Here is a 288,358-nt window from a genome sequence, read left to right as displayed (position 1 = left end):
TGCTCGCGCTTTTATTTCTGTGACATTAAATTGATTTCCTAGTTAAGAGCCCATGAAATTTCTCTCAAGGCTTATCACCGATGAAAACAAAAACTGCACACACAAGTATGACCACCGTATATAAAGAATTTAAGACACGCTACAAGGGTTCGTGGTAATCAGAGGCCGAGAACTGCGCTTGAACTAATTGATACCGCGCACTCTAAGAACTGTAAGTAGGACTTAATTTATAGGGAGAGAAATCCAGGATTAGCGGCAGAAGCTCAAGGCAGGCTAGCAGTAGTTTGTAGCGTATAAGCGTACAAATAGAGAGGGGAGAGAGAGACTTTAAGCGTATAAATGGCTGGCAGCTAATTAGCAGCCGCAAAAGGCTACCTAGGTGTTTCGTCTGCTTATTCTTTCTAGCCTACCTACGTAGCGTTGTCTTTGCTCGGTAGCAAAAAACTTCATAGAGTGAGAGAGAGAAGCCACGGAGGAACGGAGAGGCTCTCGCTCCTCAACTGCGGGCACAGACCTTATTTCTGCGTGCGTTTTTCCCGTAAGTAGCTTTCGGCGACGCTCAGAAGTTAGCCGCGTAGAAGACCCGAAGGCAGTTGGAGCCTCAGAATAAACGGGGAGCGTTTCTCCTCTCAAGGAATGCTTGTCCGCTCAGCCAGACTGAAAACGGAGTCATATGGAAATGCACGCAAAAATAACTCACTCCTGATAACACAGTCGCAAAACAAGACAGAAGAGAATTTATCGAAATTGCTGCCCCCGGTTATGAAATAAAGCTTCATATTTTTTTTTTCTGCGCTTGTTTGCCAACACAGTTTCCGTGCACTCCTTTCTTGTATCAAAACACATGTACAGATCGGTACAAATTGGCGATGCACACAATTCAGTACTCTGAAACAATTCGCAAGCATTCGAACAAAGACTGAGATTTCTGATTTTCGCAAGTTTGGACCCATTTCTTTCAACGATTCCTTTCGCCCAGCAGTAACCTGTTATGAACGAATGCCAACATTCTTTAGGTTTCTTCGTAAAAGGTTTCATGCCGGCACAACCAAGGAGCTGGGATCCCTTACGACGGAAGTGGTGGCCACAGACAACTGAAAAGAAAACAAGTGTTGGAAAGCGTGGTATTGTTCCTTTCACTAAAATACTAATTGGAGAAGTTTCCCGGAAGAAATTTTCTCGTATGCAGTGCCGGCACAGGCGTTGCTTCAGTACCTTGCGACCAAAAGCGTTAATTTCGCCTCTTGCTAATTTAGTAGGTAATCTAAGCTGGACAGGGAGCACATACTAAAAGCTATTCGCCCGTGTAGACCATGTGGACTTCACACAATGAACGTTGCCCTGGCCGCTTTCATTGGGGGAAGGAAGGGGGCACAATGCCTCTCTAACGTCCCCGTTTTTGCAAAAAAAGTGATCAAGATAATTTATTGATGATTCTTCACAACTTATAATCGGTGCTACAAATTGAAAGCTTTTATGCCAGGGCACTCTATAAGGTAAAATCAATGAAGTGGAAGTACCTGTAGAAGATCGCTATCATTTTCTACATCAACAACAAAAACGCCATCGTCTCTGTCCTTCGTCTTGAGTTTCTCGCTCAATACCCTTCCTCGCAATCTGTGCCAGCGTACGCCTAACGCACATTATGGTGTGCTATTCCCCGTGTCCACTTTTTGCTCCTACCCGTGGCAAAGTGTGCTCCACACAAGAAGCGAGGGCGGCGTTAGGGTGAGCTGCAGGCCTTGCTTACAAGGCTCTTATCGCATGCCCGCCCAGTCCTGTATTATCACGTTAGGCAGAGAGGCCTGTATGCTTGCCCGCCATTCTGGAATCCCGTAAACCCTTCCACGCGCCCATCTTTCCTTCCCCCTCTCCGTAACTCTCAGACCTTCGTGCACAGAGGCCATTCTGCAGGCCCAGATTGGACGTAATTAATGGAATCTATCTCACCACTAGCAAACTTTGTCCAGCCTTTATACCTCTGTGCGCCGTGTAGGACCTCTGAAAGACGCCGATATCTATTTAAGCTTGAATAAACACACGTGCCGGGTGGCCAATCGCAGGTTACCAAGCAGTGGCTCAGGTTGAAACTCAATGAATCCTACAATGTTTAAAACGTGTTCTTCGATACATACTAGACAAAGTGATTTCGCCATTATGAAAGCAAGTCTGTTGCAATTAGTGATGTGCGAGGAAATTGAACGTTCTATGAAATGGAACGTACTGTCTTTGCATGGTATAGACACTGTTTTGTATCTTAGTGTAACGTTTGCTCTCACCTGAAATTTTCACTGCGTATCAAATTTTCTAGAAGCAGACTATCTTGAACCAGGTATTTCTAAATTCACATGCTGGATTAGAGCATGGTCTTCCTAATTGTGTTCTGCAACAGTTCCCTTTAATTCTCAGTTGTCTGCATTTTGTTAGAAGGAGCATAAATAACAATATTGTCACCCATAGAAGGACGCACAAGTCCAAAAGAAGAAAACTGTTGGGTGACCAGTCTAAGCACGTGGCGCTCAACAGCAGCAGTTATCGCTTTGTTCAGAGATATGGCTAAGGAAGTTTGACTTAGGAATTCTACACATTTGTTAATGCTTTCAATAAAAGTGCTCAGTTTGAGGGCCTTTTACTTTTCGACTACAGCGAAAGTATGCTTTTCGAGTGTAAAAGATTTTCATATAACGTATCTTTTGCTTATTGCTTCATATACCGAAATGTGCGACCTTATTTCTCGTATGGTATGCGCCTTTTTTAAGGAAGATGTGTGCTTTTACGAATGTTTTTAATAAATGCGCCACTTCCGCTGTCACCGCCATAAAAAAAGTCATCGGTCTTGTATATGCGTTGGAATGTGCGGATGTACGAATAGTACTTTTTAAATTTGAGTCGAATATGAATTGCCCCATTTGCTTAGCTTTGCATACTGCAGCACCACAGGCCCTATCCCGCTTTGCTAGCGAATTCTGCGGCAAAAAAAAAATACGGTATAGTTACGAGTGTGCAACGAGAATGGTTTAGCGTTAGCTGTGGCAAATCCTCGCCGCTCGTGCGAATGTTAGTAGGTGGAGATTTTTACTGGTTAGTAAATCACCACACAATGTTACCCGGCAGCGATGGCGTAGAGGTAGAACATCCGCCTCGCGTGCAAGAGGACCGGGGTTCAAATCCTGGTGCCGCGCAAATCTCCACCGGATTTAAAAAAAAAAATCCGCGTGTGGATGGAATTGCATAACCAGGCCTTGAGTGCGGCCTTATCTCGGTGACCAGAACCGACAACGCACTCTCTCACCAGAGCAGGATTTGGCCACCCTGGTGTAGTACTTGGCCACAACCTTCTATGATCAAACCAATTAACCCTCGGCCCTCAGTCCCCAGCGGCTGCAGAGCAACTGACCACGGCGACGGTCAGACCTGTGACGCAGCGGAGGGTGCTAAGAATCTCTGGCTCCGGACAGGCCGCCATTGGAATCTGAACCTGGCAACGTTTAACACTAGAACTTTAGCCAGTCAGGCTAGCCTAGCAGTGCTGTTCGAGGAACTAGCGGGAATTAAATGGGATGTGATAGGGCTTAGCGAAGTAAGGAGGACTGGTGAGGCGTATACAGCACTAAAGGACGGACACATACTGTGCTATCGCGGGTTAGAGGGTAGACGAGAACTAGGTGTGGGATTCCTCATTAATAAAGATATAGCTGGCAACGTAGAGGAGCTCTACGCTATTAACGAGAGGGTAGCAGCTATAGTAATTAGGCTGAATAGGAGGTACAAGCTGAAAGTGGTGCAGGCCTACGCACCCACATCCAGCCATGATGACCAGACCGTTGAAAGTTTCTATGAGGACGTAGAATCGGCAATGAATAAAGTAAAATCGCAGTACACTGTACTGATGGGCGACTCCAATGCGAAGGTGGACAAGAAGCAGGCTGACGACCACGCGGTAGGTGACTATGGGATAGGCTCTAGAAATAGCAGGGGAGAGTTATTAGTCGAGTTCGCGTATAGAAATAATTTACGGATCATGAATACCTTCTTCCGCAAACGAGAAAATAGGAAGTGGACCTGGAAGAGCCCCAATGGTGAGATTAAAAATGAAATCGACTTCATACTATGCGCTAAACCTGGCATCATTCAGGATGTGGCCGTCCTCGGAAAGGTGCGTTGTAGCGACCACAGAATGGTAAGGTCTAGAATTAGCTTAGACTTGAAGAGAGAACGGAAGAAACTAGTGAAGAAGAAGACCATTAACCAGTTAGCCGTAAGAGGGAAAGCACATGAGTTTAGGATAGCGCTGCAAAACAGATATTCGGCTTTAACTGAGGAAGATGATCTTGATGTTCATTCAATGGAAGATAATCTGGCATCAATAATTACGGAGTGCGCAGTAGAAGTAGGCGGTATGACAGTTCGAAAAGATACCGGGAAGCTATCTCAGGTGACGAAAGATCTGATTAAGAAGCGCCAAAACATGAGGGCATCTAACACTACCGATAGAATAGAACTAACATAGCTATCAGAGTTAATAAATAAGCGCAAGGTAATAATAATAATAATAATAATATTATAATAAAAATTATTATTATTATTATTATTATTATTATTATTATTATTATTATTATTATTATTATTATTATTATTATTATTATTATTATTATTATTATTATTATTATTATTATTATTATTATTATTATTATTATTATTATTATTATTATTATTATTATTATTATTATTATTATTATTATTATTAAGCACCCAAAATCAGTACAGCAAAAACGGGCCCATCTAAGCCAATGGTGGCTTGTGTGACGTGGCCCAGCATCGTCAGCTAAGCGATGGGGTTCCAGTATATATGTACATATTTAAAACCATCAAAGAAAAGAAAATAAGAGTGATAAGCATGGATCAGGTCTCCAGGCATCGAAAGAAAAGCAATATCACTACAAACTGCGATAAGCAAAAGGAAAATAAGTGCATACATATGCATTACAACATGCGTAACAAACTCTTCAATTGAGACCGAGACTCCACAGAAAAGTAATCGTCTCACAAATTATTAAATATCCTGGGGACATACACGCAGCGTCTTGCTGCTCCGCATCTAGTAGATACGCGTGGTACAACGAAGCGCGTTTCTTTGCGCAGCAGTCGCGGGGAGACGTGCGGATGCTTGAATTCATCCGTCCAGAAACGACGCAGCACAACCGTAGAATTGAATAAAGATTGAAAGGACCGGAAACCGAGAACATGAAAAATGTCTTTGTTTGATGGTGTCACGCAGTTATGCGCCACACTTTTTAAGAGGTTATCAAATCTTTCCTGCCAACGCTGGGAGCAGAAAGCGAAAACCGTTATACCATACCTTAAGCTGCTGTATGCATGGGAATGTACTATCATTTTTTAGTCTCAAACGGTACCAAACATTTAATGTTAAAGAGTAAACTTGCGACAGATCTTAGTTTCGAGCAAACATGCGCCCCATGATTATGCCACGACAAGTCACTAGCGAAATCAATACCGAGATACTTAACTGAGTTTGTATTTTCGACAGGTGTACACTTACAGGATAGGCAGTCTTTTGTATGAAGGTATACTGGAATGACCGTGGTTCCAATCTTCAAGGAATTTTCGAAGCACACAATTTTTTTTTATTGACGGTGAGTTTTTTTTTTAAAAAGCCAGACCATAGCTTCATGCACCGATTTCTGCAGATTTTAAACTTCCTTTTTGTAGTTAATATGCTTCGTTAGAAGGACGATATCGTCCGCATACTGATACACTTTACCATTTGGGATTACTGAAATGAAATCGTTCACAAATATGTTAAAAAGAAGAGGCGATAAAATTGACCCCTGAGGGTAACCGGCACCAAGGAATAATTTGCTGCAATAGTATTTGGCACCTCCAACAACCTTTTGTGACCTATCAGTGAGATAGTTTTGAAGTAGAGTATAGAACGGGCCCCTAAAACCAGTAAGATATAATTAGCGAACTAATATGTCATGACAAACTGAGTCGAAGGCTTTGGAAACGTCTAGAAACATGGCACAGCTAAATAGATTGTGTACGAAAGCAGAATACAAATCATCTGCAAATTCTTCCAGGAGCGAAATCGTACTCCTGCCTTGCACGAAACCAAATTGTCGTTCAGATAAGCTGAAAACTTTTCAATGATAGAAGTCATAACCTCAAGCAAAAATTTTTCTATAACCTGAGATAATGCGGGCAAGATAGATATGGGCCGATAGTTTTCAATAATAGATTTCTTTCCTGCCTTATGCAGTGGTGTAACTAAAGCAGTTTTTAAATTTTGTGGCAAAGTTACAGTATCTAGGAAGCCATTTAACCTGAAAAGCAGAATATCTGAAATCACCTCAAAGTTCCTTCTCAGCAAGTTTACAGATATGCCCTCTACTCCAGGTGGTTTATTCGTTCGAAAATTGAAAATGATCTGGGAAAGGTCAGGTTTCAAAAACCACGGTAAAAATGCTGAAGCTGCCAAAGAATCACCGACTGTCACATCTTGCCGAGGCTTAGATAAAGCCTCTGTTGAAGCCTGACTGAAGAAATGATTGAACAAGTCAACCGTTTCGACAGGGTTTCCTGGAAAATGTTTTGTCACAGATTTTGCAGTCTGGAATTTCCCACTTATATGGCTTATCAGCGACCAGGTTTTGCTGGAACTTTTGGATGATTGATCAAATTTGTGTAAGAAAAAGCGACGTTTTGCAGCGCGGAGAAGAGAAACTACTTTTTTTCTTGCAATCTTATATTCTAATTGGATGTATTTATTGTTAGGTGTGCGCATACTTTTTTTCCAAAGCCAATCTCTGTGAGATATGGCATGCATAATATCAGAATTAATCCATGCATAGCTTTTCCTGCACTTTTTATTCCATAGAGTAGTGCAGGACCGTTCAAAATGTGCTAGACGCTCACAAAAACTATCGTACACTTGGTCTGGGAGCCTACCGTCAATCAACGAAGACCAGGTGAAATTCACAATGAGACTGTCAAGTTTCTTTTCATCCACAAACGTAATATGAAATTCTGACGTGGTTCTGACCTTATCACTTGAATACTGCGTGCTCACGAACGATACACTTAGGGATAGACGGCAAGCGACAGCATAGTGGTCAGATAACCTATGAGTGATAACACAAGAAGTGAGCGAATGATTAGGTGCTCGAACCGTAATATGGTCTAAGCAAGATGTCACAAAACGGTCATTCAACATTTCCTCTCTTGTTGGGGCAGTCACCGTTGATGTGAAGCCATAAGATGCCAAAACGGACAAATAATCTGATACTAAGGTATATGTTGGACATAGGATGTTAATATTGAAATCCCCTGCCAGGCAAACTTGATCCACTGATGACCAGCTCTTCAATGCTTCTTCCAGTTCCAACACAAAACGTTTAGCGCTATTACTTGGGGGCCGCTATACCGCTAACAATAACAGTTCATAATTTACGCAATGAACCTTTACGGCGAGGAATTCCGCATGCCTGAACGCAAAGTCTACCGATGATGTGTCATATTTTGAATTAATGAATATAGCAATACCGCCGCCTCTACGGTTAGTCCGTGTTATGTTGCAACACCTGTACCCATTTAACGAGAACGAATGTAGGAAATATTCTGACACATTGATTTCTGTGACCACAAATGCATCTACAAAATCAAGCAAAGATTCAGCTAGCGCTTTAAATTCATCCCCGTATTTACGTAGGCTCCTAATGTTTGTGTTCACAAGTGTAAAATCGCGTGGTGACGTGTGTCCAAAAAAATTTCTTAAAAAAGGTTAAATCACATAATTCACTGAAAGTAGCTGCCATTCTGCTTAAGCAATTCTTTTAATGTCAGCTTCCCGGATCACACGAATGAGAGAGGCATTTGAATCCTTTTTTGCGTAGATTTTTCCGCCTTTCACCCAGCAGTACATGAATCCTTTTTCGTTCGCTGCCATGCGCGTGCGCCAGAACAGGTCCCGTTTCATCTTGGTTAGATTGTCCTTGAAGAAAAGGTTCAGGTCAGAATCAGTCACACATAACTGTAGCAGTTTCTTACGCGCATCGAACCACGCCTCTTTCGCTGATGCTGTTGAGAAACGGATAAGCACGGTTTGGTTTTATTTTTTGCTAGGCAGCCGATGGGCTGCTTCAATGTCTGAGATCGAAAATATAATAATAATAATAATATAATAATAATAATAATAATAATAATAATATTAATAATAATAATAATAATAATAATAATAATAATAATAATAATTGGTTTTCGGAGAATGGAAATGGCACAGTATCTGTCTCATATAAGTCGTTGGACACCTGAACCCCGCCGTAAGGGAAGGGATAAAAGAGGGAGTGAAAGAATAAATGAAGAAAGAGGTGCCGTAGTGGAGGGCTCGGGAATAATTTCGACCACCTGGAGATCTTTAACGTGCACCGACACCGCACAGCACACGGCGCCTTAGCGTTCTGCCTCCATCGAAACGCAGCCGCCCTGGTCGGGTTCGAATCCGGGAAATGCGGATAAGTAGCCGAGCGCGCTAACCACTGAGCCATCGCGGCGGGGTGGCTAGAACTCATCATCCCAATTTTTAGTGTGGTATCACTAGAGCTTGCACTAAGTCTCTTAGCCTTGTTTGTGTGGTCCCTCTGCAACTTTGAAGAGCTGAGTGGTAGCGGCACCACCTAGGTCACGTGACCTTCTGAGAAAAGAGCTCGCCGGGTCGGATGACAGTACAGTCAAGCATTAGTCACGAGAGGTTGCTCGGGTAGAGCGAGTTGGTCTCCCAAGCCCCATTAGTGGCACTGCCTGCCATCGCAAACACCGGCGCGTCGCTTAACGGCTACACAACTGCGCCAGGAGTCGTATGAGTGCTCTCAGCTATCTATGAATGCGAAAAAAGTTACCAATTCCGCATGTATGGGTGTTAACCCATTGATGCTATCGCGTCGTACACGTAAGGGGAAGCTTAAGTCTCCCCTCAAGTTTTATAAGGAAGCCAACAGTCACCAAGTAACATATGATAATGTTCTTTTTTATCAATTATTTCTAATAATAACATTATAATTATAAATTATTAAAAAAGAAACATTCCCCTATGCTACTTGGTTTCAGTGACTGTTTGGTTCTTTCATATATGTATCGTAACAAACCCCTCATTTTCCTTTCCTTGTCTGCCCTCCAGTTTTAGAGCTCTAGCGCGAAGTCTCCCACTCTATGATTCCGTCTATCTTTGTATGATGACTGCTTGAACTTTAAACCTAACTTAGACCAGAAATCTAAACCGAAGTGAGAACAGAAGTGCTAAAGCCCTAATGCGCATTTTGCCTAACCACGCTAAAGCTTCTGTTATTTTTTTTCCTTTGTTTAATACTGTTGAGGTTCCAAGTCAACCCTTCCTATGATTTCTTCAAGCAAAAAGGGGCGTTGTTCGCTTGCCTCATACGCAAGATCGTGCAAGAGATCAAAGTCTCAATGGTTCTGGAATGAGCTCGAAGCTAGGAAGGGGGAGTACCTAACCGATAATCGAGACCGCTTAGGCAGAAGATGTTCCGTGGGCAAGTCTTGAATGGCATTTAGGCGCGTTGATGCGACGTTGCACTAAACCTAACGAACTCCCTTCTCGTGGGACCTCAATGTGCTCGATAAAAAAAGAGAAGATACAGACACCACTCGTAAAAAACCAGGCTCATAGAGGCATGCCGCGAAGCTCCTGCGCATATATTCTTCCGGGCGAAGTTTAGAACTCATTCGTGCAGAACTTCGCAAAAATATCTCTGGCAGTAACCTTCAAGAAAGTTAGTTGTCGAGGTCGTTACGAAGGCAAACTTTTCTTCAAAAAGTGCGACGAAGCCAAGCACGTGTTGCTTTCTTTGTTGTGGTTCCAAAGCCTGACTGTAAGAGGCCAGAGGGGCGAGGTTTCTTGCATCTGAACCGCAACGTTTCACGCTCCAGACGGGTTTGAAGGACACGTCAAGTCCATTCTTCGTAATGTCCCAGCTTCTTTCTCTCTTCATATTGCAACGCACGCTTATACCGACTTCTATGTTATGAATGGAAAACAAAACTGTGCCCTGCGTTGCGTCGTTTCAGCCATCTGTTACCCCTTGAGTGCATGGTCGCCTCTTGCTCGGTTTTGCATCTCTAACGAGCATCACCGCCTCAAGTGGTGAGGGTTGTTTTATCTTGTATTCACTTGTTTATTTGTTTTTTCTGTATTGTAGGAGTCAAGTTCCAGAGCCGCGCTCATTCTTCATTCATGGCAGGTGCATGTGCGGCTTGTTTGTAACAATGTAGGTGCTATTCACTCTTCCCTGAAAACGAAAAACACAGAGGCATAAAAATCTTTAAAAAAGCCAAATTTGCATCCGGCTAGTGCTCCCTGTACAATGAAAAACAACGATTTCTGTAAATGTTTGCTGCCTGCATGCACGCATTCCTGCTTCTGAAATATGAAAGCATTGTTTCGCAGGTCAGCTACAAACTGACGAATTGAATTTAATTGAAAATCTTCAACTGCACCCATTGTGCACGGCAAAATATGCAGGGATGCTTTGAAAGCATTATTCATTCCTAATTTTCCCTGACAAATCAGCAAAGAAAATGCGGCATAAGAGGCAGCTAGTTCTGTCAGTTAGAGATTGATATAAAGGATGCTAGCTTACATAACTTTACAGCAAGAAATGAGGGTCGGCACTTTTTAGAGACGCCAGTACCAATTTTATAACCCATGTAATATAAAAGATTTGTGAAAAAGTTATTAGGACACCCGTGTAGGGCTCTAAATTGTCGAACAGGCCTGTTTACATGGATTATGAGTCCATGGGGAAGCCGGTTGCTTTGCCATTGACAGTAACAACGAAGACAAAGGAGATCACCAGAGCGATGGCAACCTCCTCGGCGTCTGTGGCGTCCGTGCACCGCACGCTCGCTGCCACGACAACGGCAGCGAGCGTGCGGTGCACGGACGCCAGAGACGCCGAGGAGGTTGCCATCGCTCTGGCGATCTCCGAGGCCGAGTGTCACATCGTGCTCAGTGACTCGAGGAACGCCGTGCGCAATTTTGCCAAGGGGCGAGTGAGCGCGCCGGCGGCCGCCATCATCGGCAAGCTCCAGCCCCAAGACCGCCGCAGCACCATCCGTATCAAGTGGTTCCCGGCGCACGCGGGCGAGTGTGCATCCTCGCCGAACCACAACGAGACGGCCCATTCGGCGGCGCGAGCGCTTACCCTCCGCGCCCCCGAGAGTGACCGTTCCGTGTGGTGGTTCGAAACCAAGGACCGCGCAACCAGTTATGGCGAAGTTACCATGTGTTACCGCCTACTCGACGGACAATGCCGCCTCCCCACCCGGCACTCAGTCGGGAGGAGGCCGTCATCCTAAGACAGATACAGACCGGGTCACTCCTCGCCCCGGCAGTGCTACACGTACTTCACCCAGAACTCTATCCGAGCAATGTGTGCAATGTTTGTGCAGCTGGTCCGGCGGACCAATGGCACATCATGTGGGACTGTGCCAGGTTCCCGACCAAGGCTACCTCCAGGATCTACAACCCGAACTTCAAAGTGCAGTTCAGTCTGCAGACAAGGACATTCAACTATGGGCCGTCCAGCAGGCCCGGGGTGCGCTCGAAAAGCACAAGCCTCACGACCCACCACAAACGGGCCGAACGGGGGTAGTGCAGAGGAGGGCATAACCCCGGGTCGACGCTTGGCCAACGTCGCGACGCGTCAAACCGTCGGTTGCCGCCATTTTCAATAAAGTTTTTCCTACCTACCTACCTACGAAGACAAAGAAAACCAAAAGAAAACGAGAAAAGTGAGCTAAACTGAACGCTACTGTGAGAGTTCATGTTTTATATTTGTCATGGCCTTTTTTCATAATGACTTCATTATCACCGGCAACACTGCATCCAATCGTCAAGGATGTTGACTGTCTCAAGCGGGTATCTGTTTGCATAGTCTGCGACTAGTCACGCTCAGAGTAAGAAACCTCGCATCGACTACGCTCGCAAATCGTTTGATCACTTTAACTCTTCTCAAGCATCCTTCGGGCCCTGATTAGGTTTGCTTTAGAAGAACGTTGCCAATCGATGGACGCCTGCGCTCTTTACTGGCGTGCTCGGACGTACAAAGTGCCGGGTGCTAATCAACATTTCTTCATTCAATACTGAAAACGGAGCGAAATACGGAACAAGATAGAGAGAAGCAACTCGCCAAGCATGTGACAACATGCAAATGCACTCCCCAATTCAACAAAAGGAAAGTGTTGCGCTCGTACACAAGCCAACAAAACGAGAACTGTACGAAGCTTTCATCATCCTCACGAGAGGTGACAACTGCTTGAGCGTTCCGTCTCTTCGCTTATCGAGAAAAGAGATAGCCTTTTTAGATATTGACCTGCAATAGTGTGAATCTTTTATCATGGTGTTTTTTTAGTTTATTTTACGTGTACTTCCTGTATTTATTGCGCTTTTACATCAAATACACTCAGCTGTAAGTTCGGTGGTGTGTGTGTTGCTTCTCTCTATTTTGTCCCGTTTTTCGTGCCGTTTTCAGACTTCAATCATGAACCAACTGGCCCAACAATCCTCTATTTTGCAACATTTCTTGTTTTTCATCGGTGCAGTGCTTTTGACCCGAGGCTGTAAATATATCTTGCCCTGTGATTCTTGTGATTGCCTTCGCAATTATCCAACAGTGCATCCTTATCAGTTGAAAGAGCTAGTAAGGTCTTTAATACCGTGTTAACAGCGCAGAAGAGAGTACTAGTGCTCTCTCATGATTTTGTTGTTATTTCTCGATTATCGAAAAAAATTGACAACGAAATAGAAATCATTGCTACACTTTCTATTGACTGGCGGTATATCAGAAGGTGTAACGTAACGCTTAGAAATCTGATTGTAGAAAAAAAGCATAAGGAAAGTACTGTGTTACCAGATGTAGCGGCGGAGTATATTTATCGAATCATATCCCAGTCAAAACACACTACAGGATTCTAAGACAGAAAATTTCTGTAGTCTTGTCGTATTTTGGGCATGTCTTCTGTAGTCTTTGTCTTTTGTAGTCTGTCCGGTCTTCTGTAGTCTGTCCGGTCTTCTGTAGTCTGTGTTGTCTTTTATAGTCTGTCTTCTGTAGTTTGTCCTCTCTTTTGTAGTCTGTCTTGAGTTCTGTAGTCTGTCTTGTCTTCGGTAGTTTGCCTTGTCTTCTGTAGTGTGTCTTGTGTAGTGCTTGTACACTGTGTAACAGTCATTACTGTGTCACCTGTCAATTAACACAGGATTTGTGTTCTGGAGTAGGCAATGCACAAAAATGCACAGCTTGTTAATGGTCGCCTGTCAATTAACACAAGCTTTGTGCATTTCAGAGTAATGCGTGCACAAAACCACTAAAATTGAAATGAAAATTATCAATTTTTATTTAGTGTTTCGTGCTTTTTTTCGAGCTTGCTGATACATGCTGTCCAGCGTTGTCCTGGCTGCAGGTTCCTAGATACATCGCCCATGAGCCAAGAAAAATGGTCTTTGTCTTGGCTGAAAAAAAGAAAAAATAGAGATCACCGCTGCTACCTGCACAAAAAAAATATGAAAGCGTTGACGCCTTCTCGACACTGGTCGCTTTTCAAAATTTGGCGCCATGGTTGTTTTCTCTTTGACTTGATTGGTTATCAATTAACTCTTATTTTACCCTCATTTCATCCCGGCAACAATTTCGAGTTTTCAAATTTTCCTCCATGGATCGTTCCTGCCCACTCACTGAATACCCGCCCAGTCTAATCACCCGTTCATTGCCTTTTGCTTCTCAATAATTACCTAATTGCCTCTAATTTTTCATTCTTTTTCCTATCTCCTGGTTAAGTATAGGACACTTATCACTGGTCACGTGATTGCTCATTTCGAGTTTTCAAACTTGGCGCCAAGCTTTGGCTTTGTCCATACTTTCAGTTTTTCAAACTTGGCACTACGCTGTAGCTCCACGTACTTTCAGCGTTTTCAAATTTCGCGGCACTTTTGCTCTGACCCAGCCACTTTTTGGACATTTTTGGCTGTAAATAATTATCCGATTATGAAATTTTCTTTTCGCGCAGCATCCTCACATCATCCTCTTCCAATTACACAACCAATCGTATGACGCTATCTCTTCTGAGTTGCCCACAACTGCTGCGGACACGATCCCCGGCAACATAGCCTAGTAAAGTTGTCTTTATTCAAAATGCTTCAGTACTGAACAAGGCTTATGACTGGCCGAGTTGGTACTGACTCACCTTAAAACCAGCCAGAAGACAGAACACACAACAAGACATGAGCTCAAGAGGCTGGACTAACAAAAATTTATTGAAGATTTTGATTATTTGCTTTGATTTGTGAGGGTTTAACGTCCCAAAGCGACTCAGGCTATGAGGGACGCCGTAGTGGAGGGCTCCAGAAATTTCGACCACCTGGGGTTCCTTAGTGTGCACTGACAACGCAGAGTACACGGGCCTCTAAAATTTCGAATCCATTGAAATTTGACTGGCGCTGCCAGGATCGAACCTGCGTCTTTTGGGACAGCAGCCGAGCGCCATAACCACTGAGCCACCGCGGCGGCATCATTGAAGGCAAGCCTCAAAAGAAGACCCGCGAAGAGATACAATAACCCAAAGCAGTGAAAGGGCGACGTGCAATCAAAGGTCACTGGCATACTAATGAATCATCTAAAAAAGCTAATTCCTTACGGTGAAGGTTTACCGACGGCTTAGCCACACGTGTTCTTAGCCTTACCGATGTAGTAAGCCTCAACTATCTACCCACAGATTTATCCCTTCCGTAAACCACTGATGTGTCGTGAAAATTAGGCGTGCAAAGAGACAGGTCATCCTCAGATTTGAATTCACAAGATTGAGCGTGCAGTGCCAGATTAGAATTTGCCTTCCCCCTATAGAGTGAAAGTGCTCAGTCAGGTGCGAATTCAGATATCTGCCTGTCTGCCCATATTAGTTGCAGCCATAAGGCACTGGAACGCAATAAACTCCATTACTTTTGCAAGTGGTGAACCTTTTTTTGTGACACTGTCCATTGTGGACAAGTACCCAGTTTTATCAAGTCTTTTTAGTAATGGCGGCGCAAAGGCCTCCTGTCTCGCACTTCGCTGTTAAGACAACTGCAGCATTACGCTTTCCCGCGACTTTCTTGAGACTGTGAAATACTGTGGAGATAAGGTGTATCAGCATCATCGGAGTATGTGTTCCTTACCCTCGAGCAAGTGAAAACATTCTATGACAGGTTGTTGAGATGGGCAAGTGGGAACTCAGCTGCTTGGAAACCTGCTACAAGAATGCGTCCTCAGCAGTGATGGCATGACTTATGTAAAGCTGATGTCATGCACACGATTGCACACCCATCAAGTGTTTCCATCTTTACTGACCTTAACCAGAGACAAATACTCCTCTTCACCATCCTTCCCCAGCAACGAGTGGTCCGACTCGTAGCTAAGAGCCTTCCCCGATCTTTAGCTGTAGCCCCGACAAACATATTCGTCCAGAATGCGCAAGTCTGCACCAAGAAACTGCTAACGGTTCTGCTTAGACAATTCTGATGTAAAAGACAGGCCTTGACCGCATGCCTTACAGACTCCTGAAACATCTTGTGCCAACTTATCTGAGCCTTCTATGTCCAGAAAAATTAGGTGGTCATGAACATAACGAAATGCTACTATGCCAAAGTCTTCCAAACAGGGCTCTAATGCCTTATAAGACTTTATACAAAAAAATGTTGCTGAGCAAAGGTCCGACCTGCGTGTAAATACCGCCCTGCCAACTGACAAAAGCGGATTTGCAGTAAAAGGACAACAACCCCATGAAGCCAGCAACCGAAATCACGCAATCATCTGTAAAAGCATGTTCATTGTTCACCGCGATGCAGTTTGCACATGCCTCAGAGGTCTCATCATCATCATCATCAGCCTTACTACACCCACTGCAGGGCAAAGGCCTCTCCCATGTCTCTCCAATTAACCCTATCCTTTGCCAGCTTCATCCACCCTTTGCCTGCAAACTTCTTAATCTCATCCGCCCACCTAACCTTCTGCCGCCCCCTGCTACGCTTACTTTCTCTTGGAATCCACTCCGTTACCCTTAAGGACCAGAAGTTATCTTGCCTTCGCGTTACATGCCCTGTCCAAGCCCATTTCATTCTCTTGATTTCTCTTGATTTCGGCTAGGATGTCTATCATCCTAGAGGTCTATCATGTGACAATGAATAGTGCAGGCCCTCCATGTCGATGCTCACTGCAGAGCACCTGCCCAGGTTGCTGTCGACAAGAAACTAGAACTCCACAGAACTCAACTTTTGTGAGTTGGCAAGGTGGTATTTACATCAGAAATCAGGCATATGCAGAGGGTCCCAGGTAGCACTGTTCCTCCGCGACATTCTTCTGTCCAGACTCGATAACGCATCAAAGCCCTGTTTGGAAGACCTCGGCATAGTAGCATTTCGTTATGTTGATAGCTACCTAATTTTTTTGCACAAGGAGGGCTCAGATAAGTTAGCACAAGACATTTTAGAAATCTTTAGGCATGTGGTCAAAACCTATCTTTTACGTCAGAATTTCACTAAGCATAACCGTTTGTAGCTTCTTAGACCTGCGATTTGCGGACGACCGCATATGTTGGCGCCACAGCCCAAGATCGGGAAGTTTCTTAGCTATGAGTCGAACCACTCGGGGCTGGTGAAGGACAGGTTGGCAATCGCATGCATCACGACCGATTTATGGAAGTCATGCCGTCACAGTGTTTAGAATGCATTCTCGGAGCAGGTTTCCAAGCCAATGGCACCTGGGTTCCCACTTGCTCATCTCTCGCACATGTCAGAGTGTGTTTTTACTCTCTCGAGGGAACGGAACACCATTCGCATGATGCTGACGTAGTTGAGCAGCACAAAAAGACGGGCTCTATACCTTACCTCCACGCCATTCCGCACAGTCCCAAGAAAGTTGCACCAAAGTAAGATGTTGCGGTTGTCTTCACTGCTAAAAGTAAGGTAGGAGCCCTTTGCTTCTCCGTTCAAACTAGGCTTGATACAACTACGGGTAATCATCCGCTATGCACAGTGGCAGATAAAAAATGTTCACCACTTGCAAAAGTAAACGGATTTTTTGCATTCCACTGCCTCATAGCTGAAACTAATATGGGCAGACAAGCAGATATCTGAATGTGCGCCTGCCTGAGCACACTTTCACTGCAATGAGAGGAAGGCGAATTTCACTTGACACTGCACGTTCAATCTGGTGAATGCAATTGGAGGACGACCTTTGTCTTTCCACGCCTGATTTTCGCGGCACATCAGTGGTTTAGGGAAGTGATAAATCTGTCCTGATATAGCTGAGGCTTACTACATCAGTAAGGCTAAAAACAAGTGCCTGGCTAAACCGTCGGTGAACCTTCACTGTAAGGAATTAGTTTTTAGATGGTTTACTAGTACGTCGGTGCCTTTCGATTGTTTTTTGCCCTCTCACTGCTTTTGGGGTTCTGCGTGCCTGAATCTCTTTGCAGGTCTTCTTTTGCCGCTTTCCTTCAATAAAATTTCAGTTGTTAGACCAGACTCATCTTGTGCTCATCTCTTCTCCTGTGTTGTGTCTTCCGGCTGGTTTTAAAATGCAATACTGAATGCCGGAAGACAGCCGTTTTAGAGTCAAGCGCACTTATAATGGCCACAGCTATAATGAATGTTAATTTATTACAAAAATAGTGCTTACTTCATTATTTTATGCATGAAGTATCAAAATAAAAAAGGACTAACCCTCATGGCTGAACTGCAGTTACAGCAAACAAAAGGATACCATAAACCTGCCCCACATGCAAAAGCTTGCACTTCAGGCCAATGCAGAAATAAGATCAGATTACTTCCCAAACTGCATGACACTGCCACGCAAAGTAAAGATAGTGACAGGCAATAAAAAAGCAACAAAAAAGCGAACTGTAGGTAGCAGCTAATCTCATGCAGACAAGCTACAAGGTGAGGCCAACATAGGCTTTCACAGCCTTTTAAATGACAAATACTTTCCTGAAAAAACAACAGAAGCGGCAATTGTTTTTCGGTAATCACTTTTTTTTCATGTACTTCATTGTTCTTGAATCATGGGCGGGTGTAGAGTAGTCAGATTAGTGCATGCATCCCTAAGCAATGCCATGCCAAAAACTGTACTTACAGAAAATCTTGCCTTACTGAGTGAATACCGCTGGCGATCCACTAATATCCCAGCCTGCTCCAGGTCCCTGGAAAAAATCACACGCAACTTGGTGGCTTGCACAACTTCCATGCAACCATTGGTCATTAGCTGAAAAAAAATTGAGGGATCAGTGAGACATCAAATTTTACATGCATTGCTTTGTTTCCTGACCAACTAAGAAAAAAACAGCGGTTTCTGTGAGCGCAACTATTTTTTCACACTAGCTTTCTACAGTAAACCACGTTTACCGCGACCTAATTCACACTGACTTGCTGCACGGCCTCAGCACTACTGTGTATAGCTCTATGGTTTCAAATGCTTGTTAGCTCTGAGCCCTTGGGCTTGCACTCGTTAATGCAGAAAACCTCGGAAAGGGCAACCAGAGCTTCGAGCTTTAAGCCATAGGTATTCAGAAGCTTAGTGGTCTGTGGGAGAAGTTTTAGCTGGGTGACACAGTAACAAATGCTGCTCCAGCTACTTTCACTCCATTGCAAAAAACTCGCACAGCAGAGACCTGTCCTCCATTTTGCATTGCAGAAACAATCACTGAAATTCGAAGCACGCATACTAAATGCACACCTACCTTCCAACACAGCTTCATAATAATGGGTATAATTATTGGGATGAAATACCAATCAGTACATATAGTTTTCAATTTATCCAAAAATTATAAGCAACCGACAAACAATAAACATTAAAAGGGAAATAAAATAACCAGAATTGTTTAAAAAATCTGCCAGAAGAATTATGTGACATCCACTACACTCCAGGAGTTCTTCGGCATTGTGCACCTTCAAACTACACTTTCTTACAGGCACATTTGCACAGAAAATGCGTTGAACCTGATCTTTAGGAATCTTTATTGGTGCAACAGTAGGTAAAAACTAGGTTTTACCCTAAAACGAAGGGCCCTACACATTGCATCACAAGCCCAGATGGTGCACTTGAGTCGCCTCTTATGCTTATGCAAGAAACAGGAACAGAGATATCTTGACCAAATCAAAAAAGAGGAAGTGCAATGCATGTGTAATGCAGAAAAGATAAATGCAATACCACACTAAAACACTGGGAGGATTCCAAGAGTAGGTGAATGCATGAATGGGTGGCAATCAGATGGCTAAATGAGATTAGGAAATTTGAGAAAAAAGGGTGGTGGCATGTGTCACAGGATACAGTTACCTAAATTAAATGGAGAACCATTGTTCTGCACTAAATTTAACAGCACATTCACACGACAGACAAAATCACTAACTCCAGGAACGGACTGCGCATCATGCGACTCAATGTCAATCATCATTGCAAATAGCACCAGCTCCGCGGACTGCATATGAGGAAAAGTAGACATATTTTTGCTCTCAATTTTGAGCAGCAGTCAGCTGCGCTTTTAAGAGCAAAACTCTAAATTACGGCAACATTGGCACTTTGTTTTACTGACATGAGGGTGCTTGTGAGCGTGCAAGTCCAATGTTTGTTTTGCACCAAATGTGTTAATTGCGAGGTATGTTTAACTAAAGAGGGGCATCTAACATGGGCATCAGCCCTCCGCTAGGGCAGCTCTTCATTACTTCCCTTCAAGTGTCCACCAATATGTGAGACAGTTACTGTTACATTTCCTTGAATTTTCCTTCAACTAATTTTAAATTTTTAAGTATGCAGCTTTATGAAGGTAGAGGTACAAAGTGTGCCGCATAACTATATGCTATGGGAATAAATCAGCAATAAATCTTTGCTGACAGCAGCTTGCCCAGTGCATTGCAAGGATGCTATGCCATACAAGGATTAGTGTCATCGTGCAATGTTACATTACTGACAATTTGGTCTCTGTATCAGAAATACTGGAAAACCATCACTGTAGAGCACAATGTTTTTAAAGAGATAAATGAACATATAGGTCCTTTTCGAGGACACATATGCATACCAGGCAACATGTGTGCAATGTCAAAGCGTGTTTATGTTAACAGCAGCTGTGTCAAGAGCTACATCAGCGACTATATTTTGTACAAGTCTTCAATTCCGGCAATTATAAGCTGAGGTACTGTTGTGAAGTGCATGTAGAGTTTCATGCATTTTGAAACCTAGCTGCAAGCCTATGTTGAAAATATTTTTCTAAATAGGCAGCTAAGATATGCATCACTGAAAAAGAATAACTACCATGAACGGATCAGGAGGGATGACACAGCCGAAGGCAGGAAGCACGCATGGCCCAATATATGCTGGCCGCATGCAACTGCAAATAAATAAATACATCCAGAGCAACAGCTGTAAGTGGCTGTAGCCATGTGATGAATGACAAGAGAGGAAATCGTCTACTGCTTTGAAAACTAAACTTAGACGTAATATAAGTAAATAAAAAAACCAATGAGATAGCCCATGACAAAAGAAATGAACAGATTTTATGTAATGCACCCATATACATATACAGTCACAATGACTGTTATAACCACACTGAAAGATGAGCTGGATGAAATACCGCGCACCAATTTGAATATAGGATGTGCAGGTTTTCATTAATTCCTATCATGGTGCCTTGCACCAATGTCTAGGTATTAAATTGAAAGTTTCAACCAGTCTGCTTTGGTTAAATGAGAAGAGAGAATGGAAAAAAGCATGCCTTCACTAGCAAGAAGCTTGATATCTCACAGCACAGCTTAGCATCATAGAAAAATTGCTAGCGCATTTAACAAATCTGCATACAGTTAAAAGCAGCACAAATTTGTCGACTGGCAATGCAAGTAAGGGCAAGAGAAACAAAAAAATACCAAAGAACACTCGTGATTGCGGCGAAGGGAGGTCTGTGGGTAGGATCCCGTGCCTGGGAAGAGTTCCGAGCTCGGAGAATCGCCAGCACCACAGCTGATGGCAAGAAACCAAGAATAAATAACAAAGTGAAAATAAGTAACAAAAAAAACCATCGAGAATGGCGAACGACTTGAATGCGGGCCGCAAAAGCGATGGATATAGCAAAAAAGGTAGACATCCTAAATAAGTGTGCAGTTGCATCTCCGACAGCTCGCAGTGCAAAGAAGAGGAAGCATCAACGTTTACAGCTCAGGAGACGCAAGATTGATCTAACTTTGACATAATACTGCTTCAAATCTTGTTCCACTGGGGTAGCACAGACAAGTTTACAAATGACAAGGCGATGAATATGAACTAGCCTTTCGCATGCGATCACTGTCTCAGAATAATTTAGTATGACGCACATTAAGGCACAAGCACTAATCCGATAAGTACTAACCGTGAGCAAAATAGCGCGGTGTCTGATCGCAGCTGGCCTAGCGCGAGCGCTCCGCCGCGCGGCACTTCTCGCTCATCGTCTTCTACGCAGTGCAAATCCATGGTTTTGCACCGAGTGTCGAAGCGCTAGTAAGGGAAAGCGTAACTCTGTTGTGATACCTGGTGCCATTTTTATTTACCACGGCACGCGAGTACTAAATGCACATAAAGAAAATGAGAACAACACTTGACATGCAGGATATAGGCCCTGCTTTTTTGGCGCCGCATTATAGCTGCGGCAACCGCAGGCGGACTGCCTCCACTCACATCCCTATATAGCCGCATACAAATAGCGTGTGTGCATACAGATAATTACCAAAAAAAAAAAACGCAGAGCGGGGCTCACCGGTTATGCGATTCATCCAGGCTTAGTAAAACGGCGCAAGAGTCTTCGTTCCCTTTACAGATGACAAGACGTCGCAGCACTGTCTTTCTTCATGGCTTAACCGTTGAAACTCGCCAATGTTGACAGGCCGAAATCCTGGTCGTTGGCTTCCAAAACGCACTCCTGCTCACCTTCCTATTGAATGAGTTCTTCACACGTGTCCGCCGTACAAGTATTCAAGCAATGCCTCAAAGAGGCAAATAATACCAAACACGACGCGTCGGTTGCGCTGCAATAGGCACCCTGCAATCGTCGGGCGGCGCCACCAGCGCACTGCCGTCCGCGCCACCACACGGAAGTGTCGCCAAAGACGTAGGCGCTCCGTGGCTCCGTCCAGTCTTTCTTTCCGTGTTGCCGTCGTGCTAGCGTTGCGTTGTGTTGTTCTTGCACATGTTATTTCATCGGTTCTCAACGGTGCACAGCGCAGATTTTTTTCGTCGGCATCGTTCTGCTACGTTTTGCAGCGAACTTAGCATCGTTCGTAAGCATTAAGTTGAGACCACTAACACCCGAGATGTCGCGGGTCCTTCACTGCGGTTTAAGGTCTGTCGACGGTCTCGACGAATACTTTCGGCCATCAATACTGCGTAAAGGACGCCGCTTGTTTGAAAGCAGCCATGTGTATGGTGTCCGCGAAGTGGGAGGAACTGAAATATCTGCAAAATGTCTTTCACAACAGAGCAAGCACGTGTAAAGCGTTAGTCTCAAGGTAACTAACACGTGGCCTAGCTGTACGGATGTGTGATATTAGCTTGCATTTAAACAAGGCTCGAGAAAATCATTTGCAATCTCTTGCTGACGTTCAACATTTGTTACGACTTCATTTGTGTTTACTGGGTTTCGTGCTTTTTGTTACCTTCCTTTTCCGCCGATTTCAATTCACAGCCGACGATGCAGCCCCGAAAGATAGAAAGCGGCGAGTGCGCTTGTCGGTACGGCAGCATGGGCAACTGCAAGCACTGCGCCGCAGTTGCTTTTTATTTAAATGACTTTCACCCGGAATGTTGCACGAGTGCGCCACAGGCATGGGGCAAGCCGGCAGGGAAGCCGCTGCTAAATGATAAGGCCAGCATCGCAGAACTGTTCGGAGGTATGATCAACTTTGTTTTATGTTGTTACACTGTGCATATGCTGCCGTTTTAGGGGACAGCACTGCTTGCATGAATCTGATGTAACCTTTTGCCTTCCTTGCAAAACCTAGTTATCTATTATTGCATCTGTTCTATCGCGTTTCTAGCTATCAGTTTTTATGTGGTTCTGCATTAAACCCAGAGAATCAATTGCATTTGTGTTGCCTAATATGTAGTGAATTTCGTCATTCTTGCTCCCAGACTACAACAGCCCCTTTGTAGGGAACAGAAAGCCTGCAGAACTCTCTCCATCTTATGCCTTGGAGTACTTTCCGGGCATCATTTCGCCGTTCACAGACACTCTGGCAGAGATGGCTAAGAGTAAGATTGACTTAGTCACCATCTTAGCCGAAAAAAAGGCCAGGCAGTTGTTACAGCTGCAAAAAATTACGCAGCTGCTTCTAGCACCTAGCACGGCTTTGCACGAGCTGCAAGTATCGGGGACATACCCAAAGCAAACTATTAAGCCCAAAGACCACATAGAGGGGATGATTCAGCAAGAGAAAACAATTTATGATGAAAATATTGCTTGTGGGTCAATATCTGACCTGTGTGTGGGGACCATGGACCGATCAAGCTGTGTCAGGTATGGAAACAGTGACAGCAGACATCGTTTCTCATCTGTTAAATAGGTGCATGGGTACTTCATGCCTCTGATATGTATGTGAACTCTAATTTAGGTGGCACAAAGAAAAAAGATTCAGAATCAGCAGCACCACTGGGAACACAGTACTGCATGCACGACGGATGCCTGACGAAGTTGCAAGGGCCATCTTGCATACGAGGCCATTTTCCTCCGAGGCTACAGCATATGGTACGTATGCAGTTGTGCATTTTTTCTTGCGGAATACAGAGCAGAACATTATAATGAGAGAAGCCATTCACCGATCCTTGCAATGGCTCCAATCGCCTTTGCTTCCTGCTTTAACTACCGTATATTCGATGCAACAATTGAAAAAGCTTGCAAACAATATTTTTATTTTATTTTCTCACATAAAGGACTGCGCACAGAACCGCTGGCTCGGACGAAGTTTGAGAGTAAACAAGGGGTTGAAGTTGTGGAGGTGAGTGTGTATCTGTCCAGCATTTACACTGTGGAATTATGGTTTAGAGAAAAAAAGCACTGTCAAAGCTGAAAAATCCTGAATATTGAAAGTTGTTTGGCACTGCGCATTTCAGCATAGGACAGACATTTGTTTTTATTTGATGATTGAAAAGATATTCTTGTCCACGCCACTGAAATAAAACATACTTTGTGGAACTGCCCTGCATTAAAATTTGAAGAGATTGATAGACCAGTGTCTTATTTGGCCTTTTTATTGAAGCCATTGACAAGCTGGATACTGCTCAAGCATCTGTTCTGTCTGACTGTAACTTAACTGCTAACTATTTCAGATGGGTCTGGTCATCCACCCCGACCAGCCTTGGCTGTGTGGCAGCCCTGATGGCATATTTTCCTTGGACGGAGAAACGTGCCTCCTAGAGATAAAGTGTCCCAATAAATGCAAAGATAGTGATATGTTTAGCAGCTCAGGGGAGAGCATCCTCGATTATATTCAAGGTACTTGCAAAGAGCCAAGACTGAAGAAGTCCCACAAATATTATACTCAAGTACAAATTTTAATGTACCTTCTAAATGTATAGAAATGCTTTTTTTGTGTGTACTCCAAGAAAGAAGATGTAACTGTACATGTCGGCAGATATGACTGCTTTCTACAAGAGACAATACCAGGCCTTGAAAAGTTTTATTTCAGCTTCCTTCTGCCTGCTGCAGCCAAATAAATTGTTTACTGAGATTTCCTTGTAGTGCCAGACTTTGCTGCCCACAGGTAACGAAGAAAACATTTCACATTTCCAACTCTTCGTGCGCGACACAAAATGCGACGTGTCAAGCGTACATAGTTGGCAATGGTACAAAGCAGTTAGGGAGTTGATAATCATCACCACTATGTACCACATCTCCAACTTCGGGGTCATGCAACATAATGAGCAGTTGCACTAAAAGCGAGAAAAGAACTAGACACACTTTTTGCAGATATACAGCTAAATTCCACAGTAGTGGAATGGCCACAAACATCTTCAAAACAGGAAAAAAAGGCTGTTTGTACCAAAGGCAAAATGCTAAGAATTTATAAGGACAATGCAAACAGACACAAAGTCTACCACACACACAGCACAGTGTCATCCCCTTCTAGCTACAACATCCAAATGACATTTGACTGATACACATGAACCAATGCGCAGGTGCAGAAGTGCTGATAGGTGCCACGGTCTTCAGGCTTCATGCATGTGATAAGTATATGTGACCCTTTGCACAGCTTAAACATTACATAATTTCACTCCTGTATTCCAAAGGGTAGACATGAAAGAACATGTAACTAAAATGCTAACTTCAACTCCTTTGCCACTAACATTCTCAAAAGCTCGACTTCCACTGCCCAGCAGACCCAAAATGATGCATTGCAGGAACAGTAATGTCCAGTCTTCACTGCACGTCCCTGATGAAATAATTCAAGTTCTTTCTTTTATGCGACGGGAAAAGAAACCAATCATCTTAAGCGCTGCAACTAATGAGAGTCAAAATGGCAAATGACACTACTGTCAAAAAGCAAATTTGAAGAGCATAATTTAATTTATAAGCAAGGCTTATTATGATCCTCAGGCTCGTACTCATCATATGAAAGGAAGGCAGGTCGTATTGCATTCAAAAGCTACAGAAAAGTTCTTAGTGGTAGAGCTGCACAAAGCAAGCAAGTTGATCATTTCTTAAGCTTTCTATGCACTTACTGTGGAATCTCCGTGAGTCATAAGGTGAGCAAAACTCCTCCCGAACCATAAAATGAAATCTGTTCCCACGGTGCCCCACATCACTCGTACCGGCCACTGTACCATTAGCTGAATTATTTTCCACAAAAGGGGCAACTAAATATAAATTACGACAAGGGGCAAGAATATTTTTGTATCCAGAACGATATAGTTTTCATCTTACATGATGCCTTTGACAAAGCAACACATGCACCCAGGTCTTATTGTACAGAGCTGCCGAAAATCTATGCCACTTAAATCACATTTTCAAGCATCATCTTACAAGAACTCTGATTCCAGCTCAAATGGATTGACAAGCTGCGAAGAGGCCATGAGAAAACGTGCTGTGAAAGGACAGCAAGGCCATGATGAGACCTCATCCTGCTAGGTTTTCAAGGAGTAATGGTGTCAGATGTTGAGACCATGTGAGCACAAGGAATTGCACCACGACCTTGTTCAAGAGAAAGGCTTGCTAATCAGAGTAGCAGTCAGGGTGGCCAGCATGCTGGGTCACAAACTTGGTTACGACAATACAATAAATGCATTTTCATTGTGAGCACAACTGATGTTCTTCATTCCCTCCGCAATGTGACAGAAAATGAAAAACACGAACTAATTTACATATATACAGCCAACGTTCAATTTCAGAACATTCAAATACAAATACAGTATATCAAGAAGCATGCACAAATAAATAATCTGACCCCAGCCACGACCACAAAATATTGGTGGAGGTGAAATGCAAGAGGTATGATACAGAACTATGTTGGTGCTATGTAAACAACACCACGTGGCTAAAAATCTTCTGGTCCTCAACCGTGATGTCCCTCATAGCTTAAGTTGCTTCAGGATATTAAACATCACCAACCAAACAAAACAAATATTCCAATGTGAATACCCGTGGCAGACAAGCAGCAAAAAAACCCCGTAACAACATGAAAAAAACATGAACAAATGTTGGGACGCTCAGTCCACTAGCAAACATTTCAACAAGATGACCTTTTCAACCTCGGGCAGCACAGATCAAGCCTGGTCCATGTGAGCCGCTGTGGGGCTCAGTGGCTATGGCACTCAGCTGCTGACCCGAAAGATGCGAGTTCGATCCTGGCCGTGGCGGTTGCATTTTGATGAAGGCGAAATGTTAAAGGCCCATTTACTGTACGGTGTCAGTACACATTAAAGATCCCCGAGTGGTCCAAAGTTTCCAGACCCCTCCACTATGGTGTCCCTGATAGCCTGAGTCGATCGCTTTGGGCACACGCAGAACCCTAAAAACCAAACTAAATAAAGTCCTCTTGTTGAAGCAATGGCTAGTGGACTGATGCTTCTGAAGTGTATGGCTCATGATGTGGACACTGCAGATGGCTATGGATGCTCTTTGCGTTTAACTATCGGTAGCTAGAGGTTAGCTAGCACGTAGCAGATATGAAAAACATCAGTCATGCATGGGATGAGCTCAGTTGGTACTTTGTTATTCAAGATAATATATATCTTAATTCTCTGAATCATTCTCACGACATGTATCCTCACTTGAGCAATATTGTATGTGTCCCTAACGTCTTCTGGCATAAACTGAGAGCCAAGGAGAAAGGGGGCATGACAAGAACAACATTTTGATTCCATAGAACTGGTTGTATTCCTGGGAAACCCTTGTCAGCTAAAATTGTATCCCCAGGCTGCACAAGGTCAAGGAAACCAGAATCTACAGTGATGTGGGCATCAGACAGTCTACCACCGTAAGCTTTAGAGCAAAAACAAATCATGCCTTCCGGTGTTATTCCCACTAAAAACTTTACAGTGTATGCCCCTTTATAGTTCGAATAGAGGACTCTCTCCTGCTGCACAGTTGCTGGCTGCTCTGTACGAATTTCTGTGCAGTCAATCATCATTGTGCATCCTGGATAGTGAGCTTTAAAACTTTCTGGCATCATGTCCTTGATCACATTTGAAGGGGGGCGAAAAATTCATTTTGTCGTTGCTACAGCAAGCGTCTTTAAAACACTTTTGAAGTGACGGGATGCTGATGTTTCACTGACAGTGAACAGGACAGGAAGTGAAGAATAGGTAATCCCGAGCTTTAACTTCATCAAGAACAAAAGAAGCCTATTCTCGGAGGTCACATCACATTTTCTTTCCGATGAAGCGGGCAACATGCTCAACAGCATTGCAAAGACTGTTGTGCTGACACTGCACAAATCCTGCAATGCATTTGTAGACTTCGTAACACTGTCATAGCCAGAAAAGTAGCTGGTTCTGTGGTCAGGGCCACAGTGCCTACTACTAGCCTCTGGCTTGTGCTGAATGCTGCTGTCAAACGACTCAAGAGGGGTCACTTGGGTTGACGCACCAGATTCATTCACAAGGCACACGAACACTGAAAAGTTCTTTCTTGACACGCTTGGGTCTTCAGTTTGCGTTCCCTGTGTAAATTGAAAAAAAGGCAGATATGCTGAGTTACAGTGGAAAGCAAATATTAATCGCTAATAATGTGCACAGTTACTGAAAGTAGATGAACATTTCAAGCATGCAACTAAGAAACACATTTTTTGCAGTAAGTGTTACACAAAATGAAAAGGCGAACAAGCAAGATAGAGAAATAACAGAGCTAACTTACTGCCTGTGCTACACACAGATTCACTGCTTAAAATGGGATATTACAAAAGCACCACATTTTGCTGTAAAATTCCACACATTAAACTCAAATGCTTACCACCGAGGTTGCTGCAATCTTAAGCTCAGTAGCAAAAGCTGACAGAAGTTCCAAATTAGAGCTTCCCTCCTGCAACTGGTCTGAGAGAGTTGAGATATCAGCTGTGGCAAGGAAGTTGGTATTGCTGGCTTCTGCTGCCTCAGATGAGTTGGTCGAAACAGGGACGGGTACAGCAGATGACACCATGGCAACAAATGGTAAAGCCCCAGCAGGTGTTGACATAGAATGCCGCTGTTTCCACCTGCACATTTAACAGAATTTAATGTTACTAATTCATATGAAAAACCCGACCACTGTGTTGGCCACATTTACAAGTATGTGCTCATTTATTTGGCAGGGCCAAATGTTCCACGCTAAACGGGAAAGGATATAGAGTATTGTTGTGTATCAAATTTCTCTGCAAATCAAAGCTCATGCAGTAACAAAGCACATCAAAGGTTACCTTTTAAATCTAGCCACTTTACCAGTAGGCGAAGTGGGCCGCATGTTGTAGACCTTTGGAAATATGGTGGGCAAATAAGCTGGGTGATTCTCAATTGTGTTTTTTTCTCCATTTACAAAATGTTTGGAGCACACCCTTGAGTCACGACTGGGCTGCCATGCTGAAGAATCTTCCGAAATGAAATAAGTAAAATATGAGAAATGACATCCGTGGTGCTTTATGATGACGATGTGTCAATCAATGAAAACGAGTGATTAAAAAAAATTGGCTGTGCATACAATTATTCGTCTAGGCTTTAATACCTTACGCGCTTTACGCATTTTCTTTCTTGCTTGGATGTCGCTACATTTTTTTCGTGTTTAAGAATAAACCACACATTCTGCACAAATGCTACAGTTCCGGTTAAGCAGCATGAATGAAAAAGTAAGCCGCGGATAAGAAACGCGGGACCCTGTATTTATCTCGGCCGCAAACGCCAACCGTGTGCACCATGAAGAAAGAGCATGTAGTATCAGGTAAAATGATACTTGATCAAAACAAAGGATCGATAACATCAAACATGCATTTTTGCTAAGCACTTAAGGTAAGCATGTCTCGAGTAGCCGGGTCACCTTTCACAAAAACATCAACAAGCACACAACCATGAGCAGAGAGAGTAGAACACAAGGGATGAAGCATGATGTCTGCGAATCCGACAAGTTATTCAACTACAAACCTTCAAAAAATAACCAAACAGAATCAACTACGACGTCGAGGCGATTGCCTCGGGCCATATCCCGACTGCCGCTGAACAAGGAATTATTGGCGTCCTTGAACGTTTTCGTGAAACGCGGTGATTTCCGCTCCCAGATAGATTTCACTTACTTCACTCGTCGCACGGCGACAATCCATTTCTGCCTCCGTGTCTTCTCCCACGGCTTCGAAGGGAAGCTGTAAAGCTTTAGTCCTGGCGGGCCTTCACGACTGTAAGTCTTTGACGCAGCAATATCTGCGTCCACTTTTTTTCTTTGCGACTGTGGAGTCACTGCGCGATTGCGATGACGCCATTGGGCCATAAACTCCAGAAAAGGGAACGCGAAAGACAAAAGTCAGGCGAATGCCGAAAACATCCATGCTATCAAAACGGCAGCAATGCGAGGAATGAGCGAGTGAGCAGGAAGGCGCGCCTAGAAGCTTATTGCTTCAGCCGCTAGATAGCGCGACCTGCTCGTCAAACTGCATTGAAGGGTGCCTATGGCGCCGACGGCTGCGCTTTCGTGTCGGTGAAAAATTGCAACCGACAAAAAAATTTGTTTTTTAAACCATGAAAATTTATATTATCTTCACAACAAAGACACTGCATTTATTTTAAATTATTTTTAGAATATTTAGTGAATACTAAAGCGCTTTTAGTTACTTTTTCTGGCATGTCGTTTGTAGAAGCTGCGATCCTGTGATCCCCTGAAGTGACCCGGATGCCCTAGCAGACGACGGAGCAGACGACGGTGTTGACAGAATGCAATTTCGTTTGATGCCAGATAACATCACTAAGATGCGACAGAAACAGCGAAGAAAAGCGCCGTATCTCAAGCTGCCAAATATCGTGGATAAGTTGAACGCAATTGGCACAATGGAGAGTAGCTGCGATGCATTAATTTGCGCGACACTGGCACGCCAACCGGAGATCATGAAACTTAACAGCTTAATCTGTGACCAGTACAAGCGGGTTGCTTTGATATCAACTGCGTTAGGGCCGTTGTACGATCGTTTCGGAGCGCCTTCCGCCTCGTCCGCTTCGCGAGCAAGCCTGGCGGATCCGCCTCGTTCGGCGAACGGATGGAAAGTTGGTCAACTTTAACTTTCTGGCGGACGAGCGCATCCGGCCGGGGACCAGATTGCAGCTATTGGCTGCTTTTCCCGTGACGCCTCAAGCCCCTCCGCCCTCCGCCTCGGTTCTGCCCTGCCGGGGCAAGATGGCCATCCGTCGACTGAACTGGGGAGCGCGGCCTGGGCAGTGGCAGCGATGTCGCGAAGCGTGTTATATTGGCCACATCTTGATATTACCAGTGTTCAGAGCGACTGCAAACTTCGCCGCGTTCAGCAGTAATCATCTACGCTGACGGAGTTGACAGAGCGCCTCTTCAAACCGATGCGAGACCGGTGCAGTAGCGGTGTCACGAAGTGTTTATATGGAGCTGTTTGTGGTTGTTGCAAGCGTTTGTAATTCCTGCGAGTATCATCACGGACAGCGGCGAGTAACAGCTGCTCATGGTCAATTTCTTGTGCGTGCATGAGCTGCATAGCGCAGTGACAAGTGTCCGCGTAGTGAACGCGATTGCGATTGGAGCGAGTGCTTTTACGTCAAGGCAGCGAAATGTGTACCTGCGAAAGACGGACGCCGTGCTTTCCGAATGCTGAAATGATCGTGGCGTTGCGCACCTAGTCGCATTCGTTGGGATGGTTTGAGTGATCGCTACCACACGACGTTATTTCTGCTACGTATCTATTACCATTTTGATCGCGATTCGTGCGGGCACTGTGCTCGAGTACTGCCGTGTGTGCGACGTGGCACGATCTTGGCTGCACGGCCGTCGGACTGTTTTCTGCGGCGACAAAAGCAACGACGCCATTCTTTTGCGTCTTGGTGCTCCATTCAATACATTTTGTGATTATGGGTGCTCGGGTTACGAGTGGCCGGCCGACTGTGTAACTTTTGTGAAAACATGGGTGTGCAGTGCAGATGTATCTTCGAGGGCGTCATTTCTTTTTATTTCCTGCCCGCTGTGCAGACATTTGTCTGCAATAAATATTTGCGCGATGAATGGCTGACTGAACACTTCCTCTAGCCATTTCAATTTAGGTTGTGACAACATGGTATTACGCGATTACAAACAAGAATCATTGCCGCATTTAAATCACGGCTAGTTCACAGTGTAGAATCTCTAATATGTGTTAACTCATGAGTCTACTTTTCAATGTGCATCCACTCTGTTGCGCAAAAAAATAATAACTGTGGCAGCAGCTTATGCGGTAAAAACGGTCCACAGAACAAGTTGGGCATAACGAGTCTTGATGAATATATATATATATATACATATATATATATATATATATTAAGAAAATCTTTCCCATGGCTTTTTGTCTCTTTTTGCTTTGTCAAATTCTTGGCAATGTGAAGTTGAAGTGGAATCTTGGTTTCCACTGCAATCAGAAAAATTCGGTGATCTTGAAGCGCCTTATGAACCGTGACACTGTTTGTTGTTGATTTTGCTCACGGTCCCTCTCGATCAGAAGATCAGCAGTATGAAAGTGGATGTGTGCACAATGCTATTGTTCCAGAGCAGCTCGTGAACTCTGCTTTGCTGGTGTTAAGTAGTTATTCAGCAGCACTCGCTGGGACAGGCACACCAGTTTGTTTAACAACACAATTTCGAAGCCTTGAGAAGGAGATGTCAAAATGCACATGCACCCTGCTACCTTCATTTGCCTGTGACTGCTTGCTACGGACATGATTACTTGTCTGCTGAGTGACGGCGATGGCGAGCACAATCAGCTGTGTATCGACAGTGTAGAACGCTTCCCAGATTTCCTTAATCCTCCTTACAATTTACACTAAAAATAATTTATTTGCTGACATATAGACGCATATTTGCACCTTCCCCAGTGATCGGCTAGGTTTCCTGGCCCACTTATCCTTTTACATTTGTGTGGTCACGACAGTACCATTCTTGCCCAGATTCAAAGCTACAATAACAAGGCTTGTTTAAGTTCTTTGAAATGTGCTAAGCATTGTTGCATGATGGTTGGTTCTGCAATACCGACGTTGCCCTGTTTCTGAGAGTCCTGTAGTATCAATGGAACCGTTGACCTGCCAAGGCAAAGACCACATTTAATTTGAACCCGTTCTTTTACTTGAATGAAATGGCTGTTGCTGCTTGCATTAGCAGATTCCCCGCTTTGCACCGGCGCCTAGTTCTGTTCTTGCCCGCTGAGCATGCCTGAATCAGGAGTGTTGCATTTTTCTTTTCTTCTGCGGTGTACTCAGTATAAAAGGTGCTAACCTAGCATTGCGGGCTGCGGGGAGGCATATGTGAGGTTATAATATAAGCAAGCGATTCTGTTGTTTTAATTTTAAGCAGGTTATTTCATTTTGTGCAATGAGCAATCCAAGCCAGGATGTGAGTCGCCGAGTACTGACAGTGATTTGTACACTAGAAAGAGAAGCTCTTTGGTAACCAGAAAGTGTATGAGCTGGTTAGAAATCAGTGTGCCTGGCAGTCCACGGGTTAGCATAACAGTCTGTGCAGACAGTGGGGCAAGCATTGCGAGGGCAATTCCAGTGTGCAAGAAAGGTATATGATTCAGGCAGCGTTCGATTTATCTGCTCAAATCCAAAGTTTTAAGTCTTTCCCTTCTGCACATTAATGGGACAACAATACATGCGACAATGGGCCGTACGCATTTTCACTCTGTCCACTATGATCAGCAAGTTTCTATGTTAGCAAAGCGTAAGTAAAATGAAAAAAAGTTTTTTCCCCAGAAATACTGCTAATAGTTTGAGTCCACATTAACGAGGACTGCACTAATGAAGAATGGCTGTATATGTGAAAGTATGGTTAATTTTTTTAGCTCTGATGATGACACAAGCAATTAATCTGTTATTTTGAATACGAGACTAAAGAAGTACATTTATCTTGCAAATTATGAAGATGATTAGAAGGATGTGTTGTATGGCACAGTAGTTTGTTGGTTGAAGAATAGCGATTGGCTTTACCTGACACCACCTAAAACTGCAGAATGAGCCCTGTAGAGCTGGTAAAGGTATGTTAGGAACAAAGGCGACGGAAAACAGCACCACTGCACATAGTGACAATTCTTGCTCTGTTGTCCTCGTCCCTTAGCGCAGTTTCAACATGCAAACTTACCGCCGGCTCACCCGACAGTACACTCGTACCAAGTTTTGTGAAATTTGTAGCAAACATCAACCGGACAGGAAGCACGGTGTACGCATATCTAGTGCATACTGTGCAGATAGCTTCCTGCCTCATCATAGTTCGGCCCCTCTATGGTTCTTACCCATCATTTCCCAGCACCTATGGCCCTATTTATGCCATTGGCATGTGCTGCAAATCACCAAACACATTTTGAACTATTGCCCCGCTAGATTGTTTTGGCCAATTAAGTTGTTTCATCCAAATTGGCAAGCTTTTAGAAAACATTCCTGCAATAGCCAACTTGCTCTTGTTCTTCAAGACATGCACCTTGACTGCAATATCCCCCTCGATGCTTTTCTTCTTGGCTTTGAAAAAGCATGTGATTCGCTTATTTATGTATGACATTTTCGTCGTGCTTTAACTTGTATCCAGTCGCTCTAAACTGGATCCAAGGCAGCCGTCGGCAGATTTCCCTTGCCAATTCTTAAGCATCCTGCCTTTTCCTGCAGTCTTGGATGTCCCCCAAGGCATTGCCCTTGAGCCTCAGCTTTTTACTACCTACATTATGGCTTTCCTTTCAGTGTTTTGTTACATGCCTTTATTGATGGCTATATTAAGGGGTCTGCCATCTTGCAATCAATACCCATATTTTAGTTCTCCAAAACAACATTTTGCATGCTCTAGAATGGCCTGTTTGCTAATGTTACTAAGAATGCACTCATATTTTTTTTATTGTAAGCAAAACTACATTTTGCCTACTTATAAGGCCTTACCGATAAAGGTATATTCACTGGATACTGGTTGAAACACTCAGCCATTCACATGGCTCGCATGGTCTCACCTCATAATGCTTGTACGCCCTCCCACAGCCTAGGATATTTACACCATAACATGTACTTATCATTGCCGTCTTCCAAGTTACTTGCGTTCAGATCCTCTGTGTAGCATCACCTTGGGCGTTCTAATGGGGCATGGCACAAACCGAACTTAACTAAAATCCTAGAATGAGTTCAGACCTGAGCCCTTGTTTTATCTTCTCAGACTATTGTTGAAGCTCCAGTTTCACAGCACCAAAGGTGAATCTTCAAATTTCTTCATGTCGTGCAGAAACTGCAGGTTTTTTTTCACTCTTTACTGTCACATAACCAACTAATCTGTTCTGACTCATGTTTTCTTCTGCACTAGCCGCACTAGTACTGTTGTGCCTAGTTAGCTCATGCCACTGCATTTCAATATTGATTTTTGTTTTTGCCACTAAAGGCTGGAATGGCCTTCCACCTTACAAGGCTTACTAACCTCTTGTCCCTTGAGCTAGTCACTGCAGAAATGCACGCAATAAATGATGATGCTCGTCCACTAATGAAAGTAATTCCCTCAAGGCAGAGAATATTTGTAATAAGGGAGTAAATACTAATTAATGTCCACCCAAGTGCAGCCATAAGGCTACAAAGAAGAGCTACAAAGCTTTCCTTTGTAGCCGTATGGCTGTGCTTGGATGCTAATGGTTGATTACTTCTACACAAAGCTGACCACTAAAATATTGTCATTTAGTACTGTTTAGGTATAATAAATGTCAAAATAAATTGTTCTAATGAAGTGCTTAGTCGCTTGCTCAGCTCGGCAAGCCAATGGAATGTTCTCTTACGCGTAAGAACTTTCCTCACAATCTATTTCAAGTAATATTGGGGAACATTTACACATTAGTTTTGTCGGACGGCATACAGTTGCATTTACGCTAACTTTCACACTGTGCACAAGCTAGGTCTAGCCAACAACCTGTGCACTCAAAAGCTAAGCATGCATTATTGTGCCTATCTGTGTCAGATTTTTTTGGTTTCTCTCTCTTATCGTCTCACACCGCCTTCATAACATGGCTCAGTGAGAATGCTACGAATGCATGTTTATGCATGTGACTTTTATATATTCAGTATAGTGTTAACAGGGCTGTTGGTTCATCTTGAACACAAAAGCTGTAAACTTCAATTTGCAGCAAAGAGACATCAGTAAAGACAAAAGTCATCACTGCTTTTCTGGTTTTTTTTTCGGCTTTCTTTGGCCTAACTTCAAATTGGTCTTTTCCAAGTTTCTAATGCCTATCCATGCCTCAATTAATTGAAACCCAGACTGGCAGTGAAATAGGTATAATTTGCTGAAAATGTTGATAGTCGGCAACTAATAGCACTCTAAAAATCAACACATGTTGAGTGGTATAAACATGAGTTAACAGTAAGCGATGGTCACTTTTGCTAGCTGGATTGTGAACTGGTCACATTTACATTCAATCAGTCTACATTTTACTAATGAGTGAAAATAACTCTTAAACATTTCTTTAAAGTTGTATCAGAGAACGTACACTTATATGCCTGTCACATACTTAAATTGCTCAATTTCTATTTCATTTTATTGTGCAACATCATAGACCTCATACTGGAAATCCAAGTTTACAAATTCTGCTTGAGTTGTTGGTGTTTGCTCGAGATAAGCAGATTATATGGTCATTGTATCCTGTTTCCCTGACTGTACAAAGTATTCTTTCCCAGCCTAAGCCAGGAGCCATTGCAGTGTAAACCCTCCAAATTGGTTCTTGTATTTCCTCTACCTGTAATCCACTTTACTGGCTCCCACATCTCATTATGTTTATGGTAATAGAAATACATGTGTAGACTTTTATGCAATACAAAGGCACCCACATTGTTTTCCACTCAGAGCGACATTTGAGAATGCTTTGGAGTTGCACAGAGTATATACCAGCTAATTTTGTACATGGCAACAATGACATGTCCTTCAGCAGAACTTACCATACTTGTTTTCAGTGCTGTAGTCTGACTTGTGCAACGGCGATATCAGCTCATGAAGATATGCTGAAGGACTACCTGATGGCGCGCAGTCTCTGTGGAGAACAAAGCACCTTGCACTACAGCCAAGTGATGCATGTCTAAGCCCCTTTGCAGCCACACAGTGCAATTTCTATTTTGGCTTTAATAATGGACTGAAAAACAACAAGATAAGTCACGATTGTTACATTGTCAGTGTTCTGTAAAATGTAGAAATGTTTTAATTAGAACTGATTTTACCTAGCTATTCCAAACAACTTGAAAAATCATAATTTCTCATGTGCATTTGCATTTTGCGTTTGACAGCAGTGTGCTAAAATGTGAATTTTTAATGCATACACAATTAAGGCACACACACGCACACACAACTTATATATTGAATAGATAAGCATGTCTTTTGCATTAGCAGTCACTGGCTGTAGGTAGTTGTGGGGGGGGGGGGGGTTGTTTACATATTAAAATGACAACTATGCAAAAGACATGCCAACAGTCGCCCGATTCGGTCTGCCAAAACCATGTCATCGTGACGTCTGGCTCTATGTCACGCTGCGCCGATGAAAACAGTCGGTCGACTGTCGACGTCGGCGCCACGTCTCCCACAAGACGGCAGTTGGCCGATGGTTCGCCAACTCCCATGTCACACTAGCGAGACAACGTGCGAGACCTCCCGCCAACTTGGCCCTTTCTCGTTCTCACTCTTCTTTTGTCATTTCCTGCTATGCGAAATTCATGGGCTGGGACGCTTTACTTTTAACTCTTTTAAATAAATCCCACCTTAGTAAAACAAACTCTTAACACTCGTGATTATGAACCTAGATTGAGTGCAGCCTAGTACTGAGCAGCACATATTGCTGGGTCAGAAAGGCATGGCTCGAAAAATAAATCCAGTCGCTCGCGGGTAAACAAGACGGGGGAGATTATTTAAAACTAAAATAATAAAAAGAAGAAAAAATCCCCGACCACGCGGATTCGAACTTGGAACCTCTGAAAATCGAAGCTATTGCTATACCCACAATGCAATGGAGAACAGAGCATTTCGTTCTATTCAGAGGTGCTGATAAGAAGCACTCAGCAGTGTGACACTCGCGACTTAAGTAAAAAGCAGGCGACCCATGTGCGAAAACTCGGCCGGCGCGCTGCACCGATCGCTTCTTGCGAATTGCAGCCCCACTGCAAGCAGGAACACACAGAGCAGCAAGCATCGCTGCGCCGCTCGACTCAAGCACTCGAGCTCAAAACGTACGCTTTGCCACTTGCAGCGGTCTGATTACTGCTTGGCTTGGTGTTGAAGTTCCCACCATAAAAGACAAAATAGCCATATTATCAGAAAGACCGCCTGCTATACACGAGCAGCGACAAAGCATGCTTGCGCTAGTAGCGGGATTTCGGCAACGGCACCGCCTGCGGTCGCACCAGGCGACGAACTGCGCTGCTGCCTGGCGCAGCGAGTAGCCTGCGCTATAATATCTCTTAATATCGCTTTGCTGTGAACAGTATAACCTCGCAATAAACTAAAATTATGGTCAATTTCCGCGACACCTTCGGCTGCGGAGCCAGCGGACCGCTGCGGGCGACAGGCGAGCCGGACCGCAACGGCGGGCCAGCGGCAGCTTGCGAGGCGATTCTGGCGAGAAATTTTGCTCGTATGAGTTGCTGCTTTTGCCAGCAACTCGGTTTTGATCAACGATCCTCAGGAATGATACATTTGGCACATTTCTCTGTCTCAGCGTTTACTCCTTATGTCAAAAACAATCTTAAGCTGATTTTTATTACGGCGGCGGACGGGATCCAGGCTGGCCTGCCGGCGAGCAGGCTCGGTTTACTTCACGTTCGCACCAAAAACGACAAAACAGCCATGCTATCAGAAAGGCCGCCTGCTATATTCGAGCAACGACAGCATGCCTGCGCAACAGCCGCGCTTTCGTCAATGACGCCGCCTGCGGGAGCGCCAGTGCGACGAACTGCGCTGCTTCCCGGCTGCCGTGCTCGTCGCTAAGCCTAGCTGGTTTCGCATCGATGCCGCAGCTCAGGGCGCTTTGGAACTAGCCAGCGCCGTAATAAAGATTCTTCTCTAGTCACCCCTTTACTGCCAACCTGTCCCATAATAAAATAAAGTTATGCTCGATTTCCGCGACGCCTTCGGACGCGGATCTAGCAGACGTCAGGCGAGCAGTACGAAGCAGCAGCAGCAGCAGGCGGCTGAAATTTGCTTGTATCGTAGTTATCACTTCAACCAGCACCTTGGCATTGGCCAACGATTCTCAGTAAGGATACTTTTTTGGACATTCATCTATCCCAGAGCTTGTTATGAACTTAAACAAACAGCACTAGAGCGTCCTTGTCCTGAAATCCTGAGGGTAGCCTAACTTTCAGAGGGGGCCGCCTTCTGTTATTTGGGCAAATCGTCGACCGTTGTGAAAACATCGCGACGAACGAGGAGGAGTTCGCGATCGCGATATTTTTCGGTCCCTTGGATATAAATGGTCCACATGTCGTTTCCCACACATATCACAGCCGACCACGATTGTACCTTCGACGAAAATCCTGCGGCAAAAAAAAAAAAACGTTGACGGAACGGATGTCTCGAGTACGCCGCAATTAATACGGGCTATTCCTACTGCAAGATATCTGCGTGTTTTGCTACAAGCATGCATGCCTGTACCGACGCACGCGATTCGACGGCTGGCACTGCCGGGCGCGCCAATCGGAAAGCTGGGACCATCCGACTCGCTCGCAAGCGCCAAAGTGATCGTACAACACCTTTCCGCCTCACGTCCGCCTGGCGGCCGAAAACTGGCGGACCGCTCGCGAAGCGGACGTGGCGGAAGGCGCTCCGAAATGATCGTACAACGGCCCTTACGAAACTACGTTGATACTTGCGTCTCACTTTAGCTAATATGCAACAGCGGCTAGCACTCGCCGCATCCTGATCGCGTGTAGTTTAACAAGCAAGAGCCCACTAGCGCATCGAAGCAGCCGTGTTTTCGAGTTCGCATCGTTATGATAAATACGAGCTGTTTTGGCACGTACTGGAATTGAAGTTCGCGGCCTGTGCGTCACGGACGGTGACGATGGCGTCGCGGACGACTCACCGCAACGCAGCCGATAACCCAAGCATATGGGCGTTAAAGGTTGTTCACCAGTACTGCAAACGTGGGCATAAAGTATCGCTCAGTCGCAGCGCCAGTCGCTCGCTGCTCGATTTTCCAGCCTTCCGAGTGAAGGTCGCAAGCTGTTGAGCCAGTCAGTAAGCCAGCCGGAGTGAGCGAGGTGAGCTTTCGGGAACGACGCCACCCGCGGGCGCGCCGGGCAATGAACTACGCGCTACCCCCTGGCTGCCCTAGTCGTCGCTAAGCCTAGCCGGTTTCACATCGATGCAGCAGCTGAGTGCACTTCGAAACTGGCCAGCGCTGAAGTGCTGCTCTCGTCATCGTTTTACTGTGAACCTCGTCTCATAGTAAAACAAAGATATGCTCGGTTTCCGCGGCACCTTCAGGAGCGGAGCCAGCTGAGGCCAGGAGAGCCGCGATTGAGCAGCAGCAATTAAAGGCGCCATGGGGAGACATTTGTTTGTATTCCTGTTATCGCTTCTACCAACGACTAGATATTGGCCAACGATACTCCATCCGACGGCTTAGTATGGACTTGAACAAACATTACTGTCGCATTTTTCAGACGCTGGCGGGCCGGTATTCAGGCTGGCATGCCGGCCCCGAGAAGGGCGCCCGTACGTTATCATGTCGCTCAAATGTATGGCCGTGGTGCACATCAAAACCCCCAGACATCCTCCTTTTCGCTCAGATTGTCATAGCACACAGTCACACTGGGACCAGAGCAGTTTAGAGGACCGAGCGCGGATGCACAGGAGCTAGACTGTGTCAAAGAGGCGAAACTCATTAAAGCGCGCGGTTGACGTCAGTCCCAAGACTTTATTCTCATTTCGAGCGAGAATCAAATCGGTTGAAACTCGCCGGCCGCCGCATTTCACCTTCGGCTGCATACACTGTTATCTATATTAAGCGACATTTTCGTGTCACCGTCATGAAATTTTCAGTGAAGGCAATGAACGACGTCGTAAAGTATTTTTTTTTGCCATTATATGATAAGTACCACGTCGCTGCCGCTAAAAAAAATTCTCCGCCAACATTGTATCAGTGTTGGACTTAAGAGCGTTAGCTACGAGAGCTTCAAGTGCTTAGATCGGGGTGCTAGATCGGGGTGCTCAGCAAACGTGGAGAAGACAAAATACAAACACCTGAGGGCGTTTCGTTTCGGAAACATTCGTTCTAAGATACAAGCAGCGTCATCTACTTCAAGGATTTTGCACTACTATTGCGATTTACAGCCACCTTCGCTATATCCGGTATGTTTGCTCCTTATATAACAGTTAACAAATTGTATAAACGTGTGCATTACTACAAGACGAATTGTTTGACCGCATCCGGAACCCTCTGCGACAAACGATTAGGCCATATGGCTGTCTGGAAGTCCCCGGCATGCACGATTTGGGGGCGAAAAGGTCGTCGGTGCGAATCCCACACATATTTTGGGCTTCATCTAAATATTTATTTTATGGTCAGGAACATGACAAGTCAAATGACACCACTACGATCGTTATGCGTCAAACGGGCGGCCCCAAATTTGATGCAAATCGGGGTCCCCGGGGTTACACTTCTATAGCCGCTATACTGGCATATGTAAAACGGATCGAAGGTATCTGTGACAACTGAGGCTCTACGCACCCGCTGTTGCTATGTGATATAGTGTGGTAACTGTCTAGGCCAATTTGACCTTCCCTGCAGACAGACGTGTCCTTGACAAACGTAAGTAGTAAGAGCTGACGCTCTTAAAACTGAAACGCGGAAAAATGATATCGGGGTTGCTTTGAACATTTGTACAGAGAACTGCGTGCATGTACACACATGCTGCCTTTGTGTAGCCGGATGATTATGGCGAGTAACTTTCCCTGATTGACGACTAACGACATTCTTTTCCGCGACGTGCATAGAAGTGTCCTTGGCCTTTTCTGCGCATGTATTAGTAGCGGTACATTATGTTACATGACTTGAACATGTCACAGAAGCCAAGAGGACACTGACTTTCAGTAGCGCCATTCTACTTGCGCAAAACGATTGGTGTGCAGGCGCTGTCGTGGCTGCAGCTACATGCCGCCACCGCAAGCGCGTGCGGATACGTAGGCACCGCTGGCTTCGTCGCTTGTGCATTACAGCTTTTTGGGCTTTCAAAGCCGCATTATACTCTTGAGCATGCACTACTTTCGTCACACTGTCATGTGGGAACAGATGGGAATTAGGTGAGTGCTCGAGCAGTGCCTCTCCTCTAAGCCAATTCACGTTCGGTGAGAGAGCCAGGTCGCGGGAAGCGAGTTGAAAACTCGATTCGCCAATGTGAATGAGCACTTCATTTCACTCAGTGGCCGTCACCAACAGACCAGAGCACCTCGCATCCTCTTCGCGACTCGCCACAGTGAACGCGTTTTGAAGCATCTTTGGTCAATTTGATCCTATCGCTCTCACACGACAGCACGACAGTATTTCTAGAATTCTGCAGTAAAACAATTACTCTCACCAGGAATCTGTCGTATGACACATCCCACGATAGGTATCTATCGCGCGGCACAATCCACGACAGGTATCTGTCGCGCGACTCATCCCACGACAGGTATCTGTCGCGCGACAGGCCGCACGACAGGTCCTTTTGTCGCGTGAAAAGAGGCGCGCTAGAAGTCTATCGCGCGACTAAACCCACGACAGGCAACTTTGCTGAGGCACGCAATCTCTGTAGCGCGGCACGACTCCCTCTGTCGCGCGACAAATGCTGCGACAGGGATCTTCTTCGCACGACAAAATGCAGGAAAGATGTGTGTTGTGCGGCAGAGCCCACTACAAACAACTTTGTGGCGCGAAAGAACCCACGACACGAAGCTTGTCGCATGACACAAGGCACGACAAAACAACTTGTCTTGCGACACAAATGTGTGTCGCGCGACAGATGCGCGACAAAAAATTCTGTCGTGCGTTTTGATCGGGATTTGTGTATCTGGCTGGAATTGTAAGAAAGACGCTTGCAACATAAAACAACCTACACAACAGCAGTATCTGCCAGTGCCTAAATAGGCAGCTGAAACTTACAGGATAGAAGACAAGCAGAAATCTGGCTAAGGCTATGGCAGCAGACTTTAGAAAGAAAACATTACAGAAGCGTGACCTTGTGGCACAGCACTGTTTTTCTCCGCAAGGAGGGCTGTGTTATATTGACACGAGGATTGGAAGTAGAAGAAGAAAGAGATCGCAGCCTCTAGAAGTAGACGACGCTGAAGTGTAGGTCCGTTTTCTCTGGTGCCCTCGTTCAGCCGCTGCAGTTCCTTTTCAGTGTAACAACTGTTACACATATGGTGGAAGTTCGGGGTACGCTTCCCGACCAGCGTACGCCTACGTGATAAAGACGGCACTCACACCGGTCCATCAGCGCCCAAGCCGCCGCCTCCGCGGTGAGACACCTGAGTTAGGGCCTCTCGACAACCCGACGAGGAAGACGCAGTCTCGACCGACGGTCCCACCGGAAATGGCCACAGACAGTAGGTTCCCGGTGCCCATCCTCTACCACACGCCGCGAACACCGCCATCTTTTCACGGCGACGTGTACGAAGATGCGGAAGACTGGCTGGACACCTTCGAGCGGGTCGCCCGCTACAACGGTTGGAGCGACGACCGCAAGCTCCATAATGTGTATTTTGCGCTCGAGGACTCCGCTAGGACATGGTACGAGAACCACGAGAGCAACCTGTCCACCTGGGAGACATTTCGCCAAAATCTCATAGCTACATTCCCCAACGCAGACCGCCGGGAAAAAGCTGAAGCTGCGCTTCGCTCCCGTAACCAGCGGACTAACGAAAGCGTGCGCATGTATGTAGAGGACATGACGCGCCTCTTCAAGCGTGCTGACCCATCCATGGCGGAGGATACGAAGCTTCGCCACCTCATGCGCGGGGTCAAGCAGGAACTTTTCGCCGGTCTTGTGCGCAGTCCACCGCGTACTGTTGCCGAATTCCTCACGGAAGCGACTACCATGGAGACGACGCTCCTGCAACGAGCCCGGCAATACAATCGGGATGTAAGCACGCTTGGGCCCGCTGTTTCTTCGATGCCGCTAGGGAGTGATGCGGCCGTTTTACGGGACCTAATCAAGTCGATCGTCAGGGAGGAATTACAAGCCCTCCAGCTGCCTCCCAGCGCGCCGTCTGTTACATCGCTGTCTGAAGTCGTCCGGGACGAGGTGCGCCTAGCAGCACAGCAGCAACAACTGCCTGAGATCCCAAGACAGACTGAGGTCAGACCAACCTATGCATCTGTCCTCTGCCGGGCCCCAACGCCAGGCTACGACGTGAATACCGCGACTCACGCAGCGCAGCAGTCGGGTCTTTCCCGTCTGCCTGCTCGACCAGCTTATCAGCGGCCACGGAAGTGTGAAGTGTGGCGTGCACCGGACCGGCGGCCCCTTTGCTACCACTGTGGTGAGGCGGGACATCTTTACAGGGCCTGCCCGTACCGCCGAGTGGGTCTGCGTGGTTTCGCGCCCGACGACCCTTGCCCCCGGAATGGCGAACGACCATTCGAAATTGAAGCTTATCTGTCGGCCCGTCAGAGGCCTGGGACATACGGTCGCTACGATCCTAGGTCGTCATCTCCGCTGCGTTACCGTTCCCCAAGCCCTCGCCGAGACACCGGCTACCCTGAGCGGCGTTCTCCCAGTCCACGCCGGGAAAACCAATTCCAGCGGTCTCCGGAGGCAAGGCCGCTGCTGTCGGGAAAACTGAAGATCCTCCGCCGCCGATATACCGATACGCTGATTCCTCACCGGGGCAGGGTAGCGACAGCATCCGACGCGCTACTTCTGATTTGCGTGTGACGATTGACGGAACTGACATCATCGCTTTACTTGATACTGGGGCTGATTATTCCGTGATGAGCCACACCCTCGCCCAGGAATTGAGCAAAGTTTTGACACCATGGTTTGGCCCTAGCATTCGCACGGCTGGAGGTCACTTCATTAACCCGGCCGGAAGGTGCACTGCCCGAGTCCGCATCCGCGGTTTCGTCTACGTGGGTGAATTCGTCGTGTTGAGCGAGTGTTCGAGAGATTTGATCCTGGGCCTCGGCTTTCTACAGGCAAACGGTGCTGTGATCGATCTACACGAGGCGCGAGTCACATTTTCGACGAAGCAAGCCGTGGCGCACAGTAACACAGAAGGCCCAGTAGTCAACGCTGTGCGTATAGTCGAAGACGACGTAATGCAGCCACCACGGTCCAGTGTGCTGGTGTTAGTGAGGAACGACTCGTTTCACGACTACGAAGGTATTGCGGACAGTCACCCTTCGCTGTTGCTCGAGAAGGGTGTGGCTATCGCGCGCGGTCTTGTTGAACTGAATGACGGCTGTGCGACAGTTTTTCTGACGAATTTCACGAACGAAATTCAGCACCTCGCCAAGGGAACGGCCGTCGCCTTCCTCGACGACTTGGATAGGTTGCCGAATCTGTGCCCCGTACAGGTGAATCTTCACGACCATGCCGCACCAAGTAACGCCCTTCAGAAGGTTAAAATCAACCCGGAGTTGTCACCTCATCAGAAGAACCTTCTGTCGTCGCTGCTACTTGATTTTAAAGATTGCTTCGCGGCGAGCTCCAAGGTCGGACGTACACCGGTAGCCAAGCATCGCATTGTCACCGATTCGGCCACGCCACCAGTTTGTCAGCGTCCATACCGCGTTTCGCCTAAAAAGCGCGAAGCTATTAGGACGCAAGTCGATGAAATGCTTGCAGACGACGTTATACAGCCGTCAGCAAGTCCGTGGGCGTCGCCGGTGGTCCTGGTGAAAAAGAAAGACAACACGTTGCGATACTGTGTTGATTACAGGAAACTGAATAATGTTACCAAAAAGGACGTATACCCACTCCCGAGGATAGATGATGCCCTTGACCGACTCCGGGACGCCAGGTTCTTCTCGTCCTTAGATCTGAAAAGCGGATATTGGCAGATCGAGGTGGACGAGCGAGACCGCAAGAAAACGGCTTTCGTGACACCCGACGGTCTGTACGAATTTAAGGTGCTCCCGTTTGGACTTTGCTCCGCTCCGGCCACATTTCAACGCATGATGGACACTGTTTTAGCTGGTTTGAAGTGGCAGACGTGCCTTGTGTACCTGCACGACGTGGTCATCGTTTCGTCTAGCTTCGAACAACACTTGCAGCGATTGCGCATTGTCCTTCAAGCTCTTCAGTCTGCACAACTAACGATCAAGCCAGAGAAATGCCATTTCGCCTTCGAGGAGCTCCGTTTCTTAGGACATGTCAGCGCACAAGGTGTTCTTCCAGACCCCGACAAGACTTCCGCCGTCTCCAGTTTTCCACGCCCAACCGACAAGAAGGCCCTCCGACGTTTTTTGGGCCTCTGCTCGTATTACCGCCGCTTTGTTAAAGATTTTTCTCGCCTAGCTGAGCCATTGACTGCCTTGACTCGAGATGACACACCCTTCGTATGGGGAAGTGCCCAAGACGCAGCCTTCGGGGAACTCCGCTGCCGCCTTCAAAGTCCACCAATACTAGCTCATTTTGACGAGAATGCAGAGACTGATGTCCACACTGACGCCAGCAATATCGGCCTCGGAGCGATCCTCGTACAGTGGCAGGACGGCGCAGAGCGAGTAATCGCCTACGCTAGCCGCACACTTTCTCGATCGGAACGGAACTATTCGACGACCGAAAAAGAGTGCCTTGCCGTCATCTTGGCTCTGAGTAAGTTTCGACCTTACATCTACGACCGACCGTTTCGTGTTGTCAGCGATCATCACTCGCTATGCTGGCTGGCCAGCTTTCAAGACCCTTCTGGCCGGTTGGCCAGATGGAGCCTCCGTTTACAGGAGTACGACGTTACGGTCGTCTATAAATCGGGTCGGCAGCACCAGGACGCGGACTGTTTATCACGAGCGCCCGTGGAACCGGCTACGCAAGACATCCCCGAAGATTGCCCTGTTCTTTGTGCCATTAGCATCTCCCGTATGGCGCAGCTTCAATGAGCAGATTCTGGGTTGGCGCCACTCGTTAAGTATCTGGAGGGTTTGAATTCCCATGTACCTCGTGTGTTTCGCCCTGGACTACAGACCTTCATTCTGCGGCGTGGAGTCCTCTATAAGCGCAACTTTGACAGCAACAAAGAGACGTTTCTGCTTGTTGTGCCATCCCAGTTACGCTGCGAAATCTTAAGCGCTTGTCATGATGAACCATCCCCCGGCCATTTGGGGGTTAGTCGCACACTGGCAAAGATTCGGCTTAAGTATTACTGGCCCAATTTACTCCCATCCGGGCACGCCACCGCAACGATGCAGGTCACACGAATGCCCTTTTTCGTGCAGGCCTTACTCACATGGATTACCACGCTGCCGGGCTCCGACGTTTGGCAGCAAGCTGACTTCATGGACAACGAAAGCGACGCCGTGCAGTACCCGCTTGTTTCAACCTTTCCCCATCTGGCGAATCGTTTCCGCATCTGGCAACCAGGAACTGCGCTCAGCGCCACCGCATTGATTGGAGTACAAATACCGCCATCACACTGCGATCACTCGGGGCACGCCACCGCAACGATGCAGGTCACACGAATGCACTTTTTCATGCAGGTTGGTTTCTTACCAAATTCAATTTGCATTCGCTCTGATAACGCGTTTTTGGTTGCGGTGTCGTGCCCCATCGACGCTGACTGCAGTCTGCGAAAGTTCTTGTGCACTTCATGTTACCAGTGTATAAACGCCTATGTCGTTTGCCTAATGCTTGTGCTAGCCGGGGATGTGGAATTGAACCCAGGACCCCCAGAGAATAACGCCCCTAACCCGTCCCTCGAGTCAATTGCCTTGGCTATATCCCGCATTGAATGCTCTCAAAAAACTATGCTTAGTGAACTAGCGTTGATTCGGGCTGCTCAGTCGAAGGTCGAGGATTCAATATCCAGCCTTTCGGTGCGAGTTGACGCCCTGGAACAAATCACGAGCTCTAATCAGTTAAGTAGCCCGAGTTTATCAGCCGATCCTGATATGGCTAAACTTTCATCCGACATTAAGCTACTTTCAGATAAATGTGATGACGCTGAGAACCGTCTCCGACGGTCCAATTTGCTGTTTTTTGGAATCACAGATCAACAAGATGAATCATGGTCCGAGTCTGAATCGCGGATTATTTCATTCTGCGCGGACGAGCTCGATGTCACAATTGATAGCCATGATATTGAGCGTGTTCACAGACTTGGCCGTTTCCAACAAGGAAAAAACCGCCCTATCATTGTAAATTTTATGAGATTTAAAGACAAAGGGCGTATCCTTTTTGCCAGTTCCAAGCTTAAAAATTCTTCCTTTTCTGTCCGTGAGGACTACTCTGCACGCGTTCGCATGGCAAGGAAGAAACTTTTTTCGTATGGGCAGCAACGAGGTGGTTCATTTAAAATCCGTTTTGATAAGCTCATCATGAACAACAAACAGTTTGTGTACGATGCTGTTAAAGATTCTGTGGTTGAATTAAATTTATAGCGCTCACCGCAGGCACACAGATCCTTTATGCACCAATGTTTCCAGAATCGCACGCCTGCAGCCCCTGCCCCAACCGATAAATCAGTTTCCGTTTTACTAACAAATATCCGAAGTTATTTTCCAAAGAAAGAAGCCGTTGAAGCTATATTGTAAGACAACAGCACAGATATTGCCATCTTTACTGAAACGTGGCTCACACCTGATATACTGAATGACGAACTTTTCCAAGATAAGCAATCCTTCACTTGTTTCCGTCGTGACAGACCAGGGCGTAGGGGAGGCGGCGTGATGGTTCTTGTTAAAAGTATTCTGGTCTCTTCTGCTATCGCAGTCAATAGTAAAAGCGAAATCATTTGCGTGAACGTTTCTCTTGCTCATTGCACTAATATAATAATTGCATGTTACCGAGCACCTGACACCGATCATTCCTTCATCGACGACTTAAGTATCATTCTGCTCGACATAAATAAACAGTTTCCCAATGCCAACCTCAGAGTTAGCGGCGATTTTAATTTCCCAGACATCGACTGGGATAATCTAACCGCATCTTCCCGCCATTCCAGAGAATTTTTGGACCTTATTCTTTCGTTTGACCTCTCTCAAGCAGTCAAAATACCGACTCGGGGCACCAACATCCTAGATCTTGCTCTTGCATCTAATCCTGATTTAATCCAGTCTTTGTCATCCATCGCCGGTCTTAGCGATCATAGCATAGTGTTGTTCAACTTTTCAGTTCGCATTACTTCACGACAACGCTCAGTGAAACACATACGTGACTACAAGAAAGCCAATTTTTCTAAAATCAATGAGGAACTAGCCAAATTTCTTCTCCACTTCGAACAGACTGCTTCTTTCAGGTCTATTGATGACAACTGGTCCATGTATAAAGAAAAAATCACCTCTTTAACTGAATCTTATGTGCCCCTCGTTTGCATTCGTGGTGATGCCGTAAAACCATGGTTTACCAACTCTTTAAGAAGTCTGTGCAATAAGAAAAAACGATTATTTAGAGAAGCTAAGAGCTCCAACTTAGCGTCTAAATGGGAGAAATACTTTAGCTGTCTGAGAAATTATACCAAGTTGCTTAAGAGCACTAAACAAAACTTTTACAACAATGACCTACTCGATATCCTTCGAAACAACCCAAAAAAGTTTTGGACTATTTTAACTCCAGGTCGTAGCGGTTCACATAATATATCTTTATTAGATCAAGATGGTTGTCATGTTCCAAATGAGCTTCGCTCGGACGTAATGAATGCATACTTCTCATCTGTTTTCACCAACGAACCAGCCGTAAACATTCCTACATCACAGAGCCTAAATGTATCTGAAATGCCACCTGTTAGTATCTCAGCCGAAGGAATATGTAGACTTATTGAAGATTTAAAGGTATCAAGTGCTCCTGGGCCCGACAACATTTCTGCGAAAATTCCTAAAGGTACCAAAGTAATATCCAGTCATTTCCTGCAAATCATTTTTACGCAATCCATTTCTAGTGGCCAAATCCCGTCTGAGTGGAAGATTAGCCGAGTCGTGCCTTGCTTTAAGGCAGGTAACCGCTCTGATACATCAAATTATCGTCCCATCTCGCTAACATGCATTGCGTGCAAACTACTTGAACATATTATTTACTCCCAAGTAGCTAATCACCTCGATAGAAATTCTTTTTTCTTTCCAAACCAACACGGATTCCGTTCAGGCTACTCATGTGAAACTCAACTTTTCGAATTTACGACTGAACTCCACCTAAACCTTGACTCCTTGTTTCAAACAGATATTATCTACCTCGATTTTTCGAAAGCTTTTGACCGAGTTCCTCACCAGCGCCTCTTGGCTAAACTTTCCTCCCTTTCACTGCACCCGCTGATATTATCATGGATTTGCAGTTTCCTAACTAATCGTTCGCAATACACCGTCATCAACAACCATCCTTCTACCGTAACTAAAGTCACCTCTGGAGTACCTCAGGGCTCAGTTCTTGGGCCGCTCCTGTTTCTTGTCTTTATCAATGACCTTCCTGTCGGCATTTCATCATCCATCCGTTTGTTCGCAGATGATTGCGTTCTTTACCGCCGTGTTAGCACTACGAACGACCAGTCATTGCTGCAGGACGACCTGAACTTGATACAAAGTTGGTGCTCGACCTGGCTCATGAAACTGAACGAAACTAAATGCAAGTTTATGCACGTGTCCCGTAAACGATCTAACCTGCACTTTTCTTACACGCTAAACAGGACCGCGCTATCTGAAGTTGAATCCTACAGATACCTCGGCATAGAAATAACAAGTGATCTTAACTGGTCGAAGCACATAACGTCCCTTGATGCTAGCGTTTCTAGATCACTAGGATTCATCAGACGATCGCTCACTTTTTCTCCCCCTAAGGTTAGACTAATCGCATACGAAACTTTCATCCGCACTAAACTTGAATATGCAGCGAGCATTTGGAATCCTCATCAAAAGTATTTAACACATATGTTAGAGGCCATTCAAAATCGAGCCGCTCGGTTTATAATATCAAATTATGATTCTCGGTCGAGTGTTACTAATATCAAATCTTCTGTTGGTTTACCTTCCTTGGCATCCCGTCGTAAGATAGCAAGACTCTGTCTACTTCATAAACTTTATTATAATTTTCCCCAACTGCGTGAGAGCCTAATTATGCCCCCTTTAAGATCATCGCGACGTTTGTATAATTGCCGTAGTATTCAACGCATTCATGGTTCAACCAATGCGTTCAATTCCTCGTTCTTGCCAGCTGCCATAGCCGAGTGGAATGTCCTTCCAGACAGTGTTGTGAATGAAGTTAATTCCCTAAAATTTAAACAGATGTTAATTGATTTATTCCCCAACTAATTCTTGTTGCAGGCCCTTTTTCTTTTTTTTGTTTATTCACTTACTTGCTTCTTTTTCTTTTGAAGTGTTCACAGTTGTATCTACATGTGTTAAGTTTATGTTCCAATTTTGTTCTTTGTGACATGATTACTGTTCGCCCCCCCCCCCTTATGTAATGCCCCCTGGGGCCCTTAAGGGTAAATAAATGATGATGATGATGAGATACGTAACAACATGCCGGGATTGCCAACGGCGCAAATCTCCTCCTCTGAAGCCAGCCGGCTTTCTGCAGCCCATAGCACCACCAAAGACCCCTTTTCAGCAAATTGGCATAGTCCTCCTCGGCCCTTTTCCGAAGTCGACCAGAGGAAACCGGTGGATTGCGGTCGCAAAAGATTATTTGACCCGATACGCTGAGACCACGTCACTTGCAAACGCTACTGCTGCTGAAGTCGCCGACTTCTTCATCCACAACATCGTCCTGCGTCATGGCGCTCCTGCAGCTATCATTACTGACCGTGGAGCTGCATTTACGGCCCGCTTCACTCAGGCTGTACTCAAGCTCACGCACACCAGCCATAGACGTACAACAGCCTACCACCCGCAGACAAATGGCTTGGTAGAACGCCTCAACAGGACCTTGACCGACATGCTTTCCATGTATATTCATATCGAGCACAAGACATGGGACGAAATTCTCCCATACGCAACATTCGCGTATAATACCGCGCAGCAAGAGACGACGCAGTTCACTCCGCTCGAATTAGTCTTCGGTCGACAGGTTACCACCCCCCTCGATGCTATGCTACCCGTGGACCCCCCTGACAGTGAGAGTGAACTTGTTGTCGACGTCGCCACCTATGTTCAACGCGCGGAAGAAGCACGACAACTGGCCAGACACCGCATTCACCGTCAGCAGCAGATCGATGCTGACCGCTACAACCTTGGACGCCGCTACGTTACCTACCACCCAGGCGACTATGTGTGGGTTTGGACGCCCGTTCGTCGTCGCGGGCTGTCCGAAAAGTTACTGCGCCGCTACTTCGGCTCTTACCTTGTTGTCCGCCACCTCAGCGACGTAACCTACGAAGTTGCACCAGCCTCGCCAGCTCGTTCATCGCACAACGGCAAGCGCAGCGACGTTGTGCATGTGGTGCGAATGAAGCAGTACTACGAGCGACCCCCTGAGTGACTTTCCGGCTGCATGTAGTCATATTCCGTGATGTCAGACTCGTGGCGTACCTCTTGAACACTTTTTCTCCCCGCTATTCGATCTGACGGTAACACCGCATCGGGGCGATACTCCTGAAGAGGGGGCAGTGACACGAGGATTGGAAGTAGAAGAAGAAAGAGATCGCAGCCTCTTGAAGTAGACGACGCTGAAGTGTAGGTCCGTTTTCTCTTTTACCCTCGTTCAGCCGCTGCAGTTCCTTTTCAGTGTAACAACTGTTACAATATTATCTATTTATGTTGCTGGGACTATTTAGTCTCTGGAAGAACCGTATGATGGACCGCCACGCCGATTCATCACGGTCGCCGAAATCTTTGTTCCGTGAACAATGCGCTTTGGTGCGGGGATTATATGCTGCTTGCAAGAGCCGCCTATTTTCCTCCTCTACCTGGATGGATGTGTGTGCCTCCCAGACTTTTGATGCCTTGGAAGGAGGGCTCATGCAGGGGTAAGGTGGCCTGGTGTTTTGTGGCGTAAGCATGCCTAGACTTTTCTTTTCGGCACAATAAAGAAAAAAACAAACAGAAGCGTGGCCTTGTGGTAGAGCCTCGCATTCGGGAGGTGCTGGGTTCGATCCCCAGTACCGCCGGGTATCCACCGGTTCTTAACAGGTATAAGATTATCTCTGGGTGCAAGATTGTCTCTGGTCGTTTTCGCTATTTTTTTTACTTCTGTTCCTTAGATTTCTATGGTTTAGACTACAAGTAAATCGCTACAAACACTGCCTGCCCTCTCAAGCCCCGGAAAGATGCCAGATATTTTTTCGCTTATCACACACAGCTATGGACGGCGTAATCATCTGCAGTTGCTTCTTTGGAGCTAAACGGTAGCGCGAAAGTTTCACCAAACACGATTTTCTCGGCGCCACGTCAAGCTTCAGCGCTGGCCCAGTTACCAGCCTCGGCAGTCAGTTTGTTCTCTTTTTCCTGCTCGAAAAATTTCATTGTGTACTCTAAAAGTTCGGTCATTGTGACGATGAAAGGCAGCTGTGTTCAAACCGCATAATGCAATTAACAACCAAAAGTTAAAAAGCAGATTATTCTTTTAAAGCATACCGGAATTCATGCGCTACACTCACCATGGATGCCATTGCTTCTGGAATTCTGATTTATGTTTGACGCGAAAAAGCGGGTAAAAGATTCTGTGCTTCCTGTCCTGAATAAAAAAAAAGCGATAGCGTGCTCGCCGGATACGTTTGTCCCGCAGGAAGATGTTAAGGGTGCGTGACCACGAAATGGAGCCATAGATTTGATCTCGAAGCCATTTTTCGGGAGTACCTCGTTTTATTTTCGTATTCTTTTGAGGATTCCGCTTTTCTTTACTTTTATTCTATCGCGCTATAAAAGCATAAAAGGAAGTTTCTTGCAGTCTGAATGTAAATATGAAGTGCTCAGATTCAGGAAACGTCCCGATTTTGTGAAAACGGTTGACATAAAAGGCAAAAAAAGAGAGAAGATAGTAACTTGGCAACAAACTCTTCGATTCGGTCGACAGCGCCTGTTTCTAGCGTAGATTAAAAGAAAAAGGACACACGAGCAGAAAGTAGGGGCTCTCCATCCGAGCTGTTTATATTCCTCCAAGTGTATTCCAGCGCAAGTATCTTTTTAGCAATGAAACATTGGTGCGAGTTTCACCCGAAGTAAAGCCGTGATCCAAAGCAAAGGACATTTTCATTGTCCGTACCTTTTGCGGCGGCTTCGTCGCTACGGAGGTTGTAGACGGAGGTGGCGCTCGCGGCTACGGACGCAACCACGGCGGCGGAAACATTGCAACAGGGGCGAATTTTTCGGACCTTGTAGAAAGCTATAAATGCTTCAGTGCATATTAGAATCGAAACAACGCTAAATTGCACAATTTACAACGGACACAGAAAAAAGAAAACACAACCAACACAGGTCGCAGCGCTGCGTCCTATGGTGGCCGTGTTACTTTCCTCGATCGCTTGTCGCTTTGTTCAGTTTAGCTGCATTTCGGTTCTGACAATTCCCGACGTTAGAAATTTATCCGACACTTCTCCACTACGCTGTGCCTAAGAACCGGCGGCCTTGCTTTGGAACGTGAAATAGAGAAAACAGTGGCTGAATTTGTCAGGTGAAATATTCATTTCTGATACACTCGCAGTGAAGCCACTTTGCATAGAGAAATGTGTAAAATTAATGGTAATAAAGCAAACATTAAACAATCGGTCAAGAAAACAAAGCCAGCTAATTAGCTTCGTTAACACATATCGACTGCTGGGCGCCTCGATGCTTACAAGCTGTGTACCATTCGCGAGCGAGCTCTTGTGGACGTAGTGTTTGTTTAGTCATCTCTCCCTCCTCCCCGCTTCTCTCCCACGACAGTAGTTGCGACATTTCGCATCGCATAAATCCTGCAGGGAAGTAGACACTAAAACTTGTTCGCGGTAATCCTGCCGATTTATGCATGCGCCCATTGTCACGTGGGAAATAGCTGAGATTAGTGACATTTATGGCTTTCTTGCTGGGACAGTTGTAATTTTCGAACGCATGTACAGGAGCCAGTTGTGAGAAACCCCCGTTATATGCGAATATCTATGAGACGTAGACCGCTGAGGGCTCAGATGTGAGTTATCTAGGTGCCGCAACGTTGCACTGATTTAGTGAGGGGGTGTAACCCAGCTGGAAAGCCTCGCGCTTGTCTGATAGTGCAAATGGTATCGTCCCCCAGACAGCAGAAACACGACATTACGGATCCTACACTCGTAGAAACACTAGCACGGTAGGAAAGCAAGGCGGCCGTAGTTGTGGACGCATAGAAATCATTGGAGTCCTTTCCGCGTGCATCGAGTCGGCGAGAGCTTATTCTATTATGTGCGCTATTTTGCCGCGACTGTGTCGAAGCATGCCGCTAACGTCACAAACATGCTTCTCATATGCCTGAACTATAAGAAAGAAGGGGGAAAGAGAGAAAGGAAGAAAGAGAGAAAGAACATAGTGGCTCAGAGTTGAACATAAATGGCCGGTTTGGATATATTATACACGAAAAAGAGCGACACCAAGGAATTCCATGCGTCCATGTTTTCCTTCGAAAATTAGGAAAAAAAGTCATCTGCAGAGTATCTACAGTCTGACGCCGAAGCTTGCTCCGTTTAAAATATTTGAAGAGAGCTTTCAATGCCTTGGACGCAAGCAGTTCTGTATAAGTAAAAGGCAGGAGAGCAGAGATGTTAACGTTACGAAAAGAACATAACAAACTGCATTTTTAAATCAAGACGACGATTAGGCAAAATGGAAAGTTGTCGAATGTCTGTAGTGACATTTGTGAGCATCTTCATCGAGCCAAATACCGATGACAGATTACGTAGGCATAGGAAAATTAACGAAACTCAAATATTTCAGCATAATTATTGCAGCGTAATACAAAAACAATTCATCAAGGTCGCATGCTTGAGCAAACCATCTATTCACATGCAAGATGAATACGTTCCTTAATGAAAATACTCCTGGCCACTATTATTGCGCCATTTTCTTTCCTTAGAAATCAATTTTAAATTTTCACGTCAAAGATATTATCCACATGAAGCTGTTACGTGTACTATGTGCTTCTGACTTGACCTTTTATGATTTGGGTATGAAGCGGCCAGGGAAAAAGTTTAGTTTTATCCCCTGCAACTAACCACATAATCACACGTGCAGAAGTACGTGAAAAAGTTCTGCAGGCAACGACAGGTTTCAATTTAGCATAGATGTTTTTCCTGTCACTATTAGTCGAGTGCTTTTCTGATGGTCGAGAAGCTTTCCCCTTTTTTGCACAAGTTGATTGCGCATATTGCAAAATTTCTCTCTAGATCAACCAGCTCTCCTAGCAGCTGTTGTTAGCTCTTTAGAGGGTCTCAAAATCATAGGAGCAAATTTTGACAATAAGTCACTGCCTTCGAGCTTGGGAAAAAAAATGAAACCGATATGCCTTTTTTACTCACATTGCCTCCGTCTTTATTTCTTCTTAAATAATTGTTTTCATTTGAAAAACGGCTACGAAGTATCATGAATGCAAATGGAAAACTACCGAAAGCTGCTATTGAACTTGCCGTCTGCGAAATTAATTCCACACGGCAGACATTTGAAAGGTTCTTCCAACATTTTTCATTAGTTTTCAGCTGCTTCTTTGTTTCGACTGGATTACGCTTCTAGGAACATACTTATTTAGAGCGCTACGTAATAGATACCATAAAGTTTGTGGCTTGAAAGAACTGCAGCACCAAGTTAGCAGACGGGCCTTTTTTTCTTTAACTTTTCTCGCAAATGGGTCTTGGGAGAAAATTTTGATTTCCTAGACTAGTCAAGATAACGACAAGCTGATTGAAGTCCAATTATATCTGTCTTCGAGCCCCACAAAGGACGAAATATGAGTTAAACGTATTCTGTAGAGGCTAAATACGCAAGATAAAAGTGAGAAAAAGGGAAGAAAGAAGCTATTATCCCGACCGTAGATCTAATATTTATGGCCAGAAAACGACCCAGCAGGCCACCAGGTCGACTTAATATGGGGCCATACGTGAGAAGAAATAGCGCCTTAGAAAAGAAGTAAAAAAATTCGCAGGAAGCGCTTCTTGGAGATCGCTTCCCTTGATATCGGCCTTCAATTCATGGCTCGCCCTGGATAATGAGGCAAACTGAATCACAGGGTAGATGCATATACATGAGACCGAAGTGTCATGTTGTGCATAAAGCATTTATAATTTGTGAAATAAGCATAACTTGTTTATTTTCCGACCGTCGCGAATTGCGGTTAACAATCTGGGCAGCCATCAAGTGAGAACACATTAAAGTTCACACCTTAGTTTAAGGAATAAAACTAAAGAAGCCGTGCATGACAAGACAATTACTCGATTCTGGGTTTTAAGTTAGCCGCTAAGCTGAAAAACCCCAGGAAAGTTTTTGCGTTCACCTACGTGCATTATTATTCGTTTTTTACACATGTTGCACAGCAGGCGTGAGAAGATTTGAAGGTGCAAACAAAGCTAGATTGACTGTGAAGCAAGCCGCGATTTGCAGCATTTCTCTAACAGAGCCTTTTTACATTATGGCTTCGGCCTGAAATCGTAGGAGAAATGAAAGAAATTGAATTGAAAAATACATGTTCTTCATCGGATTGGTAAAACGTTCACTGAACGAATAAATGGACTTCCCGAGAAGTCTCTCAGAAAAAAAAATCGCAGATCGGGTTTTATACATGCGAAAATGGAAAAGATCGTTTCTGTGATGAATGACCAGCGTCTGAATGTCCAAGCGCAGTTTCTGTAACATATGCCCGCCGTGAAAGAGCGAATAATGGAGCCAAGGAGGTAGGCCCATGTCCGCGTCCAGTATGCCGGTAAGAAAAGGACATAGTAACCATCGAAATTCTTGAAGAAGCATTCATAGCCATTTAGCCTGCTGCGCTTCATGGAAGGTCTAACTCGGTTGTGGTGTGCCACTGCTCAAAAAACGTGTTCGGATCGCGGACATGAAGTGAGTCCCTCAAGCGACACTGCCTTGGACAACATTTCCGCCCGCGGGCTGCGTACGCAAACTTGCTTCCCTCTTTTCTGGCATATACGCGTATGATAATATAGTGTCTGCGCCGAAGAACTATGAACCAGTTAGCTGGAGCGGTCATCATAAACACGGCTTCAATGCGTACAGATTATTGACTAGACAGTACAGGCATGAGGCAGTATTCGATCACACAAAGTGACTAAAAATGAAACACGCTTGTTCGATCCTCACCACGGTGGTCGAATTTCGATGAAGGCGATATTCTAGAGGCCTGTGTGCGGTGCGATTTCACTGAAAGTTAAAAAAAAAAAACAAGGTGTTTGAAACTTCCGAAGCCCTTCACTACGGCGTCCCTCATAGAAAATGAAAATAGGTTTTTGACGAAAGAATATGGCGCAGTAATTGTCTCACATATGTAGGTGGACACCGGGACCGCGCCCTAAGAGAAGAGAGGAAGGTGGGAGTGAAATAAGAAAGAGAGAAAAAGGGGCCTTAGTAGCTCCGGAATAACTGCGACCACGTTGGGATCTTTTATGACGTCACATAGCACACGGACACCTTTTGCGTTTCGCCTCCATCTAAACGGGGCTGCCGCGGTCCCGTTTAGATGGAGGCGAAACGCAAAAGGTGTCCGTGTGCTATGTGACGTCATTAAAGATCCCAACGTGGTCGCAGTTATTCCGGAGACCTCTACGTCGGGTTCGAACCCGGGAGCTCCGGATCGGTAGCCAAGCGGCCTACCACTGAGCTACCACGACGGGCACGTCCCTCATAGCCTTAAGGGGTTTAACGTCCCAATGCATCCCTCATAGCCTCAGTCGCTTTGGGAAGTTAAACGCCCATAAACCATAAACCATAAAAAGTAGGACATTGATTAATGATTCCGCGTTTCGAAATTTGTCATTTTCCGCGGCGGTTTCTTCGATTTTCTGAGGACTTTTCATTTTACTTGAGGGACGAACTACCTGTACTGCAACGTTGTGGGTTTCTTTTGTCTTTGAGCTGGGCACCATACCTGTTATGTTCCTCTGTGCCTGGCCACTTCAGTCGATGGCAAGCATGCAATGACACAGGAATGCCCGGAATGGTATACTTGAGTTTGTACTGAAGAATGCATTATTTGGCTTATCCACCGTGCGTGACACTGCAGTCAACGCTCACTGGCCTTGCGTAGGGCGGCAATAACATTTGTAGAGAATGTCCGGTGGGGAACAAAAAACATTACATTACTGCAGCTAAAAGGTAACAAATCCCTCTCAGCATGCGCTTCTGGAAAAGAGGTGCACTTAAATATACGTGTCAAAACATGTTGAAAGCCCACCTTCGAATGGGAGGGAAGTTGGGGTAAATAAAGCTGGCGTAGAATATGAAAAAAGAATAGCGGTAGGTAAAGAGAAAAAAACAACATTCAAACCATCATGACGTGTCCGTGACGTTGTTGGGTGTTGTGATTTGGCGATCCCACCGCTGCCACCAATTTTGTGACTTTGTGGTCGTCCCGTTGCGCTCGCCACCAGTTTTTTGACAGAACGTTGCCAGTTCTCAAGTCGGTAGCGAAGACTCCGAATCAGGCGTCGGTGAGAATAACAAAAAGAATTTTATACATTATGTAAAGGTCAATATACAGGACAAGATCGGCTCGGGGGTCGAGAACAGCAAACGCGACTGTTCTCGCACGGCGACGTCCGGCGAGGCTCCAACGTGTCACACATCTCACTCCACTCCTGAGCGGCACGCGGCTCACGGTGGGTCGGTGTCTCTGTGGATCGGGCTCGGTGTATCGGAGGTGCCGGTAGATCGGAGGTGCTTTCCAGGCGGCAGTGTTGGGGCTTATATAGCCCCGAGAAACGGTTGTCACTCAAACGGTCCAGTACAAAGCCAGCACTTGACGACCGTCCGAGAGGTCCAACCAGCGACCGCGCTGGCCACCCGCTTCAAGTTTGTCGCGCGCGGTGACTTCCAGGGGGAAAGGGAAACCGGCGCCTCGCTGTCTAGCAATTTGCTGCACGTTTGGACAAGTTGCTCGCCGATGCTTCTTCATAGGGCCGTGCTGCCTAGCGGCGCAGCATCTTATCTTGTCAAGGGAGCGTTAGGGCGTTGGGCCTTGCGGCGCAGCACCGGGCTTGTCCAAGGGCGTTCGCAGGAGAAATGGCGCATCTTGTAGATTTTGAATCCGGGCTGGTTGTCCGGGCACAACAGTGTGCTCTACATTGAAAAGTTTTTATATTTCAACTATTAAGTTTCTGGTCGGGAAACTCCGCAATGAACCTGCGAGGTGGCCTCGAGTCAAGGAAAAATCAAAACGAGGTGAAAGTAGTTATCATCAGCCTGAGTACGCCCAATGTAGGACAAAGGCCTCCTCCAGATCTCTACATTTAACTCTCTCCTGTGTCAGCTGCAACCACCATATCCCCACAAACTTCCTAATATCATCCGCCCACCTCACTTTCTGCCACGCCTTTCTGCGCTTGCCTTCTCTTGGAATCCAGTCGACCATCGGTTGTCTTGTCTTCGCATTATATACCCTGCCCAAGCCCATTTATTCATATTAAATTCGACTGGATGTCATTAACCGGCATTTGTTCGCTGACCTGCTCTCTCCTCTTTCTGTCCCTTATCGTTACATGTCATTTTCGCTTCCATAGCTCGCTGCGTTGCCCTTAAGTTGAACCTTTTTCGTTAGCGTACGCGTTTGTTTCCCATACTTTACTACCGGGAAGATACGTATTTCCTTACCTTTTTCTCCACCTCACTACTAATGGTAAACTGCCGTTCCCTTCTGAGAGTGTTGAACATTAATTTTCTGTATAATATTTTTTCCCTCCTCTTCTGCTCTCATTATCTAACTGATATATAATGCTTTGCAATTCATCCCCTGAGCGATTTGGCAAGGCGTAATCCACTTACATGTGAATCAAATCATGATTTTATCAACCATGCGGCATTTTTGCTTTGTCGTTTTTCGTATTTCAGTTGCACAGGTGCTCTTCATTATTTTGGTGCACTGGAGTCATGGCAAGGCGACAGCAGGAGTGGAGCATGTACAGTACAATGCAAGAACTTGATTATGCAGCAGCAATTAAATGCAGCAACAAAGCTAGCGACATTGGTGGTGAAGCACAACGAAAAATCAGTTTATTGAGAGGGAATGGTTGCTATATGATAATGAACTGAAAAATTCAGTCGTTTAAGAAAAATAACAATAATTTAAAGTGTTTGTACGCACATGAGAGGTGTAATGTTAAGCATATGACGCCTCCTACTGGAACAAACTTTTGCGAAGATGACATGTTATTTATTGGAGAGGCTATAGGACGAACGAATGATGCCGTGAAAAATTTTTGAATAGTTCACTTACAGCTGTTCAGCAAGCGATGTTAGGTTTAGTCAAGACATGGTTGACGATGGCAAGAACATGTAGTCATAAAGGCGGTAGATAGATCTAACTTCTTTCCTTTGGATGGCCTACACTCTATCTATTTTGTGCTGCTTGTGAGTATTGCAGATAATACTAGCATAGTGAAATATTGGGCTGATAATTATTATATATTATAGTAATTCAGTGCCCCAAGGAGAATTGGCCAGCGTACGATGCAAACAGGCTAGTTTTTGTAGAGCTTTACTCGCAATGAAATGAAAGTGCTTCGACCATGACAGGTTAGACCAAGTTTTTCTATTCAAACGCGCGTTAAAGGGAATTATTAAATTCGTAGCTAAAAAAGCACAGGAAAGTTTATTAGTGAAGATCTTAGCGACAGACTTACGGAAGTTAATGTCCATTGGTCATGTTTCACACCTTATGAAATACCTTACGAATATTTCATTAAGGCGAAAATGATGAAGTTGAGATGAAATTATATCATTATGTCATTCTCAGTATCCTGCCTGATCCCACTCCGCCAGTTTAGCGAAGAATGCTTGTACCGCCACAGGTTCCTGCATTGCGGCTACGAACATTTGGGTAACTACTTTTTGCTTTATTACGTTCCACTCTGCAAAGAGCGTCCTTTTATAACCTTTAAAGTGGTGTCATTTGCTTGCCAGACGGGAGTCCTTTGGACAGAGAGGAGTATAACGGTCACGTATAACGCTGCAGTCATTACGCCACCTGCCACGAGATAATTCCTCAAGTAGACCTCTTTGAAAAGGGTACGCCACGGTGACCGAGACTGATTATGGCTTGTTTTATGGTCAACTTTATCGAAGCGAAGGGTCCAGCGTTGGTCAACGAGCCGGAAAAAGGGTTGAACGGCGCAAAGACCCGCCTCATTTGACACGAGTACGGCTCTCTTGTTTTCACAACTGAAGGTTCAAACCCAACTCCTTCGTACTTAAAATAAAGAAAAACTAACAAATTAAAGCTAAAACTAAAACAGCGTACCTCGCTGCGCAGTAAACACTTTCTCTTTTTACAGCTGCGTTGTTGGTATCGGTGTGCGGGCTTTCACGCCACAAAGCGAACCAGGTGCTATGAGGGACACCGTATTCGGTTCAATTTACAGCACTAAGGGTTCTTAAATTCGCTTTAACATCTCCCAGCACATGGGTTCTCTCGCACATGCCCTTCACAGAAATGCGTCAGACGCGCCCGGGTTTAGATCACGCAATCTTGTGATGAACAGCCGAAAGCAAAACCTACTGATCCACACGCCGGGTACCGCTACAATGTGAATCACCGCATTGAATACTAGCGTTACGCACAATTGTTACTGGACGGAAAGCCGATGAAGACAGGAGTACAAGACAGACAGCTATGGTAAGATTTAGTGAAGGTGCGCCTAGGCCAAGCGCCCCATGCTACACCACTGCCCCCTTTATCGTCTCCTAGTCAGTGACAGCACCCGGGGCCACCGAGCAATCATCCCAATCGCGTGAACTAGAAAAATGGCAGTGACTTTGAAAACTTAACGTGACGATGGACGTGACAGGAGGGATGAACACAACAGAGAGATGTACGGCTTGCCGTCACGATGAAAGAGATGATCGAATCAGCACCGGTCTACAAACCTTCCGGCATACAGGTCAATTTGAGCGCACTGCTGAGGACCATGAGCACACCAAACGGCATGGGAAGGGCGTTGTATGCTCACGTGTCTCATATTGGTCGAGTCGCTTAGAACCTGGTCAGTAGGTTCAGTTCGTAGTGCATTGTGGACAGGGTGGGGGACGAGTATGAGGCGAGCGGCGAGGTCGGTTCTGGTCAGGCGGGCTAGGGCACAGCCAGGCGGTACGGACCAGGAACACAAGGACGAGGCAGACGCAGCACGCCGAATCTCCAGGACCAGCACGTCTTCCTCTTTCTCTTCCTTCAAGGGAGGGGGGGGGGGGGGCTGTGGCGGGGAGACCACGGTGGAGTCTGCTTCCGACGAGCCCCGCACTTCGATTGGCCGACTCACTGAGCCTGTCCGCCTCGCCCCTTCATCCCCGCAGGGGGAAAGCCTCCAGGAGGTGCTGGCGACCACTGAGTCAACAGCCAACAGTGCGCCGGGGACGACAGCGGTCTACTCCTGCGCTTTCTCGCAGGATCTCAGCGTGCCTCCTGCTTCCGGGGCGCCATCAGCGCGAATCGTGGACAACTCCGCGGCCCCAACTACCCTGAAGGGAGCCGAGCAGCTCGCCACAGCGTGCAGCGCCGTGGATCACGCCCCATTGCGGGTTACCAGCGCTGCGGAGACCAGCCGCGCGCTCGTATCGTGGCGCGTGGCCTTGGCCTCGTCCGAGGATCAACGGCGGCGACATGCTGCCTTGAAAAAGGCGGCCGAGTCTGTCTAGGCCCTCAAGTAACACTTGTTGCGGGGCTAGTCAGTGGATAGTTCTGTGCATAGGTCGGCGAATAGTGCATAGTCGGTGCAAACGTTGGGATGGGGACTAGAACAGGTTCGAAGCTGCCTCTTCATTGTAAGGACTGTGAACTAAACACCAGCAGGCCCATTCTTGAGAACACCGTTGGTCTAGGTAGAGGCCGTGATCGGGTATCCCGTGAATTAAAAGAAGCATTTTTGATCAGGAAAAAGCGCCTGAATGCTGTTAGCGATGCATCTATCTTCTTGTACCAAACTGAAGAAGGCTTTTTAGAAAGGTTTTCCTGAGTACGTGCACGTGTACAGGTGCTTTTCCCCAATGTAATCTGAACTGCTCAGCAAAGAAAGCCTTTTTGGAAGGGTGTTCTTGTCACACGTGCTTTTTTTCTGTATTTTTTTACGTTTTTAATGAACATTCGTTTTTTTTATCGTACTGTCAGTTCCCAATCAATCATGTTTCTTTGGCCCTATACGCCACGTGTCAGGCCTTTTAGTGTTCTTCAGCCACTTTCATCGCTTTTAGCTACGTCGTGCTTTTAGTGATGTGTCTTTGATCGCTCTTATGACCCTTTGACATCATTATGACGTGCGGTGCAGCTGATAGGTGGTGTGACGGTGTGCCTATATATTAAGTGTTTCTTTCAACAAGGGAATCAGTTGTCAGCAGTGCGTTCTCCTGTCCACCTTTATTGTGAATGTCTCGTATTTTGTGCTAGCATGTGTACGTAGAACTGTCTAGGCCCCGGCAACGTCGTGGGCACCACCCTGTTCCGGCCAGCTGACCGCGGCGTGGCCTTCTCCAAGGAGCGGGGACGGGAGCTGGCGGAGGAGCTTGGACCATGGCCGGGCGCCCTGGCGGTGCGTGTCAACACGCCCCGCAACGCGGTGGCCGTGGACGTGGACAACAAGGCGACCAAGCGGGCAATGCTTGCCCCTACCATCGTCCGTGTCATAGCGGTGCGCTCGAGGGAGCCTGCTACCTGCAACATATTCACGGGTCTGCTGTTTGGAGTGGACGCCTGGCGCACTCCAGAACAACTCATGGTCGATCTCGAGTCTACTGCCTCCATCGGGTCGGCGTCGCTTTCTCTGAATACTCCGGCACTCACATTTGCGGTGCCCGCGCTACCGGAGGCAGTCTCTTCTTTCAGGAGTCGTCTGGCGGTTTGGGCCAGCAGACCACGGCCGCTGCAGTGCACCCGATCCGCCAGCCTGGGGCGCGTCACGGAGGCCTGCTGAGCACCTGCGCACGGCCGTCGCTGCGGCGGCCCTCACGAGGGAGGCTCCTGTGCGGGGAAAACGCTGCACTGCATAAACTGCGGCGGCTGACACGCGGCCACGAACCCACCTTGCCCGCACTGGCAGAGAGAACGCCATGTGGCCACTGTGCTGACCACTTCAGTCGTTTCTCTCTCCATCAAGGTGTGCTGTGTATGTGCCGCGAGATGTACAGCACGTCCTCGCTGGTTCATCGGCGCCGACGAGTGGCGCGCAGGAGTGTGGGGTGTTGACACGTCGGTGACTTGTGTATACGTGCGCCCAGCTGCTGCGTTGAATGCGCTGTGGTTTTGTGCAGTGCCGTCGTGTTGTGTTCCACGCCAGATCATCGTGGGTGATTGTAATGCCCATCACTGCGCGTGGGGCAGTGCGGGAAACAGTGCGCGCGGCGGTGACCTGCACGACGCAGCTACGCAACAGGGCATCAGCCCCCTCAACACCGGCGAGCCCTCCTTCCGACGATGCGGAACACATGGCACCTGTATCGACGTTTCCTTCGCGTCCAGCGGCATCTAGGCGACCTGCGTCGATCACCATACCTTTGGGGCGCAGATAACTACTGCTATCCTCATCGAGCCCACTGCAACGAAAGCGCGCACTAAGCGCACTTACTCCATCGTGAACGGGAGCAGCATGGACGTTGATGCTGTAGATGCGTCCGGCGGTGACATTTCTCCAGCCTGGTCCGCATTACGCTCGGAGCAGCACGATGCACCGAGGTTCAGGCAGGCCAACCCACACCTGACAACAAGCTGCTCGACCTGTGCGCCAAGCAAAATCGAGCTGGAACGACGTCACGGTGGAGCGACAGACCAGCAGATTGGACTTCGACATCAGCACACGGACTCGCACATCGTACGAGGGGATCGAACCTACAGCATCAGTGGCCGCTCCCTGTCAAGGCTGCAGCTCGCGATGGTCCTCGGTGACCGAGTGTAGGATGCGTGTGGCCCAGGGTAGAACTGTGCGCCACGGACTAGCTACAAGCGACGTGCGTGGTGATTGTAGGGCAGTTGAAACACTGGATCACTCGCTCCTACGCTGTACCGCGTTCGCCGAACTGCGCCGCGATATGCTTGCTGCCTATAGGGCGCAGGGGCTCATCTCGGACAGTGCATCGGTGCTCCTGTGGCCGCAGTGCAGTGCGCGCTCCCGTGAGTAAATTTTTGTGAACCTCTGTGTATACTTCGAACTGACGGGCTTTGCGTCCGGTATGTTCCGCACCAGGTAACTACCCGCAGTGACAAAAGCTCCGTGTGTGTTGTACCTTGAGACGCTTTACAGCTGGGCGCCTCCGCATCAGCTTTTTGTACAATGAGCCGCGTTTGATTCTGCCATGTTTTTTTTTTTTCCTCTGTCGTGGCAAGCCAGGTTTGTGTGCCAGCGTTGATGCCCCCGCATGCAGACAATGGCCCAGCTCGATGTTGTATGATGCAGGGCAGCCCATCTGTGCCGGCGTGAAAGACATCACGTGGGCCGAGACCGGCCTTCCCCCCCCCCCCCCCCCCACCAAGTAATTTGCACGCCCGCGCACCGAGTAGTTCTGGCAATCGTGCGCGGTGCAGCACCCCGCATTATTTCTGCATCCTCTGTAAATAGGGCAAACTGCCGCCCTACCCTATCTATCTTGTCGCTGCGCCCTTTCATTCATACTCCTTGTCCTTTTATTCCCGCTAGCGATAGCTCTGGTGCGTCAGGTTTCGATGGCAAATGACGCGGCTAGCAACATGTTTGCCTTCCATTGCTATTCTTATTGTTTACTGTTATTAATAAATACCCACTAATAACTACAGCATATCGCTTTCAATGCCAGCCAGTCACGCACTGGCCGGGTCGCTTTCCTTAGCTCCTTCAAAGCCGCGGGTATATCTGAGTGGCCAATGACAGATGACTTGAAAGTGCAACGGAAGGATAAAGCGTGGCATACGCTGCCGCCAGCATTCTAGGTATATTTATTTACTGCGCATGCAGCAGAAAGAAAAAAAATAAACCCTGTTTCAAGATATCTTAAGACAAGCATACAGGCGGGATATGAAGGCTGTTTACTGAATAGTTTTAACTTGCCAGTAGAGAGTGACGCGCGCTATAGTGAGATATTGCTTCAGAACTGGTTTGCTACCAACTTTGCCGCTACACTCCAAGTGCATGCCAGCAAGCTGAACCGACGCATCAGGTTCCCCAGTTCGGTTGGTCTTCATACTGCCCACTCAAGTTGGTCGCACCTTATACGTAAGCCCCGCGCCAAGCGCAGACTCATGCTCATTATTTCATTGAAAAGAACCTCATGTGATTTTACTGAAGTTTATTTATTGGTGTAGCAGATGATAAAGCCCATGCCGATGCTTTTCTTCGACAGGTGCACGCATCCAGAAAAAGGCAGTGTGCGAGGGTATAAGACATGATGCTGTGGCTTTCTGGTGCTTGTGCTCCGGTCAAGAGAGCGACGTTAAGGTGCGGTGTCTCTGGGACGGTTGGAGCGTGACCTGTAGTGTTCGGTTACGGGGGAGCAGAATAGCAGCGGGGGTAATTTGACGGTCTTTACCTAATGAATATTTACATAACGTTTACGTTAGAACGTTTACATAATGAAGTGCAAGCTTCCTATTGAGCAAAACAGCTGCAGTCGCTTTCGGGCGTACAATTTTCGTGTCGGGAAATTATGGAAAGAAAGCAGAAGTAGGCACAATAGAGAGTCAACGGCACTTAAAACCTTCTAAAAGTGGGAACGCTACCATTGCCCATGTGTGCACGTCCTTACAATTCTGCTGGAAGCTAACAGACATATACATGTACTTGGTGCCAGCAGTGGCAACTTCATGCTTTTAGCAATAATCAACTGTAGCGAGAGAAGATGAAGTTGTACGCCAGCTGTATACACACACTTACCCGCACAGTGTTGTAGCAGCCACTGGCGGGCGTAGTGTCGATGTCTGAACACATTTGTTGTTTTTTAATCTCTCCGTAGTTGTGTATTACGGTTTTCAAGTGATCGAAACAAACAGACCTACCCCCCCCCCCCCAACTATTAGTTTTGTGTGTCCCGTGCTCCTCTTCTGCATTGCAATGAAATCATTTTGAAGTAAAAGGACGAGCGCACGGAAGTAAAGGCAGTTGGAGCGATACCAGAACCCTAATAGCCGTTTCAAGCCCTGCCTACACAAATGAGCGGCTGCACATAAACGCCTGGTTTGGAACTCAAGGCGGAAATGATTTTGTCGTGGCCCAGCAAGGACATTTGAGAAAGTTTAGGAGATAAGCTAGTGTGGCAAGTTAGGTCAACAACAAACGAAGCGCCTCTCATTAGTTCATGAGAATGGCGCATATTCCAAGATTTCCCGGCAAACGCAAAAGGTTCTTTGCACATTTCGAGATGCTCGATGCTTACTTTTGTTCGACAATGTGTAGCAAACCCCTGCGCGTTTTCATCGTAAGAAAGTCCAAGTTTACTGTTACTATGCGTATATGTTTGTTCCGCCGTGAAGACATGTTTCACAAATTAAAGCCTAATCCGCACACAATTTCGGCGTTCATTCTCGAAATTAAGAATTTATTTTCTGTTGCCTTCATGCTAGATATCATGTCCGACAACAATAAAGAGCAATAATTGTAAAAGAACATTCCAGCTTCCCAGTCAGTACGTTGGTGGGGCCAAAAGGAATAAAGAAATTTATCTATGAAAAAGTTCTTTAACATTTGTTTTCTTCACATCTCATTTGATACCCAGAGAGCCGCGAGTATCCCCAGGGCTCAGATCTCAAACACTTAAAGCGGCTCTTGCATTTTTACTTCGCTAGAGTGGAGCTCCAAATTATGCACCTTATACGGCGCGTTTTCCTTCACGCACGAGTCAGTCCAATTAGCACAAAGCAAAACGCTAGAGCTGGAACGCAAAAAGGGATCTGCAATCATGAGTGGTTTCTTTCAACGAATTATCGACTTCGAGCTGAATGCTCAGGGAAACTGATTAATGAAGGCGCCTGATTTCTCTGAAATATACAGAACGTGCTTAACAGTGTGGGACCTTCAGATTCCTTTTTTTACGTTCTTGTACGAAAGTTTTTCCTTTCGGCTTGCCAGTAATCCCACGCGCATATAAAGTGCTTGAATAGAATTTAAAAACTAAGTCTAATTGCCTTCTCGAAACCCTCAGCGACGAGTGAACTTCACTTTAGGCCCTCACCTACATGCCAAATTGAGAATGGAATGAGTCTTCGCTGGAGATGACGACGAAGTGCATCCTTGTAGAACGCTTTCAGTCAGGTATGTGCCAGCAACGTTTGAGGCCTTCCTTCCTTCCTTCCTTTCAGTCAGTCTTCAGGTTTATTCTCTGTTTTTGCGTGTATACTGCGGGGATGCCGTCCCCCGTCATACGGCGATGGATCTGAACCCTCCTGGGCATCCGAATGGCCTGGCGGCCTCCTCCTCGAGCGCATTGAAGAAGCGGTGCAGCCGTCCGAGCGACCCCGACAGCGATGACACCATCGAGTGCCTCAGCGAGGCCAGCAGTGAGGACGGCTTTGAGACTTACCTCAGTCGGAAGACCAAGAGAAGACTTCTAAGAGCCGGATCGTCATCCAGTGAGTCCACTGTAAAAATAAGTGGCAACACACCGGCACACACCATCCTCGTCCTTCCTGTGCAGCCAACAGACAACTTGAGGCGGCTTAACAGGCAAGTCGTCTCTGTAAAACTCGAGGCCCTCGTGCTTAACGAAATCAAAGACGCTTGAGTGAATGCGCGGAAGAACATTGTAGCCGTTGATGTCCACCATGCGGCTGCGCTGGAACGACTGTGGGCCATAACTGAACTCGGCGGCTTATCAGTACGTACTGTTATCCCGCTCGGCGGGGATGAGTCCTCTTCCGGCGTAATCGATGATGTCGGCGAGACTATCACGCGAGGTGATTTGCCCATGCTCGTGAGGCTGGCAAATCAAGGCACCGTAAATCTACGGGTATCACGTCTGGGCAATTCCCGTTGTTTGAAGAATTGGTTCCAAGGCGACAGACTTCCATCTGTTACGTCTCGCCTTCGACGCGCGGTATAGCCGGCGCGGATGCAACGGACGCCGCGGCTTCGTTCATCGCGGCCGCAACGCCTCCCGCCAAGCGCGTCCAGACAGGTTTCCGTGCCACGTGTCGTCGTGCGTGCGTGTGTGTGTGTGTGCATGTTTTGCCCACGCTTGTCAAAGCGCGGCAGCCGGGGAGAGGAGCTCCCCAACTGGGAGGCGAGGAGGTCTGACCGGCGCCGGCCTGGCGGACGCGCCCGTCACGCCTGAACATGTTCATGCGTCGCCGTCTTGTGCGACTCATCCCAAGCCGCTCCTTCTTGTTCTCGACTCCGAGGGTATATAAAGAGAGCTGCCCCGGACGCCAAGGAGAGACTCCGATTTCTTCCTGCGAGTAACGTGGTCGCCCTGACCGGCTGCTCTTTTGAGATGCCAGAATAAACAAGTTGTTCTGTTGCCAGTCGACTCATCCTTTGCCGGGACCTTCGGATGTTTCCAGCTTTGCCCCAGGCCGCCAGGCCAACGCTACCCTTGGGGCTTGCAACCCATTTGCAACAACTGGTTGCCAGCGGTGAGATCCCGACAACGGAGGCCAGCAGCGAAGATATGCGTTCAACTGTATGCTGAGCAGCACAACGACCATCCGGGAGCAGTGCAACGAGCCCTGTGTGATGACTGGTTGCCTGCAGCGGAACGACTGCGCTGAATTCTTGGCTGCGAGGTTTGGTGAGTGCGGGACTTTCTTCTTCTGAGTTTTGCCAGGCTTTTGTTAGTGTCAGAAACAGAGCTGGTAATTGTGTTGTCGTTGCTGCCGGGTTAGTTTGCGGCAAGACAATAGTAGGCAGTAGAGAAAGCAGCATTCGGAGCAGCCATGGATTTGAAGTCGTTGCGAAAACCGAAATTGCTGGAGCTTGCAAGAGAGTTGGGTCTGGATGTCTCAGACAAACTCAGAAAACCAGAACTGCTGAGGGCTATTCTTGAGTTGGAGGCTGAGGATGACGAGCTGTCGGAATGCCTTGAGACCATTGAGGAGAGGGAGCAAAAAGAGGAGCGCGAGCGTAAAGAGCAAAAAGAGAAAGACGAGCGCGAACGTAAAGATCAAAAAGATAAAGAGAAAGAAGAGCGCGCTTTGGAAATGAAGCGTCTCGAGGTAGAGATGGAACGCGCTCGTAATGGAAGTCAGGCACACGGTGCAGGAGAACGGGTATCGTTCAAAATGACTGACCTGATGCGGCCGTTTAAGCTTGGAGAGGACATTGGTTTGTTCCTGGTTAACTTTGAGCGAACGTGCGAGAAGCAGGGGTTCTCTCGGGAAACGTGGCCACAGCGCTTGCTCACTTTGTTACCCGCCGAGGCGGCCGACGTAGTCGCTCGCTTGAAGAGAGAGGAGGCAGAGGATTTAGACCAAGTGAAATCAAGTCTGCTAAAAAAGTACAGGCTGTCAGCGGAGGCGTTCCGTCGGAAGTTTCGGGAAAATGAAAAAGGCAGAAATGAGTCATATACAGAGTTTGCCTGCAGGCTTATGTCAAACATGCAGGAGTGGCTCAAAGAAGAGAAAGCGTTTGGTGACCACGAGAAAATTCTGCAGTGTTTCGGGCTGGAACAGTTTTATAGTCGGTTACCTGAGAACGTGCGGTACTGGGTCTTGGATAGGCCAGACGTTAGTACAGTGGCTAAAGCCGCCGAGCTAGCCGAAGAGTTTGTGACGCGTCGGGCTCGCGGAGCTAAGGACGGTCAAAAGGGTGAATTTGGCTCCAAGTCTGAGAGGCCGAAGTTCACACCCATGAGAGCAAGGGGGGACACGCGTAGTGCGGATGCGAGTGAAAGCAGTCCGACGGAACGTAAGGAGACGGCGGCAGCCGAAGCCGAACGCAGAAAGCGGTTCGAGGCGAGGCAAACGCGCCTGTGTTATACGTGTCAGAAGCCGGGTCACTTTTCGGCGCAGTGTCCAGAAACAAAAACAAAAGTCGTGTTTTTGTCATTATGCAGCACTGACGAGAACATGAAGCTTCTCGAGCCCTACATGCGAGACTTCCTCGTGAACGGGAAAGAGTGCCGAGTGCTTCGTGATTCCGCAGCTACAATGGATGTAGTTCACCCCTCTTACGTAGAACCCGATATGTTCACGGGCGAGTGCGCATGGATCAAGCAAGCCGTGGAAGCTCACAGCGTGTGTCTGCCCATAGCAAAAGTGCTTATTGAAGGACCTTTAGGAGCAATTGAGACGGAGGCCGCAGTGTCATCTATGCTGCCCCCCCAGTACCCGTACCTATTTTCGAACAGGTCCGATCACCTCCTGCGCGAGAAGGGGCTTTTGTTTGGTGAGGCTAGCGTTCAGGCCTTAACCAGATCGAGAGTTCGGGAGCTCGCTGCAAAGGCGGTAGTTGCGGGGCCGACGTTGTCGAACAATGAGAAAGGGTCGGAGGCGCAGCAAGCTGATACTCAGAGCACGTCCGAACTGAATAAAATTGAGCCTGTAGCGCTGAAGGCACCAAGTACTGAAGAGGAAACGCCCGACACGGGAAAGTTAGAAGAGCTATCTGCAGATTTGCTCATCGCGCCTACGTCCGATGGACTTAATAGGTTGCTAAAAGTCAGCCGGTCGGCTTTGATAGCCGAGCAAAAAAAGGATGGCAGCCTAGAAAACATGCGCTGCAATGTCAAGGAAGGTATCGCCAAGAAAAATGTTCGTTTTGTGGAAAGAGGTGGGGTCTTGTACCGGAAGTATCTAGACCGCAGGGGAGTCGAGTTCGATCAGCTGATCGTGCCTCAGTGCTACCGTCAGGATCTGTTGCGCTTGTCGCATGGCGGTTCGTGGTCCGGACACCTAGGAGTTAAGAAGACTAAGGACCGTCTCTTGCAAGAGTACTATTGGCCAGGGTGTTTTCGTGACGTAGAACACTTTGTGAGGACATGTGACACCTGTCAGCGGGTTGGCAAACCAGGGGACAAATCGAGGGCGCCGTTGAAGTTGGTACCTATCATTACGGAGCCTTTTAGACGGCTCGTTATTGATACAGTGGGACCTCTGCCGGTAACAGCCACGGGGTACAGACACATTTTGACTGTGATCTGCCCAGCGACAAAGTTCCCTGAAGCAGTGCCGCTTAAAGAACTCAGCTCAGTTGAGATAGTCAATGCACTACTGTCCATATTTGCGCGAGTTGGTTTTCCTGCGGAAATCCAGTCAGATCAGGGCACAGTGTTTACCAGCGCTTTGACGACAGCCTTTCTCGAAAGGTGTGGGGTAAAGCTGTTACACAGCTCAGTGTACCACCCACAGTCGAATTCCGTTGAGAAGCTCCACTCCGTCATGAAGCGCGTGTTGAGAGCATTGTGTTTTGAGCAACAAAGTGATTGGGAGCTGTGTCTGCCTGGGGTTATGTTTGCATTAAGGACCGCGCCGCATGCGGCTACGGGGTTTTCGCCAGCTGAGCTGGTGTACGGTCGCTCGCTGCGGTCTCCGCTTCGCATGCTTCGAGACTCGTGGGAAGGCAGGGGCGACGACCCAGTCGTGGTCGAGTACGTTCTTAGTCTCCTCGAACGCTTAAGAAGGGCACAGGAGTTGTCAGGTGAAGCAATGGCAAAGGCCCAGCTGAGGGCCAAGGTTTATTATGATCGGACAGCCAGGGCCCGTCGTTTTGAGGAGGGCGATGAGGTAATGGTATTGCGCACATCGCTAAAAAACAAACTCGACGTGCAGTGGGAGGGCCCAGCACGGATTGTTCAAAAACTGTCTGATGTTAACTACGTGGTGAGTCTGCCAGGAAAGCGGAAAGCACAGCAAGTTTACCACTGTAATCTGCTCAAACCCTATAGACAACGGGAAGCAGTGGTGTGTATGATGGTAAACGTTCCCGAAGAGCTTCCGGTCGAGCTTCCGGGACTAAGCTCAGTGACGAACAGGGAAGACACTGATCAGGTCATTAGTGACTTAATCATTAAAGCACCGCTGTCGCCTGAGCAGAAAACCGAACTACACCAACTCTTACAAGAGTTTCAAGGTCAGTTCTCTGAGAGGCCTGGTAGGACTTCTGTCCTTACTCATGATATAGAACTTACCTCCCCAGAGCCAGTACGATCCAAGGCGTACCGGGTGTCACCCCGCCAGCGCGATATTATGGAGGCTGAGGTAAAGAAAATGCTACAGCTCGGTGTTATTGAGGCGGGTGAGAGTGATTATACCTCCCCTTTGATTTTAGTTGAGGTACCGGGCAAGGAACCTCGTCCTTGCGTCGACTACCGCAGGCTTAATTCTATCACTAAGGATCAAATTTATCCGATCCCTAACATCGAGGAGCGCCTTGAGAAAGTTAGTAGCGCTCAGTTTATTTCCACCCTAGATCTTGTCAGGGGTTATTGGCAGGTTCCACTTACAGAAGAGGCTAGTAGGTATGCGGCGTTCATTTCACCAATGGGAACATTCCGTCCTAAAGTTTTGAGTTTTGGTTTGAAGAACGCGCCATACTGCTTTTCAAGCCTCATGGACAAAGTGTTGCGGGGACAGGAAGAATTTGCTTTACCGTATTTAGACGACGTAGCGATATTCTCCGCATCCTGGTCTGAGCATATGGCACACTTGCGGGCAGTGCTAACCCGCCTGCGCGAAGCGGGCTTGACAGTCAAGGCTCCCAAGTGCCAATTAGCACAGGCCGAGGTTGTCTACCTCGGTCACGTGATTGGACAGGGTCGTCGCCGCCCCTCTGAAATAAAGGTGGCCGCTGTGCGAGACTTCCCGCAACCGCGCACGAAGACCGATATTCGGTCGTTCTTGGGTGTCGCCGGCTACTATCAGAGGTACATCCCCAGGTACTCCGATATCGCGGCTCCCCTGACGGATGCTCTAAGAAAAACAGAGCCCCAAACAGTCGTCTGGAGCGAGACAAAGGAGAGAGCTTTTAGCGCCCTAAAGAGCGCCCTAACACGCCAGCCTGTGCTACGATCGCCAGACTATACCAAAGGGTTCGTTGTTCAGTGCGATGCTAGTGAGCGAGGCATGGGCGTTGTACTGTGCCAAAGGGACAATGGAGAAGTGGAACACCCCGTCCTGTATGGTAGTCGTAAGCTGACCTGTCGTGAGCAGGCGTACAGCGCCACCGAGAAAGAGTGTGCGTGTCTCGTGTGGGCCGTTCAGAAATTGTCATGCTACCTAGCCGGCTCGAGGTTTATCATTGAGACGGATCACTGCCCTCTCCAATGGCTGCAGACCATATCTCCCAAAAATGGCTGCCTCCTGCGCTGGAGCCTCGCTTTGCAACAATATTCCTTTGAGGTGCGTTACAAAAAGGGGAGTCTCAACGGTAACGCCGATGGCTTAAGTCGAAGCCCCTAACGTGGGAATCCGCCTCAAAGTTGTTGGTTACTGATGTTTTCTTCCTGAGGCAGGATTTTTAACATATTGCTTTTGTTTAGTGTTTCAAAGTGATTATGTGCTTTCTAGTGCAATTTTCCAATTTGTGGACGCGTTCTGAGTGCTGCTTGACTACTGTAAGGAACTAGGCAGTAGTATAAAAGGGGAAAGAGCCTGGCAGAGCTTAGTGAGGGTTGTCTCGTGCTTGCTGACTGAGCGGTTGCGTTTCGGCGTAGTTCTAACGCTTGCTGGGAACGAGCACAAAAATGGCAACTCTCCCGAAGTGACTTTGCAGTGTCCTATGTGATCCTGAACCCGAGAACGAGGCCTTCTCTGTGCGCTGCGCTCAAGCAACGTCGAGGGACGATCGGTTTCGATTACGAGCATCATCGAGCGACATCCCTCTGGACAGCGGATGCAGTCCCCTGACCATCGGGATCTCCTTCTCCCGGCGGGGCGGTCTGTTACGTCTCGCCTTCGACGCGCGGTATAGCCGGCGCGGATGCAATGGACGCCGCGGCTTCGTTCATCGCGGCCGCAACGCCTCCCGCCAAGCGCGTCCAGACAGGTTTCCGTGCCACGTGTCGTCGTGCGTGCGTGTGTGTGTGTGTGCATGTTTTGCCCACGCTTGTCAAAGCGCGGCAGCCGGGGAGAGGAGCTCCCCAACTGGGAGGCGAGGAGGTCTGACCGGCGCCGGCCTGGCGGACGCGCCCGTCACGCCTGAACATGTTCATGCGTCGCCGTCTTGTGCGACTCATCCCAAGCCGCTCCTTCTTGCCCTCGACTCCGAGGGTATATAAAGAGAGCTGCCCCGGACGCCAAGGAGAGACTCCGATTTCTTCCTGCGAGTAACGTGGTCGCCCTGACCGGCTGCTCTTTTGAGATGCCAGAATAAACAAGTTGTTCTGTTGCCAGTCGACTCATCCTTTGCCGGGACCTTCGGATGTTTCCAGCTTTGCCCCAGGCCGCCAGGCCAACGCTACCCTTGGGGCTTGCAACCCATTTGCAACACATCACACGTGAAGGTGGGCCATTTCCGTCATGCCGTGCGGCCACTCATTCCAAAACCCCTGCAATGCCACATTTGTTTGAAACTGGGTCATGTGAGCGGAGTCTGCGACAACACGAGAGTGAGCTCTCGTTGTGCAGGAGCTCACAGCGCTGAGTCCTGTAATGCACAGGTGCTTAAGAGTTCCAACTGCAACGGGCCTCATGGCACCTGATTTAAGAATTGTCCGCGCATATAAAACGAACGTGCCGTTATAAACCAAATGGTTCGGGACAATTCTACGCACCGTGAAGCTGCCGCGGCTGTTAAGGAAAGGCGTTCTCGCCGCAAGAAGAACTCAAGAAAGTCTATTGTAAAAAAGCAACCACAGCGACGCGCCCACGGCACCTCCTTCTCGACCTCCTCCCGTGCCGCCACATCTAGTGTGTCCAGTCAGCGAAATATCGCCAAGAATAATCAACCTATTCGTTTGCGGATGCGTGGCCAGCGCTTCCACCGTTACGTCCTGCTGATCCTCTTCAGCACAAGCTCCCATCGCCGAGCTCACCTGTCGTTAGAGAAGGGCTCACAAAGCAAGATCGCCAAGCCCTCGTGATCCTCAGGACGGTGGTCAAAGCCATTCGCCCTCTGATACGGGCCCTGCAATCGTCAACCGCCCGAAGCGGCTTAATGGTGCTGGACTCTCTGGTTTCAGCACTACAAGATCTTTAAAACAGAATGGCTGGCCAGGTTCTCACGTTTCGTGAGGAAGTCAGGGGCGCTGCGGTCTTCCAGTGGAACGCAAGAGGCCTAAAGTCACGAATCTCAAGTTTTCGGCAATATGTTTTCAACAACCACTTCCCGATATTAGTCATCTGTGAACCTAACTTATCCCAAGCAATCAGGCTTTCCGGGTACGAGCTCTTCTTTGCTCCGACATGCCGGGAGTGCATCAAAGTTCTGGTCTACATTTGCACCGATATAACGTACGTTTGCTGCCCAGTTCAACACCCACAATGACAATCAGTACGTGTGTTTCATTGTCAAAAAAGGATCAATAGAGTTCACACTGATTGCGCCGTGTGCCTCCCCCTCCTGTCAATTGGACTGCGAGAGGTTGAACACAATTATGGAGGCAACCCGGGCTCCTTGGATTATTAGCGGAGATTTCAACGCCCGCCACCAACTGTGACGAAGTCCTATAGTCAACGCCAGAGGGAGGAATCTCTCCTTATTTGCTTCAGAAAATGAACTTTACGTAATTAATGACGGCAGCCCGACATACCTGCGAGGAAGTTCATACAGCAGTTGCCTAGACATGACGCTGGTTTCGCTGTCTCTGCGCCGGCGAGTCCAGTGGTATTTAGAATTGGAGACCACGGGAGTGAACACATACCCACCTACCTCAAGATTCAAGGTCTTGGGGCGTCCGGCTCAGCTAGACACGCGCACATCGATTAGGAGGCATTAAAAACTCGAATGGAAGAGGCGTGCAAAGCCCTCAATTTCAGTTTGGAGGACATTATAGCAACAGCAATGAAAGCTGCTAGAGGCTTCCTCGCGTGAACTAGAATGCGCATTGAATTTGATATCGAATTAGACCACCTACGTGCTATTCGTCGGCGTGCAGAAAGACGTTAGACGGACCAAATGCGTAAGGGACCTCAGAGAGGCGCGTCGTTTGCAGAGTTAAATTAAGCGACGAATGGACACGCTGGCGGAACAGCGCTGGAAATCCTCCTGTCAATCTCTGGAATATCGAAAGCCTATGCCCCTCATGCACCTCGTGACACTTCATCCACTTCGTTCAGATTAGATAATGACGTCATCAGTGAGCCTGCTGTAATATCTGATGCTTTCAACAAATATTTTCACTTGGTGTTCGTTCCGGATAACAACGTCATTCCTCCACTCACTAATATAATTTCTTCTCCAGCAATCAGTGATGCTGTCATAAACACTGATGGCATCCTAAATCTTGTATTAAACCTCGACGTTAAGAAATGTACCGGCCCAGATGGAATACATAATGCGTTCCTGGTTCGTTACTCCATGTGGTCTTCGAAATATCTGACCATCATATTCAACAAGTCCTTATCATCCGCTACAGTTCCTTCTTCTTGGAAATTAGCCAAAGTGCTCCCTCTTTTCAAATCTGGTGATAGACAGTGCTTGTCGAACTATAGACCGATTTCATTGACATCACAGTCATGCAAAATGTTGGAACACATCATTTATAAACACATCATGCTTTTTCTTGAATCCAATAATTTGCTATCTAACTTTCAGCATGGGTTTAGGCGCGGTTTTAGTACGGTAACACAATTAACAGAATTTGCTCATGATATATTACATAACCTCGATGTCGGTAACCAAGTTGATGCCATTTTTATAGACTTCTCGAAAGCATTCGATACTGCTCTACATTCCAAGCTTCTTGCTAAACTAAATGCTATACTAAACAATCCTCACTTGGTTGATTGGATTTCTAGCTTTCTCTCATCTCGTTCCCAGTTCGTATCCTATAATTCTTCTCATTCTACTGCTGTTGATGTAACGTCAGGTGTGCCTCAAGGCTCCGTCCTTGGACCACTACTCTTTTTAATATATATAAATGACTTGCCACATAACATTTCTTCTAACATTCGTCTTTATGCTGATGACTGCGTTTTATACGAAGTAATTAATGGCCCTAATGATCATCGTCACCTCCAAGAGTCATTTGCTATGTTTTGTAGTTGGTGTAGTACCTGGCAAATGAGAATTAATTTCGACAAAACCGTCCTCATGTCCTTTTGTAACAAATCTTCCGTTTCCCATTTTAGTTACTCTTTCAATGGCCGTGTGGTGGATAGGGTCTCGCAGTACAAATATCTTGGTGTCATATTCACGCATAACATGTCTTGGCCTAAACACATTGATTACGTATGTAATAAAGCACTAAAAAAACTAGGTTATCTGCGACGCACGCTAACCAATTCACCAAAAGACACAAAGCTACTGTTGTATAAATCTCTAATCCGCCCTGTTCTTGATTACGCAGCTGTAGTGTGGAACCCGTACAAGCAATTCGAAATTAACATGTTAGAAGCAGTCCAGAAGAAAGCTGTGCGTTTTATATGTCATCGTTATGATCGCGATTTCTCACCTTCTTCTACACTTCTCTCATTGAATTTAACCACGCTGTCTGTCCGTCGCCACACTGAATCATTAAAATTCTTACATTGTGTCGTCAATTCCTCAGTAAGGCTGTCAGCTAACCCCTACATTAACTTTGCACCATTATCATCTACAAGAAGTCATCACGAGCTTAATTTGTTACCGTATTTTGCGCATGCTAATTTGTTCAAATTCAGTTTTTTCCCCGTTCAATAGAAGCCTGGAATTCTCTACCCGGGTCCATTCGTTCTTGTGCATTTCAAAACTTTGTTACTGCCATTGAAGACGCATAATAGCTGTGTATTCTTACCCTGTCGTTAACAGTTCCTTTCTTGTTTGATATTTCATTTGTGATTTTAACTTTTTGTAGTGCTCACTTTGTACATTTTGCTGCATTTTGTTTCCTTGCATTTTTGTGTTTCCCACTCCTGCCATAGCGCATATAATTGCGCTGCAGTATGTATAAATAAATAAATAAATAAATAAATAAATAAATAAATAAATAAATAAATAAATAAATAAATTTGGCGGACAGTGCGGGGGCTTCGAACGCTTCCACAGCAAAGACAGCCTTTCAATGCATTGGCTCTACATCAAAACCGTCAGCAGACTGAAGTTGAATCTGACTTCTGCAGGACAATCGCGGGTGCAGTGACTACCTCGGGTTCCCAGCGTGTTCCTCTTGGATCACGGGGTTCAGCGATGTATGTTGTCTTTACTCGTGAGGAACTTGGTGCTGCCCTTGCAGAAAGTAAGCGTTCGTCTGCTCCAGGTCCAGATGGCATTACATATGCTGCGCTGTGCCACCTTGGCCACGACGCGCGTAGAGAGCTACTCAGCCTTCAGAACCACTCGTAGCAAGACGGAGTTGTTCCTCTCCAGTTGAAATCCAGTCGCATGATACCATTACTAAAACCAGGAAATTCCCCGCTCAACCTGTCATCATACAGGCCAATGGCTTTGACCAGTTGCGTGGGAAAAGTCATGAGAAGAATGCTTCTGGCGCATCTTGAGTGGTACCTTGAGCACAAGAACGTGTATACTAATGCCATGGCGGGTTTCCAGCGGGGTCACTCCTCCATGGACAACGTCATTGATCTTGTGTCCACAGTACTGCAACAGAAACGCCAGAAGCGCATGTTCGCGGCACTTTTTCTTGATATTAAAGGTGCATACGATAACGTGAAACATGAGGCAATCCTTGATGCGCTAGAGGCTATTGGAATCGGTGGACGGGTGTATAGGTTGGTCTAAAGCTATCTGACCAAAAGGACATTTTTTATTATGTGTGAAGATGGCTCCACACCCGTGCATTACACCTACCGGGACGTGCCCCAGGGCGTAGTGCTCTGCCCTAGTTTGTTTAATCTAACACATATAAGACTCCGAAAGTACCTACCTAATACCGTCCATATCTTTATGTATGCCGATGACATCTGCATCTGGGCCTCCTCTGTGACGCGTCTCCAGGTGCAAGACTTCAGAGGGCAGCAACCTATAGCTTCCTCCTATCTCCGGAAGCAAGGTCTGAGCGTGTGAGCCGAGAAGTGCGCTATGGTGGCATTTAAGCGCAAATGTATGACTCGTTATCCGCCAACTATTAACGGCCATGTCATTGCCAATCGTGCATCTCATCGTTTTTAGGAATTGTTGTAGATCTGGTTTTATCATGGAGCCCGCATTGCAGCATTGTAAAGAAAAAGCTAATCTCTATCACACACCTGCTCAGATTTCTTGGCGGAAAATATGGGGATTGTCGATTCTATCAATGCTGAAACTCTACAGAGCACTCTTTTGGGGATTTTTGCGGTATGGTGCACCACCAGTGCTTTCAAGCACATTTATGACGAATTTGAGTGCCCTCCAAACTATACAAGGTCAGGCACTTCGCACATGCCTGGGTCTCCCTCGCAGCGCATCAACAGTTAATTGATACCATTCCAATTGCCCAGGACTACCCACTGTCGACGTATATAACCCTTGACACACTGCGGATCCACATACGGCATCTAAAACGGATTCCCCAGCACCACCTTATGTCAGTGGCGGATCAAAGACCACACGCAGCGTTTTCAAAGGTTATAGCAGCCCACCAGTTGTCCGTCCCATCACAGTTCACCCCGGCAGCACGGCCTTCCTCTGCGCTGTGGTGTCTGCGGGAGCCATGCGTGCGCCTTACAATTCCGGGCATAACGAAAAAATCGAACTTATCGACACCGGCCATTAAGCAGTGGACGCTCTACCTACTCCGCGCCGCATATATTGACCGCACTAATGTGCATACAGGTGGTACAGCCTTAGGTACAAGTTCAACCTACGCCGTGGTCATTCCTGCGAGACAGACCAGTATTATCCGGAAAACTTCGCATCGGAAAACCTCCACCGGGTCAGAATTGGCCGCTCTTCGTGCTGCTGTGCAGTAAATTGTTGCGCAAATACACCACAAATGTGGTGCGTTCTGCGACTGAAAAGCAGCCCTACAATGTCGTAATTCTGCTTTACGCCATGGCGATCGCGATCAACTCCTAGCTGAATTAAGACATCTCCAACACCAGTCGCAGGAAGAGGGTAATGATACTGTCTTCTAGTGGATACCGGGACACTCTGGCATTGTCGGAAACAACGCAGCTGACGCTACAGTTTGAGCGGCTCACGGCAGTGCCAATATTGTTCATATACCGTTAACAAGAGCCGACGCAGCAAGACATCTGCGAATGCTTAGCCGAATAGAGATTTTAGCATCATGGTCTTCTCCTGGCAACTCCACATGCTGTCTGCACCGCCTAGACCCCTTACTTCAACTCAGTCTTCAGTCCGGCCTCTCCCGCTGCGATGCTACGCTGTTGTGTCGCCTGTGGCTGGGAGTGGCGTTCACAAATGCCTTATCCCACTTAATCGCAATTACAGACTCTCCTGCATGTGAGATCTGTGGGTGCGACGAAACTATAGAACACCTTCTTTGTAAATGCCCTCGGTTTCCGCGTGAGCGTGCACTCCTGGCTGCAACACTCCGCCGTTTAGATCGCCGGCCCCTTACTGAAGGCAAGATTCTGGGTCCTTGGAGTAAGCCTTCATCGCAGAGGACAGCTTTGAAGGCACTTTTTTAAGTTCTTGAAGGACTCAGGACTGAGTGTAAGATTTTGAACTATGAGTGTGTGCCCTGTGCACCCTGAAAGTACTAGCCAACGGACATGTGAAAAAGTGATCACCTCCCTTTGTTCTCTCCCCTTTCTATCTCTCCCTCCGTTCCTCTTCCCACGTGTAGGGTAGCATACCGGGCGCTGCCAAGTTAGCCTCACTGCCTTTCCGTTTTTCTTTCTCTCTCTCTCTCTCTCTGAGAATGGAATACAAGAATTTGCGAGATTTTTTCATATTCCAGCTAGGGAACTAAGAATCAAATTTGTGGGAGCTTCGCAGCGCCGTATCCTTCCCTGACCGGGGAGGCGCGCCGTGGAGACGCAGGAAAGCGGACGCTTTCCTCCTTCCCCACGGGCGAGTAGCCAGAAGATCAGCTCGAGAGCGCTGCGCCGCCTCCTTCCTCAAATCGGTCGCTGATTGGCCGAATGTGACAACGGGCAAGTGCGCCGAGATAGGCGGGTACCGGCCGTGGCCGAGGGAGACGACAGCGAGTCGCGACAGCGAGAAGATGTCAGGTAATTTCCTCCCTTCTTCCCTCTTTGTTTTCGCCATGTTGCCCCGTCAGCCGCATTACCAATGAAGCCAGACGGCAAGGATCGCAGATAAAGCATCCAGCAGCCAGCGATTTTGGGAGATCCCAATAAACGTTTGGCCCCGGGCAAAGCGTCCTGTTCCGTGTTGTGTTCTTATTTCGCATTTCCGCTGCGCCGCCGTGAGAACGGCTGCTCGTGGTGTGCGATACCAGGAGCTCGAAGTTCACGGCCGAGACCTCAAAGGAGACTCAACGGCCTAGTAAGAACCCCTACAAATTCCAGGACCTCTTGCAGCCCCCTTCCAGAGCTGAGAAGAGGGGCGACCACCGTGGCATAGACAAATACCGTTCGGACCACACCATTCGCCCGCAATAAGTGCACGGTCATTTTACAGAGACATATTATTGCACGATGATATGCACTGCTGTCTCGAATGATGTAGTGTTTTTCATATTTTATTTATTGTATACATCAGAGCGGAAGACACCACAGCAAGCACTTCTGGAATACCTGCGGCTAGTTCTGACACTTAAGTACCAAATTCGGAAGCAAGGTTTTATGAAACATTAATAAAGTGGAAATTAGTCGAGCCGTATTTCATAAACAAGTGTAATCAATAGAAACAAAAGGATTGTAGAGAATACTCTTTGGATTTGTTGGTGCCTAAGCAGGTTTAACTATAATTTGCCTGCTTAGCAGTACACATAACACAGGGACTCTTCGCAATGAGCGCGAATGAGGAGCTGTGTAAGCAGCTGTAGTCCATCCTTACTGTATCCTAAAGCGTAAGTCTTGCTTGCCTCACTGAGCGACAAATCCTTTATGTATATATGTGCGTAATAACGCTCGATGGTATCCATAAAAGATGGCGTCCTCGTGCAATCTGGCAATTGGTCGCGCGAGCTTGCTCGGGAAGAGCTACCTGGGTCGCACAAACCTCACCGCGGTGGCAGCCCCTGCCATTGCAAGGCAGCGGCACCGTTTAACCGCTGCACCATTGCCTCCAGAGTGGAATCAAGAGTCCCAGGGATCTATGAATGTAACGTTGAGAATGACGTCATGCAGACGGTCGGCGCACACGAATGCCACCTGATGCGGCAGCTGGTGGGGAAGGGGGACGCGGTATGGCGGCGACTGCCTTCACAAAGTTAGCGTGCAGATCAGGAGGGGTGCGGTTGCGTAGCTGCGGCGGCTACGTAGAGCCATGCAGAGGTAGAATCGCGTCGACTTACATCGCGCCGCAGCACGCGGCGACTGCGTTCACGAATTGAGTAGGTAGGCTACGCTTTCTCACACGTCAGCAGTCGCAAGTGCCTCTGCCGTCTTTTCGCTCCCTTCATTCCTTCCGTCTTGGAAGAGTCTAGGTGTCTACCGAGAGTGAAATTTACCAAAATTTTTATTGATAATTTTTTTGTTTTTTTTCTGTTAGTTCGCGCCCACGGTCTCCTACCGTTATTATCTGAAAAAAAAAATCCGTATATGGACGGTTTGTAGAAAAGCGGGCTTAAATGCGTGCATCCTACGCAACGACAGCGTCCAGAACCTCCATGCGCGCGTCTCTGCCAGCAGTTTTCTTCTTCGCTTGCGCTGTAATAGGGTTGGCGCAAAAGATTTAACACCCACTGAAAAATAATAAAAAATTTTGCTGCTATTTCCCTTTTCAAGTAATACTAGCAGTTAGCCTCAATATAACGCAAGGAGACGTTAACAGTGATGAATCTTTAATCTGTACTTTTTCTTGTTTTGGGAGGTAGCCAGCAACTATATCGTTGAGGGCGCTGGCGCACTGAGTGGACATGAAAATAGCCTTTGCCACAATTCAGTTATTCATAAATGAAAGGTGAAGAACAAACTAAGGAAAACAAGGAACAAAGAAACCTATAAACTAAATATTCCGAGCTGTTAATCAAAAACAGTGAAGTAGTTGTACAGTACAGCCACTCCGGTGCCTTTTGCTCTCTTCCTTGTATTGCTCTCTTTTTTTTGTCAAGATTTATTGCCTCAGGGCATAGTATCTTTCTTGATGGATCAGCTGAAGTTGAACACAGAGTGGGGCACTTCAGCGCTTTTGTTTTCCTTATAAGTAACTTAGCTGTTCTTTTCTTGCTTTCGGGTGCCTCCCGAGTTTGAGCCAAGCAAACGCACGCTCAACTAGCTGGATTCCTCTGAATAACTATTGCAGTGTATAGCAGAGAGGATAGCATTGAACAATGTATGCGCTAACGAGAGAAAGAAAGGACAACGAATACGAACTTATAACAAAGGAATAACACGCAGCAAAGGAATGCTGGTACTTTTTAATCCCCCCATGGTGTACGCTAGAAAAAGGAAAAGCTCCCCCCTATAGAGGAGGGCATTATTTTGGAATATGTTACTACAGTGTCCTGCGTTTGTTGTACATCAAAAGTATCATGGTATGCGTTTGTTTCGTTTTCCATGGCTGGATTCATACAAACTGCCATTACAGAAACATAGGCTTGAGATACATTTCAAGCACTTATGAACAATGCAGGCACATTAACACAACCAACAAGAAAAAAGCACAGTGTCCTCGCTATGGGCAGGTGAGGCACAAGGTAGCATGGTATGAGCACGGGAACCAGGTGGCCACAGTTCACGCAGAGAGAGGCAGGAATGCGCTTGATAACTGCGCGCACTGCTGTGGCCGAAGTATCAGCTCCACGGAGTGTACGAAGCATGGTATGACTTGTGTTCGGCGTGCTTGCAAGCCGCCGGGGCACTGCGTTGCCGCGATTTTTTACGGTGGCGCTTGAACCATAACGCTGAGCCGACGGCCGCTAAGCCTAACGTGGCGACTGATGCAACACAGATGAGGACGACCACCATGTTCACCACAGGTAGCTTGGTGTTGTCAGGGGCTCCTTTATCTGCAATGAAGTTCGAAGCCAAGAGCGAGAGGTGCGATTGGCTGTAATGTGCAATAGAAGACTGAACAAGCAAAACCTTTTGAGAAATGAAAGGAGCTCTACTGATGCTTACAACCCGTCTTAAAATAAGGTTCCAAGCGAGGCCTTCAGAAGTAAAGCTAGATAACGGAGAAGCCACCATGAAGAGAGAGGATGCCTGAACATTACGATAGATGCGATGATGTGCACCGTAGTATTGTTTACATGCAGCCAACGTTGCGGGTCGAGTCGGGGCGCGCCAGATGTTGGGCTGAGCCAGCCCGACCCGAGCGCGTTTATATAATCTCATCTTTTGTCTGTCGGGCAGAGGTAGCCGCTACATCCTCCTGCCAAAAGGGTCGGGCCCAGTCAACGCACCCCTTGCAGGCGGGCTGGCCAAGCACGACTCAACGGTCACTATGCTCGACCCCCTAGCACATACATGAGCCCGACAACTGGTTTTCAGCCTGACAGCCTACTCGACCCGGCTTTTGTTGGGTTGATATAAACCCCCAGCGTGTGGCAGCTAATGCGGCTGTGAAGATGCATCTTCTGACAAAAAGTAGCTCTTGAAAATTGTTGATCGGCCACTGGGCGACATATGTATGTGCGCACACAAGAATGAGCAAAACAGCCAAATAAGAGTATATTAGAGTACAGGAAACATTAGTTTCGGACAGTGAAAAATACGTGGTGCAGGGTAGTGGCCACAGCTTACTGTGTGCAAGTTATGGAAGATACTTAGGCGTTCCTGTGGGTGACATATGTCCTGTGAGAACACATTAGAACGATATACACACCAAAGACATATATGATTACCGTATCTGCTTGATTATAACGCGCAGATTTTTTCCGATAAAACTCGTTTAAAAATTACATGCCCATTAGAATCGAGTATGGAAAAGAAAGTATTCTGTTGTCATCGGCATTACAAAATGGCGGCTTGGATCTTCTGAGTCGATAAAATACAAGCTCGTTAATTCGAACCGAGTTAATTAGTTGGTCTCAATAATTCGAAGAGCCGGTGCGGTCCTAGCCGGCGCCCATGGAAGTCTACGGAGTCGGATGCTCGCTAAGCATGCCGCACTGGCTAATTCGAATAGCTTCACGAATAGAGGCTCGGTTTAGGTGCCGTAGCCACGGCAAGTAGTCATGAAAATTAATTTATTCAAACCTGAATTGCATGCTGCAGAGTTGCCCACGAACCCCTTACGTGCGAGCCGTGGTACACGTGACGAAAAACTTACGAGATCACTGCGGCACCCGCATTGGAGGAATGCGTGAGCATTGGCCAGGATTTGAACCTGTGTTATTGCGGCCACAAAGCAAAGTACTAACCACTATACGATCACGGCTGGCCAGGAGGGATGGACGCCACAATGTCACGTGATCATCTGATTGGGAGAATTGACGTCCATTCATCCAATTTCCCCAATTGCCTTAATTCCTCAAGTTACATCATTGCCCATTTTGAGTTTTCAAATTTGGCGCCTCTTTTGCTCCGATCCCGCCCACTTTTTGGAAATTTTTGGCTATAATAATTAACTAATTACCGCACATGCAGCTCATGATTTCCACTGCGATATTTTTGGATGCTCTATCTAATGCAATCATTCCTTTTCTCATAACCCAATTCGTTCGAAAGTTATCGTGATGACAAGCTCGTGATGACACGAAACCGCAAACATGACCATACAATGCTTACGCATTAAAACGCACGGCCTCTTCCTCCGAGAACACACCCACGTTTAGTTTAATTTTCCTATCCAGCGCTTCGCGCCTGCCCTCGGCGACAGCGGCTATCGGAAGCGCATGAGCCAATAAACGGAGCCCAACTGCGCGCCGTTAAGAATTCTGATTGCCGCCTCTGCGCGTTACTCTCGCTTCCGTCCGCGTGGCTCTTCCAGTGAGCAGAAACTGCGAACTCGTCACGTGCCATTCGCTCTCGTGGGGATGCAAGAAAATCTGGTGCGCGTTACATCCGAATACTTGCACTTATCTTTTTGACAGTGAAAAAAAGGTGCTCTAACAGTCGATTAAATACGGTAAGCTCACGTATCAAGAACATGAAATGACGTCCTCTCGAGAAAAGCTGCTTATGCTCTAAATATTGCTTGAGCTAAATGCATATTGGAGAATATCCATTGTTCCTTCTAATGCCAAGTGCGATGTCCGCCTAAAAATGTACCTGTGCATTCGCGGAGTGCCTGGGCCGGCGCCAACGTCCTGACGTAGGTTGCGAATGTTGCCATCTCCTGTTCAAGCCGAGCAACCACCATGTACTCGTTGGCCGGTTCCAGACCCGTGAGGAACACTGGATGTTCAAAGCCGTCGCCACCATTTCCGGCCCTGAAGCTTCGCACAGAGCGATTGCCAGCGGTAGCGTCATATAGTTGCACATGAAGACGAGGCAGAGGTTCTCCAGGAACTTCCCTTCCAGTGTGCCCTCGACGGCGTGACGTGCACTTCAGGGAGAAAGACGTGTCCGTGTAGTTGCCAACAATGCAGTCTAGGCTGGAGAAGCGCTCGTCTGCAATTTTGTAGAGAGAAAGACGAAGGGAGGGATGGTTGGGAGAAAACTGAATGCTAGTAGCGACCGATAGCTACGTGTGACGGCGCGCTCTACAGAGTGGATTGCCGTGGTTTCGATACGACCGCCTCCGTTCCCAGGTCCGACATCGCCACCACTTGTACGGAAGCCCTCTGTTAAAGCAGCGTTCACTTTCGACATTGGATATCAGCAGACTGAAGAAGTTGGCGCAGAAAAAACGAGGAAAAGCGTAGACTGACAAAGACGAGCGCTACCCCAAACCGAAGATTTATTCTAGACATTTGCTCGAATAAAAGGAAAACCAACCAGAACGAAACAAAAAAACGTCATGAACATCACATGTTACCCCGTGAATCGCAATGATTTGTTCAAGAACAGATACTCCCTATCAGAGATTACTGTAGATGTTATCTCTGATAGGTAGTATCTGTTCTTGAACAAATCTTGAACAGTAACCCCAAGCACCAAACACAGAAATTCAAGACCCTACTACACACAGCCAGCACCCAAGCCAAAGACAACACGTTGCTGATCGGAGGGGACTTCAACGCCGCCCATCGAGCGTGGGGTTACGTGAAGGATACGGCCAAGGGACGGGACCTATTACAAGATATCCTGGACCACAACTGTGCCCTGATCACGGACCCCGCTCATCCCACCCGCATCGGCAACTCCGTAGCACGAGACACCACACCAGACCTTACGTTCATCAAGAACGACCACACGGGCAAAGTAACGTGGCACAACACCGGCGTCGACCTGGGCAGCGACCACTACATCCTCGAAATTACGATACCGAACCAATTCCGGGGCAACACCATTATGCACAAGTGGACGGACTGGGACGGCTTCCGTAAGGGACGTCCCACCACAGCACAAGACATCACAGACATCGAAACCTGGACGGAAGAGCTTTGCGATGCTGTGCACTCGGCCACCAAAACCATCGAAACGGACGAGGACGTCATCGCCATGGATAGCCGCCTGGCCCATCTGTTCGAGGCCAAACGTTCGATACAGGCGCGCTGGAAGCGGCAACGGTGGAATCGCAAATTGAGAAAGAAGGTAGCCGACTTAAACAGGGCCATTGAACACTGAGTAAAGCAGAAATTTGGGCAAGTTGGTACGTATCCATTGAACACCACTGCAAGGTCCTGTGCCGTCAGCAATGGAACGAAATCTGCAACCGAGCTGACAGGCAACTGCATCGCGGTTGCACCTGGAATCTATTTCGGCACCTCCTAAACGAAACCAAGACCAAGTCACACCAGCGCGACCGCCTCGCCCGCCTCCTGCACACCACCACACAACAACAAGGAAAAGACGCCGTTATCAAGAGCCTGGAAGCCAAGTATCTGCCGGACACGCCAACGGAAATCCACCCGCCGTACGGGGGGCTGCCCAACGCGTGGCTCGACCGAGACATTACCGTGTCAGAGGTACGAGTAGCGCTGCACGAGCTCAACACCCGCTCAGCAGCCGGCCCCGATCTCGTTACCAACAAGATGCTACGAAACCTCGACAATGCATCGATCGAGGCACTAACCCGTTACTTCAACGAATGCTGGCGTTCGGGAAAGCTCCCCGGACAGTGGAAAACGGCAAGAACAATCCTGATCCCGAAACCGGGCAAACCACCGGACATCGGCAACCTGCGTCCCATCTCGCTTACATCCTGCGTGGGCAAGGTGCTGGAGCACGTGGTGGCCAACCGGTGGCAGGAATACCTGGAGAAGGAAGGCCTCTATCCGGACACGATGATCGGCTTCCGACACAGACTCAGCACACAAGACGCCATGCTACAACTAAAACAAGAAATCATCGACAACAAGACACAAGACAGCAAAGTAATTCTGGGGCTCGATCTACAAAGCGCATTCGACAAAGTCAAACACTCAGCCATATTAGCACAAGTATCACGACTCAACATGGGGGTAACGAGCTACAATTACATCCGAGACTTCTTGACCAACCGCACGGTGGAACTGCACGCCGGAGACCTCAGACTCCCCGAAAGCAAGCTCGGTAGCACGGGTACCCCGCAGAGTTCGGTCATCTCGCCGTTGCTCTTCAACCTCGTTATGATCGGGGTAGCGAGGGCAGTAGCGGGGACCGGCGTCCGGCATACGATCTACGCCGACGACATTACCCTGTGGGCGGCCGGCGGCACCGACGCCAGCATCGAGCAACAGCTACAAGCCGCGGTTACCGCCATCGAGCAGCACCTTGACGGCACCGGCCTAGTGTGCTCGCCCGCCAAATCCGAGCTGTTCGTCCTCACACCATTACGACCGGGACGGAAACGCGCTCCCCCTCGGGAGTGCGATCACATCAAGATCATGACCGCATCGGGGCAACGCATCCCCGAAGTTCCCAAGATCAGAGTCCTGGGCCTGCTGCTAAACAAGAGCGGCCGCAACGACGAGACCATCAACAAACTTACCACCAAGGCAATGGACGCCATCCGGCTCATACACCGAGTCTCGACACGACGGGCGGGCATGCGTGAAGACAGTCTCGTGCGCCTCGTCCAGTCGTTCGTGATCAGTCACATTGCCTACGTTGCGGCCTACCTCAACTGGCAGGTCACTGACAGGAACAAGATCAACACGCTGATCAGACGGGCTTACAAGACGGCGCTGGGCTTAACGGAGACCACGAGTACGGCTCGGCTCCTGCAGCTCGGCGTCCATAACACCCTAGAAGAAATAGCCGAGGCGCAGCTCACCGCGCAAATGGAGCGCCTCTCTACCACCAAGACGGGGCGCAGTATACTGACATCCCTGGGTTACAACCCCCGAACCCCCAGCCGGCAACCATGCGAGATCAGCGAGGAGGCGCGGGCTCACATCCATGTGGACCCCATCCCGAAGAACGTGCACCCCGAATACAACCAAGAACGGCGGCAGGCACGGGCCCAGGCCCTCATCGAGAAACACGCCCAAGACCCGCACGCCCGGTACGTGGACGCAGCGGAATACAAACGAGAAGGCTTCGCGGCAGTGGTCGTTGCGGCGGCTACCGGCACCACGACAACGGCAGCGAGCGTGCGGTGCACGGACGCCACAGACGCCGAGGAGGTTGCCATCGCTCTGGCGATCTCCGAGGCCGAGTGTCACACCGTGCTCAGTGACTCGAGGAACGCCGTGCGCAACTTTGCCAAGGGGCGAGTGAGCGCGCCGGCGGCCGCCATCATCGGCAAGCTCCAGCCCCAAGACCGCCGCAGCACCATCCGTATCAAGTGGTTCCCGGCGCACACGGGCGAGTTTGCATCCTCGCCGAACCACAACGAGACGGCCCATTCGGCGGCGCGAGCGCTTACCCTCCGCGCCCCCGAGAGTGACCGTTCCGTGTGGTGGTTCGAAACCAAGGACCGCGTAACCAGTTATGGCGAAGTTACCATGTGTTACCGCCTAGCTCGACGGACAATGCCGCCTCCCCACCCGGCACTCAGTCGGGAGGAGGCCGTCATCCTAAGACAGATACAGACCGGGTCACTCCTCTCCCCGGCAGTGCTACACGTACTTCACCCAGAACTCTATCCGAGCGATGTGTGCAATGTTTGTGCAGCTGGTCCGGCGGACCAATGGCACATCATGTGGGACTGTGCCAGGTTCCCGACCGAGGCTACCTCTAGGATATACCCGCCCGAACTTCAAAGTGCAGTGCAGTCTGCAGACAAGGACATTCAACTATGGGCCGTCCAGCAGGCCCGGGGTGCGCTCGAAAAGCACAAGCCTCACGACCCACCACAAACGGGCCGAACGGGGGTAGTGCAGAGGAGGGCATAACCCCGGGTCGACGATTGGCCAACGTCACGACGCGTCAAACCGTCGGTTGCCGGCATTTTCAATAAAGTTTTTTTCCTCCTCCTCCTCCTCCCTATCAGAGAAGCGGACGGAAGTCTAACTAAGGCACCTACCTCCGCTGATGCGCTGAGCGAGCGATGGAAAGGGAGTATCTGTTCTTGACAAAATCATTGGGATTCACGGAGTACCATTGATGTTCATGACATTATTGTTTTGTTCTTGTTAGCTTTTCTTTTATTCGAGCATATGTCTGGAATTAACCTTCAGTTGTGAATAGCGCTTGTCTTTGTTTGTTTCGCTTGTCCTCGTTTTTTCCGCGCAAACTTCTTCAGTATGCATATCAACCAACAAGCCCAACTTTCTGCTCTCCTAAGGATATCAGCAGGCAGCGTTATACAAAAAAGAGACTAAAATCTCTTCACGAATTCTGTTTTTTTTTCTCACGTAATTGCTCGCTGCAGGGCAGCTCCTTTGACTTGGGCAGCGGAACGGCAGATTTCCGGGTACTAATCTCGGGTTAGGGGATACCGAGATTTAGAGGGTCTACTTTCTGTGCAGGCTATCATATGGATGATGGCATCTGGGCGAGTATGAACCCGAACCGTGATTCCCTGAGACAGTACGCCTACAATGCGGCTGAAGTCTATGGCATATAATAGTAATAATCATCACGCCAGATACCTTCCCCAAATTGGAAAGGCCTCTCCTGCTGATCTGTAATTGCCCGTTTTCCAAATTTCCTCCGCCCACCTGGCTGTCCGTCGTCTGCTATGTTTGCGACCTCTTGAATCAACAAGATTATATTAAAGAGCCACCTGTTATCCACTATCCACATTGCACCCTCTGCCTGATTACGATTCCTCATTAGTCCTCAGCGGAAATACTAGCGTGTGTTCTCTAACCTATTCTACGAGTTGTAGTTCTACGAGCGGTAGTCCGGTATACCGTTGCTCATATCGATTTCATTTTGAATTGCTCGCTGGCTTTCCCTCAAAAGGACTAGAATAGGCATTTCATGCTCATCTGCTACCCATCAAGCAAATGTGGGGAATCCTTACGTCTCAGCTGAAAGCGGAAGCGGCAGGGTTCCCGCTGCACGCCCACTGAGTTCCTCGCCCAGCATAACAGCGTCGCGTGGAACAGGTACGTGTCCACGAGCAATTCCAGCCGGTTCGAACCCTCTACTGACGGCAGCACGTGGCCAAGATCATCTCCGTCGGCATGCTCAGCAGGCGCAGCTCCCAGCCGCATGCGACGCCTCTTGCCAGCGCTGCCTTCGGCGATCCAGAAGTAACGCAGGTCCTCATCTGGATCTGCTGTCACGGGACAGGTCACGTTCAAAGGTTCACCTGGTGTCGCAGCCAAGGCCGTGTCGCGTGTTGCGATGCATCGAGGGGCGTCTGCGAAGAGCAGACCATGTGAGCCAAGTACTTAGAACTCCGATGGAATATTTTTTTTTTCAAGGGGTGGGCGCGGTATTTCTGGTACACTGTAATATTGATTTTAACGCCGTGAGGGCAGCTTGGCCAAAGGGCGCCAGCACCAACGTTTTCTTTAATTAAGTGCTCGAGGTGGGGTCAAGAACCCATTTTTCAAAGCAATGGCACCTAAGACAAGCTGGTTTCTACGGCAACAATAAGTGTCTACCCATTGGAAAGCTCCTCGGCCCGCAGCGGCCCTGGAAATATAACACCACACCTATCGCGTAAGGAGCGCATGCCCAAATATCTATTCTACGGATCCGGTACAAGAATAAAGGATAGACGACGTTCGTATACCACGTGAAAATATATAGAATTGCGCAGGTTTTTCAGCGGTTTACTGTACGATTTCAATGTGACTTTCCCATGATGTGTATCATATCAATGAAGTCCGTATGTATTTGGACTTATCAGCAAGCGCTATCCGTATAGCCCGTGTCGATTCCGTGTGCTCTATGTGATCCCTATGTGAGTCCTAAGAAAAGAATACACATTGTGGGAATCGTCAAAGGGAACGTTTCACCAGGGGTTGGATGATGTCACCACGTAATGAACCCAAGGAAATCATACGGAAATAGTGCTTCTCGTAACACAGAAATACGCTCTTAGGAATGCACACCGTATAGTAAGACACTTTTTATGTCCGCACTTCGCGAGACCAATTTTTCGCTTGCACTGCTGAGTAGATATGATGATGAACCATCTGCGTTAATCGACAGTCTACGAATCAGTAAGAATAACACCAATTGAAAGAAGATACGGTCGATAAAACACAGCGCATCTCTGCGCATTCTGTGACAATCTATTTCAGCACCACTTCCAGGCAGCATTGTGCGGATGAGCCTCTAGCACTTTTGTGGCGGGCTAGGTTAAAGAAGGAACTAACGGCCTAATGACTTCAGGTTGAAGATAAGTTTAGGGTAAGTAAACGAATATGCATGGCTGCCCAAGTGCGAAAAGAGACGACTGAAGCAGAATCTCAATCTGTAGAGCACTGCGCATGACATGCCGAGGACATGAGTTAGAATCGCATCGGCGGCTTTTGGTTGTTTCCACTGCTACTTCGTTCAAAATGGCCTCCAATTTAGTATGGTGATGCCGGTAATTACCTCCCTTTGAAACTGAGAGCCACGTGGGGAATCCAGCAAAGGTGCAGAATAACAAAGTATCCATGACGAATTCATTCTTTTGCGAGAGGCCCTCAGCCCAAGAGCGTCGCCTTCATCGCCTTTTAAGAGCCTCGCCTTTTAAGAGCATCGCGTTTCAAGGCATTCCGGTCTTGAGTTCGGAATAGTTTTGAAGGCATTTTATCACTACCGGATGGCCAATAGACTACTGCATCCAGTAGTGGGGACTGTAAAAACTCTATCGCGAATAGAATGAATGAATTTGGCGTAAAACCGAAATCCCCTTAAAATTTCGATAACTCCGTGCCTGCAGATAGAATGACGAGGTGACAGTAAGGAACAGAACGTGGTGCATTCATTTCGACTATTCTCTTGATACTGCGTGTTGCAGTCGCGATCTTGGAAACTGTTTTGATTCCAAACTAAGGTAATCTTTAGAGACCTCAAATGAAATAGGTCATGAGCCATTCATGAATCACTTCCCGACGTTTTAAGGCGAAAGTCTTTAATGACTCATAGTCGTCCGTCCGTCCCTCAACCGCGAAATTTGTGACACCATAGCTGTCACTACTTAAGAAAAAAAGAAACCTCGGGCCCAGTGGGATACCAGCCACCATCCTCACGTTCCGCAGCCGAGTGTGGTAACGACTACGCTACTTAAACGCATGAGTGACATATAAGCAGCAATACCGCGCTAAATACAAGCTTTCGCCTCACCGCACTTCAGTTCAACAAAGTGCCCACCATCCCCCCCCCCTAAATTTTTCACAGTCTGTGCCCAGATCCCGCGCTCGCTAAGCGTTCTGTACCGGAATGAGGTGTGAAAGAGAAGGGAATCGATTGACAGATATCTTAAGAATTTTTCGATCAGGCAAGTTATGCAAACTGGATTAGTCTGGAATCAGTAGAGTCTTCAAAACGGCGATCATTAACAAGCAGCGTAAAGTGTATATAAAAACATGTAATTCGGACATTTCGGATAATATATCGCATAACCGTGAGCGCTATCAAGTTACCTGGTGTCCGTTAAGCCGAACATACACGCATTCAAGGCAGCATCCAAGTGATGTTAACATTTATTTTCTATAAAGATGTAATGAACAAAAAGAATCACCAGGTATGATTAGAACTGACGACATAAGCACTTTTTCTTGGAATTCTATTGGAACTTACGTCTCACACGGAGCTCCAGCGGCGCGCTCTCCGTCGTCTCTCCGTCCGCGCTGGTGGCCCGGCACGTGTAGCGGCCGGAGTGAGTGACGTTCACCCCTCGGATGACTAGGTAGCGTGAGGTGACTAACTCCTCACCCGAGTCACCCGTGAGTCCCTTCACCGGGTGTCCACCGCTGCGCCAGGAGACCTCGGTGACCTTGGAGGCGGCCAGTATCGAGCACTCCATGTACACGTCAGCCCCTTCGGTGATGTCGCTGGCGTTGAGACCCGCACCCAGCCGTACGCTCACCTCCGTCTTGTCTGCGCGGCAGTGCAGTGCATCGTTTTATGACGAAAGCCTTTAATCGCTCATACTCGCGGCCTTGGATCTGTCCGGCGTCCAGCAACTAGATCCAGCAACTAGATTAGAAAAAAAACCGTTCCGCAGCAGAGCGTGCTAACGACTACGCTACGTCTTTTTTTCTTTAACTACTACGCTACGTCCTGCCAACGCATATGTCATCATCATCATCATCATCATCATCATCAGCCTTACTACACCCACTGCAGGGCAAAGGCCTCTCCCATGTCTCCAATTAACCCTATCCTTTGCCAGCTGCATCCACCCTTTGCCTGCAAACTTCTTAATCTCATCCGCGCACCTAACCTTCTGCCGCCCCCTGCTACGCTTACTTTCTCTTGGAACCCACTCCGTTACCCTTAAGGACCAGCGGTTATCTTGCCTTCGCATTACATGCCCTGCCCAAGCCTATTTCTTTCTCTTGGTTTCGACTAGGATGTCATTAACCCGTGTTTGTTCCCTCACCCACTCTGCCCGCTTCCGATCTCTTAATGTTACACCTATCATTTTACTTTCCATGGCTCGCTGCGTTGTCCTTAACCTAAGCTGAACTCTTTTCGTTAGCCTCCACGTTTCTGCCCCGTAGGTGAGTACCGGTAAGATTATGCTGTTGTACACTTGTAAACGCATATGTAGTTCTCCTTGTCTAGGACTCTGGGGAGTGTTTGCGGAAAGGCGTTGAATCAGACGGATGCCTCCCAAACGCCCTCCAGTGTCTCTAGCATTTAAGATTCCCAGACAATTGTGTACTTAATTAAAATCTTAACCACACATCAGTCACACAAGTAGCAACATCGCGCTAAAGGCTTTCGCCTCACCGAACTTTAGGCCAACAAAGTTGCCCCCCTGAATTTTTGAAGTGGAAGGTTCATTACGCTAACTCTTCACGATTTCGCGGTGCTTGCGGTTTTTTTGTGTTGAAAACGCTTGGCCTAATTTTTTTTATTCGATTACACAGGGGGTCTGCCCGAATTCCGGGCTTCCAAGTCAATCATGGAACCCAAGCATATGACATATTAACAGCCGGCGCCAATACTTAGCGTAACACGCGAACTTGTGCCGCAGCCGCCAAGACGCGCTCGCGTGTTTCTCTTAACGTCAGTGGTGACTTTACATTAAGTTAGTGAAAAAGAAAAGGTGCATATCTTCTGCAGAGAAAGACGGCAAATAGGCAAATATGCACCATTTCTTAAACATATACCGCAGCTGCGGCGAAGTGGTTGAGCATGCGCCTCGCATGCGGGAGTTGCGGGGCTCGATCCCCAGTGCCGCCGGTACCCACCGGTGATACAATAGGTACAAGCTTTCCCCTGGTGTAGTGGTCGGTTTATTTAGCAGAAATGCTTGGGAAATGGGTCTTTGACCCCACCTTGAGAAGTGGATAATACCTTGTGCAATGGCGCTATTTGGCCACAGATGCCCCTGCGCTATAAAAATCCATTATCATCATCTTAAACTCCTCCTTCAGAAGAGGTATAATACGCAGCCCAAAGCGACAAATCAACTCAGGGCTCTACGAGCAGTTCCCGTTCTCTGTTCTTTTTAATCTAACCTCGTTTGTAGGATTTCAGCTGCGTTTTTTGCGTAATATTTTTTTTCTTGCTAATTAACCTCTGGCGTCGAAAACCAGTGTTGCATGCATCATGAGGAGTACCCGAAGCGTTGTTTTTCATCACTATACTAGGAGAGTGGAGTGTATGCAAGCCCGCATAATTAGATAATTATATAATTATATTAGATAATTAGATAGTCAGATAACTAGAAACTAAATTAGGAAAGCGTCATCAAATATATGAGCAAGTAGTAACTTTGCGGCTGTTTATTCAAAATACGCCTTCAACGTTGCAGTTTGCCGAGCGGTGTATTGAATACACCTCTTGAACGTTATAAAAGCGTTATAGAATTACACTCATCTTTACCAAGAGTTCGTACGAGCATTTATTGTTCGCTTCGCTGCAACCGCGTGGCGCATGACTTTATACATTCAAAAGTAGCGCGTTGACATCATCCGTGAAGTAACAAAGAAAGGAAATGGCCGAGTAGCTAGAGAAGACAATGTGATAGGCATCTAGGCTTAGCGGTGGTGGCTACGCGCTGTTCGCGGATTCCTGATAATGACTGACCTTACCGGAGTTGCAGCTTACGCTCTATCATTTTTGCCTTTAAGCTGTCACTCACGTGAAGTGTCCATTTTGAGAAAGTGGCTCATCACCCCTCCAACCGCAGCGGTGGCCAAGAGGTTGAGCATCCGCCTCGTATGCGGGAGGTGCGGGGTTCGATCCCCAGTGCCGCCGGGTACCCACCGGTGATACAATGGGTACAAGCTTTCATTGGTCTGGTGCTCGGCTTATTTAGGGTGAAATGCTTGGGAAATGGGTCTCTGACCCCACCTTGAGAAGAAGAAAAAATACCTTGTGACATGGCGCTCTTTGGCCATAGCTGCCCTTGCGCCATAAAAATCCATAATCATCATCATCATCATCACCCCAAGGTTCTCGGGCAGCTTGCCGTTAGTAGCACGGCATTCCAACAGCCTCGCGGACTGCACTGTTGGAGGCACGAAGAGCATGCTGGTCGTAACGTTGCCCTGCGTCACGCTGCGGCTGAACGCCGGCTCGACGGGTCCCCCGTTGAGAAACCACGTGATGTTTGCAGCGGGGCGGCTTCCGCTGGCTTCACACTCGAAGCTTCTCGATGCGGACGGTAGCAGGGACTCTTCGACAGAAGCCAAAGCCGCAGCTCCGTTTTGAGCCTGAGCGCCTACCGGCGCTTGATCCGACTCAAACGGTGTAGTCCTTGTTGGTGATGAGAGCAGCCCGGATGCCTCGGTGAATTCCACCGAACGAGATATATTCGCCTTCTGCAGAGGCCAGCTCCATATAGTCACGGCTGTGGGTGCCACTGCGGAGGTAAAGCAGGAGTCGGCCTCACAACTCCCATTGTTTCTGCAAAGATACGCAATCTTGTAAGGAAGATTGCGCGAAAGTAATTACAGTCCTGCTGTTTCATTCCGAAGCAATAGCTTTGGAAAGTAGATGAGTGTTATTCCTGGCTGGTAGAAGTTGAGATACAACTACCCTTTTTCAAATTTAAGTCAAGCCTGTATCTGAGAGTTCGCGGTTTATTTTAATTCAGGAAAGGCTACCTAGCTTCACAGGTGCGGAAAGAATTAAACGGAGCACATTCCGGACTTCCAATCCGAATCACTTCTTGCCCGCTGAAAATCACGAATTTTGGCATGCGTATGCCTGCACTTACAACTGGTGTAATTTCTTAAGTACACGGAATATTTCTTGATTTGTTCTTTGGAGGAGCGAATAGAAAATACAAGTTTTACAGGAAAGGCAGGCAAGTATATGTACTGTTTCTAATCCTTTATTTCTCCGTATTTTTAGGAATTAAAGGAGAAAAGTGGAGGTTTACAGCAAGAGTACTCACTTAAAATTTCTGAAGCGACAAACAACTTGACGAGGAAAGAACACGAATTTCAAAACTCTTTATAGGCCGGTGAGAATAGCACTTTAGTTCACGCCGATTTCACGTGCAAGAGCAAGAGTGATAAAAATAGCACATTTCCTGTTCAGCTGCTTCGCATGCAGAGTAAATGAGGAGTCATTGTTTACTCCCAAGCTGCTTTGTGTCAACAAAGTGCCACTTTGGCTCGCGGGCAAAGAATATTTATATATTTACACATCATTACAAAATGTTGCTTTTCCTTCTAATCTCTTGTGACGAGTATTAACCCCTTTGGCTTTTCTAAATTAGTGGAGAGGACACACGTGCTGGATAATAAAGTAAAAGCCAGTAAGACGTCGAAAAATTATGTATGAAAATATTACACAGGCGACCTAGCATATGGGGATGTACAATGTGCCACAATATATCACGAGGTCGCACGAACTGCTCCAGTTGCCATCCGGTCGCTTGTATATTATTTTTATTTTTCTGGAGTTTCAGGAAACATTCTATTTTCACTGTGCAATGGCTTAGACTGCGTGAGTTCCTGTAATTGTTTGCATCTTGAACCTTCGAGCGTTTTCTGTTCCCCCTTCCTCTTTCCCGTTGTTTTCGCTACAATTTTTGTGTTTCGAGTGGCGTCGTTTGATATCTCAATTCCGTCTCCCCTCTTCCTAAAATATCTCCTCTCTCGTTTCTGCGCCCGAAGGAGTTGTGCCTTTCCTGGTGGCAGCTATCTGCCTTTTAAGGCGAAAGCATTTAATAGCTCATGCTCCCGGTCGAGATCCTGTCCGTCCATTACATCGCCAACCGGAAGTCACTACAACGGAAGTGACGTCATACCAACACTTTGACCTTGGCTGATTTGCACCAAAATCGATGTCCAGCCTAATTCGACTACGACGAACACTATGATGACCCCCAAATTTGGCCCGGGTCACCTACAAATTGGCCCACCCACCCTCGAAATTTGACCTTAGCCGAAGGCTTTCGCCTCGCGCACTTCAGATCTCCAAAGTTCCCCCTGAATTTTTTCATCTCAGTTTTTATTTCGTGTGTTTGTGTTCACGTTTCGAAACTGTATACGAACAAACTTTCTGTCCGAAAGATAAAGCTGTAGCACTGAATGATCTACGAAGTCAGGTCATACTTGGCTACAGAAGAAAATAGCCGAAGAGAAGAATATCCTGTACGATAACTGTGTTTGCTGTGCCCGAGATAAGAAGCCGCTCTAATATTAGGGGTGTAAAGGTGGCCAGCCGGTCTGGCAGAGCGCAGCAGAGCAGCGAGACCATGCTGAAAAGAAAACTTGACACCACTTACTCCCGCCATTCAGAATTCAGTTTACACGTCCTGTTTTTCTGTCGGCTTTCTAAATCAATATACGGCTGGATGCAGCTTTCCTATGCTATTAAGAGCAGTCTTCGTGTGCATGGCGGGACAGGTTTGGTATCTAACCTAATATAACGGTTGCAACTGGAGTCTGGAAAAAGACATATCCACACTCTGGAAAATTATGCGCGTACCAGTTGTTACAAAGCTCCTTGTGGCCAGTGGCCTCTATTAACATTTGTTTGCCTAGATTGAGTGAAAGCAGAGAAAAAACACTCCGCTTCCATTCATGTTCGAGTCTTCAAAAAGCCTTTAAAAATCCTTCATTTTCGACTAGTAAACGGTTTGTAGAGCTGCGATCTAACATAATTTCCACCAAGTATCACGAAGGCAGGAATACTTACTCGCTCTTTGTGCGCACTTGTGATAAACACAGCACACGTTTTTGAACTCCTCGCGTACACGTGAATGTGCATAGATCTATAGGTATACTGCGATCCATTTAGTATTGATTTCAGTTACTTTACGTCCACTTACTTTACATTACGCATTAAAACCACCCCTCTGTGCTTTTTTTTTCGTAATCATGTTTTTGTGCTCGCGCAGGAGCGTGCAGATCTCGTTACGTAGCCAACCGCGTAAATAGGCTGGAGCCATCGGCGCTTGAGTGCACGCTGGGTTTAGCGCTGGTATGAAAGTGCCATGCTCTATGTCGCACAGTAGCCTGTCATTCCACGCTGCATGACTCCCACGTGCCTGACGAAATAAACCGCTTCCAAATTTTTTACGCTGGCCGTTATGATGTCTCTCACAAGTAGCGATTATTTTCGCTTTGATGAATGGCCTTGGAAACGAAAATGCTAGAGGTAATGTTTAGAAGAGAGCAGAGTGAGTGAGCGAACAAAACGAGTTTATGACATTGTATTTGAAACCAAGATTAAGAAACTACCTTGGACCGGTCAGTCATATAATTCGAAGGCAAGATAACTGATAATCTCTTAAGCTAAGGTAGTGGATCCCAAGATAGGGCAACCGCAACGGGGGGAGTCAGAAAGTGACGCTTACGGATAAGGTTAGAAGTTTGCGGGGTTGAGGTTACCGCAGCTGGCACAGGCCAGAGGTGATTGCACGTATATAGGACAGAGGTTGATGATTGACAGCCTTGATGAAATCTCCTGAGGCCTCCGCGCATCATTTTGGGCCTTGCGTTTAGGCACTGCGCAGTGGTAGTGAAATTTCGGTGGAGGCTGAGCAACCTCCTTGATTCCATATTCATTAGAAGCCGTGCACTGCGGTGTACCTCAGCATTCATACAGTTGAATTATTCGCAATACTTTTGCTCGGCTCGGCTGCTCACGTTTCTGCTTTTGCAGCTTTCTTCTACTAATCCTACAAGCACGAGTATAGCTATGGTTCCCACTTCTTCAATTTTTGATTTAGCTCCTAAATCAACTGCAATTCAAGAAAACAACACTGTCGATTAGTTTGCACATGATGTTTGCAGTAACAGCGACTGCTGTGGGAGCTGCAGTTATCGTCACGTTAAGCCATCACCTAAAAGGGCAGTAATGCTAAGACTGAAAGTGTTGGAGCTCGAGCCGACTGGTCACCTGGTTTGGGCACCGTAACAATGGCAGTACAAGCACCACATCTTTTGAAGAGAATACTGGGTTCGCACTTAAGAACACACTTCGTTTTACTTCTGCTTCTCTCGTGAAAATATCTCAAGAAAATTATGTGGCCAGAGAAATACATAGAACAAAAAGAAACGAAAAAGATCTAACTAAAATTTTTGCGTAATCCTGGACAATGTAGTAAAATGTGGCCTTCCACGTGTACGGTATTTTAACGCGCATGCGGTCAAATAAGCTACCAAGGACAAGTGCGGGAATGCGCAAAATCTTTGGGCACTCTTACGAAACATATCGACGAGCACTGTCACCGATGCCGGAATAGAGACGTCATTGGTTGCTGTGCAGGTCAGGTTCGAGTGGAGGTGGCCGCGACGCAGTGGTCCCAAAGTGACGAGGCTCTTCCAGCCGCCCCGATATGTCGCCACTGTCTCGTGTGCCGTTCTGAGTTTCACGCCGACGTGGTACCATGTCAGCGTCAGGTCGTGGTCGCCTGGAAAGACGGTGCAGGCATACCCGACATTAAGACTACATGAGTAGAGAAGCCGAGCTCAGAAGGCACGAGTATTTACGAAACTGTTACGTCATTGCCGACATGGATTGACGGGAGCCTAAAGTTGGTATGCAGACGTAGTACGGATGTTTACTTTTTCAAATTACTGTAGGGATGAAAATAAACACTAGCTTGCGCATCAACAAGAGTTTACTTAAAGTAATTGGTTAAATCCACGACCTACTCCTCAACATAATCGTCCTGCCGGTTGAGGCTCTCCCTCCTAGCCTTTGTGTGGAGTCCCACCACGATAGTGTCTTGAAGTTTCCTGTTTTAGGTGAAAAGCCACCATTCCAACCCCCTCTTCATAGTCAGAAAGAAAGACTCTCGTGAAATTCGCGAGAGAAAGCACCCCGGTAGCCGAGCATTGCAAAAACGCAGACCATAGAATCAACTTAGAGGGAACCACCACACTTGGGACCGATACTAATCACCCATAAAGACATCTGTACTTGTTCCCGATGGGTCGCTTGATGAGGAAAACTGTGCCTTGGAAAGAAATTTAGAATATTCTGGACGTATATTTTGTGGTGGCAGAACTGTTGTTGAATGAAAATATTCCGCTTCCTACAGCGCCAGATATTGCGGCACCGTGGCCGAAAACAACTACAGGAGTGTCTTAGGGGGATACGCGTGATATTTATAGATGTGTTGCAGTAAGTCAAGAGAGAGACTGGAGGAAATATAGGCGCGATGATTTAACAATATACTTTTTGACTAGTTGCCACTCAGATAACTTACATGTCTCCACTTCACAGGTTAGCCTTGCTGTGTCTCCTTCAGCAAAAGGGCCAGCCGCAGTCAGCAGTATGGCGCCGTCAGCGTTCTTGATGACAGGAGGGCATGCTTGCGCTGTTGATGAATGAAAGGCAGTTGAACGCATCCATGCTGCTGCAGGAAGTAAGGCATAGTGGAACGAATGCTACCGCGTGAAAACCATGACGGCTGTTTCAAATCCATTCATTTTATTGCCGTTAGCCGAGGCCTTTTCCTCTCACACATGTAAAAATCTGCCATTTTCATTATTTTTGTAAAGGTTCTAGGACCTGAAGTTCATTTATGCATACTGAAATGATTACCGCCGTATAGGATTGTGCGAGCTTGAAATACTGTTACAAAAATGTTTGTAGAGAATTACGAGCTTTTATTTGTACTTCCTAAATAATGGCCCCACTACGACGGACGTGTGCCAGACCACACAGTCGCAGGTGTTATTTAGAATGGTGGGGGTGGAAACATTTATCTCCAATATTACCGAGGTTGGATGTGACGTGCTTATCCTTCAGAATGGAAAGAGCCCCATGGGGACTGACGTAAGACGTATCACTTTCCTCTTACCGATATTTAACCGAATGCGCATGGTATCCCCGTGACGGCCTAGTTTTAGCATCCGTATCGTACGCGGGAGGTTCGGCGCCCGATACGCGGGGGTGCTAGCTGCTCACTTGTTTTGAAACAAGCATAAGCCTTCCATTGGTGTTACGTTTGACCAAGCTTGGGAGGAATATTCGGGAAAAGTAGGTCTTTCACCGCACCTTGTGAAGGCAAAATACACGTTAGTCATGGTGTTTTTTCGCTAAGCTGTCTTTGCGCTATTAAACTCGCAGCGTCATTATCAAAGTCGGATTAGCGCGGATATGTAATTTTCGAGCTCTATTCGTTTTTACACAGCCAGACGTACACGCTGTAGAGGGACGACCGAAAGCTACTATGGTCAGAGTAACAAAGTGCTCAGTAAAGTAGTAATAGTAAAACAGTAGGAGCACAACAAAACAAACTTCACCTCTATTAAAAAGATCGACGTTAAGTGGATCACGGTTCCGACATTTGCCTGAACTGATCTGCTATGTTAGGGAATCTCGGAGCCGAGTTACACTTGCGTGGAAGCATGCGAAGTTTGCATGGGTTGCAGAAAATTATCAAGCATGCCTCTTTACGGCTGGAGTTCGGTGCCGCAACTCTGTAAACTGCCGCGTTGCTAACACTTTACTTAAAGAAACGAGGTCCCGCCGCGGTGGCTCAGTGGTTAGGGCGCTCGACTACTGATCCGGAGTTCCCGGGTTCGAACCCGACCGCGGCGGCTGCGTTTTTATGGAGGAAAAACGCTAAGGCGCCCGTGTGCTGTGCGATGTCAGTGCACGTTAAAGATCCCCAGGTGGTCGAAATTATTCCGGAGCCCTCCACTACGGCACCTCTTCTTCCTTTCTTCTTTCACTCCCTCCTTTATCCCTTCCCTTACGGCGCGGTTCAGGTGTCCAACGATACATGAGACAGATACTGCGTCATTTCCTTTCCCCCCAAAACCAATTATTATTATTATTATTATTATTAAACGAGGTGTTTGTAAATAAAGCCAACGTTCATTGGCAGCATTTTTTTCTCATCCCAGGCCTGGGCTAAAAGACAGGTGAGACGCACCTAAAAAATGTATCGGGCTTAATGAATTAGGCAACAGCCGATCTGTGCATCACTTTCGACGTGCTGAGCGGCTTGCAGACACAGATTAACCGAATCCGGTCGCGTTAAGTTAGGTTAGATCCCCGCCGCCCTCTCCCTAAATACTGTTCCTTTAGCGGAGGAAAAAGAGCAGTGGCAGGCACGGAGACATTTTGGACAGAACGTCGATCTCTGGATTATGGTTTAAAAAAATGGCGGTGGTTTAGCTCTGGTTAAACCTGGAGTGAGGCGATAGCTACAGCTGGCTGTGTGGAACTCGCTCAGTTGAATTGCAAAGTCAGTCTTTCGCCGCTGCGTTTCGCTAGGCGTTCCTCCTTTTATCTTCTTCCTCCTTGACACGGCGCATGGCGCATGCGCACAGCTGTTGCAGCTCGGTTTCGCCGGCACGCCGCGCTGCCGGCAGCAGCAGTTGCTCCGCACCACGTGACCAACCGTGGCTGATCATGTGACCAACCACGTGACCAGTCAAGTCTCGAAATGCTACCGTAATGTAAAAACGCGCCTCTTTCTGCATTCTCCCCGCCACCAAAGAGACTGTTCCAACTGCGCAGGCCACGTTTGCTGGGATAGTGTTCTCTGATGCAGATTCGGCTCAGAGCGAAACACAAGAATCCCGTCGAATAACTTTCGCTGTAGTAGCGTTTTCTTCAGTGAGGCATATTACGGAACGGTATAAAATTGCGTGCTATTGCGTCACCGCCGCGCTAGGATATTTTATGGTTTGCTGAGCACATGATTACATCCCTACTAATGCATCTCGCTTGACCTGCAAGTGATTCGTACGCGTTCTGCGCCCACCTCCCCAGTACTGATATTTTCATGCACGCGTTTCTTATCGCCTCATGGCGCTCATTATCCCCAAGGTGTGCTGCTTTCAATTATGAAAATAGCCAGGAGGAGAGCAAAGGGATGTAATTAATTCTGATTGGAAAAGCTTAACTCAGAATCAAAAACAGCAAATTGTAAAAATATCCAATGCTTTCAATACTTTTCGCGGGCCACGACATGATGAAAATTTCTTCAAGAAAGGATGTCAGGTGTTTCAATAAAATAAAAAAGGACGCTTCATTAACTGAGGTTCGAATACACCGAATGAAAGATGGGTTACCAATGTTTTTACTGACCTTTCTTCCCCGCTTTAAGCTTTAAAAACTCTGCATTTTCACAGGACACTGCATTTTTGTAGCAGGAAAGAAGTGTCCCATGCACCTCGTGTTCTTTTTTCGCTGCCTTTGAATGTCAACTCGCATGCTATTTATTTTATAGATCCTGGATGCGAAGTGCTCCGCTTCACAAGCGCTGCTTTTGTCCTAGTTTAAAGCTTTTTCGTTTCCTGCCTTACCATTCAGTTACAGGAAGTTTCAAGCTTATACAAGGTCGCACCGATACTACACAAACCTGCCTGTAAGCTTTGTATCTCTTTTTCTCCAAGCTCAATTCTCCCTTGCCACTAATCACTTTTGGCATGGACAAACGTTTTTTGTGTTGTGCGTGCGTGTGCGTTATTTTACCACCCTTTTTAAACACACACTCCTTTATTTAGCTCCTGTAAGCATAGACCTCAACAAATTTTTCGATTTTTTTTTCTAAAATTTATAAATCAACAGTAACAGACCAGTGTCAGAAAGAAGGATCTCCCTTTTGATTTACGCTGTTTTAACGCATGTAGTGTGGCACTCCATCTTTTTTCAGAATATTCGGATACGATTCCCATTTAGGTGAGTAACTGAGGAAGACATGGACAAATGTGGACAGCGAACGACGATGATATTGGTGTTTCCGCACAGCAGATAATTTTTGTCGCACAACTGCGCGATGTTGGACAAATGAGTGAGTGTTTAGTAATGCACACAGCTGACAAGCAGAAATACAATGTGACATTCTCATTTATTTCTGCTGGCTGAAGCTTGTAATAGAGTAGTAGCAAGCATTTCGAAAGATACAGCCTTTAGAGGTTATGTTCGTATCAGCGAGTATCGATGTACAGGAATCCCGATTATGTTGTTCCCGCTGAAGACTCCGCACCACACGACTTTCCTTTTATGATGTTCCCAGCTTCCGGATAAATAATTGCTGGAGTAAATCAAGTGCGAGAGTCTTTCGGCCCAGCCACAGCGCCTTTCGTTCCGCCTTTCCGCAGCTGCAATCCCAGAAGCCATAAATTCTCCTTTGACAGTTCCGATTAGGATCTTGCAGTCACTGGCAGCTAAGGAACGCGCCAGTAAAACCTTGCAGCACTGGGAACGTTTGGCTTCATGTTATTAATTAACGCTGGCTTTACCGATGTGTTTTTTGAAGAGTAGGACGCATGAATAGTGATCCCATCCCACACCTTGTCGTCAGCGCTGCATAGTGTGCCGAAGCCGGCATTCATAAGCCGTTCTGAAATATGATCACTTTCGCAAGAATAAACGTGCCGATGCCTTCAGTCTGGCTTCCATACTGCTGCACGGTTTCACTGAAGTTGACAGGATATAGAGTGGGCGCTTGGAGCCCCCAGACAGTGCGCTAGTAAACTTACGTGGCACATTATTTATCTTCCGGCTTCTAGGCTTGCGTAGCTAAAAAAACTGATTCACTTAACAACACTTCGTGCCTGTTAGCTGCGTAGGCTGCATTTGTCACAGAAATTGCCTGAATTTCCTCGGTAGCATAGACGGTCTCAGGGCAGAGTTGCATGTAAAAAAAAAAGATACAGCCTGATGCTGCGGCTGTCCGCGTAGGAGCTCGCGAGTTTCCTTTGGTCGCCTTGTCTGCGTGTTCTGGTTTGTTACTTAACAACAAATGAGAAAGAAAACTTTAGAAACGCATCTTTCCTGCTTGCTTTGACTCACGCTTGGAACAACGAAAACCTGGCAAGGATAATGACTTCCAACAGTGTCTTTAAAAAATTACTTTTTTGTCTTCAAACAGCATTTAGTGCCTAAACCCTATTGTGCGATTACATGGTGGCAGCACCTGCGCGTGCTACCCTTTCAAATAACGTAGTTATGTGCAGATAAAAAGTATACACAGCGTGTTTTATAACCACGCAGTCAGCATTTCTTAATCAATCATAACTGAATTGTAGGCGCTCATTCTTCATGTATTGTCCTCTGGATGTATAAACGTTTTGTGGTCTTCATGCTTTCTACCCGAGCGCGGCATCTGCGTTTCGATGGAGGCGAAACGCAAAAGGCGTCCGTGTGCTGTGCGATGTCAGTGCACGCTAAAGAACCCCAGGTGGACGAAATTATTCCAGAGCTCTCCACTACGGCACTGCTTTCTTTCTCTCTCTCTCTCTCTCTCCTTCTTTCACTCCCATCTTACTCTCCTCCCTCACGATGCGGTTGAGGTGTCTACCCAGAAGTGAGACAGTTACTGCGCCTTTTGTTTACTCAAAAAAAAACTATAGACTGTTTTATATCTGGAATTATCGCGTTCTCTTTCGTAGTGGTGTTTACATGTTATGACTAAATTAGCGTCAGAAACGAAGCGCACCGTTTTCTACTTAATGAACACGTAATATTCCCCAGGGATAGTTTATCATCGCCATCGCTATCACTAAAGTCACCACGAGCACCATTAAGTTAGCTACTTCACTGCGGAAAAAATGTTTCTCTCGACTCTTTCAGCATTCTTTGTTGTGTCTCAGCCGTGGACTGCCTACTTAGCTAATTTCTCTGCTCGTCCTGGTAAACCTTGATTATGTTCCGCTTCTCTTTGCGAAAAGACGCTATCATTTGGTATTTTTCAGTGTAAACATCACTTTACTGCGGGCCTTCCGTTTTCGGGTTTTATTTTTACAGGGAATTCCAGGGGCAGCAATGTAGCGATATTTCTTAAATTTAAATTTGGGTATTCATCGGGTTATCATGTAACAAGTTCCATATTCCTGGTTTTGTCGGGTCACATTTTGCAGCAGATTACAGTGAACTGTAATCGCTCGTTTGATCTTTTTTTTTTTGCGGAGTATCGTGCAAGACAAATTGAAATAGCATGTAGCAGTGAAAAGCTATTACGAAATCCGAAATTTCGTTTTTTTCCCATTTCTAACCGTAATTGCCGCGAATTCATAATCATTTCATGCGTAGCACATCATTGTCAAAGAGGTGCCTTCCTGGTTTAGTTTGTACATTACTAACACATTATTTTGAAAGCCTAGCTTTGCTTTCAAATGCCGAAGAGCCTTGCAGGAGGATGTCGTTAACGTGGGAAGCGCTTAGTACATTGATGTCCGTAAGATGCCTGGTCAATACCCGGGCTCGTTAGAAGGCTTACTTCCTTATAGAAGAGGGGTTTTATGCGATCATTGAAAAATATTTTTGGGGTACAAGAATCTGGTAAAATTTAGGTTTTAGTCAAAAACGAAGGACTCTATGGATATATTGCTTGTTTTTTTTTACATGATTCGCGCTGCTGCTTTTCTGTATCTGAAAATTGCGTTTTTTTTCTGCCTTTTAACTGAACTGGAGCCTCATCAATGCAGCTTGCAGTTGCCGCGAGAGACTGGAGCAACACAAAACTTGGCGCATCGAATAAAATAACGTGCGAGTTTTAACGAAAGTCCCGAATAGGGGGGGGGGGGGGGGGGGGGGGGTAGTTAGATCAATGCCAGTGTGTTTTGTGCTTTCCCGCCAATAATGAGTTAAATTCGGAAGTTTGTCATTGACGCTGAGATGCCCTGTACCTTGAATACTCAACACCGTTGTTGGTCCCCTAGTCCGACCGCTGCCTTTTGGACGACATAGCTATAAGCCAGTATAAATTTATGGCAATGGGGCCGTTGACTCAACCGTAATCGCCACTTAAATGATGATTGCACCGGAACTTAGAGCCGCTTGTATCCCTTCTCTCTTATTTTTTTCTTTTTCATTCTTTGTGCCTCTCTAAAGGGGCTGTCTCCGAGACTTAGGGACGCATTTCTAGAAATGCTTTGAGCTAATTTCCTTCTCATATCCTAATTTTCTTCTCAGATCGATCTTAAACAAGTATGAGCCCCCCCCCCCCCCCCCCCCCCACTGCTCGAGCCAGAATTTGGGCCCGCCCCCCCCCCCCCCCCCACTGCTCGAGCCAGAATTTGGGCCCGCCTGGTGTCCTTCCGGACGCCGGCGCCTCGAAGCAATGACTGTTTGATAAAGAGATTACCCGCACCCTTAGTTTAATTTGCTTTAGGCTGTGTACTGCTCTGTTTCCCCTCACGACGTCACGAAGTGGAGCATGTTTTCTGTTCCACGTCTTGCCTAACTTGAACCCTGCCGGCAAGCTACGAACTCTCGTCACTTTTCATGTTTATCTAGTTTCTTAACTCGTTTCGCTTCTACGAGGAGCGACTTCAGGAAACAAGATTGTAAATTTCGTTTATAAAATCGACTTCGGGATGGGAGGGGCGGGCGGAAGGGCTTTGAAGTTGGCCTGGAGCTTACCGTGGACGTCATTTTGCAGTTTTCTCAGAAATGCTTATTTTCTTTCGGTGTCGGAGGCAGGAATTGATCTCGACAGCGAAAGTGCACATGTCAAGGGGCATGTGCATAGGCTTAGGAGCTGCGTATGCCTGCGTCTTTATTTTGTATGTATGCATCAGTCTGTATGTATCTAAGCGTCATGTACATCTGTTTCTTAATGTTTTCCTAATGCTTTCATCTGTATGCATGTCTGCGTACCCGAGTGTGCGCCATTTCGCAAGCCACATGCGGCATTGTGGAAAGCACCCTTGGCGTCATATATTGGTAGAAGCAAAGTAGATGGCTATTTTCAAATTTTGGGACAGTTAGACATATTCTGAGTTGGAAAAAGTGGTCCGAGAAGCCTCTTACGCTCATAACACTCATCTGATTTCGGCTCTGAGAAGCTGACGCTAGTCCTAGCCTAGGCAGCAATGCACTGATTAAGCGGTAGCGACCATTATGTGAGCAAGAGAAGGCTCGCTTGATAACATATTGGTGACGTATCTTTTGCTGCAAACATCGAGAGGTGTTATAACTGATAACTCGAAGAAACATGAAAAATGTCATGATTACAGCGGATACCCTGTCTACTGCATGCGTCAAGGTAAAGGAAAGGTATCTTTTGTATGTACAGGCCCAGTTGCAAGAAGTGATTTATATATATATATATATATATATATATATATATATATATATATATATATATATATATATATATATATATATATATATATATATATATATATATATATATATATATATATATATATCAAAGTGCATCCCGTGATTTACGATTACTTTGGCCCTTCCGGCTATCTCGCTATTGAGGCAGTTTTCTAGGCTTAGTTCTTCGTCTTCCGAGTAATCACGATAATTCTTTCCCCGCATGGGGATCATCTGACAAGAGCAAGTTTAAAGAAACATCTATAAACTCGGCTATGAACTTCAAGCCTCGTAGCGTGCACGCAAGGTCGTTCGCCGATTCTGTGGTCGGAAGGGGGATCTGGCGAATGCTAAGGAAGCAAAACAAATCAACAGAAAATGAACAGTCACGAAATGCGGCTCCTAATAACTTCAACATCGCTCGCATTTGCTTCTGGGCGACCAGCATAACCTATCCCGTGAGCAGCGCCACTGAGCTCTAATTACACCTTGAGCTCGAAATTACTTGGTCATCATTCGGGTGTAATATGCGACTGACGGCCGACGTTATGTGTCTTCGTGTTGCCGACAGCTTTACTCCAGGTAGCTAAGGACGAGTAGGAAGATGCCTGTTAGCCAGAAAACGGCTGACGTAAGCTTTGCCAGCTGCCTTGGCTCAGTGGGAGCCGCGTGCTCGGAAAGAAGAGCGATGTCATTCACGATGGATGACTCTTCGTGCTGCCAGCGGCACCCAAAGTTCCGAGCACCAACTTCGACGCGGTAACTCTACCCGTTGGCTCATCCGTCCGCTCGGAGGCGACTGATCCGTTGAGCAAAGCGACGATATTGGCCGGCATCAATAACAGCGCCCATCTCTCAAAATCTTGCTCTCTTCACCACTGCACCTTCCACCATCGCACGCTTTCATTACACGCACTGTAGCAGTCTGGCCTCGAAGGGAGTCGAGAGATTAAAACTGCAGACACGAAAATTCGCCAAGATGGCAAATAATCAAAGATATATAAAACCTGCCATTTGTTATCATAGACGTAAATAAACGTCATCCAAAGGACAGTGTTTGCAGTTTGTCATGTTTAAAAATCTAACAAAAAAATCAATTTTACCGGCCAATAATAAGGTTTAAGAAACAAAAAAACATATACGATGGTTGGCAATGCTCAAAGGCGCATTTGAAAGCAATAAACGAATGAACAGTATGACTGGTGGGGGACTAAAAGTTTTCCCCCACTCTTGTTATGTATTCAAACGAGGAACTCGAAACAATGTCTGCCGTTGTGGGCAGGCTCTCCTCACTACGCATCCTCCAACTTTAAATTGTTCCGATAACAAGAATCTGATCCGGAATGAAAAAAATTTTTACCTTCGTCTTGATGTTGTAATATCCCACTGCTTCGAAACTTCTAAAAGACTACAATCTAAAAACATGCAAACTGAACTCACGAAGCCGAAAGACGTGCGAGCCAGCGACAGATTTTTTTGCAACTTTTCTGTTGGCAATAGAAGACTTCCCAGTCTCTTCTTTGCAAGAAAAAATCATCATCTGCCTCCTCAGATTATTCGCGTGCCGCTACCGGGTTCTAAACGTTTGTCGACTAGAGGGCGTTACGGCTTCAACTTTCGTCGTTGTGGTGTCACAGAAAACGAGACGAGGTTGCAAATATACACATCAAGCGTAAACGAAATTTCCAGCTTGGATATTGCACTCGGTCGCTGTTTACTGAGCGTCCCAGATTGAAGCGCGAGAGGTGGCAGATGAAAAACATACAAAAAGTTGTAAAACGAATCTCCTTTATTTTCCCCCAATTTGCCGAGCAAAAGCGATTGCTTCCGTGAAAAATTGACCGTCATCTCTGCTCCGATGACAATTCTAGTTCATAGAGGAAGCAATAAAAGGGAGAACAAAGAGTAGGTTGATATAAAAGTGGAGTATATATATATCTGTGCGCTGGAATTTATATTTTCCGGGAGGCGAAACCGGGATCTGCATAATTTCTCATCTTATTTTCTCGCACGTTTCATCGTTCGCGCTGGGGAGCACTTCTAGATAAAGATTTATATCATTTCACATCCAGCTGCGACTTTGCATGTACTGTTTGAGAGCAGCTTGCTTTGTTTAAGACAGCAGTGCTGCAAACAAGATGACCGAATGGACTAGTGTGTTTTTGATATTATCGGCTCTGTGTTGCACATACATGTCTGCTGGCACCCCGACTCATGCTTAATCGTTATGAGCTCAATCACTGAGCCTTGCTGCATGTTCAATGCTTAGTTGCGTTTGGCAGGAATAGAACTGAAAATAGAGATCTGAGCAGGCAAGTTAGGAAAGAATTCGGTGAAGTAGCAGCTTCAGCTTTTTGATGAGAAAATATATCAGAAGTCAGTGCTTCGCGATTAACTCCTTTCTCCTCCCTTGACTTCTTCACTGCGGGGACATATGATAAAAAGTTTTCTACCATGAAGTGCTGCGAACATCATAAGCCTCACCAGCTCTTGTACGAAGATTCTACAAAGATTCTGATCATATTCCTTATTTGAACAATTTCTTTTGTGCAGAATACTGGAAGGAAAATATGAAAATTCCTTTTTAATCATCTTTAAACGTTCGAAACACACAAGTGTAATTGTGTTTCGTGCATTTATTAGTTGTGCGGTGAATAGCAGTGATAAAAAAAAAAGATTGCAAACACGACATGATCAAAATACTCCGCCTTGGCTCAGTTGTTTTTCTGCATCGTTAAATACTCTTCAAATATTTTTCACTTAAATCGACTAAGAGGTTTCGCGATGCCTTTTATGTAGCGTTAAAAGAAGTATAAATCTTCTCCTCATATTGGTTTTATGCCGCCCTCACTCTCATTTTCTTGTCTTTCTCTCTTTGTGGATAGAAGGAAAGCGGGTGTATTATTTTTTTTATCCAATATGTGCTGAGAGTGACTTCAAAAAGGGGCGAGAAGATTAACATTCTTATTTATGGGATCAAAAGAGTTCGTATACGCAGTGCAAACATTTTATGAGGAGACGTGTTTCCGTTGCACAGTTGCTTTAGGAGAGTCATAGTGAGAAAGCGAGAATACCTCTTTCGCAGCAAATTATTTTTAATTTTTTATTCTGTCGTAGCGATTTTTGAAAGCGTTCGACAGAAACATTTGCAGTGCAGCAGGGGCATCTTGAATGCTCGAGTGGCTGCTTTCAAAGCGAATTGTGCTTTTTGTTTCTTTTCTTATGCTGAGTGCTCTAAACTTTTTGTTCAATGTTTCCTCGACAGTTTTTTTTTCTGGCATAGTGGTTGGTAAGACAATTTTCTCGGAGCCCTATGGTATAATGTATGGCTGTTTTTGGTAGGAACGTGACAAATGCAATGCGGGCACTGTGTCTTCGCTTCAGTCATGCCTGCGGCTTCGCTGAGCAGATTTTTAAAGAACGCAGTTGCTCGGCTGGCTTTCCTTAGTGAAGGGTAAAGTTTCTTCTTTTGGCTGTCTAGACAGGCGAAAGTGCCTAAGAAGAGAGATTTTGACGAAACATAAAACAGCGAGATGGCACAAAAGTAGATTGTTAAACCGAACACCGGGGAAGTGATGGGACAGAAATGGCATTTCAGAAATGTTCGTTACCCGCCGCGGTGGCTCAGTGGTTAGGGCGCTTGACTACTGATCCGGAGTTCCCGGGTTCGAACCCGACCGCGGCGGCTGCGTTTTTATGGAGGAAAAACGCTAAGGCGCCCGTGTGCTGTGTGATGTCAGTGCGCGTTAAAGATCCCCAGGTGGGCGAAATTATTCCGGAGCCCTCCACTACGGCACCTCTTTCTTCCTTTCTTCGTTCACTTCCTCCTTTATCCCTTCCCTTACGGCGCGGTTCAGGTGTCCATCGATATATGAGACAGATACTGCACCATTTCCTTTCCCCAAAACCAATTATTATTATTATTATTATTATTATTATTATTATTATTATTATTATTATTATTATTATTATTATTATTATTATTATTATTATTATTATTATTATAGAAATGTTCGTTTCAGGAATGCGAAATGACCTTGACTGTAACAAAGGTTAACGCAACTCACCGCAATAGCGACGTGGGCACTTCAGTTAACTTTAAAGCCGTTCTATTTATCTCGAATTTAAGATAGATGTACAGGTTGTAAAGTAAGTGTGTCCGAAGGTTAACGCGTACACGCTTGTTGAATAGTGTTATCCAAACATTTGTCTAAGGACTTCTTGGGCGAATTTTCGGTAATCACTGCCAGGTAGATTTCAAGGAGAAAGAGTGGCTTTTACACTCGTGTAATCATGTCAAAATAGAGAGAAAGTGCAATGCCCCATTTGCTTATGAAGACTGAAATTTGTGCAAATCATAGAATTCGCATTTCTGAAACTTCTTTTAAATTTTAGAAGTATCTCGAATTTGCACAGTGCCGTTTCTGATAAATGGAAACAACAGGCACAATAAGAAAAATACGGTGTGCCGAAAAATTCTAAAATGCGTGCACTTTAGCGCTGTCCTACAACTAAAGTTTATTAAATTTACTTTATCCGCAACCTCGAATTTTACGGAGCAGCGCCCACCAGAAAAGGAAAAAAGAAAATCGAAGATTGAAGGGGACCCATTATGCTTTCCCGCCTTCTAAGCTAGTCCGATCCGTGCATGGGAAAGACCATTCACGGGAAGTTTGGGAAAGCAGCCAAATAACTAAAATACAGATTGTAGCAGCGCTAAGCTCGTACTCTGTGAACACTGCTTGTTATCGATTTCCAGTGCTGCAGACGACGTTGAATTATAATTAATTCCTATGAAATCACGAAAACAAATCGTCCCGATTTATCATTCAAGAAGCAAGCCAGCGATATGCCACCTCTGCGTCATATTGCAGCGCAAATAAGCGAGCGGTTTACCCGAATGAGGAATTTTACGCTCCGCGGCCAGCGCTGTAAAGTCTATAAAACAATGACCATTTGGCCTTCTCATAAAGATTTCCAAGTGCCCTCTAAGCGAGTGCGTTGTTTAAATCCCCGGCAAGGAAACGGTACCACCGATGAGGCGGATTCCTTAGTATGTTAAGCTGACTGCTGCCCGTGTTGAGGTTGTGTGCCGAAATTTATGTGCCAGATTGTTGGAGTCTGTTCATCGGAACGCCTACGCAGAACTCCTATTGCGTGCGTGCTCACATAAGCGACGTCTTTTGTGTTCACATGTTCACTCGCGAATCTCAAGACTCTGATGGGAATGCTCTCGCTGTGGTTTTCCTTATTGCCTAAACTTCGCTTAACAAAGGCCACGCAGTGTGAGGCAGACATCTTTATTGCGGGTCATCTGGCGCTAGGACTTTCCAAGCACTTTGCCGGCGATCGTTGTCTTTTGAATTTGGAAGCTTACCACGAAAGTTCGGGTGGAGGGTTCTTTAACTTCCTATTCCCTTCGGCGCTTTTTCCCCCTAATTATGAAAATCGCAGGGCATATGACTGCGCCACTTCGCTCGTTAACAGAAAACAGAAATACAGTTTTTTTCGTCCAGACAGCGTTCTGTACTACGATCAGCTCCTAAAATAGTGCGTACATTAGGCATATGATTTCCATTAGCCCTTGGGAGCGATTCTGCATGAGTGGCTGTTCGGGCGAGTTGGTTTGCCATGACGGAACTTGTAGCGCTAAGAAACCAGGATGAACACTGACAGCGCTCGTGGTGTCTCTTTCATTGTTCGTCATAATTCCTTAGTGCTATAAGTTCCGTCATGGCGATTCTCTATGGTCGTTGTTCTACTTTCGGCACATTTTATGCGTACGAGCACCTGTCACATCATAGTGGTTTAGCCACCGCGGAGGCTCGGGGATAAAGCTGCCGAAAGGCTGCTGAGCCGAAAGGCGCATGTTCGATCCCGGCCAAGGCGGTCACATTCCTATGGAAACGAAATGATAGATGGCCGCATACTGTGCGATGCGATTGCACGGTAAACAACCCCAGGTAATCGAAATTATCCGGAGCCCTCCACTACGACTGTTAAAACTCATAGCCTGAGTCGGTTTGGGACCTTATACACCATAAATCAAACCAAACCTCGAGGATGTTTGTCTGAGGATGATGTAATGAACAAATTATTAGAGGTCTTATTCATCGCCAGTAGTTGTCATGCAGAAACCAAAAACAAAGAAACCTTTGGCTGTGCGAATTTATTTTCTTTTCCCCTCACTAAATGTCAGATGCTTGTATGTTACCATATACATGATGCCTCGCAGTTCAAGCGGCTTAGAAAGTTTACGTCGTGAACGAACATACCGTATTTACTCGAATAATGCGTGCGCTTTTTTTTTAAAACGATGAGCTACCAATTTAGGAGCTACAATTATCACACGTCCTAAACTTTGCGTTGTGGTCTATTAACTTTTCTTTTCTTTAATCCGATTGACTAAACGAATAGAAGCACATGTCTGTGTCAATTAAATGTAGTTTTAGGGCGCATGCCCATGCCCTCCGTACAAAACCGCGAGGCGAAGCCGCACCAGACTGGCAAAGGAGTCTGGTGGTAGGGCATTCTTTGGCCTTCACTGTCCTCGGCCAGTAGTAGAGGTTTGAATATCAGTACACTATAAAGAACCCCATGTGGTCGAAAATTCCGGAACCCTTCACTACGGCGTCCCTCATAGCCTGAGTTGCTTTGGGACGTTAAACCCCCCTAAACCAAACAAAACCAAACCATGGTTGGCTGTAAGGAGGTGATTCGACAAACACTCTGTGCTGTGCTGTTCAAGCAGTGCCGAAATACAATCACTCGTATGCACTGGGCCACTTTGATTTCCGGCCGCTGAAGAAAAGGAGGGTTATCGGAAGGTGGCAGGAGCCATAGTCGGATCTGAAGGCCTGTCTGGCACTCTTCCGTATCTAGAGGGCGATGCGTCTCCGGGATAGTCTCCCATTTCCTCAAGCACGAAATCATTACATTTTGCGTGAATCTATTCATTCCTTACTCAACACATTTTCTCCTTTCCCGCTTATCCCCCTTCTCTTAACCCATATCAGCAAGCCAGCCGGTGACTTCTTGTGGTAATCCTCGTCATCTTTGTTTTTCACATTATCTCCCTATTTTACCGAATCGTGCGACATCGTAATTCTTCCACTTGATGCGAACAACAGATGTGTTGCGGTAAACAGTTGGCAGCCGTAGAAAAGATCACACTTGCTGGTATAAAAGATAAGCAGAAGAGTAACAGTGAATTTTTTTACCAGGCGTGCAGACTTCAGCGGGCATATAAGTGGCACCAGCTGCTTTAAGTACTGAGGAAAAATCGCTCGATCATATGTGCAGTTAAGAATATGTGCTTCAATTCCTGTAAATGTTGATCGCATCGACACTAGCGGTCAGGCTTTCTAATGCTTCTCATTGGTTAGGGCGTTCAGTCTAAGCCGCGGGGCATATATTTCGATGGAAAGGAAAAACAAACCCGGGCGTATGCCGAGATTTCGGTCGGCGTTAAAAACTTCATGCAGACTAAATCAATCAACCACTCTCTACTACAATATATGCCTTTAGGGTTAAACGAAAAAAATCAGCTATTTACAACGACAATTTTTAGCCGATTTCAGCAATATATCCGGCGCAAGGCACATTCGTTGGCTCCTAAGGAGCAACGTTCACATAACTAGTTTTCCTGTGAAAGGCAGTGTCTCGGCACTGCTTCCGTGACCAGAATCTTGGACGAGAGGCTGGAACCATTCTGGGTTGGGAACCAGTTGAAATAATGCCGGCACGTTACGACGGCACGGGTCGAAACAACTTCGCTTGGGGCGTACGCGCTCTTGTCTATTCCACTGAGCCAGGGCGGCGATCGATCCTCTTCGAAGAGAGCAATGCTAGCGGGCTGTGACTCTTAATTTCCCGGCATGTGTACATGTGGGTCGAGCAGTCAGCGCGCTCATATGTCGATACGTGGCAGCTCTTGTTCTGCACGGAAGAGCACCACTCTCAGCGAGACAAGATATCGGGCGTGCCTTCTCGGTCATTTATGTATAGTAAGATTTATGTGCTCGAAACACATTGGTTTAATTTGTTTATTTATTTATTTAGTTTACAATTATTTCTTTTTCGCGAATGCGTACACGTGTGAGGGAAACAAATATTCAATAAATGACAAAATTTATCAAAATACAAGCGATAAGGTAATAAAAAATAGAATATAAAACAACGTGGAATATAATGAACAACTGCGGTGCACGTCATAGATGAAATCAAAATGGGAAATTTTAAAGAACAGGCAAATGTATTTCAGTTCTACGTATTGTCAGTGTTACTTAAAAGAGAAGAGGGAACAAACGTTAAGAAACCTATATAATAGCCTCAATAATAGTGCGGTTATTTGTTTGGCTGCTCTGCATTTTGGTCTATCCTCATTCACTTTATAGAATTTCGAATTCATCACAACATTGTCAATTTGCATAAGCAGAATTCGACGCATATGCTAGTTATTCACCAAGAAAGTTACGAAATCCTAAAAATATGAGCACAAATTAAAATAACCGACCAGCTTCGCAAAATGCAACGGCAGGTAAGACTAACCCCAGAGCAGTGACGTTTGTTCCTTCTGTCATTTGCGTTCCCTTGCGCTTTAATTCTTGGGCAATATTTGCGATGTCTCCTGGCTTCCGTTTCAAAGGTGTTTTCCCGAGGTAATAGTCATAATGACCCTAACACTTTGAATAAATAAATAATCTTAACACGTCCCTGCATAGGTTTTCAATCGTACGCAGATATGGGAAGAGAAGCAAATCAGAAGGTACGATGTCTACTAAATTGAAATATACACAATTTTTGAACAATCCTCTCATGTGAACCCTGTAAGAAAAAAAGAGGAAATTTTATGTCATGACAACAAACAATTTTGCACCACTTTATGGCTTGAACTTGCATTAACGGCAGCTTTTATTCGTAACCTCGGCGCTTTAAGTAGTACCACACCGTCAACTGTCGTGGGTGCAGTGCAAAGCCGGCTTTGCAAGCCGATGGGATTTCTGCTATATGGCAGGAAACACTGCTGTTACGAAAGGCAGAAAGATATTTTTGTCAATTTGCCTCATTCACTAGAGAAAATGAATTCATAGGAGCACCGTTCATACAGAGTCCTCACCCCTTTCCCAGGAGGAAGTTGCGTTAGGGATACCGGTAAAATACTGCCACGTTGAACATCCCAGAGAACAACTGGTTGAGGAATTGCGAAAGCTACAACACTGTTATCAATATAAAACCCGCTGTTGACTACCAGTGGTAACCAGGACGAAGCGGCATCACAGGCAATCATCGGGCAGATGAGGCCGCATGAACTGCCCCTCATGATGAAGAGCGAGTGTCGTACCCAATTTGGAGAGTGGAGGCAGCGGGAATGCTTTGACCACTTGCGCGGGAGATCCGCTTGCCTCGTAGAATTCTGGCAAGGTTTCGAACCAACGCCTACAATCCCTGTAGCCTGACCTGCAGCGCCGACTTGCACCATGCATATCACAGTGTACAGCAACTTTTATGGATAACTTATGGCTTCGTGTCACATTTAGGACGCCCTACACTTTTGTTACTGGCAGTGCTGATAGCCCCAGATGCGCTCCCTGCACGTACGATGACACCATAACACACATTCTCTCTCGTAATGCCCTGCATACAATGACGAAAGGCACCCGCTATGCCGTATGCCGGAGTCCCTTGCTACATGCAAGCTCTATAGGCCGAGTGGTCGTGGCGATCATCGGCGGTGAAGGGCTTCCAGGAACTACTCCGTTTCTTGAGAGGGTAAGGTCTGCACAATAGGCTATAACTTTGCCGCACATATATTGTTTAGTGACTTCAGTTTCCTCTTAACTCCCTTTTCTCATTACGATTTATATCCTAGCATCCCTGACCTTAGCGCACAGTAAAAAAAAAACCGGTTTCTTGTGTCCACTCAGCCTGCATGCTCTTCCAACTCCTTCTCATCTCCTTTTCCTCCTCCTCCTCCTCCAGTAAGACAGGCTCTCACAGCCTGCCTACACGGGGTATGCAAAGCTGCCCCATGTTATCCACAAGTTAAGGTTGGAGTTAGGAGGGAGAGAGGGGTTTCTATCGAGAACGCCTACTTTCCTACCAATATTGTAAGGACATTCTAAAATTTTCAGCTCAGCAAGCGCACACGCTAAAACACCACATATAGGGCACATGAAGAGAAAACGGTACGGACCGATTTAATATTAACGTGTATTCTAAAGAGCACAGGAATACACATGTAATGCAGAGAACGGAACAGATGGAAATGCGGACGAAAGATGGAGTGAAGTGTGAAGACAAGGCGTGGAAACCCGAGACAGGAGTAAAGCTGAAATCGAGAACCTAGCAGGCACAGTCTTTGTAAAATTACGCAGCCCAAGGGGCCTGCTTCTGAGCCCTGCAGCGTGGCTCCTTTTGCATACACAGGGACCCTAATCACAAGAAGGCGGAAAGAACTTAAGTCCACAACACTTCTAAGCTTACGACTGTGAGATGTGCTTAAGAGCCCGGCTACACAACTTGGAAGTAAACCGCTACGGCTGTATATTTTCGGAAAATAACTACGTATAGAGTACAGAAGAAAAAATAAAAATGTAGCATCAACACAATCGCTGAAGATGGGAGGAGCTTCTTTCAACAATTGAAAAGGTCAGAAAACTGAACGTTAAAAGACTGAAACGCAAATATGACAGGCTTGTACTTCTCGCTACTTCTCGACACTTCACTAAAACTGCACCTGACACATTGCAAGGGCGAGGTTGCTCATACTTGTCGACTTCATTCAAGCATAAGGCTCTCGAAGGAATTCGGCGATGCATCTCCCAATTTCGCCTAAAATCGATAAGTTGAAAGAAATATTTTGCTACAGCGTTTAGTAGAAAGGCTGTCGACTAGAACGGACAGTAATGCATAAGCAGCGTGTCACGCGTGCTACGATCAAAGATACGCATCACTTGCAAATTCATATGATAGGGCGGTTTAGACTTCTTTCTTTGTTTTGGGCGTTGGAAATTTTATAGGCTTGAGTGCTGAGTTTGTTTTCTGGCCTTTGAATTTTCATTCTTTATCTCTTTAATCATTGACCACTTCTCGCACTTTAGATGTTTGTTGTTTTATTGTTCTTAACTTTTGCTTCGTCTCGTTCCTTCACTTGCTGCACTCCAGCACAGTTCCAACGTTAGAAATTCAAACAATCTAGCCCAGCTTGAAAATTTCTTCACGTTGTCGGAGTCATCATGTTTTGTAATTAGACACTGTGCTATCGCCTCCTGGTCAATGAAGATGCTCTGCTGTGCTCGTTGTTGCTTCATTGGGTCATTTGCCATTAATAGCTTCTCATGATGACGTAGCTCATGGGGGCGAATACCATGCTGCTCGGTCCAGAAACAGTACTCTTATGGTGCCGCTTAATTTTAAAAACTCGCAAGACACCCATATCACACTGAGTGTCTGGCGCTGACACCGAGGGCGACCAATGACTGTTTAAGAAGAGGCTTTCGGTGCGCCTTGGGCGAGAAACCTGGGTTTCACAAGCTCCACCAATGGCAGCACCTGTCATCGCAGGGCAGTGGAGTCGGTCTTATTCGACACACAGGTTCCTCTGTGGTGGAATATGCACTGTCCACTGACCACCATCGAAGTCGTCGTCATGTCGTTGTACCACTCAAAATCAGCGAACGGACAGAACAAAATTCGACGGCAGCAGCACCATTGCTATACAGCGAGCGAATGCATTTGGAATGTTTCCGATTGCGTATTGAAACTGTTGTGAAGCACCTTAGAGCTCTGTTTGGTCCGAATGCCATTCGAAGTGTCGATTTGACCATTTGACTCAAATGCCACTTAAAAGTCCGCGTAGCATGGGTATTGTGGCAGAATTGCAGTAGTAGTAGTAGGAGAAGAATAATAATACCACCGCACTACTACTCTAATACTGCTCAAATGCTATAATTGGCTCCCGGAACATGTGCTTTGATCTCAAGGATCAATGTAAAATAACTACTTTGGCCACGTATACATGACAATCATATTTAAACTGAGATGAGATACTTCAGGAGGCCCCTCATAGGGTCTCAAACCCCTCATAGACAGCTGTAGTTTTAACGGGTTCGAAAAGTTATGTGTTGTATCTGTATTGTGGCAATATTGAACGCTGCCATGTCGTTTTAGCACACGGCACATGGCTGACCAGCGTTTGCCAATATACTTTTAACACTGGATTAGTGATGGCAAAGCAAGGTCAATATCGACTGCTGTCTAGAATGGCATAGCCAATTCTGGCAAACAGTGGCGGAACTCTGGCTAACATGGCCCGTGACAGCCATGATTCCAAGATGGCATAGCCACCAATGGCAAAGAGTGAGAACATTCTGGCTTACGTGGCCCATGATAGCCATAATTTTATGGCGACACAGCCAGTACTGGAAAAGCGACGGAGAATCAGGGCCACAATTTGATGTGATAGTGAGTGGTTCAGCCAATATCAGATGCTCATTAGGAACTATGGACCAACTTAGCGCCATGCTTTGCCAGCGCATTTCTAATGTTGACCCACTGTAATGTGCTACTTGGGTTAACCGCTGCGCCACTGCGCCAGGAGTGGTGTGAGGACTCCCAGGGACCTATGAATGTATGGAGAATGAGCCATTCCGCGTGTATGGTCGTTAACAAATTATCGCCATCCGAACAACTTCAGTCCATGAACAATGAATAAAAACACCGGATCCGAAATAAAAACCGGAGTGCTAGCGCGCATAATTCGTCTTTGCCCTAACCACGCAAATCGACCGTGATTTAGTTGTGTCAATGTGAAGGCACTGCACGTTACGAAGGCCCCAGAGCCGCAACTTGAGCCATGATATGCATGTCGAGATGCACCCCGCCGCCTGCAGCATTTTCATTTTTTAAAATAATGAACTTGTGTTATTTCATACAGTGCGCCTACTTATTTTTGCAAAGTGCAGTTTAAGAATTATCATTATGTTTTGTACTAAGCGGCAGAAGCAACACTACATGGGGGGGGGGCGGGGATGCTTTACCGAGACAACATTTAAGGTGGAGAATCGCGCAGTAGCAACGTATCGACAAAGCACGGCTGATCCGACTCAAAATGCAAGTTTCAGAAGTAGTATGCAGTGGCAGGTGCTTCCACCGTGAAAGTTTTTCTTGCTCTTGGTAATTACGGTATAAAACCGCACAAGCTTGCGACGGCAAGTGGTGTCTGCTGGCTGACAAAACTGGGATACACTCTAAGGATCCGGCAAAAAAAAAATGCCTGAACTGCGGTGGAGTTTCGGTACCATTTTAAACGCTAAAGCCAGCGAAATGAATAATATTGTCACGGGTGGTACAGCTCGGTTGGATACGTCAAAGTAGGTGACTGCAGCGGACGTCAGTAGCAGTTCCAAAAGCGGAGCATTCGCAGCCAGACACTTCGGCTTCTTTTTCTAAGGCCAGCTCGCGCGCGCATTCCGCGCTCTCGTGGTTCTAGTAGAACGACGACGATGAATGGGCGGTGTCATTACTCCCCGGCAAAAAAAAAGCATCTTCCCGATGCTGAGAGTGAGTGGAGAGGTCGGAAGTACTGAACGGGGTTAGTGGGCGAGGCTACCGATCGTGATAAGGCTTCAGGCGGACCACGTGAACCACTTCAGGGCACAGGGACCGTCGGGACTTCTGAAATCCATCGGGAATGACCTCGTAGTTGAGGTCGCCCAATGACCTGACCACGTGGTATGGTCCGAAGTAGCGATGGAGGAGTTTTTCGCTCAGTCCTCGTCGCCGAATGGGGAACCACACCCACACACGGTCGCCAGGCGCATAATGGACGTCGTGACGGCGCCGATTGTAGCGATCTGCATGTCGAAGTTGTTGGTCCTGAATTCGAACTTTGCCCAGTTGGCGAGCAGCTTCGGCGCGTTACAGGAACGTGTAGGTATCAGTGTGAAGGCTAGAGTCGTCCAGATGTGGTAACATTGCGTCGAGCATCGTCGTCACTGCACGGCCGTAGACGAGTTGGAATGGGGACATCTGCGTTGTTTCTTGCATGGCCGTATTGTAGGAGAAGGTGACATAAGGAAGCACTTCGTCCCACGTTTTGTGTTCAATATCGACGTACATGGAAATCATTTCAGAAAAGATTCGGTTCAGTCTTTCAGTCAACCCGTTCGTTTGAGGGTGGTACGACGTTGTTCGGCGGTGGTCGGTATGACTGTAAACCAAGATCTCCTGCAGCAGCTCAGCCATGAACGCAGGGCCTCTGTCAGTGATCAGCACTTCAGGTGCCCCATGGCGGAGTACGATCTGATGCACGAAGAACTTAGCGACTTCTAAAGCGGTGCCGCTGGGTAGAGCTGACCTTTCTGCATAGCGGGTAAGGTAGTCCGTCGCGACAATTATCCATTTGTTGCCAGAGTTCGAACGTGGGAACGGACCCAGCATGTCCATTCCTATTCGTTGGAAGGGCCTTGTGGGTGGTCTAATGGGCATCAAGAACCCAGCTTGTTTGGTTGACGGTACCTTGCGACGCTGACAGGCTCGGCACGTTCTGACGTAGTGAGTGACATCAGCACGGAGACGAGGCCAGTAGTAATTCTCTTGGATTCGGGCTAGCGTACGGGCTATGCCCAAATGTCCAGAAGTGGGTTCGTCATGGGAGGCTTGGAGGATTTCATTGCGCAGGCTAGGCGGTACGACGATTAGGTATTGCGTATTGTTTGGAGCGAAATTTTTATTGACCAGAAGACCATTGCGGATGCATAAAGATGGCAACACGCGCCTGAAAGCGCGTGGGGCGGTCGTGTTGCTGCCGTTGAGAAATTCCATTACGACTCCAAGTTCGAGGTCGGCGCATTGTTGGTCAGCGAGGCAGGAGGCGCTGAGAGTAGTCAGTAAGATGTCGTCATCATTACAGGCGTCGGTAGAAGGATCTACTGGGGCGCGGGACAGACAATCGGCGTCAGAGTGCTTGCGCCCGGATTTGTACACGACAGTCATGTCGTATTCCTGGAGCCGCAGACTCCATCGGACGAGGCGAGCGGACGGGTCTTTAAGGCTTGCGAGCCAGCATAAGGCATGATGATCGGTCACCACCTTAAAATTTTTGCCGTAAAGGTACGGTCGGAATTTCGAAGTGGCCCATACAATGGCAAGGCATTCTTTCTCGGTAGCGGAATAGTTTGATTCGGCTGGTGACAAACATCGAATTGCGTAAGCGATGACCCGTTCTTGACCTGCTTGGATCTGGACCAGGACAGCACCTAAGCCGATGTTGCTGGCATCAATACGGAGCTCCGTGTCGGCGTTTACGTCGAAGTGAGCCAGAACGGGAGGCGCCTGCAGGAGGCTTTGAAGGCTGCGGAATGCATTTTCTTGCGCTGCTTCCCATGTGAAAGGTGTGTCCGACCTTGTTAGGCGCGTCAGCGGCTCGGCAATGCGAGCAAAATCTTTCACGAAGCGACGGCAATACGCGCACAATCCAAGAAAACGGCGGACAGCTTTCAGGTCTTGCGGCGGCGGAAAATGGGCAATAGCTGTTGTTTTTTCAGGATCAGGCTGAACATTGGCTTGATTCACAACGTGCCCTAAGAACTTCAGCTCTGTATACGCAAAGTGGCATTTCTCATTTTTGAGCGTGAGTCCAGAAGACCTTATTGCTTGTAGGACCAATTCGAGGCGGTGAAGATGCTCCTGGAAAGTCGGGGCGAAGACGACAACATCGTCAAGATAGCCGAGACACGTCCGCCATTTTTAAATCGGCAAGGACGGTATCCATGAGGCGTTGGAAAGTTGCCGGTGCTGAGCACAGTCCAAAGGGCATGGCCGTAAATTCATACAGGCCATCTGGAGTAATAAAAGCTGTTCTTTCACGGTCCCGCTCATCTACCTCAATTTGCCAGTAACCTGACTTGATGTCCATCGAAGAAAAGTATTTAGCGCTACAAAGGCGATACAGAGCGTCGTCGATCCGGGGGAGAGGATAGACATCCTTTTTGGTGATTTTGTTTAAGCGACGGTAGTCTACACAGAACCGCAATGTTCCGTCTTTCTTCTTCACAAGGACGACTGGCGCTGCCCAGGGACTTGGCGGCCTATAGCGTCGCGTTCAGCGGGAGACACTCGGTAGGGGGACTGTCGGAGAGGGTGCACGTTATCATCCGTAATAATGCGATGCTTCGCTAGCTGAGTTCGTCCAACACACGATGATACCGAGAAGATGTCGCCGTAGCGCAGAAGAAGATCTTTAACTTGTTGTTGCTGCGTCGGGGAGAGTGCTGGATTGACGTCGAACGTGAAACCAGTGACTGGGCTCTGCTCTTGCGACAACGACATTGTGGAAATACTGGGTGTGCTGCTGACATGGGCGATGGCATCAACGTGAGCCACAACGGTTCCCACGTTCAGATGTTGGTGTGCACCACCGAAATTGGTTATCAGCACTTGTGTTTCTCCGTCGACGAGATTAACGACTCCTCTGGCGACAGCAAGGCTCCTGGCAAAAAGCAAGATCTGGTTGCCTTCCGCGACGCCTTCGAAATTCCGCACAGTCTTGGCGCCGACAGAAACCATAATACTCGAACGAGGTGGGATGGTGGCGTGGTCATCCAGGATGCAAAGTGCGGTCGGATTGTCTGGATCTCTGTGTATTGCGTTCTCTGTGGAGAAACACACGGCCTTTGACTGGAGGTGGATGACCGCTCCATTCTCGGTCAAGAAATCCATCCCGAGAATGACGTCACGTGAACAATGTTCGAGTATAACGAACGTTGCCAGGTAGGTTGCGCCTTGAACTGCTACTCTTGATGTGCAAGTCCCGGTCGGTGTAACTAAGTGACCCCCGGCTGTACGAATCTGTGGGCCCATCCATGGAGTGGTGACCTTTTTCAGAGTGGCGGCGAAATTTCCACTGAGGATAGAGTAATCCGCCCCTGTGTCGACGAGTGCAGTGACGTCTGTTCCGTCGAGGGAAATGCTCAGGTTTGCTGTCGTAGACGGCGTGTGAGCGGTACGGCGCGGTGTTCGGTCACGGCTGCGGTGCGGCGCGGGTTCATTTCGATACGTCAGGTGGCATTCCCGTCGAGTAGGCGTTTCACGGTGTTTGACGGCATTCGGTCGTGGCATCGGGTGGCCACCTAGTTGCGGCGTAGGAGGGTCTGTTACATTTCGTCGGTGAGCAACCTCCCCCTCAAAGGTTGCTGCTTTTAGTTTTCCTGGCGGGGGCTTGGCGACCTTCCCCGAGGAAAGTCACCGTAAGACCGACGACGTGGGGATGGCGACCTGCGGGTCCCAACGGCAGATTCGGCCAGATAATCGTTGATTTCTCTGGGTCGCTGCCCAGGCTGCGGACGTGGTGCATCTGCAGGGAACCCCGGCAGGCCCATCTGACGATACCTGCAGTTGCGGTACAGGTGGCCCGGCTCACCGCCGTGATAGCAGAGAGGACGGTAGTTGGGAGTGCGCCAGATGTCACTTTTACGGGGATACGATGGAGCAGGACGAGCAGGTGGTGGCGGCCGAAAAGAGGCCGGGATTTCCTGAAGACGAGTCGGCGGCGGTTGTGCGCGACGAGCAACAGCGGCGTATGTCATTTGCGGTGGCGCTGTGGACGGCTGAAAGGGAGCTGGTGTTGTAAACGCCTGTTGCACCTCTTCCCGAATAACCTCGGATAGAGCAGTAACCGTTGGTGCAGGCGGCGTAGCCGGGAACAGCTTCTGGAGCTCCTCGCGAACGATAGCTCGTACGGTTTCGCGAAGCATGTGGGTGTTACTGATGTCCGTGGTTGCCGCAGTCATGGCCAAAGGTTGACGCTCGTATTGCCGCAACCGCATATCGAGTGTCTTTTCCATGGTGATTGCCTCCGACAGAAACTCTGCGACCGTGCTCGGTGGATTGCGAACCAGTCCGGCAAAGATTTGCTCCTTGACACCTCGCATAAGGTACCGGAGTTTCTTCTGCTCTGTCATGTCCGGGTCAGCTCGACGAAATAACTTTGCCATCTCTTCGAAGTATACCTGTATGCTTTCATTTGGTAGCTGGGTTCGGGACTGAAGGAGCAGATCGGCCCGTTCTCTTCGAATCACCGTGGTGAAATCCTTCAGGAACTGGTCTTTAAATACGTTCCACGTCGTTATGGACGACTCCCGGTTCTCGAACCACGTACGAGCTGCGCCCTCCAGCGAAAAGAACACGTGTTGAAGCTTGGAGTCTTCCGCCCATCTGTTGTACCGGGCCACGCGTTCAAATTTTTCCAGCCAGTCTTCCGGGTCTTCGCCTGGAGAACCTTGGAAGATCGGTGGCTCCCGAGGCTGCTGCAGCACAACAGAAGGTGAACTAATCGTCGTCTGCATGCGTCAATATGCGCACGTCAGTAAACAAGATTATAAGCGAGTATTCTTGCGAACTCAACGCTGCAAGACCTTGAGCCAGTGTGAGTCTCCGAGCAAGTGCACACTTTTAAAAACGCAACGTAAAGAGGAGGCTGGATTCAAGCCGACGACGCCAGCACACAGCCTGTGGACGTCGTGAGTACTTAGGCGTGGAAACGAAGTTCCCTAAGCGGAAAGTGTTTTGCAGGATTTTTTTTTGCCGGGTGTATATTTTTGACTTCATCGTTTTTCATTGTCTGGCATTGTGGATATTGTAGCGTAATCGCAGCCGTCGACTGAGCTTATTTTTGGGGGGTATTGCCAAATATGCGTATGCCATTGTCGTGGTTACAACTAGATGAAAAAGTATCTCTTCAAACAACGCGTAGTTTTCGGAACACTCCACGTTAATCACAAACCTTGTTGGGGGCAATACAGAGTACATATTTTTCGCGTTCCTGATAGCGCCCACTCTTAAAACAGTCACGTTGCCCTCACTGACAAACTGGAAAGGAAAGTAACTGAAAAAACTAAAATAACTGCAAATGCTGAATAACTGCGAAAAATAGAAACAAACATGTTGATGCCAAAGAAAATTGTTTGTTTTTCTATTTACCTTATGGAATGCAAACATACGCCTGGTCAATTACTTACCGAAGTATGCTATTGGTGTCGTACTGAACTCGCCCCACAGCTCTAAGGGTTCATGGGGGAAAATTCTATAGATGTTTTGTTTTAGGCAGTAGTAATCCATTCGCTTTTCTTTTGCACATGGTGATGTTCGCTCGGCAGAGAAATACGCATTTTTTGCTGAGAAAATCGTATTTTTAAGGTTTGCCCACAGTATACAAAGTCACGACGTCTACACCTTAAAGACTCCGCGACCAACATTTTGAAGTCGATCACAGAGTTGCTTATCCTGAGAGATCAGTGTCAAAAAGGTGCTCATGCACGAAGTTTATTTGCGAGTATTGGCTGGTAATGACCACACCTGTATTTAGTTTTTCGACTTATATATCTTATAAAAGGTTCTCTTTCAGCGCGGTGGGTGGTTCCCTTCTGAATAGAAAGCGGTTCTCTATAAATGCAAACATTTCGCTTCGTGTTCAGCATCTCTTTGACCTACATCGCGTGAATAAACGTTCGACATTTGAAGCGTGTGCATGCGTGGGTATAGACAGGTGAAAATGAAATATTGTGTTTGTCTTTCAGTAAAGTTGTCCGAGTGGGTCAGAAAATCTACGTAGTGTTTGCAAGCATTCTTTTTTGCATGGTAGTTTTTTTCGATTTCTTCATTCGAGCAACAAGAATTTTAGGGCTAACTCTTGCCGAAGCCTTTTAATGCCCTCACAGTTTCTCGTGCTTTCCAATCAGAGATCCGTTAGTAGGACCGCATCCAAAAGTGTGCGGAAATTTTGCACACATATCAGGGCGTAGCTGATGAAAAGAATATTTTTCGCCACTAAGATGTGATGCGTTAGTTACCGAAATATGGCTCTTCTGTCAGCTATTCGTTCACGAACCGTCTTTCCAACATGCGAAACTAGTGAAGATATTTTGAATGATTCTTCCTTCACCAACAGGATGGGACCTGCACAAGGATAGAACTAAAATTCAACGTCGTCTGATACGAACAGCGGTAGCATTAATCGATTTCTTTAGATGTAAATTCTTTTCTTGAAAGACGGTGAAATTTACTTACCAAAACTACATTTAGGCCTACCACTACGGTGTGGGTTCGAATGAGAGCCAGTCGAATAATTCCACAGACTCTTTGGCTTCTTTGATTTCTTGCAGTTTCGAAGCTGTGAATTCGGAGCAAGGGGCTGATGAAAGTCATGAGGGTATATGAGATTGGAAAGTTTGCAAGGATAAGGCGGCCGCAGTTGGCGCAGGATATGGTAAGTTATAGGTATATGGGAGAGGGTTTTGTCCTGCAGTGGACGTAAGTAGGCTGGTAATGATCATGATGACACAAATTGACACAACTAGCTATCGAGTTAGTCAAGTGGCATAAGATGCTTTTTGAGACTTTGTACATCCGATGTGTGGCAAAATATTTTGTGGAGAAAAACTCTCCACATTTTCGAAACATTTTAATTTCCGTACATTACAATACCTCTTAGTGTGTTCCAATAACGGGAAGAGATGAAGCAGTTTCAGTTTTTTTTGTACCAAGGTCTGCTTGTTTGCGTCCGGTCACAGCTTTGCACATCGGAAGTGAATAATGCCAGGCTTCCTTCGCTCAAAAATACATCGTTGGATACATTTTTCTCCCTACAAGATATCAGAGGCTGATGCCCAACTGGGACACCTTTCAGCCCCTCGTTCCATGTGTAGTTGACATGTGTCAATTTCGCGACGACCGCACAAACAGAAACGTTGCCTTTCACCGAAAAGTGAACACATCACTTGTGTTGTCACGGCCAGAGACTTGATGCGCAGAAGCTAAAATATCTGCTCTATTAAAAAAAAAGTTGAAATCCCAGCGTTACGTCCTCGGGTTAAGGTTAGACGCTTTGACAGTCGCGTGTGACACTAGGAAGTCCAAATGCTGAGACAATACATCCGCTGAGGCAATTTCCCTTTTGAAGAGAACAGATTGGCCCTGAGACCACTTAAAGATTAAAAAAATACATGCGCTCTAGCTAAACGCAAGAAAACTGACGTAAAAAGTAAGACGTGCGTGTATTCCTATAGACTGACAGCAATGTTTTCGTGTTGTCTTTGAAGCCCATGATATCGAACCTTTCAAATGTGATGCGGGAATTTTTTCTTATGCATTCGGTAATGGCCTTGTCAAACGTATCATTTTATTTGGCCCAAAAATTTGATCAATTCTTTCTTTAGGGCTCAGGCGGCATTGTCGCGTAAACACCTTTTTCAGACAAAAGAGCAGCTTATGTATAGTGCGAGAAGAGAGGAAAGGAAAAAAAGAAAACAGACTGTGGCAAAAATTTGAGCCAAATCAGAGCATCTAACTACGGTCAAATGTTGGGTCCAGCTGTGCTGAAAACCAACCCAGACTGAACATAAATTTCTAGCAAGCGAGCCTTCGCTGCCCAAGTGGCCACAAAACAACGACAACATACGGAGAGGCATTTAAGCTCATGGGCCACAAAAAGCAAAGGGAAAAGAAATCTCCCTGGAGCACAAACCGGAAAAAAATCTGGCACTAGCGGGAACCCTACGGTTCATCTGTTGCTAGTACCGAGCAATTACGAGCGGAACAGTAAGCGCGTGGGATTTCTTCAACCGCAGAATCAGGGTCTTCGAGGGGGAGAGGGGCAGGTAAGACGAACACCGATAATGAACTTTTCTACCCTCCGGCAGAATACAAGATGTCCAGATTCGTATCCGCAGGCTTGACCGCCACGCTCTTCAATCTAACTTCCCAACGACAGAAAAGGCTCGTTCTAAGGCCCTCCGGTCTTGCCTATTTCGATCCCATTTTTGGGAGAACAAGTGCAGCTAGGGACAAGGAGAAAGTGCGGGCCTGTTTCTGTCACCCACATGTGGAGTTGTGTTCCGATTTTTGTTTGCCTCTTGCATGTTTCCTTATCGTCTTTCTGTTCCTATCACCATGTTTGCTCGGGACGAACCTTTCATTGACGGCAGCCAATTTTCCTTCCGTCTCCTTTTGCACAAAATGTTAACTCGCTATTCTTTGCTTGAGCCTTTCTCCCGGAAATTTGACACTGAAGATATTAATATTTCGCAACACTCTCGGCTCCCGGTATTCGTTTCTCGCTTCCCACGTCTTTGCGGCACTTCATGAATCTCGTTCGTATCTTCAAATTTCACGCTGGGAACCCACCTAAAATTCCCGAAATGATTTCAGTTTAAGCTTCTCATGCAAAAACTGAATGCTTTCTAGCCAGACGCGTTCTATTAAAGGAACGAGGAAATGTTTCGAGCTAAAGTTAGGAGAAAATACACGCTTTAGTTCGGCTTTTGTATTTGCGGCGCTTGCTGCATGTTGTACATTATCCGGTGTGTATACAGTTGGCGTTGGAGTGGTACACGTCTTCCGGAAGCATAAGCTCTTACTCTCTGCTTAATATTATTAGAGAGCTTCAGCGCATCACAGACGTATTAAATAGCGTGTACAGGCTCGCTCACACTTAGAGGGAAACTTGGAGTGCGTGGCCGCCGCGCTTCGCGAAGCGCTGTTGACAACAGCGGGGGAGAATCGGCTGCAAAGACGCATGCGCGAAACAAGCACGGCCGGCTGCTCTTTCCGCGCATACGCATTGAGGCACCAATTCTCGCTGCCTGTCGCCCGCAACGTTACTTGATGCGGGGCGGCCACACGCTCCCAGTCTCTCTCTAAGCGTGAAAGAGCCTGTACACCTATACCGGATTAGTGGATGCCTTTCCTGTACGCCCAGAGGCATGTGGCGCCCTTCCCTGTTTCGCAGTTTCGCGTGCTCAGTGTCTGAGAAGACAGCCACAGCGACGAGAATTCTTTTCTTTTTCGTGGGAAAACTAAACATGCCTATCACCTGTTTTCAGTCATGTTCCACCGCAGTAATGGTTACTGTTTGGAAGGATAATTGGCTTGTCACCATAGAGACAAGCCGACATGCCAAAGAGACAAGCGCAGCGCCTCGGTTAAAAGTGCGGCGAGCTACGATAAAATAGAAAATTGGTTTTTGAGTAAAGTAAATGGCGCAGTAATTGCCTGACATCTCGGTGGACAGATACCACGCTCATCTGGTCAATAGGTGGCCGGGGTTTCTGTGGTACGATAGACTACAAAAGCAACGGTTTCTATCCCAGTAGAATCCTTCTTTATAGCGCTCGTAAAAACAACGAGAAAATCGAACATTGTCTAAATTAGCTGGTGCAGTACTAAGATATTGTACTGCGACACAGTCCTCATTCATCCCTTCTTGTAGAGGAAGACGGTAAAATGAGGCTAAAGCAGGCTTACCGGCTACGAACAGCTCTATGCGAGCCTCAGTGACTGTCGCTGGGGCGTAGGAAGTGACGCTGTCTCGGTACGTGACGTTGCACACGTAACTTCCGCTGTCTTCACGTTTGAGCCTGTTCAACAGGAGTGCCGGCGGGTCACTGAGAAGCGAGAAGAACGCCCTGCCCGACCACGATGGCTGCTTCCTGTGGCTGCCGTCCACCAGACCGGCAGCGCCTTGCAATGCACCGGTGGTAGAGGACAGGTTTGGCGCTTCTAATGCATAGACCTTTTTCATCTGGAGGTGGCGGGGGGGATCACCATGCACGTTGGAACCACCGGCGGGGACATGGAACCAGACTGCCGATGCGGCTTGTCGCGACTCCATGTCGATGGGGCAGGGGAGCGACGTCTGCTCGCCTTCCAACGCGTTCAGCCGAATAGAGGCGATGATCTTGCCGTCCACTGTAACAGAATAAATGCCCACACTCATTTCGAGACTTTCTCAGAGCCTATGGAAAATTTGAGGAATAATAATAAAATATGCTTGAAGGTGTCAGTGCAGACAACTGATGCATCCAGCTCTCCCTCAACATTCAACGCTTGATTTACGTTTGAGAGATATTAAAAATAAAAAATTAAGGCTTATGAAAATCTAGACACAACTCCGCGCGACATACCCGATTCAGTCATCACAAAAAACTTCGTTTTTGCGTTGGTAAATTGGTAGCTGGTTTGCAATAATTTCACACTGCAGCGCTTCACCTGTCGCTTATTCCTTTGCGTTTCGATCAAAAATAGGCATTTCTGAATTTTGGTTATACAAAGGCCATCAAAGAAAGAAGTTACCCATCAAGTTTGTAATGATCTCACTAATAAGAATGAAAAAAATCAACTTTGTTGTAGTGACGGAGCCGAACCAGGAGTGGTCACAATTTTTTGAAACCGTAGTGTTCAATAGGCAGCGCTACGGAAAAAAAAAAGCGAATCGCAGTTAATTTTTGCCTTTTTTGCAAGCTGAGAGCCTGATTAAGGAAGGCATTCGAAACGCATTCAAAACACAAGCACTGACGGCAATGCCATAAATTTGCTAGTTGTGAATGGCAGAGAAAACGAAACTGAGGCTGAGAGATTTGTGAACACGCATCATGAGCAGTGAAGACTCCTCCAGGGAAATAAGATATGGCCTTATTAGAAAAAAGAAAAAAAGATATGTGGCATCGTTTGAAGGCATGTTGCACAAGTTTTCGAAGCCTATACAGTACGCTCACTTTCTCCATGGTCACAATACGCTGTGCGCCTACTACCGGTATCGAGTTGAAAATACGCTGCATATTTACTGTAGGCTTCGCTCAGGTCTAATACAAATATTGCTGGCAAAAACGCTTGCTGGAATAGGTACGTCACCAAACCCTCCAAAGTACAATGGTGTGATGCTTGCGTACTTCTTATTTTACGTCATTCTGGTGTCTTTTTTTTAGTACAAAGTCTGAAAAATGTCAAGCAGGTTTTATGTAACAGCCGTTCCTTACGTTATTTGCGTCAAAGCAATTATGTTTTGCATTCTTGAATTTTACTTCGTTTCTTGCCTATTCGCTGCCGTGAGTACAAGGTCTTATCGTCATTTGCAACGTCACACAAGGTGAGTTTATCTCAGGAATTTTTTTGCTCCTTATTGATCCTGCAGTTCTATAAAAGAATTGAATCTAAAAATGAAATACACAAGTGCGGGTAAATGAACGCACATAGAAGTTTCAAGAACATGAAGTAAAGAAGACAACAACAAATGCATCTAAAAAGTAAATACACAAGTGCGGGTAAATGAACACAACTAGAAGTTTCAAGAACATGAAGTAAAAAAAGGCAACAAGTGCGATGAAATGTAACATTTGTAAAGTACAAACAGATATATGCAGACTTTCCCGTGATGCGGTGATATACACAATGCGCAACTATATTCGCATTCACACAAAGGCAACGTAAAACATAAATGACACTCTCACTTTACGTTGTGTGAATACCTATGAAACCTGAAAGCTAGCGAGATAAGACTTTACAAGAAAAGAGTGCTCACTAATGCACTACTTTGCGCTGGTTGATTTTGGTTGACTTTGTAAGTGACAAAGCTGTTGATATTCTCAAGAACAGCTTTCAGTGCAATGAGAGCGCATTTTGGCAATTTTATTTCGACCATGAGCCGCCATGATTTTTTTGGTGCTATGAAAGTAGGGCTTTTTGAAATACTATGCCAAAATGCCTCGTTGACCTCTATTCGCTGCTGTGGATTGACGACACAAGGGTCGCTTTGCGGAACCGCCGAATCTCAATTGCACCCTCTGGTGAAATCGGGCATCTTTGTTGCCAGGAACCAATTCCTCCTATGTCCGTAGCGCGGCTTTGCTATCGTCGCACGAACGAGTTCCTTTGGCACTGTAACCTAGCGAACTCCAACTGTCTTCACCTGCTTGCAAGGGAAGCGTGTTTTAATAGCAGTGGGTGGGCGGTACTGCACTCAGTGTTTTGCTGTGCTAGCGTACCCTCACGTTTGCATGTCCATTAGACGAATTCGAAATGACTTCGTTATGACTAAAGCTTTTAGAGCGATGCTCGATTGGTCAGAGTTACAATGCTCGTTTCAAGGTTAAAGGTTCAAGGTTTAAAGATTCCAACTGATGCTTCAATTGTACTTCATTTTTTTTAATGGTCTCAGCGAATTTTGCAACCGCTCTAAATTAGCATGGAGTTAAGAGGCAGAAACACGAGGCGAAGAAAGCAGGTTGCAGTGCTATCGGTGTTAGCAAAAGAAGGTAAAGAATTACCTTCATAACAATGCGACTGCTCTGCGTTTGTTGTCCATCTCTCACTAAGAATTTGGCCGCCTATTTGTGACTTCTGCGGGCGTATGACCAATGCGGAAGCTTAACGCTGAATATTGTCCCTCCATAAAAGTCGACCGTGACTGCCTCGCACTAAGGTACTTTCGTAGTCGCAATAGCCAAATAATAATAATTGTTTTTTTGGGGGGGAAGGAAATGGCGCAGTATCTGTCTCATATATCGTTCGACACCTGAACCTCGCCGTAAGAGAGGGGATAAAGGAGGGAGTGAAAGAAGAAATGAAGAAGAGGTGCCTTAGTGGAGGGCTCCGGAATAATTTCGACCACCTTGGGATCTTTAACATACTCTGACATCGCACAGCACACGGGCGCCTTAGCGTTTTTCCTCCATAAAAACGCAGCCGCCGCGGTCGGGTTCGAGCCAGGGAACTCCGGTTCAGTAGCCGAGCGCCCTAACCACTGAGCCAGCGCGGCGGGTAATACAGCCAAATTCACCAAAGCCCAATGGAGACACAGAAGAGCTATAGCGATGCCAGTTTCACCTTTGACTTGCTGATGCCAGCCGTACACTGGGCATTACTATTAGTTGTAGTTTATTTAATCAAATAAAAAGGAAGTAAAAAGATGTCTCTAGCCGCGACATTTGCCATCGAAACCTGAACCACCTGATCTGCGACTACCATGAGTAAAAGAACAGGGAGAGAATAGTGGAACAGCAAAAAGGGAAGAGATGGGGGAGCGATAGGGAGAAACGATAGAGTAGAGCGGGAATGGGTATCGCTAGCGCATTCTAGTGATCCCATGCAATATGTGTGCTGAGTGTTGAGGGAATTACTGTACGGAGATTAAGGCGAAGAGGCAAATGAGAAGAGTGGGGGGGGGGGGGGCATACTGTGCCTACCCCTAACCCTCAAAGATGGCGGTTCGAGTGGTTATCATCAGCGTTCTAGGAAGCGAGCAGGGTAGGGAGTATTCAAAATTTAACAATAAAAAACACATCGAGTCCATACATAGATGATTTTTTTTCATATCTCATAAGATGAGATACAGTGAAATCTGTAATTTGCGTTGCTGCTGGCGAGAAGAGAAGCTCATGGCTTCTGCTTTGTTCTTGCTTTTAAACTGAGGACTGCGAAATTAGCGATAACTATTCGGCCGAGTTACGTGCGCGTTTATATTTTGACAGTGCACATAAGATACTGGAGACGAGAGCAGCTTTACATAATCTCTTTCAGAAAGGTTTCGCTCCCGCTGACGACTGTACACAGCCCCAGAACAATCACTGACTTGGGATTTTAAATGTTCGACGGTAAACATTCGCAATGAAGTCGAAATATGTTTCCCTAATTAACGCTTTGTCCATTTTAGAGGGGCGTTTCCTGGCATTTTGTCAGGGCCTATTTGCGCTCGCAGAGTATTCGACGACATTAAAGACTCAATTTTGAGTTGCTAAAGTTACAATTTCCACTTTTTGCAAGTGGCTCCACTTATTCTTAATCCATATCTAGAGAACCTAAGATGTGGTGAACGGGCTCGCTCGAATGCTTCAGCTTTGGGTTGTCTGTATAGCGATTGTTTACATGATATGAGTAGCACGAAGGTCTCTCTGAAACCACAACTGCTTGAATATTTATTTTACATGCAATTGTGAAGCTATCTATAACCTTCGTATAGATTCCGGATTTTGCTGTCCCGTAGCGAGTAACCTAATGAACATCACAGCGAGTATCGCGACTACTCAATTTAAAAATTTGTTCGGCGCAATCTTTCTCGTTTTCTTCTTATTAATTTTTTTCTACCTTCGTGAACGCTGCTTTTTTATACAGGGGAACACGAATATGAACATGATTGAGATCGGGCCATCGTTCACTCTCAACGTAGGTCAGGGCGCCAGTTGGTATCCAGCGTCTAATTTCTCAGTGATCACGCAACCGCGCGTCACGCCACCGGCACATCACGCATGCGCGTTTGTCCTCTGAACCACGTCGGCACATATTTCTTCAGCTGCGTGTGCGTGTGCTCTCGGCCATTCTGCTTTATCAAAAACAATGCAGTGGAATCATTTTCGCAACGTCTTTCTATCCAAGGAGATAAAAAGCCAGGGATGAATTCAAGAGCTGTCGTGAGAACCACCCCAAAACCTCAAAGCTTGTGATATTATTGGCGGATCTGCTTTGTCTGTGTTCCCTGTGTCCTTTTCTTGTGCTTGGGCCGCCAAGAAAAAAAATATACTTAAGTCAGTACTATAATCCCGTGAAAAGGAGCTGGTCAACTGCAGCAGCCAGTGACACCGTCATTTCTGCATGCACCAGGATCGGAATAATCGAACGTAGAACGAAGGGAGGTCATGTGGCGTAAGCTTTGAAAGGTTATAGTTTGTAACCAGTTTTTTTGCCAAGCTCGGGTTGTGCTTATTTCAGGTATGAATGACTCACCGACACAAATGATAGTTTAAAGGTAACTATTTTTCTTACAATTAGGAACGGGTTGATTGCCGAGATGTAAAAGAGGCCTTTCTGGGGTGAACGTGTGCCGGCTGATAACGATTATGACGGACTATTTCTTAACTGTGGCGGACTGAAGCGGTGATACTCCGTTCCCCCTTTCGGGGGTGTTAACGCTGTCTCGTGGCTACGGGCACGCATTCAGGTTCTTGATGTTTAGGATTCAGGTTGGAGCTATAATGTCATCTTGATCGCTGAAGCGAGAGCAAAGACCGCATGTGGGGTCCCAGAGGAGACCCAAGGCCCTATGTTTAGGCATATGGGGTTCCTCGACGGCTACCTTAACTCAAACTCCATAGACCTTAACGGCTACTTTCCGCCACTCCTCTATTCAGCCAGTTTCTTTCCTTACAGGAATTTGGAGAACATCGCAGAATCTCTTTGATTCCACTTTTTGGTGTCTGGCAGATCGCAACTGCCTATCCGTTTTCAGATCAAAGACCCAGATCGCAACGATACTGCAACCAATCCTCACGCCGCTGATGTTTTCGGCCGGCCGTATCATGGAACTCACCAGGAAGTCCCGCGTCAATGTGGTTAAATCGACGTAAACTGAACAGCCTTTTCTCTCTTCAATGTTGGTTCACACCACATTTACCTGTACTAAACGGTTCCAGCTTGCTGTAGGTGACCTTGAATGTTGTTTACGCTGGTTGGCAACTGCTATTCGTCAATATTCTATGGTGTTGACGCGTTTCTTATGTACTTCCCAAGACGATCGTCGGAATGTTTGAATTAATCATTTAACCTCTTGAAAGTGCCGCTGGTGGGGAGTAACGCGCCGTGAGCTTTCCCTCAGCAAGAAGTATCTAACGAGGAGCAGTGTATTGAGCAAAGCGTCCATCGGCGCTGGACAAGGAACCGGTAATCATCAAACATGCCGCTTTTCCGCCCGCGAAGAGATTCCTCCAAACGCGCGGCCGCTCATTCCAGCTAATTCAAAGCCGGCATGTCTCCCAGATGCTTTCGTGCATTAATTCTTAAGCCACTTGCCGCGTTGGCCGCGTCCGTCGGAACACTGGACACCTTTTTAGATAGCAACGGAGTTTTTGTTAACCACGTGTTTTTTTTGTGCGCACTTCACCGCTAGCACAGCAGGGATCAGCAAAAAAAAAAACTGTTTTTCCCCCACCGGAAAGCCTTAAGTGGTAGAAACAGAGCAGGTGCTTGTTATATACGACCATTTGTCGAGAACCTCCACTAACGTTATTAATTCCACCGAAACAAAAATGATATGTCCGGCCTACAGGCAACCCTTTTGCTTGCTGTATATAGATTCTGCCTCAAAGTTTATTCCCAAATACGATGAGACTGGAGCTGTAATCGTTACCTGCGGAACTATGAAATTTAAGGTCAAACTTTCGAGGGCATCTCGTACGTGAATTATAGATCATAATTGATTCGCTCCGGTAACTTAGGCCGCCGTGATCGCGCTATGAAGATGTCAGAAGTTATGGCCAATTAAAAGTTGTTCGTACGTGCGAACAGAGTTTTCAATTTCCTTGCTGAGTTACCGGCACCCGTCGTAAAGCTTTCAATTAAGGCCAGATAATGAGTTTATTTTCATCGAGGCCGCTAACAAGAAAGGTATGCAAAAAAATGAAGCCAATTCAGGGAAGGAAAGGCTAAGAGTATGTTTTAAAAGCTTGCGTGGACGAATTAGGAGAGCCGCCGAAGTCTATAAATGCTCAATTAGGCATTGCGCTTCAATTATTTAGAAGCGATCTGAGATTTTCTTTGCCCACAATCTGGCAGGCTTGGAAGCAAGAACTGGCGCGTTTAACAAGATTTTGTTTTGTTTCGGTATTGTTCTGAAACAGGGAATAATCTGAAAGTTAGGCATTCTTCCTTGAATGAGTGAAATTAAGAAAATTCCTACGAAACTTTTGGCCAAACGTGTCTAGATTCTCAAGATAAACATTTCGTGAGCCGAATGAAGACCCACAGCAATTGGTTGTGTATTTTTTTTTCCTTTTAGGAAAGGGCATGAGGCAGCGTATGCAGGACTCACGAGTTTAAAGGGACTATGCAATAATTTAATTGAGATTACCTAAAGCAGGCGAGGGATAGGCATTCGATCACTCGTCACCCCAGTGCAAGAATTTTTGAGCCAGCATCAATAACAGCGAAGAGATACACGATTAAAAATTACGCTCCTCCTCTTCCCCCTGAACTCGTACACGAGGAGCACCCGAAAAAAATAAAGAAAACAGGTCTGGGACTGCGCGCCGCGTTTGATTACGTCATCAGATGACGTTCGCTTTGCAACTTCCGGTTGTCGCTCCTAGCCCCCTAGCAGCAGCGTAGGGGGCGTGGCGGCATCTGTCCGGTCTCTCCTCCTTCCTGGATTGCGGCGCGCGTCAGGTTTCTTTGCTTGTCATCTGTGGTAATTAGCAGTAATAAACCCGGACCTCGAGGTGCGACTGCTCGCTTTTACGGCCGCGATGGGCATCGAGCCCTATGCGTGCCCACGAAGAGCCATGCGAGTGGCTCCGGAACTCCCGACAGAAGGAGGCGGCAGAGGAAAATTGAAACCTTATGCGCGAAGGAAATGCCCTGGCTCGCTTGCCCGAGTGGGTCCCGCGGCGGCACGAGCAGACGATTTTCACGGCTACCGGATGTGTGCCCGTGACGTCGTGGCTGCCGTGGCTCCAGCGAATGAGAGCGTGTGGTGGCCTGGCGACGTCATGGCACAGTGACGTCTTTGTTCCACGATTTTAGTTCCAAAATCGGTCACTACGAGTACACCAATAAGCCCGCGAATTTTGAAAAAACACGGTTTTTAAAAGTTCATAATAAATGGCCGGCTCATTTCCGAAGACTGATACTTTGTGTGAATGCTTCTTAGCATCATTTCTAAGCATTGAAAACATTTACAAGTGACTTTTTATTCGTTGCATAGTCCCTTTAATACCAACCTATGCGAGCTCACAGCCAAAGTCAGCTTGCTCAAAGGAGAAATTATTTGAGTTCAAACATTCACCACACATGACTTGGCGAGATCAGTGCCGATATTCCCCTAGACGCCGACTGTAAACTGGAGTTTCCTACTCTTCATATAAGTTTGTCTGATTTACACAGACCAGTGTGAATCTTTATATCTGAAGTAAAACATGCTAGATTGTGGTGGTATGGAAAGAGAGCTGTTATTGAAACAAAAGTTTCCCCGCTGTCTTTTGTAATAGCATTCAATCCCGCGCAAAAAAGTGAAACGCCCAAGGAAAATACCGAGTACAGACAGCATGACGCAAAGCTATCGGCTGTTTTCATGAATATAATCTAGCTTCGGTTGCAACCCTCGCCCTTTCTTTTGTGTATTCCATTTAAAATCACGTTCCTTTTCTTTGGCGACCACTTTCTGCACATTGTTTACATTCCTCTGAACTTTAGAGGCACACAGCAGCGAGAGGCCATTAACACCTCAGCTTGGGGCATAACACTTTAAAGCTTTTTACGCGTGCTTTCGAAGGAATAAGAAAAAACAACAACCATCTGCTTCCGTAACGGCTAGAGGCAAACAAGGAAGCCCGTGCATGGCTGCAGAAAAGAAAAAAAAAGCAACAAAGCCACAAGCTTATTTATGAAGAATAACGCTATGCGCGTTCCAGGAGTACAATCTTGGAAAAGATTCATGTTTGAATAAAATGTAGCAGAGGCGCGAAAAGTTAAGTCCGGATTTTGTACATAGTGCTAAAGGTGGGAACTTTTAAAAGACTGAAGACGGAAGCAACCCTTTTCAAAAGGTCAAAGCGAGGACGCTAACAAGCGAGCCTTAAAGTGACCATGTAGGCAGATAAGCCTGCCTGTTATTGTTCCTCAGCTTCTAGCGCTTCGCAAAACACTTTTATGAAACAAGGCAGAGCAGTGCATTGAAGCATGACCATTCATGGTTGGCAGGAGAGATAAAAATAAAAGTGTGGGGTTCGTGTGCAAGAATGAGGCAAATATGAAACACTCTTGCAAATATGACTCGACATGCGGGCTGTTAAATTACCTTCTGGCTTAAACAGTGTGTCTAGATTTTTTGCGCCGCGTACCCTTTTCACAGAGACGCTGAGGGTTCTTGCTTTGCAAGCCAAGAGGCATCGTGACCGTAATGTGGCACGTATTCCGAGCCATACCCAGCAATTTTGGACAGCAGCATTTTTGAGCGGGAAACCTGTTTAGAACACAACTTTTTTATATAACGTAAGATTTCACTATTACAATCAATACATATGGAGATCACCCGACGGCACACTTGGGTTCATTTTGATATAAACGTTTTTTCTATCGTAAAGCGTTCCGCATTGATTTTGTATAGAAGAGTCTTAACTGTTCGATGCGATCGGTGGAAACACTTTAAAAGAAATATTTTGCTACATACAAAAAGAATATGGAACATTACCTTCAATATTTTCATAACAGTTTCTTACAATTTTATAATTTTTGCAAATTTTTTATCCAAGAATGTTGCACATGACTTGTGATAAAAAATTTTGAGACGAACTAACCGCAGGCTGCCCTTGTCATCCACTTCAAAAAGTTAAGCCCAAACATTGAACTATGGAATTTACTACGAAAGGGTAATTCTCTGACGTTTTCCTGCAGTTTGGGGAGCCATTCACGGCATGCCCCGCTGCTGGTAGCAGCTCCTACGAAGAGAGTTGTGTAGCTGGAACGAACGGCATTGCCCTTAGTTCCAGCTTTTGATTTTATTCTTTTTTTCTAGTAAAGCAGTTCTAGCCTAGCAGGTAGCCATTCAAGTACCGCACAGTTGAAATATTACTGCTTAATAGAGAGCTAAGCACACGGCGCAATCTATTGGGGCACCAATGTTGCTTGTCTATGCACTTGCTCAGGTGACTCTTGGCTGTAAAAGTAATACTGCGAAAGTAACCACGCTAACGGCAGTAGAAAGCGGCTAATTCATAAATAAGCAGGCGCTATTTTCTTTGGACAACGTCTAAACAAAACAAAAACACCTCTTAAGAAAAAAAAGAGAGACATCGCGAGTACTAATTTCATTAGGAAAGTTATAGTTTTAAAAATTAGGGAAAGAGAAACTAATTCGCAGCACGAAGTAATGCCGGTAGAGAAACTTATTGTGGCATGTAGCTTTTCAGTTACATGCTTGTACCTTCCCGTAAAAAAAAAAATCATATTTGACAAATTCTTCCAAAGAAAACCAGAAAATTGGCGATAAAAAGTTCCCCCCTTCCCCGTCTTCTGTCAATCCGCTCTTCTGATGTAGTAAAAAGGCAATACAGAAAAGAAAATACAGTTCATTCTAGGCCAGTGGGTAGCCGTTTTCTTGTCGTCGTTAAACAAGAAAGATTGCGCTCCAAGGGCAAGCTACCCTGTATTTGTGCTGGTTTCTCAGCGGCCAAAATTTGTTTCCAATAAAAATGAACTCTGTGTCTAAAAGAACTAGAAAATGGTTTACATGAGCACTGTGGGAATTTCTGCGGAAACAAAGTGTTTTTGGCCACACATTTTGGTGTCCGTCGGATTTTCAGCATTGAGTTGATGCCCGCTTATTTTGTTCCACAGTTCACATGAATTACGGCGAGTTGGAGCGCTATACACGTCTACGTGCTCCTAATCTGGTGCTGCTTAAAAAGAGGTGGCTGAAATGCACTGCGTTGCTTTTATTTCTCACAGAAAACCTGAGCAAGAAGCAAAAGACAAAGATTTTTTTTCGCACACAGACGTCAAAACTTTAGTCATTTTTTGTGCTTTCGTAATGACGCCTTTCCTTACGGCATCACTACGAAAGTGCGGCGTCCTCCAAACTGGCGAATACATTTCCGCAGTCCAGCTACGAGAAATTGCTTTTTTTACTTTTGCTCCGTGAGGAGGTTTTGCGCAGTGTCCTAAAGTTAGGAGTTCGTTGTTCACTTTTCGTGTTTTTTTTTGAGCAGGGGCCGTAAACTTTTATATTCTTGCCGCGTCCTTACATCCTTATTATCAAGCCTTTCCATAGAGTGCCGTCTCCTCTTATTATGCTAGGAAATGATTCCGTTTGCATCTTTTTGATGGTCACCGAAAGAACGAACGCTGGATGCACCTACAAGGTTCTACACGGTGCTGGGACGACATATTCTTTTTCTCGCCTTTAGGCACTGAATCATGATAAAGTACCGGTGTCGAAGCAGTCATCAAACACCGGAGCACAAAATCACTATGGCGCGTTTACTTGAGAGCAGTTCTAGAAGTAGGACACCCTGTGTTTTTCAGTGCTTCTATTTTAGGCGAGCAACAAAACATTTTCTGAAGAAGCTGCTTCGATAACGTTCGCACTGCACGTCATTTCTACTGGCGCTTTATAGCACTAGCGGGTGCGCTATGCCCAATGTCTTCCTTGAGATCAATAGGCGAATTAAACAAGGCGGCAGTGATGAGTCCACGTCTAATCGTCGTCATAAACGCACGGCCTTGATAGCTGTGTCGTATAAACTCGGAAGAGTCCTATGTGCGATTGCCTACTTGATGCCTGTTGTGCTAACATGTAAGGTTTATGTACGTAGACAAATGGAATACTCCCAAACTCATTCCCTCCTTCGTGGTGTCGTGGAGGCCGACGTAGGTTTGAGGAAAGGAAAGGCACAGGCACTCTTTCACTGTATGTGTACTCCTAAATCACGCCGGGGGAGAAAGTACGCAAGGGGGTGAACGAAAATAAGGTGAGAAAGAAAGAAAGAAAGAAAGAAAGAAAGAAAGAAAGAAAGAGAGAGAGAAATAAATAAATAAACAAATAAATAAATAACGAAAGAAAGAGATAAATAAAGAAATGCAAGTCCGTAACAACCACTGAAAAACTGAGCGCTACAAGTTTACTATAGTCCTTTTCCCTTCCAATAAACACTTGTCTTTTACCTGCGTACCCTTCCCTGCTAACCTACGCCTCCTCCCTGCGAGCTTTCTTACCAGAGGGAGGTATTAATCAGTGTTCGACATGCAGCAGGCGCTTAGAGAACATGTAACTACGTAGTGACATTCTCAAGAATGCTCATACCATGGTCAACACGAGTAACATACTCATGGGTCAGCAAGCGACGTACTGGGAAGCTGATACAGTCGCGACCTGCAACACTGTTGACCCCTGAGAAAGTCAACTACAGGCCTTTCTAAAAATTGTTTGTATAGGCCTCGCTATACTCCTCTTTGTACTGCATTGTGCACCTCCTGTAACACAGATCGGACTTCGTTACGCCAGGTACCCAATGTAGAAACACTGAGGTTGTGTTCCTTGTCTACAACTATAGGCCCTGTAATGGGTGATGGCGATTATGGTGATTATGGTGTGCTCTACCGTCTGTATGTATTAGACGCAGCTTCTACTGGGTAATACCGAGCGCGAATATATTGTGTTTTTGTTTCCAATAACTATTTATTTTGCTGACCACCTGAAGCTATTTAAGATATGAGAGGACGGGGGGGGGAGAGAAACTTCTAGTGGAAAATCAGACTGAGTCCCATCTTGTCAACAATGACAGTCCCCAAAAAGGTGATTGAAATGTCACCGCCCTAAGAAAATCGCCCCCTCCAAAAGCGACTCATAAAGCCCCTGTGCCTGAATTTCGTAGGTGCTTGGATTCTTAAATTCGAAGAACCTTGAACCTTTCTCTTTGACAACAGAACCCTTAGGGCTTTCCCTCCACGATTCTCGACACAACACAAAGCCAGGCGAACAAAACCAAATGGCATATCATCATCATAATCGTTATCAGCCTTACTACACCCACTGCAGGGCAAAGACCTCTCCCGTGTCTCTCCAATTAACCCTGTCCTTTGCCAGCTGCATCCACCCTTTGCCTGCAAACTTCTTAATCTCGTTTTGGTGGCAAACAGCGCAACGACGCGGACAGAGTGGAAGAAAATACAGGACAAGCGCGTCCCGATTAACACGTGAGATTATGGAAGCATATCACACGAAGAAAAAAACAAGGTTATGTGTCAGTAAGCCATCTATTTCATTATATGACAGTGAGGTTGCATACCTCGATGCCACGTAGAAACTTGGGTTTTGTCTAGGTACTAGCTGATAAGTTGGCCACTTTGTCTATAAAATGTACTGCTTTCCTTAAATAAATTTCAGTTGTGAGTCAGCGCTTGTCCTGTATTTTCTTCCACTCTGTCCGCGTCGTTGCGCTGTTTGCAACCAATATGTACCACCAACTCGCCCGTTTGGCTATTGTGTTCTTAATCTCATCCGCCCACCTAACCTTCTGCCTACGCTTACTTTCTCTTGGATTCCACTCCGTTACCCTTAAGGAACAGCGGTTATCTTGCCTTCGCATTACATCCCCTGCCCAAGCCGATTTCTTCCTCTTAATTTCGACGTGGATGTAATGAATCCGCGTTTTTTCCTTCACCCACTCTGCCCTCTTCATGCTATAGCGTTACTTGATACTTATATATGCGGAACTGGTAATCCTCTAGTTTACATTCATAGAGCCTGAGGAGTCCTCATACTTCTCCTGGCGCTGTGGTGCGGTGGTTAAGCGATGAGCTTGTCAGTCTTGTTAAAGAAGGCACGCTATCCCATGGTTGCTCTGAAAAAAAAGATAGATCGATGGATTTCGCGCCTTGTCAGAGACTCGGCTCCTTTGTCCAGTGAACACATTACAAGACACCGTGCTCGTAACCGTAGCAGCCTTTTTTCGTGTATTAGGTGTTCATATCTCTCGAGGTAGTGAAAGGCGTGTTTCTACAGAAAGCAGCGGTGAGCAGAGGTGTCTGTGCACGTTTATTTTATTTCTTATGCATCGCGAATCTTGTCCACGTGTGAAGAATTTCAGTTCAATGAACAGTACCGCTGAAAACGCAGAATGCGCAATATGACAAAACTGAGAAGTTATCTGTCCTTGAGAGAAACACCGTCCTTCTTGAACTCCCGCCCGCGCTTCGAGGAGTTTCACGCGAAGATTAGCTATAGCAAGAATGGTCAGTAGCTCACTAAAAAGAGAAAGCCTTCTTGGAGGAAAGAGCCTTTTCGTATATTTTTAACATTTTGGTCATTTTATTCCATGTCTGGAACAGAACAAAGAAAGTTCTACGCGTACTACATTTTAGCATTGAACATAAATAAATCGGCACACGTAGTCGCCAGGATACACTTAAGGAGAAGCCATTCCACCGAGGACGGCAGTGGTAAAAATACAGCAGCACTGTTCCGTAACAAAAGTAAAAATTAGCGCTGTTTTTACTTTTCTTACACTATATTACACCAACTAGCTCCGCATGAGGTACTGTTAAACTACTACTCCGATCCGATAATGCTCGCGCTTATTCATTTTCATGATTTGTTAATGTAACGCAAAGCCCCGTGCTGTTGACTCTTCGTCATTACTATAGGCTCGCACACAACATGGAAGTGGATTCGTTTTTGCTGATCGCAACGAGGAACTGGATATTAACATAGTAGAGACAATGAGAGGAAGAGAATATCGCACAAAGTTTCCTGATGGGTTGCGCCTAATGAAAACATAGGCTTTTCCTGGGCGCAGTGAACGCGGCCGTGCTTTTCTCCTCTGGTGCCAGCTTTACACAGCACTCAGCAGAGGAACCGACAAGACGGTTGACGAAAAACAGGGTGAGTTACTGCCGCCTGCTGCTCTTTGGATGTAAACCCCAAGATGAAAGTGTGCGATAATTGTATCCGTATAGCGCACAGGATAGGAAGAGTTAAGGGGGACATGGAGAGGCCTTTGTCCTTCTGTGGGCGTGATTATGCTGATGATGAATTAAAAGCCTCAAACGGAAGCCTTGCTTAGGTGTGGGTACTTTTACAACGCTTTGGAAGGAGCGAGAGGGAGGTGGGTTTTACGAGTCTTGCTGATGCCTGAATACATTTCTCAGAGTTCCGCATAGAGAGCGTAACTGATCACGTCGTCTAAGCTTAGTTCTTAGGGGAGAAGCACTTTCGTGTATCTCGCACAATTTTTATTTATGTTAAGTGATCTAGAAACATTACATCCGGCGGAAAATTCTGAAAAAAATAAATGAATGAAGCACTTTGAGTTCACACCCGCACTTGACTTCCGTAACTTAATGTTGTTCGTTTGATATTACCTTCCCGTTACCCCATATATATATATATATATATATATATATATATATATATATATATATATATATATATATATATATATATATATATATATATATATATATATATACCCGTATTTAATGCGATGTGATATATCTCTGTGATATATATTTTGCAATCTTTGTGATCTGGTGAAGTGATATTGTGAACTCTTTGTAATCGGCATTATGTGATAATATTTGTGGTATTTGTGAGGAGATACTATCCATTCATTTAACATTGTTCTATTCCTTGCATAACTTATACGCGTTCTTGTTTGATTTTTAAATTTTTGGTCCATATTTTCTTTGGGTTAGGATGAATGGTATTTTAGGAGTGTTTAGACTGATAACTATTTTGTACGCGCATATAAATTTCCTTGTACAGACCTTCCTGACCCATCACTAGCCACCGGCTATGGGCCCAAGCAGTGTCTGCGTATTTCGTGTAGTGCACCAAATAGCGGTATATATATAAAATAAATAATAAATAACTAAAATTCCTGAGCATAATTTTGTGAACAACGAACATTTTATTTCGGTGTCTGACACATTTCTTGCCCGTTCGCTAATAAACTAAACATCACTGTTTAATATCTAGACGTCGATGTAAAGCCCAAATGCTTTACATTCATGAATTGAAAACCCTAGATATGTTCTTGCTGGGTTAACTTTGGGAGCTAAGCTTTATAACGTACATTTCTCCATGTCGATAAGTCAAAGTACCCACTTCAATATAGCGCCAAAGCAAGTAATGACAAATGGTCAGAGTCGTATTAGAAGAACTGATTTGTATATCTCTGTGCAGTTGAGATGCCTGAGAGCACATGGTCTCTAAGATGCAGGTTCGGGACAAATCACTATACATCATTGTGGCGGCAAAATACATTTCCTCTCCGGTATGCTTCGCTTACGCACGTCCAGCTCACGCCGCGATTCCTTTGATGCGAGAATTCAACGCAGATTGGTGCCTCGCGAGCACTGATTCAACTTGAAATTCATTTCGCCCCTGCTTCAGGACCTCAAAGCACCCCACACATTCTGTCGACCCGCTGTACCGCGGGCACTGTATACTTAGAAAGAAGTGTTTCTTTTCAGTACGATACAAGATTAGGGCACACTCTTGGGTGTCAATGACAAGGACTTCGCATACCTGACATCTCATAACTGGTGACTCGATGACTGACTCCGTGGATAATGACAAATTTTACCCAGGTATACCGGAAAGTGAACCCTATAGAGAATTTTCTACTTGTGGTCGATAGTACTGGGTAACTTGGCTTCGCTCATGACCATCAACGATCAGGAGCTCCCATGGCTTCAAAAGGCAGGCAAATGCGTGGAAAATTTGTTGATATCCCACCTATGCAATTGAGAACACGAATAGCGTTATTCTTTCTATAATACTATCTTTTGTTTTTTAGCCTGCATAAAGAAGAGATACCAAACAAGATAAATTGCCTCAATCATAAATAGGCGACGCATGCGGCGGCCAATAAGAACACCCCAGTCTGTACGTTGACACTCTGAAGAAACCTATGGGGAACACACATAAAATGAAGGGAATAAAACGGGGGTGCATAGCCGTGCACAGTGCTGGAAAGCTTGAGTTATGAAGCGATGTTGGCCTTCTTTTTCTTTCTTTAAAGGATGTGTGTGAGTAGCGCTGTTGAAATATAGAATGCACTGTGTGAATATTACACTCAGAAATAATGGGTTGCTTGCCCACTCAGAAGGGCGTATTTTGCACTGGAAAAAAACGCTCGCCCTTTAAAATATTTTATCCCATGGCCCCCGTTAGAGCCACCTATTCATGACGTTCTTTCTTTTCTTCTCCTTGTCTGCAGCATTTTTTTGTACATTTGTTTCAGTGTCGGCTGTTTCTTTGGAACTATTGCGGAAGGGTCAGTTTTAGTGCTTTCTTGTTACAATACTGCCAGTCTTTAGAAGGCTAACAAAAAGGGGTGCCGAAGCACTCCTGTTCATAGATTTGCACTGACAACAGCTTCCACGAGCAGCACTTTCATCTTATTAGTTGAGAAGCCTGTAGAAACGGCTTTTGTCACATCCCTGATACTCTGGACTGCATTATGACAGTTTTCTCTTTTTATGCGCATTAAAGGCGGATGTAGGCCGCTGCTGCGGCGTGTTTCGACCCCAGAATATTTCTAGCCGACCGAATGTCAGGAACTTGGCCGAAGATTTGCAAACCTCTACAGGCAGTTTTGGCGTTACTTTAGTTTTCGAGCGACACAAACTTTCGACACATGGCCTTTATCCGGCACAGGTGGTGTGCTCAATAATCTATAATCTCTCCCCTTTGCCCGCCATCGTGTCCTTTTTTTCCAACCTCCCCATTCCCTAACACGGGGTAGCGCCCTAGACAGTTCTCACACCGGCCCACCTCTTTTTTGCACATGTTTTTTATTGCTCCATCATGAACTAATCACGCTCGCAACCTAGACACATTTCTTATTGCGTGAATAGTTTGTGTATATTACCTCTCTCTCTCTCTAACCTCTCTACTTATCCCCTCACCTCTTTCATTTCATTTCTCCATTCTGCCTGCTATCCCTTATTTGCGCTGACCCAGCTCCGGTGCTTCGGTATCGATGGCAGGTGCCGGGGCTAGCAGAAATCTTTTCCTTCGTTTTATTATTATTTTAATAAAACCACTTGCTACTACTACCCACCTCTGCCTCTTTCGTTCGTAATGTGCCTCTTTCCGTTTTACCTAAATTAGACAGAGACTGCTGCAAAACAGTAATTGATTCACTATCACTTTGCATATTCTCTGCTCTCCTACGCTTCTTTCCTTGGGTAATTTAATTATCTCACAAATAGCAGTGACGTGCAATCTTATAAGCTATCAAATGAAAGCAGCAACAAATGATGTAGGTGGCCTAAAAAACAATAAACTAGGAGATAAAAAATATTGCAAAAGCATTTTCGCACTCACCAGGCCGGGATTCGCCAACGCTTCCTGCAGGCTCGCAAATCCAAACAATTGCAAGAAAAACAACTCTCCAACGGGCAGCATACATTATGCAGCTTCAGCACACTGCTCCTTCAGTATATCCAGAGAACAATGCTGCGCGAAGTATATACAGGCAGCTGGACTTTGTTCTCGCTGTTTTTCTCGGCACAGGAAAAGTTCCCACAGGGAGTGCCGAGAATGGAGCGGAGGGGCGCTCGCTGTTCGATCGCTGGCACGGGCCTGACTGGCGCGCGCGTTGGTAGCGGAGGATGCGTGTGGTGACGCTCGGTGCATGCAGCGCCACACCACGGAGACGATGGCGAGCGCCGCAGGTGAAAAGGGAAAGTTGGGGAAGGAACGGGCACAAGTTCTTCCCCTCCACATCTCTGGCAACTGGGTGAGTTGGCAATGCACGGTGAAATAAGAACGCCAAGAGTGACGCACGTACGAAATGCAGCGAGGAAGATTCTCAGTGGAACAGGCAGGGACACTTTATTTTTCATTCTTTTTACAAATTGAATCGAATTGGTTGTTGGGGAAATGAAATGCCGCAGTATCTGTCTCACAAACCGACGGACACCGGAAATGTGCCATAAGGAAAGGAAATGCCGCCATATCTCTCACACTACGACGGACACCTAAAATGCGCCATAAGGAAAGGGATAAAGAAAGGAATGAAAGAAGGGAGAAAGAGGTGCCGAAGTGGAGGGCTCCGGAATAATTTCGACCACCTGGAGATCTTTAACGTGCACTGACATCGCACAGCACACGGGCGCCTTTGCGTTTCGCCTGCATCGAAACGCTGCCGCCGCGGTCGGGTTCGAACCCGGGTATTCCGGATCAGTAGCCGAGCGCGCTAACCACTGAGCCACCGCGGGGGCAAAAAATGATTCTGTCCAGAATTGCTGGGTATGTCTTTTCCCTCTTTTCCTCTCTCTGCCCTTTCTCCCACAGTGTGGTTGTGATATACCTCATCCTACTACGACGACGATGGCGGTAATGTGCTGGCTGAAGGAAAAAAATCATTGTGGTACTGTAAAAAGATTCCCACAATACATTATTGACCTTCAGCTTGCACATTACCGTCATCATCGTCGTTGTAGGATGAGGAAAGACAAAGACAACTCAAGAAAGACAAAGGCTGGAAGTTCATTTGGGTGGAACAAGGGAAAATCTTGATGAGGAAAGTGAAAAAGTCGTCTGTCCTACACATTGCGTCAGAAGACGACTTAGGGAGAGTAGACTGACCGAATCAAGGGTAGCATCTTGTTTTGTGTTCTTTGTTTTTTTAAGGCAGAAAATGCCGTTGGTTGGTTGTGAAACTTTATTTCCAGCGGATATAGAGGAGCGACACGAAGTCGCCCCCCGCTTAAACGGCGGCCGCTATCCCTTGGGCAGCGGCGGCGTCTTCAGCCAGCTGGAGGAGCTTGATCTGTATCCCCGGGTCGGGGCTGAGCAATAGAGCTCCCAATGAGCAGAGTAGGTAATGAAGTGACTCGCGGGTAGGGACTGCGGGCAGTTCCAGATCATATGATTTAGATCGGCTTTCGCATCACAATTTTTGCATTTGTTTGAGTAGAGTCCTTCCGAATAGAAGCTACACAATTGGGGATTTGGATAGGTGTTAGTTTGAAGTTTACGCCAGGCTTTGGCCTGTTGCTTGGAGAGCGTTTTATCTGCTGGGGGGAATCTGAGTCTTGCAAGCCTGTAGTGCTGCAGGATTTCTCTGTAAGAAAACAACCTGTCCTTGCCAGAGTATAGGGCGGGTGGGCTGCACGACCCAGCTCGGCGGGACAGTTCTCGAGCTAGGTTATGAGCCGCCTCATTACCAGCAAGGGAAGCATGAGCAGGCGTCCAGATTAGGCGAATGCGCCGCGTGGGCTGATAATTTAGCAGAATCCGTGCTGCTTGTGGGGAGATTCTTCCAAACGTGTAGTTACGTATTGCCAATTTTGAGTCGCTGACAGTGGTTTCTGCCGAGGATCCCACAATGGCTAGAGCGATGGCAGAAAATGCCGTACACTATTTCTCAAATAGACCAACTGATAGAAAACAGGGACACATTCTCAATTCTACACTGTAATGTTCGAAGCCTACGTAAAAACCTCAATGAATTGACTGGATATATTTCTCGCCATAAGTCTACTTTCGATTTAATTGCTTTAAGTGAAACTTGATTGAGGAAAAATGAGACCATTTCAATCCCCGGCTATAAATTATTGTCGCTCCCACGGGAGTCGCATGCAAGAGGAGGTGGTGTAGCCTTATTCATTAAACAAAACATTGCATTTCGGGCCCTTTCTACAGCATCTGTTAGCGACGATTGTATAGAAGCACTCTTTATCAAACTGGCAAATGGCATAATAGTTGGAGTGGTGTACCGCCCCCCAAGTTCATCACTGGGGTCTTTCACTGAAAGGTTTGAAACATCCCTTACTTCGTTATCGCGTGGGCCTAACGGTAGGATTATTATTGTTGGTGACTTTAACATTGATGCCACATCAGACACACAAAATGATTACACATTGTTGCTGGAATCCTTCAACTTACATAATCTAATAGCTGAACCTACCCGGATTACCACCACCACAAGTACACTGATTGACCATGTCCTTTGTAGCAGGGATGACATTGTTTGTGCTGGTGTGTGCTCTGTTCCAATTTCCGACCATTTGCCAATATTTGCTGCCCTGGAAAATAAGGCTCCACAGGGTGTGAAGCATAATCACACTAAACATCATAAAAAAATAAATCATGGCTTACTTCGCAACTTACTGGAACAAACAGATTTCTCTGCTGCATATGACGGTAATGTTGACACAGAATTTAACAATTTTATTGACGCCCTTCAAAGTATAATTGCACAATGTAGTGAGAAAACATGCATAAGAAACTACAAGAAACCTGTTTGCCCGTGGATGACAAAATCCATTCTTGATGATCTAAAGAAAAAAGAGTACTGGTATAAAAAATGGAAACAGAATAAAAGAAATGAATACTACCTAACCCAATTTAAGCTCCTTAGGAATTCCACAGTCTCCATGATGAGAAAAAGAGAAAAGAAATATTACTTCTTCCTTATTCAGCAAGCAAATGGAAATACAGCGAAAATGTGGAACATCGTAAAGGATGCTATTCGCCCTACCTCTAAGCAACAAGTACAACCTGATGTAATTGATCAGGATGTGGTGGACATATTTAACAATTACTTTGTAAATATCGGGCCTCTCTTAGCCCAGCAGCTGATCCCGATAACTGATCCTAGCAATCTTATAAACCCTGTTATAAATAGTTTTGTAATGAAAGAGCAAGAGCTGGTCGAAATCGTTTGTGTGGTAAGCACACTTCAAGTAAGCAAATCCCCGGGTCTGGACGCCATTCCAGTAAAAATATTCAAAGATAATATTGACATATTAGCCATGCACCTATTACACCTATTTACGCACTCTATAGAATGTTCAATATTTCCTGCAAGACTAAAAGTAGCTAAAGTCGTGCCTATCCATAAAGAAGGGGAACTGTCGGAACCGAGCAATTATAGGTCAATTTCAGTCCTTGGTGTCATCAATACAGTTTTTGAAAAAATACTATGTATACGCATAAAGAAATTTATAGGTAAGTTTAATATTATATGCCCAAGTCAGCATGGCTTCACGCCGCATAGATCAACAGCATCCGCAGTCCTTGACCTATCGCAAATGATAAATACTGCCCTCAACGATAATAAGATTGCCATAGTGGTGTATTTAGATATTAAAAAGGCATTCGATACGGTTAATCATACAATCGTTGTTGATAAACTCAGTAAGTATGGCTTCCGAGGGAAAATGTTAGATTTTTTCAATAGTTACCTTACAAACCGCGTACAGCATGTTGTAATGAATAACGTGATTTCTGGGGCGCAGGTCGTGCTGACTGGGGTACCACAGGGCTCAGTTCTGGGACCAATGTTTTTCTCGCTTTATGTAAATGACCTCCCGTCTATACTAAAACATTCTCAAGCAGTGATGTACGCTGATGACACAGCTTTAATATTTATAGGAGACAAAATCGATGAACTCAACAAAAAGATAAACGAAGAGATGGAAATGGTTCTTAACTGGTTTACTAACAACCACCTCTCCGTTAACATTCAGAAAACCAAATATACTTTGTTCCACTCTAGGGGAAAAAAATTAAACTACCAAAATGTTGCTTTGTATTTAAATAACCAGCCAATACAAGAAGTAAGCAGTTTTAAATATCTTGGCGTATATCTTGATTCTGATATGCACTGGAAGAATCAAGTAAAACAAGTTTGCTCAAAGCTGGCGTATGGTTGCCATATTTTATTACAAGCGCGAGAATGCTTTAATTTCTCTATACTCCGAATACTCTACTTTGCTTTTATACAAACCCAGCTAATCTACTGCATGGAGTCATGGGGTAACACATACCCCACATCCTGTAATCCGATTGCAGAAGAGAGCGATAAGAATAATTACTTATTCAAAATATACTGACTCTACTGAACCACTTTTCAAGTCTACCGGCATTCTACTTTTCCATTCCATGTATACATTAATGATAGCCCAGACAATTCATAAAATACTACAGCTCAATGAACCGCTTCCCCACAGTATCTTTATAACTCCTAAAAGGGAGACTAGGGCTGCTAGTGCAAAACATCTCAATTTGCCCGCCTGTCACAATACTTACGGGCAAAGATTATTAGAATTCAATCGAGTTTTAATCTGGAATGGCATTCCTAATGAGGTTAAAACAGAAACAAATTTTGTACAATCCCTCAAAATGTTCCTCTCGAATATGTGAAGTATATGGTATGAATTTTTACTTTTTGTTTCGAAGAGAAATATGTTTTTTGTGAGCGTTTGTTTGTATTCCTGTATTTTTTCTCCGCAAATCTTATAACGTTCTAATTTTCATTTTAGGAATAGAAATGTTCGTTTCCGCGTGCTGCAAATATGTTGTATTGTATTGTGTTGGACCCGAAACTAGCCCCTGGCTATGGGTCCAGTTATTATTGTACATATTGAATTGTGCTCAGTTTCATTTTCATTTTCGAACCCCACCGTGGTAGGAAGGATGGAGTGAGGAAAAGACGAAAAGGCGCCCAGCAATTCTGCAAAAATGAAAATTGGCTTTTTGGGAAAGGAAATCACCCAGTGTCCGTCTGTCATCTCGTCGGACTGCTGAACCGCGCAATAAGGGAATAGAAAAAAGAGGAAGTGAAAGAAAAAAGAAGAAAGAGGCGCCTTAGTGGAGGGCTCTGGAATATTTTCGACCACCTGGGTATCTTTAATGTGCACTGACATCGCACAGCACACGGGCGCTTTAGCGTTTTGCCTCCATAAAAACGCAGCCGCCGCGGTCGGGTTCGTTCGAGTGGAACATAGTGTAATTTTGAATGCTGTCCTCGGAGCCACTCAGCATTTACACCCACATCAAGGGACGTCAAGGTGCACTTGCCCCAATTACAGTGAAGTCACCGAACCCAGTTGTTGTTCACAGAAACAACTAGTGCGTGTTCGCGACGCCCGTCACCAGAAATGTGGTAGCCCAGGTTGACAGGACGACTGTGACATCGAGCTGCACTTCAGCGCTGGCGTGACCGAGAAATAAACTCCGTGGAGAGAATCGATCGTAATTAATTACTCATGCTGCACACTTGTATGTTGAGCTCATTTTCGTGATTACTAAGCGCGTAGACATCTTTAAAAACAAAAAGACCGACATCCAAAGACCTTGGGTCTGTATCTTTAGCCCCTTTGACCAGCGTGACTTCTATACTCTTGCGCCCTCTCTCCACTTCTTGTCTCCCGCTTCCTTGCTATGAAGTAAACTGTTTCAGTGTTTCTCAAGTTCAGATATAAACATGACGATCAGTTTAACGAAACAAGTTCTTACAGTGTACAATGTCGCACTTGGTGCATATACAGGCTGTCAGTTGAACGGGAAAAAGCCCAACCACAAGAAAAAGAACGCACAACGCTTGTGTTCACGGTTGCCTTAGTGTTTCCGCTAATCTCACAGTAAGAACGACGATTGCCGCAGTTTGACAAATGGTGGATGTGACCGGCCTTGTTGTACAATGGGCTCCTTCAGCGCCTGCCAAGTCCACTATGCCTAAAAACAGGAAACATGTCAGCTATCACCTTCCCCATTATAAGCGATGAATGAAATATTCCCAAAGAGAGATTTTCGTTGACTTTCATGCCAGATTACACAATTCATTAGCGCCTTTCATCGTGCAGTAGTGTGCCTGGCAGAATACAATAGCAAAAAACATATTCTTTCAGGTTGGTCATAGCAATGAGAGGAGTTCTATAAAAAACTTTCGCTTCGAGCAGGATTGAATGATTTTACGGTCACTGTCTTTAATCATTCTTCCTCTTTTGACTGCCCTATTCGTCTACCCTTTTCTTGCTTTAATCTTGTCTACGCCTAGAATTAATTACTCCCTTGTATTGTCCGGTTATATGACCGCAGAGGGAAGGCTTCTGGTTAATATCTGGGACCATTAAGTTCTCATGATTTCACAAATACTGTACAGAATGATGACAATTAATTTTCAACCGTCAGTAGAGGCTTTAATATAAGCTGAGCTAGAGAGATAATATATCACGTTGCCTTTAGCCCCATTGCTTACTACTCTTCCATAAAACCCGTCAAAATTTGTCTCCATTATTATAAGTTATGGGGTATAAGGTTAAGGTTGTGATGTTGTGGAGAATACGGATGAAGCTGCCGCCATTGATGACAACGACGACAGGATTTCGCCGAAGACGACGCTCTAGCTCTCGCTATAAAATACAATGTTTAAACAAATGCAGGAAAGCGGGCTTCCGGAAAGTTCGGCGAAGTTTCATATTTCTGGTAGTAGTTATTGCTACTTTGCTCATTACAATTTTCTGGTGCTTAAAAAGACTTCGCAGGAAAACTGAACGAAAAAAGTTCCGGAAGAACGCGATTAACTAAAAAAAAATGTTACAACTGTTCTTAAAGAGTTTGCAAATTTTTTAAAGTTGTCTTTATTTTAGAATCGTTACGTCTTAGCGCCCCGCCGCGGTGGCTCAGTGGTTAGGGCGCTCGACTACTGATCCGGAGTTCCCGGGTTCGAACCCGACCGCGGCGGCTGCGTTTTTATGAAGGCAAAACGCTAAGGCGCCCGTGTGCTGTGCGATGTCGGTGCACGTTAAAGATCCCCAGGTGGTCGAAATTATGCCGGAGCCCTCCACTACGGCACCTATTTCTCTTTCTTCTTTCACTCCCTCCTTCATTCCTTCTCTTACGGCGCGGTTCAGGTGTCCAACGATATATGAGACAGATACTGCGCCATTTCCTTTCCCCCTAAAAACCAATTATTATTATTATTACCAGTCTTAGCGATGATTATAAAATTATAGGCGTTGTTTCCATATGCACCCAAACGTTTCAGTTACTCTCAAAACCAATATATTTTTATAAAATCCCTGTTTTTTTAGTTTTGTACTTATGTCGATGAATGCAATCCTGGAAAGATATTTGTCTGCTCTGCTAGCACTTTTCTGCTTTTTTTTCAGCCACTGAACGCAAACTTTTCATTCTGTGTTCAGCTTTGACCTGACTGCGTTAATCAGTTTTTCTCTCCTCGAAGGTTCTGAGGAAAATTATACATATTTTAAAAACAATCGCCCTTTCCCTTCAACGTCTGCAGCACGTAGGCTCTTTATGAGTGTTCCTCTTTGTGCTCCACATATTGTCGTCATTTTCTCTATAGTATCCGGGCCCTGCTAAGGCCAATCTTATTTCATTGTGCCTCGTGGAGGCAGTACGAATGATTGACCTCTGTGTTGTAAAAAAAATTAAATTACCGTTGAGCTCGAAACAAATATTCCGCGATTGATCATTTAAAATCTCGTTAAAGATATTTTTATTCTGTTGTAAAATCTGAAACTCAGCATTTTGTGCCTGGGGCTTAGCGAATCCGTGGACGGTCTCTTCGACTTCTAAAGTTTCACGACATAACAGTTGCAGTAAGCGTCGTTACACGAACCAATGGTTGAGAAGGTATAGGGAAGAAAGGAAATTGTTGACGGCACGAAAAAAAAGTCAGATGTAAAGGAAGCATCAATTCGCTAGGCAACACTTCTCGATGAGGCCTTACCATTGGCATGATCCAGACAAAAACGTCCTTTCATTGAAGCGATGGCTAGTGGACTAAGACTTCCTTTTCACGGTTGCTGACTTCCCTCTCTTTTATGACCAACGTAATGCAAATGGCTTTCTGGCGGTCGTTCCTCTACTTTTCTTTCTCACACGAAATAAGTGAATAAACCATGGGTGCATTATGAAGCCTTAGGTGACAGTGCTAAGATTTTAACCTCATGTTTGGCGTATGATATAGTCATAGCTTTTCATGTGCCACAAAAACCGAACAAAACACACATCTGTGTCAACTCGTCAGGTCAAGGGCCAAGTAAACGCGGCCGGACTATAAGAAAGCGATTCGCGGGTGCCTTGCATGACGTATTGGTTGCACGCTGACACCACCCGATTACGGTGCATTTAAACACAAAGGTTAACGGCGTATTTTTAACGGTAGTTAAAAACAAGAGAACAGCATACGCACTCACTGGAATAGAAAGAATTCAACACACGCGGGCGAACAAAAAAATATTGAAAAAACAAAGAAAGCCCGTTCCAACCCCCCACAACTATGGGCGACGTTTAAAAGAGGCATTGACAGCTGCCCCTGAATGGAGCTTTTGTGCATTACTTTCAAAGTTCTATGCATGTGCATACGAGGGCGCAGTAGCTGCATAGTTGGCGTAACACGTTCCTGCATATTATATGTAGCTAATTCTGGTCGAAAGAAAATCGAAACCGGACAATGTTGCGAAGTCATGCTTACGCACTAGGACAGCCCTACGTTTATTTTTTGCCGTGTTACACTCCTGGGTAAGCTTTTATTAATCGCACTTAACTATTCTATCTGTTCTATGTTTCTTTCTATGGAAAGTGGGTGATCAGAGTCGATTTATATTTACATTTTAGTGATTGAGTAGTGTCTCGTGCTTAGATGGCAAGTACATTTTGAAAACACTGGGCACCGAAGTAGCTTTGCGAAAATTGCTCCTTTGGCTAATGAAGCCTTAGAGCTCTATAATTAGCTGCTCATTACCGAGCAGTCGACACGCTGAACGGGTCAGAATAAAGGCCCCCTACCATATCTTTATTTCAGTCTGGACGTGCACCCAAAAATATTTCATTAGCAGCTCTCATCGCTTTGTCCCAAATATTGTATTATTTATTTCGGTTGTAGGTTGTGAAGAAAGATATAAAATATTTCTGTGTATGGACAGAGAAGCGAACGCCCGGCTTTTATTCATGTGTTTTGAAAAAGAAAGCGCTGCATGTCATATATATTAAGGCCTTAAATATTTCAAACATGTTCTTGGTTTCAAGGGGTCGGTTATGGTTGGCGACTGCGAATTCAATTATATGTCAATTTTGGGAAGTGTTCCTTAATTAAAAATCAGTTAAACGTGATTTTTCGGATTTCTAGAAAATGTAGAAGGCCCAAGTTCAAAGCGGAGAGAATTAGTGCTATAAAGAGGCGGCAAGATTTTTTAATTCTATATATCGGATAAAATATACAGCGTGATCGATTAGGCTTTCGGTACTATATATTAGTTATCCACAGACTTTTAACTGATTAATCAAAAAGTTCCTAAAATTTACCAAGCGATAGCTCAAACAAAATTTATAGCCATGGTTTGGGGCTGTGATAGGTAAACGAGCCATCATTTGCAGCAGCTAAGAGATGCAGAAACCCTCCAGGTTGTGCAAGTTGCTAATCATTCTAGACGACGGACGAATTACAGCTGCAGAGCGACACTCTACGCCTTTGTCAATTCTTTCTATGGACTTCACTGTTTCTACTGGAATAAGATAGAGAGAATCTGCATTCGCATTTGTTGAAATCGTGTTCTCACTCGAAGCTCATGGCATATAATCGGTCACTTACTCGCTGTCGGCATATTTAGATGCGCAATGATTCTAATGTGCAACGATGGTTTTTTTTTTTACTAACGATAAAAATAGCCATGTTGGAAGGAATAATTTTCAGGGCGTTAGACATCTGAAATTAAGGTTTCTGTACAAAGGTGTTCTGTTCTTAAGCTTTAAAATCTAATGCCATGGTTGTCGGTAATGTTCTACGTAAACGCTTCCTTATATATGTTTTCTCATTCTGGGTGCTAACCCGACCGCAACTGTCGCATTCCATTGGAGGCGAAACGCTAAGGCGCCCTTGTGCTGTGCGACGTCAGTGCACATTAAAGATCCAGAGGTGGTCGAAATTATTCCGACACCTCTTTCTTCTTCCAGCCCCTCTTTTATCCCTTCGCTTAGGGCGCAGTTCAGGTGTCCACCAATAATTGATATAGACACTGCACCACTTTCTTTTTCCACAAAAAAACAATTTTGTTTTCACATGGGTAGAATTATTTCATTTCTTCTTTCACCCTCTCTCTTGTCCCTTCCCTTACGGTGTGGTTCAGGTGTCCGCGGATATATGAGACAGGTGCTGCGACATTTCTTTTCCCTCAAAACCTGTTGTTATAATTATTATTTTCACGGGCGTAGAGCACCACCGCACTACGGCTTTCAACAGCCGTACTTGAAGCCGAGAAACCTGCGCGGTAATGACAAACGCGTCAGTGCTGTGTTATGAGGCGGCCGTCTATCCGTCCGCACGATCAACGGATCATTAACTCTTGCGACACTGCAGAAGTGAAGAATGCGACAGGCTCTCACGCCTTGTCAATAGCTTTAGAAAAGCGCGTCAACGCTGAGCACAACCATTTTGCGGGTGCTTATAAGGTATCTCTTAGTCAGCCGCTGCAGCCGCGTTTCCACGTAGGCGAAACGCAATGGTGCCCGCGTGCTGTGCGATGTCTGTATAAAATATATCGACTAGGTGCTTTTCACCACCACCTTGAAGGTGGTTGAAATTATTTCAGAGCTATGCCGCCACGGTGGCTCAATGGTTATGTCACTAGGCTGCTGACCCGAAAGACGCTGGTTCCATCCCGGCCGCGTTGGTCAAATTTTGATGGAGGCGAAATTCTAGAGGCCCGTGTGCTGTGCGATGTCTGTGCACGTAAAAGAACCCCAGTTGTCGAAATTTCAAGTTTCCATCGGGATGCGAGGCAACCGCGGTGCCATTTTTTTCTGCTAAAAAACAAAACAAAATCATTATATCAGCACGGTTAATTAGCTGGCCACAATGACCAGTAAGAGTCATGCCATCTGACTTTAATCAAATCAACCATGCTTTTCAACAAACCAAAGCCTCCCGTTTCTCCTATAAATTTCAGGACCATCCACCAATTTGAAGTTAGTAGTACAGATGTATCAGCCATTCATGTTTTCACAGGCCAGCTAAGACGAAGGGAGTGCCTTGTACGCTATACATTACCCGCTGACTGGCTAAAAAAAGGCAGTAATAATGACGAGTTCACTATGAAGCGTGGGCCCCTACTTTGAATGGCGTCTACATGCTTGCTATACTACTTATTTGAGCATCTGTGACTTCAGCTTGCGTGACTACGGTTTTTCGCAGTTTCATTTCGTCGTTTTTTGCTGCTGCTTTAGCTTCCGGCGTTTCGGCTCACAAGGTGCCGGCGAAAGGGTTGGCTTCTAGAAAGACGCAATTTCAAAAATATTAGTTGGTCTCAGACACGCCTAATCGGTCAGAACATATCTGCATCGAGTATAAAGAGGGGGACATCCACTCATCCCTCTTTTATACAGATTTTGACATCAGAGTTGAAAGCTGTCTAGGCCCCGAACGTTAGGGTAAGACAAAGTAAACTGAAGCAATATCGCAGAAATGGTTCCCAGAAGCCACAAAACAGCCACGTTCTGCTTACTTTCATGCAGTGACATCTTATCGCTTATGCGCAGCGTGTCCCCGACTTTCTGAAGGGGAACCCTATCGCATGCAGGTTCGAACAATACAACCCACAGATCAGACACAACAAAACGAAGCCGTACTTGTAATTTGATATAAAAGATTTGATTTGATTTAAGGGTGCTTATAACGTCCCAAAGCGACTCAGGCTATGAGAGACGCCGTAGTGAAGTGCTCCGGAAATTTCGACCACCTGTGGTTCTTTACCGTGCACTGACATCGCACAGTACACGAACCTCTCGAATTTCACCTCCATCGAAATTCGACCGCCGCGGCCGGGATCGAACTCGCGTCTTTCGGGGCAGCAGCCAAGCGCCATAACCACTCAGCACCACGGCGGCTAATTTAATAGAAAAGAGTCAACTATCCAGGACAAACGAGCCTGGAGATAAGAGCCCAGGCCGCCGCGGACACCACAGGGCTTCCGTGCTAGGGACCTCTGCTAGTGATTGTGAGGGCTGGACTCTTCAGGCCCGGTCCAAGCAATGCCTTTCTGTAAACAGGAAAAATAATTTTTTTCACCGCCACCACAACTTCAAACTTCACCACAACAAGTATGGTGTCTGAGTGGGTTTATTTTTCTGCGCCACGAAAGCTCTCCGGGTTATGCCTTAGCATCTGCAACGAAGGACGCCGAAGAAGCGGGTGCAGAAAAGCGTTCGGGGTCTGCTATGCTGCGCTTATGAGTTGACGCGATAGCGTACGCCGTATGGTGCATTATTTGATGCTGATGCGACCCTCTAGGTTTTTCATCTTGTTTCATTTAATTAACTGATCAATTAGACACCCTAAATTTTCATAATTAGCAGCATCAAGCATTGGCTTTTCATCCTGAGTGTTATGACAGCTTTTAAGCTCCTTTTCCTTTTTTTCATTTTTAAATTTCTTTTCTAATCAATAATTCAAATAATTGGGATCATTCCAATAATTTTTTGTTGCCTATAACACACCATTCATTCATAAAATCATTAGTCACTTTAACCAGAAATTATCACGATAAGATTTTTTCACGCAGCCACCTATTATAGGTCACCGGTTCAAATCAATGGCGTGAGCGAGCTAGGCTCTAACCTAACATTTTAATAACCCCACCCATTTTCTTTCCCTCCCATTAAGTACTCTTAGAAAACTACTTTTATTCTTCCATTGAAGCTTTTGGGTCTTTAATTGCTTAAGCCCTCATTGGTCGTGCTCCTTGTTGCTTCATTTCCTCCATTTTTTCACTTTTATCTCAACTGCCATGTATTTTTACACTATCTTAGAGCCGATAAATCTTTTTTCATTTCGTGTTTTTTTAAGTGCCATTTGCATCTCATTGCTTTTAACTTTTATCTCCGTCACCTTCGAAGGCAGAAAATTGTCGGCGCGTGTAGGCATACTTTTGGCCTGGCGATGTTGTTAAGTCACTCTCCCTCTCACTGCACGTTCGTCCTTGTACTTAGGGACGTTCCTGATATCTAGCCGACGTGAATGCGCCATGCATCCCTGTGTTTTTTTACTTCTTTCTTTTGTAGGCTGTGGAAATGTGCGCCTGCGCGTAACTTCCTTTCCCTGAATTGCACATGCACCCACGCATTACTGATAATAAATTTTATGGGTCACTCTATAAGATTTTCGGATCATCTCAGTTTGAGATTGAAGTTGATCGGCGCAACTTTGTGTCCCGTACTCTATTCGTATGTCGTCTGCCAGTGCTGAATATAGATTTCATTATGTCGAACCAACTTGCCCAACAATACACCCTGATCATTAGTAGCGATGAAAAAAAAACAACTGATAACATAAACGACAAAAGGAACCTACACCAATGAGAGGAAGAAACAGGTGCGAAGAAGATATCCAGACGACGAGAAGGTTCTCACCGAAAGAAAAAAAGAACCTTGCTCCTAAATTAAAAAAAAACACGGAATATCTAATTTCTTCGAACGCTTCCTCGCACATGCCCTATTGGAATCAATGCTCGTACCGTCTTCGTGATTAGCGGCATTATCCCTCAACCGCCTGACCCACTTTCGCGATGTCCAAGGCATCTCTGCCGTGCGTGCAACGTGACTCAAGCGCACCACTTACACCGCCCGCGTTATCTTAAGCTGCAAACCTCAACGACACCTGTTAATCTGCGATGATGCGTCCTGAATGTCCGTTCATCCAAGCGTCGATGGAGAAGGACGCATTTGGGAGGGAGCCGACGTGGCGCTCTGATCACGCGGCACGGGACATAAGTGAAGGGCCAGGTTGTCTAGTGGACGTCACGGTCCACTAATTGCGTCCAATTTGGTCACGCGGAATGACCCTTAGGTGCAGCTGGCCTGAGGGTTAAGATGAAAGAGGTGACGCAAGAGGGGGAAGCGGAGGGTTTCATAGCATGCTAGGATGGCTGGCAAGCAGCAGGCGTCTAGCTAATGAGAGAAAGCAGAGTCCGGCGAGCATGCGATACCCGCCTTTAAGCCCGTCTGTCCTCAGCCAAAAAGAAAGCGTAAAAAAAGAGATCCAGGTGATAAAACGCCAGATAGGTGGTCTCGGTGTACGTGGCAACATATTGCCAGCAGCCTACTGAGTGAGGCATGATGAACGCCGGGAGTAGTGGCGATTGTGTTGCTATTTCGGAGGATAATTAGAGTACTTCATAGCATATTCTCGCTCTATAAATGCTTGGAATGCCTGGAGTGACGACTTGGACTCAGAGTTTGGTTCCTTAAGCACTGATCCGGCATCAGCCAGTTCCCCCAAAACAAAAATGAGATTCCCCTTCGTACTGTAAATATTGTTCGACAAGGACAACTGCTCTTTGCGGACCTTCAGTCCGCACCTATGAGAGCAGCCATTTCAACGTTCACATAGCTTAGACTCACACAGATCACATGACCGAAAGCACCAATTTGTTGGAGATTGCACACTTTCTGGCACACCTGGTGACATTGTCATTGACCGGGAAGTGCACTCTCTAGTCCAAGGCTATAGCATAAGACTTTCGCAAAAATTTCGCAGTCATCACTAGATATCCTAATATAACTATAGCTCTTTAAATAATACCATAGGCTATCGGCACAGCCGAATACGCCTCGTGTTGTTGTTGTTGTTGTTGTTTTCCTCACTGCAATTAACTCTCGTGCTGTGCATTGCACGCCGTCTTCTTCGTCTACTAATTCTGCTTCGGAGCTTACGGTCCGTTCTTTCGCACTATATTCGTTTTAGCGAAGATAAAACCCTTAAAGTTTTTCTTTCACCCTTCGCCGTTTTTCATTCTCTCATGCCTTTCGCAAGGCTCTGGGAATGCTAAAAAAACAGCTGGCGTGTATAATATCCGCCCTTAAAGTGTCGTACACACTTGTTGTTTCCTCAGAAGCGATGTCACGTACCCACCGTGGCGCAGCTCCAAACAGGACAAAGAGTCATCCACGCTTATCTCAAGCGACTGATCAATAAAAATGGATGAATCTGGTAAAAAATACACATCGTCTTCTTTCTGTGATGCTTGGACCAGGAAAGTTGAAGTGTTAAAAGCTTGGTCTTGAGCAACTTTCTAAACTTGGTCCTGCTACGCGAACAACCCCAGGCCAGATAATAAAGTGGGTGCCGCAAAAGAGAAACGGTATAAGACTTCTCGTGCAGAAAGAAACGCACCGACGGCAGCTGTTGCTTGCTTAGCTTGTGTGAAGAAGAGGTGCATGGGGCAGGGAGTGGGGCTACATGGGGTAGGAGCAGGGACGTGCTGACGTGTTCTTGCTGGCCGCTGCTGTTTTCTGCATCTTCTGGTGGTTCCGGAATATTCATCCTTGGTGAGCCCGTACTATGTTGGGGGGTTTTGGCCAAGGCGTAGTTTCAGACGCAGTTCATGTGAACCTGAGAGTGCGTTTTGCTGAGAGATGTCGTTGACCTCCCCAGCTGGAGGGTCGGCAGCTTGGTTTGCCAGCTTGCCAGTCCAAAGCCTGCCGCTTGAGGCCTTCCACAAAAATGGCATTGATGCGATCCCCGTGGCTATCGTCCCAATCGGTGAGGGTGCGGTCAAAATGAAAACCCCCAAACTAATTCAACAAGAGCTAAGATCATTGACTGCCCAATACCTGCAGATCTCTGAAGTGCGTCCATTTGGCGGTCGAGGAATTGTGTGCAAGTCCTCGGACATCGCTTGTGTTGCAGACTTGCTTAAGTACAAAATTTTCAGCTCGCTGCCGGTGAAAGCATTCATTCCCGAATAGATTGCATGTGTCAAGGGTATCGTAAGAGGTGTCGACCCAGCATCGTCCCCGCAAGAAATTCTACAGGAATTTCAGGATGCAGGCGTTGGGGTCCTTTCAGTCTACCGCTGCAGTAGAGAGGTAAACGGCTCGCGTGTTGCTACCGAGTGTATTAACAACATAACTTTTGCTGGCTCTTGGCGGAACACATCTCGCCCGTCTCTGTGTTTTTCTGGACTTCTTACTGCACCTGTGGGGTCTACCGCCCCCTCCATCGCGGTGATGGATGTACAACACCCCGAGGATCCTCCCGGTTTCCGTTCACTCGCGGACATCGGTTCGCCGAAGCGAGGAAATACGTCAAGTGGTAGCGAGGACACAGAGCTGTACTGCGCATCAGGTGACGAGTCCTCGGAAGACAGCTTTCGACTTCTCCAATACCGCAAGGCCAAACGAAGAATTATCAACTCATCTTCGGCGTCCAGCTCGGACACTGTGAAAACAGCTCCTCAGCGATGGCCTCACTCCATCCTGTTTGTGCCACAGAACGCTACCGACAACCTGCGCGTCCTCAACAGGCAAGCACTCTCCGTGTATCTAGAAAACACCGTGCCAAATGAGATCAAGGATGTTAGGATAAACACTAGGCGAAACATCCTGGCAATCGATGTGATGAACCCGAGCGCACTGACCATACTACAACATGTAACGCAGCTAAGAAACATCCAGGTCCGATCCATCGTGCCAAATAATGGTGCCACAATAACAGAAGTCATATATGACACTGTCAATGAAATATCTAATGCAGACCTACCAATTCTCATAAAACCAGCAAGCGAACACAACGTGATTGTACATGTTGGTCGCCTCGGCAACTCACGTTGTGTGAGGATAACCTTCAAAGGCGACTGCCTTCCACCTACGTGAAGGTCGGCCACTTTCGCCACCAGGTTCGACCTTTATTCCAAGACCTATGCAATGCTTCAATTGTCAGAAGATTGGACATGTGAAGGGTGTTTGCAGAAATTCGGCCGTGTGCCCTCGATGTGCCGAACCCCACTCAGCAGACAACTGCAGCGCAACCACGTTGAAGTGTCCTAACTGTCAAGGTGATCATTGCGCCTCTTCCACAGACTGTCCCCAGATCAAGAAAGAGATCACCATTCTTAAACAAATGGTGACAGACAACTCTACCCACAAAGAGGCCGCTGTGAAAGTACGGCGAAGACGACGTCACCGACGAAGGTCTTCACGGCGGAAAACATCAAGCTTTCAGGAAAACTCACCTCGTCAAGCATCATCATTAGCGGACGTTTCCAGCACTCCGAACACCGATGTTGGAAGGGAGAAAACTGCCAGATCTCTTTCCACAAAGGAATGGCCGCCACTTCCGCGTACACGACCGCCAGAAGAGCCGCAGAAGAAGCCGCCCCCAGTACAGCAAGGTGCTGTATCCGAGGAGTCGCGGAATACAGATGAGCAAGTGATAGCACTTATTAGGCGTTTAATGAATGCCATTCGCGTGCGGCTAAGCAACATGCACACACTGTCTGCCAGAAGTGCGCTTCAAGTACTGGACGCTCGGAGTCCGGTGCTTGCAACCCTTGAGTAGATCATGGCTCCACAGCCTTGGTCTTTTAGGGAAGAGGTCCGACAAGCAGCTATTTTTCAGTGGAATGCCCGCGGACTCAAAGCGCGCCTTTCGGATTTCCGTCGCTTCGTGTACGCCAATACGTTTCCCATTATCGTCATTTGCGAGCCGAACTTATCGAACAAATTCAGACTTTCTGGATATGAATCATTTATGTCGTCAGCTGTTTATGAAAACAGTAAAGTTTTGGTGTTTATTCGCCGTGACCTCACCTACACTCATCAGCCTGTACCACCTAATGACAGTAATCAATATATATGCTTAAACGTGAGGAAAAAGAACCTGGCCTTCACTTTTGTAGGCGCCTACCTATCTCCGTCAAGTCGATTTGATTACAAAAAACTACAAGACATCCTTTCCTCAACTTCCAATCCCTGGGTCATCATTGGAAATTTCAACGCCCATCATACATTCAGGGGAAGTCGGATCATCAACGCAAGAGGAAGAGCTCTGGTATCTTTCGCCTCCAGAAATGAACTTTGGCTGCTGAATGATGGAAGTCCTACGTTCTTACGTGGCTCCACGTACAGCAGCTGTCTTGACTTGGCTTTCATCTCACGAAGCCTAGTCAGACGTGCAGGGTGGTTTGCGGACATAGAGACGCACGGAAGCGACCACATCCCCACGTACATCAAGATCAGAGGATTGACCGCTTCCAAAACACAGGATACGATCCAAAGAGTGGACTGGCCTAAATTTCAGTCTATTATGGAAGCACACTGCGACGCCAATTCATCTTTCGACTTGGAAGAGGCAATCAAGAGCGTGGTGCAAGACACTATGTATACTCTAACATGCTCCTCGAAACTTAATGATTTTGATGTGGAACTAGAACGACTACGAGCAATCCGACGACGTGCTGAACGAAGGTACCGACGTACGAAAACAATGGACGATCTACGGACCGCCAGGCGCACGCAAAAGAAGATACAGCGCCGGTTAGACAAGCTCGAATCGCAACGTTGGGCTGCCTTCTGTGAGTCGCTAGATCCACGCAAGCCTTTATCGCAACTATGGAGAACGGTGCGCGGGCTGCGGACACTTCCCGTACAGCGATTCCCATTCAAGGCGCTTGCCCTCTCTCAAAAGAGATCGGAGATTGACGTGGCAGAGGATTTCTGCGCCAGATTATCAGGCCAACTCACAGCTACCAACATTCCATCGCCTTCGAGCAGCTACCCGCCACCACGTGATTTGCGGTTGGATCTACCATTCTCGATCCACGAACTTCAGGCAGCATTAGCTTTGTGTAGCCGCACATCAGCGCCAGGACCTGACGGAATTTCCTACCGAGCTCTGTGTGACCTGGGGGAGCGAGCGAGAGGAGTTCTTCTTGAGGTGTACAATGAATCTTGGAGAAATGGCACGCTACCAACAGCATGGAAGACAAGTCGCCTTGTTCCACTGCTGAAGCCTGGCAAGTCGCCATTGGAGCTCTCATCATATCGCCCGATCGCTTTGGCGAGCTGTGTGGACAAAGTAATGGAGAGGATGATCCTAGGACGCCTGGAGTGGTACTTGGAGTACCACAACACCTACCCAGATGCCATGGCGGGCTTCCGACGCTGTCGATCATCGATCGATAACGTCGTCGACCTGGTGAGCTACAATCAACATGAGAAATGCCGTAAGCGTCTCTGCGCATCCTTATTCCTCGACGTTAAAGGGGCGTATGACAACGTTACGCATGAAGCCATCCTCTCTGCTCTCGCAGAGGTAGAAGTGGGTGGTCGGATGTTTCAATGGATACGGAGCTATCTATCCATGCGATCCTTCTTTGTAAGCACTGAGGAAGGCCATACTTCTCTTCACTACAGCTACCGCGGCGTCCCCCAGGGCGGTGTACTTAGCCCCGTGTTATTTTATCTAACACTAATTGCTCTCCTTGAGCACGTGCCAACCACAGTCAGGCTATCAATGTACGCGGATGACATCTGCATATGGACATCTGCAGTAACACGCCTACAGTTGCGAGCGAGAATTCAGAGAGCCGCCACACAAACTGTTATCTACCGCCGTAATCGAGGCCTGGAAATTTCCTCCGAGAAATGCGCACTAGTGCCATTTACACGCAAACCCATGGAAACTACAGTGTAATGATAAATACGATGGGTCCGATCGTACAAGTTTCTAGGTGTCATAATCGACAGGGACTTGTCATGGAGCCCACACATATCATACGTGAAAAAACGGTTGACAGGCATCTGCCACCTGTTCAAGTTATTCGCTGGCAAGACCTGGGGAATGTCGCCTAGTGCCATGTTACAACTGTACAGGGTGCCTTTTCTAGGATTTCTGCGATACAGCTTGCCAGCAATAAACAACACAGGCAAAACGAATCTACGCACAATACAATGTCTCTAGGGTCAAGTGCTCCGGATCTGTCTAGGCCTGCCTCAGAGTGCTTCAACAGTGGCTACGATAGCAATCGCTAGAGACCACCTTGTCAAGACCCACATTGAAATTGAAGTACTCAGGACCCATATAAGGCATCTAGCCAGGAATACTCGTCACCATTTAGCCTCTCTACCAGCGGACAGGCCACACACATCTTTCAGCCAAACGATAACTGCATATGAAGAATCATTGCCAGCTTGTTTCACTCCGGCTGCGAGACCTTCGGTCCCTCCATGGTGCCTCGCTCAGCCAAAAATCAACCTCGCAATACCTGGTATCTCGAAAAAAGCTGATCTGTCATCACCAGCCCTTAGACAGCTCACGGTACTACATTTGTACGAGAACTACCGTGACTCAACGCATATTTACACTGATGGATCTGTCCTTCCAAGCAGCTCCTCGGCGGCAATCGTCATTCCAGCGAAAGCTACAACACTCAAATTTAAGACGACCCACGTGACAAGATCGACGGCAGCAGAGCTCGCAGCGCTCTTAACTGCCCTTCACCACATTGGTGATGAACCACCACACACATGGACAATATTCTGCGATTCGAAGCCGGCACTGCAGTCTCTACTGTCACCTCTACGACGCAGACCGCACGAACAACTAATCTTCCATATTACAGAGACGCTACACCATATAAGTGATGCCGGCCATGAAATAACGTTCCAGTGGCTTCCAAGTCACTGCAGGATTATCGGCAATGAACGGGCGGATCACGCTGCCCGCTCAGCCCATACTGAGGGGCGCCACGTCCCAATTCCTCTTTCTAGAACTGACGCGGCACGGAAGCTCCGCCTACTTGCTCGGCAGTGCACCGAGTCGCAATGGAATGAGCCACATTTAAGAAATACGCGACTGTACTCACTTCATCCAACGTTAAGTCTTCGAGCGCCATCACAGCTTCGCCGTAGAGACGCCACGCTTTTATATCGACTTTGGTTGGGTGTTGCCTTTACTAAAGCCTATGCCTTCTGCATAGGGATGACCGACACCCCAACCTGTGACCACTGCGGCCATGAAGAATCAATTGGCCATATATTGTGCTCCTGCCCGCAGTACAGTCCACAGAGGGCATGCCTTAGCCACGAACTTGACCAACTGGACGACCAACCGCTATCCGAAAAACGAATTCTACAACATCGAAAGGACCTACCGTCGCAGAAGAAGGCCGTGCAAGCGCTTTTGCGCTTCTTACAATCTACCGGCCTGTGTGAAAGACTTTAACTGGAACGCCTTGTGTGTATGTGTCTCCATGTGTGCACGTTCCTTTTTTTCTTTTTTTTTGCGTTTTCCTCTCTGCCATCTTTCTAACTCCTATCCCCCATCCCCATTGTAGGGTAGCAAACCGGAGACTCACATCTGGTTAACCTCCCTGCGTTTCCTTCATTCTCTCTCTCTTTGCTGGCTCTTCCTGCCCTGCTGAACTAAAAATCTGGCCGATTGTATACCGTGTGGACCCTCAAGAACCCCGCCCTCTTCAATGCACCAACTGTTGGCGGTTCGGGCATAGCGTCAAAGCATGCAAGTCGGAGACCCGCTCCCGTTTATGTGAAACAGGTCATTCTGCTGATAACTGCACCTCAGCGCAGCCTCATTGTTGCCTCTGCAGCAACAGTCACTCAGCTGATGATGCCAACTGCGCAAAACGTAGTGAAGAGCGTAGCTTGTTGGACATTATCAAAGAGAAGCGGTGTTCAAGAGCCGATGCTTACGCTGTTCTTAACAGGAAAAAAGATTCATATGCTAGTCGTGTGCACGCTTCTGTTGCGGACATTGAGTCCAACTTGACTGCCTCAATTGTGACCACAGTAGAAAAAGCTCTTAATAATGTGGCTGAGCGAATGCTAAACGCTTTCTCTGAGGCGTTGGCTCAGTTTGTTGCAGTTCAGTCTGCGTCACCATCAACACCCGTTTTGGCAGCAACGCCTGCATCTGTTTCAGCTGCTGCAGCTAGTGCTAGCCGCTCTACATCACCTTCTGATGCTCCCCAGGTCCCACCTAACATCTCTGTTCCTAGCAGTGAATGTCGCAGTGACATCTGCACAACAGATCTCGAAATTTCGTGCCCTACGCAGAAGCGCCGTGCTTCCTGATCACCATCTAATTCTAGTTCTCCACAGATGAAAGCTAAAAAGTGACCACCCAAACTTCATCCCCATGTTGATATCCTTAAAGAGGCGGTTTCGGCCTCTTCAATTGGTCAATAATCGTGGCATGTATCAAAGTGTTTCAATGGAATTGCCGTTCCGTCTTGTCTTCTCTTCCAGATCTAGACATACTTATTCACAAGCATAAGCCGGATATTGTACTTTTACAAGAAATGTGGTTATCACCGTATAAATCATTTTCAATGAGAAACTTTCGAGTTTTCAGGTCAGACCAAAATAACCGTTATGCGAGGGGTTGCTCGCTCAGCCATTGACTTAACATTATCAGCAGGTAGGCTAGATGTAACTGATTGGTCGACACAGGATTCGGGTACGTCCAGTGATCACTTTCCTATAACTTTCACTATCCGGTTATCCCCTCTTAAAACTAGTTGTGTAACCCATAAACTTGTCAACCACAAAATTTATAAAAATCTGATGTCCGCCTCACTTGCCTCTATAGTTAATACAAGCCGGGATGACAGAGCTCAGCAGACGATTTCATTTTTACAAAATGCAATAGACCACTCAATATTCGCTGTGCCCGCAGCAGCCTCTAATAAACAGCCGTCTCCTTGATGGACAGAAGAATGTGAGAATGCCTATCGTCACAGAAAAGTGGCCTGGAAGAGGCTGTCCTGCAACCAGGGTCCGGCTAATTGTTTAAATTACAAATTATTCTCTGCATCTTTCAAAAGAACACTTGCAAAAGCCAAGCAGGAGTACAACCAAAATTTAAACACATATCTTTCAAATCCTTGTCATCGGAAAGCCCTGTACAGATTCATGGAACGTAACAAGAGTTCTGCCGTCCCTCTTCTATCTAGTTCAACAGAGTTATCACCACAAAAGGCTCAGGAGAGCCTGGAGTGTATTGCTCAGGGATTGGCGTTACGCTTCCAGACGCAGAGAAACGTCCCTTTGTGCACAATTTCACCCTCTTCGGATTATACCGAGGTTGACGCATCAGAGCCCCTATCAGTCATGGCAATGTTGCATCCTGCAGCCCCTGGCCCAGATGGTGTCACTGTTGGTATGATTAAAAGTTTAGCCCAGGAGTTTACAAGCGCCCTCTCAGATATGGTCAATGCTTCTCTGGAAAATGCATGGATTCCAAGCATTCGGAAGACGGCGAAAACTATTATTAATTAAAGATGTAGGAAATGGACACGTCTTAGATAATATTCGGCCAATTGCGCTGACTTCAAATTTAGTTAAATTTATAGAAAGAATAGTGCACAGTCGCCTCACAAAACATGCTCATGACATCAACGGTCTCAGCTCAGCCCAGACTGGCTTTCGTCGTGGATGCTCTATATATCCGCGTATGTGGATCTAGAGAGCGGAATCCGGCTCTCGCTACGCAGAAGAGAAGTTTCAGCTTTCGTCACTCTTGATGTTGCAAAGGCCTATGACAGTGTAGAGCATACTATTTTACTTAACAGACCTGCTCAGTTACATCCTCCAACCTACATTTATGCGTGGATATCTGAGTTTCTGAAGGACAGATTCTTTTACTGCGCCGAAGGAACCCTATGTTGAAATACATATTATCAATCAAGAGGTGTGCCGCAAGGATCGGTGCTATCCCCTCGGCTTTTTATTATTTTGGTCTGTGGCAACCCCATTCGTCCTGATATATTAGTTTTTGTGTATGCAGATGACATAGCTTTTTTCGCCTCGGCCAGGGATATCCACTCCCTTTACCACATTCTGCAGGGATATTTGGATGCTCATGGAGCATGGTTGCAGGGTATTAATTTATCCCTGAATGTAGACAAATGCAGAGTTTTTGTGTTTCCTCCAGACAGGCCTTTGCACATTTCATTAGTCCATCGCTCTCTTCAGATTCCACAAGTGGAATCCGTAAAATATCTGGGTGTTACTTATCACCCAGCATTAGATTGGAGCCTTCATATAAAGAACAATGCGTTTAAAGGAAAACGCGCTCTAGGCCGGCTGACAAAAATCGCCAATAAAATGTTTGGGATGCGCCGCGACACGTTATTGTTACTATACAAAGCCTACGTAAGACCTATACTTGAATTTGGTTGCATTCTGTTCCCTGGTAGTACAAGCTACAAGATTCAACCCTGAATCTTACTGGAAAGGCGCGCTCTCCGCCTCTGCCTTGGTCTCCCAAAATCAGTTTCAAACGCCCTGCTTTATCTCTAAGCCCGTATCCCTGATCTAACTTCCAGTTTTCAAATACTCACGGTGCGAACTTTCCTCAGGTCGATGGACCCAGTGCCTGATGTCAGTACTCCTATTTTTGTGTCTCAGCCGGCCTTATTCTTTTCTCATCATTGGCCACGGTATCAAATGCCACAAATTATGTTAACGCAGAACCTTTTAACACCGATTGGTGTTGATCTCAGTTCTTTGCAGTGGGTTGATGACACGTCGGCAGCAGTGGAATTCCATATCGACCACATCTTCCCATCTCATGCGAAACACATACCCGCAAACATTTTAAACGGTATTCTCTTGGATCACATAGAGGAATACCTTCATCGTACGGTGCTTGCTACCGATGCCTCCGTCAACTGCCAAAGAGCTGCAGTTGGCATCTTTTCAATTCAATTCAATTCAATTCTTTATTCACTAGAAAACTGGACGGTCTCCAGGGCTAAAAGCTGCTGCCTAGAGCTTGACTGGGGCCCTGGAGCCGTTTACAGAGCGGCAGCAGACATTGGTGGCAGAGTGCGCTAACATTATTTACAAACACTGAGTAGCAGAAGGCATCAGAAAATACATACCTGCTGCATGATTTATCACTACAATAGATTCTTATCAATTACAATTGAGAAACGTGTACTCGTAGCTCTTTTGGGGATTTGAAGGCTACCTGTTTGTGTTTATTTAATAAGACCGACATATTGTGTTTTAATGATTGCAATTTGTACTGAGTGCGAAAGTATGGGACTAACCAGGGTTAGGAAATTCGCGTTAAAGAAGGAGTAGCTCTAGGTTGCAGCAATGCCATCGAACGAAGGAAACTCTGGCTGTCACGCCGAGAAAAAGAAAGCATGTAGCAATCGGTGTTCATAGTGATAGTCAAATCTAATAATTTTGTATTTTGCAAAGAGATGTCTTGTCGTAGAGTGATGATTAATATTGGCTAAGTAGCGAAGGTACCTTTTTTGCTTTTTGCAGAACTATTATCTTTTCAATATTTGCTCTTGTGGTGCTTGCCCACACCAAACTTCAGTAGCTCACGTGCGGGGCGAATAATGCGTTATATAACTGAAGTTTAACTTCTTGCGGCAGAACAGTACGACATCGCGACATAGCTCCAGTCACTGAAGAGATTTTCCTTGCAACATAGTCCACATGAGTGTCCGAACTCAAATGGCACGAAAAATAGACACCGAGAATTTTGCCAGTATCGAGAAGGTCAATATTTTTATCTTGAGTCATTAGAGGATTTTCTAGAATGAATTTTTGATTTCTGGCTCGAAATAAAATAGCTTTCGTTTTCTGGGTGTTTATTTCTATGCGATTTAATTGGGACCAGACAGGCAATTTTTCAAGTACATCATTACAATGTTACACGAGGGCATTGGGATCATTACCAGAAATAAGCACATTACTGTCATCAGCATATATAATGAATTGTACACTGTTGTCAATATGAACTATGTCATTTATGTATAATTTAAACAGAAGCGGGCCTAATACACTCCCCTGTGGTACACCACAAGGTATTGGAAGCAAGGATGACTGGTGGTTGCTAATACAGACACACTGGCTTCTATTGCTGAGGTACGAGTTAAGCAAATCATGAGATTTACCGCGGATGCCATATGAAGTGAGTTTTTTAAGAAGTATGTTATGATCGAGACAGTCAAAAGCTTTGCTGAAATCAACAAAAAGACCTGGCGTATATGTTCCCCTTTCAATGCTCTGTGGTATATTTTCTTTCATTGCAAGCAGCGCCGTTTCCGTAGATTTACCTTTTCTAAATCCAAACTGACAATCGGTCAGCGCCCTAGTTTTATCTAAGAAATTTATTTGGCGTGAGTAAATGATCTTTTCTAGTCCTTTGGAGAAAACAGGTAATATAGAAATCGGTCGATAATTAGTTGCTTCATTTCTGTTTCTACCTTTAAAGATTACAGCAACTCTTGAACGCTTCATGCCCTCAGGAAAGGTACCCGATTCTATTGCTAAATTAAATATAAAAGACAGCACTGGACACAGAAATTCAATCGCGTAGTTTATTGGTTTTATATGTATGTTTTCATAATCAAGGGCCTTGCTGTTTTTTAAGCATAAAAATGTCCTGTGTACCTCAGTTTCGTCAGTAGGGCGAAGGAAGATGGTTTCAGGGGTACTGATGCTAATTTTGGGCAATGTTGTTAAGCTGTAGTTGTTATGATTTGAGACATTGGTAAAGTGGTGATTAATATGATCAGCAAGAGATTCACCAATTAGGTCGGTGGCGTTTACCGTTAAGGTTTCAAGAGACGTATCGCCTTTACCTCTGTCGAGTACATTATTTATTGTTTTCCAAATATTATCTGGCCGTTTTTTTTGCCTATGTTGGAAAAAAGATGCTCGTATAAGCTTTCTTTGCCTGCCTAAGCGCTTCAGATTTGTTTCAGATACCCGCGTGTCACCCAAGGTTTCTTTGCCTTTTTAGAACGTTTTAGTGTTATAAATGGGAAATGTGCTGTATACACTCTCCTAATTATTTCTATGAATTCGAAGTATGCTTCGTCAACTTTAGTTGACTTAAACGCAGGGCTCCAGTCACACATACTGATACTGTTTTTAAACGACTCGAGCGAATCGTTTTAGATATGCTGAGAACTGAACGATTCTGAGAGTTTTTGGCTTAATTTTGTGTTTTTGACATATGTCATAAAACAGGACAATGGTCACTGATGTCACTGGTAACAGTGCCAGCACTGGTAACAATACATGTGTTCGTGATAATTAGAAGGTCAAGGGCAGAGCAGCTTGACACTGTAACACGGGTTGGCGAGGTGATCAGGTTTGTAAAGCCAGAAGCTTGAATCATATTTCTGAGTTCATTTGCATGATTGCTATCTGATAAAACGTTAATATTAAAGTCACCTCCAACAATTAAACAAAAGTTGTTTCTGCTGGCATATTCCAATAACTCATCAAGTTTATTTAGAAACGCTTTGATATTTCCTTGTGGAGGACGGTACAAGACGGAAACAACTTCAATATAATGACGCAAGGTGATAAGCCCATAGTCATCTGTTGTCACAGTGAAATCGGAGATTAATTCACAAGTTAGGCTATCCTTAGCATGAACTGCGACGCCACCTCCACACCCACAAGACCGATTTCGAAGAAACCGGTTATAACCAGTAATAACGACCATTTTACAGTCACTGTGGTACCATGTTTCAGACATGAGTATGTAATCAAATTTAAATGAAAAATGATCTAGAAAGTATGATATCTCATCACCCTTGTTAGATGCAGACCGAGCATTGACATCCAGAACTGATGTTTGCGAGGTGTTTTGCAGTTTAAGATTATGGGGCAACACAAACTCAAAGTATTCCATGTTTGAGGAGCAAGCAGCAATATCGAAAGCGTTCAGCATATTCTGTCAAGCTCATCTTCATGTCTGATTTGAATGATCGGCGATTCATCGATCTTCCGGGCAACGATTTTTCCATTTTGTGTCCATACAGCCTTCCATTTGTGCTCTTTGTTTTTGCTGATAGCCTTTCTCAAAAGCAGTGTAAGCGTGGGGCAAAGGTGTTCATTTATGTATATGCCAGTGGTCCCGTCAAATCCAAGATCAGTGTTTTTAAGCCGAAGCATCCTAGCCTTTATCAGTTCCCTGTCGCGCTTCGCACGTGATTTGAACTGAATGGTGGCTTTTATCAACATCTCGCGTAGGCACGCGGTGGCAGGTTTCTAGGTCAGACTCAGATATGCTTTCATTTATGAGCGAGCCGATTTGGGTGACGATGCTGAAAACGCTTCCATCTTCTTGCCTTTCTACTCCACGTACCTCGAGATTGCAGTTTCTTGAATACTGCTCTGAGTTTACCAGCCGGATTTCAAGATCTCGATTTTTATTTTCAAGGCAAATCACTTAGCATGCAAATCCTCATTTTCAATTGACAGCTTTTTGTGTTCTGCAGCTTCATTTTTCTGTTGAGATTTCAATTCTTCAATAGTGCTGAAGGCAAACTCAAGGCTTTAGGTAATGTTTTGTTGCTCGAGTTTTAGATCCCTGATTTCACTGCGCATATCTCGCTCCAGTGTCTCACGTTGCAACTTGAATTCTTGCTTAAGTTCCTCTTTTAATCTGGCAAAGTCAGCCTTCACATCTTCCTTTTGCTTTGACGCGTCTTTAGTCATATTTCACTCTGCAAGTCACTTTAATCAAGAAAAAAAAGATAATAAAACACAAGTCAATAAATTGCATAAACAAAGCACGGACTTAAAACTCAGGACTTCGGCAGGTAAACGGCAGTTCAAAATTGACTGTACAATATCAGGACACTGCTTGAAAAAAAGAACACCAACCTGCACAAAGTAACAGAGTGTTGATATTCGTGCACTTGCCGCCGCTGCCGATGCCGAAGTGCGCGACGGTGGGCGTCACTTTTCCGAGTAGGGTTGCCTGGAATCACTGCTTGGTGACGCTAGCAGCGGCCGTTGAAGCCCAGGCGCGATGCACCCAGGCCAAAGTGTCCGCGAAAAGGACACACCAGGCACAGGACTCGGAGTGGCTGGTTGTTAGGCAGGTTTCCCTCCAGGCGGGCCTTGAAGTTGTCGCGCGAAGCGAAGATAGCTGCACAAAGTAACAGAGTGTTGATATTCGTGCACTCGCCGCCGCTGCCGCTGCCGAAAGATTTGGCATGGAGCTATTCTGTCCGCATCCCAGATTATATTCCTATATTGTTTGCGGAATTTATGGCCATGTGTCTCATGTTATTATTCTCGCTGATTGTTTGTCAGTGTTAGTCTCCCTTGATACTTCACAAGAAGATTTTTTGAGCCATATCATGCGATTTTTTGTCCCATGCACTTTGAAGGTGGTCCGTTTTGTCTGGGTCCCTGGCCATGCAGGTATTCATTTAAATGAGGTGGCTGATTACTTAGCAAGGTCGGCTCTTGACGGGTCAGTGACACATCCCGTCCCGAATTTCAGCCTGCTGGCGATTTCCAGGTTTCAGCGGTTCCTACATATATCAGCCAGGTTACGAGATCCCTTACTAAATACCACTGACTATCAGTCAGCACTTAGCATAAAATTGGAACATCCGTTCGTGTAAATCCAGGCTGTGTGAGATAACAGTGACGCGGTTGCGGTGCAGGATTCCAAGTTTGAATTTATATGTATGCAGGTGTGGGTTGACACCGACGAACCTATGTGACGCATGTGGGAAAGTTTAATCTTTAGACCATTTTCTCCTCTACTGCCCAAAGTTCGCACTTCAGGCAAATATTTACCTGGAGGTCTCTCTCTCCAGGTTAGGGCTCCCTTTATCTTTAGCAGTATTATTATCGTTTGGTGCGAACGCCAAGGGATTTAGCTCTCTGTTATTTAACTGCAAATATTGTTATGTTGTTTTTATTTATTGATTTTTCAAAATTCGCGATTGGTGCTACAATTTTCTCGTCATCTTCTATGGAAACTTCTTTGCTTATTCAACTACACCTTGGTCAATCCCCTCGCGTGGGTATGTGCCATATACCTGGGGTGAAGAAGAAGAAGAAGAAGAGGAAGGGAGTCAATCCCCCTGCGTGGGTATGTGCCATGATTACGAAGAAGAAGAAGAAGAAGAAGAAGAAGAAGAAGAAGAAGAAGAAGAAGAAGAAGAAGAAGAAGAAGAAGAAGAAGAAGAAGAAGAAGAAGAAGGAAAAGAAGAAGAAGAAGGAAAAGAAGAAGAAGAAGGAAAAGAAGAAGAAGAAGAAGAAGAAGAAGAAGAAGAAGAAGAAGAAGAAGAAGAAGAAGAAGAAGAAGAAGAAGAAGAAGAAGAAGAAGAAGAAGAAGAAGAAGAAGAAGTGAGTGTGTTCACATCCGTTTAATGTTGTTTTAACCTCTATTTAGAGTCACTGAGTCATTAGGACGTTGCTGCTAAGTCGTAACATTTATTTTCCAGTTCGAGTTCGTGTTTTTGGATGCCAGGGAAATTGACATATTGGAGAGATCACGGTGTTTGGCGGGTCACGTATTTATCGTGTTTGTTTTGACCAGTTAATTTCTGAATTATTGGGGGAAAGATGCAGGAGAAAGATGAGCGAGGGTCAAATTTCTAAACCCCTGCCAGTAATCCATGCGGGGCGCCCACTAGGAAATCGAGTAGAAGGAAGAGGGGCAGTACAGTAATAAAGAAATTTAGATGGAAATAAAAAGTAGAAGCAACAAAGTGGAGTAAAGGCTTGGTTAACGCTCTCAAGATACCATCGACTACTCCACAAATGAAATTGGCGGAAAAGCGACTTAGCTATTCCGAAGGGAATGTGGAAGAGTTATAATTTATTTGGGACATGGAAAAGTTTCAGTCCCTCCTTGCTCGTAACATTTTCACGGCAGTTTTTATTTTTTTTCTGCCTCTAATTTATCCTCCTTTTTTTCTTACTGTGTAGATCTTGTTCCTGGGAATGACCTTTGCGTTCTGTTACCGAAGCTTGGTCGCACTTTTTGGTCGGTCTTGAAAATTGCTTTATTTTATGCACGTGGGGCTCTGCTAGCGTGTTGTTTCTGTCGTCATCTGTTACACTTTGTTGTATTCACAATCTCCCATTAGCCTGGCACTAATTCCTTCTCTCTTGGCTCGGTAAGAGCGAATAATAATTGGTTTTTTTTGGGGGGGGGGGGAAGGAAATGGCGCAGTATCTGTCTCATATATCGTTGGACACCTGAACCGCGCCGTAAGAGAAGGAATGAAGGAGGGAGTGAAAGAAGAAAGAGAAATAGGTGCCGTAGTGGAGGGCTCCGGCATAATTTCGACCACCGGGGATCTTTAACGTGCACCGACATCGCACAGCACACGGGCGCCTTAGCGTTTTGCCTTCATAAAAACGCAGCCGCCGCGGTCGGGTTCGAACCCAGGAACTCCGGATCAGTAGTCGAGCGCCCTAACCACTGAGCCACCGCGGCGGGTCGTAAGAGTGAACCGAGAAATGAAATCCAGGATGTACCACGGCGGCTGCGTTTTTATGTAGTCAAAACACTAAGGCGCCCGTGTGCTGTGCGATGTCAGCGCACGTTAAAGATCCCCCGGCGGTCGAAATTATTCCGGAACCCTCCACTACGGCACCTCTCACTTCCTTTCTTGTTTCACTCCCTCTCTTATCCCTTCACTTACAGCGCGGTTCAGGTGTCCAACGATGTATGAGACAGATACTGCGCCATTTCCTTTCCCCAAAAAACCAAATAACAAAAATTAAAAACACCATTCGGTACACTCAGCATTTGTCTTGTCTTCTGCGAGTTTGACATTTTCTCCTGTTGGCGTTGCAGCGGCCGTATTCTGCATGCCATGTTAGCCCCTAACACTCTAGACATAATGGTAACGAAGCAGAGCATATTTAAACAGTACTGAAGAGGTATAGGCATAGAGAGATAACCTCTTTTATTCAACACGCAAGCTGGTGCTGGAAAAGTTGGAGTTGTTCTGCGCGCATAATCAAAGCTACCTCTCTGAGACGAGAAGAGGCATTGGTGGAGGGAATGAGACACTGAGGACCGCGCGTACCTCATCTGGCCAGGCAGTATCGCTCTTCAACACATGATCGGAGCATTCACGCAGAGGCGAAATTAGCTAACACGAAGTTATATAATTAGATAACACGAAGTCGGCCCGCGGAATTTCGTATTCTTCTATCCGCACGACGCCTGGTCTGTGAAAAGCGCCGCGTCAGGGGTTGAGATTCGCGTGGTTTTATTCGGGCAAGGACTCTCGCAAGCTTGCTTACGCTAGCTGTTTTGCTATTAGCACGCATGTTCCTGCTCGTCCAAAGGTACAGGCCGTAAAGCGGATAGCAATATACTAAGACGTCTGAGGTGCACCCGTCATTTGAAGCTCCTTCTTTTTTCCTTTGTGTGCATGCCACTATGGGCAAAATTTTTGTTAAGATTAATTTTTATTCCATTATTTTGCTTCTTTATTTTCGCTCAGCTTGCCTTTGATACCACAGCCAATGAACGACATGTGTCGATGCCTATCAACCAATACGACACAGAATGCAGCTGCCAGTCAGAGGAGGGCAAATGCTGGTGTTCGTACCGTTGGAAGCATTTCTGGAGGAGTGATGTGTCGTGACTCATCCGAAAGTCATTATTATTGTGGCGCCACACCTGAACTTTGTTTGTAATGAGGTGTTTTGGGAGAGGAAAGCTGCTCTGCTAGAGGTGATATAGGCTGTAGCCACGAATAAAAGGCTACCAAGTCTTGCAGAGCTGTTTCAATATGCCCACATATTCACTGTTGGTTTTTTGCTGCCAGAGCGCAGAACCGGTGCTGACGAGTTCTCATGTTCACAATTATTTGTACAAAAAGTATACAGAAAGTCTGTAGACAGTCGACCCATTGTCTGCTAAAACTTTTTGTAAGAGATATCAACGTACACTACACTAAGGTTTTATTCTTTAACTAATTTCACGTTGGTTGTTACATGCTTTCTGTGAAAACAGTTCACGGGCAAGATGCCAGGGTACTCTGCACTGTCTCTAAACTGTGTCCGGGTGTGGTTTTCCCGAAGCAAAAAAAAATATTTTTTCGAACGTTTTTGAGAACAGAGGAATAAAAATAGGAGGATGTCTTGAGAGCACAATTTCAAAGCAAACACCAATAAATATGTGATTAGCTAACTTCTGGCTAATACGATGATTTGTCATGCATTTTTCCTGAAGGCGTTATGCGACCAGGTACTCCTTCGAAGCCGCAGTCATTCTTGCAACCCCCTGTACTGCATTACTAAGTGATGCAAATGGCCAAACACTTCAAGAAAGCAAAGTACGAGTTATATAAGCAAGTGGATACCGGCTATTTCTCTTTCACAGATAACAAAAATAATTTGTCGCTAACTGTCCAATGTCTAAAAAAAGTTACCTTGCCTTTTTCCTTTCGCGTTAGGAATAGCCTAAACCGACAGCTTATTCTATGGAATACTGAAGATTTCTCCTGTTTACAGCGTTTATTAAATGAACAAAACTTTCAATGCCTGAAATAAAATAATATTCGCGAGCATTTTTTTACTCGGCCCTCTTGTACATATTTGCTGCAGCAATGCGCATTATAACCTCTCGAATGTTAAATCATAGTTTGTCAACGTTAGGGCTGATAGTGACGAAATTCAAACAAGCACACTTTGCATATAGAAGGTTGTTCACGTTAGTCGTCACCTTTAGTCGCTGATCACCGCAATTGACGAGCCATGTGTGTGGTACCCGGCAAGGGTCGAACTGGGCGCAAACGTGGTAAGAATCGTCTATTCTAAGCCTGCCTGTAGATGACGCCAAGCGTACTTTGCACAAAGCCGCACTGCAGGAATGAATTGAAGTCAACACACATCTCGACGAGTGCACTTTACCTGATGCGATCAATTCCTGCTTTTGTGGTTGCCTGCGAAAGGGCATTTTCCGGCAAAAAGATGTCCGCGCGAAAAAGCCGGCTGAGCTGTAAGCCCCGCAGCTTCACTATATAGACATCTTCCAGTTTTCTTTGCCTTAGTGGGCTCCCGGTGGAACTCTAACAAGGGTTGGGAAAGTAGACAAACGTGAAGCCCCGTGGAGGTTTCAGAGAGTGGACTGGGTCCCACTTAGACGCTGCACGGTAGTAAGACGCCCTCAGTGGCGTAATTCCGAGAAGCGAACTGCTACAGACGCTAGAGAGAACTAAAATGACTGGTCAGCGCTTGTATCGAAGAGCCATAGATAGCTCTGTTGGGCGGTTGTTACGAAACATATCGAACGGGCCCAGCTTACGGTTTGGGACGACGCTAAGGTAGGGCCACTGCAGGCACATCCTTCAAATGGATTTCATTGATCGTACTCTACGAAGCGGTTGGAGGGGCGTCGGTGAAGACTAGATCAAAACGTTTCTGGCAAAGCAGGGTAAATGGCAGTTTTGCCATAATCTTTCAGAATTTGTAGCGTTGGAGAGAACAGCAAGAAAAAAAAAATTAGGGCGGGAAGGCTTAGTATGGTATAGGTTCAATCCTCCTTTAACTAGCAATGACGGCTGCATCAGTTGCAACTTGGTGATAAATTTATTCTACCGACATTTTTATGTTCCTGTTCTGAAAGCGACGTGTATGAGTTACGAACACTGAAATTGATTATATAGGACAGTAATTTGAGTACGGTCTACAACTGCTCAGGTTTTACTGTTGAAAAACAGAAGTTTTTTAGCATGCGAAATTATGCAGATAAAATCTTTTTTGTCTACCTCAACTTAGGCGTACCGAAGGAGCCGCTTCTTGTTCGCTTCACTACAGGTGTCCTCATATATGCATGAGAAATCAGGGAGTGAAATATGATTGTTTTATTACCTATCTCTTTCCATGAAATAGAACCGCTCGTGTTATACCCTGAATGGTGTCTGGCACACCCCGAGGCATTTTTCTACGAACGCACTTTGGCTCCAGCAAACAGAGCTTCGTTCTTAGAAGTAAAATCCAACAAGCGACAAAAAAACACGCTCACAAGCCTTGCGATGCACCACAGGACTTCTCACAATACCCACACTTCTGCATGCCGACACGACGACGGTGCGTCAGACTCCTCAGGTCTCAATTTTTGTTGAAATCCCGCGCGACACACACGGTCGTCAAGAGACGAGAACTAGAAAGAGGCAGCCATCATCTTGATAAAGGAGCGTCCAAATCGGCATGCTCCACAAAATTTTGACCAACGGCCAGCACAACCTCGGTGCAGCCACTTAGTGCGATAAGCGAGCGAAGTATTCTCTGGCGTTCGCACAAGCTTGGAAGAGGGAATGAATGGTGACCCTGGCCAAGCGTTGCCCAGGCACCGAGTTCCTGTAGCCTGTGAGTGTGTTAACCAGGAGAGAGAGAGAGAGAGGTCCACAGAAGTTTGCCCATCAGTTTGTCGCCTTCCCCTCTTTTTCTACACTGTACCCTTACGATGGAGGCGAAATGCAAAGGCGCCCGTGTGCTGTGCGATGTCAGTGCTCGTTAAAGATCCCCAGGTGGTCGAAATTATTCTGGAGCCCTTCACTACGGCACCTCCTTTATTCCTTCTCTTACGGCGTGGTTCAGGTGCCCGCCGATATGTGAGACAGATACTGAGCTATTTCCTTTCACCAAAAGCCAATTTTCAGTTGCATTTTGCTTAGGAGTGTAAATGCGAAAAACCTTTCACTGTCCTCTTGCTCCCTCCATTTTCCTTTTTTCTGCCATTTTGTGTTTATTCTTGCTTTTTTATTCTTACTTGTTTTCATTTTGTGCTCTTTTATTGTTTGATTTATTTTTGTTCCTTTATTTCGTTACATATTTGTAGCTTAAAAAGTGTTCTTTAATGAACTTTTGGATTTTTGTTTTATTTACGATTAAACTTTTGATTGGCAGTTTGCGCGGACAGCTTCCGTCTGCTACTTCCATCCACGCCACTCATGAGCCAAGAAACGCTTACGACTTAATACCTCAAATTGCTGCACGAAAAGTTTGCATTAGCGATTATGGTAATTGTCGGCCGACATTTAAAGCGAAAGCTTTACTGGCCGCGAACTTGCGATTTCGCCGTGGCGGTGCTCCGAGGAGGCACATGACGTCACAACGTGCGCCTCGCCGCGGAGCCGAACCGCTGTGGCCGAGCCGGCGGCGGCTGGCGCACTCGGCGCCTAATAGAGACATGCTCCAAGTTTCCTCCAGTGCTGTCAGAGTGCGCCGCAGCCGCCGAACGGCCGACGTGACGCCGCCGTGCAACGCGCGCGCGCCCGTTACGCCGGAGTGTAAACGCGCCTTAGCAGAGCGTGCGCTTAACTTCTAACCAACCTGTTAGGTTAGGTGGCGGCATCTATGAGAGCCACTGAAACTCCCCGCGCACTCACTGATTAAAAAAAGCCTGTGCCAATACCGTCAGCATTTTTCGTGTTATCTCATAGCCTGTAACCGTTTTACATTGAACATGTGCTCCTACACAGGGTGAAACATAAGCGGCAGCTTTCAGGCCCCCGTTCAGCTCAAACACCGTCGTCTGGTCGGCGGCGTCCGGGGCTGGGTCGTGAATCTCATGATTGGCCGTGAACTGTTAACGTCACACGTAAAGCGGCGGACTTGTAAAGTTAGAACAACCCATAAATTTTGGTTACAAGGTAGCAACATAACTCCAACGTCATTACGACGTGCAAGCCTATAGTGTAAAAGAACTGCGCTGCAAAGAAAAAATTGCTGATGGCCTAGCTCTGTTACGCCAGGATATACGTAGCGAAAGCGCGGAGACTTCTGCATCGGAAGGGTGTATTCACTAGATGCGCCTTTGTATTCACTAGATGCGCCTAGAGAGGCCCTTGTTCCATTCCGAGCCTCGAGGCAGGCTTCTTTTAATTCAGTGAGTGTGCGGGGGGTTTCAGTGGCACCCATAGATGCCGCCACCGAATACGTTGTTTAGTGGTAAAGCGCAGGTTCTGTTAAGACGCGTTTATACTCCGGCGTAACGCGCGCGCGCGCGCTGCACGGCGACATTACGTCGGCCAAAACGATACTCTCTATACTCCAACTGCGCTTGACCGCCGATTTTGATGGAGGCACAATTCTAGGGGCCCGTGTGCTGTGCGATGGCAGTGCACGTTGAAGAACCCCAGGTGGTCAAAATTTCAAGTTTCCATCGAGGGGTGATGTTAATTAGCAGTGTTAATTAGCTGACAGCAACGACCAGGAATCGAGATGCCATCTGATTTTAATAAAATGAACCATGCTTTTCAACAAACCAATGCCTCCGGTTTTTCCTAGAAATTTCAAGTTCATCCACCAATTTAAACTAAGTAGTACCGATGTATCACCCATTCATGTTTTCACAGGCCAGCTAAAACGAAGGGAGTGTCTTGTGCGCTATTCATTACCCACTGACTGGCTGAAAAAGGCAGTAAAAATGACGAGTTCATTACGAAGCGTGGGCCCCTACTTTGAAACGCGTCTACGTGCTTGCTATACGACTTACTTGAACATCTGCGTTTTCAGCTTGCGTGAATCCGGTTTTTCGCAGTTTCTTTCGTCGCTTTTCGTTGCTGCTTTAGGTTCCGGCGTTCGGCTCACAAGGTGCCGGCGAAAGGGTTGGTGTCTAGAAAGACGCAACTTCGAAAATATTAGTTGTGTCTCAGACACGCCTCCTAATCAGTGAGAATATGATGTCTGCATTAATTTAAAGAGAGGGGCATCCATTCATGCCTTTTTCATACAAACTTTCTCATCAGAGTTGAAAAGTGTCTATGCCCCACACGTTAGAGTGACAAAGTAAACTGAAGCAATATCGCAAAAATGGCTCCCAGAAGCCACAAAACACCCACGTTCTGCTTACGTCCATGCAGTGACATCTTTTCGCGAATTCGTAGCGCATCCCCGACTTTCCGAAAGAGAACGCTATAGCGTGCAGGTTCGAAAAAGACAACAGATAGACCAGTCAAAACAAAACGAAGACGTATTTATAATTTAATAGAAAAGGGCCGATATGAAACGGAAACGAAAACAAGAAAAACATACACTCAACACGCGTAAAATACTACAGATTAAAGGAAAGTGTTCACCAGATATTAAACGTCACATGTGAAGCGTGAATGCCTTGCAGACACAACGGACACGGGTGTATGCAGTGCGAAGCGTCGCTCGCGTTGCGTCGAAGGAAGCAGTGGAAGAGAGCCAGGTGGTAGTAGGAGCGAAAGTGACCAGAGGAGGAGGCCGGTGTTCTCCCGTGGTGGTGGTGGTGTGCCCGCAGAACTTGGCAGCAGAAGTAGAGGTGTTGCTAGGACCCGTCGTCGGCGTCCCGAAACGCCGCAAGCTTCACACAGGCCATCCAAGGGAGCCTTTCGGCAAAACGGACCCTCAGTCCATCGGCTGCCCCCTCCAAAATTGAAAGGAACCCAGGAGTCGCGTCGGTGATGCAAGGAAGTTCCCCGGCAGCGCGGACACAACGTCCAACGGCTGCCGCATCCAGCTTGAATGACACGACCGCAATTGCACTGTTTCCCACAACACTTCGGTTTTCTAACACGTCTGCTCTCCGCTCCTGCTCTCCGTCTTCGCCTTGCACACACCATTCGCATGTGCACAAGCGCAACTCTGGGCTGGCACGCGCAGCGCTCCGCTGCTGACGCACCACTGTCAACGCACCGCATTCAAAAATCCCCTGATGATTTGTTGTGCACCTCCCACATCTAAGCAAACAAATATGGCCCTGTCTGCAAGCTTCCCGATATCAGATCGCGTTGCCTGTCAAGTGTACGGCCAACATTTACTACGTTCTTGTGACGGTTCCTCGAGAATGTACCTGACATGCTCAGGGCGCCTGGTTAGCTATCACAGGCGTAGAAGTGCGATGCCAAGAGATAAAGATTCTTGCTCTGGCCTGCGTGGTTCTGATCGCCTGGAATACGATCCACACATGATAAGATTTGTTACACAAGCTTCAGTGAAAGCTAGCAGGTAGGTTCAAAACATGGATACCGGCTGGATCCTTGCGAAAAGTTATCAGAATATAACAGGCGTTTCAGAGAAAGTGGACTAGAAGTTTAATATAATAATAATAATAATAATAATAATAATAATAATTGATTTTGGGGGAAAGAAAATGGCGCAGTATCTGTCTCACATACTCACATACGGCCGACACATGAACCGCGCCGTAAAGGAAGAGATAAAGGAGGGAGTGAAAGAACAAAGGAAGAAAGAGGCACCGTAGTGAAGGGCTCCGGAATAATTTCGACCACTTGGGGATCTTTAACGTGCACTGACATCGAACAGCACACGGGCGCGTTACCGTTTTGCCTCCGTAAAAACGAAGTCACCGCGGTCGTGTTCGTTCCCTGAAACTCCGGATCAGTACCCAAGCGCCCTAAGCAATGAGCCACCGGGGGGGTCAAAGATCCCCAGGTGGTCGAAATTATTCCGGAGCCCTCCACTACGACACCTCTTAGTTTCTTCTTTCACTCCCTCCTTTATCCCTTCTCTTACGGCGCGGTTCAGTGTCCGACGATATACGAGACGGATACCGCGACATTTCCTTTGGCCAAGAACCATTTAATATTAATATTATTGTTATTAATAGCAGGAGAACTGCAAATACCGCGGTAAATTACGGCACGCAGACAGTGAAGGGCGGTAATGCGAGCTGTAGAGAGAGAGAGCGAGATTTTTGATTGGAAAACGTTTATTATCGGCTTGAGTTATAAATGGGTTTGTTGATCTTGTTAGGTGGCCGTCAATGAAGACTGGCGGTGACCTCTTCGGCTGTCGTCACCACCTGTACTTCGGTTTCCAGGTCGGAGCTGAGCAACAAGGTCTCCCACGGGCCCGGGAGCGCGAGCCTCTTGAGCGATATTGGTGGGGGATCTCACGGACAGTCCCAGAAGATGTGGTCTACGGTGGCTTTGCCACCACATTTGCTGCACTCCGGCTTAAATATATCCGGGTACACATGGCTTAGGACCGCTGGATTAGGGAGAGTTTTTGTTTGAAGTTCTCTCCACAGTACCTCCTGTTCTTTGTTTAGGCTTTTATGCGGAGCAGGGAAGGTTAGCTTTTCTAGCCTGTAATGCTGAGTAATGTCATGGTATATATTAAGGCCGTCTCGCGTTATTTCGACGTCAGAATTAGTGTCCACAGCTCGGCCGATAGATCCTCGAGCTTTATCGTGGACTGCTTCGTTCCCCGGGTTTGACGAGTGAGCCGGTACCCAAACCAATTCCACGTCTGTCCTGTCTTTCGGGTAATTCCTGAGAATTCCCAAGGAGATGGAAGATATTCTGCCCTTGGCGAAGTTGCCAATGGCTGCTTTTGAATCGCTCACAATCACTTCTGCTCGCGGGTTTGTCAACACCAAGGCGATTGCCGCTTCTTCGGCTATTTCTGAAGAGTTGGTGCGCACTGTCGCGTTTGCTGATATGGCCTTCCTCGGTCACCGCCAATTTTTATTTCAACCGAAAAAGACGTTTCTCCCCGCCCCCGGCATGCAGGCTTGGGAGACGGGGAATGGCGCGTCCGCGGTTTGAGGCTGGCTGGCAGTCCTTGACGGGTATATAGCGGCCTCTTCCGCCAGGTAGGGTACAGGTAAAACGTGGAAAGCGATATTCGGTTGTACGTGCCCCACTGAAGAAGAAGAGCTTCAGAACGCTGCAGATGGAGCCCTACTTGAATTCTAAGCCATGTCTTGAACTCCAGCAGGCGTTTATCTTCAATTATTTGTTTGCTTGTTTTTTATTACTCCTTTTTGTAGTGAAAGTTACACTAAGAAAGTCAGCGGCGCATAACGGGTAACTATCCCTAGTGACTACTTCACATACGTAACTAGTTGCACCGAGCCACAGGTGTTCCGCCGCTGCGCCACGCCGCGCCTTTCCTCAAAATCCAACTTTTAATCTTCAGTTTCCTCTTTCTTCGTTTCTACTTTGCCTCCCTCCCTAATCCCTTCCCATACGGCGCGGTTCGGATATCCACCGAGATATGCGAGACAATTGTGCTATTTCCTTTCTTGAAAATCAAACAAAACAAGTGAGTCGGAGTTCCCGGGTTCGAACCTGACCGCGGCGGCTGCGTTTTTATGGAGGAAAAACGTTAAGGCGCCCGTGTGCTGTGCGATGTCAGTGCACGTTAAAGATCCCCAGGTGGTCGAAATTATCCCGGAGCCCTCCACTACGGCACCTAATTCTTCCTTTCTTCTTTCACTCCCTCTCTTATCCCTCCCATTACGGCGCGGTTCAGGTGTCCAACGATATATGAGACAGATACTGCGCCATTTCCTTTCCCCAAAAAACCAATTATATTAAGTGAGTCGCCGGAGTTCATTGTCGACAGCGTTGCAGAGGCGGTTCATTATCACGAAAGGAAAGGCGCAGAACTAGCTCCGTGGGTAATTTGACACCTCAATCTCACTGTACGTGGCGTTTAATTGTGTCCAACTGCCACCCTGCCACCCTGGCAGGTGGCAGTTAATGATTGATAGCGAGTTCCCGCCGCGGTGGCTTAGTGGTTAGAACGCTCGGCTACTGATCCGGAGCTCCCGGGTTCGGACCCGATCGCGTGCGGCTGCGTTTCGATGGAAACCAAACGCAAAGGCGCCCGTGTGCTGTGCGATTTCAGTGCACGTTAAAGAGCTCCAGGGGGTCAAAATTGTTCCGGCGCCCTGAACTATGGCACCTTTTTCTTCTTTTCTTCTTTCACTCCCTCCTTTATTCCTTCCCTTACGGCGCAGTTCAGGTTCCGCCGATATATGAGACAGGTACTGCGCCATTTCCTTCCCCCCAAAACCAATGGTTATTTTGAAACCATAAATTGTGATTTTTTTATGGCAAGAAAATTTATTGTGATGACCCCCATAATGCGCAGGTCCACACGGGACGGAGAGGCAAAGAGACACCGTATGGCTCAGTTTAAACAAACAGGTATATTCAATAATTACACAGGATGAAGATTATACATCAGAGGCTGGGGCGTCCGAGCTTACGTGCCGACGACTTCATGGGGGCGATGGAGTGGCTCCGGAGTTGGGCTCGAGCGGTTGCTGGCAGAAGCTGCACGCCGTCGGGCTTCGGCGCTGAAGGCCCTCTTGGCGAATGATGTCGTCCTGAGCGTGTATGCAGTAGAATTTCAATAGTCGTCCGTTTCTTCGAGGATGGTTCCCAAACCCTTCCTCTGGTGTCGTTCGGCTTGGAAGATGAACAGGAGGCGAGCTTGTAGATGATGACAGCAGAGCATAATTTTACAACATACATATACAGAGAGTTAAACTGGAAAAAGCAGAACTGAATTTACAAAAGAACAAACTTTGCACTACTTTACTCATCGACCGGGCAGGTTAGTGCCTAAGTAGCATCACATTACATGCTAAGCATGGAGCCCCAGCTCAGACTGGACTGCATCCGTTTACATGTGCTTTTAAGCACTTGATTAACAAAGGACTAAGGGCGGTCATTTCCAGTGGCCCGCCCAAAGCATCAATTCTCCAATCCAAAATAACATGCGAGATGGGGACCACCCCTTGGGTTGGGCTTAGCCTCGAACCCAGAGTCTGTTAACAATACAAACTAAATAAACAACAAAAACGCCACCACTCTCTCTCAAGTGAGAGTATACACAGACTCTCTCTTCGGAGCTAATTCACTAGCGCCTGTCTTTCCACATTCTTGGCGAGTACTGCCTGTCCGCCATGACAGGTGTCCGTCACGGCCCTTCTGGGAAGCTGTGGGTGCCTTCCCGGCGATAGCCCACGACAAAGGGGGGGAGGGAAAGAATGTTGTCTTCGCGGTAGCGCATAGCGTCGGCTGTGGTACGGCGCGCTCTGGCCCGCTGACAGCTCCCTTGTCCTGGAATGTGCCCGGAAATTGGGGAGGATAAAGCCTGTTTCCCCGGGGCGGCGGCGGGTCCGGTTGTTCTGGTCGTCACTCAAAGAGCATGGCTGGGTAATTGATGATGCCGCTGTCACGGGTCTCCGTCTACGCCGTGCCGTCGAACGTGGATCCTCGTAGCACACACGGAATGGCACACTCGCTCACCCTCCAGAAGAATGTTCTCCGAACATTTGAGTCCACGCAGCTCCCCTTGTCTTTCTGAACCGCCTCGCACAGTGCGTCCGACAAAACACTTTTCGCTGCACTCAACACCACTGCACAACACCATATGCCTCCGCTGTCAATACTGGCGTCTCCAGGGGCAGCACTGATCTTCTTTTACAGATAAACATGAAACTCAGCACCCAAGCCTCTCCTTTCAAGTCCAAACTGGACGAAATAAATTTACCACAGTTACAAAGGAGCTCCCACTTCTAGCACGATCACGGCACAGACAAAAATATAGATAACGAAAGGAAGTAGGGCAGGTTCTGCATGCGCTCCGCATGCTCTCCTGTGAAGGTGTTACTTAATGACAGAAAGGTTTAACTACCAACTCCGATAACTTAACACATAAGCACATAGCAATGTTATGAGCTGCGGCATTACACAATTCTAACCAGTTCACAACTCCGCTCTGTTTACGCTATTAGTCCGACTTAGCTTTCCGATTTCGCAGCGGATATCGGCCTTCATGAGTCATACTAAGTAAGTCTGTGCCCCTTTGTCTGCTTTGGGACTCGCGAGGGCTCGTGGCAGGAGCCTCTCCTGGCGTTATCTGCGCGGCAACCTCGCGCGCTTCTTCTTCTAGCAATGCATGAACTAAATCCGGTGGCATTCCGGCCGTCACCTCGGGCGCCTGCCGAACAAATGCAGGAGAGGGCGTTTCTTGCGAACTATCTGCGCGCTCCGCTTCACTTCTGTCCCCATCAAAATCCGCGCTTTCCCTTTCCTCATTTCGTGAATACTGAACCGGTGCCGACTTGAGGCGATTTGCGTGTATCCTTATCAAACGCCGGTTCGCGTCTCGGACTCTGAAGTTTACCGGAGAAAGCTTCTCGACAACCTCGCACGGTCCTCTCCACTTCGTCTGGAACTTACGAGCTAGCCCAATCTGCCTTTGGCAGTTTTCAATGTACACGCTGTCCCCCACATCAAACGGCGCGTCTCTAGCACTGCGATCGTGCACCTCCTTCCTGCGCTTCGCCGCTTTCTTTAAGGACTCCTTTGCGATGTCCCTCGCCACTTGCAAGCGCGATTCTAGCTCAACCTTATAGTCGTCCAGTGAAGCGTATGGGACACGACGGGGGCCCTCTGGCACTTCACTAGGCTGGTCCGGGTCTCGGCCGTAGAGAAGAAAGAATGGCGATTCGCCCGTGCTCTCGTGTGCTGCGGAATTGTAGGCAAACATTGCATACGGGAGCCACAAGTCCCAGTCCCGCTGGTCGCGCGAAACAAAATGCGACAGGAACCCGGCCACGGTTTGGTTCAGTCGCTCCACCGCGCCGTTGCAAGCCGGATGGTACGGTGTTGTCTGCTTCTTAGCGATCTTAAGCAGCTCGCAAACTCTCCTCATTAGCTGCGACACGAAGTTCGTTCCCCGATCTGTCAAGAGCTGCCTCGGGGGTCCATGTCGGAGCACGATCTGTTCGACGAATGCTCTTGCAACCGTGTCTGCCTTCTGATCTGGGAGTGCTACCGCTTCCGCGTATTTTGAAAGGTGATCGACAAATACTAAAATGTACTTGTTTCCGGAAGTGGTCGTGGGCAATGGGACCATTATGTCCATACCTGTCCGCTCGAAGGGAGCCGAAACCTCAGGGAACGGCTGAATTGGAGCTGGTCTTCGTCTCTTGGGTGTTTTTCTTTCGAGACAGGAATGACACTTCGCACAGTAGTCTCTAACATCCTGTCGCATGCCACTCCAAAAGTACAAACGCTCCACACGCCTGCGTGTCTTCGCTACGCCAAAATGACCGGCGCATGGCGCATCGTGAAACGCGCGAAGAACCCTTTCTGTCCACGACCGAGGTATGACGACTCTCTCCCAAGCGGTTTTCTCTAATCTCCCTTTCCTGGTTGGCCTCGTGCGCCGACACAGGGTGCCGTCTTTGTCAATGAAATAACCTAGCTGTTCGGGGTGAGACGGTGCGCCCTCTAAGCTTTCGATTATTCGCTTCAGGTCAGGATCTTTCCACTGCTCTGTGCGTAATTCGGCGGGGTCGACTACGGGGACAAACTCTTCTATAGCTGCCACGGCAGCTGTGCGGCTGAGTGCATCAGCATTCAGATGTGTCTTTCCTGACTTGTGCTCAACTTCAAAGCAGTATTCCTGCAGGTGTAGATTCCATCTAGCGAGTCGCGAGCTAGGGTCCCTGACACTCATCACCCATTTCAGAGGATGGCAGTCTGTGACTAGCTTGAATTTGCGGCCGTAAAGGTAGCATCTGAAGTGCTTTACTGCCCAGACAACGGCGAGGCACTCCCTTTCCGTAGCTCCGTACTTTTGTTCTGTGGGGCTCAGCTGTCGGCTAGCAAAAGCAACGGGATGTTCTTTGCCCTCGATAACCTGAGATAGCACGGCACCAACTGCGAACTTTGACGCATCTGTGGCCATAACGAAGGGCAAACTAAAATCCGGGTGGCGCAACAGCGGTGCACTCATTAGCTTCCTTTTCAGGGCCCCAAAAGCATTCTCCGCGTTTTCGTCCCAGCGAAAGGCGACATTTTTGGCTGTTAAGGCGGTGAGCGGCTTAGCGAGCTTGGCGAACTCCTCTATGTGCCTTCGGTAGTAACCGATCAGGCCGAGAAACTGCCGGACCTGGCGGACGCTAGTCGGGGATGGAAAATCCGAGACACACCTTAGTTTCTCAGTGTCCGGTCGCACGCCGTCAGCTGAAACAACGTGCCCGAGGTATTTCACCTCGTTTTTGAGGAATTGGCACTTAGAGGGCTTCAGCTTGAGACCCGCTGCTCTTAGTCGCACCAAAACCTGCTCAATATCGCGCAAATGGTCATCAAAACTGTCACTGTATATGATAATGTCATCCATATACACGAAGCACAGCCTCCCCAGAAGACCTGCCAGGATAACATCAGCGGTTCTCTGCCAGACAGCAGGGCTGTTGGCCAGACCCATCGGCATTCTTTTCCATTCATAGTGCCCTGAGGGCGTGTTGAATGCCGTTTTCTCGGCATCTGCCGGATCCATTGCTATCTGCCAGAATCCCGCCGCCATGTCCACTACCGTGAAGTACCTGGCAGAGCACAGCTGAGAAAGCGTCTCCTGTATATTGGGGATGGGGTATGGATCGATGCGAGTTACGGCATTTAGTTTGCGGTAGTCCACTACCAATCGATACGAGCCATCTGGCTTTTCCACCAATAGTGCTGGTGCTCCCCAGGGTGACTTTGAGTGTTCGACAATGCCGCGATCAATCAGGTCCTGCACCTGCCGCTCCATCTCCTCACGTTGGGAGTAAGGAATCCTGTACGCACGCTGGTAAACGGGCGATGAAGTGCCGGTTTCTATCCTGTGCTTTATAACGCCACAGCAGCCCAATTACAGGTTGGACGCGGCGAATACCTCCGAGTAGTCGTTCAGCAAACCAGCCAGAGCCTCCCTCTCCCTGGATTTTACGTGAGAAAGATCGAACGACACCTTTGGAACAGCCGAAGGACTAGCATGCTCTACAGTTGCGAGTACCGTATCGATGGGCTCACGTTGCTCTATCGCAGAGGTGAAGAAAGCCAATGTTTTGTTCTCGGGAAGGCTCAGTGGCTGCTGGCTACAGTTAACCACCCGTAGGGGCACTCTGTGGGCGTCATTACCTGTCACGAGGCAAGCGGCTGCCTTCAGGCAGTTGCTGAGAGAGTCGACCGGCTCAAGCACTCCCACGGCGCCGCTCTCTACATCTGAAGGCACAAACGCGTACAAAATGTGCTGCGACCAAGGAAGGACGACCGCCTCCTCGACCAGCCGGACGGCAACCCGCGAATATACCTTCTCCAATGATCCCACTGTTTGACGGGTGTCAATATCGGTAATGCGAATCTCAGCCCCTCTCCTGTTCAAAAACGGAACTTTTGAGCCGCCCGCATTAACCTCTTCCTCAGAGAATGAGACTACTACCTTCCCTTTTCTCAAAAAATCCTGCCCTAATATACCTGACACTCCGTTTGGCAGAGACACCGTGTCCGGGCATACGTAGCAGGGGTGCTCCAATGCAATTCCGCCGAGAGAAAAGTGTAACCGGTAGAGTCCACTTATGCCAAGAGGATCCCCCGTTATGCCTACAAATTTGGTTGCCATACCACCCGACGCTTCCAACACCTCGCGGTCCCCCTTCCTTCGAAGCGTGTTAAAACTGCTCTCCTTAAGCAATGTCACCTTTGACCCCGTATCTATCAACAATTCCATGCAGCAACCATTTAACTTGCAACGCACAACAGGGCATGCCTCGTCGGCCACACAAACTACCACCACCTCATCATCCACTGCTCCCTCCCCACGCTCCTCAGGCTGGGGAGGACTAACTAGTTTTTTGTCTCGGTATCTGGAGTCCCGCTGTCGGCTTGCTTAGGGCGTGTCTCGCCTGCTTCTCTTTGTGGCTCCCCACGGCGCACGTTTTGGCAGAACCTGGCGATGTGTCCGCGACCCTGGCAAGCGAAGCATACGATTTCTTCACAATCTCGCATACCGCGCCTGTAGCTTTGTGGCGGTCTCCGGTTTCCAGCGAATGGGCGCTGTTGAGCGCGCGCTTCAACCTGGCGTTCTACCTGCTGAGTTAGCAGCTGTTCCAAGCGATCTAACCGCTCTGTCAAGAGAGCAACCTCAGGGTTGAGCACCTCTCTCTCTATGACGCGTACTCTCGCTGCGGCTGTCGTTAACGCCTCATTTTGTTCCTCATCCAATGCGGCCTCCACGGCTTGGTCGAAATTGCTCGGCTTGCGCGAGAGCACGAACCGGCGCACGGGGTCTTGCAGACCAGCCACGAACAAAGCGGTCATTTCCTCTTTAAGTATATCCTCCGCGTATTTCTTCTTAAGCTGGTCTTCTTCCTCCTCCCTGCTTAACGTATCGCGCGCTAAGCGCTGAAGCCGCGACGCAAACGTTCGCACGTCCTCCCCTACCATCTGTCCGGCGTCACGGAACCTCTGTACTCGCACGTGACGTGGTTCAGTGTCAAAATGCTCAAACGCGAGCTTCTTAAATTCCGCAAATGATTTTGTGGATTTTACTTTTTCGTCTCGCCATGCAAAATCATGAGCAGCTCCTGCCATCTTACACCTCGCCATTCCCAGCATTTGAGCATCGGACCATCCCCCCATTTTCCCAATCTCTTCTAGCATGGAAAAGCAATCGCAGATTGGAACCCCTGTCTTATCTCCCGTAAACGTCGGAATGACGCTTCCTAATGCCAGCATGCTTGCTCCGAGCGACGGCTGTGGAGTGGGAGCTCCCTCAGATACAGTCATTTTTTTTTTCAAGCCCTCCAGTGCCTCAAGCCTCTCAAATGGGGGTAAAAGTCCCACAATCAGTCCCGTGATTCCCTTTTGATTACAATTTTGAAGTCATGAATGTCACCGCCTTCAGAGGACATTTGCTTTTGAGACCCCACTTCTGACACCAGTGTGATGACCCCCATAATGCGCAGGTCCACACGGGACGGAGAGGCAAAGAGACACCGTATGGCTCAGTTTAAACAAACAGGTATATGCAATAATTACACAGGATGAAGATTATACATCAGAGGCTGGGGCGTCCGAGCTTACGTGCCGACGACTTCATGGGGGCGATGGAGTGGCTCCGGAGTTGGGCTCGAGCGGTTGCTGGCAGAAGCTGCACGCCGTCGGGCTTCGGCGCTGAAGGCCCTCTTGGCGAATGATGTCGTCCTGAGCGTGTATGCAGTAGAATTTCAATAGTCGTCCGTTTCTTCGAGGATGGTTCCCAAACCCTTCCTCTGGTGTCGTTCGGCTTGGAAGATGAACAGGAGGCGAGCTTGTAGATGATGACAGCAGAGCATAATTTTACAACATATATATACAGAGAGTTAAACTGGAAAAAGCAGAACTGAATTTACAAAAGAACAAAGTTTGCACTACTTTACTCATCGACCGGGCAGGTTAGTGCCTAAGTAGCATCACATTACATGCTAAGCATGGAGCCCCAGCTCAGACTGGACTGCATCCGTTTACATGTGCTTTTAAGCACTTGATTAACAAAGGACTAAGGGCGGTCATTTCCAGTGGCCCGCCCAAAGCATCAATTCTCCAATCCAAAATAACATGCGAGATGGGGACCACCCCTTGGGTTGGGCTTAGCCTCGAACCCAGAGTCTGTTAACAATACAAACTAAATAAACAACAAAAACGCCACCACTCTCTCTCAAGTGAGAGTATACACAGGCTCTCTCTTCGGAGCTAATTCACTAGCGCCTGTCTTTCCACATTCTTGGCGAGTACTGCCTGTCCGCCATGACAGGTGTCCGTCACGGCCCTTCTGGGAAGCTGTGGGTGCCTTCCCGGCGATAGCCCACGACAAAGGGGGGGGAGGGAAAGAATGTTGTCTTCGCGGTAGCGCATAGCGTCGGCTGTGGTACGGCGCGCTCTGGCCCGCTGACAGCTCCCTTGTCCTGGAATGTGCCCGGAAATTGGGGAGGATAAAGCCTGTTTCCCCGGGGCGGCGGCGGGTCCGGTTGTTCTGGTCGTCACTCAAAGAGCATGGCTGGGTAATTGATGATGCCGCTGTCACGGGTCTCCGTCTACGCCGCGCCGTCGAACGTGGATCCTCGTAGCACACACGGAATGTCACTATATTATTCGAGACATGGCTCAATTCGCGACAGTGAATAATTCTAAGAGAACGACCGTGAAGTGGTTTCCAGCTTCCTTTTACAGCGAGAGCTGTAGTGGACCTGAAACTTAGTATCTATGCCTCGCCGATGTGTGGATTGCGCTGCACTCCAAGATGCTGCACTCCGAGATTCTGGACATCGCAGATACCGTAGTTTGCTAAATGATCAAGCTCCTTAAACCCTATGCCATCCTCAAACCTAATGCTACTGGATCGGCGCTCCTCTGAGGATAATGTTATGCTTTCGGACCTTTTTTATTTTGTTTTAACGTCGATACTTAAGGTGTGGTCGTCAAAACTGCAGCTCGAAACGATATGCTAGGGATAGTTATGGGCGTCATGACAGGCCAGATTAGAGCATAACTAGTTTCTTACAGAAGTGGTGTGGGCATCAAGGTCGTTGGGGTTGCCCGTCCATAGAGACACGGACACTGTTTCATGTCACTCTGCGAGCATACTGACGATGGGCGACCTCAGGGCGGCTATGGTGGCAGGAGCAATGCGTTTTCTTTTCTCATTTTCTGCAAATGCTTAAGCCAAGAAGGGTGAAATCATTAAATCTTTGAGCCTCTCACCTGATCTCAGTCACGACCTTACATGCGAAAAAAACACTGCAAGAATTGGGCACGGTCCTGATTCCACGCTTTAACTCTGTGCATTGCTCTAAGAAACATGTCGTTTTGCTTTTTGCGCTGAGAAGGGCTAAATTCTCCTTTCAACGTTATTCGTGACGACATTTGCCGCTGTATATTTCAAGTAGCATGAAACGCCCGACATCAGCGAAGTGACTCGTAATGTTAATGAAAACTTCTCAGTGTTTGCAAGCGGCGTCATTACGAGATCCAATCTGCCAGTATTCGTTCGTAATGAACACAGCGTACTCAAAGATTAAAAACAGGAGCAAAAACATTTTTACATTGCTCTTCTTTCCAAGGTTTTTTCCAAGTTCCAAGATCCTGCTGCCCAGATGTGTGTTTACCTTCGTGTATTTAACGTGTGCGGTGATGAGCCATTTAAAAAATAAAGCTTAGTTTCTTGAATTATTCCTTTGTCTTTCTGAGCTTCTATTTGAAGTATGGCAGATACAACATACCCGGACGCGATTAATCCGGTGATAACCCAGTGCCATAATCATAAAATATTCACAGAAATTATGAGCAGGTACAATACTTCAGAGCCGAGAGCACTGCAAATGTTGTGGAACGTCTCATATCAACTGGGGTGATACCTTGAAATGGTACAAAGTGCCTTGTACTGATGCAGCCGTTGGGAGTCGTTTTCTTTAACCCCTCGTTTTCTATGCAAACTCTTCGTTGCAGGAAGAACGCAGGACTTGTTCTCGCATAGCTTTTTTATTCTATGAGTCCCCCTAACGACAGAGAGAAAAGAGAGAATGTTTTTTTTCCTTCTCCTTAGTGGGGAGCGGGGAGAAAAAACCAACCAAACTTCATGACTCCCCCTGTAGTGGTTGACGTGGCAGCTGGAGGCCACGCCTCTTAAAAAAATGTTGCTAGAGAGCTATATATAGAACTGGTAAGTATATTGGTTAAAAAGAATACCTCAGTAATCTGCGATTTGCTGATGACATTGCGTTGCCAAGTCGCACAGGAGAAGAATAGCAAAGCATGATCAATTATTTTTAGACAGGCAAAGGAGAACAGTGAGTTAAAAATTATTCAGAAAGCTGACCTCAATGTTGAGCTGTCTTCGAAGAGAATAGCAGTTCACTATTGGTAGCGAGGCGCTCGAGCTGGTAAGGAAACACGTCTGCTTAGGATACTTAGCGACCGCAGATCAGGGCTGCGAGAATGAAATAACTAGAAGGATAAGATTGTGGTGCAGTGCATTTGGCAGAAACTTTCAGATCATGAATGGCAGCTTACCGGTATCATACAAAAGAAAACTTTAATCCAGAAGTTTCTTACCGGTGCTCACATATGGGGAAAAAACGTGGAGGCTAACGAAAAGGGTTCAGCATAGGCTGATGACAACGAGCGAGCTATGGAAAGGAAAATGATAGGTGTCTGAAGAGGGCAGAGTGGGTGAGAGAATGACCGCGAGTTTATGACGTCCTATTCGAGATCAACGAGGGGAAATGGGCTTGAGCAGGGCACGTAATTGCAAATAGAAGATCTCCGAGGGTCGCTGAGGGTAACGGAATGCATTCCAGAAGAAAGCACGCCTAGCAGGAGGCGGCAGAACGTTAGGCGAGAGGACAAGATTAAGAAGTTAGCTGGGATAAGGTGGCCACGGCTATCACAGGACATCTTTAAATAGAGAGATATAGGAAAGGCCTTTGTCCTGCAGTGGGCGTAGTCAGGCTGCTGATGGTGACGCGAGCCATGACCACCTGATAAGTACGGTGTGACAAGTAAAGGAAGAAATTGCGATTTCTATTGGGCGAACAAAGAAACACAAATGACATGATATAGCTATTGCGGCAAAAGAACGAGAAAGTACGCATTGGCATGACCGTGCCTTGAAGCTGCAGAAGTTTTACTTTCAACATGGTCCATAACTCCTTAGTACTGAGCTCATCAGCCAGAGTATCGAAAAGCGGAAAATAGGATACCAGTTCTTTGTTTGTGCCATGATAAATGTTCTTACTACATACACAGACTCTTCTCGCGAGTGTATTTGTTACTGACACGTTTCCAATAGCAATGTTAGCCATTAATATATTATGATCACTTATTAGCGACAAACTTGAATATTTCATAGACTTTACGGTACTGCAAAGCAATAAACGTAGAATATTTCAAGAACAATCATTGCCTGATCCATCATGAACATAATGATGGCACATAAGAGAATAAACTGAGTAAACAAACGTCCAAGACAAGGCGCCTTGGGATCTGTCTCTCGGCCAAATGACTGACCACTCCATGTCAGCGAGGTTGAAGTCTCCGCCCAATAAGATATTATTATTCCCAATAGTATCACACAGGAAACGTCACACCGATGCTCTAGTATTTTGTATGATCAACCTAGAGGAATATAAAACGATCTTTTAGCTGAGCTTTTTTATTTGAAAACTTTAATTTACCAATAAAAGATACTTAGCAAACATTCCACTAGCACGTGCCATGCTTTCAGCAACGAGAATGAATTCGCAGCCCGTGCCATTCGTGCCGCGATCATTACGAAAACACTGATATAGAGGACGGAAAACTTCAGAACTTAAGGCTTCCGAACTCGCAGTTGCTGCCATGCCTTAAAAATGATAAAGGAAGCGGAGGAGATAAGCTGAGAAGGTGATTTTGGAAGATGCCAGCGAAGGCAATGCGCGTTCAGCTGGCTTCTTGGACTGGCTAAAAAAAATCAATGATTTTTCACTTCTGCTTCGTGATAAGAATATGGAGCGCTGATCCCGCTCCGCAAACACTCTGCTGTCCGGAATAGATTTCTATTCCCGTAGGAATAGGTGAAACACAAAGAACCACGAATGAATATCTCTAGCTACAAACGCTGCACCGTTGATCTTGTGGCATCAATGAGACATACTTAGATACTTCGTTGGAGCACATCATGCAAGAGCTCTTAGCCTAAGAGGATTTATTTTTCTCCGCAAGTATCCAAAAACGCACTCAGCATGCATTAGCTGATAGAGCGCTACACGTATCGGGAAGTCTATTTACAAAAGTCGCGACATGGTCGACGTCTAATGCGATGACCTGTATCGAGGCTACATAGGACGGCCATAAGAGAAGGTGTAGTGGTTGACCACATAAATTTTTAAACGCGTCGGAATTGCAAGTTCAAGATTTTGTTCTTGCTAGTGGCGGACCCTGAGGAGCTATTGAGAACCAGAAACAGATAATGAAAAGATTCTTTTTAATTACGCTCTAACAATAAGCACGCGGAAGAAGATTGTTAATGCATTTTGATGTTGCACATAGTGCATGTCGACTAGGTGAGGAATGGAATATAAAATAAGCGTTAGAGAACAACGCTATGGTGAGCAGAAGCTGAGTAGGAATCCCTAATAGGCTAAATATGGCGCTTACAAAATAATTGAGACTTCAGCCCTCGCACTTTTTCACTCAATGTTTTAATGTTTGCCGTATTGTGAATGCTGCAGGTCCTCCTGAATTCATTCCTGGAACGAATTTGACACAAAATCAGGAAGTAGCACAGAGACATGAGGCTTGTCCACAGGCAAGGGCAGAAATGTTTGGGGGAAGCATGAGGGAGAAATTCGCATGTGCGCGGACGCAATTCGATTTGGCGAATCTGCAGGGGAATGTCGGATTGCGAATTGAAGACATGTATTCAATCTCTTTAGCAGGCAAATGTTTGTTTGCTTTCGCAGTGTAATTTCACCTATTAATGCAGAAATAGCAAACAGCCATTATGGACTTTTGAGTTCTCGGCTATTGCTCTTCCAATCTTTAACGTACAACTAGGAATCCGCCGCACTAACTTAGCCCTAAACGTGTAGTACTAAACCAATATTCGCTTCTTATTTTCATTTACTGGTGATTCATGCGTCAAGAAAATATGTAAAATGGCCCGTGGCAACGTTTCGCATATGTTAGAAAATACGCTTTATAGCCGCGCTTCGTGAGAATCCTTGCACATAGGACGACAGGGTTTTTGAAGTAGTATGCATCTCAATACTTTACGGGGGTCCATTCTTTCACCGCTAGACTTGTACTACCATTCAGTAATATTTAAGCAATAGTGGTAGACACAGAAGCATGGGCGACAACACAACGCCTAACATTGATACACCATCCGAGTTTCTGGCTAAGAAAGAGGACATAACGATTAGAAAACTCCTTCAATGGAAGATAGGGGACAGTAATGTCAAAATGGTAGCTGCTTGCGGTGTATGCTTTTCGACTAACTCGGAGAAAAACAACTGTGTATGGATGTGATGCACCTAAAAAGAAAGAAGAAACCGTTTCTTGAAGCTAGTACTGGAGAAAGTGGATGACATTGCTGCCGTGCAAAATAAAGGAAACAAGTAGAAGTCATTTCCGACTTTCACCGCTTTCTCCTATAAACTGATACCAGAGGCAAATTAGGTGTGTGTCTAGCCATCGTAGCTGTTTTCGCCAGCCTTTCAAAACGCGTCTGGTGAAGGAACCATAAATTCTAGCTTGACAGTTTCGATTACGCTGTCATAGTTCTTGCAGATGCTGTTTCACTATGAAAAGCGTGCAGCAATAGACATAATGTACAGGCGGCGTCCCTGAGACTGGAGCCGGCTTCGGTAACCTTATACCGCACGTTCAAATGCTCGTGATATACCCGCGTTTTGGTGTCGACTCTGCTGGCTACAAATCCCCAACTGCGGAAGGTGAGCAGCCTACTAACCGCGAACGAATGCTACTAAGAACAACAATTAATTAACCAATTGCTAAACTGTTTCGCGACTTTGTACTGAAATTGGCTCAGGTTAGCGGCAGGGCCCTGCAGAGGGCTGCATGGTTTTACGCAGACAGTCTATTCCTCGGGAGCTCAAAGGCTCAAGTAATGGGCTTCTGGACTTCTCTGGTCCATTATTCATTTTCGGGCTGTCAGTTGCTTAGAAAACAAAGGTGTTTTCTTTGAAAACACTCCGCGTATCATCGTTTTCAAAGTTTTAGCTGGCAGGCCTAATACATACCTATTCTCCTTTGGCTCCAAGAAAGCATGCAACGGGCGTCTGATCTCAACCGCGCCTAATAAATAAAGTGAATCCTATACGGTTTCGGTGTGTTATCCCCTGTACGTTCGCAACAACACATGGGTTCCTCGTTCCTCTCTCATATCTGCGTGGAATGCATAGCACCTACCCGGAATTCTGCTCCCTCATTGCAATGATGGATTTTCGCCTTCATGTGTGGTCTCAGTTATTTACAGAGCTGTTCTCTATGCAGTTTTCTTTAGCAGGAAGAAGTTGCCGTGCCCGTCATCATATGTCGTAACTTTTAAAGTCCTCTGCTTTCCACCTGGCTATTTTATAACTATTGGACTCCGCAATGTGCAAACATGAGACATGGGCGTTCTTGTCCCTTTGGTGTTTGAAGTTGCGTTTCTCATGAGTTTCTGAGAGAGTGGCAGAAATACCGTCTTCGTTTTTCCGATGGCAAGCTCGGCAAAGAAACTAGCTTCTTTTTTTTACTTAAGTCATTATAAAATTCGGCGCATCTTCTATTCATCAGATACAATAGACTTTTTTCTCGGTAGTTTCTATATTGTGGTCAGGTGATGCATTCCAGCGCAATTAACGCGCCAGAAATCTGTCATTTATCGTAGTAAAAAGCTTTAATGGTAAGAATTGTTAATATATGACATATCGATGCATTTCCTTGTTCCCTATCGTCGAGAAGAGCCATAGAGTTGAGATTTTGAGACAAGGCATTCTTTGGCCAAAGTCCGATAAGCCATTAAAGCCCACCATCACCATCATGATCATATTCATCTTCTTTCTTCTTCTCAATTGTTCTTTTATTTTTTCCTTTTCTCAGTAAAGTCTACCGCGTGGTGTGCCTTCTTTTCAGTCCATTGCCGAAATATATTTCCTTGTAGACACGCAGCCGGTATACCTTGCTAAAAAGTGTTACTTCAGCCTTCACGCTCCCGATTTAGAGTGCACTGCGCAGTCTAGCGTCGGTAGTGGGAAGCGCAACAGCTGGCGCCGCGCACGCTGGAAATAAAGAAGGCGTCGATTTGGGTGGCAATTAATCACGTAGCAGGCACGTATCTTTCGCGAACTGTGCGCCGGTCAGCTCTTTTAATTAGAGCGTGAGCTTTGCAGCGGTCCATCTCCCGAAAAGCATGAAAGGCTCGTGTTACTCTCGGCATTGAATACGTGCATATCACTGCAGCGAGTAATTAATAACTGAAATGGAAGTCCGGAGATATTCGCAAGGAAAAAATGGCTCATGAGAACAGTGGGAGAGCATTAGCTGAAGTGCCTTACAAGGGTAGAGGTGCGGGTTAGCTCGTTGTTCATGTTTGTATCAAAGTGCAAAATATACGGACGATGACACGGCGTGGGCGCACGTGGCGCCAAATCACGCCCGTGTCACAGAGGTGGTTTTGGCGCCATTTGCATGCATTTTGTGTCCCCGTTCACGCCTTTTGCGCTGTGCTGCAAAGCAGTAATAGTGGAATAATAATAATAATAATAATAATAATAATAATAATAATAATAATAATAATAATAATAATAATAATAATAATAATAATAATAATAATAATAATAATAATAATAATAATAATAATAATAATAATAATAATAATTGTTTTGGGGAAAGGAAATGGCACAGTATCTGTCTCTATATCGTTGGACACCTGAACCGCACCGTAAGGGAAGGGATAAAGGAGGGAGTGCAAGAAGAAAGGAAGAAAGAGGTGCCGTAGTGCCTCGAGTGCTCCGGAATGATTTCGACCACCTGGGGATCTTTAACGTGCGCTAACATCGCACAGCACACGCGCGCCTTGGCGTTTAGCCTTCATAAAAACGCAGCTGCCACGGGCGGGTTCGAAACCGGGAACTCCGGATCAGTAGCCTGAGCGCCCTAACCACTGAGCCACCGCGGCGGGTGGGTTCAAATAGTGGGTTCATTTAGCTGTTTTGCGGACCTTGTATATGAATAATTTGCTCAGAGTGTGTACAACTACTTCAGAAGTCGCGTCGCTGATCGTGCTGTAGCGACGAAAAGAGCTAAAGGAAGAGAGAGATAGGAAATGAAACAATAGGCGGGACAGAGAGAATACTTCTGCTGAAGGGCTAGTGCGGTGTCCTCTAGCCAGGAGCGGAGCCGACAATTGTGCCAGGGTGGTTGCCACGCGAATGGAAGAGTGGGATTAAAGGAATTAACGAGAAAATGAGGTCATAATCTGCCTTGTTAATGGGATGTCATCACTTACCAATGGATACAGTTGTTGACAAAAGAATCGCGGGATGCGAGTTTGACGAGAAAAATGTTTTTCTGTGTGGTGAGGCAAAGCGGATCAATGAAAAGCCTAGAATCACACATAATCAGCAATTCTGGACGAAAGAATTTTTGAGCGGGAAACCGTTTATGAACATATTTTTTTTCATATAATGTAAGATTCCATTATAACAATCAATATATCCACCGATCACCTGAAAGCAGTCTTATATTTTTTTTCTATTCACGTTTTTGCTACTGTCAAAAGCGTTCCCATTGGTTTTCTATGGCAGTCTTGACTGTTCGATGTTATTGATGGAAACAGTTTAAGAGAAAGATTATGCTACACGTCACAATAATGGACGATCACCTTCAATATTTTTTCAGCAGAGTCGTACAATTTTTCACTTTTCGAAATTTTTGCCCGAGAAAGCTCAACATGATGCATTCTTCGTGCTCTGCAAGAATACCAGCTAAGCGACACAACCCAGATATAAATTTTTTTTATGGGGCGTTATTTTTTCGTGTTCTTGTTCTTGCTAAGGCGAGTGTGCAGTTATAGGCTTCTGCTTTGTTCGCTGTCATGGTGCTATGAAAGCTAGGTACCGTATCAATCAGTTTATACTGTAAGTTGGACTGAAGGCTTGAGTGATGTGATCTTCAGCGCTGTTGTGTTCCTGAAAATCACCAGTGCTTTACTAGCGTCTACGTTGGTACCCGAAATAATACGTCGGAAGCGTCAATACTCTTTTAAGAATACAAGGAAGCGCCGTCTGATGTTGTTTTCGAAGGAATGCGATAATTGGCGAAAGACTGCAAATAAAGCTATGACAACACACATCTGTAAGTTGTAGGATGGCGCTGAATGAAATGTTCCCTTCAGGGATAATTAAAGAAGCTCCGAATGGAGCTCTGAAAGGGGCTCTAATAAAGTGTGGCATGGCTGGCATGCTAAAGCACGCCGCTTGACGAATATTTTCCAGCAAGAATTTTTTTTAACGTGTTTTGTAGAAGCTGAGCTATCTGAAGTCAAAATCTGAATTTCAGCGCTCTCGCGCCTTTCCCTTTCCTCTCGTCACTTTCTGCACGCTGGAAGGTCGGCGCTCCTCTCCGCCGGCCCCACCTCCAGGGGAGAGCTTCCTGACCCGCCGGAGCTACGCGGCTTACTGGTCGCGGGCACGGTAGCTGCGTGACGTGAGAAGAATCTAACCAATATCCACCCCTCAACATGTACACGCAGGTGCGTCCGACGGAGGAGGGTGCGAGCATGAAAATTTCGCCGCGAAGGGCTCGCCAACTTTTGCGCGTAATTACGGGTGCTCTACTTCTTGTAGAAGTGAACTATTTGGCTCACATTTTAGTGACAACACAATGTAATAATTGAGCGAGTTGATGTGATCTTCTCGGAAGGTGTTTCAGAGCCCCTTCAATGGCGAGTTCTGTGCACTGCCGGACGCTAGCAAAATGGTTGGGTCTTCTAGATGCTTTTTTTCCCCAAGCTACGTAGTAAGTAAAATAACGGATAAGCTAACACCGGAACAAAGGCGACAGCGAACAACCTTAAAAATGCTAAAGTGAATGCAAGATTCCGACTAAAAAACAAACATTCGAGAAAAAACTTTTTCGTTTGCGTCTCGCCTCTGATAAACTTCATGATAGTTCAACAGCGCAAACAAACAGGACAGAGTAAGAGAAGAGACACTCAGAACGGTGTTGTTTTACCATTATGAATTGTTCCCAACTCGCCCAATCTGCAGTTCTCCGAAGTTCTTCGCAGTGGTGGCCTAGTGCTATGAGGATCAGCCTGCATGCAGGAGGTGCGGGGTTCTATTCTCAGTGCCGCCGAGTACCCACCAGCGATACAATGAGTACAAGCTTCCCCCTGATTTGATGTTTGGGTTACTTGGGGTAAAATACTTGGGAAATGGGCCTTTGACCCCACTTTGAGTAGAAGAAAAATGCCTTGTGCATGGTGTCCTTTGGCCAGAGATGCCCTAGAGCCATAAAAATTCATCATCATCAGTTTGTTGTCTGTTAAACTGGCCCGTCATGAAATTTCGACGTAGGGCTATATTTCTGTAACAAACTTGAATACAATTGTTTTGCGAAGTGAACAATGTAGTTTAGCTATTCATTTAGATATTCCTTAAAGAGCCTCTTTCCTGTTTCCCAATCTTTTTGTTTGCTTGTTTTTTTCTGTAGGCTTACTGCATCATAGCAATAATGCGAGAGGGCAGGAAAATAAGCAGCGGCGGTGTGCAGCCACAGGACGACGAAGCCCCTTTTAAAACTGGTCTTATTTATCTTGTATATTTAAGGGGTAGGGGATGGAGTACAGAAAGGGTTCATGTTCGAGGAATATTATCGTGGGCCGAGATCGAAGCGACCAGATGCGCGATGTTAGTGTTTTCTTCGTTTTATGCAATGAGGCAGCAAATCGCCCGCTCTAGCTATGCTTATTCGCCAAAGACCAGGATAAGGGAACAGTACGAAGTTAACAAGAAAGCGAGGTCATTTCAACTCTGCACCTATAGGAACCTTAAGATCGTAGAAGTGGACAGAAAAAGTGGTTTCCCCGAATGTCTCATCCGCTTTTCTTGCTTTTTTACAAGATAAACGTCGGTTCTTGCAAATCCTGCGTTTCGGCATTCCGGTGGCCGTTTGCGCATCTGTAGGAGCAAGAGGTTTTCGGTAGCTTGTATACAGACGAAAGGACAGAAATAAAAGACCCCTGTGTTCTTTTCAGAAGAAGAGCAGAGTGTTTAGAAAGAATAGAAGATGCATTTTTACTGCTTTGCCTGTCACGCTTTTCTCAGAGCAAAATTCGCGCTCACAATGTTTCCTGCAGCTGTATAATTTCCCGCGTTCTAGTTTTTTTTTTTTTTGTCGTCAACAAGGTCTCCGCTTATTTCAATGAATCTTTAGCCAATAGTCATTACGCGTTCATTCAGATGATTTATAATGAGCAAAGGCCTTTCAAAGAGTGGAAGTCCGGAGAAATGTCTAAGCAAGAGACGCCCGGCAATTTTTCTTCTCTTCACCTTGTCTTCATGATGCATGCAGTATGTGATGGCAATAGCGTTGAAGTTGGTGTTATTCCCAACTCCATGGATCTGAGATTTTACATTAATGCCTATGCCTGCCCGAAAAACATTACGCACACCTGTCAGTTTACGTTGGCCGATTGCTGAAAGCTCTTTATTGCGTCAGCAGATTGGTCATTGCGTCAGCAGAACAAAGCTTGTTCTGGCAGTAGGCGCCGCAGGTAGTTTGAAAAGGCTCGCTTTATTGCAGGGATGCTCTTAAGGTCTTTTAATGCCACGCAGTGTGCATTTTCTCCATTTATTCTTGGTTTCTTAAATTTAGAGAAAGCTGAACATGGTCGTCTTAGCAATTCTGAATACACCTATGTGACACGAGAAGTTTTTGAAAAGAGAAGACATGCAGTGGTTTAAAAAAGGATAATATAACTATAGATATTTCAAGAGCCACTTCTTGTTCGGGATACGAAAATTGCGTTCAATAGCGCTAAGTAATTTCGATTCAACTACAGCAGAAGACGTGGGTCCCGTTGCTAGGCCGTCGAGTAAGCACACCAAGGTACTAGTACTAGCTAATCAATCAATAATTTGTTAAGTAAGGAATTGGTCAATGCGCCTAAATAAATAAATAGATTGTGAATCGGTTTATTAATTACGTTAATTAATATAGTCAATTAATAATTTACCTGATTTAATATTATTATAAGTCTCTTAAATGAATGTATTTGAAAAAACAATGAAAATCAGTTTCATTGAATTCGTATGGTGATTTAATTATTTCGGCAAATAAATAATTCATCGATTTCAATAATCTACTGATTAAACTTCTGTAATTGATTCATTCAACTAATTCAATACTTCGTCCAAGTAATTTTTACCCATTTACTTAATCATCTCGGTGATTTATTGATTCACGCTAATTACATAATTATTTATTCAACTGTTCTAATTATTACCCCTATAAAGGATGACAGTGCGTGTGGACACTCTGTCAAAACGCCTGCCTACAGGCACTGTACACGCCATTCATGTGACAAGAAATGCTTTCGCATTAATAGCACGAGGCGGAAGAACTGGCTGCGTGCATGCAGAGGTCAAATGATCACCAGTGCGCGCTCCACCCGTAGGTTATGGATGTAGCACGAGGCTGGTATGCAACCCATGCACCCTTGCATCCTTCCATTCAAGCTTGCAACTTCCATGCAACCTTGGCTACACTTCCCCTTCACCATGGTGCGGAAAGAGTGCCCTTCGTTCCCTAACGTCGACAATACGGTTAGAATAGCGCAGCAATTTCAGCATCAGCATCAGAATGCGTCTCGACAGCTGTAATTCCTGGAACTGAAGACAGAATATTTTCGATGCCGTTATTTTCATTTTAGCGCTGTTTAGTTGCACATATACTGGTTTGTAATTATTAGCCAAAACCTTTGCTTCGAAAGAAATGGGCAAAATTTTTTTCAAAAATACTTTTTCTTCAAGTTCACTTTTTATCCTTCGTAAACCTACGCTTAACTTTCCAGCACGTCTGCTAGAAAGAAGGGTTAGTATTTGTTACCGCAAGCCCCAAAAGTAAGGAGTGATTTTTCAAGCATGATGAGGGGATTATGGTTCACAAGAGTGCTTTCATAAAAACTGCTGCAAGTAAAACGATGGCGGCTTTCAGCTTAGTAACGGAGGCCCATCCCTTCAGAGTAGCGCAGGTGAGCAGACTCGGCGGTGTTTAGAACGAACCCCTATTGAAATGTGGGACAGCGACAACCGTATTCCGCCGGGCAGCCTGAGAAATTATTGGCTTGTTTCCGCTGGAGGTTACTTTGTTTCCTTTCTTTCTACGACTCATAAATATGAAGGACTTGCCTTGACGCTTTAAGGTTTGATGTCATTTCCTACAAGGCAAAGGTTGTAAAACGCGCCAAAGCTTTGACTCGTTTAACTCGTTTAATAGCCTGCTGACCTATGCCAGACCTTTTGTTGTCGTAATGGTGATTGTAAAAACTGTACATACTCTGCTGTCTTGTCGAGCATGGCGTATGAACCTTGGACATAATGCTACGGCGTTATAATAGTAGAATGGAGCGTTCATGCTCGTGTCAATCCAAACACCCTTCGCAGGCTAGACTTTAATTTTATCCTTAAAAAATAACGGCACATACCTTTTCTATTTCTGTGCCAAACGAATAACGCAGCCATTGTTGCGTCTGTTATATGGTGAATTGACGGAGTAGAATATGGCAGTTTACTGACTGATACATTAAACGCTTTTCACAACATAGGCTTGCCGGCCACGGTTAAAGATGAACCTTGTTAATCCTAGCAGATAGTAAGGAACAATGTACGCGTCAATAACGTAAAAAGTCTCTCAATCAAGGAGTATTTGCTTTCGAGGAATAGACTTTACCCTTCCACAGCTTCATAAATGTAGTTCCTTTCAGACGTTCTGTTTTTGTTATCAAAGACTGTCTTGTCAAGCGATTTCAGGATAAATAAAACACACAGGGCTCAACGTAGCTGAGGCTAGGGAAGAAAACTTGCGGTAGGCTTCCCAACGATAATGATCGCCTCAAGTACATTTAAAACAAGATCTCAACCTTAAGTATTTGTGAGATTATTCAATTTGGAAGGGAATTATTATTATCCTAAGCATCATTGCTTTGAAGGTGTGAGTGTGGAGTGCTGAAGTTACGACAATTAAGCACTACTAGACACTTGTCTGCACTAGCATGACATTAATGACCGTTAGTTATTTAAGATTTTCATAGACTTGCATGCCACTTCATGCAACTTCGTTCTTGTCGGAGGCTTTGCCGCTGAGAAAGGGTGATGCAAGCAAACAGCCGGCTCCGAAAATTCTAAGAATATTCTAATAAGTCGGCACAGAAAATAAAAAAATCAAAACTGGTCAAAAAAATTTGTGAGCTGTAACCCGTCATTCATGCCTCCAAGTGGCCACATGCAGCTACTTTACCTTCAATTACTCGGCCTTCTTCAAACTTAAGCATCACAGTATTGGCGTTTCTTTTTATAGGTACTGCTTGCTATTGAACTTAGCGGGCAGACTTCATTTTCATGCACACAATTGCATGAAGGAGGGAAATCGAATTGTCGCCTGAAAATTCTCACGCTCACGCATGTGTTGACAGTGCGACCTTCGTTTCTTTCTTTTATTTATTTTTTCTTAGACATTTGCTTAAGAGAGGGCTGAGACTAAAGGATTGGTATCGCCTGACAAGGCCTCAGCCCCCTGTGCATGACAAAAAGGCAAATATATATATATATATATATATATATATATATATATATATATATATATATATATATATATATATATTTATATATATATATATAACAGTGCGGCTGGGCGCCACACAAAGATACATCTGTAAAAGGAAAGGGCACTCAACGAGAAAATTGCACTATAAATGTGGAATGGGTACAACATAAAAATGATAAGCATCATGATACACATGCAACATAATACACTAAATCAGAGATTTTGCCTCATTTTCCCCCTTTCCTCTTCCCCTTCAAGCACGGAAAGAAAAAATGTCCATGAACAAATTTCCGCACTTATACGAAGAGTACAGGCATCGCAAGTAAGAAAAACGGGAGATTGGGAGGTAGCAAAGGGAACATGATTAATTGCAAAAGAGACAAAACATCTATACACTACACTTCCACGGAAAAGATATTAGTGAGAAGAGTAGACAACATCACTGGACAAAAGAGCTCTCTTACAATCTTTTTTGAAGGCAGGGAACGGTTTATTGTAATTAACGGGAATGTCTTACAATTGAGCATTTTGGTAACCTGAAAGGGTAGTGTTTGCCGGCCATAGTTTGTTCTAACTATTGGCATTCTTATTTTCGGATCTCTGATGTCTTACTGGCTTACACTTTCCATAGGTGCGTTATGCAGTCTGTTCTTATGTATCCATTGTAGCAGCTTGAAGTAGTATACCTGGTCTGCCCTAAGAATATTGTACTTACTGAAAAGTGGGTGAGTTCTTAGTTTCCGTTTATCCTCATAGTAAGTTTCGCATATGCGTAGCACTTTCTTCTACAAAGGAATTAATTTGTTGTAATTTGAGTCAGTTGTTGTGCCCAAAACTAGTATACTATAGCTTGTTCTCGAGTAGAACAGAGAATAATATAATGTCAGCTTCAACCAAGATGGAATTTAGTGTTGAATTCGGTAGAGGTAGCCTGTAAATCGTGATAATTCGGACTTAAGGCTATCTACGTGGGTGTTCCATGAGAGATCACCACTGAACAATACCCCCAAGAACTTTTGCTCGGTGACCTGCACCAGCGGGTTGCCGCCGTACCTGATGGTGATGGGACTGTCATCTCGCTTGCTTATAGGTTTGAAAATTACGTATTTAGATTTTGTTATATTTAGGCTTATACAATTGGCTTTCAGCCATGTAGATAGTTATAGTAAGTATTCATATACAGATTTTTCTAAGCATGCTTTTGTTGCTCCCGTAAAGAATATATTAGTGTCATATGCGTACATGATTAATTGAGGAGATCCTGGTATCATAGTTATATCGTTCACGTATATAAGAAATAGTAAAGGCCTCAGAATGAATCCTTGAAGGACGCCGTACTGTAACTACATTTTACTAGACATACAGTTGTTTATAATCAAATACTGGGACCTACCGTTCAGATATGTTTCAAGTAGTCTGAGCGCTACACCCCTAATCCCACAGTTCTCTAGCTTCGTTAATAATATATCGTGTTGTACAGAATCAAACACTTTCCTAAGATCTATAAATAGACCCAGTGTTAGGAGCTTTTTCTATGTTTTCAATAATTTTATCTTTTATATGTAGAAGAGCCTGTTCTGTTGATTTTTTTGCTTGAAAGCCATACTGAGCGTCAGCTATTATTCCATGTTTCTGAAAAAAACTACTGAGTCTGTCATTGACAACGCCTCAAATATTTTAGAGAAAAAACGTCAAGATAGAAATCGGCCTATAGTTAATAATATTTGCTGCACCGCCGCCTTTATACACGGGAACTACTTTTGCTATCTTTAGATCTGCAGGAAAATGTCCAGTAAGAAGCATTAGATTAACCATATATGACAACACGTGACTTATGTGGCTTGCGATATGTTTAATTGGCAAAGCTTTTATCCCGTCATCTCCAGATGCTACATCTTTTTCGAACTCTTGATTATTCTGTAAATTTCTGATGGAATTCTAGGAGAAAGCGAGATGGAGCCCATTGGACGATTGGTATGTGTCGGCTCGTACGTACTAGCAAGTGGACCAGTACACTTTCCAAAGCTAATAAAACTAAGATTCATTTCTTCCGCAAGCTGCGCATCAGGGAGACGATCCCCATTCACTGTAATAGCTGTTACGCAGAGATTCGGTCGTTTTCTGTTCATTAAATTATTAACCATCTCCCATAGCCTTTGAGGGTCATTACGAACCTGAAGAATTTGAGCCTGAAAATGCTCAATTTTTGCTTTCTTCAAACCTGAGTTCAATTTGTTCCTGAAGGTTTTAAACTCGGCAAATAGATGCAGATTGCGAGATATCAGAAAAGCATGAAACTTCTTATTTTTTTTCTTTTATGCACTTGAATAACTCCACGGTCATCCAAGGTTTTCGCATACCTTCTTTCTTTGTTTTATGGTCACACAAAGGAAAAGCTGCATTATAGCACCACAGAAGTCTTTTCAGAAATATTCTGTACGCGGTTGTAGCATTCTGTTTCATGTAAACATCATCCCACCTTTCGTTCTCTATTAGGGTGCAAAAAAGCTTCACAGTTTCATCATTTATTTTGCGATGCCAGCTCTATTCCTTATTATGTGTCTGCTGGAAACAGGAGGACCCAGACAGAGCACGGGAACGTGATCACTGATGTCACATGTTATAACACCAGCGGCGATATCGTCACAATTCATATTTGTAACGCAGATGTCAAGACACGTTGCGGTATCAGTGGTCACCCTTGTTGGAACTGTCACAACGTTCGTACAAGCATAAAGATGAATAAGGTAACGAAATTCATTTGCATTCGAGCTGTCTGATATTGTATCAATGTTGACATCTCCAAGAATTATAAACGATTTTGTAACAGATCCTAGAAAACTCAGTGCATTTTCAAACAAGTCGCTAAATTCAGCGCAACGGCACGAAGCCAAAGGAAAGCTGACGCGTGTCCGCTTTCGAAGCTGCATTGTCTACTCATTGATAGTCAGCACGTGCGATAGAAATTGAGTAGGGACATTAAGGTGCTCAAGTCGTTTGTCATAGAAACTACAAGTTTCTCGACGTTCACACAAAGCACGATTTCTTTTTCTAAACTATCGCGCTACTACTAATGCTGGTTCGCCTGAGTCAGCTTTGAGGCTTCTTTTTTTCCGAAAAAAACAAAGGGAGAAATAAAAAAAAGTGGTAAGGAATTAACGAAGTTAAACCTAGCAATCATGCGAAGGCACGTGTTTAGCCTGGTTGGCCGGGGTTCAAAACCCCGTCGCGACAATATTTATTTTATTTCTGCATCGGCTGTTGCTACGCTAGGTGTGGCCAAGGTCACCCTCAATGTCAAGCTTCACTGACACTCGCTGAGACGGAAGTAGTGCTTTGGCACTAATAAGTTTCGCGTTCCAAAGGACGAAGTCAGCACACATGATGCAAGCGTTCTAATGCTTTGTATCCACAATCTGTCGCAAGAGATATTTCTCTAGGAAAAAAATAAAGTTCAATCGAAAAAAACAAACAGGCAGAAAGAGCATATTTGATTTTAACAGCTTAAAGGCAGCTTGGCCATAGGGCGCCATCAATAACGTGGTTCTAGTTTTAAAAAGTTAACAAAGAAGAACCGTATGTTCTGAGTATTTCTTCCAACAAAAGCCGAGTACCACGCGGGAGGACGATTGTAGCCATTGGGAAGCCGCTGGGTACGCAGGGCAACTGGGGATCGAACCCCGCATCTGCCGCATATAAAACCGGTGACCACACCCCTAAGCCTCCGGTGTAGTAAAAGAAAGCCGATACGTATCAGGTATTAAAAAAGGAAGGGTTACACAAGAAATATCTCTTTGGTAAGGTGGTGTCACGGTTTATGAACTGCATATTACAGGTTCTTTTTCGTGTCGAGTTTTTGTTCACTCTGAGGAAATCGCGAAAGATACAATTGTTGAAGGCAGCCAAAAAGGTTGTGATCATTTCGATGTGCTCCCGTATTAGCATGCTCAGGGGAATAGCAACAAAGCACAGAGATGTGACCACAACTACTAAAGAGCTAAAAAGAAAAAAAACAAGAACTGGGTCTTTATCTTCGTTTATAGGTCCTGTCACTCGTTCTTCCATTGCTGTGTGTCAGCCGTCGGACAACAAAATCATTTTTAAACAGCCAAGCTACTTTATGTTTGAGTTCAAGGTATGGTACGCTCACGCATGCCTTATTTCTACCCAGTTGCCCGAGAAGGATAATTGGTAGTGGTATTTTGTTGTTTTTTTCGTCTCTAGGTCCTTCAAGTTTGTCACACCACCTACACTCTGAGCACAAATACGCCTATATTGGACTAAATTGGGAGAAAGCTGTACTCTAACGTACTGCCTTTTATGAAAGGCAGCACCTGGCAATTAGACAAAAAATTAGAGCCGATTTATTTTACTTGGACAAATGAGAAGTATGTGCGCTTGCACGTAACGTTTCATTCCGCTTTCGGTTCTAGGCTTCCGCCATCTTGCGAAAACTACAGTGCTCACATCGGCTGTACTGAGGAAGCCGATGGCGCAGAGCTATCGCCACATGACAGCAGTTTCGCTGACACGGCAACCGAATCTAAGCTCGCAAATAACAATACCCAGAAAAGTGAGAACTGAGCAATCGGGGAAGTTGCTTTACACGTGAGCTTTACATTGCTTAAATTGCTTTACATGGTAAGGTCATGTACTCAGCGTAGGTGTCATCTTGCACAAGATTTAGGTTCCACTTTCCTGCACTATTTCTCCGATGCCAAGGAGAGCGACCTCTGATAGGGGTAAGAGGCGGGAATGGTTAAGGAGGTTTGACTGAACGAACACAACGTGCGCAGTTGTCACTTGTGCAATGCACAGGTGGTACACATCGATGTGATGAAGCACCAATATGTGCTCACACAGATAATGATTGAGCCTTCCTTCTGCGTGCATATATTTCATGCAGACATGCTTTTTACTCTGTTAGCTGTATAGTCCCCTTCCGTCGACAATCCACTGTGGACAATACACGACAATCCGCAATCCCTTCGAAGTTTAAATGCTCCTGGCTCCCTCCGGGCCCTCTTCTGGCGCTTGAAGACTCTGACACCCACCATTAAAAATACATATCCCAGCTCTAAGCTGTACATTTGAACCGCCACCTACAACTCATATATCCCACCCACCTCTGTCTGCAGAAGTGCTTCACCCATCAGCCACCCAACAACCCCCGCCCTTCAGAAGGATCCATACACCTCCACCATCAAGAAACCTTTTAAATCGACAAAGAAATCAAAATTCAAAGGCTCATTAGGAAATAGAGCAGTGTCAGTGCGAAGTGTGCAACGAGAACGGCTAATCTAGACTTTATGATGAATTTCCAATTATTTTTTTTTATAGCGCAAGAACATCTTTGGGCAAAGACTGCAATGGCTCAATATTTTTTGGCTACACAATGTAACGTCAAATACCCATTTTCCAAGCACTTCCCCCAAGATAAACCGAGCATCCAGTCAGAAGGAACAGTGTAACCATTGCATCACCAGTGAATAACCGAAGGCACTGACTATGCAAATCAAATGCTGAGACCACTAGGCCGTCCCTGCGGTCTAACCTAGACTTGCCGCATCATACCACATGATCACCTGTGCCGGACTTGCCGGATCACATTGTATGATCGCCTCTGAGTTTATTTGTTAGCATTCCAGTTTGAAACCTTTTGTTCCTCATGATCGAATCAGGAATAAGTACAGAAATAAAATACTGCGATGATTATTTCTCTATTATATGTGCGACAGCATTGCTGTAGATTACGGAGTACGATATATCGCGGATGTCTCAAAATAATGAAAATTTGCTGTGTTGTTTAACGATGCACGAAAGCTTTTGTGCGCTGGCACTCTTTATATTTGCCTGAAGTGAAGTCTAGGGTTCGACGGAATCCCGTCTGGCGAGGAAAATTCATACTGATGAAGAAAACATACACTCGCCAAGGTTCAAAGAAAATAAGAATGAATTGACGTTTCGGCGCCCGTACGGGTGCCTTGATCACAAAGGTATATCTCTGGGAGATTGCCACGGGTCCGGGTAATCGTGTTTGGCGTGGATTGAATGCACAATGATTCTATGAGAAGGCGTTTTGGCAATGATTTTTCCTTTGCAATTACACGTGCTGCGTCCCAGTCGATGTTATGGCCAGTTTCTTGATGATGTTGCGCCAAAGCGTTTGAGATAGATTTTCCTTTGGCGACGTCATTTTGGTGCTGTTTGAGCCTTGTTTTGAATTTGCCTGTTTCTCCGATATAGGAAGCGTCGCAATCATGACAGGGGATCTTGTAGATCACGCCTGGAAAGATATCGATGTCAAGAGGGTCCTTGACTCGCAAGAGTCGTTGCCGAAGTTTGCACGACGGGACGTGGGCCACATGAATGTTATAATCTGAAAAGATGCGAGCAAGGTTCTCACTCACGCCGTGGGCATACGGAATCGGCACCCGCTTCTTTGCGCATGCGTCAGTTCGGATAGTCGGAGCAGAGGCGCGTCGTTCCTGGGATCGTAGTATTTGGGCTGGGTAACCGTTCCGTATCAGGTCTTGCCTGACCTGTTTCACTTCTGCTGCTCTGCGCTTAGGACTTGAGCATATCCTATATGCGCGGTTGAACAGAGACGCCACGACTGAGCGCTTGTGCCCGATGGGATGAGATGACTGAAAGTTTAGGTACCTTCCGGTGTGAGTGGGTTTACGATAGACGGTGGTTTGCAGAGAATGCGGTGAGCGTTCCACGAGGACGTCGAGGAAAGCGATGTGGCCATCCACTTCCTCCTCTAGGGTGAACTGAATGCTTTGCTGGAACGTGTTGAGGTGCGCTAGAAACCTGTGTACGTCTGGCCGGTTGATGACAGAGAAGCAGTCATCGACATAGCGTACAAAAAACTGCGGTGGGGGGTCGAATGAGGCAAGTGCTGCGGATTCTATTGATTCTAAGGCAAGGTTAGCACATACTACAGAAACTGAGGCACCCATGGCTGTTCCGAAAGTCTGTCTGTAGAAGTTCTTGTTGAAGGTGAAATAAGTATTCGAGAGGCAGAATTTTAGGAGTCGGCAGAGGTCGTCGGCTTCAATCGGGGTTCGTTCAGGCAAAGTCGTGTCTTCGTTCAGGGCTTTCTTGCAACACTCCACCGCAAAATCCACAGGTACAGATGTGAACAGAGACTTCACATCGAAAGAAGCCATTACTTGGGTGTCGTCAATGGGCACATTCTTCAGCTTCTCGACGAAGTCGCTTGCATTCCGGACGTGCGTGGCGGTTTTTCCCGCTAGAGGGGCCAGCACACGGTGAAGGTAGCCAGAGAGCTTGTTCAACGGGGACCGTGTAAAGTCCACAATTGGACGGAGCGGTGTGCCCTCCTTGTGCACTTTTGGTACGCCGTAGATGGCAGGAGCGGCGCCATTGTGACACAGTAGCTTGTTGTAGATATATTGACCGTCGGACGTGGGGACGTATTTGAATACATCAGCGAGAAGCTTCTGAAGTTCAGCTTCTATCTTTCTGGTCGGGTCCCGGTTTATCTTTGTATAGGTATTTTTGTCCTCCAAAAGTGCCGACATCTTTTTTATATATTCAGTCCGATCTAGCACCACAGTGGCGTTCCCCTTGTCGGCCGGAAGGATCACGACTGCCTCATTCTTTTGTAATCTTTTGAGGGCTTCCTTTTCAGGGCGTGGGAGTGCGCTGTCTTGTTCTTTTCGTAACTTTGAAAGTGCTCCGATGGCACGAGAACGTGCTTGGTCGCGTAGGCTGGCGTCAATCTTTCGCACTGCTAGCTCAACGGCACATGTCATGCTTTTCGCATCAGGGACGGGTCCAGTGTTGAAGTTGAGTCCCTTGTTAAGAAGCGAGAGTTCAGCATGGTCTAGCTTGTAAGAAGACAGGTTGTGTACGCAAGAAGTTGCTGTCTCTTCTGTCTGCCGCCCTAGGAGCAACCGGAACTTCGTTTCTTGATTCTGCTGTCTTTGTTCCTGAGTGTTCTCTGCCACACTGTTCGCGTAGAGCAGGGCATCAAAGGCGTCCATAGCTAGGGTACGTTCTAGTGCCTGTTGAGCGAAGAAGATGTCGTTCTCCAGACGCTTAATCGTTGATCTTGTCTCCAGAATTCTCGCTTGTAGTAGAAGTTTTTCGGCTCGAGCGATAACATTTTTCCCAAACGGGGTACATACCAGAATTGGTAGACGCATGGACTTCGGGACCAACCCATGGCTCTTGCATCGGACGTTGAAGCGTAGGTGGCACAGGAAGGAGGTAAGCCTCGTTTTCAGTGCGACGAACTGTCGAATCTTGGTTACGGCTGGGGGCCCGTACTTTTCGCGGAGAGTAATGAAGTCTAGGGTTCGACGGAATCCCGTCTGGCGGGGAAAATTCATACTGATGAAGAAAACATACACTCGCCAAGGTTCAAAGAAAATAAGAATGAATTGACGTTTCGGCGCCCGTACGGGTGCCTTGATCACAAAGAAGCGAAGGACGGGCAGGTGAGCTATATATGGGCAGTTTTTTGAAGGGTGCGCAGGTATATCTCTGGGAGACTGCCACGGGTCCGGTTAATCGTGTTTGGCGTGGATTGAATGCACAATGATTCTATGAGAAGGCGTTTTGGTAATAATTTTTCCTTTGCAATTACACGTGCTGCGTCCCAGTCGATGGTATGGCCAGTTTCTTGATGATGTTGCGCCAAAGCGTTTGAGATAGATTTTCCTTTGGCGACGTCAAAGGATCTATCTCAAACGCTTTGGCGCAACATCATCAAGAAACTGGCCATACCATCGACTGGGACGCAGCACGTGTAATTGCAGAGGAAAAATCATTACCAAAACGCCTTCTCATAGAATCATTGTGCATTCAATCCACGCCAAACACGATTAACCGGACCCGTGGCAATCTCCCTGAGATATACCTGCGCACCCTTCAAAAAACTGCCCATATATATCTCACCTGCCCGTCCTTCGCTTCTTTGTGATCAAGGCACCCGTACGGGCGCCGAAACGTCAATTCATTCTTATTTTCTTTGAACCTTGGCGAGTGTATGTTTTCTTCATCAGTATGAATTTTCCCCGCCAGACGGGATTCCGTCGAACCCAAGACTTCATTACTCTCCGCTAAAAGTACGCGCCGCCAGCCGTAACCAAGATTCGACAGTTCGTCGCACTGAAAACGAGGCTTACCTCCTTCCTGTGCCACCTACGCTTCAACCTCCGATGCAAGAGCCATGGGTTGGTCCCGAAGTCCATGCGTCTACCAATTCTGGTATGTACCCCGTTTGGGAAAAATGTTATCGCTCGAGCCGAAAAACTTCTACTACAAGCGAGAATTCTGGAGACAAGATCAACGATTAAGCGTCTGGAGAACGACATCTTCTTCGCTCAACAGGCACTAGAACGTAGCCTAGCTATGGGCGCCTTTGATGTCCTGCTCTACGCGAACAGTGTGGCAGCGAACACTCAGGAACAAAGACAGCAGAATCAAGAAACGAAGTTCCGGTTGCTCCTAGGGCGGCAGACAGAAGAGACAGCAACTTCTTGCGTACACAATCTGTCTTCGTACAAGCTAGACCATGCTGAACTCTCGCTTCTTAACAAGGGACTCAACTTCAACACTGGACCCGTCCCTGATGCGAAAAGCATGACATGTGCCGTTGAGCTAGCAGTACGAAAGATTGACGCCAGCCTACGCGACCAAGCACGTTCTCGTGCCATCGGAGCACTTTCAAAGTTACGAAATGAAAAAGACAGCGCACTCCCACGCCCTGAAAAGGAAGCCCTCAAAAGATTACAAAAGAATGAGGCAGTCGTGATCCTTCCGGCCGACAAGGGGAACGCCACTGTGGTGCTAGATCGGACTGAATATATAAAAAAGATGTCGGCACTTTTGGAGGACAAAAATACCTATACAAAGATAAACCGTGACCCGACCAGAAAGATAGAAGCGGAACTTCAGAAGCGTCTCGCTGATATATTCAAATACGTCCCCCCGTCCGACGGTCAATATATCTACATCAAGCTACTGTGTCAAAATGGCGCCGCTCCTGCCATCTACGGCGTACCAAAAGTGCACAAGGAGGGCACACCGCTCCGTCCAATTGTGGACTTTACACGGTCCCCGTTGAACAAGCTCTCTGGCTACCTTCACCGGGTGCTGGCCCCTCTAGCGGGAAAAACCGCCACGCACGTCCGGAATGCAAGCGACTTCGTCGAGAAGCTGAAGAATGTGCCCATTGACGACACCCAAGTAATGGCTTCTTTCGATGTGAAGTCTCTGTTCACATCTGTGCCTGTGGATTTTGCGGTGGAGTGTTGCAAGAAAGCCCTGAACGAAGACACGACTTTGCCTGAACGAACCCCGATTGAAGCCGACGACCTCTGCCGACTCCTAAAATTCTGCCTCTCGAATACTTATTTCACCTTCAACAAGAACTTCTACAGACAGACTTTCGGAACAGCCATGGGTGCCTCAGTATCTGTAGTATGTGCTAACCTTGCCTTAGAATCAATAGAATCCGCAGCACTTGCCTCATTCGACCCCCCACCGCAGTTTTTTGTACGCTATGTCGATGACTGCTTCTCTGTCATCAACCGGCCAGACGTACACAGGTTTCTAGCGCACCTCAACACGTTCCAGCAAATCATTCAGTTCACCCTTGAGGAGGAAGTGGATGGCCACATCGCTTTCCTCGACGTCCTCGTGGAACGCTCACCGCATTCTCTGCAAACCACCGTCTATCGTAAACCCACTCACACCGGAATGTACCGAAACTTTCAGTCATCTCATCCCTTCGGGCACAAGCGCTCAGTCGCGGCGTCTCTGTTCAACCGCGCATTTAGGATATGCTCAAGTCCTAAGCGCAGAGCAGCAGAAGTGAAACAGGTCAGGCAATACCTGATACGGAACGGTTACCCAGCCCAAATACTACGATCCCAGGAACGACGCGCCTCTGCTCCGACTATCCGAACTGACGCATGCGCAAAGAAGCGGGTGCCGATTCCGTATGCCCACGGTGTGAGTGAGAACCTTGCTCGCATCTTTTCAGATTATAACATTCATGTGGCCCACGTCCCGTCGTGCAAACTTCGGCAACGACTCTTGCGAGTCAAGGACCCTCTTGACATCGATATTTTTCCAGGTGTGATCTACAAGATCCCCTGTCATGATTGCGACGCTTCCTATATCAGAGAAACAGGCAAATTCAAAACAAGGCTCAAACAGCACCAAAATGACGTCGCCAAAGGAAAATCTATCTCAAACGCTTTGGCGCAACATCATCAAGAATCTGGCCATACCATCGACTGGGACGCAGCACGTGTAATTGCAAAGGAAAAATCATTACCAAAACGCCGTCTCATAGAATCATTGTGCATTCAATCCACGCCAAACACGATTAACCGGACCCGTGGCAATCTCCAAGAGATATACCTGCGCACCCTTCAAAAAACTGCCCATATATAGCTCACCTGCCCGTCCTTCGCTTCTTTGTGATCAAGGCACCCGTACGGGCGCCGAAACGTCAATTCATTCTTATTTTCTTTGAACCTTGGCGAGTGTATGTTTTCTTCATCAGTATGAATTTTCCCTCCAGACGGGATTCCGTCGAACCCTAGACTTCATTACTCTCCGCGAAAAGTACGCGCCGCCAGCCGTAACCAAGATTCGACAGTTCGTCGCACTGAAAACGAGGCTTACCTCCTTCCTGTGCCACCTACGCTTCAACCTCCGATGCAAGAGCCATGGGTTTGTCCCGAAGTCCATGCGTCTACCAATTCTGGTATGTACCCCGTTTGGGAAAAAGTTATCGCTCGAGCCGAAAAACTTCTACTACAAGCGAGAATTCTGGAGACAAGATCAACGATTAAGCGTCTGGAGAACGACATCTTCTTCGCTCAACAGGCACTAGAACGTACCCTAGCTATGGACGCCTTTGATGTCCTGCTCTACGCGAACAGTGTGGCAGCGAACACTCAGGAACAAAGACAGCAGAATCAAGAAACGAAGTTCCGGTTGCTCCTAGGGCGGCAGACAGAAGAGACAGCAACTTCTTGCGTACACAACCTGTCTTCGTACAAGCTAGACCATGCTGAACTCTCGCTTCTTAACAAGGGACTCAACTTCAACACTGGACCCGTCCCTGATGCGAAAAGCATGATATGTGCCGTTGAGCTAGCAGTGCGAAAGATTGACGCCAGCCTACGCGACCAAGCACGTTCTCGTGCCATCGGAGCACTTTCAAAGTTACGAAAAGAACAAGACAGCGCACTCCCACGCCCTGAAAAGGAAGCCCTCAAAAGATTACAAAAGAATGAGGCAGTCGTGATCCTTCCGGCCGACAAGGGGAACGCCACTGTGGTGCTAGATCGGACTGAATATATAAAAAAGATGTCGGCACTTTTGGAGGACAAAAATACCTATACAAAGATAAACCGGGACCCGACCAGAAAGATAGAAGCTGAACTTCAGAAGCTCCTCGCTGATGTATTCAAATACGTCCCCACGTCCGACGGTCAATATATCTACAACAAGCTACTGTGTCACAATGGCGCCGCTCCTGCCATCTACGGCGTACCAAAAGTGCACAAGGAGGGCACACCGCTCCGTCCAATTGTGGACTTTACACGGTCCCCGTTGAACAAGCTCTCTGGCTACCTTCACCGTGTGCTGGCCCCTCTAGCGGGAAAAACCGCCACGCACGTCCGGAATGCAAGCGACTTCGTCGAGAAGCTGAAGAATGTGCCCATTGACGACACCCAAGTAATGGCTTCTTTCGATGTGAAGTCTCTGTTCATATCTGTGCCTGTGGATTTTGCGGTGGAGTGTTGCAAGAAAGCCCTGAACGAAGACACGACTTTGCCTGAACGAACCCCGATTGAAGCCGACGACCTCTGCCGACTCCTAAAATTCTGCCTCTCGAATACTTATTTCACCTTCAACAAGAACTTCTACAGACAGACTTTCGGAACAGCCATGGGTGCCTCAGTTTCTGTAGTATGTGCTAACCTTGCCTTAGATTCAATAGAATCCGCAGCACTTGCCTCATTCGACCCCCCACCGCAGTTTTTTGTACGCTATGTCGATGACTGCTTCTCTGTCATCAACCGGCCAGACGTACACAGGTTTCTAGCGCACCTCAACACGTTCCAGCAAAGCATTCAGTTCACCCTAGAGGAGGAAGTGGATGGCCACATCGCTTTCCTCGACGTCCTCGTGGAACGCTCACCGCATTCTCTGCAAACCACCGTCTTTCGTAAACCCACTCACACCGGAAGGTACCTAAACTTTCAGTCATCTCATCCCTTCGGGCACAAGCGCTCAGTCGCGGCGTCTCTGTTCAACCGCGCATTTAGGATACGCTCAAGTCCTAAGCGCAGAGCAGCAGAAGTGAAACAGGTCAGGCAAGACCTGATACGGAACGGTTACCCAGCCCAAATACTACGATCCCAGGAACGACGCGCCTCTGCTCCGACTATCCGAACTGACGCATGCGCAAAGAAGCGGGTGCCGATTCCGTATGCCCACGGCGTGAGTGAGAACCTTGCTCGCATCTTTTCAGATTATAACATTCATGTGGCCCACGTCCCGTCGTGCAAACTTCGGCAACGACTCTTGCGAGTCAAGGACCCTCTTGACATCGATATCTTTCCAGGCGTGATCTACAAGATCCCCTGTCATGATTGCGACGCTTCCTATATCGGAGAAACAGGCAAATTCAAAACAAGGCTCAAACAGCACCAAAATGACGTCGCCAAAGGAAAATCTATCTCAAACGCTTTGGCGCAACATCATCAAGAAACTGGCCATAACATCGACTAGGACGCAGCACGTGTAATTGCAAAGGAAAAATCATTGCCAAAATGCCTTCTCATAGAATCATTGTGCATTCAATCCACGCCAAACACGATTAACCGGACCCGTGGCAATCTCCCAGAGATATACCTGCGCACCCTTCAAGAAACTGCCCATATATAGCTCACCTGCCCGTCCTTCGCTTCTTTGTGATCAAGGCACCCGTACGGGCGCCGAAACGTCAATTCATTCTTATTTTCTTTGAACCTTGGCGAGTGTATGTTTTCTTCATCAGTATTTATTTTTGCCTGCACTGAAATGCGGCCGCCACTTCCTTGTTGGAACCAGCTACATCATTTTCAGTGTCAGATATCCACACCGACGAAGCGAGCGCAAAACGACTGATCTAAAAACTTTCAAAACGCCTTTGAGCTTTCCAACGATTCCACAAACTCATGTAGGGAAGGCTTTTCGGACTCGGCGCACACTGCCTAGATTGAATGCTTCTAGGCTAGCGAGAGGCGACTGAGCCAGACATTTGCACAAACTCCAGTAGTCAAACTAGGAAGCGCAAAATACCGGACGACGGAGAGAGTAAGGGACACAAAAAACAGGTTCACTAGCGCTCGTGAACCTGTTTTTTGTGTCCCTTACTCTGTCCGTCGTCCGGTATTTTGCGCTTCCTAGTTTACAACATGCATCACCAAAGAGACCGGCAGCTTGCTCTCCTGAATCCAGTAGTCAACATGGCTCTCTGAGCTCGGAGAATATGCAGAACTCAGAGTGTATACATGCACCTCCTGCAATGCACTATGCATTTACCAAGAGGAGATTTTTATTAGCTGCTTCGCTGAAGGGACGAGGCATCTTGGTTAATTTGGCGGCGGCAACGGAGTAGGGGAAAAGCGCTGAATTCTGAATGTTCAACCAGGAGGAGCGGCATTGCGAGGAATCATTCTATAGAAAGGAGACGTGCAAAAAGTACGCCGACCCAGTCAGGATTCGCACACCTTGTATTCAGCAGTGCCTGCTTTAAAGTACAGGCATGCACGAAGGGCATATGTTGAGAGAGAAGAATTTGAAAGGCTTTCTTTCTGATGCTGATGAATGCGCATGGCAGCGGCTTTACTGCCGACCGAAGCGGCCCTGTATAGAGGACTTGAATATAAGGAAAGCCGACATTTCGGCGCATGATAAATGAACGAGCAAGACATCGAGAAAGATACGCAGGGTATCTTCAGTACAACTAACTGCCTTTCATGTTACTGAAAAAAGGTATTACTTCATACAGGCTCAAAAGGGCACGATTATAGCCATGGTAGGGAAGCAGAACAAAAGAAATGGAGAGAAATTTTTCCTGTGTGGCCTATGTCACAAATCCAGAAAGCCCAATCAAGAAGATTTTAAATGCATATTTTTCACTTTCGATATTTTGAGCCGCATTGCCGATTAAGAAAACAAAAACTCAGCTCACTGTAGATGATGAGAGCCTTCCATTTTTCAATATGATCTTCGTCCTGAAATGAAAACAAAAACGGTAATCCTCACTTTGACATATTTATTCATATATGTACTTACCCTTATCAGCTATAATATGTATGCCTAGCTGTACAATGAATCTTTACAAACCGCACCGAGAAATCTCCCTGGTTTTGAAAATAAAAATCCGTAACGGATAAAAAGCTCACCTGGTACAAAGGTGAGAGAATTAATATGCTGGCTTCCTAAAACTTTGTCGGTATTACCGGCCGTCACTGTTATCTTTCTTGCAGGAAAATAGTTTTACACGTGCCCGTGAGTTTTCAGTAAAACACATTCGTTGGAACCCGTAAAGGTAAACACGAGAGATTGACAAAAAGAACGTGCGCTCAGCTGTCATAGCAGTGGCGCTGTACACCGGACCTGTCAAGTAAATCTGTGCTTTCGCTTGTCTTGCACGGATGACGCTAAGCCTGGAGCTGCGTTTGCTTAAAAAAACGTTTCCTTCCAAGTGCGTTGAGTACGTTCTCCTCCTCTCTCCTCCCCTTCCTCTCTCCCTCCCCCCGCCGAAAACCCGAGTGCCTATGTTGTCAAACGCACGTGTGGCACCGGGAGCCGCTTCATCCTCCTTCTATTTCATGCCGCACACCCACTTTCTGAGAACCTGACAAGGTGAACAGTGCATTCTGAGCAGAAGATAGTATCGGTAACATTACTGGGTATCGCAGTGTCTTGCCTTTTCAGAACACTGTCACCAGTTGGCGTCACTGTACACCTTATCCAATCGCAGGCGCTGCTCACACTTCATTAAGTTGTAGATTTGATTTTTATTTGATTTATTTATTAATTTCCACAAACAATGAGTTACAAGGTTGTGTTATAAAACGAAGAAAAAGCTGCAGAAAAGGCAGCTTGACTGGCCCCAAAATCCGTTTACAATTTTTATGTCCCAAATGCATTGCATAGGGTACGAGTCACGCAATAGGGGAGGCTTTCGTATTTTGTTTGACTGCGGACTGCTTCCATAAGTGCCCACTCCATGGGTGGGATGAAACCCATGGCTCTGCACTCGAACGCCACAGCCGCGAGCAACCACGAGAAGTAATATCCACATTTCGATTAGTTTTTTGTCTCATATCTAGTTTCACTGCACGTTTTTAAGTGCAGTCGTGCTTCGTAGCGCACTTTTGAGGGTATTCTTAGTCCGGCTCGGCTAGATCACCTTTTTACCATTATGCCTAAGTAGTTATGATTGGAAATGAATGTCTGGCCGAAGTGGCCGCTACGTAATATTGGAGGCCATATTACTGTGTTCATCATGAGGAACTGATCGGGATATTTGTAAGAGGTAGGAAAGAAGCCAACAGTCATTTAAACCAAGAAAAGCACATCGGGTGTTGCTTTCATGCTGGTATTGGCCATGGTGCGAAATTTGTTACGTGATCATTTAAGGCAGCAAATTATTATAGAGTAAGTACAAGAAAATATCATATGGCGGAGCCAATGGGATCTGCATCCATAGCCTGCACTTGTCGTATGCAGCAATCTATGATCTCAATTCAAGAGGCGGCTGCCTCGCCTTCTTCTTTACAATATATTTTTGTGTGAAAAACAAGAGCCTAGAATGCAGACTGGCGTGTTTTCCTGAGCTTGGAACAGGGTAAGGAATATTATGACCACTTTAACGACTCATGATCATAATTCATAAACAAGTCAATATATGCTCGAAACCAAAAAGCAGTTAAAATTTTGTGAAAACCTTGATTTGTGTTTGCTTTGAAATCACAGCAAGAACACGGAAGCGTGATTCTAATAATAACCGACATTAGTCAAAGGCCACATGTGACTCGAAACCAGGTCGTGCGTGTTGAACGCACACTGAATACAGCTAAATACAAACTAAATACAATCACACTAAATACAGCACAACACTTGAGGGTGTTAAGAATTAGCACCAAAGAAGAATGTTACATAATATTTGTTTTAACAAATAGTAAAATTACCTTAAATAAGATTCCATGGAGCATTTACATGGGGCCACGCCAGTTGATTGATATCAATTGAAAACTCACTTCTTGTTCGTAGCAGCGGTGATTTCAGATAAATTCCCATTAACAGCAGCCAATATAGATGCACGCATCCTCTAGCCAATCAGTGTTTTATCTCCCCTTGTTTCTAGAGCTCGAACTCAGTATTCATACGTGCTACTTAAATAAATTCTCTCTTGAAACGCTCCAATAAATGGCTTCTCCATTTACCTGTCGCTCTAATTTTGTAATGAAATAGCTTGCACACGAACAGGCGTTATCTTTAAACGATCTACTCTCCTAAAATGAGCTCTTTGTGGACAAAAATTGGTAAACAGCCTCTAGGTTTACTAAGAGACTGTGTAGACACGATGATCTAGCATATTATCAATAAATGACCAATCGTTCTTTTATTTAAAAAATGAAGTGCTGCTTATGCAGCTAGCCGATTTTTGTTACCTCATCGCCGCACATATTCGAAGCGAGTACTCCATCAGGGGCAGTCTCTCAATCTGAACATCGTCCAAAAGTCGGCATAGCCGAAAGTTTGCAACCATAATAAGCACTCACTAGCATAATTAAACACTTTCTTCTTCTCCTGTTGGCCACACAATGCCGGCGGTCCTCGGAAAGCGGGCAGAAGATCTCGACGTCTTTTCGAGGCGATTGCTTTGAGGACAGCCGGTTGACCATTTAAACAAACAAATACGTAGACTGTAGCCATATATTCTTCTGGTTTTTCTTTTTTTTGTTTGTACGACAGCACTCTAAAGCATGTTGCGTTGCATGAGTTTTTTTTTATCGCTATTCTGCTTTTCTGCGCTGCGTCGTACGCTGTTCCCTGTTTGACAGTAGCCGCGGTCCGAACATGGCTCGAGGCCAATTGCACTCTCCAGATGTGTATAGTTCGGCTCATTGATCTATTACAGATGTGCACCATTCAACGCGCAAATTGTAAGGGCCTGGTCCCGTGTCCTCGGTTTCCTTGGTTCGACTGTTTCGATCCGCTAACTGTGTTTGCCACCACTCGATGAGAACAGAGAAAACAAGGTTTCATTATTGCAGGTTATCGACATTTTCACAAATCGTGTACCTAAGAGACGCAAAAAAGAAAAACTGTTGTCGAGTAGATTGCAGAAGAAAAAAAACAAACTTCAAGAACTTAAAAAACAGCCTCCTCCTGTTTCCCCAGCTGCCTTTCAGGGAGAAGCGAATGACAATCATAGATCTCACGTACCTTCAGACACTGCGATACACCAGTCCAATGTGATTCACATGATCCTAGAAGGCGCTCTCTGGAGTGGTCCTGTAATGCCTAGGGAAACAGCGAGCAGGAAGATCTGGCGATAACGACTCTTTTGCCGGTTAAAAATCCAGCATTCTTGAATATGTTGAAAATATGAGCTGTGAATGATGAGTTACCCGCAGTTCTTCCTGCGAATATTAGCTGCTCCGGGTACTGCATGGTTAGGACCGTTTTGTCTTCGTAGGCCTTTGGAAATGTGAAAAATCACTCTTTGTTGATAGTTCAGTTTCGATGAATTCACACTCTTAGTTGATAGTTCAGTATCGATGAATTCTTTAAAGTTAGAAATCTACTGGCAGCAGTTAATGAGATATATATCCAATTTACCAGTTAAAAGTTTCAAGCATCATTTATATTAGCATCTCTTTTCAATAAACTTTAGATTCAAAACATAATCATTCACTTGCCCGGCAGTGCGTACCAAAATATTGTAAATGCTGTTGCGAAACCCGCGACCTAAGAAAAAAGTTTCTTGCGACAGAACTATCACGGCCACTGAGGAAGGGCGTTTGGGTGCACGACCACGTTGATGAAAGATGAGGTAGTGAAACTCCGATGGCACTCAATCTGGGCATTGAGTGCTAGACAGAACATTGAACTAAGAGCTACGAGCAGCCAATTTGAGGCCATAACGCCTTCATTATTGAGAAGAATTTTTCACGGGCACTTCGGAACGACTGGTTTTGAAAAAAAATATGCCTGCTGAGCACCGAAAATTTCTTGACCACTGAAACGTAAAAAAAAACATTTTGTCTGGTTTTGTTAATTTCATAACAGAAGAGGAAACAATTAGCTGTTTGCGTTTTATGTTGGCAGTGCAAGTGGATGTAATAAATTCAAATTCACTCTCATTGTACCGTGTATCCACTATTTACCATTACTGTCGTTTTTCGATATTTCTGAGGTCGAATTTACTTACGGATTACCTCCCGGACTGCATTAGGAAGACATCTAAATGCTCTGTAAGAATATAAACATTATACATAAAACAGGTGAAAATTAAAAGCGTGACTTCAGGGCAGTTTTAAATACTCATTTTAGCCGTCTACTGTAAAAATTCCTATTATATTTGGCATGAAAAATCAACCATCACACTGGGCTATCTCGGGGAGTTTCCAGTCAGGACGAGCAGGTCAGTCGCAAATGTGGGGCTTTTTTTTAAACCACTGGCTCCACTTTTATGGATACTAGCCCTGAACTATTTATGCTATATGATATGAGTTCGCAATATTGCAATAGCAATATTGTATTATGAATTCGCGCGTAAAAAAAGAAGTCCAAGAATATCCACGAGAAAAAAAATAGTCCGTCTATCAACGAAAGATAGCAGGAATCATCTAAATGTTTTATTTGCATGTTTGTTTAAATCTGCAGTCAATAAACAACAAAAAAGAAAGGAAGAAAGGCGCGAAAACCGGGGAAAGTTTGCTACTGTTCCCGCAGGAATAGGATGAAACTGGAGTACCTTACAACCTTACGAGAGGGAAAAATTAATCGAAGTGGTAGCGGTTGTTTGAAACCAAAGTAAAACACCATTGCATGCAATATTTTTTCGAAGGTGATGAAAACTTACACCGGCTCTGCATAGGTATACCCTGTCTGCTAGTCTGTTAAGCTGGACAGCACCAGAGCAGAAAATAAGGGAGAAGATAAACAAAACTTGGCGTAGTTGAGCTCAGTGCCTACGATGCAGTGTTCTTATATTTTGTTAGATTAGGCATGGTGAATTTCGAAAGATGCCTTAAGCGTTCTCGTGTATTATGCCGTCCCGATTAAGATTTGCTGCTATTTATTAGTGTTTCTGTATAGTAAATAAAAAAAAACTCAGTTCAATAACTTTGAATGTTTGCTAGCAGCGCCTGTAACATCATGTGCCCTCCGTAAAACTGAGGAAGATCTCTTTCTAACCTGAAAAATATACCAAAATGCGTCGTCTAAATTACGTTGTTTGCGATTGGACAAGGTAAACTCATCGTTTCAAGATTTTGCCGGTAAACAATCACAGCAGAAAGATTAACTTCTCTAAAATGTGTGTACCTGCACGCCGGAGCCTTCTTGTTGGCCTTGTACAGAAAATTAATCGAAACTTTTGAAGGAAGATTCACTGCTGTTTCAGCTCCGGTTATAGAAGGGCAAGGCACACTTGTGCTCGGCTTGAAAAAACCGAATGATCTCCATCCGTTGTTATAAGTTTTCGCATCTGCCCGCAAATAATTTGCCTTGCCTATTCAAATGGTTGTTCTTAGTAACAGCAGATTTTGGAGCTTTTTTACTGGTCACGAATCTTACTTCCAACTTTCACATGGACACAGTACAAATCGCAGCGCTCCATCCCAAAATTGATTGTAGTGGTTGGGTAGCTACCAGTTTGAGGTGATGGCTCTTGCAGTCTACTATTGCCACATCTTCAACTGCGATCCTCACAGGCGCCTAAAAAGTCGCATCGCAATAGTATCTTTCTCAGCACTGTAAAAAATTCTGAGAGAGATAGGACAGCTGGCAGCTTCAATCATGAGGCAATGAGCCAGCGCCGTGTCCGCTGCCCCCATTAAACAACCTTAGTATCGTCTTCGTCAGCTACTGCGGCACGAGTTAATACTTTTGAAAATCCAGACAGAGAATGTAATATTATTATCTGGCGCAGGCTACTTAACATTCATGGCGAAGGAACACCAATAAAGATACAGCTTGAAAGATTTTCATGTGACCGCGGGCTATGAAACTAACGCCAGTTTATGATATCCCATATATAATCAAGAAAAAGAATTGGACGTGGAAAGGGAATGTAACGCGGAGAGCAGATGTCGGACTGTGGCTTAAGTCTCATGGTGTTGATTTCAAGGGAAGCCAATAATAGCGGGAGGAAGCGGAGAGTCAGATGGCCGAAAGTAAGAAATTTCCCGGGGGTTGGTCGCACCTGGCGGAGGACAGGTTGAGTTTGAGTTAAATAAAAAAAAGTCATTTTCCCAGCAGCGGTTACATTTCGGCTGATGATGATTAAAAAAGTCTTCCTATGGGGATGGGCACTCTTTAGAGAAATACGTAAAAATCCACTACCATTGACTTCCACCCACTGTTCTGTCGTTTTAAAATCGGTCGATATCTCTTCAAGTAAAAGGCTAGAGGCATTCTGGGCGCCTTACGATGCTTTCGCATAGTGTTGCCTAGAACCTTCACAGCCAGTACAAAACTATTCAATGGTCGCGGTAAAGTACACTTATTTATGTTGCCCACATGGTGACTATAGAGCCAATTGCCCGACATTAGCCAGTCGGGACACTATGAAGCGCTACCACCATGGTGCATTGAAAGCATGCAGCGTGTGGACTCAGTCAAAGGCACTAGCGCCTCAGCTCTCCGTTACTGCCTGTAGATTACGGCTATAGCATTCGATTTTAGCTCCTCAAAGCCCCCCAGACATCTACGAATTCCTTTGCTTTACTGGACAGGCGCGCCGTCTAGTTGGTGAATACGGCTGGACAAACGACTGAAGAAGAAAATCAAGTTTTTGGCGCAATGCTTTATTAGGGCTATTTATTAAGTATAATAATGCAGGTTGATGTTGGAGCTTTTTTACTTTGTTAGAAAGCAGAGGCTAGTGATGGTGCACGACACAATATCTCTCTCTCTCTCTCTCTCTCTCTCTCTCTCTCTCTATATATATATATATATATATATATATATATATATATATATATATATATATATATATATATATATATATATATATATATATATATATATATATATATATATATATATATATAAAGCCTGCGTGCATAGCGGGTGAAGATTGATTGCCAGCCTCTTGAGAGGCGTTCCAGAAAGCGTGCGAGCCAAATTATCCCTGCTAATGAGACCCAGAGACGTCTCTCCATCGCTCACACGCCATGGACTGTGCAAGAAAGGAATGCAAAGTACGCGTAAATAGGGACAGAAGCAGAAAATGCTATATGAAGACACCAGACGAAAGAGGCAGAAGATTAAAGGAATTTAACACGTGATCATTTAAGGCTACTCGAAGCGGAAGGCTCTGATAGAAGTTTTCCAACTAGTGTGGGTGGTCTAAAGAAATCTCTATGTTGTATGCCGCCCTGCAGATTACTTCCCGAAGAACTTTCACGCGGATTCTTTAACGTGACGCTGTATTAGGAGGGAAAAATTTATTCCTTGACTCTTTTGCGCCGCCGCGGTGGCTCAGTGGTTATGGCGCCCGCCTACTGACCCGAAAGTCGCGGGTTGGATTCGGGCTGCGGCGGTGGAATTTCGATTGAGGCGAAATTCTGGAGGCTCGTGTACTGTGTCATGTCAGTGCACGTTAAATAACCTTAGGTGGTCAAAATTTTCGGGGCCCTCCACAACGGCGCCCCTCATAGCCTGAGTCGGTTTGGGGTGTTAAGGCCCGTAAAGCATAAACAAACATCCTTGATTTTTTTGTTCTTCGCTACTGAGGTGAACGGCGACAGCTCACATTTCGGCTATTTTACATGCCTCCTTCAGGAGAAGGCAACGACGCCATTGTAATACAACGCTATACATTTACAGGTCTGCCAAATATTAAAAAAAGTTTGCTGAAAAAGTCGCATCGTTAAGTTATTCTAAAAAAGTTCAAAATGACCTTAAGGTAATATACGCCAAGAGAAAAGCTAAGTAAAAGGCTGAAATTTAGCGCTTGACAAACATAAGAACTAATCATGAATTGTATACTGAAAGTTCGTTGTGTTTCAGGTTTGAAGGACATGCACCATTGCAATCTGCATGCATAACCTAATCAGTGCAGTGGGACTGCAAGATGAGCCTGAAGAAACTCAAACCCAAACACAAGCGCCGTCTATCTCCCATCTGCTGTGGTTGTGCTTATTTACGTTTAACTCTCGGCCAACATTTCACGCTATTAAAACTTTGCGTTCTAAACAGTAGCACGCTTCAGTTTCCGCATGATTTTTACAAACGGTGACGCTGTTTACTTCGGGTAGAGAGGAAGCGAGTGAGGAAGAGAAACTAATGGACGCGGAGGAAAGGCAAGGGGGCCAACCAGAACGTTCCGGTTGGCTATTCTGCACTGGGGTCAGAGAGGCGGTGGTAAAAGGCCGAGCATGGAAAAAGAGGTATGTCAAGAGGCACGAATGCCTACTGAGGATTGGTGTACGGGAACGCCAGAGCTTACTGCGTAGATGCGACAGCCCCAAGAAACAGAACAGTGCTTCTCAGGGCTTGAGACCCAACGATCGCTTCTCGTGCCGGCCGAGGCTTTTTTCACCGATGGTGGGCGAGGAACGGAGCGATCCATTGCACACCTCATCTAATGCCTATCGGCGCTCTGCGCAAGACACGCACAGAGAAGACCCACCGCACAGCTGACAACACTGATATCACAGGTGGCAGCAGTAGTTATTGTAGCGACAGGTGTGCATTTATTTTTGTATGTGCATGACGTGCGTGTCAATACTTGCGTGTTAATGTGAGTCTGCGCTCATGCGTGCGCGCGTGGGCGCGTGCTCGTTGAAGACGCTGGTTGCGTAAACCTTTATAATTAGAGTAACCACCTGCAGATATGCCTCCCATAGGTGAACACACGTAGCAGGAGGGTAATACTAATGGTTGTCCCCCAAAAAAGCGTGGGCTTCTGCCCGAGTGCTTTAACTCCCTTTCCTTGTCCTCTCTTCTCCTCTTGGCCATTTGAGGCGTCCTTAGCATTAAGCTGGCAGCGTAGGCATGCGTATTACAGCGTCCAGAAACACAATAAAAGCAAACGCATCCATACAGACACATGTCTTTGTAAGTTTGTGCCCGTCTCTGCAAACGCACGGTATTTTTCATCCTGCAGGGGCCTTCTCTTATCAGTGATCACGTGAGGACGTAAGGAGCCTCAAGATTGTTAACGGAAGAACTGAAAAAAAAAACAATCTATAAATCCTTTCACTGTATAAGCGCTAAAACAGTTTTCTAATAGAAGTTGGAAGTCTCCTCTTTGTGTGTGTACGTATTTCCTGTCGGTGTCCTTTTCTCACGCAGTTTAATCACGAATCAGCATGGCCTAATTGCTTTTTCGTAGTAATGGGCATTTTGTCTGATGAAGTGTCGAAACTTGCTTATGCTTATTACTTCAGTTCGTATTAAGGAGCAAAGAATATATTAAAGAGATTCATCAGCTGGACTCTCATCAAATTTCTATGCGGAGACAAGGCGGGAAATTACGGTTCTTTTGTTGGCCTAACAGGTGTACGTAGCGTGAACCTCGCACCATCATTATAGATAAAAAAATATTCCTGCGCTCAAAAACAGCTAGGCGCAAATTAAACGTATTCGTTATAGTGCTCTTCAATTCTCCTCCTTTGGCATTCGTTCGTTATCGCCTGCTAGTTGACGGACCCGAGTAAAAAGCAAAATTAAAGAGTTTGCTGCCAGCATTTTTGTGTTATTATCTCTTCATTACATCTACCCTTTTCAAGCCTGTCCCGTTTTCTGAATTTAATGTCTGAGAAATCTACATTAACTTTCTCTGAGCGTAGCAAACATTCCTTTATGCCTTCGCAGGTTGGCAAAAAAAAGGAAAAAAACGAGATCATCAAATGCATGTAAAAGCAAGACCAGGTAATAATAATAATAATAATTGGTTTTTTTGGGAAAAGGAAATGGCACAGTATCTGTCTCATATATCTTTGGACACCTGAACCGCGCCGTAAGGGAAGGGATATAGGAGGGAGTGAAAGAAGAAAGGAAGAATAGATGCCGTAGTGGAGGGCTCCGGAATAATTGCGACTACCTGGGGATCTTTAACGTGCACTGATATCGCAGAGCACACGGGCGCCTTAGCGTTTTTCCTCCGTAAAAACGCAGCCGCCGCGGTTGAGTTCGAACCCGGGAACTCCGGATCAGTAGTCGAGCGCCCTAACCACTGAGCCACCGCGGCGGGCCAGGTACTCCCAAAAAGTGATTTTGCGACCACGTCCATGGCTCCATTTTGCTGTGACACAGCCTGCTCATCTTGCTGCGGTGAGCCCGTTCGATAGGCGTGTGGCTCGGCCGACATTTATTTGCTTTAAGACCGGCAGCAGAAAGCCTTTTACCCGTTTTTCCCAACAAAGACAGATTTGTCTCGGCGAGGAATCGGAAGCTTATCCGAAACGCAATCGCCACGGACGCGCAAAAATTCTGCTAAGCCTTAAATTATTTCTTTCGAAGAAATTTTCACGGAAGCCTGTCCGAAACGCAATCGTCATGGACGCGCAAAAATTCTGCTATTGCTTAAATTATTTCTTTCGAAGAAATTCTGACTGAAGCCTATTCGAAACGCAATTGTCACGGACGTGCAAAAATTTTGCTATGCCTTAAATTATTTCTTTTGAAGAAATGTTGAGTGGATAATGTTACTGTTTTGAGTAAAACCGCTTTTCTTTGCTACAAATAATCAACTTCTAGAGTACAGAATGAAGCAGTTTTCAGCAGGAGAAAAGGCACAAACTGACACAGCAGGTGGACAGCTGTACAAGTGGCAAATCTTGGTGTCGCCCAAACACGATGGCAAAACACACTGGTCAAAACTTTGGTGCATGCCTCCAAGCACAAATCAAACAACTGCGTCCGATTTAACGTTCATAATGCGCGGAATGAAGGGAAAAAAGCGTGACATTTTTTCGTGGTATGTGTGCCAGCAATGTTTGTTACACAGCACACGCACTGTTATCCGTTGAAGAAATCTCAGAGAGAGGTAAAAAATATTGTCTGAATTAGCAACTATTTTCTTAGACAAAGTACCAAAAATTTTATAGTTCACTTCAGAAGCAATATCCAGGAAAGTGAAGAGAACACTATATGATCAAGTTGAACTAAACATGCGAAATCTAAAAAAAAATAGGCTGGCAGTAAACGCGCTTAAAGGATTTCAAATCCAGAATATTTACTCTTGAGATGCATGCAGGGTATACCGTATAAAAGCAATGTTCTTTGGGCCATTTGGATAAGATTCATGCATTCGATTATCGCAGCACGAAAAACTTGAAGCCGAAGCTGAAGGAACATGCACTCCTACCCAACGCCTGCCCAGCTTTCGTGTATGTTCCTTCACTTTTGGCTGTCGACCGCGCGCCGCGATCATTCTACACCTTACATATGATATGCGGTGGCAACTAAATGCTGCTGAACAAAATATCTTCGGAACATGTATTGTGTTTTAATACTGGAAGCTCCGCCATGACCTTCCAGTTTTTCTAGCAGCGCGTACAAACACTAGCGCACGATATGCTACACGCTGCAGGCAAAATGCAATGCAATACCAGCTATAACGAGAGGTTGTCTCAATCAGGCGTAAGCTACATGCGTACTCAGAAATTTAGCGGATTTATATGCATGGGAGATGCGAATTCTACTGCTACAGCAGGCTTGCGATCACCTTTCGTTCTTTTTCTGTCAATTTTTGTATTGCGTAAACAGAACACGCAACTACTTCCCGCTTTAATTACAATCATCGTTAAAAAAATCTTCCCTATGCATTTATTGCATTCAATGAATGTTCGCTCATTTCACATAAATAAGTCACGCAACTTGTTCATTGTCACATGACCAATTCAGTTTCAGTGGGTTACGTTGCACTTGATTAACAAAACACAAAACCCGCTGAACTCGAGTCACATCATTAGAACTATTTTTCAGTGTTTCTCTTGCTCCATCCTTACATGCTTTCTCTTTTGACAACCACAGCAGCTTGGATTGACGACAAGCTCGCATTAGACTGCCTAGAGTTTTACCCAAAGAGCGCACGCCCTTCGCTGACACCGATCGAAGCCGGCACTAATTCACGCCGGGCTGTGTTTATAACGACTAGGCGGAGGTGCCATCGCGAGGTTGGAAAAGCGTTGGATTCATTCTATGCTTCACAGCGCTGTTAAGTGTTCGAAGATGGGTCCTCAACGCGCCTGCGAGCGTTACGTCTTCGGGATTTTCGAAACATTCTTTTTTCTTCTGAGAGCCCTTAGAAGCTAGACTGCTGATATAAAAGGCAAAACAAAACACATGTAGCCGTTATTTAACTGCCTTGTTTCGGAGTGCTAAGTAGAGACAGGGTACGAGGATGGACTTCTTGACCACACGAACAAAGAGAACAAGAGAGGGGGAACTTCAGGGTGTTTAGCCAATGTTTCGACAAGAGTTCTCTTCGCCTGGGAGAAGCATTCATCGTTGGCAGTGGTTAAATACACTCTTCGCTCTGAAGAAGAAGGCCTGCTGAGATGAAGGAGGGCGTGATGCAGCAAGGGCGTTAGGTTGTGGAGCATGAACTTGACAATCTTGTTGAGGCAGGATGGTCGCTAAAGAAGATTAAACCGGTTGACCTGCAGAACTGCGATAGGGAAAACTCCTGCTCTACAAAAAACAATCTATGGGGTGTAGACAGCAAACGTGAACCTGAATGTCGTATGTCCAGCCATGGGCAGCTGTGGCGTTCAAAATAACTCCAGGTACAAACTGGGCTGGCCTAGAAAAGCTTCATGAAATTCAGCTTCCCAGGATATTGAATCGATGCGACAGATGTTTGCTCTTAGATCTGCCGAAATGAAGCAGACAAGTAGGCAGGGAGTCTGTGTTAGAGGGATGAAGACACCGCAAAACGCCAGTTTCCATTGTTGTGTTCGCATGCCACTAGCTCTATATACGCGGGAAATTCGGAAGGCTTAAAAATTTGCCTGAGCCAGAACTTCATTCGAGATCACGTTTTCAAAACTTGGCCAAACTTTTTTGCATAGGCCAACATGCACTTTTTAATTGACGCTCTGCGCGATTTGTATCATTTGAATCAAGGAAGCAATGATATGACTATAGCATGTGTTCCAACAAACGCACTTTTCTTTTCAGTCGATTGCAAAATATACAGCAATAATTGTTTTTCTTACTCTTCCTTAATAAAACAGTACCGGCGCCCCAATAGATCCCAAGAAACCTACAAAACATCACTTCACCCGATTCTACCCTGCCTACGTTACGTTAACTTTTCATTCGATTTAATTTCTTACCTTAACAAAGCCTGTTCTTCCTTGTCGCATGCATTGCCTCTTCTTGGAAAATCCATTTCTTTTTCTTCATTTTAGTGAAGTTGTCATAAAAGCTCATTTGTTGTTTGCATCACCTCTATTATCTGAGGCTATCCCGGCCCCCCAACCCCTTTTCTTTTCATAATTCACTGCTATATCTATAGCTACACTTCTCGTTTTCTTCTAAACTTTGGCAAGATTGGCAACTTTGGCATGATTTTCTTAACTTACGCGAGCATTTGAAAAATACAAATGTTGTGTACATTTCTATTCAGGTTCTTGCTAAGCAGCTCCTAGTCTTCTGAGTGAGCCGGCCAAATGTAGTGCAGCATTCTTGATACCTTGCTAATGTATTTCTTATGGTTCAGACCAAATTTCATCAATATGCTTACAGAGGTGCAATAAGGCACTAATAACATTACATCACTGTTTGCCATGGGCAGCCTTTCTGCAACCGTATTGTTGACCATATTCCTACTTTCTGGGCATAACGCAGAGTAGGGGCGAATAGCTGCAAATATTTCTCTTTTTTGCCTGTTTTAAGTCCTAGAAATAGCACAGAATTGACAACGAGAGTGCTCAAAATAACTTTTATTACTGCAACGAACCTAGAGAACGACCTCAATCACTATTTCAGGCGGCGAGGATACAATAGCGGATCACTGCGAAGGCGACACGCTGTGTTACGGGGAGAAAGATATTTACGGATCTGATTGAAGAGCACTGCTTATAAGAAAAAAAAGAAAATTTTGTCACCAGACCAAAATTCTCGCGTTCTGTAAAAGAAGGTACGTATATATTTGCAGCATTCGCCTAAATCAATGCTAACGAAAATCTGATGAAGTACCGAGACGACCTAAAGTGATCGACGGAGTTTAGAGCTTACTCGATGCGATGTTTCTTACGTTCAGCCCGATATAGCGCTAAATAGACAACCAGAAAACTGCTTGAGTTCCGAGTGATAGTCGATGCTCTTACCAGGTACAGATTAGATGCAGAGCAAGATGCCTAAGTAGATTTTGGAAAATGCTCGTGAGATCAATAAAACAAGAATTTGCATACCAGTGCTCGATATAGCTCGGTTCTCTCTATATTTTCGTTTTTATGTTCAGTTGCGCGGTGGCCGGCATTCTTAAGGATCCATAATCAATACAGACAGACCATCTCAACGGAAATTTGTAACTAGATCAACGCCGTGATATTTTTTCAGTGTTCTTTTCTTTGCATGAGCCAAATATTTCGTTGCGGGGCCTATAAAGTGCTGACACTCTGTCTTCATCTAAACTATTTGTCATTAAACTATAATCATTCCTGTCTCTAATTATTTTCGTAGACTGGTTGCGAAAATTTCCTTTACTGCCTGCCTAATTTGGACACTCCTGTGCATATTTTACCAATTGCGCCTGACGCAGCTGATCTGTTTGACGAGAAATATAAATTACTGTTCAGAATTAGCATATTGTTCTGAGTCGTAGTTCATCATTTTTATTTTATTTGACCCATTTTCTTGCGGTAAAATGGCAGATATATACTTTTTTGTTTTTTTCTGTCACTAATTGAGAAAACTTGGCTGGTTCTGACTCAAAATTTTCTTGGCTGTCTGAGCGGACAAAACGTTCATAGCGAATTAAGTCTTTTGAAAACTACTGTGCTTATCTTTCAGAGCAGAGTTGGCGCTGTTCACGCGTCTGAAATGGATTAAGCATGCGGAATTGAAAACTACCGCATCTTTTTCAGTTCCAGTCTGCCTTAGAAACTGCGGTTCAAAGTTTCAGATGATGAAATCTGTGTTAACAAACATAGAAAGATGTAAACATTTTTCATTTCACATTAGGCTGGCAAAATGTGTTGCTGAAGGAGGAGGAAAATTTTGTTTCTTTACCATTATGACCCCCCTCTATGTTTTTCTTCTCTGGGGTGGTGTGAATCGGACTTGCTTATCTCAATTAAAACGCACCGCCTGTTTAACTAAAAGGAAGCACCGGGCTTTCCACCGATAGCTTCTGTCCATCCTGTCTCGTCAGATAAAGAAGCAAATACTAAATATGTCAAATCTAGAATCAAAAGAAAGCTCAGCCCGTCAATCCTGCAAGCCATTACAGATGCAAAATAAGGCAGGAGGTGGTCATATATTATAAAAATATCGTAGCTGGTTGACACGACGCAAGGCAGGTCTCATCTATCGATTCATAACAATGTTAAGAAACGGAAGCTGAGTACGTTAATGCAAGAGGAGGGAAATATTTCAGGATTTAAGAAAATTCACAATCTCTAGACGTGCTTCCGATACTCGTATAGAGGGTGTGAGCTTGCACTTACAACAGGACCATCCCGCCTGATTCAATATATACTCATCTCCGATTCGAAAGAATTCAAGTAAGAAGGTGGTGACTTACCGGGTTCCATGGGGTTGATGGATCGCTCAACGACTCTGCTCCAACTTGCGACGATTGGTCACTCCAGCGGTACATCGTCGATGGAAGCCTTTTTTATATTTTCTTGTCTTACTTTGCGCATGGGTCAGAAAAATGCTGCTTTTCAGCAGTTGATTTCACCGCGACCGTTGTTCTGTTTGCGTTTGTCGTGTACACTACTTGCGTGGATTATAGGTGTAATGCAAAGTACTGTAGTAAAGTCGCTGAAATGAGCGCAAATAATTTCAGTAAAGGTTCAATGAATAATTTTGGACAACCAGTTCAGAGGCCCCACCACTTTTCACTTAAGTATTTCCTTCTGCTATATAGATACCTCGCGTTTGAAGGTCTTCAGTAGGAGCTCAGGGGAAAAATATATAAATTTGGTGAGGTGGCATTTTCTGAAGCCGTAAAAGAAGAGCTAAAGAATGTCCAATAAAAAATTTTAAATGGATGAGTTGTGACACACCACTGCAAGCTTGCTTCGTTCAGAGATGCCTACAAGAGATGTTTCTATTTCTTAAAGAGTACCTCGCTAGAATAAATATCAATTTGTGTTGAAAGACGTTTTTCTCCACTTGAGCCCCGCTGAACATAGGTAATATTTGCTTTTGAACTCCAATTAGGCGCTTAGTGTTATAGTTCACCGCATTTTGAGCGTACCATTCTATGAGAAAGAAAAGCGAGATCGTAATAAACTTAGGCGTTTCATATCTCGGTACAAGATTATCAAATAGCTGTTCACTTTTGGAGAGACATAACTGCCTATTTTGAAAGGACCACAAAGAAGGACCACAAGAAAGGTATTGCTTTTCTTTCTATGTTCAGAGCCGCTGTACTATAAGCAGCTACGAACTCAGTGGAGTGTCGACTGGGGTGTTTCGAAGGTGTTTTGCGAGCGCATCCAAATCTTAAGTTCATCGGGGAACTTTAGAAAAGTTGTTTCCTTAAATTCCTCGACAGCACCATTTTAAATGTTTACTCAAGAACCTAACTTGCAAGGTTCTCAAAGATAGACCTCTCTTCTTCGTGCCGAAATATACTTGCTCGAACTTCAGTGCATCTCTCTATGGGGTCGGATTCAACACTGCCAACCATGGCCATTTACGAGCAGCCTTATTGTTTTCTCCTCCCTTTTTAGGTAACTTACACTTAACTTCGGTGAAAATGGGTTCGTTAGGCTGAGAGCAACGTCACATCAACGCAGAGAAGAAACATTCCTTGCGCGTTCCATGACCAGGCAGCGTTAATATCGGTTAGATCCTCCCTGTTCCTTAGTCCGAGATCGTTCCACAAGCATTAAGGCTTTTATGGCTTGGATGCTCGTGACACATAAGGCAAGGAATCAATATGGATTTTGTGGTATGTGGTATCCTCGGATTTAATGTCTCAGTGCGACACAGTGGCTAATGGGGATGCCGTAATGAGCGCTCCAGATTTTGCTAAGGCCACCTGGGGTTTTTAACCACATGATGACACCGAACACGGACATGGACGTTTTCTTCATTTCACTTTCATCGAATCGTAACCTCTGCAGCCAGATTAGACCCCGTGACCTCGGGAGCGAAGCATAACACCAAAGCCGCTGATCTACCGCGCCGGCTTAACATATCATTGTGCTTGAAGAGAACGTGGGTTCATCGGACTTCGCATCTCAGAACCGCAAAACAAAAAAAGAGGGTAAGCTGATGACTATTAGTCAATCCACATCCTGAAACACAAGTGGCTTCAGCATTATCACGCCAAAGATCCTTGCTCGATCATTTGTGCTGTCTCGCATGTGCACGCTACTGCCTATATGCTCGCGCATGCGCAAGCACGTCTTGCGACACTTTCGAACTTTATTTGGATGCGTTCCAGATTTATCACGGCACGTACCCGTATCATAGCATTTTTTTGCAAGCGTTTCCTTGCGAAAGCAACCTTCTGGATCTCGCTGAACCCTGATATGATAGCCTCGGAACCGCGGCCACATGCTCACAGATTCCTAGCACGTAGTGCAGCATGGCCAAACAATTCAATACCGCATGGAACCGCGCTTCTTTGACAAGAAAGGCAATGTCTGGAAAGGCGCATTATTCACCTCACTCTACACGCACGTGACATACCGTTGGGCCTGGCTAAGAACATAATCTCGTTTCACAACTGTGGTCTGGGGTCGAAAACTGTGGTTGCTTGAGAAGAAGTTTGCACGAATACTAGATGCCGCGGAGGAATGCCGGGAAAGTTAACCGGTTTAAGGCATCGGTTTGCTGTCCTCCACTGGTGGGAGGGATGACGAGATATAAAGGTTAAAGAGAAAAGGGAGCTAAGTATAGAAAGCACTGAGTGGGCGGCGAAGTTAAGCCTATCGAACAGGCGCGAAGACCTTAATAGAATGAGCTGTGCCTGCAAAGCCTTGAAATTCCGCGATCTCTGCGGTTCAAGTCCAAGTATCTTAACCTCCTTTCACGGGAGGGAATTTAGATGGTTCAGTGCATTTCTCTGCTATTGTCCTTCGGCTCTAAATGCAGTGTATGCACGGAAAACACGTGCCAAAGTATCGTCACGCCAACAGCTAATGCAAGGCAATCAACTATACTCATTACAAAGTAGTATTTGGTGTTTATTCTTCTATCCGCGAATTTAATTGCTTAGCTGATTTGGAAAGCATGAATAATGTGTACATTCTCTATTCTTTCACCTTTGAGTAAGAAACTGGATGCAAGCTATCGCTTGCGTTGAGCTGTTTCTTTCGCTTTATAGGTCGGACTGGTGACACTGCGGGCCTACAAAAGCAATACGTTTTGGTTTACTATCGACGTAGTGTTTTCTCAACATTCTAGAATAGAGGAATGATGTCTGATTTACTGGTAGTTGTTGTTGTTGTTTCCTGAAGATTCTCAAGCCACCGCTTCCAGTTTCTTTTTGTCGCGTTGACGCAAGAGCATCGGCGGCTACACGCATGCACGTAGTGGGAAGTTCGAGACAGCCTTATTGTATGTGAACAGAAAAGGCACTGTTCTAGCCGATAATCGTGCAGTTGCGCTTGAAAAGTGTTTTAAACCACTAACTTCATTTTCCTGTCTCACTGCATTGCCTCTGATCTTATACTCCATTCAACTCCCCAGGGCGAATGGGATGAAGAGTATCTGGAAATAAATACAGTACTGCCGGGCACACATCATTTGCTCCCTACATTCGAGGGACGTATGCATTACGCTGAACCAGTACCCTTAGACACCCTAGGAGGTGTTCACAAAATTAATTAGAGAAAAAAACATCAATAAAAGGGATAGGATCCCGATTGTCGCGCTTGGGGAGCAACCTGTACGCTGCCCAGCCAAATCTCTTCGAGGAATAGAAGAATACATTCAAATAGAATCCAGCATTTTGGTAAATGACGGAATAAGCTCGGCAGCAGGTCCAACGCTAAAACAACGTATGATACTAAGCAGGGCTCAGTGTAATTTTTCTAACCGATACACATATTACAATAGCGCATTTCTTAAACGCATCCACAAAAGCACAAAACCCCAAGGAAAATGAACAATACATTACAACAAATAAAATCTAGCATATCAGTATAAGAAGAAATAGGGAAGAATTATTTCCTATGCAGCTTCTCTTCAATCTTAAAGCACGTCTCACATTCCTTTTCATGGCAAGACATCAGCTCGGTTGTGCACATTTGCTGAAAACATTCATAAAAACATGCACATCCTACAACAGCAGTCCGGAAGGATGTCTTTTAACAACGTTGTGACTTCTATTGTCGGGCGCAGCGCGCTTAAACTGGGCGCCCTCTAATTTTCTTTTTTATGATGAACTTGTTCGTCATTCTTTAAGGAATAATGATGATGATGATGAATTTTTATGGCGAAAGGGCATATGAGGCCAGAGAGCGCCACGGCACAAGGTATTTTCGATTTCTCAAGGTGGGGTCAAAGACCCATTTTCCCAAGCATTTTACACTAAATAAGCCGAGCACCAGACCAGGTAAAAGCTTGTACCCTTTCTATCCCCGGTGGTTACATGGCGGCACGGGGGATCGAACCCAGCACTTCCCTCATGCGAGGCGGATGCTCAACCACTCGGCCACCGCTGCAGTCCTAAGGTAAAATGGGTAAAGAACCTACAATAAAAGGCAAATTGTGCGCAACAGTAATATTTACGAATGTTAAATTTCAGTTCAGCAAGTTCACTGGGAAAAATTTCGCTCGAGTTTCGAGTCCTTTTGTGTCATTTGCTGCTGAAATAATCTAATTTTTCGCGTAACTACGCCGGCTGCTCAAGCTATTCAATGCAGCTAGCGCTTTGTTTACGACGGCAATGCAAACAAAACCATAAGAAAGAGGTCAGGTGAACCTGATCTTCTGTTTTCTCGGGGCAGTTTATAACTTTGACCTTTTCGAACCCTTATTCGTCTCAATCCATGTACCTCTGCGGGGGGTTCTCGCACTGCAGTTTCTTTAGTTGTGCATTCTGTCCCTTTCTCCACGTAATACTTCCCCGGGGCAACAGGACCTTCTTTCATTAACGCAACCGCTCGAGCGGAAAAAAAAACAGAAATAGAGAGCCTTTTCGTTAATTAATTAGTGGGTTGTGGGTACTCTGTCGTGCAAGATGTTTAATGATGCCGCTTTCGCTCGGCAAATGTCGCGCAAACATTCGATAAGCACGTCAAAACAAGCATTAATCTGGCTTAGTTTTTCGGTCTTTTTTTAGCGAGGCTCCCTTAGATATCTCTTACTTGGGGCCCGGTTCCTGACATAAACAGAGCCAAAACACGCTAAGTCTGGAAAGAAATTGTGACTAATTACTTAGCTCTTCGACATATCACTCAATCTCCTGTGGCCTGCTGCGAGCATGGCGGCGTGTCAAATTGAATACGGACATTCCGCGGCACAGTCACACTGACATTCCAGATCCAGATGAAGAACGACCCATGAAAGGGCGCACGTTCTGACGCAGTTTCGGTTGAAATTGTGGCTTGATGAGAGGGAAAGCTACAATTTATTTCGGTTTCGTAAGACGACGCAACGCTAAGTCCCTCCAACATAGTTCTGTGCCTGCGTGAGACTTTCTATATTTCGGCTTATTTTTATGTTTTTGTCCCCCTCACGAGCTGACGTTCTTGGACTGGAATCAACACACTCGTGAATTTGAATGAGCGCTTTTCATAGCTCTCGCTTGCTGTTCATATTACTTGATGCTACAAACGTAAGCACCTTTTTCGTTCTTCTCCGCCTGCTGCAATTATTAACAGCAGATACGCAACCTTTCCTGCTTTCTTAAAACTGTCGTTATGATCTATTCATTCTCACATTTAAATCTACCACCCACTACCTGAAAAGAACCTACTTAGCGAGAGTGTTATCGTTGTAGCTAGATGCTGCCAGCTATCGACGTGTGGGTCGGATTCACTCAGACTGGTAAACAGCTGTATTCTTAAGAGGCCTGATTTGTCCTAAACGCGACGTTTTTTCCCCCGTTTGCTTCTTCTGTGTTCGGGATATCATTCCCCGTGTCTTATGTCGGACCGAAGGTTCTCTCTCAATTTCGAGCTGACTATATTCTCCGCAATCACGCTTTTAAATGACTGCATCCCGCGCAGGATGGGTACTCAGGTGTACCCTTGTGCAGTAAAAGATAATTCGCGGCACTTGAAAAACCTCATACATGAAAGTGCGCAAGCTGCCAAAGAAGGCAGGTGCAGGTGTTCAATGTATTTTTCAGTAATTATAGTATAATCCTAGGAATAGTGTTTGTTTTCTGTTTTTCTGAAGCCGCTCTACCTGGCAGGATTCCTTGGCTCTATATCTGACACCATAATGTAAACAGGTAATTATTATGAGTACGGCTAGGCAGACCTTTGATCAAATGCTTTCCCCTTTACGCACTCCTGCACGTGCTTCGTCGGAGTGTTATTTGCTTGAGAATCAATACAGGCTGCGATCGCGCACGTTGCAAATACATGCCGTCGGTGCAGGGCAGTCGTTTGAACACAAATTCTGGCCTGTTCCCAAAAAGGCAAAAAGAAAAGCGATGAGGCAACAGTCGATACCACCGTATATCTGCCAATTCTTGTGATGGCGCACCTGTTGAAATCTGGGAATATTGTTGTTACATTGGGTTGTACGACGAGTGAGCAGCTTCGGCTATCAGGCTCCAAAGGCGATGTTAAGAGTGTAAGCTTGCCGCAGTAAAGATAATGAAATTTTCAAATTTACAGTTTTTTAAACATTAGCTTATTTTAGGAATCTAAAGAGTCATTATAGATTAACTACTGCAATTTTTTTTAAGAAACAATCTGGAATACAAAGTATCTATTGCTCCTAATATACAGTCAAGTGCTTGTTTTGTACATTTTACAATTTAGAGCACGTAATTAGAATATACTCTATAGTGACTAAGACTGGTAATGCTTCACAGGATTGTAAATTTTCTCATTAGTGAAAATTCTTGCAAGTGATGACCGTTCTATTCGAAGAAGGCACAAAATCAATTCGGTGAAACGTTCTGGAAGTCTGAATAATAGCATTTCGTCTTGAGTCGATGTTACTAAGTGGAGTTTGTTGTGCTTTTAGTACGCATACTAAACACAAAACATTTCTTTCCAAAGGAACTTTAAAAAAAATATCTACGGTGGTTTCGGTGGTGAACGTGACCCTTAAAGCAATCGACTAAAAATCGGCCGTTTTTTTTTTTGTCCCCAGCGTCGGAAGGGACGCGCGCTCGTAAGACGACTCCAAGCTCCTGGAAACGCCTGTATAATGGTGTGGGCTCTTCTGGGTAGGCATTATGTAAACTAATAATTGCAGGTGTCATTGCAGTACGTTTTATAGTCACCAGAACCATCCGTCTGATAGTTGCTACTTAAACTGTACCGTTGTAGGAAACGATCAAAGAAGGAATAAAAATGATCAGACACAAAATATCGGGCAACGTTTACGTCGACACTCGTTGAGATTCACCGCGATAAAGAACTCCAAAAACAGAGGAAAAGAAAAAGAGACAGAGAGTGTACGAGCGTCTTTTTTCTTCGTCTTCTTTTTGCTATGTGTTTTTTTCGAAACGAACCGCTACCAACTCGCCGACCTCAACATTCTTGTTATGATTCCTAGGCAGGTTCTCAGATTCGCAAAGAAAAAATGAAAATTGCTCCGCCATTTAAGAGTTGTCTTCTATGTGTGCTCTTAAATTCAGTGTTTAGCACAGCAGCAACAGCATTCCTATATCGTCATTTTCGGAAGGTATGCAATAAAAATGGACACTGAAAGGACATGCAAGTCCTCATATGCGTTCTGCAAATCTCTTTCTCCCTTCTTGCATGCTTCTCTGTATGCAGTCCTAATACTTACCTTCCGTCGATATTATTGTTTTTTTATTAAAGGGACAGTTGGCGGAAGCTTTGCGAAAGTTGAACATTTAAAATTTCCTTGAAACATACCGCACAGGGAGACTGAGATTTCGCAACGTGTTTTTACATATTTTTAAACAGGCAAGTGAAATTGCCATAAATGCCCTAAACGGCCTGAATTATTCGGGCGCGAAGCGCACTTCCTAACGGAAACGGATTAAGTATGCTTCTCTGGTTTAATTTTTTTTTGTAGCGTTATATCAAAAAGCTGAAGCCCATATGGAGGCTAATACGCTACATGCCACGCGAAGCGTGCCCTGGGCTTCCTCCTCGTTTTCTGTTTTTTTCTTCTACTTTGCAATGGGTTTGTTTTTTTTTTGGGTACACGTTACTAGTTGGTTCCAGCTCAATTCTAGGGCTCTTTTTCTCGTAAAATTCTGTGCTGAATGTCATTGCCTATGCAGTCTGGTATTTTAGTCTTGTTTTTGTGTTTAATTCTTGTCTCGGTTTCGCCATGGCGGAAATTCTGGGGAGTCTTATTCGGAGCTAAATTAGGTGTAATAGGACTCAAAGTTCACGAGTTGGCTGTCCCAGTTTGAATAAAATAGAGCTTTTTGTTCTTCATCTTATTAAAAGGAATTCAATAAAACTTCGATCTATAACATTCACATGAGAGCCGCGTTACAGGGAGCTTTTCACGTTTTCTTCTCTTTTTATTTCTTGTTCTTCAGATGGCGCGAAAGAAACCTGAGCGCAGAGTTCAAGCAGTTATGTATGAATATCTAATTCCGGCAAACGGCCTGTATTTAAAAGATTGTCTTCGTTTGCAGTTGTCTAGCAGCAGCAGCAATATTTATGAAGGCATGATATCTTGTTTTACATGCCAGAAACTCATCTTAATTCGAAAAACTTGCAAATGTTCTGACTAAATACTTCATTCTTCGCAATCTGCTGCAGTGCAATCATTCAAAACGAGAAAGGAACAGTCAGGAAGTCTTTATACATCTTTTTGCCGTTATGTGTATGTTCAATTCATTCAAACCAGTTAATTAACCACTTAACTAAATTAGTACTAATCTACTCTCTAAATTAATCAGCTTGTTGCCTGCTTGGGTGGAATGTGCTAGGCGTTGCGTGGAATGTGCTAGAGACCTTTTTTTTCTTGCTTTTCTCTTTCATTTCAAGGACGGCTTCATTTGTAGTGAACTGGCGTTGCTTTCAGCGTAGCGTATTCTTGCCATTTTTTTCTTTCTATCCAGTGCTGCCAGAATTAGCCAGAAAAATGAATAGAATGAGGGCTTTCGGGAGATACCTCAAGGACACGTACCTTCCTACTTTAATAACACTGCGCAATATTTGCCTTCACAGGAATTGTTCAATGAACACACATTTTAATATACTCTTCAAATGTGAACCAGATTCTCTGTGCATACGAAATGAGATGAGCCAGCGATGGCACTTCAGTTCTCCACAGTGTTCAGCATGAACAAGCCGACAAAATAAGAAGACACTTCACCGAAAATATGCCACGGTTGTTCGTGCACAGTGTGTTGCACAGAGCCGACTAAGACAATGGTGTCGAGACAGAGACGAGACGAGAGAGCGGTCGGTAAACTTGTATTCAGAACAACAAAATAATCGACTCCCTGCTTCTCCGAGATGGACGTGCGCCAGATCTGTGTTCTAGTACAGAATGCAAGATTTATAAAAGTATCGTTTTGCTACACGCTGCTTATTTGCACCTAACTGCATCTAGTCTCCTGTAATTCCTTTTACACAAAGCAAGGTTTTGAAGCATTTATTTTTGCATTGATCCAGGTTTTGAGCTTGAGGTTTTAAGTTTGAGGTTTTTAGCTTCCCTAAAGGAAGCCAGAGTGGTTTTTCTCAACTTGAGTAGTACTTCTACAGCTAAATGAAAATGATATTTTTTTAGGAAAGGAAATGGCGCAGTAACTGTCTCATATATCTCGGCGGACACCTAACCGCGCCGCAAGGGAAGAGAGAAAAGAGGGAGTGAAAGAATAAGGGAAGAAAGAGGTGCCCTTGCGATCGTCTCTGCAATAATTTTGACCACCTGGGGATCTTGACCGTGCACAGACATCGCACAGCACGGCGCCTTTTGCGTTTCTCCTCCATCAAAACGGGACCGCCGTGGTCGGGTTCTGACCAAAGTACTCCGACTCAGTAGACAGTAGACGACTCAGCCTTAACCACTGAGCCACCGCGGAGGGTATTCCACAGCTACGTGAATCTCAATAAATGGACGTTTTGACCTTTTGACTTCATACAAAATTTGGACTGTGGGGTTGTAATCAAGTCTCCGACCTCGGCCTTAGCATCCAAGCGTCATAGCTACAACGCTACGACGGCGGGTGTTAGAAACAATGGTGCGAGGAAAAACAATGCCATGGATGTCTAATTTTGGACCTTTGAGTTGCTTTTTTCTTGTGATTTGTTCGATACGAATGCCTGCACGGCGCTCCCAAGTCATTGCTTAACAGCAGCAAACACATCTCCTCACTTTATTCCACGGTTGTATCTCCATTAGGATTTCGCAACGCAGTATCTCCTGAGTTGCGCATTCTACGTTCAATGGGTATCACTAGCAGCGTGCAAGTCGAGATGCGTTACGACCGCGTTTTTGTTTCTGTTGCGTAGTGTCGTCACAAAATGCAGTCCCTTTCGTAGGGCCGTAAGTAGGCTTAGCAAAAAAATTCAAGAATTTGTTAAAGCAATTACGAATTATTTGCTAGCGTCAGGAAGAGACTAGAGTACCAAGAATTTAAAGCATGAATTGATGCTCAATACAGATCGGCTCCAGTTCATGGAAACACCGCTGGGTGATCGGCAATGCAAAGCGTTTTAAATAATTTTATCTCGTAAAAACGTACTTTTTATTGGGATTAAAGAAGTGTGGCGCTCTGCTTTCCATTTGTGCGGTGCTTTAACGGCGTGAGTTAACCTGTAGTTCTAAGGGACGGGAAATAATTTGAAGCAGTTTCAAATTCAAGCCTTTGTCTGCAAAGCCAGGTAATTTTTTTTTGCTAGCTCACTACAGTGCTGCTCAAAGTGCATCTATTGATATCGTGTAATGTATTTCAGTGTCGAAGTTTTCACTTATCATCTAGCATATTGCCACTGATTTTCGCTCACTACCTTTTCTCCTCAGAATGGTAAATGTAAAGCATTCATAGTCACGTTTTTAAAAAGATTGTCAAGATTTCTAAGATTAACTCCTTCCGTGTTTCATGCAGCAACTGCAAAATGAATAATTTGTGTGAAATGAACTGCACTATATTTGCGCTTTACTGTACCCTCTTACCGGCTGTCTTTAAAAAACGGAAAGAAATCGGGATCGCGAGCCGGGACTCCACTAGCATTTTATAATTTGGGATTTGATTTTCCGGTTTAAACCGAAACACAACAATAAAAGTACGCCGAAATAAACTTTCAAAGTTCGGTCTCAGACCAGAGAGAAGTGTTCTGGACCCACTCGCCACCGGGCCATCTAGTAAGAGAGAAGTCAGTCTAAGGAGAGAAACAGAAAAGTTAGGAAACCAAAAGTTAGGAAACGGCTTGGTTAGGTAGCGCAGTTGGACATTCTGAGCAGTCACTCCGCTACCTCACACGCCTATGCATACTGGAAGGCTCCATAAACCTCGTTTTGACACATGCCAGCGGTGTTCTGTGTCATCACCAACCTTGAGGCATTTACTTGGTAAAGAACATTTCTCTGCTTTATGCAAGGACCCTCGGCACAAGCATGACTGTATAAAAAACATTTACTCTTTTGGCTACCATGAAGATTCAGCGGTGTTTCGTTCACTGCCGTCAAAACACAAACCAAATCATTCCCCGCGCACTTGCAACACCAAACAGCGATAACATGGCAACCGTAATTTTACAAATTAAGTACCACTTTTGTTATTCTTTGTTCAACAGTTGCACCATTTACCTTTTGTGATATGTTTTATTGGAGACAGCGTTACCTTGTGCGTCTCAGCACTGCTATAAGGGTTTTACTGGTAACAAACTATCATTAGCGTTGTCAAATCAAAAACAAAGCTTGACAAAAAAACCATAATGAACTGCAAGTGTACCTTTAAACCACCAATAAATGCCACGTTAAATCACCGAATAGCAACTGTAATTCCTCCAATGGAGGTAATTTGCAGAGAAAAAAAGTGAACAGCATTTGGAAATATCCACCAAAAAAAGTCAGCTGAAATAAAAAAAAACGTCAAGTCCGACCTCGGAAACTGTGGACATCATCAACCAAAGTCAGACTGCATTCGTCATTCCAAACAGGTTTATCTGGGCGTTCCCATATTGGTCTCTTTCCTCCTGGGCGTCCTTGGCGTTACCACTTCAACCGTGGTGACCCCAGGTTCCCACAGGAGTACAGCGAGCAAATGGCGGCGCCCGGGCAAAACTATTTTAAAAGTGTTATAGCGAACTTTCTGCGGGGTGAGCGGCGTTGCATTTGGCGATTACATTATCCTTCGCGTTAGGAAAATCATGCTCCATAGATATATCGGCCTGCCTTATCGGAGAAAGACCATTCTTGGAAACGTTCCCTCTTTACTCCTGTGGTATACTAGGGCCCCGTCGTGCATGTCGAAAACTGAGCAGGGCCTCCCTCTGGTAAACTGCTAATGAAATTGGAGGGTGGTAGGGGATGGGGCTCACGGTGATGTAGCGCAGAGAAGCTTTCAGTTTATCAGTGCGCAGTATGTATCTGTACTTCGCTCTTTCTCCCGGCTCTCTTGCAGCTCCTTCGTACTTCGCTTTACGGCGCGGTGTTGGTGTCAACACGGAAGAAAAGCTTTTTTGGGTTTTCTGCGCTTTTCCTTTTTTGGTGGCTTCTTTCTTGCCATCGTAAAAAGAGAGAGCGCCGGGTTTCTCTCTTTTTAAGCTTTCTCTCAAAACTATAATACGACATATTAGCAATCCAGAAAGCTCGCAGTTCCACGTAGCACACTACCGAATTAATACGACATCGATAATATTTGTAAGCCGCCTTCTTTCATCTCGTCCCAACCCCCAAACGGCAGAAAAATTGCCTTGGTGTACAAACCAACGATATAGAACGAAAATCGAAATGTTACGCATTATGATATTTGATAAAACACACCGCAGCGGCTTCTTCTAAAAGCAATGTCGGTTGCGATTTAAAATGCTCCCACTGAGTAAAAAATTCTCAGATTTCTATACTTCTGCCAACGGAAACACGAACTGTCTACTCACAGGCGCATTGTTTGCTGGTGACTTCAATTTTGTATTCTATGATGATGCAGCGTCGGATGGCCGGAAAAAGTAAAATTTGCTTCACCTGTGAAATCTGCACTTGTTGGAGGAGGTAGTTCTTTTGGGGAGTCGGCTTTCGGTGGACATCAGAAGGCGTGAACGCAATAATCTCCAAGTGTAATAAGAGGCAATAGAGTGTCATAGAGTAAAGCCTTGGTAATGATATGAAGGAGAGGCAGGGGCATAAAAGTACGCGACCAGAAAGCATCGCTAATACAGTGAGCAACACCGAACCGAGAACTGAAAAGGAAACCGCGTTTGCGGACTTTACCGATTGCGCTGAGAAAAACAAGAGAAAATGAAAACAAGCAGCGATAGAATAGCGGAACTTTCCACCAAACTTCATCCCAGAGAATAAAACGTCAGTTTGTGGAGGTAAGGAAGGGAAATGCATTCCCCGATCTGAACGGCACCGAGAGAAATGACTTCATTTTTAAAGCATGGGAAGTGACACAAAATACAAAATGGTTGCATGAAAAATAACAGTAAATGTGTCGGGGACATTCAATAACGGCTCAACAACGTTTTGTTTGGTTGCTTAGTCTTTTCCTTTTCGTTTAGAAGGCACGTGGCGTTCTTTCTCGAAAAGAAAAAAAAACACTGAACATGACTACAGGCAAGCCATGCCGCCAAGTTAAAAGAAGCAGAGGTTTCGTAGTGTGTAGCAATGTGGAACGCCCTAGTTTTTCTCCATTCGCACTGAGCCTTTAATGTGATCAGGTGCATAAAACGCAACCGCGAAAAATCTGGCTTGAACCTAGTGCGTAGAGTGCTGACGTCGTGTTCACTGGAGGCATTGTGAGTTAATTCGGTGCTTTGTTTTGAAGATCGTTTCGAAACTAGGAGCGGTGTTCATTTCCGGCGAAAAACAAATTTTCTCCCTCACTCGCACTGCCCTTCCGTGGTCGGCTTTGGAATAAGCCGAGCCAGAAAATGAAGTGCTTCGTTAAGGAAGCCGAAGCTTTGCGGACAGTGCGTCGGAAGTCAAATGGCTGAGCAGTGACGGGTAGTCAGATACCGAGTTCTTGCATCACAAAGTGAGCCGAGAACTTAAAGGGGCACTGAAATGATTTTGATGGTCATATTCTAAAGCATTAAATCTGTACAGCGGGTCATTATGGGTATTATAGTCAAATTGAAAATTTCTGCAGTGAATTTAGAGCTTACAACTAACTTTAAAAATTGCTGCTCGCAACCGACCAGGGCGGCATCTGACCACGTATTCTTACCTGACCCGTCATTAACTGAACTTCCACCTGCCACGGTGGGCAGTTTTCTCAGAATTCGGTAGGCAGTTTGTGTTGACGTCACAAGGCACCGAGCCTTAAGTGTCGCAGCTGCCACTTATGTCGGCCAGAGAGGTGAAACATTTGTTTTGCTACAAAGTCAAGCAGGCTTCAGAAAAAGAGCCGAAATCGCTGAGTGCAGGCTTAAGTAGTGAAGCAGTTGGCATAGTTTTCCGCCAATTCTAGTGGCAGTTTTCCGACAACCGGGTGAACAGGTGGGCCAAATGCCTGGGGATTCGTACAGGCAACGGTGAAATCTATGAGCGTTGGCTCAAATCCTATCGTACTAAAATTATCTGTCTTCCAGCGCAGCAGCCACCATTACTTTTGGTGTATTATGATACCGTTAAAACTTTCACGCAAAGGCAGCGGGCTAAAACACTGTTGTTGCTGTTTTGTGAGCAAAGTGAGGCTGATCTGTTAAGTGGCCCTTTGATTGGAGGCCTCCACTTAGTGAAAGGAACCGGTAGCCGCTGCCGTTGACCTCGTGGAGGATACCGATGGAGCTGCTGTCTTCGCCGAGTCTCTCAAACATTCTGACCGCGCAAGCGTTCGCGCTCCCGCTCTAAGCTTCAGCATCTCCGATGTCTGTGCCGGTGCCAATACTAGCGTTGCCTCCAGACCTTCTGCTAGTTTCTCAGAACACTGCATTATGGTCTTCAGCAATACTTTGTGCAGGCTTAATAAAGGCGGTTGGCTGCTTGCTTTTGATCAGGATTGCAAGATGACGGATTGTTATAACAATTTGGAGTTCCTGTCATCCTAAACGCATTTATTTTCGATGGGCCTCGCGGATGCCTAAGATTGAGTACCTTACCAGAAAAATAACGACTTCGCAAGAAGCCCTGAAAATTATGACTCTGGCTGAAATGTGTTTCAGGGCTCATGGCCACTTCAGTTGCATTACTATTCGTTTCAGCATTTTTTGCCTAGAGTGCAAAATAATATGTGTCGCGATACGATAAAAAAAACACCTTGTGGGCCGTGAGCAAGAAGTGAACACTGCTTAAACGGGCTTTGTCATTGTGGAGAGCAGTTCAAAAGCGCGTACGTCAGCTTCATATTTTTATTACAATTTCATAAAAACCGCGTACACCGAATATCTTTTTTTCTCGACAGACTCAGGCAGTCATACGCTGTCATGCTGCTCGGGGGTTGCTCATTTGAGAATACCTTAAGTGCTTTCACCTCAGGAATTGCTCCTCTCCATATCTGGGCACGTTTAGCCCCCTTAACTGCAGCCTCACCTTTGCTTTCTACGCTAATGGCAGCCATTGCTTAAGCTTGCGATACTTTCACAGTTTGTCTTTTGTGCCTTCGCTGCAAGGAACAATTTCAATTTCAGCTGCGCCTTTGTAAGCTAGCAACTCTTTCTAGACTGTGAATTCTAAATCCCGGGGCTTAACATCCCTAAGCGACGCGTGGACTATAAGGGACGCCATGTTAAAAGGCTCCCAGTTTATTTCGATGACGTGGAGTTTTTTAATGTGCGCCGGCATCACACAGCACAAGGGCGCCTTTTGTGCTTCGCCTGCAATGAAATGCAACCACCACGGCCGCGATTATACGTAGCCTAGTGGAATGCACGCCTCCCGTAATGGCTCATAAACATGCAGGTGGCGTCGTTTTTATTCTTTCCCTTGCTGCAACTGTGCAAGAGGCTTTCATACTTTATGAAAGCATGAAGCTGTATTTTGTTTATCTTCAGCGCAACCGAAAATAATTCAGGGCTCTAATCCACCAGCATAAGCCGCATGGGAGGGCTGAAGAATGGGCTCCCCAAAGCCGAGGTGTTAATGGACTCGCTTTACCTGGAGGCGCATATGTTGAGAAGGGGGAGAGGCAAGTGCCGGAAAGAGAACACTGACGCTAACCAGAGAAGTTTTTCTGAACAATATACCAAACTTGGCTATAAACCTAATGCACGAAAGAAGTTATGAGGAATGCAAGTGACGGTGGGTTATATTCATAACATGGGCCTGTAGCGTTCTGTCTAGCTATGTATATTGGGTACATTGGCTTGGCGCTGAATTTTTTTTGTGTGTGTGTGCTCGTACGTGAAGGCGATTCTCAGCATGGTTAAGACGCCTATTCAGCGAACAGCTTTTCAGAGAGCACATTGTAACGCTTCTGCATGCCCTCCTATTTCAATAGTTATCACCAGAATGCTGGTTCCCTTGGAAACCACCTTTCGGGCACTCATTCCTACCACTTTACAAGAAGCACTTGGCCTGTCCCTTGGTTTTTCATCGTCTATGTCGCACAATTCATGTAACAAGACGAATGAACTAATTAGCCCAACACGAAGCATTATTCACCTGTACGAAAGGAAATGGGAAGAAAGTAACTTGCATGGTAAAATGTAATGACAGACACAGATTATTTAATTAACGAGAAATTTTAACACCATTTTTCACGCAAAACTTGCAGTGTAGAGTCAGTGCGCAAAGCACTGACACAACAGAAAGGCAATATCACCACCGCTCGGCGGTGAAAGTAATTATTCTGGAATTAAAATTTTCTGTAATAAAAACTGCAACATTTTTCTGTGAATTTGCTCTCAGAACCGTATCGCGTTGTGGTGTGTACTTTTCGAAATTTCCCTTACACTTTCTGTGAATATGAATCAATCAGTGGTTAGCGGGGATAGCGATTCCTTCACATAGCATTAGTTACAATTAATAAGAACGCAGGCTGACGCGGCGCGTCAGCGACTGCGATATTTTGCGCAAGAATTGGAGGCTTCGCGGGTATTATTACGACGAAAATAACCTCGAGTATTGTTATTGGTGGCATGCGATACAACCACACAGTCTCAGGGACAGAGGAAGGGCAGTCTATCATGGCACTCTTTATTGGGCAGACTCGTGCCCTCAAGAAATTGAATTCAATTAAGGAACTGCACTAGATGGTGTCGAATAGCAGAATCAGCGCTGCTATCGTTATTGCAAAAAGTAACTAAGAACTTTCCAAACGAGACGCGCAAAGCATCGACGACAGGCTTGAACATCATGATCACTGGCGCACTCATTTGCAATATTTCCGGAGAAATTGATCGCGCCTCAGGTGGCAAGCAATTTATGAGGCCTCGTGCCGCTACCTGCGAGCGTAAAGGGCAAAACAAACATGTTAATGTTCGCGGCTATAGGAACTGTATAACACTTATAGCAGTAAATTAGCAAAAAAGATGGCGGAAAGGTGAACATCATTAAAAATATATTTTTTTTGAAGGGGGAATGTGGACTCTGCTTTCCTACTTTCGAACCTTCTGCGAGCGGCACGAGCATGACTTCAAGATCAAATGACCAAAGTATAGAAATAGAGTAAATAAACGGTTTTATTTTAGTGACGGTTACTTCGCAGAGGTTTGGCGCACTGGCGATAGTGCAAAATTCTTTTCTTCTCTCGTTTATTACTACGACGCATGTACCACCACCATCTCGTAGGTGGCGGTCGGTACAAAATGATATCAAATTCTGCGCTAAAAGCAGCCATCAGTAAAAACTGATTGCGCTGTTAGGAAAGATCCTGAGTTACCCTGACTATATCATTCATTTAATCTTGTGCTCACTACTACTGCTTGTTCTGAATAAAGGAAGACAAAACTGGGACGGATGCTGAAGATCTGTAAGATGACAAAAACATCGAACATTTGCCAAAGCAGGACTGTAGTTTTTTTTAGTTGTTTCACCATTTTCATCCTTAGTTCTAGGCTTAGTTCGGCTTTTTGTAGTTTCCTCATCATTTCTTTAAATTTCTGGAGCGATATTTTGCGATCTAAAATGTTCTATTCCATAATGTGGAGAGGCCAGGGGTCTTGGCGGCTAACTTTGAAAACCTTAATCACATAAATTCATTTTCTCATTCCACCATTTTTAAATAATCTCAGCGTTCTAGAAAACAAGTGTGCGTTTGAATGTTGTTGCTGACGACGCCAGCGCCACCACTTTAATCCTCCTGAACGTGTTGGATGGGGCGTATACGGCGCTTCCTTGCCCCATTGACATGACGTCGCGGGATGCCACATCAGTAATCGAAGACAGTCACAGTCGCCTCGAATACAGGGATGAATAAACGTCATAAAGAGGGTTGTCCTCTCGCCGATTAACCGCGTTACCGCAGCTAATTGCTCCCCCAAAGGCTACCAATAACTGTACTCGAGGCTAACTACAAGAAACAACCGGCATGGCTGGTTGCTCCAGAAACAAACCTTTCGTCGCGACGACTGTCTTCTCATCTACTGCGCATGCGTATCAGCAGCTAGGTAATGTGGTAAGGAGTATCGGCCACAGAGCATGCGCAGTACTCAATCCGGTAATCACGTCTAAACGAAACCATTGAAAAAACGCTCTTTTGATAGGCCAACGTGTGAACGAGGTAGTTTTGGGTTAAGGCATACTACAACAGTGCCTTTCAGATTAGATCATGGCCTCTACATTTATTATAGCAATAACACTGACCCTAATAAAGCACGAATCTGTCCTACAGTTTTATTAGATGCCCCTGTTGTTGATATAAAGCTTTGAACTATAAATTCTTATTGTTCTTGTTTGTTTGTTTTTTCTGGGGTGCCGGAATCAGTAATATACAACTTGTGGTTCTATTTCGTGCGCCTTATTCCGTTTCAACTGGTTTTGAACGCAAAGCACAGATCGAGTCCACTTTCCCTAACCATATAACCGGGATGCCTGAATATGCTTCCGTACTTGGACGCTGAAATTTAAGAGACGCACAAGTGTTCAGTGCCAAAATTCGTGGATGAACGAAAACAAACACTAGGAGCCGAGTGTGCTTTAAGACATGATTAGTTCCAGTCTCAAGGAGACGTGTAAAGGCTCAAGCGAACAAAGGTGACTGAACGTGAGGCGCCGACAAGCAGAGAAGAAAAAACAGCCGCAGGCATTGAACGGTTTGTCACAGACAAAGATCGTGACAGAGAAAAGGAAGGTAAGGATACATTGAAGAGGCTCCAAGGTGAAACATAAGACCACGTGCGTGTGCCAGGAGCAGGCGCGCACCTTCTCTTCCTCGTGAGGGCCACCTATGGTTCTCTTGTCCTTCAATATATGGGATCGAGAAAGGATGTGCCGGAGGGCTTTAGAATCAGTGTCTGCCGTCGTTCGAAGGTAGATCGAAGATTGTCACGATCAGGCGTGAAACTGGGAATCTTCTATTTTGCTGGAGGGTCAGAAAGTGCAGGCATTTGAGTTTGCCTTCCCAAACCCCCTCCCCGAAGACCCTGATTTGAGGCTGAATGAGCGCACGGGCGAAGCGTTCACCGCGTGATCGTTCGGTTCTAGCAACATATGGACCACGATGTTCACTATGGTGCCCGATTATTTTTGTCAGATTTCTGCTCACATGCGATTTCCTTTCCGGGCCTTCTTTTTGCTGGTCCTTAAGCATAAATCTTTTTCTACTTCGATGTCTTTGTTTCACGGATACTTCGGCAGCGCCGACTTCATTCCTTAAACGTAGGCTAGTTTCTGGCCCAGCAAGGCAAGGCATTGTCGATAGTTTTCCTCGCGGATTTGGCCATAGATTTCTGGCTGCGCTTTAATTTTCGGTTTGCTTTCCTTATTTCTTCTCGCACTAAGAAAAAGCTACGCTGATCCGTTGCAGATGTCATCAACGTGAGAATGGCATCACTAGCCGCAAGCACAGAGCAGAGCAGCTTTTTGGACGCAGCTATCGGTATGGGCGATAAGGCTAGTGCCTGTTCTATAAGAAAAGGATTTCAATGCCATATATAGAAGGCTGGGTTTGTGTGACATGCAGCACAACACCAAAATATTTATTAAGAAGGCATGTAAGTAAGCACCAAGCATCAAGCAAATATATGCTTGAAATTTGGCGGTGAAAATAACAAGGCAGTCGTATACCATCTCTGCGTCACATTTCAAGCTCGAATAAGCGAGTGGTTTAAGCGAGAGAACCATTTTACGGTGCGTATTAAGCGCTGCAACAGTCAGTAGATGCAATCATGAGACGTGCTAATTCTTCCGCTTCAATCCAATAAGTCACAGAGAGTTTAAAAACATATTTCGAACGCACGATACAAGATGACACTTCCTCTTATATAATTTACAGAACAAAGTAGTTCTGAATTATTTACAGAAAAAAAAGTTTGATTTTCGATTTTATCGGTAAAATAAGCGGAAATCGGTTGCGCTATGTTCGTATTTAGAAAGCGTCACTCCAGCAATATATAAAGCTGCGAACATCTGTGTAAATTATTAGAAATGATAACCGCACGATGACTGAGTGACAAGAATGGTTTACTACTGCTCAGCAGTTCATGCTTTCCGTCCCAGACGCAGTGGCCGCACTTCTTAGGAAACAAAATACAAAAGCAGTGTGCTGAGACTGAGGCTCGCGTTGAAGAACTATAGTCGATCTAAATCAATCTCAAGCTCTAAACTACAATATTTGCTTTATGGTATGCACATAGAATCCTAATATTTATGATAAAAAGTTATGCCGACTTTCTTACTACATTTTTCCCAAAGGACATTCCAGCGTTTACGTCCGCGTAGCAAGATTGTCATCTCTAGATCGGCTGCGGAGAGCAGCGTATCGATTACGCGGTTGTTTCAAGAGTATCTAGGAGAGTTTTGAAATACTTCGGGTCGGGAACTTGTTTTGGAAAATAAAAGGCACCACCAGATCATAGGTCGGGGGAACTGCGCTAAGGGGACACATGCTCCAATCTATTCAATGGAATCAGCAAGGCATTCGATTTCCATGAAAAAAAGCAAAGCGAGACAAAGGTGGCTTCCTTTCCTAAAGCACGTACACATGCGACGATCGGACAGCGTGTGCCAATTTCGATACCTTGTTTTTTTTCCTTAAGGACGCGTGCCGTGTTTGCATCACGAAGGGAGTTTTTTGGCGTCCTTCGCTGTAATAAATATTCACGAGCTTTTCCCCGAACCACTTTATTATTGAAATAGATTGGTTACTTGCTTGGCATTTGCTCATTTCTATCTGCAGTCTTTTAGTATATTCTATTAGATTATTACCGCCCCCTAACCAATTTAGGTGAGCGGATTGCGAAACGAGGTTGTTATCCAAACAGGTAAGGTGTGAAAGACAACAAATACGAGGAGCAACGCCAATCTATAGTCCACACATATAGATAGTCCGAACTTGCCGCCGCAGTGGCTTAGTGGTTACGGCGCTCGGCTACCGGCCAGAAAGACGCGGGTTCGATCCCAGCCGCGCCGGTCGAATTTTGATCGAGGCGAAATTCTAGAGGCCCGTGTACTGTGCGATGTGAGTGCACGTTAAAGAACCCCAGGTGGTCAAAATTTCCGGAGCCCTTCACTACGGCGTCTGTCATAGCCTTAGTCGCTTTGGGACGTTAAACCCCCATAAACCAGATAGTCCGCACTAAGCGAAATTTTTGTTTTTAAAAAGGTATAGCCTGCGCAGAACAATTCGGAAAATGCGGTGCGTCGTAGCAGTGTTCTGTTCTCTTGGTACTCGATGCTTGGTTGCGCTCTACACTCCTAACTTGTTGTGGCCTTGATTTTTCATGTTCCTAGTGACGCACCCTTCCTCTGTCCTATTTTGGCGTATCTTACCACGTTTTCAAAGATGCCACCAGTACTTTTTGTAGCGACAGCTACATTACGGTAGCATTTCGAGCCTTCAGCGTGGCGGCGCCGCCACGCTGTCACGTGGTTGGTCACGTGGTGCGGAGCAGCTGCCGGCGGCGCGGCGCCGTAGCTGATCACGTGGTTCGTCACATTGTTGGTCATGTGACCCAGTTCCACTCGGCCAGCTGCAGTTATCGCGTCACTCTATGTTTGACCAGAGCTAAACCACCGCCAATGTTTCTTTTCTTGACTTAGTAACAGTGAACAAGTTCATTGACTCTATGATGTTCAGACTCGACTAACACAATCGAGTTCGAAGAAAATGCACATTCAACAGATCACTTCGTACCGATCATTCCAGAGGCGCCTCTGAAGCAGAGCATCAAAAAACACCGTTACGTTTAAGATTTTCTTAATTTTGAGTGATCTTCTAAACTGTCGCGACGTATGTTTTCTTAACGAACTCTACTTCCAGCCAGGTAATTTCGGTGGAAATGGCATTTTTTCAACTACAAGCACCTATTCAGCAAAGCAAAGGAAAATACGCTAACCGAACCACTCCCCGAGCGCGATAGCCACGCAGGATAAATTCCATCAAGGTTCTCGTAATTCACGCTCTTAGAAATAAAAAGAAATACTGTCTTTCCTGAAGCGTGCCTTTTCATACCTAAGTACTGTTTCTTTTGCTGAAGGCGCCGATTAGTAGATAGAGTGTTCGGACAAGTACTAAAGTTCTGCAAGCTTCCACCATTTATCAATTGGAAAAGGCGTTAAATGTTTGCTAAAATGAAGCGACGTCTCCAGCGTGTCATCATAAGAACCCTTTGTTTCGCTTCAGTTGAGCCCGCTGTTATCGCCTTCAATCCTAAACAAGTGCAACGCTCTTGAGTCTAGGGCTTACAACAGCCGGTCGGGGCCAAATTCACATAAGTACTTAGCGAATTGAGAGTCTCCGGACATACCAGAGCCTATAGGCTAGGCCGTCGCTACCCGTCATGACTGCCAAACCGTCTGCCCACCCCAAGTGTCGAACTTTCCGCAAGTGCGAATAGGTACGTCAGTTCTGTTCGTGCATAATGGACTCCAAGCATGCCATCCGACATGCCGCGCGATTTAGAGAAATGAAGTACAAACACACCACGGCGCGTGTACTTTAGCTGATTGGATCAATCCACGCCTTGGAGGCGGAAAGAAAGCAGCCATTTCCGAGAAGCCTGCGGTAACACGTCCGGTCTGAACTTCGAGCCGACTTTAAAGCCCCGCTGCTGCTTCGCTTGAAAAAACAGCAAATTTCAATGAAGTCTCGTTTGCTGAAGTTGCTCTCTGTAAAACTCAAACATGAGTTCAGAAGCTAGACAAACGTTAAAAGTGGCAGCAGTGCAGGCGGCAGACTGTCTTCAATTAGACGGGACGCGGAGCGTCAAACAAGGAGTGGTACATGACGTAATTCAGTGAAACAAGGACTCATAGATGGTATAGTGGAATCTGAAGTATGTGGATGGCCACTTTTTCATGTGGCCGCTGTGCCGCTGTTACGCAGGACACCAAACGGGCCTGGCTTCTGGCTAGACCCTGTGGTAGGGTCGGAGTTAAGATCGATTTCATTGATCGGACTTTAAGAAGCTTGAGGGACCGAGAAGAAAATTACGTAAAAAGTGGCTGGAAGTATTTCGCCGATTAGAACGGTGGCCACTTCAGAGCTTTGGAATGGAAGAAAATGAAGACGAGTGTCCGGGCAGGCCCTAAAGCTTTTAAGCAAACCTGATTTAAGTGGCGGTTGGGTTATATCAGTGGAGCCTTCGTGATAAATGTGTTCTGCCTCATATTTACTCGTATTTCACTCGTTAATGACAGAGGCCTGTATAAGTTATGTTATACGTTGTTTCGTTTTTTACGTTACAGAGCAATCGAGCAGTAGCGAAAAACGTCCGATTTTCAGTTTTTAATTGCAAAACAACCTTTCGCGCTTAAATTTGTCTACCTGAAACTTGTAATTGGCACTGTCCTGGAAAACTTGCCTAACTTTCGGATAAATGCCGCAGTCTTTCTGCGTTTAATTAGAGAAAGCTGATAGCTGTATTAACACGATCGCAAAACAGGTACTCAGCGAATGGTGGGAGCTAAAAATACTAACAACCACACGACGAAAACCAGCAGGATGAACTATGTAAAAAACAACAGCATCATGTAGAAGAAACAGTGATACAGTGATCGTAGGAATGCTAAATATAAATGGCTTACCAAGGGTGCTAAACCGAATTAGAGCAAGCAAAGTGTCAGGTGGAGGTACAAGCGTAGAAAATCACTGAATAGGAAGCTCGCGGCTGAGAAAACGCTGGGACAATCGATGACAGTTAAGGAAAGCAAATTTCCTGCAGGGTACTTTACTCAGTAGGTGGGGCTTGTGGCGGCGATGATGATGATGATAGGGGTGACGATGAAAATAGTATGCTAGCACTCATGTTGATATTACCCGTGCATTTCTCCAGGAGCACACACAAAAAACATTTAAGCACTTAAAGCTTATTCTCTCTCTTTCTCTCTCCAGGATAACTTATATCACAGGAGGCTGGCAAAAATGAAATTGAATATCTTTAGAAAAGGCACTATTAGCGGTTGGTGTCCTTACCATGTGTTCATTGTTCATTGCATAAGAGAAATAGACTGAGAAAAAGTCAGGAAAAAGTTTGTAGGAAAAGGAATACTTAGCGCGCCGCTACGCGAACAAGAGGTCATATCATGCAGCTTTTTTCTTTTTCATTCATAAGTGGTCAGTTGCTCTCCAGGGTTTTCAAAGTAAATCGAGTGTTTTCTTTGACGAATGAAGCGAAGAGATAGCGAGTGTTCGTACGTGGTCTGACTCCTTTTGCAACGTGAGGCTCACAGCCGAAAATGTAATTATGGATTAGAGAATAATAGCGGCACATTATACGCGTGCTGTATGCGCGGCCGCTATATATATATATATATATATATATATATATATATATATATATATATATATATATATATATATATATATATATATATATATATATATATATATATATATATATATATATATATATATATACTTTTACTAAGTTAAGTATGTATCTGTATGAAGGCAATACTTAATTATACTCATGTTCAAGTTAGTGAAGGTTATCCTACTTGAGAATGGTTATTGCTGGGATGCTGGCCTCTGTGCCAAAAGGAACTGTTCACAGGATATAGGAATGATGTACTATCATTAGCCGCCGCGGTGGCTCACTGATTAGAGTGCTCGGATACTTATCCGGAGTTCCCGGGCTCGAACCCGACCGCGGCGGCCACGTTTCGATGGAGGCGAAACGCAAAAGGCGCCCGTGTGCTGTGCGATGTCATTCCACGTTAAAGATCCCCAGGTGGTCGAAATTATTCCAGAGCCCTCCACTATGGTACCTCTTTCTTCCTTTCTTCTTTCACTCCCACCTTTATCCCTTCCCTTACGGCGCGGCTCAGGTGTCCAACGATATATGAGACAGATACTGCGCCATTTCCTTTCCCCAAAAACCGAGTTTCAATGTACTATCAATATATTTGAAAATGCAAACATCTAGGTGGATAACGCTAGCCTGATTTATTGATATCGAGCGAAACTATCCTGGTCTTACGTTACACTGCCTTACTGGTGTGTTGTATAATGGCGAACAGGGTCGCGAACATAATTGATGCCATGAAATAAAAGTTTACGGCTGCCGCGGTCACGGCTTTTGATAAACAAACGAAACACCGCTGTGGATTGTACCTTAAAAAAACGGTCGCTCGTTTTTTTTTTGTTATTCCGAAAATTATTTATCAGAGAGAGAAGAGTCTCGGGAAAGGAAAGCTCTGTGGTGTGCCGTTTCCAGCGGATAATGACATAATACGCGTTCTTCTACAACTAGACACATCGCTAAGAAAAAGAAAAAAACCTTACAAGCTTGGACCTTTAAAATGATTGTAACTTACCTGAAACTTTTAATAGCCTTTTAAAAATTGATCACCGTTGTCAGCGGTAAGTTCTGCAAAAAGATCCAGCAAAATAACTGACACTCGAGGGAAAAATACGGCCGGAGAACTCCTCGGTGAAAGCACGAGGAAGTCCTCTTTGGCTACAGCTGCTGTTAGACGTGGCAGGATGCGGTAGAGCAGTCTTTTGGTCCCCGAGTTGCAGGCCACGTTCTGGTGCCCACAACAAGCTGGGCGCAAGGCGGAACACGTGTAAACTACTTAGGTTCCATATTGTAACTCATTTTGGCCTTTCTTTTACAGGCGAAGCTCCCATAAAGCATAAAAATGCTAAGCATTTTAAGGCCTTTTGACGATACTAATCCCTAACTGATATTTTATTCCTGTGTATTTGCCTTTTTTGTTGCAATAGCATTGCTGCTGAAGCCAGTTGGTTAAGCAACTAAAGTGTCTGGCACTGTGGCCTAACAAATTTCAGCTATTTCGACGAGTGGAGACGTTGCACTGAAAAAGTTAATTTTCCTGCAATCTTCTCGAAAGCGCGAGTATTTTGGCGCGATGTCGCCATGATTCGTCGGGCTACAACGGCGAGGGTTTCTTAAACCGCGTTTAAGAACTTCTGAAAACTTATATGTATATTAACTACAGCGGGCTACATGCCGCTCTTATTAAGGACAATAACACTAATAGTTTAAAATTTTACTCAATATTCGTTAACCAGCCTGCTAGTAAGCACGTCCTAGCTGCATTCTGATATACAAAATCACTGAAAATGCTATGCCGAATAAAGCACTCTAACTTGAAGAGCCAATTTTTAAAAATTGTGTGAAGTCTTAGGTGACACGCCCTGTATATATACAGCTTAGAAGATGGGTTGACTTACGCAAGTCTGACCCCTATAATCTTGAATATTTGAATTATTCAAAACAAAGACAGGCGGCCAAAAACCTCCATAATAAAAGAGAGGTAGCGTTCGTTTTAGAGAACAGGTCTCTATCAAGAGCAACAAAACAAATGCAGTTGGAGTGAACAATTCAACGCGGGGAATAACACACGATTCGGGACGCTCTTTTCACGCCTAAAGGCACAATTTCACGTTCTCGAAAACTTAACTTAAAAAAACGAGCCGTGAAATCTTGTTAACAAAACATCTAATTAGGTTTCTGGAAACCCCAGCTGATGGCAGATATGTTTTTTTGAACTTTTATAGATTGATGGCAATTTCAAGAACCTGTGCTTTTGTCTTGGCATTAAATCAATATTGATATCATTAAATTCTTGTTTCCTTGCAATGTAAAGTTTTTATTTTTTTTAATTCACGACTCATGCCACCTGGACACCTTCAGTAATTGAGCGACCGCACGTTGACGGTAGTTAACGCCATTAGGCAAACAGAAGCACAATATTGACAATATTTAGAGCAAACTGCTATTGATGCCTAAGGGAAGGCATAACGCAATGTTCCCCTAAATACTACCAGGCTACGGGGTACCAAAGTATGTGCTTGGTATAGAGATTCTTTAGAAAGAAACAGCTAGTCATAACTCATTGTTCCACCAAATACTACCATGCTATGGGGCTGCAAAATATGCGTTTAGTTTTCGGCAAAATATGCTAACACCGACTTGACTCAGAAGCAAGTTATGTTTGCAGCAATTGAGCTATGCAATGAGGCAAAAACGGAGTCCCAGGCGAAAAGTATACGACGATATTTTGGGCCTGGCTTCGAGCGGAATAACCACAAGGGAACAACGCCGAAGCAAACGTAGCGCGAAACAATGGGACAGTGCCAGCGTTGACCGCAGGACTAAAAAAAAGGATCATTTTTAGAGTTTCTTGCTGATTTGGCGCCTCCTTTGTTTCTCAAGCTATTATCGAAAAGTCTGCCCTCGGCTTAAAATGCGTAGCTTCATGCGGGTTCTTCTTTCGTTTCTATGAAGGAACAGCGTTCAGGAATTTCGGATCGAGATTTAACCCAGCGTAAAGCCACCAACATTGGTGACGTGCTCTGTGCAAGCAGCTCCGTACTTCGAAACTTATGCGCCGGCCAGCTGTTGCCAGGTTCTTTGTGCCGAAGCCTGTCGTTAGCTGCTCGCTGTATGTTCTGCGCTTGAGGGTTCGTGGGAACGAATGTTGCCGCCTGCCGTTGGCCTCATTTACAAACGCGCAGCTTTTGTAACTAAACTGGCAGCAACTCTGCTATTTACAGCATTTAGGCACCGCATTCTGCCCGTCGGGATATTTGCTAGCTGTTTTTATGCAGGAAGTGTAAACTCCGCACACTTCCACGAGAGCGCAACCCGTTTTAAAAATCGTCTAACAATTGGAATGAGTGCACAGATTCGTGGCAACCACGTTCCGTTCGGTGTTCATTATGTTTGCGACTGGTAATGCTCGGGACATATTGCGCTCACTTTAGTTATCTACTGAGCATTTTGTTCCTCGCACTGAGTTAGCTTTAGTTGCAACTCTACGGCGTGTATGTCTGGCTGCATAAAGAAACAATAGAGCGTCCCATATGCGTCGCTGTGCCCATTCGGTGATGATGTGGATTCAACTCCTTTATGCTTAAGACACTTACTCCGTAAAGTAGTGGCAGTGAAGGAGCAAACAAATGAGTTCTAATCTTTAGCAGACGTGGTTCGAAGAAACGTTTGGTTTTTAATTTATGAGGGTTTAACGTCCCAAAGCCACTCAGGCTGTGAGGGTCTCCGTAGTAAAGAGCTCCGGAAATTTCAACCACCTGAGGTTCTTTAAACGGCACTGACACCGCACAGTACACGGGACTATATAATTCTGCCTCCGTAGAAATTCGACAGCCAAAGGTCGGGATTGAACTTGCGTCTTTCGGGTCAGCAGCCGAGCACCGTAACCACTGAGCCACCGCGGGGGATGGTTCGAAGAAAGAGTTTAAAGGATTCGTAAGATACAGGTGGGAGTACTTTTGAAGCCAGCATGCGCTAAGCAAGTGTTCGGTGATTGCGTTCATCATCTTCCACAGCCGCAGTTTTCACCGCCTATAATAATTCGAATAGGAAGAGAAAAGGATACAATATTAGAAAAAAGGTTTGCTCAGGAAAGGTGCCTGTCATTAGGTATATGCTCGTTTTACTGGCTAGATTAAGGCTGACCGTCCGTGGTCGGTTCCGTTCACGCAAAAAAAAATGGTAAACTTTTCGTTCTTCGAGTGAGGCCTAAAAGTTGACCATCTGGGCCCTCACGGGCACGAGCCAATCTTTACAGTAATTTATAGGTCGATGATATTTAAATTTTCTGCGCCGTAACCTGGCAGCTATATTTCGAGCTTTTTGTCGTATTCTGCCGAAGAACTTCAAGGCACGGGAGCTGTGCTTGGCTTTGTTGGTGTTGTTAGCCAGCCTCGTTACGGTAAGACGCTGCTGTGGGGTGACTGACCATACAGTCACTTCTTCATTAATTTCTCAGGTCGTGAGACAAAGTCCCTGAGGTGAAGAAGCGTCACCAGTATGTCTAGGCTCGAGGACGAAGCAGATAGTGGTGTTCTATGTTGTTGCTCGAGCTGACGGGGATGTCGTTTTTGTGGTCGTTGCTAATGTTGTTGTTACTCTTCTTGTTATGCCTTTGGTTCTTTTTGTTATTGTTGACATTATAGTTGTTTTATTGTTTTATTTGTTATTGTGCGCCGTTTTTGTTGTCGAGGGGTCTACATTAACCTCGACTTTGTTGTTGCGTGTGCTCGCAGCGACATCGGTGTCTCAATACCACTATCGTAAGTCACACGCAACAGCCACTATCCAGCAACCTCTTATTAGTTGGTATATGGTGCGCTGCAATAGCAACGCAGTCGATCCTGATATAAAAGGGAGAAGACAGGTGGTGGTGACACTCCCTGCTTCATTTGTACACCGTAGGGTAAGGTCGCGGAACGAATTAATGCAGCCAGGTAATTATCATGACGCTAGTAATTATTATTGCAAAAGAAAGGTTTCACGCCACGAGGTAGCCAATTTTCTGAAACTTATTTACCTTACAGCGCATTACTCATGATCACCAACAAAACACACAAAAGAGTGGCCTACTGGGATTCAAGAGGCCAACATATTCTAAACACATTTCTAAATGAACACAAAACTCCAGCACTGTTGCGCTGATATTATGCAATAAAGCCTGTTTTCTCAGGAAATTGAAGAACGTACTTACGATGATGATGTGTTTGTGTCAGATGAGGACCGGTGATTATTTGTTCTGCTTCATTACAAACCTTGAAGTATTTGGCGCTTTTCCGCCTTTGAAATTTTTCCTTAAAGGCCTTCCATTTCTCTATATGCATGCTAATGCTGGACAAAATGTCAAATGGTAGGTGAATAAAGAAGCGCACGGATTCTGTAAAAGAGGTCATTGGCTTTCAGGGCACGGTAATGAATACCAGGGGCACTAAGAAATGGTGACATCGACAGCTTGAATTCTACAGTTAGATAAGTGTCTCCATTTTTTAGCGCTAAAGAACCTATCTTATGTCTTTTGAAAAAAAAAAGAGCTCTCTGCCGCCTGTGTTCTTTATCAAATTCAGAGCGATGAAAAACGCTAATCATTCTGGCACCCAAATGAAAAAATACATATTTCAGGGGTGAAACAAACAGCAGCAAGTAGAATATCATCCATGCATACGAGAACCAGAACTTTTTCGAGTGCGCTCTGCTTGTCGAACCTAATAATTTAACCGACTAGCATTCAATTTTTTTATTCGAACTCTAACAGAATGCCGGCATTTTCGGTCTAAGTATTCCCTTGTTCTTGTAAAGGCTCAAATAAAAACAGAAGAGCTGGAAATAGAACCGTTAGCTTAGAAGAGGAATTTCCAGCGCGTGCAAACGACGTATGAAAAGGATCCGTGTCGCGAAAACCGGGAAAGCGCTCGGGCGGAGGTGACAGGTAGCACCTCTACGTTAACACATCTCTCTACTATTGTCCGGGGAGAATGTATTTGCATCTTCATATGCCATTCAGTGATGAAGCGAATGAAAGCTGGAAGTCCGCCTAGGTCGTTTCGTACGCATAATAAACCCATTTTAAATGAGGCACTTTTGGCAAAACTATCTTCAAGTGAGTACTCTCTTCAACGTGTGGAAATTACTGATTCAGCTGCGTATTGGAATAATTGAATAAATATGCCTGACAGATAGAAAACGCCAGGGAACTACAAATAAATGATCCCTAAGAGTGCGAGTTGAGCATTGATTGAAAGCTGTCCCTAACCCCTTTATTGAACACTCTTTACATGCAGCTGATTCACACGAATAGTATTCTATAGATTCCCTCTAACACAACAAAATTACACAAGAAATACAAATTGCCTTCGCTGATCATTCATGGTTACGGGTATATAGTGCGGTTTAATAAAATATTTCCAGCACTAAAGTACATCGCGACCAAGAAATATATTCGCAGCAATGAAAGGTGAAAATGTTTCTGCCCTGGCCTGCCAATATTTTTGCACAGTGATTTTCACAGGGTGGTATTAGTGTATTCCCCAACCTTTGTCTAGTATTTGATGTTTTTTTTTGCCCTTTATTCTGTCGCAGTTTGCTTTCTATATTTAGCCACCCAACCTGAGCCCAATTCAGGCGAAATATTTCATATTTCGCCTGAATGAAACCGAACAAATATTTTTCAACTTCGTGAAGATCAAAACGTGACGAAATTTTCCTGAGGCTATCAGAAATAAATATTCTTTATCTTATCAACTTTCTCAAAATATTAAAATTTTAATTCCATGATTGCATAACATGAAATGTGACCTCGAAGTGTGGAGTTAATGAAAATTTAATTTCGGTGTCAACATTTCTTTTTTCAGTTTTGCGTGACAGTAAACAATAGCTTCAGCGTATATCCTCATATGCAGTAAGGTTAGCCCCCGCGTCCGCCTCGAGTGCCTGAGAGCGAACTGCATATTACCGATAGTATCTACTTCAATCCTCAGCCCACAATAAGCGGATCCACCCGAATTGACTTATATGACAGGAGGGGTCGGGGGAGGATAATCGGGAGTATTCAGTTACGACATAATACGAAGCCTAGCGTAGTAAACGCGCCGTAGGCCCCATAAAACTCTCCCTATTAGGTTCTTGCTCTAAAAGGAACTTACGATAGATGAGTGCACCACCAAGATAGTGTGAGGTACCGTTGAAACCTGCAAAGCAACAGGGTTACCTCAAACGAACTTTGCCGATCTTGTAGGGTTTGAGCAAAAGTGAACGCATAGAGAACACGACGTACACAGAAGAATAACAACGATGCATGAACATATGTGTGCTACTACGTGCTATGTTTGCAGAAAAATAGACTATCATAACATATAAATTTTTTTCTTTATCTTTTCTTTAACTTCTTTTTTTGTTTTATGAACTAAGGTGAGGAACATGCATTTCAAGGAAAGCATTTTATCAGCGAGTCGAATGGAAAGTATGGTCACGCAAGCATTACTTGTTCCAGGATGTTTTGACATTAAAGCTCCTCTTTACGATCATGCCTTTGTGATTTTACCGACATTTTGGTGTGAAGGATTGTGCTCTCTCTCTCTCTCTCTCTTCAATTCTATGCAAGATATTCCGGAATGCCACACTATGCATCAAAATCGTTAGGCTTCTCTACTGGCCATTATGATTTCTTGAGAAAGCAAGAGTACATCATATCTCAAGCCCCTCCCGAAATACCGAAGAGAACCAGGCTTGAGCATCAGACTATAGACAGACTGTGGGAACCCATTGTTTTGATAACGCAGAGCCACATATACGCGTTCCTTTCGAACTGTGAACTAAACTTTCTACCTTTTTTTACCTTCAGTTCCCTCTCCTTTCCTGTTCTCTATGAGAAAGGTAGCCATCCACGCATTGTGTGTTCCCTATTCCCTGTCTCTCCTCTCAGCTCTCTCGTTCGATCAGTATCAAACACGACGTTTGAAAAGTATGTCTGGGGTTGCAGCAGCAAGTTTCAAGAAGGCAGTTATAATATGGCGCGCATGATCCGATTAGCGCCCGCCGACACGATGTTCGCCGGTACTGAAACGTGACAGAGGGCTCAATGTTTGCTATGTGTTCACCAGAAAAACCATTTTATCTTTCCTGCTACGTCAGTGTCACGAAGGAAGGTTTCAAGATATCACCCTTCTGCGGTCATAGACACGATATAGCATCGGTACTTGCGGAGGAATTGGCCATTTCCGGCTGAATTGGCGCAGCCGTGTGGGATCTACAGATCTCCCATTGACAACGCTCAGCAGGTGACGTGACATATTTGTTCGCACGTAAGAGCGATTTTGTTTTACTGGCCACCGAAGCAGCGCACGCATTTCACAATAGCCAGAAAAAATGAGAAGCGAGGAATCCAATAACCATGATTACTACTCAGGTCATTGTAAATATTCGTGCATTTTGCATCATGATCACCTTACTCGAGCAGAACATTTTGCTGGGCTCGTTGGTGCATGTTACAGAAATGAGAAGCGACAACACGAATAAATTCAAGACAGTGACAAAGACAAGCACTTGTTCATGTCGCTTTCTTGCGTTTGTTGTCGTTGTTGTTGTTGTCTACCTTGCGTTTGTTCGTGTTTGCGCTTCTTCTTTTTTGACCTCACTCAAGCTTCATCTCTTACTGCCCTGTCAATCTGTGCTATGCCAATTGAAGAAACCCCCGATGTCAGTGAAACGCTAGAGAGCCAAAGAGGAGGTTGTTGACAGAACGAGCGCGACTTGCGCAAAGAATTGCTGCTGGAACGTGATCAGCTGGTATGGAGACGCCGAGCAATCGATATGTGCTCACAAAGCTCGCGAAATGGCTTTCTTTTCTTTTGAAAGCGTTCTTGCTCTTTTATTGCATGGCTATGTTACTTATGAACACTTCCTTCCCAGCGCAAGTTCGCCGCGAATGATCAGATATAAGTAGTTAAATTAATGCAATGACATAAGTCTCGGCTTTACGCATCGAGGGGAGGCTGTGATGTAACACGTGAAACTTGTTGGACGTCTCTACCTTAACTAGGCCGCCTGAGTTGTTTGGCGTACATAGAAACTTCAAAAGAAAGGGCCTCTTTTGCATTCCACCTCGGTTGAACTGCGGAAGCCGGCGCCACCGCGTTCCTATCCGCCAACTCGTGCTCCTTATTCAAGTTTCATACCGAAGAAGCCACCTAAGAACGACTGAGCTGAGAACTTTCAGAAATTGAAGCTGCGAAGGCGCATTCTATTCAGAACGTGCCGCATATCATGTATGCGACTGGAAGAGCTGCCCGCACACCTCCATATTGCGAACGGGCCGTAGCGATTTTCCCAAGAAGCAGACCTCAGGATGATTTCACGCACGTCAGGCAATATGTCGTAACACGAACCAAGACTTCTTTCTAAGTCCTTGCTTCACCGATTATTGCGTGGTGCTAACAGAGGGGGCGGCAAGCGCTGAACTCGCAGTGCCTAGGCAGAAAGGTTCTGTGAGAAAACTTCGCCTAAAAGAGGCACACACAAAAAGTCGGCGCGCATTCAGCGGTCAAATATTTATATTCCGCAAAGGCTATCTCAAAGTACTAGCGCGGGGGAGATGCGTATAGATACCGGTGGAGAATTTATACCGCTTGCTTTATTATCGAAATGAAGGCCCATAACTAAGGCTACAATAGCGGTCTAGGCGGTGGTATGTGAGGAATATGTACGAATAGAAAGACGATATTTTCGAGAAATTCATGAAATATGCATGCCAGGCAGCCAGCCTGGTGAATCGAGGCCTAGCTTTTTTCTAAATATCTTTTTCGAGAAACTCGAACCAAAATTTCTATCTGTAGGTGTTGATGGAAAAGCTGGCACCAAATGAAAAATTTGAGCCCAGAGTTTTGGTTGGGTTATTAAAGGGAGTGGTGTGTAAGGATTGTTAACAGTTAAAACCGGAGAAGTGTAACAGCTTCGGCGGCGTACAAAAAGCAAGGTATATCCGAACATCGGCAAGTGTGCGAGACGCACTAATGCGTCTTATTTCATCACATCAAAGTTTCTTCTACAAAAGAGAAATTAAGCGAGGCGAGCTTTTAAGTGACTAGAACAGGCTTTGGGCCATTGGGCTCAGCACATACGCGGGTGTTTCACATAATACTTTGGAAGAATTTTAAAAATGCGCTTTTTTCGGCACAGCATTGTCAGCGGTGTAAAACATCACGTTACAGCTAAGAGGTTCTATATAGCAGGCTGCTTAACTAATATTGAATAGTTAATTTTTAACTAATACTGTTACACACTTTAATTATTTAGAGGCATGTAGCCCACCGTTATTAGTATCCATATCAGTTTTCATATTTTAGAAGCGGCCTCACCACTTTTGGCTACATCGCGCCAAAATACATGCGCTTTCGAAAGGTTTGCAGGCGAAGGAACCTCTCCAGTGCGCGTAATTCGTCGAAATAGGCATAATTTGTTGGGCCACAGGTCCGAGCGTAACCATATTTCTGAAATTATAAAAACTGATATCGATATTACCTACGGTGGGCTACACGCCTCTAAAAAATTAAGGAGCCTAACAGTAATTGTTAAAAGTTAACTATTCAACATTAGTTAACCGACCTGTGCTAGTAATCGTGTGCTAGTAATTTCCAGCTTTCGCGTGTTTCAAAACGTTATAACAGCACAAGGAGTAGTCTCTCCAATTATTCCCTTTGTCTTTCTTTGCGGCTACTGGTCCGTCTGAGAGAAAAGTTTCCCAATGCGACCAGAGTGGCGACTTGAATTTAACAGCTCTTGTACCAGATACGATCTTCGAAAATACAAGCAATGACATCCTCAAAATGTTTGATTCCCAAGGGAGTGAAGAAAACTCATGCAGGCCTTAGGATAGTCTGGCTTAAATACAGCTTGTGATGGCAGTTTTGCTTACACTACACTACTTCGGCACGTGCCAGAGCATTTGAGTCAAAACAAGCGCTTTAAAACTCTGAACAGAAAATACGAGTGGGGCATAAACGGCAGATGCGCTCTAATGTCGCACCTAGGACGCCAGACGCAGAAGCTGTCAAGTAAGTTTCATTTTCCTTATGTCTTACTACGAATTACGGTCGGCCTGTAGCTGCGCACATTTGAAAAACCAAATCCCTTCTAGCACAGCCTTCTCCTCACCTCCCGCTCACTAACAATCCTTTCCTTTTGTCGTATGCGAAACCTGAGATTCTATGCTGTGAAAACCATGTCCACCACAGAGAACCAATTCACACACCTTTCAATTCGTGCACCGAGCCGCATTTGCTGAGAAGCTGGAAAGGAAAATATTGTGTTCGCAAGATCGGTCCCACAAGAGGATTGAGACTGCTTTTTATGACAGTACTGAGTGGCAGCGCCATTTGAGTGCCTGCCATTTCTATACGTTGCAGACACTTTAGTCATTGAAAAAAAAAATTCTTGCGAAGCGAAAAGGTGGGTATCAAACACGCGCTAGAGTGGAGTGCTCCAGACTCATTTTGACAACGTACAGAACTTTAACGCTCACCGAATCCTCATTGCGCGGCCGGTTTTGCTATTCGCCGATACGCAACTACATCAGTCCATCGTCTCCTACGCGTTGCCGTCATTACAATACTAAGGTTGAAGAGACGATATGTTTTACACCCCCGAGGAGCTCCTCGGGTAACAAATGCTTATAAGTCTTATGCCCACGTGTTTTATACTCTTTTTGACCAGCAAGATAAAGTGAGATTCCGCCTCGCATGCGAGAGGTGCGGGGTTCGATCCCCAGTGCCGCCGGGTACCCACCGGTGATACAATGGGTACAAGGTTTCCCCTGGTCTGGTGCTCGGTTTATTTAGGGTGAAAGGCTTGGGAAATGGGTCTTCGACCCCACCTTGAGAATTTGAAAAAACACCTTGTGCCATGGCGCTCTTTGGCCATAGATGCCCTTGCGCCATAAAAATCCATCATCATCATCATCATCAAGATAAAGTGAGATGTCTCGATTTCAACCATTAAGTTAAATTTACAGCAGAGGCAATGCTGCTGATTAAAGAGCGCGACTGATGCTTTACCAGGCGGTCCTTCGTAACACCTCCTATATACGGCGTCCTGACATTATCAGAAGGTACGGTGCTTCGTTGCCCGCACGTCGTTTAATTATAATCAGCAGCTTAGCAGAGCGCTCCCGCCTTCCTCAAAGTCGCTGTCGCCTGCGTTTTGTTTCGCGAAAATGTTAACAGGTGCCGCGCGCACCTAACTGAGCCAGCGAAAGGTGCGGCAAACGAAACAACGCGCGTACAAGCACGCATCGGCTAGCTGACAAGATCTTAGGCGGAGAATGCGCTGAAACTCTGAGATTGTCAGTGTGGCGTGATCGGTTTGACCCGAATGCACTGCGGCGCGATCATGTCGGTGCTCCTGTCAACTCCGTGGTATTTGCAATATTTATCTAGTTGTTCTTCCTACTTTGAAGGACGGGAACTACAAAACCTATCAGCCGCTATGGTAATATAAGATATACGGTATCATTAGGGCACGTACGGTAATGTTGAAAGGATTTCTCGTGACTTCTGCTTTAAAGAGCGCTACGCAAAATGTACTGTAACTGATGAAGCGGTCTCACGCTTTCGGCATCTGCGTGTAAACAAGATTATATTCTTATTAAATACCTGTGTTATACGTATAGGGATCAAGCTAGTCGAAGGGCATGCACGATCGTGTCCAGAAAGCATGTACTTCCAACCAAGCAAGCGCCTGAAATTATGGGAACACTTTAATCTTAGTTCCGTGCCAAATCTTGAATAAAGCCTAGTAGTGAATCCCTTTCGTTAAACGAAAATTTGTACGTACTACAAACCACCCAGCACGGATTTCTTTTCATTGCATGTGAACAGATATGGTATTGATTTTTGCCCTGTGAATGACTCCAGCAGTATGAAGGCAACAAAGAAGAATATGAGGATTTAAACAAGCTCCGTTCCTGGGTAGCTTGGCAGAAACTTCGTGTCAGGCGAAATGCATCGCAACATAGGATCTCGATGAGAAACGGGGGTGCTAAAGAGGCGTCATAAAATGTTTAGGATATATCGTGAACCTAAATTCAGTAACTACTATAGTCTGGAGCAGGGTCGAGTAAGTTGCTCTCTAAGCCAGGACTTTGTCTTTGTTTGATAATCCATCGGAAACGAAAGCACGAAGGCCGCATCCACTCCAGAGCAGTGAAACATTTTGCCTTATAATTGGTTTCAAGTTAACGTAAACTCTTATTATGCAGAAACACTTTTATCTCTTTTACACTCCTGTTTATAAAATCATGTTACCGGTTCTCGTGTGGTCTATGACGGGTACAAATCTAAGCCTCCTACAGGCCGAATATTACTGAAGATTGCTGAGTAGGAGTCCGCGCTTTTTTGAACTTTAAAAGTTAAAGTTGAAGTTAAGTACAATTGTGCACCTCTTACATAATGATGCAGTTTTTGAAATCAGTAGAAGCAAAGTGAGGCGCACTGTTCTTTCGTCTTTTTCATAGTTATTTTTTAGAGTGATTCAAAAGCGAATGTATCGCTTGTGATGTCACTTACAGATGGCCGTCTTTCCAACACAATGCACTGCTTGAAAGCCGAAGCGAAATGTTTTGAAAAGAGCAAAGACATGCTCCTTAGGAGACACACGTTCTCTTGGTCCACCTTTCCGCTATTACTGAGAAAAAAAAATTTTTTTCACTTTTTCTTCCAAATAGTCATCGTTTCTAAGTCAAATTGAAAAATGTAGCTTTAAGCCTTTAAATAAAATACGCTTCCTTTATTCGACTTCAGGACGACTGCTGTTCACGTCCAGATCGACTAGGCATTCGAGCCAAATTTAATAATGGTGGTCTCCAGGTTTACATGCTCGAAGACTGCGCCAGATGGTTCACACAAAACTTGCTGCGCCTGATTAAATAGGAAACTACTTTATTTTTAACATACTTTGTTACGTAAGGCAATTTTGAAAAAACATGATTGACCGTTCTCTGTGCTCTCAAGTAGCCGTACAAAATTTGAGATAAAAAGAGCGAATTCTAAGCTGTAAGCATCAGTTTCGATTATTTGTTTTTTTTAGAGCACAAGCCTCTAAGCCACGCATTCGCTTCATTGAAAATGTACCCGAAAAATAATTCAAATGTGTTAATCCACCCACGACTCGAGCAAGAAAAGGCAATTTTAGAAGAGAAAAATGACTGTCACCCATCAAAACAAAGTGGTTTTAGGCCTTTCTCTCTGTTGAACAAAGGCGTTCGATACAATAGTTTGCTTATAAAATCTCTTCCGCTTTGAATTTCAAGGCCCGTATAAAACGTTTTTAGCTAGGTAAAGAATTTGCGACCCCAACAACATTTTTCCTAAATTAAAATATTGTCCAACAGGGATCAGTCCACTAGCCACAAGTATCGAACATTTAATTTAACAATATAAGCAGCCTTAATATAGACGACCTCAACACCTACGCCGACGGTACCTCTGTTATTGTGCCTCACGAATGTTCTCGTTAGGCGGTGAAGCTCCTCCAGGATGGCGTCGAAAAACTGATGGATTGGTTCTCAGGAAATCAAACTGATTTTAATGAACCTAAAACATATTTTCTGGCACTGGCCTGAAAGACGCGGGTTCGATCCCGGCCGCGGTATAAATTTAGCTCGCCGGTCTCAAAATGCTCCTTTTGCGAAGTTTTCGTCGTCCTTGCACGTCGCTTCTTTGTCACCGTTCGGTAAGATTTGCACCCCGCTGCACCGCTGCGGCAGTTTTCTCGGTTTTGTCGTTTCCTTCGGCGTGCGGCCAGTGCGAAGTCTTTTTCCGTCTTTGCACGCTTCGCGCTCTTCTTTTGAAGCGCTTAGCGCTTCATTTCAAGATGAGCTTGCGGCATGTGAAGAAACAATGCTCCGTGGTACACTGCGACAGCGTGGATAGTACCATTGGTGTCACGCTACATCGATTCCCGCTGGACTTTCACAGGTGTGTCGTCTGCTCTAGGTATGCGCGATAGCTTCGATATGGTTTCGGCGGGCTGTTCGCTCGTGTTTCATAGCTGTAACCCGTTCGTGCGTACTTGGCTTCATGTATTCGGGGATATTTATGTACTACACTGCAGGGCACACACTTTCAGTGCTGAGGTGTGCGAATGTTCTTGCACTTCACTGTACGCTGTACTTCATGTGTACTTTTGTTGACGTAAAATTACTTCAAATTGATCCGGCTAACGACTAGAAGTACTCTGGAGATGGTACGCCGGCTCAATGTATGGTATTTGCTCCTACGT

The 288,358-nt window shown here is 45.7% G+C and overlaps 1 protein-coding gene across 1 annotated transcript; it reads right to left on the bottom strand.

Annotated features, from left to right (window-relative positions):
* Positions 1-85,790: 85,790 nt before the first annotated feature.
* Positions 85,791-225,595, bottom strand: LOC144129500 (uncharacterized). Its single transcript, XM_077663663.1, has 8 exons — positions 224,542-225,595; positions 135,324-135,767; positions 104,218-104,328; positions 103,210-103,416; positions 96,165-96,464; positions 93,442-93,783; positions 88,212-88,553; positions 85,791-86,005 (listed from the first exon to the last, which is right to left on the bottom strand). Exons 1-8 carry the CDS (start codon positions 225,593-225,595, stop codon positions 85,791-85,793), a joined length of 3,015 nt encoding a protein of 1,004 aa, XP_077519789.1.
* Positions 225,596-288,358: the final 62,763 nt, after the last annotated feature.

This window comes from Amblyomma americanum, chromosome 4, assembly GCF_052857255.1.
Source record: "Amblyomma americanum isolate KBUSLIRL-KWMA chromosome 4, ASM5285725v1, whole genome shotgun sequence".
In the NCBI taxonomy this organism is placed as follows: domain Eukaryota; kingdom Metazoa; phylum Arthropoda; class Arachnida; order Ixodida; family Ixodidae; genus Amblyomma; species Amblyomma americanum.
This window is presented reverse-complemented; position numbering and strand designations above follow the sequence as displayed.

Bases quoted from the DNA above. Each gene is read 5' to 3' on its own strand.
- LOC144129500 (XM_077663663.1), bottom strand. From the start codon at position 225,595: ATGGACGCCTTTGATGCCCTGCTCTACGCGAACAGTGTGGCAGAGAAC. The intron at 135,768-224,541 runs GTGCCTCAGTTT...ATTCTGTTACAG, and splicing joins GACTTTCGGAACAGCCATGG to TGGACGGCAAGATCATCGCC. The intron at 88,554-93,441 runs GTAAGGATTCCC...ACAAAATTGCAG, and splicing joins CTTCCGCTTTCAGCTGAGAC to ACGAGCGCTTCTCCAGCCTA.